Source organism: Myotis daubentonii, chromosome 5 (assembly GCF_963259705.1).
Source record: "Myotis daubentonii chromosome 5, mMyoDau2.1, whole genome shotgun sequence".
Classification (NCBI taxonomy): Eukaryota; Metazoa; Chordata; class Mammalia; order Chiroptera; family Vespertilionidae; genus Myotis; species Myotis daubentonii.
Window position 1 is genome coordinate 89,708,724 of NC_081844.1, and position 242,498 is coordinate 89,951,221.

General features: G+C 47.5%; 2 protein-coding genes and 1 non-coding gene across 14 annotated transcripts; 2 read left to right on the plus strand and 1 right to left on the minus strand.

Moving 5' to 3' along the window:
• Positions 1-39,999: 39,999 nt before the first annotated feature.
• Positions 40,000-136,141, minus strand: SH3TC2 (SH3 domain and tetratricopeptide repeats 2). 7 transcript variants are annotated; one of them, XM_059698844.1, is made up of 19 exons: positions 136,041-136,141; positions 107,554-107,706; positions 96,481-96,602; positions 79,800-79,898; positions 76,351-76,460; positions 73,471-73,576; positions 72,382-72,525; positions 70,269-70,470; positions 69,424-69,497; positions 66,283-66,478; positions 60,564-60,697; positions 57,996-58,037; positions 56,178-57,872; positions 55,890-56,070; positions 48,240-48,390; positions 46,218-46,340; positions 44,308-44,458; positions 42,367-42,563; positions 40,000-40,852 (listed from the first exon to the last, which is right to left on the minus strand). In XM_059698844.1, the coding sequence occupies exons 2-19, from the start codon at positions 107,574-107,576 to the stop codon at positions 40,661-40,663; spliced, it is 3,942 nt and encodes a 1,313-aa protein (XP_059554827.1). In that variant the 5' UTR covers positions 107,577-107,706; positions 136,041-136,141; the 3' UTR covers positions 40,000-40,660. The 7 variants fall into 7 exon arrangements, with proteins under 7 accessions (XP_059554827.1, XP_059554826.1, XP_059554829.1 ...); XM_059698843.1 differs by having other exon boundaries at positions 76,333-76,460; XM_059698846.1 differs by lacking the exons at positions 96,481-96,602; positions 107,554-107,706; positions 136,041-136,141 and adding an exon at positions 89,829-90,123 and having other exon boundaries at positions 76,333-76,460.
• On the plus strand, positions 75,160-75,266 carry LOC132236217 (U6 spliceosomal RNA). The gene has a single exon (XR_009453183.1). It is a non-coding gene; the product is annotated as a U6 spliceosomal RNA (small nuclear RNA).
• On the plus strand, positions 127,418-232,235 carry ABLIM3 (actin binding LIM protein family member 3). 6 transcript variants are annotated; one of them, XR_009453095.1, is made up of 23 exons: positions 127,418-127,596; positions 127,996-128,095; positions 169,823-169,960; positions 177,156-177,339; positions 179,165-179,277; positions 185,326-185,452; positions 189,452-189,545; positions 195,604-195,691; positions 207,258-207,316; positions 209,449-209,520; positions 213,485-213,640; positions 215,179-215,208; positions 215,702-215,831; positions 216,552-216,650; positions 218,000-218,047; positions 219,883-220,017; positions 221,462-221,526; positions 222,619-222,766; positions 223,833-223,862; positions 224,449-224,507; positions 226,215-226,275; positions 226,999-227,625; positions 230,118-230,284. XR_009453095.1 is itself a non-coding variant. In XM_059698851.1 (23 exons), exons 2-23 carry the CDS (start codon positions 128,083-128,085, stop codon positions 230,229-230,231), a joined length of 2,052 nt encoding a protein of 683 aa, XP_059554834.1. In that variant the 5' UTR covers positions 127,418-127,596; positions 127,996-128,082; the 3' UTR covers positions 230,232-232,235. The 6 variants fall into 6 exon arrangements, 5 of the variants coding, with proteins under 5 accessions (XP_059554834.1, XP_059554836.1, XP_059554835.1 ...); XM_059698851.1 differs by having other exon boundaries at positions 226,215-226,289; positions 227,551-227,625; positions 230,118-232,235; XM_059698852.1 differs by lacking the exons at positions 213,485-213,640; positions 215,179-215,208 and having other exon boundaries at positions 127,421-127,596; positions 226,215-226,289; positions 227,551-227,625; positions 230,118-232,235.
• The last annotated feature ends 10,263 nt before the right edge of the window (positions 232,236-242,498 follow it).

Below are 242,498 nucleotides of genomic sequence, written 5' to 3' on the forward strand. Positions count from 1 at the left end.
GACAAGGCCACAGGAGCCCCGTCGATGGCAGAGTCATCTCAGCTCCAAAAGCTTGGTCTCCTTTTCTCTTCCTAACAACCCCATGAGGTAGGCAGCCGAGGAGGAAGGGGTTAAACTCGTGGCCTCACACCACAGTAGAGGCCAAGCTGAGCTCCAACCCATCTGAACCCGAAGTCCAGGGTCTGTCCCACCCCATCACCAGCGAAGCCCAGCGCACAGTCAGATGTAACCTAATGATTCAGGAGCCAGGAGAGCCCAGTGACTCAACCCCAAATCCTCATCCTAAAGCCAAGGCCTCTCACCACGGCGGAGGACCTGGGAGACAGAGGAAGACCAGACAGAGAAATCAATTTGAGAAAAAACAGGGAAAGCATCAGAAAGATTCTAATCAGAGAATCTGGCCGCCAGCAGAGCAGAGAATCATTTATCAAATGACGCCCAGAATGCAAACTTGATGTATCACTTTTCCTGTTATCTTGGGGTTTGGGGGAAATGAAATACATTTTCATATGACTACACTTGGGCACCAACTCGTTCTGTGACACTGAGCAAGCCTTTCCGTATTTCTGAGCCTCAGTTTTCTCTACCGTAAAAAAGAAAAAGAAAAGATGGTGCCAAGTCAGGTTCCCCGGCTGCAGGCATTAGACTTCTGGGGCCCTGATTTTCCCCATGCGTGGTAACCACAGTTATTCTCATTTACCTAATATTGTTTTTATGTGTGTTTGTATATTTAAAAAGGAAATCCCCACCTAGTTGGCGTGGCTCAGTGGTTGCGCCAGGAGGCCACGGTTCATTACCGGTCAGGGCAGATGCCTGGGCTGTGGGCTCAATCCCCAGTGGGGAGTGTGCAGGAGGCAGCCGATCAATGATTCTCTCTCATCATTGATGTTTCTCTCTCTTTCCCTCTCCCTTCCTCTCTGAAATCAATACAAAAATATTTTTTTAAAAAAAAAGGAGATCCCCCAACCGAAGGACTTGTATACATGTATATAAGCCAAACCAATGGACATGGACAACAGGGGGATGGGAGCATGAGTTTGTGTGTGGGGGGGAGGTTGGGGGTTAATGGGGGGGGGGGATGAGGACACATTTGTAATACCTTAACTAATTAAAAAAAAATTAACCAAAAAAAAAAAAAAGGAGATCCCCTATCATCTCCTAAATGTAAAAACAGAGCCTCTTGCATTAATGATTCATAATGAATACATAATTGCTAGGATTTTAAAATTCTCACATGGCAGACCCCTAGAGAATTCCTTAGACTCTGTGGGAGTCACAGCCTCCAGCTCTGCATCCCCCCAAGTGAGATCCCTGCATCCCTGCAGCACTGCTGAGTCTCAGGGTGCCTCCTGGCCCCCCAGCCAGGCTGGGTCCCTCAGCTCATCCCTATGGGGCGACGGCTGTGCTTTCCTGTCATCATCAGACAGCCCGTCCATCACTCTCTGCTCAAAGGCAGTGGCTGAGCCCACAGGGCACTGGGTTTGAGCAACGGTGCCAGAGCCACTCCCTGTGTCAGCATTGTCACCTCAGTCACACTGTCACTTCACTCTATCCTTAGAAGGAGGCTAATTTTTCTTCATTGATTAGAATCTTGAAAAATTATCAGTAATTTGGGTGAGAAAGGTAATATGGCATCCCAGAAAGTTGAAATCAAGGGAAGAATTTGTCAAGGGCAGAGACAAGGGGATGGTCGCTTCATTCAATAGAATTTCCTTCCTTCATGCTATTCAATATAATTATGACGGCCACAACTGGAATTTACTTAGTGGTTACTATTGTGTTAAGTGCTTTTTAAGCATGATTTCATTCCATCTTCACAATCATTATTATTATGTGAAGAATTTACAGATGAAGAATTAAGGTCCAGTGAGATTACCTGTCTCACCCAAGGACACACCTGGAAGTAGCAGAGGCCTGAACTTGAGTCTGTCTGACTGTAGGGCCCATGCTCCCATCCCCAAGGGCAGGGGCTCCTGGACCAGGCACCATGGTCACTAATTCTCCAGGCCCAAGCTGACCACCTGCTCCCCCAATAGGCTCCGAGCTGGGCCAGTGACCAACTGAGTACGGTTCCTGATAAGACACTGCAGTACATGCCTTATCTCCTTTGCAACCGTCCACTTCCTTTTGAGTCGCCCCCACCCCCTTGCTATCTTTTCCTTCCTGATCTTTCCTGTGAGCATCACCAGGTTCAATGACCAGAGCACAGCCTTCATCTTCATGCTACAGCAAGCCAGCACCCTCCCCCTCCAAGGAGTGGCCGTGGCTCTGGGAGACCTGTGCCACAAGCCCAGGAAACCTGGTGGCTTCCAGAGTTCCAAGGTGGCACTGCAAGGAGAGAGCGTCGGAGAGGGGCCGGCTCCCTCTGCTATACAACTGCTCCCTGCATGAAGCATCATCTGAATGAGTACCAACAGCATGGCACTGGGCATAGAGGGGGGAGACCCAGGCTTCCTCCTGGCCATGCCATGAGGTTGCTGTCTCTGGGCCTCGGCCTCCTCACTGGCAACATGGAAATGACCGGCCTGTCTTACAGCTGTGGCGGGGATACAGAGAGTCCGTGGACAACACTCATGCATACATTTGAAGTGACCATGCAGGGACCATGTCAGCAAACCCACGTAAACAATTATGGTGAAAACCAAGGCCTCTTTCTGGCATTGGAACCCACCTTTCCCCCTTCTTCCCCTTCATGGGGCGTGGCTTCCTTTAATGCTGATCTCCTGCTCATGCTATTTTTACTTTGTCTTCCCAGTCCCCCCAGATGCCATCTCCTCTCTCTGCTTCCATGCAAATGATAGGGAGTCTTTGGGACCCAAATCCAATTACTTGTCCTTTCGGATCTAACAGCCTAGGCTTCTGGCTCAGCATGACCTGCAGTAGCCACCGCGTGGACAGACCTGCAGCCTTTGCGCTTCTCTCCTCACTTCTCTATCCCTTTCTCAGGGATCCCTGGCCAGCCTGGGACAGATGACAGGTGGACGGGTCAACTTGGACAGCCCAGCCACCTACTCCAACTGCCCCCATGAATGGGAAATGATGGACAAGCCAAGGGCTAGAGCAACAGATCAAGGAGATAGGAGTTCTGAGTGAAATATTCCTTGTCAAGAGCCAAGACATGTGCCTGGCGCAAGGCATCTCCGCCTGAGCCCCTTTTCCAGCTCAGAACAAGGGATCGGAGAGTTCCCTAACCCAGTGGTCGGCAAACTGCGGCTCGCAAGCCACATGCGGCTCTTTGGCCCCTTGAGTGTGGCCACAAAGTTTCAATCGCACTGTGTGTGCACACCCGCACCTGGTATTTTGTGGAAGAGCCACACTCAAGGACCCGCAGTTTGCCGACCACTGCCCTAACCCCACGGATGGCTGTCCTGGGCAGGAGCCATGGAACTGTAGCCTCCACAGCAAACTCAAGGGCATCGGGTTTTTAGCTGCAAATAGGGAACACTGGGTCTGGGCTCACCTGTCCCAGGTGGACAGTGATTATAAATCTGACAATAAGTAAACAGTTTAACCTGGAGGAGCTTAACCCTAGGCTTTGAAATGTCATTCTTTGTGCTTCCTGCCACAGGTCTTCCCCAATCTCCACACCCTCTGGAAACTAAGACTGCTGCCTTCCCCAAAGCTGAATTCTAGGTGTTTCTAATGAATGAATGAATTAGTCGGTGAAGCACAAATAGACGTGACCCTCAATTAGGAAAATTAACGCACATGACAGAACTCCATTGGAGTGAAAATTCACATCCCAAATGGTTGGCTCTTTAGCTCTATGTGCAATGAGGATGTAATTTGAATGACAAAAATTGATTTTAGCCACAACTTTTCTGGAATACACATAACAGAATATAAATCAAGGCCAGTTGGAAGCCTGAATCATAAGTCCTTTCTACAGAAAGTTCAAGGGTAACGATTTCCAGACTTTAATATGTATCAGAATCACCTGGAGGGCTCGTGTTCATGCAGGTCCGGGGCCTTTCTCCAACCTGCCTTATCTCTGGGGTGGGCCAGGGGTCTGTATACTTAACCAGCTCCGTGCCTGGAGACCTGCAGTCTGAGCCACACAGAGGGAGGCTGGGGGCTGGGCCTTAAGGCTGCAGTCCTCTTGCCTGAATGCAGCTTCCCCAGAGCTTGCAAAGCGTGGAGGGTCAGTCCCTGGCCGCTGCCCGGAGGAGGCAGCAGTGCAGACACCCCTTTTCACCCAAGAGTTGGACCCCCTCCTGTGACTGAGAAATCTGCCCATGAGTACCCCGGATATAACATACAAGCCCCTCTTAATCAGAAGGCTTCTCCCATCATGTGGATGGGAGGACAGTGGACAAGCAGAAAGCACTTGCCCAACAGCAGCTGGCGGCCCAGATGGGCATGTGGGCAGAAGCTGGCCTTTGGGTCGCTCGCCAGTGGCTGCTCAGCCTCCAGTTCTCTGCTAAGTGGCCCTTCCTTCAGGTGTGACCATGAGAAAGAATCAGGGCCCCGTCATAGCCTGTCCTCAAACTCGGCCTTCGCCTTCGCACTAATCGCGGTGGGTAACTGCATATCACTCCTCGATGTTCATCGTCCCAGCTGGACGGTGGACTCCGCGAGACAGGGACCGTTTCGTACATGGGGATTTCCAGCACCCACCCCAGTGCCCAGCACATAGTAGGGCGTCCGTAAACATTTATTGGATGGATGGACAGACTAGTGACAACGGTCTGCCCTATGTAAGAGAGAACACGAACATTGAAAAAGAGGGGTGTCCACGGCTAGGAACAAATCTACACCGTGGGGCCAAGCCTACGCCACTAAGGCAGAGGGAACCCACTCTCTCAGGTCACAAAGTCTGGGATTGGACCAAACGGGCTCTGACGAGCCTTCCCACTCACAACAGTCTATATATGTTTAAGGTTTATTCGATGAGTCTAGGGCAGTGATGGCGAACCTTTTGAGCTCGGCGTGCCAGCATTTTGAAAAACCCTAACTTAACTCTGGTGCCGTGTCACATATAGAAATTTTTTGATATTTGCAACCATAGTAAAACAAAGACTTATATTTTTGATATTTATTTTATATATTTAAATGCCATTTAACCAAAAAAAAATCAACCAAAAGAATGAGTTCGCATGCCACCTCTGACACGCGTGTCATAGGCTCGCCATCACTGGTCTAGAGGATGGAGAGACTAGAAAGTGGCTCAACAGTAAACTTCCACTTTTCGAAAAGGGGTGGGGGTCCCTGAGGCCACCCAGCTTTATGGTTTCACATCGCCCTCTAGTGACCAGGACATGTCACTATGGCTTGTGATTGAAAAACAGCTTAAGTTTATAGGCCTGGCTTGAGTATAATTAATAACTTGCATATGTATGAAATGCATTAAATCCATTGAGACGTCATTTAGCCATTCAATGACACTCAGTGCCTAGTATGTGCCCGGGACAGTGCCCGGTGACAAGATACAGCAATGAGCCTGTCGGATCTGTCCCCTGGCCTGTGTGTATCTTACAGGGGGCGTGGGCATTCAGTGATCACACAACACCGGGTGAAATTCCGCTACAACAAGTGTGGGAAGGAAACATACAGAGTGTGAATAGAGAGTGTGGACCCTCAGGAAGGCTTCTCTGAAGAAATCATGCTTAGCTTGGAACCGAGTGACGAGAATCAGTCAGGCAGAGGTGGGAGGGAAGGAAGAGGCAAAGAATTCTCAGTAAGAAAGCTCCGTGCGCTTGAGGAAGAGAGGGGAGGCAGGTGCCTGGCATAGAGAAGGGCACAGGAAGGCAGTGAAGACGTGGTATCATCACCACCATCACGTTCCCATTAATGGGACATGAGTTGCTGTGGTGACAGCTTCTGGATAGTGACAGAGAAAAGGAGGCGGGGTGGCCAGGGTGGATTCTGCAGGACCGAGGGGGCTGTGGGGACAAACACCAGGCAGGACACGCAGTGGCCTGTGGGAGACGCGGGAGCACACAGCTGCTGCAGCCACCAGAGCTCAGGAGCAGCTGCTGGGAAGTGTGTGAGAGGTCACCAGGGCCTCTCTGTCCAGGAGAGAACCAGGCCTGAGGATGGTGGCCTCACAGCAGTGAGTGACACCTCCTCTCCCTCCTCCCTACACTCTGGTGTGGAGGAGCTCCCTGCTCCCGAAGGCGCCAGTCTGCCTACCCTCCCCACAGCCTTAGACATGCCTCCAGGTCACTGAGGGAAGGTCCTCTCTCAGCCTGTGAGTACTTCCGTCCTGGAATCCATCTGCCATTATCCTGGGGGCGGGGCTCCAGGGGCCACTTGGACGAGCTATGCATCCCACTGGACCCTGCCCTCCCTCCACGCCCCTCCATTCAGACCCACAGCAGCTTCCACGCTGAACTCCTGCCATCTCTCCCCCTTGGGGTTCACCCACAAACTTCCCCTTTCAGGTCCCCTTTCCCTTCCTCCTAGCCTGTCCAACAGCTGCTCATTCTCCAGGTCTTACACACCTCCTCTCCAGAAGCCATCCACGTCCCCACCCCCGGACCTCACCTTCTGCACATCCCCATTGGAGCATTTTGATTGCCTGTGTCCTTTCCATCGCTCCAGCAGACGTGAGCACGTAGAGGTCAAGGACTATGCAGATCCCATTTCTCCTGTATCCCCAGCAGCTAGAAGGTGCCCAGAACTATTCCTTAAGTAAATAAATGAAGGAAAATAAATTACAGCTGCTCCTCAACTCATAATGGGGTTAAGTTTCCATAAGTCCCTGGTAAGTCAGAAATGCACTTACTACACCTAACCTGCTGAACATCATGGCTGAGCCTAACCTCCCTTAAACGTGCTCAGAACACTGTCCTTATTGGGACATAACCCTATCGTAAGTCAAGAAGCATCTGCAATTGCCATCTTCTCACTCCCACCAGAAGCAGGAGACACGGACGGGTGTTTTACAGACATGATGGGATGCAAAACCAAAACACAATATCCAAAACAATGCTGGCAACACAGCAGGACACTGCCGAGAATCAGCTGTTTACCCTCGTGATGGCGGGGCGGCCGCTGCCCAGCGTCAGGGGAGAGTATGGTACCACATCCTGCTAGCCCAGGAAAAGACCAAAGTTCGAAATTCACCGTACGGTTTCTACTGAATGCATATTGCCTTCATACCATCGCGAAGTCCAAAAATCGCTCTGTGAAACCGTCGCAGGCCGGGACCCTCCGTCGTCTAACCCGGGCCGCCTGCTGTTCACCGCCCTGCAGTTTCCCATTTCCATCGGGCCACCCTCCCTGCCCCTCTGTCTAATGGGGCCTGCTCACTGCATTACTGGATGAGAGAAAGAGCACGGTCCCAGCCCAGGCAATGAGTCCTCAACCTTATCACTTGTGGCAGCTGTTGGTGTCCCCTAACCTCCCTGGGGAAGGCAGAGGGAGACGCGATAAGGAGCTGTCTGCGCTTCAGGCCTATTAGACCTTCCAGCCACCACCAGCACTTGTTTTCCTGGTGACTAAGAGTTGGGCTTCTTTCTTGCCAACTTCCACAGCATTCGGAGGCTTGGATCTCTCAGGGTGAGTCTACAAACCATCACAGACCCCAAGGCCAAAGCCTTACCTGAGGTAGCCCCACTCTGAATCAGCTTATTCCCCACGCTGCATGATAAAGGGACCGCTGCTTCTGTTCAGTCATGGCAAAGGCCTACTGTGTGCCAGGCTGTGTTAGGTGCTTTGGGTCCGTGGAGAATATGTTTTTCTCCTGCCCTCTGCAGAGCTACCATTCTAGCAGGAAATACAGAACTAAGCAGCTCATTACACGGTTATTCAATGACAATTGTCATGTAAACAGAGGAGGAGAAGTGCTAGGGGCCAGGAGAACACAGCCTGAGTGACCTGGGGTCACCTGGAGGTCAGGACAGCGGCCCTGAGGCTGTGACCTTTAGGATGAGAGCTGAGGATGAGCAGGTGTTAGTTAGGCAAAGAAGGGGAGGGCATGTGCATATGCAATGTGTGTGTGAGCACTTGTGTGGGTGCATGCAAACATGTGCGAGCATATATAACCATAGATGTATTGTGTGTTGTATGTGTATGCATGTGTGACCGTGTATATGCCACATATAGTGTATACATGCATGTGTGTGCATATGAATGTGTGCACGTGTGTGTACACGTGTGTGTCACTCATGTGTTATGTCCAGGTGAGCAGGTGCATGTGTGTGTGTCCCAAGAGCACGTGTGTCTCTGGTAGAGGCTGTGAAGGATATTTCAGGGCTTCTCTATACAGAGCAATGGAGCTGTGGTTCTTAAACCTCTCTTAGATGGTGGATCACTCCAATAACAATAAGAGCTCCTCCATGTTCACTGTGCTGCCTCCATTGAGCCAGACTCTTAAGGTGTGTCCTCTCATTGCTCCTCCAGCAGCCCCAGGAGGCAGCCACGGTTACCGCCCCATTTTGCAGAAGGAGAAACAGAAACTCAGGGAGAAAAGGGGACTTTCCCAAGGTGGCCTAGTGAGTTAGTTTGGAGCTGTGATTTGGAGTCTGTGACTCCAGAGCATGTATTCTAACCCACGGAGCTCTTTCCTGTCACCAGGGCAAGGAACATGGTGGGCCAGCCCTATAGCAACACCCTCCCAGCAGAGAATGGGAAAGGTCTTCAATGAAGCCCTGCCTCAGTTCAGAGTCACATGACCTTGGTAAAGGCCCTCCCTCTCTGTGCCCTGCCATTCTATGGGGGCAGCTTGTGTGGGCTCTACCACCCACACATTGCAGGCAGGTTATGTCTTCTCTCAAAAGCCGTTTCCTCATCTTCAAATGGACCTGATAATGGCGAACTCCAGACAGTTGTAAGGATCCAGTGAGTTCACGCACCCAAAATGTCCAGCCGGGGACTACCTGGTAAGCAGGCTCAATACACGGTCGCTGTCACTGATGCTGAGGAACCCAATGGCCCTGCGTTCCAATGTCCATTCTGCCTCCTAGTGGTCATGTGACCTCGGCAAAAATTACTTAGCTGTTGAATTTTCCTCACTTATCCTCACCGGTACCAGCTTCATAGGATTAACTGAGGAATAAATGAGCTAATGCACTTAGCACAACGTGTCCTGCAAGTGCTATTTACATATGTTGTATTATTTACATGTGTTGTGCAATATTATAAACAAGAATCATTTGGGGTCTAATTTTGTCCCAGTTCAGGGCTTTAGAAGCAAATGCAAGGATGCATCTGGGTTGACAGGTTTGCTAGATATTGGAATGTTCGTAAAATTCTTTCTAAAAACCAGACCTGGCTCATGGGTCAATGGAAAGTCAGTCTCCCTTTGGCTCTGAGGCTGGCAGTTCAGTCCAGTTTATTCTGGTGCTGGCTCACAGTCTGGCCAGGTTCAGGCCATGACCATGAGTAAGTGATTCCTCTTGCCAAAAACTATAATCATGGTCATATTCTAAATATTTATACTACAAGAAACCAAACCTGCCCAACCTTCAGAGGTCACTCACTCACTCAGTGCAGTTCATTCATTCATCCAGCTCTGAATTATTGACCATGCACCCCATGCCAGGCAGTGGGCATGCTGGTGGCTGATGGGATAGGAACCTTGGTCAGTTTGGGAGAAAACTGAACCAGGGTCCTGAGGGATGGTAACTGCTCCCGGGCTGTGCAGAGCCCCAGAAAGAATGGAGGCCTGTGTGTCTGATGCGTCTTACAGGGGGGCCTGTCCCAGCTGGGAAAGCTTAGGGTCATCTCAGCCACCACACGCATTTGCCAGGTGGGGAAACAGGAGCCCAGAGAGAGAGGGAGCCGCTGAGATCGCTCTCCTGACTCCTGGGCCATCACTCTCACAGTGAGTCCCTGCCGCACTACCAGACTTCTGGCCCACCTCAAAGAGAATAGAGGGTCCCAAGATAGTTTAGCCCACAAGCAGCCTCAAGCATACTGACAGTAAGAATAAAAAAGCAGCCTCACTAATAACTGTATTTACCATTTACTAAGCGAGGACTTGGTGACAGGGACTTGGTGAAGCATTTTATATGCCTATCAATTTAATACTCAAAATTACCTCATTGCGTAGGTCATTATTACTGCATTTTACGGAAGAGCACACTGAGGCTCAGAGAGGAGAGGGGATTTTCCCAGGATAACAGAGCTAGAAGTTGCTGAGCCACAATTAATCTTCACGCTGCCTGACTTCAAACTCCATACTTGTGGCCACTATGCAATGTCCCTCAGTAAGATACAAGGCACAGGGTACAGCCTGGCTACCCCTCCTCCTGAGCTCACCCAGGCTGGCAGTGGTTTGATGCATGCAGCCAGGAGGAAAGGAGGAGGAGCAGCTGGAGAGTAGCAAAGAGGTTTGAAATCTAGTCCTAGGATTGAGCACCCACTACAATATAGGACTGTGCCCAGCTCAAGAGTAATGAATATGGCCGAAACCGGTTTGGCTCAGTGGATAGAGCGTCGGCCTGCAGACTGAGGGGTCCTAGGTTCGATTCCAGTCAAGGGCATGTACCTGGGCTGCGGGCACATCCCCAGTGGGAGATGTGCAGGAGGCGGCTGATCGATGTTTCTCTCTCATCGATGTTTCTAACTCTCTATCTCTCTCCCTTCCTCTCTGTAAAAAATCAATAAAATATATTTTTTAAAAAAAGAGTAATGAATATGGAGAGTGATGGAGAGCTCATTGTCTGGCAAGGAGAGGGAGGGACAGTGCACAGACCACTCCAGTGCCTGTCCCAGGCTTAAGGTGGCACCAGGTGCTGTGAGACAACTTATGTCATGTGACATGGAACCAACCATTTCCTCTCTTCTAGAGAGGGAGTCCAGTAAAGTGAGTAAGCACATGGCCCTCTGGAGCCAGAATGCCCCAGGGTTAAATCCTAGCTCTGCCTCTTACCAGGCATGTGACCTCATACAGTATTAGCATTTATTGAATGTCACTTTTCACTTCTATAAAATCAGGATAATGATACCTACTTTCTAGTGTCATTATGAAGACTAAATGAGTTACTATTTGGAAGGCACTCAGAACAGTACCTAACCCATAGTAAGAACTGTTACAATTTTTAAATTATGTAATTTGAAATAAGGTATTTTGGGCCATAAAAGAGCAGAATACCTAACCCAAACTGGCTTTAATAAGAAAGTTTTATTAGCATCTCCCATAACAAAAGCCATCTGAAGGGCAATGGCTCCAGGCTCACAGATGTCCCAAGGAACTCAGAATTTTCTCCTCCCCATTCCCAATATCCTCCGGATATCATTGACGCCTCACCTCATGTCCCAAGATGGCTGCAAAGCTCCAACCATCACATCCTCCCAAAGCCACATGGAAACAAAAAGGGAGAGACACGGAAACTCTCTTGAACATAATGCTTTCTTATGAGGGAGGAAAACATTTCCTAGATGCCTCCCAGAAGACTTCCCTTATCTATCATTAGCCAAAATAGGGTCATGTGGTCACCCCAGCCGCTATGGAAGCTAGAAAAGCAAGAGTCTGGCATGTTCAGTCACTGCCCAGAGCTAGGTCCCACAGCAAGGAAGATGGGAGGACGAGGAGCCGTTCCAGGGGCAGTCAACCGGCCTTGCAGGATAGTCTTGGGAAGAGAACGTGAGAAGACGTCCAGGAATACTGTGAGTCAGCCACTTCCACTGCACACGTGTGAGATATTGTTCTCATAAACGACAATAACAACAGCAACGCGAATCCCTGTGGATTAGAGGTAGAGTCCACAGAAAAGCAGGATGCCAATAAGTCCAGGTATTTCCCCACGGACAGGGCCGGCAAGGGAAACATGAAAGAAAGCCAACTGCCTGAGCGCCCTGACCACCGAAACTGACATTGTATGACCTCGTAATAACTCAGGCCCAGGGAACAATTGGTCACTCACTTCCCCTCTCAGTTGGGCAGGTTATAAATAGGCCCCGAGAGCATGAAAATGAGGTAGAATTCCTCTAAGAGGAAAAAAAACGTTTATTTAGAAAACACTTGGATGGCCATTTTGTGGTGAAAAGTCAGCCCTCTGGCCACAGCCTCCAGCAGGAAGCAACGTTTTCCACAGAGGGCCCGAGAGCAAAGATTTTAGGAATTGCAGACAATATGGTCTCTCTAGCAACTACTGCACTTTGTGAAGTGTGGAAGCAACCATGGACCATATGTCAACAATGGATGTAGCTGTGTTCCAATAAAACTTTATTTATACAAACAGCACAAGGACCAGATTTGGCCCCCAAGCCACAGTTTGCCAACCCCTATTCCACATGGCAAGTTACACAAAACAGCAGCCTAGGCCTCGGGTCTCAAAGTCAAGTGCACACAGGGCCATGGAGTTAATACAGAGAAGTGAAGCAGGCTGGCTCGGGTCTGTGATGAACCCATGACTCAGAACTGGGCAGTTGCAAAAACCAATGTTGTCATATCCTCCAAATTTTTTTTTTCAGGACAACCAGAAATGCAGAGAGCTTCCAATTTTTAAACATTAGCAACCAATTCTAAATTTTAAACCTGATGCAGACCAAACAAAACTCATCTGGGGCTAGCACAGCTTGCGCGGGCAGCCAGCATGTGACCTTTGGCCTGGAAGATCATCCTCTTTGAGCAACGTGCTATGACAACCAAGTACACATGACACATTTGAGTGAAACGATCCAGGAAACTTAACACAAAGCCAGTCTGACCTATCGGGAATGGAATGCACAACACCACCATCCTGCCTGGGGGCCGGGCATCTGTGGGAGCCCAAACCCAGAATACCTGGCCATTAGCCTGTCTGTTCCGTGTTTCTCTTCCTACCTCATTCATGCCCTGCTTCCTCTACACGGTGGTGACATCAGCAGTGTCTGGGACATCAGGCTCTGTGTCACCTCCCTCACACACACCTTCCCGGCACACCTCAGAGGAACCTTGAGGTCATGTGCACAAAAGCACTTGGCAAACCATAGAGCCATATACACTTCAACTCGACCGGTGTCTGGCTTCCACAGCCTCAAACGCTAACTCAGAGGCTCCTATAATGAGTATATTCCATAGAGAAGGGTCCACCACGGCAAGCAGGACAGACACACAGCAAAAGAACTCAACCAGCTTCCCTGCTGATACAAAGGCCCTTCTGCTGTGTCCACAGTGCTCCCAGGAAGCTGGCACCACCTAAATGCCCTGGGCAGCAGACAGCTCAGCATGTGGCCCGTTTCCTTGGCTGTCTTTTAGCTGCTCACACACCTATTCAGTGACTCCTTTACTCCTCCCACCAGTTCTTGTAAATCTGAGGCATCCCAAGTACTTTGCTGGGAGCAATTCTGTTGCCCAGATGAGTTCTCCATCATCTTCCACCTCTGCCTTTCTTCATCTCTCTGCAAACCACCTTCAGCCATATCTTGGCATGGGGGGGGGGGGGTGCGGCAGGAGGGGATGGGCAAGGGCAAGAGGACAAAACAAAGAAGGAGAGAGAGAGGAGCAGTGCCTTCTAGCTCAGACCTTGCCCCACCCCATATCCACTGAATCCAATTCTGTTCAAATTAACTGCTGGCTCAGCAGTTTTCCAATCTTTCCTCAATTTCTGTGCTTCCTCAGAGCTGGCTCAGGGACCCTGGTAGGGGGATGGAGAGGGATGCCACAGGGCAGGGGTGACTTCAACAGGGCAGCTCCATCTTATCTGTTTTGTGTACTATAGTCCCACATAAACTGTAATTGAAAAACTGATTCCAATGCTAAAGAAAATGTTTGAAAACTCATGCACTAGCCACTGTGCCCAGATCAAAGCTCCCATATAGAAGAAGCATATAGGCTCACTTGAGGGAAGCGATATTATTTGGCAAAGGGTAACTCAGGAACAATTGGACTAAATTTTTGTTCAAAATAAAAATAGCTTTACTGAGTTTCAAATGGGGAAAAAAGTGTGTCCATACCATTCATAAATATCTCTATATATAAAAGCCTAATATGCAAATTGTCCCCTCAGGAGTTCGACTGGGAGACCAGGAGGTCAATCGCTCACTATAATGTGAGCTGACCACTAGGGGGTGACGTGGAATGAAGGAAGGCCCCCGCCGGCAGCCAGAAAGCCCTGATTGGCCCTGACCGCCAGCCAGGTATAGGAACTCTTCCGATGCACGAATTTTGTGCACCGGCCTCTAGTCTGTTTATATCTGCCTAGTGGCAAAATGGGGGAACATGTCTAAACTTTCACACTCCAAGTAGGTTATGAAGCATTTCTCAAAGCTGCCAGGAGACTCTGCTCATTACTGCTTAGTGACTGGACCGCCCTTGGGCACCCCAGGGACCACTGATGGGCAAAAACTTGTTGCTCAATTTCAGCTTTCCCCAGTGTGGTCTGCGCATTGTTCCAGGGGATGGTGAACCCCAGGTCTTATGGGCGAGCACAGGGAGGAGGCTGGCAGGACCTACCACGTGGAGCCCGCAGGGAGAGGCCAGCGGGAGTGAGGGATGTGCTGTCAGCTGAGCTCACACAGCCTACTGCTGACTCAGCTGACGGCTCAAGCTGCCTGGAATTGCAGGTGTGAACCCTGTGCCGCTCTCAACACAGAGAAGGCATTAACCAGATCATTTTAGAATCGTACATTCTCAGACTGTCAGAAGCATGACCTCTTCGAAACTCGGGCCTGGAGGGCACAGAGGCTTCGGTTCCATTAGAGTTAGGTTCCCGGGCTCTGCAGACAGAATTCAGGGCCCCTGGAAGGCTCTGGCTAAAGGAAATGGACTGCAGGGTGTGGGACAGCTCAGCTCACAAAAGGGGGCAGAGGAGAAGGTTTAGGATGAGTGCAGAGCAGACAACAGACATTACCTGGCAGCCCTGCCCAGAACTGAAGCTATAATCAAGTCCCGAGGATTTTTGCTCTCCGCTGATAAGCTCAGGATTCCAAGTCCCGGAAAGGAGAAGTTCCAGCCGAACCTTCCCTGACTCACCAGTGTGGTTTGAAGAAACCTTCAAGCACTGTAGCGAGAGAGGAAGACGTCTGATTTACCGGTCCGCTGAGGCCATAAACACCGAGCGAGAGAACTCCCAAAGGCAGCCAGGGCTCTCGGGGAGTGGGAACGCTGCCTGGGACCATAAATAGTGGACCTTTACGACCATGGCGGAGGATTGGCGGGGATGACCCACATAAAGGGCTACATGTACTGCGTGGCACGCAGTAAGCCCTCCACTGCCAACAGTGCCTCTCGTAGCTCACCTAGACCCCCTCGACAGCATGCCTGGCCAGAAGTGACCTCTAACCCAGACCCCTGCACCTTGCGGACCCTGATCCTAAGCTACCTCAAATGTAGAGACTGTTTGGCTGGGGAACGTTAGGAGGTTTACTGACCCCAAGTACATCCTACGCCGCTGGGAGTCCAGCAACATCCAGATGGCCAGAGACTGTCGCGTGGATGCCGCTCTCATCATTCTTCTGATCACAGCCTATCTGCCGCCTGCCTCTCCTCTCCTCTCATCAGTCTGGGTTCTGGCAGGTTATCTTTATCACGCCCTGAGGTCAGGAGAGGAGAAACAGAAACTCTTAACAGAAGACAGACTCAGAGCCTCATCTCCTCCTCAATATTCTGCTGAGTCAGGAGCAGACTCCTTGGATCTTCCTGCCAAACCTCAAAAACTCTCGAAGCCTTTGCCAGGGAGGGCACGCCCACCTGCTCCCCTGCTCACAGCTACCGCCTATTACAGGGCTGCTGCAACCCCCTGGTGGCTTGATTGGAGGCATATTCTAACTTTAAAATCAATTGTGTGGAAAGGGAGGGTAAATAGCAAGCCATTCTGCAGTGGTCTGGCCCCTCAAAGCCCCCCTGCCTGGCGGCCATCCGCCGGGCTGATGGTGCAGACCTGAAGCTTGTCTCTGGGCTCACTTTCATTTCTATGTTGATATTTGATGGGAGCAGCAGGGCCCGAAGTCAGCAGCTCACGTCTTCAGCATGGACACCTCTAGCTTCTCCCTCTAAGCCGGCCAGTTCCAGCATTTGCTCATTCAACAAACATATGCTGAGACCCACGAGGACCACTTCCAGCGGGAGGCGTTGAACAGGGATCCTGCTATTGTTCACAGAGGGCCGCCGATGAGCGGACACAGCTGTGGCGCTGTCTCCACGCTGATTCCGCTCATCACCGCAGCAGCCCTGCGGAGTCTCTGGCTCTATTCTTTCTGTAGTAACTAGTATTTGTGCTGCTGGAGCAGCTGGAAAGTTTTCAGTACAGTGCACTAATCTGCTCCCGTTTACCTCGCCCATGATGCTCTGTTGCCCTCAGAAAAAGCTAATAAATGAAACCACGTGGCTGGAATTGGGCTGAGGGGCAGGCATGGCCCTGCCTGAAAGGGTCTCAAATCCTCGGTCCCTCCCCGCGGAAGTCAAGCCTTCGCCTGCAGTGTGAGGCGGACCGATGAGAAAGCCCAGTCTTCCTGACCCGCTGACTCCGGTTCCAGAGGCAGCAGCGCCCAGTGAGCACTGAAGTCAGAGCCCACGACAGCGCCTGGGGAGGAGGAAGTAGAAAGTGGAGGTGGGGTGGGGGGGATCAGCGATGGCTCCCCTGAGTCCGATGGCCTCCCTTGGACCTGAGTTCGCCACCCAGCCCCTCAGATCCCCCACAGGGCCCAGAACTCTGTGTCTGTGGGATCTGCCCACCGATGACTCTCCCGGCAGGACCAGCTGTTTGGCTGTGTTTGAACTGTCACCCAGCCAAAGCGGCTTGGTGGCACGCCCAGACTCCAGCCCAGCACACACACCAGGCCTGGAGCCCCCGCCAAAACTTTTTAAATACATAATTTGAAGCAAACAGCCAATCAATTTAAAAATACTCCAAGCAAAGAGCCAATGAGATTTGGAAACAAGGAAAACTGAAAGTAAAAGGTAAATTGATGTAGTCATTCATTATTTAAACTTTTCCTTTCTTCAGGGAGGATTTAAGATGTCAAGAGACAATTATTTTATGTAAAAAAACAAACAAAAAAAAAACACAACAACACCACAGCCATACTTGCAGGTCATCCAGACCAGGGTTTCCCAGCGTGCATGTACTGACCTCACAGTTTTGCCATACACCAATACCACCTTCATAGGTTTCTTTAGATGTTCTTATCTACAGACACACATGTAAGAAAAATACACTAAAATACACTATATCACTGCTATAAATGGGAAACCAGGATAACCTGTCATAGAAAGGTAACCATAAGAATAAATAAAATGAAAACAAAACAATCTGATTAAATCCTTATCTCGGTAGAGACAGACCATCTAAGGAGGACTGAGCCTGGAGTCTGCTCTCATGCTGTAAAACAGTGGTTCTCAACCTTGGCTGCACATTAGAATCACCTGGGAATCTTTTTTAAATCCTGATTTCTGGGCCTCATCCTCCGGAAATTCTGTTTCTTTGTTATGGGGTGAGGCCACAACATTAGTAACAAAGAAACAGAATTTCCAGAGGATGAGGCCCAGAAATCAGGATTTCAAAAAGATTCCCAGGTGATTCTAATGTGCAGCCAAGGTTGAGAATCACTGCTGTAAAAAAGTAAGACCAGGTGTTTAAAGGAGTTAGCGATAGATTAACGCCACTCGGAGACGTTCACCTGTCCGTAATCGGGAGGATTAAACTGTGCCCAATTTTCTACTCTGTGATTTAATTGTTTTTAATGTTGTGATAATTAGTCACAGGTTTAAAGGAATCATGATCCAACCCAGCCCTCTCCTTTTCCAGAGGAAGCTGGGGCCCAGAGACAGGTGGCGACTTGTCCGAGGGCACACAGCAAGCGAATGCACAGCCGGTACCCACCCCGAAGGGTGTTCGGCGAGACTGGGCCACAGAGCCTTAAACCAGCACCCCCGGAAAGTCTTAACTTTGCTCTTCACCGTGACTGAAGACCAGTCTTGATCCACTTTATTTTGGATCAAGAATAAACCGAAATCCTTCCCAAACTGGCAGAACGGGGATCCCTCTCACCAGCCCAGCTCAAAATGTTTCATTTTGTTCCTGCTTTTCTCCAACCACTCCTTGTCCATGTGCTATAGAAGTTCTTGCAATAGAAATATCTACTAAGATCCCAAATAAAACCTGGAAAGTTTGTAGAGACTCCTGAACATCTGAGAACTTAAATAGGATCCTTAGACAACCTGCTACACTAAGGGAATCAGGGGGATACCCAACCCCACCCCATAAAGACTCTTTGTCCTATAAAAACTCTCAGGTGTGGGCATCTGGACTCAGTGGCCCTCACTGCCTAGTGACTGTAACACTTCCATCAGACCAGGACAGAGAGGAGGGAAAAGTGCTCTCCCCACCGAGCTCACCTGCCATCGGCCTGCCCCCAGTCCTCCCCAGAGCAGGGTTCAGCAGCGGCCCAGGGTAGTTACAGAAACAGTCAGCCTGCAAAGAAGGTGCATCGGACCCTCGCGCCTGTGTCTTCTCTGGGAAGGTGAGGCCGGGCTTTCAAAGTTTCTCTCCCAGGACAGGAGGGAGCGAAAGGGACATGACAGGTCATGGAATCTGGCCGTTGTTCCCTCTTTCCTTTGGAGGGGGAACAGGAATAGTTTAAGGCTCCTTGAGGGACTGAAACCCATGTTTTATGGTGACAAGGCTGGAGTTCAGCCTTTCCCTGCCTGGAAAGGAAGCCTGCTTAACCCCCAGGGCACACTGTACCCAGCTTATTCTGTGAGCAGCACAATAGGCCGAGGCACCCGCCGTGTGAGCACCCACGGCCCAGACCTGACTCTTGGTCCTAATGTGGAAAGTGCAGGACTTCCTATGCCGCAGCAGCCGTTTCCTGAAATAGAACAGGATTTGAGGGAATGGTTTTCACTGGGTGGGCAGGGAAGGCTGAGTGTGGCTAGTTCATTCAGGGCGACTCAGACCCTGCTCCTGGCGCTGCTCCGGCTGGGCCTGACTTCCCTCCAGCGATTGTGGCTGTCAGGTCCCTTCTCTGCCAGTGCTCATTGTCTGCCCTCCTGTTTGGTTTCTTGGGGAGGCCGTGTCTCTGTTCTTCCTCTCAGGCCATTTGTACTCAGTTCCAGTTTCTATTTTGAAATTGATTGGGTCTTGATCAACCGCTCACGTTCCTTTTCAGAACACCGAGAGGTGATCTGTTTCTCTCAACCGGAGGCAGGGCTGCTCCTGGAGCTGTTTTTGTGTTGGGTCATCGGCCCAGGTACCACCAGAATTAGCGGGGAAACATGTATTGAGGGCGCTGACTCTGCAAAGACTGCCTCGGACGAGCTGCATCACCCGACTCCATCCCCACACTCTCCATCTCTGTCTCAAATTAGCCCATTCGATCAACACTTAGGGAGTCTTGACTATAAGTGAGGTTCTGTTCTGAGACTACAGGCACAAAAAAGCCCGGTCCCTGGTGCCCAGATTATACCCCAACACGGAAAGCACTGTGGGGTGGCAGGGGGTCAGCATGGTGCCCCCTGTCGGCCTCTCCAGCTCAGCTCACAGCTCTCCAGCCCTCCTCCCTCACCTTGGCCTCCTGCCCTTCATTCTGTTCCTGGTTGTCCTCTCTTCCTTCCTGTCTGGAATGAACTTTCCCCATCTCCCCACCTGGCCAGCCCCTCAACATCAGTCAGCACAGCTGCACGCCCTCCCCAGGAGTTCTTCCCCAACCATCTCATCATTTCCCACGGCCGCCCTGCAGACACCCCAACAGCCTCTATCACGTCACCCCTTTCCTCCTGCATGCATGGCCACCGTCTGGCAGTACCTTGCTTATTTATTTGTGTGTTGCATATTGTCTGTTTCCCCCAAATAAGATGTCATCTCCACGAGGGCAGGTACGGTGAACCTTGCCTTCATCGCTGTGTTCTCAGTATCTACAACAGTCTTGGCACAGATCATACGTGCCAAGGACGTGACTTTAGGAGGTTGCCAGGAGACCAGGTATGCAGGTGAGCATTTCCCAAACAAAGACATGAAGCATTAGGGGAATGACGGGAGTGAGCAGGCGGTGGGCGGACAGGGCGAAGGGATCCAAATGGAGACTGAGAAAGCAGGCAGGGACCCTGTGGTCATAATCTGTGGATGTCAACCTCAAGAGTTTTGTTGTGTGTTTTTTTCCTCTGGGACAGTGATAGTCACTCATCAACTAAGCCTGAAGGAGCCATGACCTGCTCTCAGAGACGGCCTCTTGATTTCAATGGCGACGGGGAAGCCACGCCTGGCATAGGACAGGTGCTGAGATTGCTGCAATTGAACCATGATCAGTTGGAGGTCATGGCTCTTGTCAAAACAGGCTGTGAGCATGTGGTCCAGAGGAGGAGAAAGCACAGGCTGAAGAGGGGGAGCTTCTCAGGGGTCACCAGCTCCAAACACACAAATATCCTCAGAGGGAGGATGTGAGCTTGTCACGCGTCCTTAGGAATCCACCTGCCGACTCCATTCACATTCAGTTCTTGCTCAGTATTTCATTGCTCACCCCATCTTCCAGCGGGGCCAACCTCACTGGTTTCTACCAACCTGGTGGGAAGAACCCCCGCTTTGGAATCAGAAAAGCTGGACTTAAGTTCCAGAAACATTTTAAAAGCTGCCAAATATCGTGCCCTTGCTGTGTGCCAAACATTATGCCCAGTACATGACACACATTTTGTTTTATTTACTCTTCCAAGAAATTCTCTAACGCAGGCAGTAATATCGTCAGCCTCGTTTTGCGGGTGAGAAAAACAAGCCGAGGTTCCACAGCTCAGTTTTCAGCGCTGTAAATTGTTTCCTGATCCACATAATGTAAATGAACGTCTCACAGCAGGTGTGATCATGGAAATCGAGTGGGCCACCGTGTGAGTGTCGGGTGAGGCTCTGTCCTCTGTGGCCAGCGGCGAACACGTCACCGTAAAGCTTGTTAGAAACGCAGAGCTCGGGCCCCTCTCCGAACTCCCCGAGCCAGAAGCCGCATTGTAACAAGAACCCCCGGACACGTGTGTGCACTTCAGTTTGAAGAAGCAGTGATGTAAGCGGTTACTAGCCCCTGCTGTGCATTGTTGAGCTGGCGTCTGACTCATTACTGCCTTCTCCGTTTGGGTAGTAAGAGTCTGTTACCAACTTGATTGCTTCTGGGCCAGTCCTCCTCCAGCTTTCATGGGACTACACATCAGCTGGGGTTCAGACTCCGATCCGGCGGGTCTGAGTGGGCCCGGGGTCTGCATTCCTAACACGCTCCCGGTAGCGCAGCCGGGCTCACAGCTCACTCTCTCGAGAGGAACCTGCCATCAGATAAGTGAATCAGCAAGGAGGAAAGGCAGACCTTGCAGGTGGAATGAATTCAGGAGAGGCACCTCCACTCCACAAACACATCCAGAGGGCAGACAGCATCTCCAGTCCTACCCGTGTTCTCAGCACCGAATGCTCTGTCACAGGGAGGCATGAGTCATCACGGAGTGAATGAATGAATGAATGAATGAACCTCAGTCAGTCCTCACCTCTCCCCTGCCTGACGCTGCCCAGGGGCTTTCTAGGTCTAGGAAACCCCACGAGGCTCACCATGGCCCACAAAGCCGGATCTGACCTGGGTCCTGCCACCTCTCTCATCCCTCCTTCTTCCCACACCCCCTGCACACACCCATGTCCACAACACTAGGCTTCTTCTTGCTTCTCTAACACACTAAGCTTTTTCTTGCCTCGGGGTCTTGGCACCTGTCCTCCCCGCGACCTGGAATGCCCTTCTTCCAGCTCTTCCCATAGCTGGCTGCTTCTCGTCATTCATAACTCAGCTCACATTTCACCTCCTCAGCAGCTGTCCCCGATGGACCCGTCTAACCTGTTGTACGCACACCCCACCCAAAACCCTTTATCATGCTTTTCATTAGCCTTTATCAACCTGAAAATATTTCATTTGTTTACTTGCCTTTTTTTTCTGATTCTCCTATCAGAAAGCAAATTTTATGAAAGCAGAGACCTTGACTACAACCCCTGGCCCATAGTAGGTGTTCAATAAACAGTTGGGGAATGAATGGATGAATGCTCTAACACACCCCAAGGAACCCATCGTTTGCTTCTGTCTTTGCAATAAGGGAGGGAGAGACTGAGCACTCTGTGAGGCCAGAAGATAGAGCCATCACTTCCTCCTGGATGAGGACATAGGGGTGGTAATCATGGCAGACTCCCTGAAGGAGGTGGTATTTAAACTTCACCTTGAAGGGTGGAAAGGATTTTGACAGGGAATGAAAGGCAGAAATGGCCACCACAGGCAGAAAGAACATCCTGGACAGAGCCTGACAGTGCAGAGGTTGGGGTGGGGGGGCAGGAGGCGGGAGTAGGGGGGTACTTAGGGAACATAGTATATAGCTGATGGGTACAGCCTTTCTACCTGGCCCATCCCTGCCTGGCCCAGGACTCCAGGAAGAGATAGCCCCACTGTAGGTGTGACACAGTCTGGCAGGGCTCCTGCCTCTTAGAAACTGAGGTCACTGCCTTCCCTCAAGCAGGCCTTGGCCTCACCCTTAGCCGAGATGACAGAGCCCAACTCTCTGAAACAAGACATCAGGAGGGAACAGGTGGGCTTAGGGTTGGCCCACCTCCCTCCAGTGGGCAGCTCCGAGGCTTGCCTAGCTCCCATCCTCTTGTCTGTAAAGAGCCAGATAGTTGTAATTATTTCATCAACCTCCCATGATAATTTGCTTCAGGTCTGTCTTTGTTTATCTCTAAGCTCCGTAAGAGAAGGAACCACATCGGTCAGCCTTATCTTGGCCCTGTTCCCAGAGCTAAGGGCAGAGAGACTGGCTCCAAAACAGGTCCTCAGCAAGACTTGTTCATCTGTTCACCACTATTGATCAGGTTCCCACAATGTGCTGGGCCTTGCACGATACACCGAGGACACAGGAGTGACACTCGGCAGCGAAGGCCTTTACCTTCTCAAGGGTAGAAGTCACATTCTATTTGGGGGCAACACATTCTAAAGACTGCATTCTGCCAGCTTCACGGTGTGACCTTAGCAAGCCACTTCATCTTCCGGGCTGCACAGAAAATAGAAATGGGGAGACTGAATCACAGAGTCCAGAAAATGTTAGTTGGAAGCCACTTCCCTCATCCAGCCTTTCTCTGGCCATGGCCTGGGCCCGAGCGGAAGCAGGTGGAAGCCCCTCGGTTGGGAGCAGCTGACGGTGGTGGAAGGTCAGTTAAGGAAGTGCAGTGGTGGGTGCTACCCAGAAAAAGAGCAACCTGGTAAAACGTCCAGCGAGATGAGGTGGAGACAGGTACTGCCTGGGCCTCCGGGACATAGAACAGTATACCTGATGGCTGACAATGACCAGAGCAGGTAACAGGACCAGGGCCTCACAGAGAGATGGGTGGGAGCTAAGTGAGGTCCCCATTTCGGAGACACTGGGACCTAAATACAGAGACAATACATGTCAGAACTGAAGTCCAAGGTGGGGATCTGTTGGCTTCTGAAGGGGAAACCATGGCTCAAGGCCAAGGTCAGAGTCAGAACAGCAGCAAGTTGACTCAATGCTGTGAATCAAGCTACGTGGCCAGAACCTTTAGGTCTCCCACCAAGGCTAGTCCAAAGTCACGGACACAGGGGTCAGGAACCGGAAACACAGCCCCCTTGGCCCAGTCCTCTGAACATCTGGTCCTCTGGGTACCACCTAACTGGGCTAGATCCCAAGTCCAAACAAGATTTTCTAGACTTACAGCAGACACTGAGCTGTTTATTGAGATTGGTGAAAGGAGGAGATGATTTTCCCTTAACTGAGTCCTGGCTTGTGTCCTTGGGAATTGGGCGGACATTCGGATTTTGAGCACCGGCCCATAGAGGAACTGAAGTGCCTTTTTTTGCCTCAAGTTCAAGCACCCCTGGGGTAGTTTTAATGGTGATATTAAAGTTCTGCTACATAATACCAAAGCAACAGGCCAACTCAGGCCAAAACTAATAAATAACAAATTGCTACTATTAATAGTGAATGAGTACTGTCTGCTCATAACATTTTTGGCGGGGGGGGGGGGGGGCGCGCGAGGCGGGCAGGCCATTCTGTTCCCACTCGAGGCCCCTCTACCATGTCACCCTGTGTTACACTTCAGGGCACTTACATTCTTTTCAATGGTAGTTCATCCATTTCTAAATGTCTTCCCCATCAGAATATAAGCCCCATGAGACAGGGAATGTGTCCGTCTTGTTTAGGGCTTTCTCTCCAGGGCCTAAAACCTGATAAATACTCAGGAAATACCTGCTGTATGAAGGAATGAGGCAGAGCTACGTGTTTTTAATCTCAATGGTGTATTTTGAGTGAAGACAAGGTGCGAATATATCTAATGAGGTCACTATCATCCGAGTGATGATGGAAATTAGCCTGGAAATGGAATTCAGGAGACATGAAGAAGGAAGAGTCAGTTATTAATGTTTATACTTCTTTTTTTAAAATATATTTTATTGATTTTTCACAGAGAGGAAGGGAGAGGGATAGAGAGTTAGAAACATCGATGAGAGAGAAGCATCGATCAGCTGCCTCCTGCACACCCCCTACAGGGGCTGTGCCCAAAACCAAGGTACATGCCCTTGACCAGAATCGAACCTGGGACCCTTCAGTCAGCAGGCCGACGCTCTATCCACTGAGCCAAACTAGCCAGGGCAATGTTTATATTTCTATAGTTTGAACTGAAAAACACTGAGATGCCATCCCATCACTATCAAAGACGCAAAGACATAACACTGGGTTGCAGGCTGAGTGGTGAGGACCTTAGGAAAGAGGCCTCTCAGGTATGGTGAGAGTCTCCTTGAGTCAGCGGCATCTACTGAACCAACAATAGGATTCCCTTAGGGTTCTGCTACTGCATTTTTGTGGAATTTATCTTACACATATAATCACAAGCACATGAAATGACATATGTATAAAGGTCGTTGTTGCAGTGTTGTTTATAATAAGCAAAGCATTGGAAACCATCAAAATTTCTGTAAAGAGAGTGAAGATGCTCATTAGATGCTCATATGGAAAGTTTTCCAAGGTAAGGCCTCCAGTGAAAAACACAAAATGCAAAACAGAGTGTATTGAATGCTACAAGTTTTTTAGTGGGGGGTGGGCATGTCATAGAGTTTGGTTATATATACACAAAATATTCTTTGGATTCCAGGCTGCACTTAATTTGAATGAAACTACATGCTCTACACCGTATGTCCTGTTAGGGCATTGTGAGTTCTGCATTTTACTTTAATTTTTTCATTAGTTTCCTTTTTTAAAAATTGCCACTTACCTTTTTGAGAAGCTCCCATCTTGTCTCTGCTAAAGGTCACCTGGGCCCTGAAGATGACCATGACCTGGAATACGGTGGTGGAGTCTGGCCCGCAAGAGGCAGAGAGCAAGGAGCACCAGGAAACACACTCACTGGAATGGGAACAGCCTCTCAGATGCAGGCGCTGAACCCCTGGACTCAGTTTACCCAGCTGGATGTCACAAGAACCAAATGTAGCTCCCTTCCCCCTCCCCTCTGAAGCATGCCTGGGAGCTAAACTGCTCAGTAATCCGACGTTAGATGAGGTAACCAACACTGGTTTCATCTCACTGACGTGAACACTCCCCTTCCAGTAACAGCACTACTTTCCTCGCTGGGAGTTCCCTGCTGTCCACAGTCCACCTGCTGCGGCCCTGGGTCGCAGTGGAGTCTACCCCGCGGTCATCAGGCCCAGCGCTTTTGTGCAGAGCATTGGGAAATGAGCTGCTCCCTCTGCTGTCACAATCAGACCCGGGGAGGAGGACTGTGAGAGCTGGAACGGCAATCACTGTGCTGAAACTGTGCAAAGCTCAGGAAGGAGGGAAGCAGAGGCGGGAGGGAGGCGGCGACACCTGGGAGGGACAGGCAGCCTGCTCTGGTACCGGCTGGGTTTCTAAGTCACATGAGCCGACACATGTTGTTGTTGTTGTTGTTAAATTTGAAGCACAGGTAAACCTTTTCTCCCCACTTTATTATTCAGACTGTTTATGGTCTTTATGTTATTTGACTGTTGGCAGATGTCTCCCAACTCCCCCCTCCCCACTTTACCCACTTCCTCCCAGCCCTTGCCCTACCCCAGGCCTTCACCACACTAGTGTCTGTGACCACTGCTTATGCATATATGTGTATGAGGTCTTTGGTTAATCTCTATGATCTCACTTATACGTGGAATCTAATGAACATAATAATCTGACAAACAAAATAGGTCCAGAGGCTTGGAGGTATGGAACAGACTGACAGATCTCAGAGGGGCGGGAGGGAGGGAGGGAGGGAAGAGGGGAAGAGGTTAACACATTCTCTCTTTTTTAATTGTTATTATTAAGCCAGTTTAGATTTCATCTCCTCATTTTCGCAGTCCCAAGGACCTGCACACACATGCCAACGCCAGTGGGCAGGTAGTGACTGCCTAAAGCACTCGAATGGGAAGAACCCTGGGCCTTTATCTGGGCTCATGATGCACGAGGAAGGTATGCGGGGAAACAGAGAAGATGCGTAATTGGTGCATCCCTTTGACTAAGAAGTAACCCCTGACTCAGTCCTCTGCCTCATCTGGATGGGGCAGTGCTTCATATTCTTCCAAAGGCTTGCTCGGTCTTTCAGGTTGGGTTATGGGAAGGAATTCGTCAGCCTGCGATCCCAAAAGGTAAATATCCACATTTATTTAGAGGTTTAGTGGGTCTCCCTGCCCTCAGAGAACCCAGGCTGGTGCCGTCAGTAACCGGATTCCTGGTACCTGCCCTCAAATGACTTATACTCCTAGGGAAGTGTCTACATCCTGGGGGATCTTGCACGCTCCGTGTTCCACTCACCTCTCTGACCTCAGTTTGCAGTCCTTATATGGTCAAAAGGAGTACTGATGCTGAAAGCATGAGGGATTACAGAGGCAGCATTTTAAGTTTACAAAACAGAGAAGAGGAAGTGAGTCCTAAGGACTAAGCCATGAAAGGTTACTAGTTGATTCTTTCTAAACTATTTTTCATGGTTCCCAGACTTGGACAAGCTGATCTGGTTAATGACAATTCTTCTCGATGGAACTATTATTCATTTTGACCTCATTTGCATCATCAGAAAGTAGATGGTGCATAAGAAGAAGGAATGTGTTTTGCCCTGACCAGGTGACTCAATTGGTTGGAGCATCCTCCCATACACCAAAAGGTTTCGGGTTCAATTCCTGGTTAGGGCACATACCTAGGTTGCAGGTTCAATCCTAAGTTGGGGTGTGTACTGGAGGCAACTGATCAATGTTTCTCTCTCTCTCATTGATGTTTTGTTTATCTCTCTCTCTATCAATTAAAAAACAACAACATATCCCCAGGTGAGATAGAGGGGGGGAAAAAAGAATGGGTGTTTTTCTGACAGAAAATTATTCACTCAAAAAATTTTAAAATCAAAAGATGCAAATAGAAATTAATACTTTTTTGAGGCAGTCAGGTTATGAAGGTATGATTTACATACAGTAAAAAATTAAGATTTATTCTCTTAGCAAATTTCAAGTATGCAATACAGTATTGTTAATCATAGTCACCATGCTGTACACTGGGTCTCCAAAACTTACTCATCCTTCATATCTGAAACCCTTTGATCAATATTTCCTCATTCCCCTCCCCTGCTCCTGGCAACCACTGTTCTCTCTGCTTTTAAAAGTTCGACGTTCCTTAGGTTCCACATATAAGTGACATCATGCAGTATTTGTCTTTCTGTGTCTGGCTTATTTCATTTAGCATAATGTCCTCCCATGTTGCTGCAAATGGTAGAATATTTTTTGCAGCATTATTCACAATAGCCAAGATCTAGGAGCAACCTAAGTGTCTGCTGACAAATGAATGACAACGGTGTGAGGCTATATATGTATAAACACACAATGGAATAGTATTCAGCCTTAAAAAGGAAAGAACTCTTGCCCTAGCCAGTTTTGCTCAGTGGATAGAGCATCGACCTGGAGACTGAAGGATCCCAGGTTCGATTCTGGTCAAGGGTACGTACCTTAGTTGCAGGCTCCTCCCTGGTCAGGGCTCATGCAGAAGGCAACCGATCAATGTGTTTCTCTCACATGGATATTTCTCTCTGTCTTTCCCGCTCTCTTCCATTCTCTCTAAATCAATGGAAAAATATCCTCGGGTGAGGATTAAAAAGAAAAAAAGGAAGGAATTCTTTTTATTTGAGTAGCAGTGTTTTGATCCAACCCTCATCAATCAACCCATGTGAAACTGGGTATGTTGCTTAGCTGCTGTAACCCTCAGTTCTTCATCTCTACAAGATTTTGTGAGGATGAAGAGAACAATGTATCAGAAAGAGCTCTGGAATCATAGAGCAATGAAACATTAGGTATTAATAAGAACACAGACATGACTACTGAGATTAAACAGGCAACCTTATCAAGCTCAGGGGTTCTTAAAACCTAACAGCATGGGCTGTGTGATTCTTAAATGTTAGAACTAAAAGAAACTCCGTGACCTTCCACCAAGTCCTAGCTGTTAATGATAGGAACGGAGGCCCTGAAAGGCCAAGGCCACACACAGTTACGAGCTGCACAGCCAGCTCGAGAATTCAGAACTGCTGACCCTGTGCCCAGTGTGCTCAGTAGCCTACACAACCTCCTTCTAACGGCTGGTTTGAACCGTGATCAGACACAACCAAACTTTAGGCCAGTCCCCACCATAACGGAATAATCAGACAACTCAAAGTAGCCCTCAAACACTCCCCATCACATGTCCGTCTTACTTTCCTAACTCCCACCTTCATGCATTGTGTGTGTGTGTGTGTGTGTGTGTGTGTGTGTGTGTGTGTGTGTGTCTGCCCCACTGAAAGCTAAATCTGCCAGGGTATGGGCCTCTATTAGCCATATTACCACATAGTGCCTGGCACATAGAAGTCCTTAATAAATGATTACCGAATGATGGCTAGGAAAATGGGCTTTAGTCAAATGATTTATGCTTACAACAGGTTTGACTTAATGACAGGTATCTTCTTTGACAAATTTTTAAGCCATTTGTTTGGGTGACGTGGAGGTTTCATGGGCCAAATCGGAGGGCAAGAATGGCTCAGGCAACCAGACAAGAGGGGCCTGAATCCCATTCCCATGCTGTAATCGCCTGGTCCTGCTCCGTCTTGCTCCTCTAAGGCACCCGTTGTCTAAACAGTACCAAGTGTTAACTTGCTAAATCAGTTACACCCAAAGGGTTGCGATTATTTAACAATGCACTAAGATGAGGTCATATCAAGAATTCTGAGGAGAGGCAGAGTTTTCAAAGAGTCCAGTTCCATGCCAAGGAGCTATTGTTTATGAAATGATTTTTGGAAAATGAAGGATTAACTCAGTAACTAATCTCTTTCATGGGAATTCATTATGGTTAATTCTCTAATTTGAAATTCTTGGTTTTAGATCCATTCCATAATCATGTTATTAGTCTCACTTTTTAGAAGAAACATGTGAAGCAAATGCTGCTGAATTTAATTGAAATGAAATCTTAATTATTTTAACTCACCTGCATGGAGGAAACAATTCATAATTGCCAACCATCTTTGTTCTCAACAAAGATTGGTTCCACCTGCCACCATTGGGAATGTCCAGGAATATTCTCCTGGATTCTGAATTCCTGGAGGTCAGGGACTTGGGAGTTTTGTTCCTTGGTGTATTCCTAGAGCCTGGGGCAGTGATAGGCTCATAGAAGGAATCTAATCATGATTTGTAAGTGCATAAATAATGTGGGGTTATTTGTCTAAGTTGAAACCCTCCTATGACTTATTCAGGGAGAGATCAGACAGGGCCTCAAGCTCTTAGCCCTGTCCCAGTACAGACCTGTGACATCCACGGTCTCAGGCTAATTTATGGCACTTTCCTCAGAGCCTCCCTCTAGGACAGTGGTTTTCAACCTTCTGGCCCTTAAAATACAGTTCCTCATGTTGTGACCCAACCATAAAATTATTTTCATTGCTACTTCATAACTGTAATGTTGCTACTGTTATGAATCGTAATGTAAATATCTGATATGCAGGATGGTCTTAGGCCAGTGATTGGCAAACTGTGGCTCGCAAGCCACATGCGGCTCTTTGGCCCCTTGAGTGTGGCTCTTCCACAAAATACTGACTTCTACGCATGGGCCACGAAGTTTCAATTGCACTGTACGTGAGCACCCACACGTGGTATTTTGTGGAAGAGCCACACTCAAGGGGCCAAACAGCCACATGTGGCTTGCGAGCCACAGTTTGCTGACCACGGTCTTAGGTGACCCCTGTGAAAGGGTCGTTCGACCGCCAAAGGGGTCGCGATCCACAGATTGAGAACCGCTGCTCTAGGAGCACTGAAGTAACTGGATGCCAGGAACCACTGCAGAAACTAAGGGGAACCTGACAGGGATGGAGGTGGAGTGATTTGGGGAGAATTGTGAGGTAAAGACTTAGATGAATGAAGGTCTGGTCACTTCCACACTGTGTGTGAAGCTCGCCAAATCACATCCTCACTCCAGACCTCATCCCCAAACTGAGGAGTTCTTTAGATCATGGGTTTTGTCATCTAAAATCTCCACTCTGTGGTCTAGAGTCAGTTTTTACACTGGGTGCACCCAGAGGTGAACCCGTCTCCACCTCTGCCACTCCCCAATGCCCACAAGCGAGGCCTGAGCCTACTGCTGCACCTGCCTCTGGCCAGGGCCAGGTCGTGCATGCCCACTAGGGGACAGAGCTGACTGGCCGAGTATCCTTTCTGCATCTTAGAGATGAGGCTGATTTCTTCCAGCCCCACCAGGTAATAAACCTTGGCACTCTAGGAGTTACATGGTGGGAGGTTCAAGAAAACCAACTGGATTTTATGAAAAACAGGTAACAAAGTATCTTTCTCCTTTTTCCATGGAAATGAAAATAACTTTCAAAGATCCTACCCTCAATGGGAGTATCTGCTCTCCCAAAGCCCACTTTCTTAACAAAGGTTTTCAAATAGCTGGTTTTATTTTAAATGCCTTAAAATTAAATTCTGAAGTTAGGATATTTTTCCTATTGGATTTGCAAAGGTTTGCACTGGAAGTAAAACAATGAAGTTGAGTTTTTTAAAATCCTATATAATAAAGAGGTAATATGCAAATTGACCCTCACGCCCTCATGCCACAAGATGGCGACCCCCACGTCATCACAAAATAGCCACCCTCACATCATCAGAAGATGGCTGCCCCCCTGTTGTCACAAGATGGCCACCCCCACATTGCCGCAAGGTGGCTGGCAGGGGATGGCAGTTGGGGGCAACCAGGCCTGCAGGGGAGGGCAGTTGGGGGTGATCAAGCTGGCAGGGGACCAGTTAGGTGTCAATCATGCTGGCAAGGGAGCGGTTAGGAGCCAGCAGTCCCGGATTGTGAGAGGGATGTCAAAGGGGTCCCAGATTAGAGAGGGTGCAGGCTGGGCTGAGGGACACCCCCTCAGTGCACAAATTTTGTGCACCGGGCCTCTAGTATATTATAAAATAGTTTCATAAACTTGGATCCAAACACATGTCAGTGACTATGGGTTTATAGCTCTTGTAAATATGTTTTTCAAAATTATCCTGATTTCAAGTACAGTCAGAGAAAGACAAGTATCATATGATTTCACTCATCTGTGGAGTCTAATGAACAAAATGAACTAAAATGCAAAATAGGGAGAGACTCATAGGTAGAGAGCGGACTGACAACTATCAGTGGCAGGGAGGAGGGGCTGGGTAGCTGGATGGGGGCGTGGAGGGATTGAGTAAAACAGAAAAAAAAATAAATCAAGGCTTAATTTATGGCTTTGTTAATTTTACAGACTTAAGAAAGTGATGCTAATAATGCCGATTCTACTTAAAACTGTGTCAAGTCTGTAGCTGTTACATTGTGATGAGCGCATCAAACAGGAAATGTTCTTTTAGATACAGCAAAAAAAAAAAAAAAAAAAAATCACTCATAGCATTGACAAATGAGTGATTTCCTAACTTCTTTGTTGTTTCACTTTCAGGTACTTGCTAATGAAAATACCAGCCAATATTCATGTCGAAACTATGCTTTCCACTCTACACACAAGAGTTCCACATAAATCAACGAGTCCATTGTCTTAGAACCAATTGCCTATATGAAATTTACAATAAAAGCATTTCTATTTTATTGTTATTTGTGAATTGTATGCTGCACACCCTTTATAAAAGGAAAATTTATAAACTTGAGTATGCATATACACAAGTTGTCCAACAGGGGGCATATCCATGCACACCTTTTTCTTTTTCAGAGAATCTGAAGACTTAGCCACTTCCCTCCGACTCCCCTCAGAAGCCCCTCATCTCTTCCCACAAGACCACCAGGCCGTGCTGCAGCCACCAGGACCTTAGGCCAAGTGAGGTCACGGTGGGCCCAGGGAAGGGCCTGGAAGCTCCAGGCTGAGGGAAGGAAGGCCGTGTTTACAGTGAGGGCCGGCTTCAGAATGGCCTTTGTGTGCTCAGGGCCTTTATTTATTTTCACACCAGCCTAAGGCCTTTGACCCCAGTTTGAAGTCAAACAACAGGAAGAAAGGTCCTTTTTTATTCCCATAGGGATTGGCCACATGGTTTGGAGAGAGAACTTGGGGATGCTGTGAAGGCCTGGCCGGGTCGTCCCAGAGCGCTGGAACCACAGCTCGTGTTAGAACTGGAACGGATGACCCAGTGCCTCCCGGAGGCCATGCAGCCTGCGGAATCCCGCCCTCAGGTGGGTACCTCTCTGTTTCCTGTCATGCTGTTGTCCTGCAGGGGGCATATTTATTTAATTTCATTATTTTACCCCCGTATAATTTATACCCTAAATCAAGCACTGATTTCTAGGTCAGAAAGAACTGTTTCTTATTGTATGTGTGTTTTTAAATATATTTTTATTGATTTCAGAGAGGAAGTGAGAAGGAGAGAGAGAGAAACATCAATGATGAGACAGATTCATTGATTGGCTGCCTCCTACACACCCCACACTGGGGATGGAGCCCAACCAGGAATCAAACCGTGACCTCCTGGTTCATAGGTCAATGCTCAACCACTGAGCCACACCTGCAGGGCAAGAACTGGTTTTGAGTCTTCGCAAGTGTGTTAACTACTTGTAGCCTTGACTCCTTCATCTGGGAGGTGGGGAGAGTAACACCTCTGTGCAGGGTCGTTTGGAGGGTCTCGCCATTGCTGCAGGTGGGTTATTAGCACAACGCCTAGTGGCGGGCAGTGCTCAGGGAAATACCATGTCCTGACTGCTCATAACTGCTCCCTCCGTGGGAATTAGGAAGAGGCCAGCGCATCTATAGCAACTCAATCTGAACAAATGAAAATGAAACTTATTATTCTTAATAAAAGGGCTTTTACTGAGCAGCTGCTATGAGTGGGAGTATCACCCAGTTTTCTAGTCACTCATGAGCAAAAAGCAGGTAGAGTATTGGTTTTAATACTTTCTCCCTCTCATGAGTGATAAAAGGGGTTGCGAGCTGACTCCAAAGTTGCACTCATTTTTGTATTAACCACATCTTTGTTGAGATTCTACTATGTGTCAGACACTGGGCTCGACTCTGGAAATGCAGAGGTATATATATCCTATATATTTTAAAGACAAGGTCCCTGCTTTCATGAAGCCTCCGATCTAGGTGGGGTGCAGGGGTCATCTTTTAAAAGTCCACACAGATAGTACAACTATGAACTATGGTAAGTTCCCTAGAAGAAATGTATAGGGATCTCTAAGCACATGCAAACAGAAGACCCTGATCTAAGAACATAAGGAGAAAGATTTTTATATAACTGAAAAGGAAAGGAAAGGAAGGGAAGGGAGAGGGGAAGGAAAGGGAGAGGGGAAGGGAAGGGAGAGGGGAAGGGAAGGGAGAGGGGAAGGAAAGGGAGAGGGGAAGGGAAGGGAAGGGAAGGGAAGGGAAGGGAAGGGAAGGGAAGGGAAGGGAAGGGAAGGGAAGGGAAGGGAAGGGAAGGGAAGGGAGAGGGGAAGGGAAGGGAAGGGAAGGGAGAGGGGAAGGGAAGAGAAGGGAAGGGAAGGGAAGGGAGAGGGGAAGGGAAGAGAAGGGAAGGGAAGAGAAAAGAAGAAATGAAAAGAAAAGAAAAGAAAAGAAAAGAAAAGAAAAGAAAAGAAAAGAAAAGAAAAGAAAAGAAAAGAAAAGTCACTGGACTTGGAAGAGGGTCAGAATATCTGTCTCACTAACCCCCTAGGACTTTCAAACAACAGAAGGTACAAATCCTCCAACTCATCCCTCTGCTTGGCTGTCCTTCCTCCACCCACTAGAGTCCCAAAGCTACATGTTCTGGGACAGACAAAAGTCTGTTTTGTTTTGTTTCATGAATAAGTAGCTGTTTGGTCACCAGGATTACCAGGCAGCTGTTATTTCAGCCTGGCCCGCGCCGCTCCCCGGGGGAAAGCCCACGCGGCTGCTGTCACCGCTGTCTGGTCCCGCGCGCAGAGGAGCCAGGGCGGCCTCTGAGCATCCCTACGGAGCAGGTGTCCAATCTCTCCCCAGATGAACAAACATCAAACGTTCTCAACTTACAAGCAAGCTCAAGAACAAAAATACCACCGTCTCGCACAATGTTTGGCCCATGCAAGAAAGGTGACGTGGTTGAAGTCATGTACATCATGTTTAAATATCATACTCGAGATCTAAAAGGCCCATCAGAAATGGAAGAGAGCGCCTATCGCAAAAATCCTTTATATCAGTAGTGGTAAAAAGTTGGAATCTCCAATAAAAATAAAATGGAAGAGTAAGAGGAAAGCATTCCCGAGTCCTATAAGGAACAGACTGTTTCTAACACTATCTATGCGTGAGAAGTTTTAAGGCACCCTCACATGAACATGGGCTCCTACAGGCTGTTTGTTTTACAGACACATGTGGAGGCCGATGGCGCCCCTGCAAGCTTTCCCATGATATCAACAGTAGGTGATTCTCTCATGCCTGTGACCTCCTTCCTGTCGCTGTCATTCAAGTCACATGACCATGACGAGACAGACCCACGGGGCTCCACCTGCTGCCTCACTGTTCAGGTGCCCATTGCCTTCTGTTATTCGCTCTGGGTCTCCTGCAAACTCCCTTCACTCACCCTACTCCTCACCTGGAATCCTCAAAATCTTATTTATAATTTGTTTTTGACCCATCACCACTATGCCATTATATAAACTTTCTCCTTTCATTTTCCATCTGGGAAAAATGGTTCGTCATCTTTTCTAGACTAAGACACCCGGTAAGCTCCATGTTTTTCTTAAGACCTAGAAAAATCAGGTCTCTCCAAGTCCCTTCTGGAGGAATTCATTTTTTTTTTTTTTTTTGACCACCGGAACCACAGTGTTGATTTCAGCCCAATATTCCAGGCTGAGGAAACAAGTTTTAATCTTGCTTCTATTGTGATCACTCTGGTGATAGCATCTGTCTCCTGACACGTATAATGTAATGGGTTAGAGCCCTAGTTCCGGCATCAGGAAAATGTAAGTTCAGATCTCGCCTCGACCACTTACTCACTGTGGACTTAAGCCACTTCCATTCTCTAAACCTCAGTGGAGATAAAAAAACAATGGTATTCCTCAAAATGGATTACATGAGAGAATCCTCGGAAAGATTTTGCAACAGGGCCTGGTGCATAATATTCATTCAACAGCATGAATCGTTTTTTAATTTTGATCTGTACCTGCCCTCTGGTCTCAGCAAAGTCGTCTGGCAAACGGTAAGAAGGAACAAAGGCCGCAGCCTTCCTGTGCTTTCTGAGAGGCCGCCCTCCGGGTCAGAGCTTTTCAAGCTGCAGCTTAGGAATCTAGCAATCCGTTTAGAAGGCCGTTAGCCGGACATTTTAAAATTAGAGCAGAATGTAAAAAAATTACAGGATAGAAGACAGGTCAGAGAAAGACAGGAGAGAAGAGAAGAGAAGGGAAGGGAAGAGAGGAGAGGAGAGGAGAGGAGAGGAGAGGAGAGGAGAGGAGAGGAGAGGAGAGGAGAGGAGAGGAGAGGAGAGGAGAGGAGAGGAGAGGAGAGGAGAGGAGAGGAGAGAAGAGAAGAGAAGAGAAGAGAAGAGAAGAGAAGAGAAGAGAAGAGAAGAGAAGAGAAGAGAAGAGAAGAGAAGAGAAGAGAAGAGAAGAGAAGAGAAGAGATCAGAGTCCATTTCACGTTGCAGGGACTACGTGGTAATATGCATAGAAGGACCCAATGTAAAAGCATTTCTTGCTGTGTCACAGTAAGGAAAGAGAAAAAGAAAAAATAAGGTTTGAAAGCTGCTGCTGTAGGCTGATGCAGAGCTATTAAATACTGTACTTAAATACGGTTTAGGAGGGACATTACTGCCCCCTACTGGGGCTATTCTTGATTTTGCACAGAGATGGGACACCATAGGTTAGCAAAGGCCCTGACTGTCATTGCCCACATGACCGCAGCCATCCTCTCCTATCCCATCTGAAGGCTCACCTGGAGGGGACTCACCCCTTGAGCTACCTCAACGCCCTCAGTGATGAGTCAAGGCAGCACTAGAAGTAGGACCTTGAAAGTAATTTTATAGCACAGCGTCCTTCCCTCCTACCCACCCCCCACAGTCTCTCCTGGGAAACTAAGCTGAGCGGCCCCATGACTGATTCTCAGCCACATGTTATCCTTGGTCCCACCTCTGCCCCATCCCACATCCCAGCTGGGCAGAGCCTTCCCAGCCCTACGCAGCCACCTGTCTCTGCTTCTCTGGGGAGACTACACCCCTTAGAGGAATGCAAACCAACTGCATGTTCTCAGAGCCAGGATGCCAGCAGCCTCCGTCCTCCAACCCCCTGAGGTCTGAAATAACTGACTGGGGTTGCCATAGCCAGATCCTCAGGGGTCTCCCACCTCCCCTCCTGCTGCTCTGTAGCCCATTCTCATGCTCATCTTTCCAAAGTGCAAATCTGACCACACTCTCTCCTGCTTATAACCTTTCTGTGGCTCCCCCTTGCCCTCAGGGTGAAGGCTAAACCCCTCAGGTTCTGTCTCCAGCGCCCCCTCCAGCCTCTCCTCTCACGTCTGCTCCCTACCTCCTTGACTCGGCTCCAGCTTTGCTGAACTTGCAGCTCTTCTCAGAAAATGCCAGGCCCTCTCCACCCCCTGGCCTGCAGTTAGAATGATAGATCTCTTTCTCAGGACTCGGCTTGGATGTCACTTTTTCCAGGAAGCCCTCCCTGGTGCCCTCACTCCCGTGCCTGAGTTAAATTCCCTCCCTGAGTCCCACACAACACACTCCGTGACTGGCTCCCAACACAGTGCTCCTCCTCCTGAATCACATTCATTTACCTAACGCGCCCCTTCTCTCTCCCTGAGGTGGGACGCGCATGCCCAGGCTTGGCACTGAGCAGCACGGACTCTCCTGGCGGGGAGGGCAGCCCTTGGCACGGGGAAAGCACTTTCCCCATTTCTCTAGTTGCTCCAGGAGGACAAGAGTGGTCTGTCTTCCACGCTCCCTGCCACTTGCCAATCTTCTTATTTTCACATAATGCCCACCCGAGCCTAGCTGGGCACTTGCCTTGGCAACAGCTTCTAGTTTGAGTTTAGTGGATTGTTTTGTTTTCACTGCATTCGTTTTTATTTATAAATTCTAATATGGAAAGTAATGCAAGATTTTCTTTTATAGAATTAATTTATATGAGTAAAGGAAGTAAATCAATTTAGAAAAAGGTTGGCCAATGGCTGTCCAGGTGGCGTGCATGGCGGTAAGCGCATGCATACTCACACGCACACGTGCACGGAAGCGTGAAGGTCAGAACCCTCCGTCAGTGCAGTAAGTCCTCGGGGCATGAGAGGCAGGGTGCTAACCACCCATGTGACCGGGAGAAAATCACTTTTCTGTTTCTTAGTTTAGTCGCCTGTAAAAAGAAGAGAACAAAATTGGGCGATAGAAGCAAATGATTTCATCTCCCAGATACAAATCTCTCTTCCTGCTCATACGACTTGGAAATCACTTTGCTGAAAAGGAACCCATAGGTGATTATACTTTTTATATTAGAAATCAGAGATCTGAGGGGGACAGAGGTCAAGCAACTTATACAAGGTCACACTGCAATTTAATGTCAAATTCAAGACCTGAATCCAGGTTTTCCCACCCCGGTGATCTGTTTTTCTCCTCATTCTGAAACCACCCCCTTATGAAACACACACACACACACACACACACACACACACACACACACAATATAAAACCATCTTGAAATAACGGAAAAATAAATAAGAAAAAGATAAAGGCCATATTTAACAATGTTAAATAGGGAAGTAATATACCTGGAAGCTGAGAAAATATGTTACAGGGCTTTCCACAATGCTGTAATTCCCTTGTTCTTTATGTGGGTTAGACACCAGGAGCCAGGAGCCAGGCATGCCACACAAGTTTAAGTGAATCACCTTTGGTTACTATACATTTATAATAAGACCTGCTTATGTAGACCAGACCCAATCACCACTTCACCCTCTGTGGGTCATGAAAAACAGCTTCCTCAAGATTTCAAGGGGGATAGTCACCCACATTTTTTAAATGGAATTTTTAAACACTTTTAAAACTATCTCAGCAGAGCAATTTGCATATATGATGTAGTCCCTGCAATGACACAGTGCAGTGTTTTCCTCTAACCTTGTCTTTGCAAGTGCGCTGAACATGTTTATCACTGAGCTGGTTAGAAGCAGACTTACCAGATTTACAGATGAACCAAAGTGCACAGAATCAAAACATTTTAACCAAAATTCCCAATGAAATGTAAAATGGGTAGATCTAATGTGGCCTTCATATATGGTCACATAAATATATATGTATGTGTGTATATATAAATTTCATATGTAGCAATTGAGAAAGATCTGGTCAAACTGACGGTCATGTGTGATGTTTCAGTTGATGTTTGATAAGCCCACTGTAAGCCAATGGTAAAATGTGGTGGCTCGGGGAAAAGTAACATCCTAACACAACGCTGAAATAACATTAAGTACCGTAACATCCCTCTGTGCGCCCACCAGCCAATCCAGAGGCCTGGTGCAGTTAGGGGAACCACGCCGTCAGAGCGACCGACACTGGCATCTGTCCAGGAGAGCGATGGGTCCGTGGGAAGGGGAGAGGGTCTGTAACCTGAGGCAGATGGCGCACGGTCACGGCACCTGTTCAAGGGCCAAGCGAGCCTTGTTCACGTGTAAGCAGCACAGAGGCTCTGGGACGCACACGCCCGGGTCAGCTCCCAGGAATGTTGCTGAAAGGTCTCCGTGTGGGAGGTTAGCCTCCTCCACAGCTTCCCTCCCCGCTCAGGACTGTATGGTTTGTGGTGGGAACACAACCACATCTGTTTTACATGGTAGTGGATTAGGCCACTTCATTTCCTTCCTGGAGAAGAATATTCTGTGGGGAGTGTTTTGACAACTAAGCACGCTCCTAAGAGAAAATGAGAGGTCTGGAGTGTAGACAAGCTGGGTGACTAAAGGCTGCCACGTTGATTCAACTCACCACCCGCTTCCCATCCCAACACACCCCCAACCGTATGGTTGGCCCAGATGAAGGGCAGAGGGTCTGGCAGCAAAATCGAAGCTGCTGGGCATCAGGCGGGCAGCCCCATGGCGGGGTCTTCCTTCGTGTTCCCACAGTTCAGGGTGAGGGTGGCCCACCTGTGTCAGGGTCACTGGGGTTGCTCATTAAAATGCACGTTCCTGGGCGTCTCCCAGACCTACTGGGTCAGCACTATGGGGGCAGGCAGCTCCTGAATGGCCCCAGTGATGCCCGCCTCCCGGGAAGCACATCCTCCCTTTTCGTGTGGGCTGGACCTAGTGACTCACTTGTAAGAACAGAAAAGGCAAAAATAGGTGGATGTTGCTTCTGAGGTTAGGTTATGCGAAGCCTGTGACTTCCCTCTCTCGCGTGCTCACTGATGAAGCCGGGAGCTTGGGCCGCCCTGGCCAACAGCGAGCAAGGCTCTGCCCCCAGCCAACACGACGAGGGTGGGTTTGAAAGTGGATTCTTCCCTTGCCGAGCCTGAGAAGACTGCAGCCGTGGCCGACACCTTGACCGTAGCCTTGGGAGCCGCCCTGAGCCAGGTCACACTTGGATCCCGACCCGACAGAAACTGAGATAATGATGCTCCCGGCCACTGCGCGTGTCATGCGGCGACAGATCTAATAGAGATGCTGTCAGGGAGCTGCCCTGAAATCATAACACCCAGCCTTCAGGTCTCCCCTCCCCCTCTCCCTATGACACAGGAGACAAATGTCTGTGCAAATGCAAATGGGAAATATTTAATAATATACACTATTTACACGTCACCTACGTCATAGCTTTCTAAGGCTCGATTTTTACATCCTGGCCCTTGGGAAACTTCTTCTGGTTCTTGGGGGGTGGGGGCAGGATGGAGACAGTGAACCTGCCTTCGACCTCACGCCTGTGCCCTCCGGGGCCATTCTGAGGCTGTGTCTTTGGGGCTAAGAGCATGGTCATTCCCACCTGCCAGTCCCCAGGCCCCACCACAGGCAAGGGGAGGGGTCTTTCCCTGAGTAAAGTCAGTGAGGCAGCCAAATCCAATCGCTTGCCTCCTCCCAGCCAGTCCCTGATTTCCCGGGGGAAGGAGCGAGGCTTCCCACAGGCACGGCTTCTCATTTTCTCCAGGAGAATTGTGGGTCAAGAAAGTGCATTTCCGAGGCCAGCTGTGTGGAAGGGCCACCGTCAACTGGGAAGGCGCTGGACCCACAGCCGGGACTTCTCTCCGGGCTCCATCTCCCACCGCTGTGTGGCCAGCCCCGAAGGAGCCCCTCTTCTCACTGTCAAATGAGGGGCTGGGCCAGGCGATGACTTAGACCCTCCAATTAGTGTCCAGGAGCCTAAGGCAGGGAGGCACTTCTGGCATGGCAACTGGTCAGGGCTGGGCCAGCTCTCCTCAGAGGGCCAGGCCCCCGCCACTCAGCCACCGCGCCCGCTCCGCCGAGCGCCCCGACGGGCTGCTGAGCCACAGGGGGCTCTGGCAGATGCTGTCCAGCCTGCTCCTGATGGTGTCCTGCAGCTCCTCGTCGCCCAGCAGGGCCGCTGCTGCCAGGGCCAGCCACAAGTACTCAGTGGCATCATGGGCATCCTAACCCCAAGGCACGGGGCAAAGAAGAGACAGCATTAGCAGCATTTCCAGGAGAGGCCTGGAGGCGGCCTGGGAGCCCTAGCGGTGTCTGCCCACATACCTTCATCCCTCTCCAGGTTCCTGGGGGAGCTCCTCCCCTCCTCCCAGGCACAGGGTGGCTCCTTAACTAGGGTCAGCCAATCACGAAGCAGCATCCCCTTGGCACAGTGCTTCAGGAAGGTATAAATGACTCAAGCTGGTCTATCCCAGTCCCTCCCCAAGGCCTCCCAGTGTGATCTAGCAGAGAAAATGGTCCCTTACCCTTTTAGATATGGGCTTGGGCCTGCCCATGGGGGAGGAGAAGTGGGGAGACTATGAAACATGGGGAAGGAGAAGCATACAGAGCCAACGGATAGAGGGAGGCAGGGAATGCATGATGGGAAACTGAATTCATTCCTGAACTTCCCTGTTATTTAAGCAAACAAACTGCCTCTTTTGCTTAAGCTAGCTGGAGTTGGGTTCTTCCCCGGCAGCTGTAGAGCCTTTAGTTGACACAATCCAATCACGCACTTTGTCCCTGAGCCACTTGCTGGGAGCTGTGGGCAGAGGCAGGATGGCTGGGGGCCTCCATGCCCAGGCCTCCCTCCCTACAGGGTGGGGATGAGGCACAGATCTGCCTCGGGTGAGACTCAACAGGGATGTCTGGTTCCCATCAACCCTCATAACTCAATAATCAACTCAGGCCAGAAACAATGTCTGGCAAAGAAGAAAAGGACAGCAGAGTTGCCCTTGAGGATCCCCTGGGGCCAAACACAGGCGACTCGAAACCACCTTATTATGAGATTAAGGCTTATGCTGGAGCAGACCGACCTCTGGCAAAGGGAAGCCAAGACTGGGGACAGGATTTGAGCCAGAAGTGTGAGAGAGTTTCAGGTCACCAGCACAGTCCTAGAAGAGGCAGGGAAAGCAAGCCCTGGGTTCAACTCCAGCAGAGCAAACAGGAGAACTGGGACTAAGACCTTCCGCCAGCCGAGGCATGCTGGCATTCAAAGACCCCACTCCTCATTGTCTCAAACATAGTAACCTGTAGCCAGATTTCTCCTAAATATAGTTTACACAACTGTATAAGTGAGTTGCAATGGACTAGTTAACAACCTATAACATCTTGTAGACATACAGGTAAGCATTCATTTTTCTTTTTCTTTTGGAGCTTTTGTTTTGAGTCTCATATATTTTCATAGGCTCTCAGGAACCAGGCAATGTGTCCATCCTACCTGACAGATAAAGTGGTCACAGGAACCAGAGCAGAGCAAAGAGGAAGAGGAGCTACCATCTGTCCTCAGAGATGGGAGGCACCTTTGAGCTCTCCATGGGGGTGAAGTGGAAGGAGCATTGGTCCCCAGTGGAGTCGGTCCCTACCCTTTGAGACGGGACTCCCCCTCAGGGCCATCTCAGCTCTACCCTGAAGGCCCAGGGTCCGGGAAGAACATGGCTGAATGGCAGCTCTCACCTGATCTTAGAAGCCTGACTCTTACCTTCAGCTGGTAGAACGTGAGTCGGCCCAGGCGACAATATACCTTTGCGTAGTACAAGGCCTCCTTAGGGCTCTGCAGCCAGGCCGGACAGAGGGACAGAGTCTTCAGGTAGCAGTCCTCGGCCATCTCATACATGTGCAGGGAGTAGTACACCGTGGCCAGACGGTGGAAGGCCACCAGCTCCTGCTTCTGATCTCCTAGGGATCGGAAGACTGAGCAAGACCCAGGCAACCAGCGCTTCCCATCACCCCTCCCTCAATCGCTCTGCACAATTCTGTGGAGGTCTGCTAGGGTCAGGGACTGGGCTTGGGATGTGAGGAACAGAGCAGAACAGGCCCCTGCCCTCACGAGGGCTACTGTCTCACAGAACACAAACATTCCGGAAATAATTCCACAAATAGAAGTAAAATTACACCTGGGGTAAGTGCTACAAAAGAAGACACAGCTGTCTGAGAGCGCACCGGTCAAGGTTTTCTGGGATGATTCCTGAAGCAAACATTCTCCATATTATAGGTGTCACCTTCACTTGAGATTCTGGGAAATAATTATTTCCAAATTCCTGTGGGGGACGTGGTGACAAGATGAGCTTGCTGAACCAGCTACGGATTCTTTACAAGGAGATAACACTTGTCAGCTCCACACACGGGCTGTCCTGAGGGCTCTGGGCTGCCACCAGCTTGGATCTCTGGGTCTCCCAGAAGCCACAGAGACCTGCTCTCCAGTAACCCACACTATGGAGCCTCTGCTCTAGGGAGCCTAGATCTTATTTTGGTTTTGGGTGGGTTTGTTGTTTCAATAACAAAGTGGCCTTTTAAAGAGAACAAAGGCTTCCAATGGGTGTTTGGGTGTGGGGGGGGGGGGAGTGGCATATTTGCAAGGTGGCTGTTTGATGCAATCTAAAAACATCACTTTTAAGATTTAAAGACCCAAAAGCCCAAATTATAATAGAAAATCCAAGGGAGAGATAATTCTGATATGGACAAATGCAGTCACAGGGAAGCATAAAAGGGTGGGAAACAGCTCCCTTGGGCTCTGCCCAGGGGAGGATAAAGAGTGCACCCAGAGGCAGCTGCCTGGCGCCCCCAAGGCCTCTCCTGAGATCAGCAGACAGCCCCTCAGGGGTTCTTTGCAGTAAAGAAAAAGATAGGATGAGGAGAGAGGGAGCTCCAACTGCAATTAGACACAATAATGTCCAGTAGCATCAATATCCCATGCCCTTGAGCATGCCCAGAAGTCTCCTCTGGCATCCTCAGGAAGGCTGCACCTGCCTCCACATCTCATCCCTCCTCTGACCAAACCTGCTATCCCTCAGGCACCAGCATTCCAAATGCGGTGGGGGCTCTTTAAAATCTTTCTTTTAGTCTCCCTTCTTTCTCCTTTAATGACTTAGGTTGTTTCCCAGGAACTTTTGTGGCAAATGCAAACTATTTTGGTTACAGGGTGAGTTAAGTTAATGGGACTCTGACCTTCATTTACATTTCAGTTCTTTGGGGGAAAACTATGCATTTGACTCACAATCAACCAATTAAACATTTAGGGCACAGTTTCTTTGCTGCAAGGCAATGCCCATGCATAGAATAAAATACCTTTCGCCCTGTGCTGGGAAATAACACCCATGATAATCTAAGAATTAGAGCAACACAGGTCACACTTATCCAGGACAAGTTAGGTCCCAAGCACTATGCTGCAGGTTTACGTGGACAATCATTGGTCTTCATAACAACTGCACGAGGTGGGTGCTACTTTTAATCCTGATTTGCCAAAGAAAAACTCGAGACTCCAGCTGCTCACTTAGCTAAGGTCTCCCTGCAGTTGGATCTAGAACCTGAACCCATGCAGTCTGACTCCAGAGCCTGTGCTGTGGCGCCTTGTTGCACCTCCTTGGGGGCGGGGCAGGGGGGGGGGAGTTCTGCCCCACCCATTCAGTGCAGGACCACCTACCTGTGGCTGTGCTGAGCCTGGCTGCCAGGGTGGCAAACTCCAGAGCCTTGTCGTAGCCTTCCAGGCTGATCTGCAGCTCAGTCAGCTTATTGAAAATCCGGAGCTCGGTTCTCACGGCCTTCATCCTCCTCGCTAAAGGGACAGCCCCCGCCTGCAAAGAGAGGCATAGGAATCTTAGTCTCCCATGAATGACCCATGTGCACCATACTCCAGGAGGCTCACATTCTATTGCTGGGTTGTGGGGGATGGTAGCACCTGAAACTAAGGAACTTGGTCATCCATACATGGGTTTCCTCAGCTCACTCTCTCGGCCCTGGCTCTTGGTTGCTCTGACCAGATCTTAGAGGTGGAAGGACTAGAGGTCATCGGGCCTCCTAAGTTTGGGAAAACTGAGAGCAGGAAAGTTACCTCCCAGCCATGTGTTCCCTCAGCACCCACAGCGCTACCTACAAAGTACATATGTGTGTAGGATGAGAGTGCCCAACCAATGGTGATTTCTATTATTTTTATTATGACAGAATGTTAGGCAGGTCACGTCATCTCTCTGAGCCTTTCTCATCTATAAAAATGCATAAGACAATGAGCCCCTCAATAGTCAGGGTCATGTTCCCTGTTCAGTGCCAGGCACATAATGGGTGACTCACAAATGTTTGATGAGTGATTAATCAACTGAACAAGCAAATGAATTAATATCTGAATAAATGAGATTTTAGGATCAAAGAAGACAATGTTTACAACTTCAGTCAGTGGTAAAATTATGACTTTTGACATATCTGCTTAACATCTAGACACTTATTTATTAATATCATTTGTTAAATCAACTCCCTTTTATTATCTTGTCTCATTCTTTGCAGCGATGTCTGTGAAATCATGGGTTTGATGAGCTGGTGTTATACTTGATAAAAACATATTAAACAGATGTGTTCCTCCATGGACCAGCCATCTCCCACCTGCCTCCAGTGGTGCCTGGGAGCATTCGGTAAACAGATAAGTGTGCTACACACTGTGAGCACCATGAACCTGAGAGATGCAATTATTATGGCCTCTTCTCCAAGCCTGAGAACGACAGAGTTCATCAGCTCCTTCTTTGAGAGCCTGCCAGATTGAAGAGAGAGGAAGTATGTGGGCACGGGATGAGCAAGGTGTGGAGGAAAAGGGGCCACATATCCTACACACTCAGGGGAGGCCTGCATGATGGGCCTTACAAACTCAGAGACGAAAAGTAACCACATAGGATGGTCTGAACATAAAAATTCCTCACTAAAAGTGGGTCATAGCGGTAGTCACATCCTAGGCCTGTAGCTTCCTTGGCAAAGGTCAATCTTAACCTTACGTGAGTCTGTTTATTGTCCTTTTGCTTGTAGGATAACATAGGTTTGAAATGTCAGGGTAATTTTCCAGACCCCCTAGGGCACATCCACAAACTAGAAGACCACAGAACTCCTCCTTGTTATCTTATTCCCCCAATACCATCTCATGTGCTGCCAATATTATCAACTATCCTGTACCCGCCAATGTAAAAGACATATGTGTCTCTGTTTTACTTTTTATCCAATCCCAGAGATTTCCCTGCTTTGCCTTCTCCTGTCCCCTTAATCTCCCATCAGTGGATTTCATGTATTCCCTCATGCCTCCTCCTTTGATGCTAATGTATAAAATAAGCTTAAAACTGCCATTTTTTGGAACATTTTCTTAATCTGTGGAGATTTTGCTTCCTAGGAATTGTTATCAGTTTGGCTCAATAAACTCATAAAAATTCTCTCCAGATTTGGATGTTTTTTTACATCAACAAAGAGAAGGAAAAGAAATACCAGCAAAAGAGGGGAAGGCAGGTCCAGGCTGAAGTCTACATGGCCTCTCCCAGGTTTGTGCCAGGACCTGGCGGGCACACTGTGCGGCCTGGGACTTACCCGGTAATATTCCACCGCTCGATGCCTGTGGCGGGTCCCATTGAAGAACACATCACCTGCTTCTTCATAGAGCCTGAGGGCCAGGGAGGGCTCTTCTGGCTTCAGCGCTTTCTGGATGGCTGCCTGGGTGCAACAGAGACAACTGTCAAAGGCAGAGTGAAGGGCTTCAAGCGTCCACAGGACTGGCAGGAGTGAGAGCCTGACCACCCAGCTTAACCCTCTGCGGCGTCCCAGAATCCCAAATTGTCCTCCACACTCATAGAGCTGCTAGGAAGACTTGGAGATTCTCTAGCCCAGCATTTTCCTATCATTGTATGAGAGATTACATCATATAGCCCTAGAATAATTTTCAGCAGTACACATAACATTTTATGTTTTAATATACAAGTATTTATTTTAATGTGTTTTAAGAAAAAAAGACTATTACATCAAAACCTGTGATTTCAGATAGCATTGTTTAGTATAAAACGCTAAGTCAACTTGAAGTTAAATCAGAAAAAAATGAGTATATAGTGATATAAAGAGTACATGGATACGGCTAACCCGTGAGCTGTTTGTATGAATGACTGAACTTTGGGAAGCAGTGATTTCATCCAACACCTGCACTTTCCAGATGGAGAAACTGAGGCTCAGAAATATTAAGAAACGTCTCCACATTCACGTCTGTGGTTAGTGGCAAACAAATGCTAGTGTCTTCCAGCCCAACACCCTTCTCCTAGCCTCCATGACCTCTTTCTCTCTGGCAAGCTAGTCCATACTGCATCAAAGCAGAACGTGGCATGGAAGGTGAAGAGTGAAGAACACAGGACAGCGCAGCTGCGGCAGCTCAGCCCAGACAGAGGGTTCACTTCCGTGGCAATGACCTGCAGAAGTCCAAGGCAGATGGCAGCCTGGGGTTGGGTGGGCCTGGGACCAGTTCTCGCTGGGGAAGGACCCCACAGTTACTGTCACTGCACATGCAGCTACACAGAGAGGGGCGGTGAGACGGAATCCTGGAGTCAGAGGCTCCGCTGCCAACCCGAACAGCTTCCTCTGGGCCTCCGTCTCCCGAAGAGTGAATTACCTGCTCTGAAAATCCTTCCAGCTCGAAAACGCCAAAGCAGGATGGAGTCTGAGAGTGAAAGCTTCACTTCACACAGCCGGGAGGCCACTTCCACCACTTACTACATGTCTCATCTTGAGCAAGTTACTCAGCCTCAGTGAGCCTCATCGGTAAAATGGGAATTTCAATAGAAACTCCTGCTGCATTTGTAATGAGGATTCATCTACATCATGCCTGTGATGTGTTTACCAAAGTCTCCTGTGCATTCAATCAATATTACACAACCTTCAGTCCCAGTGCGAGTGAGTTTATGTGAGTTTAACTAATGGCGTAGGGGGGAATAAAAAGGAAGAAAATAAGAAATGGGAAGGAAGCAAAGATAATGAGCATATTTTAGATGAAACAAATCTTACATACTATCATGATGTCAGTATTTGCGGACAATAGTAATAATAATGAAATACCACTTATTAAACATTTATTGAACCCCAAGACTTAGTAACTGCTTACTATGCATATGCATTTACTATACAAGTGATATACCTAATCCTTAATAGAGACTGGGTTCACCCATGAAGAAACTGAATCCTAGAGAGCTCATGTAGCAAGTCCAAGGCCACACAGTTTGAGAACAATAATGTTAACACTCCACACACATCAACCTCGCCTCATATTGCAGCACAGCCCTGAAGGCAAGGTGTGTGTCAAGCTTTGGAAAGACGGACGTGCTTGGCATTCCGGTGAGGGAGTCTCCCACCATATTCTTTGGAAGCTTCCATGTATATATGGACTCGGGACTGGCCCTTTGCCAGCCTGCCAGACTGCCCTGGCTCCCACCTGTGTGCAGGGAGCAGCCCAGTGTTGACTTCCCCTCCAAGGAGAGGCCATCACCTCTCTCCAGCTCCTGATGGTCCCTCTGGAGGGTGCAGCGGCCTCCCCAGCTGGCCCAAGTCGGCAGATGAGCTCTGCAGGAGGCCCACCTGCAAGTACAGCTCCACCAGCTCGTCCTCCTGCATGAGGTAGTAGAGACGCCCAGCCCCGAGCCAGGCCTCGGCAGCCCTGTCCTCCTCGCCCAGGTCGATGAAGATCCGCAGGCTCTCCTTGATGCAGGTCAGGGACCTCCTGAGGGACCTGGGGGCAAACAGGGACTCATAGGTGGGAGGGCTCCAAAGGGCCTCAGAGTCCCTTAGCACAGGGAGAAACTGAGGCTCTCAGGGGGCGGGGGAACAACATCGTTTCAGGTCACACAGGAAGGTCTGGGGTGATTTGAATCAGGCTCTGCCTTAACTGGCTGTAAGAAAGTCCAGGACTTCTCTGTGCCTTGTTTTCCCCATCTGTAATGGGGATGTAATTGTACCTGCCTCGGAGGATTGTTGCAAGGTTTAATGTAATAATAAAACAAGAATGCTCAGAGTAAGCACTTGATAAAATATTTAAATGTTAGTTATCATTGTTATTACTGACCCATAGTCCATCTATCTTTCTACAGCACTTGAACATTTTTTCCATAAGCACTTAACACACAGCAGATGCCAAAGGCCTACCTATTGTATAAATGCACAAATGAATGACCATAATGGTAACTTTAAATCATCAAAAAATTTTGGTGTTTTAAGAAGAAGGACCAAAGAAGAGTGGAAGTTTTAAAAGGTTCAGGTTTAATGGAGTGCTCTTTAAATATCTGGAAAAAACTGCCTTATGTAGGATACTCTTCCCTCATGACCGGGATTAATGAAGAAAGGAGGCACAGCTAATGTAATGTTGCACAGATTTGACATTCTAGAACAAGAAGGAGCACTGGGCAGCATCTGGTTCTCAACCTCGGCTGCACATTAGAATCACCTGGGAATCTTTTTAAAATCCTGATTTCTGGGCCTCATCCTCCGGAAATTCTGTTTCTTTGTTACTAATGTTGTGGCCTCACCCCATAGCAAAGAAACAGAACTTCTGGAGGATGAGGCCCAGAAATCAGGATTTTAAAAAGATTCCCAGGTGATTCTAATGTGCAGCCAAGGTTGAGAACCACTGATCTAGATGGTAGTTCTCAACTCCAGCAGCAATTGGAATATCCTGGAAGCTTTTTAAACATACGTACACAGGCAAACCCACCTCATTGTGCTGCATGCCATGGCACCCTGGGACACTCGGGGAGTGTGGCTCAGGCAGCAACACTCTGCCAAAGCCCTCCCACACTGCCTGCATTGTATAGCTTGGGTTGAGACTTATTGACCTAATCCAACCCCCTTATTTCATAGAGATATGAAATGGTAAGTGACTGTGCAAGGATGCACAGCACGTTAGGGGAAGACTCAAGGCCAGAACTCCCTTCTTCTGAGTCCCAGCCCTGAACTAGTCCTGTAACACCCACATTCCTCACAGCCTGATTCACAGCCCAGGGGATTCAGCATTCTCTAGGGAGCTTATTAAACACACAGACTCCCAGAACTTCCTCAGACTGACTCTATCAGAACCATCACAGCTGCAAGCCAGGCTTCATTAGCCCTCAATTTCTACAGCTCTTTCTACCTCGTACGGTATCCTGGGATTACACATTGCTCAGTAAACGGTGCACCTCACTACATGCTTTCTGTGACTGTGACGACCCTAACCCCAACCACTTTCACAATGGATGCTCACTGGGCACACGCCCATCCCTGCAAATGCCCACCCCCCAACTCCATCCACATCCCCTCCTGGGGGACAGACTAGAGTCCCCTCTCTCCGTTCGTACCCATATCCAGATGAACATTAAACTGTCTTTTAAACCTGCCTCGGAGGATTGTTGTAAGTTTAAATGGAACAATAAAATGAGAGTGCTCAGAGTAAGCACTTGATAAATATTTAAATATTAGCTATCATTGTTATTACTGACCCATGGTCCATCCATCTTTCCACTGCACTGTAACATTCAAATGTGCCCTCACCTTCCCCACGTTTCCATTGCTCCTGCTACTCCTTCTACCCCAAATTCCATTCTTTTACCCTTTCTCACCTTCAAAATCTTACTTCTCCCTCAGGGGCATCCTCACATGCTATGAGCTTCATGAAGTCTTCCCTGACCCTTCGCTGTTGGTGTTCCTTCCTTCCTCTCCAAACCTAGCCTTGCAGAGCCCACCATCTCACCTGTGAGCACTGTTTGCTTTTGCCTGCGGTGGCCCTGAGTTTTGTGAAATGGAAATCCCTGCGGGAAGTTCAGTTGAAAAAAAAATGTGTCCATTACATCAAAACTCACTTAATAAATTCCCCCTAGAAATCAGTGCCAAGAAAAAATTGCTCCAACAGATATATTTGCTTCTGTTCTTTCATCAGGCAGTGTGAACCACGTATGGCTTTCCCCTTTTACCTCCGCCACCAGGAAGCTTAGCGCTAACTTACAGTAATCACCCCTGGGTGCATGCAAACACTTGTTTTTCTATGTCTGTTAACTGGTCTTTGTTCTCTTTTTTCCTTGAGTGCTCTACAGAAGTGGGTGATTTATCCCTGTTAAATAAACACAGCCTCAGAACGTTCTCCTTGATGACCTGGGCCTTCTATAAAGGGATGATGACCTTATGTTTGCTGAGATTTCTCCTGTCACTTAAGGTACCTCACGGTCTTCCTCTTAGTATCACTCATGGAAGGTAAAGCAGAGTAGATATTTATTTCCTCCCAATTATACAAATAGAAATCCAGAATCTTAGAGTTATAGAATGTTAGGATTTTAAAAAAGCCTAATCAGGATCATATTCCAGAACAATTGAGTAAAGATCTCCAAAAATCCACTCCCCCGTAAAAACCAAAGAGAACACAGGCAAAAATTGTCACAATCCATTTTTTCAGAACTCTGGAAGTTAACCGAAGGTTTGCGACAATTTGAAGAGAGTTCAGTCAAGAAAAACAGCTGAATCGTGTTAAGAATAGTGAGTCTAGAAGCATCTCTCTCTATAGCTCTGTGGCAGCCTGAAAACCAAAGGCTGGTTTTTAACTTGGCAATCACAGTAGCTGGGAAAACCAGTAACCTCTTGCAGCCACTGGAAGGGACACAGTGAGTTTGGAATTCCCCATACTCTGTCCCCAGGGAACTGTCACTATCTGACAAGTCTGGAAGTTCCCTGAAAGCCTTCACTCACAGGGCTTGTTTTTAATCAACCTGACTCAGAGCTCACTCATTGTAGATAACCCCTTCCCTGGGGTGTTTGTCCAAAAAGATGTGCAGCAATTGTTTAACAACGCTGCTGCCTGAGATGGTGAAAACATCTGGAGCAAAGAAGAAGCTGAAAATAAGATAACAAACAAAAGGAAAAGTTGGGGAATGAGCTGTCCATAGAAGGCATTGAAAAGCTCCAGCATATTCCCAGCAATCTAAAAGACCACCTGAATGTGCAAAACTGCGTGCATGTCCAGGAAACGTATAAGATTGTTATAAATGAAGATGTTAATTATAATCCCCAAGGTAACAACCAGGAAAATAGCGATATTAGAAAATACTTTTAGATGAATGAAAAGAAAAACACCACATATCAAAACTGGAGTGAGTGGAATGAAAGCAGTGCTCAGAGAGAAATTTATAGCTGTAAATATTTATATTAAAAAAGAATAAAAATCTCAAATCAGTAACCTAACATTCCACCTTAAGACACTTGAAAAAGAAAAGCAAAGTAAACCCAAAGCAAGCAGGACGAAGAAAATAATAAATATTAAATCAGATACAAATAATACAGAGAATAAAAAAAATAGAGAAAATCAACAAAATAAAATAATTGGTTCTTTTTTTAAAAGATTTGAGTCAAATCTTTAGTTAATCTAATCAAGAAAAGTAAGAGAAAAGCTAGGAATTAAAGTGGAGACATTGCTACTACCAGAAATAACTACAGAAATAAAAAGGATGGTAAGGGAATACTATAAACAGTTGTACTCCAACATATTAAACAATCTAGGTAAGTGGACACATTCCTAAAATAAAAACTATCAAACTGTTTAAGAAGAAATAGACCATCTAAATAGACCTATAACAACCAAAAAGATTAAATTATTAATTTAAAAAAGAACAAAACAACCCTTACAATAAAAAGCCCAAGCCCACATGGCTTCACTGGTGAATTCTACCAAACATTTAAAGAAGAATTAACACTAATCCTTCACAAACCCTTTCTTTTTTTTTTTCTTTTTTTTCCTTCACAAACTCTTTCAAAAAATAGAAGTGGAGGAAACATTTCCCAGCACATGTTGAGGCCAGTGTTACTCTAATAGCAAAACCAGACAATATCACAAGAAAAGAAAAATACAGATCAATATCTCTTATGAATATAGATGTAAAAATATTCCACCTATAGTAGGAAATTGAATCCAGCAGCATATAAAGAGGATTATACTCCATAATCAAGTGGGATTTATCGCAGGATGGCAAGATCAGTTCCACATAGTAAAATTAATCAACTCAATACCCTTTTTACTAGAATAAAAGAAAAACCCACATGGTAAGTTCAATAGGTGCATTAAAAGCATTTGAAAAAAATAACTCTTTAATAATAAAAATTATTATTCTATTCAAAGAACTAAGAATAGAATGGAAATTCCTCAACCTAATAAAGAGAATTTATGAAACATTCACAGTTAATTTTATACTTAATGGTGAAAGCTTTAAGTCTGAAAGCTTTCTCCTTAATATCAGGTACACAACAAGAATTTCTACTCTTGCCACCTTTATTAAACATTGTATTGAAGATTCTATCTAAGGTCATAAGACAAAAAATGAAATAAAAGACATCTAGATAGGAAAGGAAGAAGTAAAGCTATACATGCATGTGACATGATCTTATATATAGAAAACTATAAGGACTACACACACACACTATTAGAACTAATAAACAGTTGCAGGATACAATATTAACATGCAAAAATCTACTGTATTTCTATAAACGCCAATGAACAATCTGAAAGTGAAATTAAGAAGACAACTGCATTTATAGAGGCATCAAAAACTACTCAGAATACATTTAACAAAAGAAGTGAAAGATGTATATTCTAGAAACTACAACACACTAGAAAGGGATTAAAGGAGATCTAAGTAAATGGAAAGACACCCATGTTCATGAAGTCGAAGACAGGATGTTGTTAAGATGACAATATCACCCAAATTGATCTACAGATGCAACATTCTCCCTATCAAAATCTCAGCTGGCTTCTTTGCAGAAACTGAAAAGATGCAAAATTTCATATGGAAAGGCAAGGGACCCAAATAGCCAAAACAATCTTGAGAAACATGTTTGGTGAACGCACTTCCCAATTTAAAAGTTACCACAAAGCTATAATAAACACAATGGTATAGTCTGGCATAAGCTAGACATATTGATCAATAGAATAGAACTGAGAGTCCAGAAATAAACACTTATTTTTATAGTCAATTGATGGTCAACAAGGGTCCCAAAACATTCAATGTGGAAAAATAAATTTTCAACAACAAGTGGTACTTGGACAACTGAATAGCCACGCAAAAGAATGAAACTGGACCCTACCTCAAACCATATTTAAAAAATGATCCCAAAATGACTGATTGACTTAAATGTAAGAGCTAGAACTAGTAGATTACTGCACTAAATAACTACAGTAGTCCCCCTGTTCCAAGACCCCCAATGAATACCTGAAATGATGGATAGTATCGATCCCTATTTATGCACTGTTTTGTGCTATACATATTCACCTTTTCAATTAAAAGAAACACTTACGGCTTCTCTTTAGCATATCCAGATTGCCAGCATACTACTGTTCTGCCTTGGGGACATTATGAAGTAAAATAAGGATTACTAGAGTACAAGCACTGTGATGCCTCTACAGTCGATCTGAGAACCAGGAGGACCACTAAGTGACTAATGGGCAGGTAGCATGTACAGCATGGACACACTGGACAAGTGTGATTCAAGTCCCAGAAAGGGTGGAGGAGTACAGAGAGAGATGTCATGCTACTCAGAACAGCATGCAGTTCATTTCTGGACTTTTCCACTGAACATATTAGGACTACAGTTGACCACGGTTCATTGAAACTGCAGAAAGCAAAACCGGGGGTAACGGGAGACTACTGTAATTACCACTCAGCTGACCCACACAGATATGGATTGTATGTTTCTCTGTGCCAACTTCTCTGCTCGACATGTCTGCACACATGGAGCTTATGGTCCCCACACCATGACCTTCTGAACCTAGCACAGAGTTTTCAAAACCCCAAAAGCTTAGGTCTCTGATCTAAAAGGTCCTCTAAAGAAAGCCCACAACCTTAAGAATCTGTCCCCTTCCTGGGACTGAGGCATAGGTAAAGGGAGATTGCAGGACTCCTGATTCTTATGAGAGAGAGAAAGGGTGAGGGAAAGAGTGACGGCAGAAAGAGCGGGTGGGGGGGGGGGGGAGGGGGGGAGAGAGAGAGAGGGAGAGAGAGAGAGAGAGAGAGAGAGAGAGAGAGATCCTTATCTTATTATTTATGATTTGATTATCCAAGTGCCTAAGGTTACCAGATTGCCTATCGTGTAGCCTAGAAAAGCAAAAAAATTATAATTTAATTAGCTTCTCCTCAGCCACCTCTCTCTGCGCAACACTAGCAATTATCTCTGCTCTATTTTAGAGGTCATTCACAATTATGAATTCAATGCTACAATGCTAATCTGTTGCAAAATGCAATTGAGTGTCTTGCAAACCATGTGGAACTTAATAGAGTGAATTAAAGGCTTGTTAGAGAGCAGAGCTGCAGGCCACAGGCCCTGACAAATGAGAATGAAGTAGATTAGACCAGTGAGGAGACAGGCAAGAGAAAACCAGCAGGAGGGGCGGACGCCTTGAGAATACTTTAAATACCAAAGGGTTAAAAGAAGCCTTTGGGTAAAATAGTTTTGGTATATTTTTGCAAAAATAAAGCTTTTTAAGAGATTGCTGGAAAAAACACACAAAACAAAGGGTGTTTCATTGTACTATTACACAATTTTGACAACACAATTAAGCTATAGTCAATACTTCTTTTGTTTATTCCAGGAATTAGTGCCTAGTTGTAGTTATAGCCCAGGTATTTTGAACTAAAAAGTGAAAATAAACTTAATTTTATAATTTCCAGTTTAATTTTAAAGGTAAGGGTCCAGACAACTTTCTTTACTTTGAAAAAGGTAATGTATTTACTTTCAGTGAATGTATTTACTTTGCGTCCTTTCTCTAGTACCAGCTGTTTCAGGTGAGGGAGCCCTGGGTTCCTAACAGCCACCTCTCCTCATTACGCATCCTCAGCCATGGGCAGGTGATGGGTTGTTATGGAAACACAAGTAACTGTAACAGAGGCGACATTCCCGAGCCCTTTCTAGATATCAAGCACTGTTCCAAGTGGTCCATGTGCATTAACTCACTATTCCTCACAAAAATACTATAGCATGGGTGCCACTGTCCTTCTTCAACTGAGGAGGAAGCTGAAACTTGGAAAATTAAATAACTGGTCCAAAGCCACAGAGCTGGTAAGTGATGATGACACTGGGCTTGCACTGAAGCTGCAAAGCCCAGGCTCTTTTCCTTGATGCTATAACATACCATGGGGATTGGACTTGACACTTTGCAGGAGAGAACAGTGTTTCTCCTTAAGGAAAAAGGATGTTTCTAGGACTTTCCCCTAAGCCCAGACTCACCTGGCCGTGTTTAGGTTCCGATACAGCTGCCCGAGGGACTCCAGCAGCTGCCCCTCCATCTCCCGGTCCCTGAGTCGCTGAGCCAGGGCCAGCCAGTGCTCGTGGTAGGTGATGCATGCCTCAGGGTTTGGGGACACAGAGCTGTAGAAATGGCAGAGGGATTTGGTGACCTGAAGCTGACCTGAACATAAAGCAGGGACATGAATGAGATGACCTGAGACAGGAAAAGGGCAAAACGTGCTCTAACACTTTGCTCTCAAGCTGCCCAGCAGCAGGGGACATACTCACTCTTTAGGTGCCGATGCCTTAAGCCAAACAGCAAGGCCATTTCATAACAAAGGCGCCCACTGGCCAGCTGGCATCCACACACCAGGACTTGGGCCAACCAGAGAAGCACCTGTACTAATTCCATGTCTGTCTCCACACTGGCCTGGAGTTGACAATAGAGTCGGACGGCCTGCAGGAAATAGTCTCTGGCTGGCTGCTGGGCCCAAGATTTAAGGGAGAGATGGCCAAGATTAGCCAAAGTCACTGCCTGGTTACGCACATCCCCCACCTCCTGGGCCCCGTTCAAGGCCCGGAGATAGCTCTTGGCTGCCCTGTTCACCCGGCCTTCACCTTGAAGTGCAAGTCCCAGAAGGTTCTGGACTACCCCCTTTTGGATAGCATTCTCTGTCTCCTTCAGGGAGTGTAGGAGTGGGTAGAGGATGTCCAAAGCCTTCTTCACCTGGCTGGCTAAGAGATAGGCCCATGCCAGGCAGAGGGCAGACTCGAAGGCTTCCTGCTCCCCCAGCAGCTGCCCTAGCACCAAGGCTTGGCTCAGGTAGTAGATGGCACCATCAGGAGACCTGTGTTGGAGGTACACTCTGGACAGGATGAGACACAGGGCCCTCTGGGTGCGCCGATCTGCCTGCTCCTCACAAGCGGCCAGCGCCTGCCTGAGCGCCGGACAGGCCAGGGGGGAAACTTCATTCCAGCTTGTGGAGGGAACGCGGAGGAGCTTGGTGGCATTCTGCAGGGCCAGGTGGACCTGCCAAACCGGAAGGGACATCCCTTGGGCACTCTGGGGACCACGTTGCCGGACAGAGGCCACTGCAAGATGCGGAAGGTATTTCTTATCATACAGAAAACTCAGGATGGTGGCCACAGCATCCGAGGCGGGAGGGTGTCCAGAGAGAAGCTGCAGCCGTTCCGCGAAGGGCAGAACCTCCTCATGCCGGCCGAGGCTTAGGAGCAATCGGATGGCCAGGAAGCAGGCCCGGGCCTCCAGGGGGCAGCTGCCCGATGCAATGCCCTGGCGTAGCACGTAGGCCACCACATCGAGCTCGTTCTTGGCACTGGACTCCCGGTCGGGCAGGCAGGCCAGCAGGGCCCCTGCCTTTTCCAGCAGGGCCGAGCCTTTGTGCCTTAGCCTCTGCCGCAGGTAGATGGCAGCCACGTTGATGTACAGAGCAGCCACCAAGGACAGGTCCTCAAATGCCCCGTTGAGAATGCGGATGGCCTCCTCGAAGTACACCCTGGCCTGGGAGAGCTTGACCTTCCTGACGCTCAGCCGGCCCAGGAGGAAGCAGAGCCGGGCATGGGCCCAGGTCATGTGGCTCCGCTTGGCCCACTTCCTGGAGGCCTCCAGGTAGACCACCAGCTCGTCCTCCTCGGAGAAGCTATAAAAGGAAGACGTGAGGAAAGAGAAGGAGAAATCATAGAGGCTCTTCAAGTGGTCAGCGTAACCCTGGTGATCCAGGAAAGCCAAGATGGGGGCGAAGGTCTCGGCCTCCTCCTCCTCCTGACCGGAGTTCAGGTCCATGAGCAGCTCCGGGTCATCCAGGTCGTCTGGCTCCGGCAGGTGATAGCTGTCTGAGGCGGCGGAGAGGAGCTCCTCCAGGCTGCAGTCCTCAGAGCTGCTGGACCGTCCGGAGCCCGAAGCCTGCTGCTCCTCCCAGGCCCCCCCAGGCCGGGCCTCCTGGAAGCCGTCAGGCTGGGACGCTGTAAGGGACAGCAGAGTTGAGCGACGCCAAGCCTCTGCAACTACAGTGGCCGGTGCTTGGCAAGTGGACAGGGTGCTGTCCCGAGGAACTGGCCATCAGGGTCAGCATGATCTCTACTCACCGCTCAGATCGTTTGGAAGATTCTGGATGGACTCGAACCCACCTGGATAGAGATGAAGGACAGACCGGGGTTAGGTCCTCGCGGGCCACCACGCCTGTGCCTGCTGGTGTACCCCAGACAGTCTGGGGACTTTGTACTTGAGCTTCAGACCATCAGCATCTTTAAGGAACTGGGCAGAATTCTCTCCTTCATCGTCAGTTTAGAGTGGCTAAAACCTAAATATGATCTTACTTAACCCACTCGCTTTACAGCTGGGAACTGAGTTGGAAATGAGACCCAGAGGCAGAGAAGAAAAGCTGAACACATCAGCTCTATGCCCAGAGGTGTGGGGGTGGGGGACGATGAACTCCGAAGCCCCAAATCGCTCAGCCGTTTTACGACAGAGCCATGAACAGACCCCCAAGTGCAGCTCACTTTGCGGCACATGGCATCGCCTCCTGTTCCCGTGTATCCCAGATCCCCCCTTCTTCCTTCCTCTTTCATTCATCACCCGGCCGCTCAACAGACACTGATTTAGTGTGTATGGTGTGTTTTGACTGGACGCGGTGACCAAATGTGACTAATGAAGAAAAGAGAGTGAAGGTGCATCGGAGGGTGGTGGTCTCGGGGTGGGGGAAGAGGGGCGATGTAGATGAAAGCACAGTCTTCGGCCCTGTTTCAGACACTTTGAGTTTGCAGTACGTGGAAAAGCTCTAGACAGAGAATTCAATAGATCGGGCAGGAGAAAAGTTGGCAGAAGGAGACTGAGAAGGCACAGAGAGGAAAGTAGACACGGAGACGCGGGTGCCTTATGGTGCCACCACTTAATGTCACAAAAGTGAAACAAGACTAGGTGAGAAGCAAGACGGCCTTGTGAGTTTGGCAGCAGAGAAGCGAACCCTCTTGACTAGAGCAGCCGCTAGGGAGCTGTGGAGGCAAAGGCCAGACGCGCTCCGCAGACAGGGGCTGCTCCAGGAAGATTCTGCCTCTTCCTGGCAGGGAAGCAGCAGCCCGCTCGGGGCTCTCCAGTGAACTTGAGGACGTCAGGCCCCTCACCAAGTCAAGCCTCAGACTCCTATTCTCCGGGGATGGCTTTCTCTGCGAGTGTCATTGCAGATACTTGAGATCTGCAACCCCTGAGGGGGAGGAGGCCCCATAGGCAAACACAGGAGAGCTAGGTGTTCATGCGCCCAGTCCTCAGTGACTTGGAGGACACAGCCATTTCTCTCCAGGCCAGGACCATGGAGAGCACAAACAGTGCTTGAGCCTCCAAAGGTGCTCCTCTAGAAGAAGAATTGCAGGAGGCACTTCTTCCCTGGGCATAGGCCTCGGGGAATGGAATTTACCAAGAGGATGTTCCCTCTGCTGGCTGCCTTGGTGCCAGGAGCAGCCGGCACAGCCACAAGGCACAGCTCTGTGTCCAGCTGAGCTGCACTCCTGGTCTTTAGATAAGAGGCAATGGGCTGCCTGGAACCTGCTCCTGGATCTCTCCCAACCAATGGGAGAGATCAATGGTTGGCAGATACCTTAGCTCCAAGTCTGTGGCCACCCTGCCCCATGACACACCCCAAGTAGTCCTTAATTTTTCAGATCTCAGCCCCCACCTACCAGGCAGCACCCACAGTTTCAGAATCCTGACAGCCTGGTGGACAGTGTGACGGCAGGGCTGGAGCTACTGTAGAGCCAGGTGCTCCTCCCCTGCTAGAGAAAGATTCCAGCTCCCACCTCTGCTCTGGGGGCTGACCTAAGGGTCCCTCCTGCAGAATCTCTGGCTGTACCCATGAAACATGCCGCCACTAATCTTGCCACATGAGAGTGGACACAACATCACCATCGCTGAAGAGCTGGGAGAAACAAGAATCCTTCCTCAAACCACTGTCCATGGGAGAATGGACTTCCTGACACAGAGCAACAGGCCCTCTCCAAAGGCAGGGAAGGGCGTGTCATTCATTCACCCTGTCAATCACCTGACACTGCTGAAAGCTGTGCTAGGCACTGAGACCCCTCACCCACCCAAGTCTAATGTACCCAACAGTCCAATGTCATTTGTGTCAGGGTCAGTGTGAAGGTAGGGATTGTGTTGACTAGAAAATGGGTGTAGGCAGTTCTTTTCCTGGCTCAGGCACTAATTCATTTGGGCCTCTGTTTCTCAATTTGTGAAACTGGAAGAAAAGTCATGTTTTTAGGGTCCTTCCAATTGTAACATTCTATGCCCCCACCTTTACCGTTGGGGACCTAGACTTGCTTCAGCCCTAAAAGGAGGGACCACAGCCACAACTTGGGGAGTCTTTCTTCTCCAGGATTAGAATGGAAGGCTCAATATGGCTGACCTCCCAAGTGATAGTTGAGTTGATGTCAACATGTCTCACTGTTTCTAGGCAACAAGTCCCACCAAATCCAGAACTGCCTGAAATCTCAAGTGAAAGTGCTGCTAATCAAATACTATGCAAGTCATCAACTGAATAGTAACCACAGCCCCAAATTCCTGGGTGGGATTAGCATTTAAAGATACTCTATTCCTGGTTGGAAACATTCTCTTAATCTTGAGGAGCCTGGGCTTTCCCAGGGGTTGGAGGAGCAGACACTCACTAAGCCGGTAGACAGACGTTATGTCAGTTTGAGCAAGCGCGTGAACGAAGCTGGTGCTCTCAGCTTTCCCGTCACTTCCCAGGACTCCCAGAGAGCATCTCTCCTCATCACTGAAAAAGGCGGAGTTCTTGCTCCTGTATTGAGACAAAAGACATGGACACAGATCAGTGAGAGGTTCCAGGCATGACTCCTTCTCCCTCTCTGTGAGGATGTAATGAAGGACATGAGAAGCCATCACCCATGTGCCACAGCTAAAATCAGACTCTGCCTCGCTGTTGTACAGTGTATTAATTTATGGCTGAGAAGAAGGCTGTTAAAACTCCATCCCCCAAGAAAAACAAAGCCCTTCTCTCGACTCCTTCCCTTTCTTCAAGACCATGTGGTGCCTATTTTTAATGGCAGAAACAGGAATTGGTTTTCCTGATTGTAAGGGTTGGAAAGGAGTTCTTCATTAAAAGAAGTTTCTTTGTTAGGTTATTGTAAGAAAACGCTAGGGACAGGTGACACAATCTAGAGCAGTGATGGTGAATCTATGACACGTGTGTCAGAGGTGACACACGAACTCATTTTTTGGGTTGATTTTTCTTTGCTAAATGGCATTTAAATATATAAAATAAATATCAAAAATATAAGTCTTTGTTTTACTATGGCTGCAAATATCAAAAAATTTCTATATGTGACACGGCACCAGAGTTAAGTTAGGGTGTTTCAAAATGCTGACATGCCGAGCTCAAAAGGTTCGCCATCACTGATCTACAGGGACAATGAAGAAAGCATGGCTATGGTCAGAAGGGACCTTTTCCAACTGCTAACATCAGATTCCGTGGCACAGAACAACAGTGTCACGTAGCATCGAGAGAGAAATAAAATGCTAAAGAGTAGAAGTGGGTAGAAAAAGGGCCGGGGGCTGGAAGAAATAATCTTATATAATAAAAGGCTAATATGCAAATGGTTGTGATGCTCTCATGCTGTAACGACCGATCAGCAGGAGGCTGCATACGTGGAAGGCGCGGGTGAGTGGGGCTGCATGTGCAGCGAGGCCGGGGGACATGAGGCTGCGCCCCCCACCCGGCATTGTCCAGGGACATGACGCTGTTATTGTTTATTTATTAATAAATTTATATATTATTTTCATATACATTTTACTAATTTTCTTTCATCTCTGACACTTCTATTATAGAGAAAGGGCAAATAGCAATATTAAAATATTTCCTCTAATTAATTCCCTTTTAATGTGCACGAATTTTGTGCACCAGGCCACTAGTTATAAATAATAAGGATTTTTATATTCACCCTGTCTTATAAAACAAACTCGCTTATTAGAGATTTGTCTTAGACTCAAAGAATTTGAAAACTAGAGGTGCCTTAGAAAGTGTTCAATCCAGTATCTATCTGAACACTTGCTAAGATGTTGTACTTATAAAGTTGTTTTTTTAACCGCAGAATCCAATTTTAAACAGAAATAACCTGGAATCCTAAGAGTTCATAACAGCCAATAATTTGGGGTTGCTTATTATCAATTGGACACTGTTATGTCATTTAAGATACACATCTGCCCTATGAAGCACCTACCCTTTGTCCCCATGGCTCAGATAGGTGCCGTCTGAAAGCCAGTGATGAGGAAACCAGCAGCTAACATGAACTGCTCAAGGCCACACACTAATTAGTGCAGAACTGGCATTAAAGCTGTGTCCTGACACCTGGCCCAGGGTTCTTCCCACGACACTTGCTGATGCGCCGTCTCTCTGGCCTGGCCTCTGATTCTCTATGAGAATGCTCATTCTCAAAAGAGCATCTGATGGAAACCTATGACTAAACCTATTTGAGATAAAAAGAATTATACCATCCCAATTTCTGTAGAACTCTTACATTTTACAAAGGATTCCTGAATTTACTATTTCATTTGCCCTTCCTAACGGCCCTGTGATGTAGATACTTTTATCCATATTTGGGGATAAAGATTCAGAAAGGTTCAGAAGGACACAGCTAGAAAGTGGGAAAGCTGAGACCGAAGTTGAGGGCTCCTGTCTCAGCATCCACTGCCTCATGGCTGATCTGCTTATGACCTGAGGCCCAGGTATTTGGAGAGGCCAAGAAGGTAGGCAAACTCTAAGAGTGGTTTCCAGCATGGAGGGGGATGAGAGGAGCTTTCATTGATTTTTTTAGAGCGAGAGATAGAGAGGTGGAACCATTGATGAGAAATATCAATCATCTGCCTCCTGCACGCCCCCTACTGGGATTGAGCCCACAACCCAGGCATGTGCTCTGACTAGGATTTGAACCAGGGACCTCTTGGTTAATGGGTTGACACTCAACCACTGAGCCACACTGGCCGGACAATCTTTATTTAAATTTATTTTTAAATTTAGGCATTTAAGTATATAAATTTCCTTTAAGTAACAGTATTAAAATGAACTATATCTATTACAATGGGAATACATCCTAAATTTACAAAGTCATTTGAGAAAAAAGCCAGCTACAGGAAAAAAATAATTTTATATAAACTTTTAATTACACAGAACCAAAGAATGCTTGCTTATGAACAAATGCCTAATTTTAAAATGTCTCAGACTAAGGAATGGAAACATATGTATCACCTTCAAATAGAGTTTGCCTCTGGGGTGGGGATCTGACCAGAGGATGAGAGTGGGAAGGGAAAAGGCGTCTTCAGTTAGATCTAAAGATATGTTTCTTTAAAACACACACACACACACAGAGGTCGATTTAAAAACAAAATCATATTATTTTTTAAAGGAAGGATGTGGAGTTCTGTCATTCTCAAAAGCTCTGAGATCCCTGAAGCCGCTCTGGCCAAATGCAAAGACGGACTGGAATGCCTGCCAGTCATAAGAACTTGTCTTCCAGCTGCTGTTGCTGTGAACTGGGGAGCTGGTATTGAAATCTGTGCTTTAAAGGAGGAAAACCACATATCTGCTCCTGTGGACAAGCACAATCCCTTTCCCACGTGTCAGACAGCAAATCTGACTCCGAAAAAAACAGCTTTGATTGATAAATTAATTAATTAACACATACATACACACACACACACACACACACACACACACACACACACACACACACACTAGGGAGTAGTATACCAGACAGTGGGGGAACAGGTAGGAAGAGGATGGAGACTTCAGCAAATGATGGACCATCTTCAGAAACCTGACACCAAACAAACATGGGCTAAGAGTGACACCCAGTGGCCAAACACCAGCACAGCCCACAGGAATGATTCCCAGGACTTCCACCCCTGGCTGCTGCTTGTGTCCAGGATGTTTGTGGGGTCCTCCTGACTGCTGCTTCAGGAAGGTCTGTAATCCAGAGAGTGCCTTGTGGGGATGCAATGAGCCAGTTCCCCTCTCCTCCCCTCCTTGCACCCCTCCCCGTCTCCTGGCTCATTTTCCCTTTCCCTACCACGTGTGCAGTCTCTGCAGCATTGGGTCTCACAACCTGACAGGTGTAGGACAACAGAGGACACTGTGGAAATAAGGAGAAGGTCTCATGCCACCACTGTGGTACAGGGGCTGATGTTCTCCAGGGTGAGAGTGTATCCCCGACAACTGAGCAGCTAAAACGGGAAACATGAATTTCGTGGCACTGTGTCATTGTCATTTGGGACAAGGTATGAGGTGAAGTCCAGATATAATTTATCAAATCTGACATTTGCCCACAATCTCCTATTAAAACTGTCTCTCAAAGGTTACCACCCACAACAGTCACAGCAATAATAAGCTCTAACACATTCACCACACACACACACACATACACACACACACACACACAGTGTCAGGCACCACCCTAAGTACCTGACATGTATGAACTCATTTCAACTCATGCCAATCCTATGAAAAAACATGATCACTGTAAGCAATTTACAGATGACAGAACTGATGCGTAGAGAGACAAGTCCACATCCCAACAGTCACAACGGGTCAGCGCATGGAGACAGGCGGAGCTCGCATGGCCCTGAATGCCTTTCTAGCGGTTTGGCTCTGAAAGTCTTGATTGCTAAGCTACGCTGTCTCCCATGACCAGTGACCTCGCAATGACCAGTGACCTGCTAGTGACCAATCCCAAAGGCCTTCAATCGTGTTAAGCATCACACACACACCCTCCCCTGTGGCTGGTCCTTCCCTCTCAGCAGGCTCCCCCGTCTCCTATGCTACTTTCCTCTGCTCTGTAACAGACCTTGGTGGAAACACTCATTGGATTTAATGCCAGGATTCTGGGGTTCCAGACCCAAGGCCCTGAGTCCAGCCCTCTCACTCTTGGGCCTTCACTTCCCCCACCGTAAAATGAGGGTGGTTTGCCCAGCGGTCTCACCTTGGCCGCACACTGGCCCCACCTGAAGCACTTTCATAACCAAAGCTGCCCAGGCTCCACCCAGACCAATAAGATAGAACCTTGAAGGGTTGGACACAGTTGGTCCTTAGCAGTGCCCTCTCCTCTCTATACCCCCGCCCCTTCCCAAGGGCCACCAGCCTCTGCCTTCTCCCTGGTCACAGGTCCTCCCCGCCCATGCACGCCTCACCCAAAGCCAAGGTCAGCTTCCTAGAGAGAAGTTCCAGTCGCAGCACATCAGATATTCTCAGTGGCTCCCCATTCCCTGCCAGGTGAAAGACAGGCTGGCCCAGCATTGCTAGCCTTCCCCATGACGGCCCGTGAAACCGTGGCGGCACCAGTGCCCTCCTGGTAATCTGCCTCTCCCAGGACAGGAGTCGTTCCGCCACATCCCCTCTCTTTGCCACCTGCCACCTCCTCTCCCCATTTACATCTGCTGAGATGTCTTACATCGTGCAGAACTGAACTCAAATGTCACCTTGTCCATGAAAGTTCTCTTGCTACCCTTTCCTCCTTGCAGACGCCCAGAGCACTCCACCTGCTGCAGGAGCTCAGTGGCTGATCTGTCTGGTCTAGAGTTCCTTGGGATCCCACATTTCTGCGCAGGGAAAATGACCTTCTGTCTCCTCTCCCACAAAAGACAGGGCTTTGAGAGAGCTCTGCCCTGGATCCACTCTCCCCGGGGCTCTTTCCCACAAAACAGGGGGACCCAGTCTGAGTGCTCAGAGCGGAGACGTGGGCCATGTCTTCCTGGTGTGCAGTCTCTGATAGCAGCCAACTGCGTTCCCTCTCACTTCCTGGGCCCAGGCTTCCTACCGTTTCCTGTCCCCGTGCAGGAAGCTGCCCCAGAGAGCCTGGGCAGGCAGTGGGGGAGCAGGCTGGCCAGCTGCACCCAGCCCAGCCCTGTGGACCGAAGGCAGGAAGGAGTAAAAGATGCATTCCACAGTCCGGCCCAACACCAACGTCACACGTGACACTGTCAGCAGGCAGACCTACATGGAGGACTCTCCACTGACCAAGCTGTAAACTATAGGCCCCTGGGAGTGCACATCTCTTGATGGGGCCCCTCGATTAGATCCGATACGTGGCCGAATACAAGGACCAATACTGCACCCTCAGGGCCCTTAGCAGGCCTTTCTCCTTGCACAGAGGGAAGCCCCAGGGACCAGCTGTTGAAAGCACCTGAACTGACTCTCTCCCGATCAGTCGCCCCCTCCTTCCTGTCACTCCTGTGTCGCCCTGCCTGTCAGTGTGCTCCTCTGGCTGCGTGTTTCCAGGGAACTGAAGCTCATCTGCAACCCTGCTCAGGATGGGGGGCTCCTGAGGAAGGTGGCCCAGCTCCAGGGCGAAGCAGGGGTCTCTCTGTCACACTCACGTTGGGGAGTAAGAGTCGGGATCTATGTTCCTGGTGGGGACAAAGCCCACTTCTCCGGAGCACGCCGACTTCCCGATGAACCACTGAAGCCCAGGTATGACAAAGCCCACGATCTCGATGCTTTCTCCCTGGCGGAGGTTCAGTTCGTCCTTTTCTTCCCTCTCGTAGTCCTTCCAGGCCTTACATTTTCCTCTGCCTGCGGGGAGACAGCACCCAGGTCAGCTAAGTGCGGCAGAAACAGCCGAGCCTTCCACTAGCTTCCAATGCAATGTGAAGGGAGGGGTTCCATACTTTAGAACTTCAAGGACCAGTAAAATTCCCCCCCCCCCCAAAAAAAGAAACTCACAGGAATGACATAGGGCAGTTGGCTTTTCATTTTGCCAAACTAGGACATTCAACAAAAGGAACAGCCAAGCACTTTCGCCATCACTTTATAAAGAAAAGATGTTTGAACACACGGAGCCAAGATAATCTCAGAATCTGGATGTACCCGAACTCTGAGTAAAGTTCACTTGTGGGAAACCGCGAAGCTCACTAGACCAGTGATGGCGAACCTTGTGAGCTTGGCGTGTCAGCATTTTGAAAAACCCTAACTTAAGTCTGGTGCCGTGTCACATATAGAAATTTTTTGATATTTGCAACCATAGTAAAACAAAGATTTATATTTTTGATATTTATTTTATATATTTAAATGCCATTTAACAAAGAAAAATCAGCCAAAAAATGAGTTCGCATGTCAGAGGTGTCATAGGTTTGCCATCACTGCACTATACTGTCCACCGCCTGTGTGCCAGCATCGTGTGAACATGTCATCGTGGTGGGCGCGACTCTACAGACCAGGGTGAGAGCCACTGTAGGATCTCCTCCTTCCCCCCAAGTTCTGTGGCCCCTGTGGCCCCCCGCCTCCCCAGCTGTAAAATGGGAGCGGCAAGAATGCCTGTCTCTTACGAATACTGGGAAGAGTCACGATGACTGGTGCCCAGTCAACCCGCAACCACTGTCAGCCCCTATCACTGGTGAACAGAAAACTGCCAATGGCTTAGCAGTGGTCGGCAAACCGCGGCTCGAGAGCCACATGCGGCTCTTGAGTGTGGCTCTTCCACAAAATACTGGCTCTTCCACAAAATACCGACTTCTGCGCATGGGACACAAAGTTTCAATCGCACTGTACATGCGCACCCGCACGTGGTATTTTGTGGAAGAGCCACACTCAAGGGGCCAAAGAGCCGCATGTGGCTCGCGAGCCGCAGTTTGCCGACCACGGGCTTAGAGGGATCACGAAGTCCCCCCTTCAGACTGTGGTCGTTGCCCAGCTTGATGAATTGCCCAGCGAGGACCGAGCAATGACGTATTTATGAGCATGTACTGTCCATCTGCAAAGCCCTTTTGTGTCCGTTTTCTCAGATCTCCGCAGGAACCCCAGAGCGACGACCGGAACCCTCTTTGTATGCGTTAGGAAGTGGGGGCCCAGAGAAGCACAAGAACAGTGCGTGAGAAGCCGGGTCCCTCCACTGCGGGTGACCCTGCTTTCTGCTGATTCTCCTCTGACTGACAGCATGGTTTTCTATGTGCCTTGGTTTCCATATTTCTTTCAGCTGCTCTGCTAAAGCTACTGGCTTTCCCCCCCGACATTTTTGGCCCAAGTTTCCATTGACAATGTCTTCAAGATCAGAAATTTCCACCCATTTGTGGGGTTTATGGTAAAACTTATGAACGAGACAGTTTAGCATAATGAGGGCCTGTGAATTGACCGAGGTCACACTGGCTTTAAGTTGTGGAGTCAGAATTTGAACCCAGAACAGAACTCACAGCCCCATGCTCATAACTAACTACAAGGCTAGATGGCCCCAGATAGTCAAAAACCTTGTTTATGGCCATCGCAGATTAGATTTAATATCTGGGTTCCATAATTCCCACTATTTCTTTTTTTGTAAGTATCATTCAGGCTTACAACTTACAAAATTTTACTTTTTTCTGGGGGTGGGGGGTGGGGGGTGGGGGGTGGGGGGAGGTACTCTAAGGATGAAGATGAAAGGAATTTATATTCTAGGTATCTAGCAAACATTAAAGTTTATTATCCACTAGACACATACATATACACACATAGATATACACATACATACAGATACAGATTGCCTAAAATGTATGTGTACATATGTGTATGTGTATTTTGTTTATGCAAAAAATAGTTACTAGTTACCCACTAAGTGCTAGGCATTCTTACTCTTCCTAAATTCAAGATTAATTTCACAAATCTTTAGGGGAAATTAAAAACTTTTTGACCAGAGATTGAAATCAGACAGCCTGCTGCAAAAGGTAAGATTTCCTTCTTTTTTATGGATGAGTAGTATTCCATTATGTAAATGTACCACAGCTTTTTTATCCACTCATCTAACAATAGGCACTTGGGCTGCTGCCAAATCTTGGCCATTGTAAGTAACGCTGCAAGGAACATAGATGGATCTGGAGATTATTCTGCTGAGTGAAACAAGCCAGTCAGAGGAAGACAAGTACCATATGATCTTAATTATACGTGGAACCTAATGAGCAAAATAAACTATGGGTACAGGCTGACAGCTGTTGGGGGTGGGGGGGGGGGCTGAGGCTGGGTGAGAAGGGTGAAGGGATTAAGCAAAGATAAAAAAGAAAGACTCATGGACACAGACACTGGCATCATGATTGCCAAAGGGAAAGGGGTTGGGGGAGTAGAAGAAGGTAAAGGGGGGATAATGGTGATGGAAGAAGACTTGGAGTGGTCCATACACAATACACTATACCTGGAACCTATATAATTTGATTAACAATGTCACCCCAATACATTCAATTTTTAAAAACGAAAGCAAGCAGCCTGTTTTCCCCCAGGTCTTTAAATCCCTAAGCTCCCTATCATTCCCCACCATCTTTCATCCAGGCCCTCACGCATGTGCGCTCTGCCTGCTCCTACAGGCACCTGCATCTGCAGGCCTGGATGGAGACCCCTCGTTGTACAGGTGAGGGGACACCTGTACAGACAGTAACTGGCTTCCCCGAATCCAGTCAGCAGCTGGGGCGAGACAGGAATTCAGATCTACTGACTCCAAACCTGCAGATGAAATTAGGGCAACGTTATCTCCCTGACAACTCTCTTCAACTCAGCCGTACCAATCTGATAGGAGCCCGTCCAATCCCTCTTTCTGGGAAAGCCACAGCTTCCCGGATAATTCTTCAGGAACCATCTGCCAATGGAAACACAGGGTTTGCAAATGTGGATTTCAAAAAAAATCAGAGCAGAGAGCGAAACAGTCCATTAAAACAATAGCGATGGTCGCGATGATGTGTGGTGGTTATGACTTGGCCCGGGGCTGGCAGGCATTACTGAGCACTCACTTTGTACGGGCACTGTGCGAAGGAGAGGGGTCAGCCTGCCGGGCACGTTTGCCGGCTCTGCAGTTAGTGTGTCAGTTCAATAACTAACAGCTGATGCCTTTCCATTCTCACCACCAGGTTCTCTGCCAGAGCTGCACACCGGTCCCCGGCCTGGGTAATGTTTGTTGCCACAATATATGTTTGAGTTCACAGTATCCTCCAGCAAGGATTCCCACATTTTAGTGTGAAAAAACATCCCCCTGTGCTTAAGGGGAGCTTATACCAACTTCAGGTTCCTAGGTCCAACCCCAAGAGAGTTTGAGGAGGGCTAGGGGGTCTAAATTTATAGTAAAATCCCCAGGAGATTATGATACAAATAGTCCCCATCCCCCACATTGAGAAATACCACAGTGGAGATCAGATAGAATACTACCCTTTAGGTACAATGCCCATCTGACATTGAGAGTTGTCTCCGATGCCATCAAATTGTGCAAACCTTGACTGTTACAAAAAATAAAAGAGAAAAAGCCACCTAGATTGTGTTCCCTCCCTGGCAGCACGGAAGCCCGCATGCCTGCTCCGTTCCGCAAAGACCCGGGTGTGCTCTGGGACCCTCTCCCAGGAGGCCGGAGGCTACTCACTGGTGGAAAGGGAGCGGCAGAGGTTCTAGGGCTGACACCGGCACCAGGCCCCGCTGACCCGTCACCAGGGACATGCCTTCGCACTCGGACCCGCCGTCAGCTGTTTTCACCGAGATCAGCTCGCCCTCGCCGAGTGTCAGACACTCGCCTTCCTGCTCAGCTGGCTGAGCCACGGCACACGTGGCTCTGCAGAAGAAGTGACCTGCAGATAATGAGAAAAAGCCCTTCCGAGGAGTCGCAGGAAGCGGAAAGGGGTTATCACACTATGTCACGTCTCTCTCCATGGCCCAGACACTTCTCTTTCTGGGAGAAAAGCACACAGTTGGTCAAGGGGAGGGGGGGGGGGGGGGGAGAGGCCACTGCAGGAGATCCTTGTGATCCCAGAAAACTGGTATCAGAAAGAAAGCCACTAAGAGGAATTCACTTAAAACAGACACTGAAAGCCTGGCCAGTGTGGCTCGGTTGGTTGGTATCCTCCTGTGTGCCAAAAGGTTGCCAGTTTAATTCCCAGTCAGGGCATGTGCCCAGGTTTCTGGCTTGATCCCCAACAGGGGGTGTGCAGGAGACAGCCAGTCCATGCTTCCCTCGAACATCAATTTTTTTTTCTCTCTCTCTCCCTCTCCCTTTCTCTATATCTAGAAATCAATAAAAATATTTAAATAAAAAAATAGAAACTGTAAGTTCTGAGTAATTCATGAGACTAAGGTTTAATTGGCACTTCACCTTGAAAAAGAATGAAACAAAAACTTATGAACATATATTTAACAGAACTTCAGTTATAACTACGACCTCATGTTTAACCTTAGGACCAGCGTAGAATAAATTATGTTAATTCAAATTAATATAATTTCTCCAAGTAGGTTTATAGTAGCACAGTATGACATTCTTTCCTTCTTATATGATTTGTGCAATATAATCACAAAGGGAATCATTTTGCAAAAGATTCTATGCAAATCTGGCTCTCAATGTCTCTATGACATCATCACTTATCGACCGGTCAGGTGGAGCCTTGATCCAACCCTTCCTTGCAAACAGATTGGTGGGAGCTTCAAGCAGTTCCTCAACATCTCTTTCTTTGATCTCACGAAACCTTTTAGGTTTTGCAAGATTTGCAATTTTATTATACAATAAAATTCTAGCATTTGTTTAGAAAAGTGATTCTCAATCTTGGATGCACATTGGAATTATGTGGGCAACTTTCAAGCTATACCAAAGCCTGGGCCCCCACCTCAGGAGATGTCACTAGCCTGGGTGGAGTCCTGGCAAGGGCATCTTCTAAAAACCCCCCAAGATGCCCTGACTCATGTGGCTCAGTTGGTTGGGCGTCATCCTGTGCACCGGTTAGATTCCTTGTTAGGGCACAAACCTGAATTTGGGCTCAATCCCCAGTAGGGGATGTGCAGGAGGCAGCCCACTGATGTTCGCTCTCACATTGATGTTTCCCTCTCCCTCTCCCTTCTTCTCTCTAAAAGTCAATAAAAATATCTCTATATATAAAAGGCTAAGTGATCATCTGACCATCTGGTACATATGACGTACATTGACCACCAGGGGACAGATGCTCAATGTAGGAGCTGCCGAGCTGCAGTGACTTGGCAGTGGCAGTTCTTGGGTGACGCACCCCAGAACCAGAGAGGAGGGAGCCTGATTCCTCACGGGCCGCAGGACTCCATGTTCGGCTGTGGGTTATGTTGTTGCTGGGGCACTGTTGGCCCCGAAGCTGCGGTGACTTGGTAGTGGTGGTTTTTAAACTTCATAATATTGCACCTAAAGCTAAAATAGATGTTGCTAAAATCCAAAATGAAACAATGGGAAATTTCCTTTCAATATGCACGAATCCATGCACTGGGCCACTAGTTTAAAAGTAATAAAATAAAATAAAAACTCCCCAAGTGGTTCCAACATGACAGAATCAGTGAGACTGGCCAGCAAACCTGCTCATGTAATGGCAACATTAAACTGAGAGAGATATTTGGGGTAATATTATAATAGGTGGGTTTATTTGTAAATATTACCACATTTTAATCGTTTTTGCCTCCTTTGTATCCTGATCATTTCAGGGACTTTGCAAATAAATATCCAGATAAGACCCCCACCCCTACTTCCTGCTCACCTTCCTGCGTCAGGAGTGCCAGGAATATTGTCTCTAGGTGTTGATCATCCACGGACACTTGGACCTCTGTGTCCTCCACCAATCCGCAGTTGAGCCAGTACTTGTGGTCGAAGAGAAGATGCTCCAGACACGCAGACACGTAGCCTAGGAAGGCAAGGCCACAAGGGTCCTGAGCAACATGACTGCGGCCACCAGCTGAGCACAGAGGAGTGTGAGCGAGCCCCTCCTCAAGGTCCCTCCCAGGCTCTGGTCCCCAACTCATCCCCATTTCACTGGAATTGGAAGAGCATATGTTGGTAGCTTAGCAATTTCTAGAATGAATTTATTCTTATCGGCATCTGTTAGGAAATACAAGTCATTTTAAATGATATTTACGATTTTCAACATAGTTATGGGTCTCCATAAATGCATAGTGAGATGACCAAACCCCATTACCTTTTTCTAATGTAGCCACGGAGGAATCTCCAAGATGACAATGCTGAGCCTGCGGGGGGGGGGGGGGGGGGTTCCTGGCTCCCCCTTCAAGTTCCCCTGAGCTGAGGCTCACATTCCTGTCCCCCTGGAGATACAGTGGCTGGGGTGGGGGTTCTCCATGGCCCACAAAAGAGCCAGGACTTTTTCAATGTCCCCACTCTGATCCTCCGCCCCATGCAGGCCCAGTAAGCTCTCCTTTGTTAAAATCCAACCAGAAACCATGCAAATTGCAGAATCCTAACAATTATGGATAGTACTTTAAGGAGCTACTCTGATCTTACTCAAGACCAGCTCCTTTTTGTCAACCACCAAGTTCACATCTATCTCAGCACTTTGAATTTAGTCTCGACCAGTAACTACTGCCAGTTGACTGGCTGTCTAATAAAGAAGTCTCTCCCTGAATACAAAGCAGTGCTGTGTTCGGCATTTTAGAGTAACAGTTAACATTGGCTTTAGGTTTAGTTCAGGCATTCTGTGATATTTCAAAATTAACATCCATGTTAGGGCTCTACCTCTTTTAATGCTCTGAGCCAAACCAATTTCTTCTCGTCAAACCCTGCAGCAGGGCGGCTCTGTGGCGTGGGCACTCATCCCCCAACCTGCTCCCTGCCGTACCTAAGCTCAGGTAGGTGGAGAACTTCCAGATTTCCTCCACGGTCTTGAAGGTGATGAGGAACTGGGCCTGCTGGGACTGGATGCCCACCAACCTGGCTGAGAGGTCCTGAGCAAAGAGAACGGTGAGTCAGCCAGGCGACAGTGTCCTGTTAACAAGCCCACAGGAGTACAAAATGCTTTGTATCAGTTTCTTAATCATGGCACTGAATTTTACATCAAACACACACAAAAAGGAAAACAACCTGAATGTCCATCAGAAGAGACTGGTGAAAATGAATTATGGTTCATTCAGACAATGGGATTTGTGATGTCACGCAGCCAAGAAAGAATAGACACTCTCTGTGCACTGATACAGCCTCTGAATATACCCTGCTAAATGGGACAATGGCAGTGACCAAGAGAAACAACACCAGGGTGTAGAACCAAGTGCAGCGAATGCTACCTGTTGTGTAAATAAGATTTTTTAAAGTAGGGGGGGGGGGAGGTAGGGGATATAAATCAAAGATGGCACCTTTTATTATGAATCCATGTCTACTGATTATTTTTATAAAGTTGGCCAACTACCCTCCAAAAAGGTTGATCTTGCTGTCATGTGTTCACAAGCAGAGGGAGAGCAGGCTGGAAAGCTCCCCCCACCCCCTTTTAATACCTGAGTCACTGACCAAACTTGGTTTTCCCCTGCAATCTGACTCTGTTGCTTGCCCACGCCTCTGGAGTTGACTGTTACGAGTGATGATCAGAAAGTCCCTGTCTCCCCAGGCTAGGTCCCGTATCACTAATCAACCCTGGAGCCCTGACCTGGGAGAAGCTTGGGGAAAGAAGAGGATGGAAGGACCCGAAGGAAGAGCCCCTCGCTCAGCAAAGCCAGAGTCCTGGTCTGCCGTAGCAGGCCCCGAGGCCCAGGTCCTCAGGATGAAGGGCCCAGTACTCAAGGCAGGGGTCTGGGCAAACATTGGTCTACAGAGAACTTACTATTTGTCAAGTACTCCACCAAGTGCTTTATGAGCAATGCCTCCTTTAATTCCCACAGTTAACCCCAGGGAAAAGTACAATTACAGTACTTAATCCATTCTAAAATGCATTGTTAACACATTTAACCATTTCTGACACCAAAGATAAGAAAGCATGGCATCGCCCTAACCGGTTTGGCTCAGGGGATAGAGCATCGGCCTGCAGACTCAAGGGTCCCAGGTTCAATTCCGGTTAAGGGCATGTACCTTGGTTTCGGGCACATACCCAGTGGGGAGTGTGCAGGAAGCAGCTGATCGATGTTTCTCTCTCATCAATGTTTCTAACTCTCTATCCCTCTCCCTCTCCCTCCCTCTCTATAAAAAGTCAATAAAATATATTAAAAAAAGAAAGAAAGCATGACATCATACTTAATGGGCAGCATTTATTTTCATCCTTAGAGGTAAACAAAATAATGGTGCGTTTTATAATCAAAGGCCATTTCAGGTTAAATGGAAAATGGGATTATCAGTCTTACAGTCAAGGAGGCTGGGAGAGACAGGTTAAGCAGGTCGCCCAAGGTCACCTGCAAGTGCACTGTGGCACCCTGCCTGGATCCAGATGACTCCAGGCCTCAGCTTTCCCCGAAAGCTGGCCCTGCTGGAGCCTCAGCCCACAGACCCGCTCACTCAGCCAAACCCAGCTCTTGCCCGTGTCCAAAGTGACCTAGGTTAAAAGACACTGCTCGCTTGGGCAGCACATATACTAACATTGGAACGATACGGAGAAGATTAGCATGGCCCCTGTGCAAGGATGACATGCAAATTCGTAAAGTGTTCCATATTTTTTTAAAAAGAAAGAAACTCTATGGTTCCTGAATTCTGAAAATTTAAAATCAAAACCACCCTATTGTTTATGTGATCTACTAGGCATGGAGCACTTAGTGCACCCCACCACCACCTCCACCCCCCTAAGCGCAGTGCCCAGCTCTCTGCAGAACTGTCTCATTCACTCCTCCCCAAAACACAGATGTGATCATTGGTTACATGACAGAGTAATAAAGCACACTTCTCTTTTAAATATGTATCAGATGAATGCGGAGCCTGTAAAAATAACTAGACATAAGTTTATTGTGTCACGTATTGTTTTCCTTCCCCCACCTCTACTGCAACAACTTTTAACCAATTTTGACTTTAGCTCTCCCAGTAAATGCCTCCTGAACTGCAAGCAATTGGGTCATACTCTTCTCCCTGGGTTTAACAATCAAAGATAATATCTTCCCACTATGGAAGATCAGAAATTGGTTTACTTACCTTATTGCCTTTTCCTTCTCAAATTCTAATATTTATAGTTACTAATTCTTGATTGGCAATTTTGATACTTAAAAAAAAAATGGAGACTTAGTGGTTAGCAGTGGCTGAGAAAGGGGATGGAGGGCAGTTATTGCTTAGCGGGTACAGTTTCAGTTTGCGATGATGAAAACGTTCTGCAATGACAGTGGAGAGGGGAGCACAGCAATGTGAATGTGCTTAATGTCACCGAACTGTACGCTTCAAATGATTAAATTCAATGAAATGTATGTTTTATATATATTAGCACAATAAAAATACTAAAATTCAAGTTCACCAATTTTCTTTTACGTATACTTAATAAGGTAGGTATAGTGATTCCCATCCCACAGAGGTTACACAGCTAAGGATGGCAGATTTGAAAGGAAGTATTCCTTGGCTCTGCAACTCCAGGGGCTCCCCCAATCCGAGCTCCTGCCCTCCTGCTGAGCAGAGAATGTGTCCCTCATTTGTTCAGCCAGATGTTTTCTCCAGAGCCCACTTAGTCCCAGCGCTGTCTCGGGTGCTGGGAGCCTGTAGCAGAGGATGCACAGGCGGGGCAGTCCTACGCTCTGCCCAAGCTCACCTTAAACAGAGCACGCACCTCCTGGTCCTCGTTCTCCAGCGCCCAGAGCCGCCTCCTGGCTGCTTCCTGCAGGGGGCCATTTACACACCTCCTGGAGTGGCTCTTCACACTGAAGGAGAGTGTCAGGTCTGAAAGAGAACACGGAGCCTGATGAGGTCGGGAATGCAAAGGGAGGAAAGAACTAGATAAGCACCAGTGTTTCCCACATCTAAACCCTACAGGGCTGCCCTCATTACTTAGAGGTTACGGGTGATCCTAACGATGCTCGGAGCACCTCCTTGAAACTGTCCCCCAGAAAGAAATGCTGAGGTCCGGATGCCCGGGAATCCCGGGACTTGGTGCGCTTGGGTTGGTTATTTCTGCTGCGAGCCAGGTTATTCCTACGCTGCCTGGCACTGAGGTGGCAGTGCTGAGACTGTCACTGAACGTTCACCAAGCACATCAAGCATTCACTGGAGAACCAGCGAGGACATATACTTCCTCCTGCAGATAACCTGTGGAAGTTTCTAACTATTTGTGTATTTAGGAAAATGCATTCATATGTCACATTTATGGATTATAATAGATATGATATACTTTACACATTTTACATACACACATACGTTGTCTCTAACCTGTCTCTTTCTGATAAGCATTTATTAATGTTTTTGGGTAATTGGTTGATTATTACAATCTATCTTTAATTTCTCAAATGGCACATTGAGTACTGTGACAGACACTGTTTTAAGTGCTGGACACAGAGGGAAACCCAGTGGGGGCCCTTGGAGGTGGGTGTGCCTTTGGGCAGCGTTGTCAGGAAAGGCCACACTCAGGAGGTTCATCTTAGAACTGCACTTTGCCAGGTGTCTTCTTTAGAGAATCAGTAAAAAGGCCATTACTAATCATCAAACACAATAAACCCAGAAGGTGCTGGACTGGATAATCACAGAAGTCTCCCTTCCAGCCCAAACTTGCCAGGACCTCGGCAATCCCCAAGCACATTAGAGATGGCCCCTATCACACAGGCCTGGGTCCACAGGGCAGTCCTGGGCCCTGACCGTGGAGAGGCCTGTCTTTAACCCAGAAGTCCTGAATGTGCTGTGGCTGTAGACCAGCTCCAACATGACATGTGCAACTTACCTGGCATTGGCGTGAACTTCAGTTGGATGATTGTTGCCTCCCGTTCCTCCCTGGCCTGTGTTCTAATCTCATCCAAGCCCTGCATCGTTGGCAGTCCAGGTCCACCCTCTGACGGGCAGCCCCTCTGCACACGGATCTCTAGGAGGAGGGGATGTCCGGGGGGAGGAGTCACACAGACCTGGGCTCAAGGCTTGGCTCTGCCCTTGCTAACTGCACCACCTGAGCAGTTAATTACTTCCCTATGCTTGACTTGTCTCATTAGCAAAATGGCTGTTAGAGTACCTGTCCCACAGGGGTTTTCAGAGGCTTACTAAACAAGATAATGCACATAGAGGCTTTGTCTGGTGCCTGGTACATTCTAAATGTTCACAAACACATTAAGCATTAGCTGTTGCCCCTCACAAATCCCCATGCCCACCCCAGTACTCCAGCAATTACTGCTCTCACTGCCCTCATCTGTCACACCTATATTTAACCTTGACTCTGAGTCTCTGATTCCTTTTCACCAAACTTGTCTGTTCTTGCAAAACCTAATCCAAACTCCCCTCTGGAATCTCTCTGGTAATGGCTCCTAGTGACTGACAGCTCCCCTCTATATAAATCCCTTTGCCACGCATGCCCATGCATCCCTGGATATGAAACTCAAAAGACCAGGATGTAAATAAGCAAACTGCTTTTGAGATCTCAGCCAGTGAAAGCTAATATTCGGAGCGGAGCCTCTGGGCTCACTGCGGGATCCTGCAGTGCCCTCTGCGTCACCAGACAGGGCGAAGTCAAGTCCACTCTAGTTCATGGCGAAGTGCATTTTGTCATATTTCTGTCTGGCCTTTTAATCATAATCATGTATCTGATTGATTCTGTCTGCAACTCTTCCTTATAAAGGAGAGGTTGGCAGCGGGAGCCAAGGCCCCCCTTCTCTCCCCGTGACCTTCCTGGAAGCAGCGCCCTGGCAGAAAATACTGAAAAAGGAACAAGTTCAGCCTCGGTAGACTAAGTTTCACCTACACATACCCCTTGTTCATTGGCCTTGGCCTTTGGGCACAGATAAGGCAAATGCTGACTCCATTGTGTTCATGAAACAGCAGATGGGGATGCAGCTTTTGGCGGGCATGGCCCCAGCTGACAGGCAGACGAGCAGATTGACACAAAAGAAGGAAGTGAAGGGTAAGGTTTTGCTTATTGCCAACCAAGCAGTTTGACAGAATTTGGAATTAGGAAAAGAACAAACCTGGTAAGACACTTATACAATATCGATTTACATGATTTATCTCCTTCAGAAAGAACATTCATAATGTAAACCTTTTCCTCAAACCTGTTGTCTGCTGGAGAGAAATACATGATTGGAGGGGCCGTGGAGCCCGTGGTTGTGAAAAAGGACCGGGTTTGAATGCCTTTCTCATCACCTATTAGCTGTGGCAGTGGGGAAGTCACCTCCCTCTCTAAGACTCCGTTTGCCACCTTCAGAATGGGGAATGTGGCGCCACCTCCCCGAGGTGAGTGAGGCAGGATGGGCAGAACATACGAGGATCACTTAGCACACGCTTGGCACAAGGTTTGCCCTCAAAATGGCCCCTTTTACTACACGACAGAAACTGAGTCTTCTACAGGTTTATCCTCAGAGTCTCGGGTACAAGGGTCAGCCCAGGAGTAGCTCTCTGATGACAACTCTCCCGTTGCCAGCTTCCCTGAGGTCTCTTAAAGGGACCCTTGTGAGAGGCATGCATTGAGAATAAGATTTTTCTCACATTAAGTTCAAAATCTTTTTCTGCTTCTGAACAATTCATACAGATACCCTTCTGATCAATCACCTCACACATTCAACCCTTTATTCACTTATTCATATTTATTGAGAACCTACAATGTAGAAGGTGTTGTCAGGTAGTATATAGAATACAAATATGACCACCACATATTTGTTCAACTATTGCTGTATTTATTTACCAGACATTTTCTGAGCACCAGCTGTGTACAAGTAATTCCTTTAGATACCATGTAGAATACATAATTATTTAGGAAAAATTACCTCTGATTTTAAAATTTAACCAAATTAACTTTTGTTAGTACAAGAAGTATGAATGGAGCTCCTAATACATGCCAGATTGTGAAGAGTTTTGAGTATCAGCCTGAGGAGGTTTAACTTAATCTTGACAATGGAGAGCATTGGAAGACTGGTGAGCAAGGCAATGTCATAGTCAAGGTCATGCCTACAGGATGCATTTTGTGGTGGTTCTAACAAGGATAAGGGGAAGGGAGCCTGCAGTTGGGCGTGGCCAGGAGGTTGCTGCAATATTCTACATGGAAATGTTTTTGTTCTTTTTTAATAGGGTTTGTGTTTAGGGTTTAGATACCTGGAGTCATGTTCTGTAACAGGAAACATCTTTCCTTATCTTCAGGTGAGGATCTAAACTCACTCGATATGTCTCGATCCTTGGAAAGAGTTTCTTTACCTGGAAAAGATCAAATGAAAGATAATTGTGAAAGTGTAAGCAAGGTATAAACAAGGACTGAGAGCTTTTTCTCCAGGGCTGGTGGCATGGAAGACTTCTATCACCATTGCCTTATAATTATTTATGATCAACTATGATCCAAAAAAACTATCACACATGTCATCTCAATCATGCAACAGTCACAGTTTCCCCGTTTTATTAAAATAGAAACAGATTTCCACCCACAGGCCAGACTGAGTCCCTTGGCATGATGCACTGAAAGTGCGGAATATATGTTGGGTCAACAAGGTCATCATAGATCTGACTACAGCGTTGTTTAAGGACAACAGAAGTGCTGGAGCAGAACAAGGGAGAGTGGCACTGTTGGGGATATGGCTGGGGCATGGCTGTAATAATCCTGAGACATATGACTGTCCCCAGACTGTCCTTCTGTCTGCCCACTAAATAGAGTCCTGTATGGGAGGTCTCTCGTCCCCAGCTCTCCAGATGTTTCTGTCTTTGCAGCTATAGAATTGGAGTGAAAGGATAAAAAAGAAGATTGTGACACAGGCCAGGGTTAGGGAGAAAGCTATTTTGATGGCAGAGAGTTGAAAAGAGAAGAGAGTGTGGCTAAACAGCATGAGGCAGTAGATACATACAGGGTGTGCCAAAAAAAAATGTATACACGTTTTGAATAATTATTAATTCCAATGGGTTAAATTTGAAAAGAAAGAAACATCAATTGAGCTATCAGCTGTTAAAGTGTGTGTACATTTTTGGGGATATCCTGTATACGTTAAAAAAAAAAAAAAAGAATAGAGGGTAATTTCACAAGAATGGCTATGGAAAGTGGGTCTCCTTTATGGTATCCTCCAAATACAAGAGGATACATTACTTTTGGTTACTCTGTTCTTTTGACCATGACATTGCTCAAGGACTATAACATGGGGTCTGAATCATATATTACCTGGCCCTGAAAAGAAGGGTTAGCAATCTTGGCAATCACTGTTCGAGTCACTCATTTAATCCCGCCCCCCCCCCCCCATTTCTTCACTTGCACAATGGTGGTGGGTCAAAGTCAAGCAGGCTACCAGGTGTTCACTCTAGACCAGGGGTGGGCAACCCCTGGCACGCGTGCCAAACATGGCACTCCAGTAACTTTTGCTGGCACACGAAACCCTCTCTTATAATCTTCCGTGTACAATTTTTTTCTTAATAATGACTTTTTTTATTTTTCAGATAAATTCAGTGTAGGTGTATCTTAGATAAATAAACAATTTTACATAACATGTATGCATTAAAACATAAATGTATTTTTCATCATCATATACTGTGTTTTTGTCGCTCGAATGAATTTTATTATTTCTTCAAGGTTCTTCACATACGTACACCTTAAGAGATATCAAGTAGGCGTAACATGTTCTCAAAAAATTAGGGTTGGCATGCAGAAGAATTTTGAGTCAGCGATTTTGCTGGTTTTGGCACGCACTCACAAAAAGGTTGCCCGCCCCTGCTCTAGACCTTTGCTGCTGGTGATGCAGCCCAAGCATGACAAATGATAGTGCAACCATGCTCCATATGGTCACAACCGGTCCACGCCGAACCCAAATCCTCATCTTGCCGCCTGGAGTCTGTGCCTCCTCCTGGGCCCGTGCAGCGGGTTTTGAGATCCAAGTGGAGGACTTCCATTTCTTCGTATAGGAAACAGTCCATCCTCTTTTGGTGGTGAGCAGGGAGAATGAAGTGGATTTTGGCTTAAACTGGCAGAAGGAGGGGCCCATCAGCTCATAGCCCTTCATCCGGTAAATCTCGGGTATGGTTCAGCGCCAAAAGCTAAGCAGCTTAGCTGGAAAGCTGGCGATAATGAGCTCTAGTTGAACAGGATCATTTCACAGTTCTGCCCCCGGGAGCCGAAAGTAACTGTAGCAAAAGGACACTGGCTTGGGAATCATGAGACACGAGGTCGGGCACCATCAGATCCTCCCATACATCAGTTAGGTGACCTTGGGCAAGACATTCCATGTGTCCGTTTTTTGAGATTTCACTTTTCCCGCCATATATGAGGGACTGACCTAAATCAGTGCTTCTCGACACTGGCTGCCTATGTGACGCACCCAGTTTGATTTTTTTTAAATACCAGTGCCTACCCTCATCTCCATAAATGCTGATTTCTGTGGTCTGCAGTTAGCCCAGCCACAGGTATTTTCTTAAGTTCCCCAAATGCTTCTAATTGGAGTCAGTGTTAAGAACCACATGTCTGCATCGGAGGTCCTCAAACTTTCACGTGCATGTGAGTCACCTGGGGACATTGATAAAAGGCAGATGCTGCTTCCGGAGTTGAAAGCCTGAGGATCTGCATTTCTCCCACAGTCCCCGGTGATGCTCCTGCTCGTCCCAGGGTCACACCCGGAGTGGCGGCCCACTTCGCTACGCTAGGACACAGTTTGGAGGCTGGTAGACCAGAAGCACAGGCCACAGAAAACCCACAAATATTTCTTCTTTTTCTATTTTTACCCCCACACAGTGAATTTTAAAGTTTGAATTGCTTGGCATCTTTTAGAAATTAGGATATTTCGCATAACTCGGATGCTTGGCTTTGCTTTGAGAACTGGAAGATCTACAGCCAAGGCCCCCACTCTCAGTGGCAACAGTCAGCCGAGGCTGTGGTTGCTGCCGCTTGACAGGGCATTTGTTCTCCGGCCACACATCCCCCACACTGACAGCTCACTCATTTACCCTCAGCCTCAGCAAGCCCTGGGAGTGTGTCCCTGTTATAGGCCAATGAGGACCCACGGATGAGTCCACCTTGAAGAAGGAAGGCCAGGAGGGTGGCCCTGGTTGGGGGGCGGGGGTGGAGGGTGGGTGCCCAGCTCTTAAAGATGTGTGAGGTTTAGAGAAGAAAACTGCAGAATGTCACACAACACACTTGTTTTGTAAAAGATACCTGTACAGGAAACTTGTAGAAAAATATACTCCCTCTGTCCCATAATAATAGTAGCAAGTGAATATTTAAACGGGAATTATTGGCGAATGCAGCTGTAAGTTATGTTGTAGCGCAAAATTGCGAAGCCTTCAATCAAAATCAATGTTTCATGACATCTGTCATTTGTTTTGGCACATCTTTCAACTTTTAGGTTAATCTAATTATTACGAATTATAACTATTTTTCTGATTTCATTCACTGATTAAAATTAATTGTTTTATTTCAGTTGAATATCAACCCATTGTAAAAGTAAGATGAAAAAAAGAGAGTTTTCAAGCAAAGATCGAGTTGCGATTGTCCAGTTCTTGATGCATCAAAAGAAAAAGGGAAAGTTGCAGAAAGGTGCAATTACGTTAGCTGCAAAACAATTTAAGTGCAACAGAATGACCATATCAAGAATTTGGAAATGTGCTTCCAGAAATAATTGTCAAGGAGAATCTTATGCTAATGTTGATTCTTTGAAAAAACAAAACTGTGGACATAAATGCAAAGATCATGGAGAAAAACTTGAAAAACTTAGACATATTCCTCTTAGCAGAAGAGGCACCATATTAGCCTTTGATAATATTTCTCCTGAAATACTGGATAATACGTTTCTGTCACTTCAACAAATTATGCTGGAAGCAATGAAGAACAATGGCTCCAATAATTTTAAGCTCACGCATATAGGGAAAGCAAAGCTTCGCAGCCAATGGATCCTGCCTACAAGTTTAAAATGCAGTAACAAAATTATTGAAAAATCCAGAACTATCTGAACACTCAAAATAAAAATTAGGAGTACTATTTTTAATTTATTGTTTAATTTAATCTAGTTTTTTTATAATAAATGTTGCGTTCTATATTTATTTTCTTTTGCTACTATCATTATGGGACAAGTTACATTCATCAACTGCTACTATTATTATGGGACAGAGGGAGTAGAAGAATATCTGCATTGGGGTGGCCATTGATTTTCTAAATAGGATGGAAAAGCACTATTCACAAAAGAAATAATGGATAGCCTGGCCAGCATGGCTCAGTGGTTGAGCATCGACCTATGAACTAGGAGGTCATGGTTCGATTCCCAGTCAGGGTACATGCCCAGGTTGTGAGCTCCATCCCCAGTGTGGGGCATGCAGGAGGCAGTCAATCAATGATTCTCTCTCATCATTGATGTTTCCATCTCTCTCTCCCTCTCTGAAATCGATAAAAATATATTTTAAAAAAAGAAATAATGAATAAATTGGAATACATTTAAACTAGAAACTTCTGTTAATCAAGAGATGCAATTAAGAGAGTAATAGGTAAGTGACAGAGTAGAAGGAAATATAGGCAATATGTATATTCATCAAAGAGCTAGAATCCAGAATATACAAAGAATGCTAATACGTCTTTATTAGGTAGGCAACCTTCTAGAAAAATGGGCAACAAGCTTGGATAGGCATTTTATCAAAAACAATATCTGAATGGTCAATACATTTATAAAAAATCTTTTCAAGCTCATCAGGGAAATGAAAACTAAAATCACAATGAAGCACCTTTACATAGGCCAGCTAAAATGAAAAAGACAGATAAAGCCAAGTGTTTGTAAGGATACTCATAAACTAGAACCACATTTATGGCAAGTAAGAATAAGTTTTGAAAATTTTCATTTTGGAAAACTGTTTGAGAGCTCCAATTCAAGCTGAGCATATCCATTTATACACATGCATAAGATTCAGCAATTCCAATTTTGAGTAGATATATACTCAAAATAGTACACACATATGTTCACCAAAATACACCTACTAAAATATTCAGAGCAGCAATATCAATAAGAACCAAACCCTGGCAACAATACAGATGTCCATTTACACTAGAATGGATAAGTGAATGGTAGCATGTACAATTAAATACCATGCAGCAATGGGAATAAATGAGTTACTGCCACAGAAAGCAGCACAGATGAATTTATTCATCTTGTGGAAATTCAACAAGATGTACACATCTAACTTTATGCACAATTTTGTATAAATGGTAAATTTTAATAAAAGGACAAATTTTAAAATATTCCTGGCACCCTTCTCTACCTACTCTACCTCAGAATATCTAGGGGTAGACTGGAATGTGTGTTTTTAATTAGATGTCGGGGATTTCCGATGTCCCCTAGAGCAGCGGTCGCCAACCTTGCGGACCTCATGGACCACCAGTGTGCATAGAGGCAGCCAGCTCACCGGATGCTTTGGGACGTGTGAGCCAGAGGCCAGCTCCTTGAGAAACAATAAGGAATCTGGGACATGAAAGTGAGTTTTATATTAGGAAGAGCAGTTAATAGTTGCACAGGATTTATAGTTATAAAGCTTTTTCATATATGGAATTACATAAAATTCAACATGAAGGAATTTCAAGATCTGAGCTGGGCCTTGTGAAAGAACCGGACACTATTGAAGGCAACAAAAAACTATTATATAGAATAAAGTACTTTAGGGAAAATATATGGTACTTTAATGACTGAAAGGAAATAACCCAAAAGGTCCATGGTGGCTATTGCTGAGTTATTTTAAATGATCTTTCCTATGCTTCTGCCTACTTTCCAAATATTCTGCATTGTCTTCCAACACTAGAGGCAGGTGAGGCAGTGTCTGGGAACAAAGACTCTGCAATCAGACAGTCCTGGACTCAAAGCCTGGCTTCTTCATTAGCTTAGCCATGTGACCTAGGAGAACCCAGTCTCTGTGGCTCAGATGAGCCTGCCTCCCTTCATCCCTATCTCCAAACGTGGACACAGGACTCAGCATAAGTGAATCGAGTATGCTCTGCCGTAGCCATGCAGCCAAAGTTAAGCCCATGACGACACTCACCAGCACTCTTACGGACGAGAAGATTTCTTTCCACTGACCTTGAAGCTGCAAATGTGACAGCGTGGAGCTGTAGGTCCCACCACAGGGAGAAAGCCTGCCTGAGGATGAGACCAACCTAGTGCAAATAGAGCTGAGGAAAGAGAACTTCCTGATAACATTTCTGGACATCTTGATGAAGCCATACCTGAAACAAATAACCTCCGGACTTTTCATTTATGAATCAATAAATTACTTTCTGGAAGCTAGTGTCTTTATTATTAATACTGGCTAGATAAAGTTACTAACACTTAGTTCAGAAAACTCTGAGATTTATTTAAACACTATCAAACTACTCTCCAAAGTGGCTGTAGCATTTTGCTTCCCCTTAGCAATGTGTGAGAGCTCCAGTTGCTCCACATCCTCACCAATACTTGACTGTGTTGCTTGTTTTCATTTTAGCCATTCTATAGATGCCCAATTTTATCTCATTATTTCAGTTTGCATTTCCCTAATAACTAATGATGCTGAGCACTTTTTTCGTGTGCTCATTTGCCATCCATATAGTCTCTGAATGACAGAGAACTGTGGCAGAGTTGGGCGCCACACAGATCACTGGGTGCAGACCTTGCTGTTTCCACTACATGAACCTGACCTCAGAAATCTGAGGTTTAAAGTCTCTAATCCGGGAAACATCTAACTCACAGAAACTTGCTGGAAATGAGAATCCACTCCCTTTTCTCCTATCTTACCTTGGCATTCTCCTTCAATCTCCTATTATTACACTGATAATTAGTATTTACCAAAAAGGTTGAAAGGGAAGTTACAAACAGGATCAATGTAGGCAAATATCTCTCCCCCACAGCAACTGTTGAAGGGTGTAAAGGGTGTAACTTCTGCCAAATTTCTTCAAGAATGTGTTGAAAATAAGGAGAAAGTGCTAGGAGCTTTTAAACAGACAAACTTCGATGTGGCTTGCTCTGTACTCCTACGTGAGCAACTGTAGTTTATTAAACAATGACAAGAACATTTAAGGGTCCCGGAAGTCAGCGATGATGGCAACTGACCAGTAACTCACCCTCTCACCACCTGCAGTCAGGAGATTTATGTGAGCAAATGAGAGACATCACAGGGAACTAATGCTGCAGGCAGCACGCACGTGTGAGAACGCAGCATGCCTGGGGTTGTCAGAACCAACATCAGTCATTGTGTCACACAGCAGCAAGCCAGCTGGGCAGCCAGCCAGGGCTCAGTTCTATCAAGAACCTTCTCCTTTGCTGCCTCCCTTACCCCTGAGGACTGTTGATCCTCACTGTTTACTCCCACAATGGCAGGAGCAGCCGAAGAATTATGAGCACAGACTCCTAGTCCTATGGAGTCAGAAATTAGGAAGAAGGAACGCTGGAGTGGTCCCTACTTGCTAACAATAAAACAGCCCACAATTACTGAGGGGTTTTCAGAAGCCAGACCCTGTGCTAAATCCATGAGATGAATGATCTGATTGAACCCTCACAAATGCTCCATGAACTAGATACTACCATTAGATCCAGTTTACAGACAGGAAAACTAAGGTTTGACGAATAGAAAGCAGAAATAAAATGAAGTCACTAGAGTCAAGTTGCAAAATAACTAAAAGCAAGTAGGTTGAGGTATGAGGAAACAGTTCTATTCTTGTTTTAATGAGCCTGGGAACCTACACCTTTGAACTTTCCAGTCTTGGGTCAATACATGATATCCATCAAACCTCCAGATAACCCTCTGATCACCCCTTAAAGGGCAAGGAAAGAGTGTTCATACCACCTGAGATCCATTATCCAGACCACCAGGCCTCTAGAGGATTAGCATCTTGGACCCATAGAGAGTCTAAGAATGTAGGACTGGTTCTTCTCAAGAATGTACTCCTCACTGTAAGAATCCTTGGTTTTTCTTGCTTCTGCACACCACTCTGGGTATTGCTTAGTTGTGTTTTCAGTTTGCAAACCTCAAGACCCTTGAATAAATGTTTATCTTTTATTTCTACCCAAAGCCTCCTGTTGTATACGATCATTTGAGAGGTTCAAAGAATATAAGAGACTTGCCCAAAGTCACACAATTACAGTGGGGCCTTGACTTATGAGTGTCCCAACTAACGAGTTTTTCGAGATACGAGCCATCTCTCGGCTGATTTTTTGCTTTGAGTTGAGTTGCAAGCTAAAATTCGGGTTACGAGCCAGCTTCAGATACCCCACCGCTAGTTGGTGCAGCGAACATCACAGTGATTTGACGTACGAGTAATTTGAGTTACGAGCTCCATCACGGAACGAATTAAACTCGTAAGTCAAGGCCCCACTGTATTAAGTTGCTCCAGGATGTGTCTCATATTTTGTTCCATTTTTCTAGGATAAACAGGGGCACCTAGAAGGGGATGTTTATGTCAACTGGCCTCAGACCTACAGCACTTCTATCAACACCCTAAGAAAGGGCCCTGAGAAGTATGGAGAACAATATGGGAGGGTGTCATGAAAAGCCTCAATAGAAATAAATAGCAAGCTGACTCTTGGTGAAAATGTGAATCTAGAATGCCAACCAATTGTTAATAGCAAAGTCAGGTAAACCAATAAAATAACTGAATGAGAGTGTTGAAGAAGTTTGAGGTTGTTTTTCTCAATAGTGGTTCGTTGGTGGGTTTGACCTGTAGAATTCTCTTACATGAAATCCTGGGCTGAAGGACAGGACAGCAAACAGAAGTACAGTTGCTACATCAGAAGCTGAGGTCAGGGAGCAGGAGCAGAGGTCCCGAGACACCGCCCAGGGCGAGTTCACAACCGCCTCATTTTACAGATGAGCAAACAGAGGCCTACAGGGAGAGTGTGATGTGCTGGGGCCATAGACATGTAATTGATGTGGCTGACATTTATTGTGCTTAATCAACTGTGTACCAGGTTGTTTCACATGTAGCCTTAATCCTCATATGAGGAAGACAGTCATATCATAAAATCTACATGAGGAAATTGAAACACAGAGAGGTTAAGTAAATCGCTCAACACAAGTCAAGGAACAGAGATGAAACCCAGGCATTCTGGCCTCAAAGGCCAGGTGATTAACCGTGATGATGCCTGCCTCAGTGGCATTGTTTAGAGGTTTGTTTACTTATAATTTATAGATCTGGGGTGGCCTTAGTCTGGGAGCCTCTCCCTGCTGGAGATGCCAAGGTGCTCAGGCTCCAGAATACGGCTACTTCCCATTCACTTTGGCATTGGCCAGCCCAAGTAACGGGACCCCCGGGGGAGTCATCTGTCAGAGAGTAGAAAGCTTTGTCTAGGGGTTCTCCTGGGCTCCTGCTCCAAGGAACCATGGTAGCGCTCCAGGAAGAGATGATATGCCAGCTAGGGTTAGGAATGGTTCCTTGTGTGATGTTCTTCTATCTCCTCCCTAGCTCTCCCCCAATCTTATCACCCCCACCCCAAAGCTGCCACTCATCCTGATGAATGCCATTCGCGAGACCACGGGGCCTCACCTTGGACCTGCTCTGAAGACAAGCAAGGAACTTGCATTAGGGTGACCAGCCATGCCGGCGTGCCTGGGACTGTCCCAGTTTTAGCCTTGACTAGAGCCTGGGGGGAGCCCTCCGTCCCAGGCAGACCTGGGATGTTGGTCAGACAATGACAAGTCTCAATGGCTTGACACTCGCTTAGAGCAATAATTCTCCGTGGCTTCAACTTGACATACCAAAAAAGTATATCACCCTGCAACAGGTAGGAGGCAGGAAACGCCTGTTTTTTTAGTAATAGCAACCCTGACGAAAATAGGGTTTGAGGGACGGAGGCCAAGTTTATGACCACCCATGGACCCCAGAGGAACTCGCAGCCGGAGCTTTCTTCCTGACCTAGGGAATCTTGGGAAGAAAGGAAGGAAGGGCTTAGTCACACCCTGGGAGTGGCAGCCAAGAGCAATACTGCTCCTCACAGAGCCAGCTCCCAGCCTCTCTCTTCAGGAAAAGGAGATGTTTCCCGAGCTTATGCCCTTTTACAAAGCCAGAGTGACAAACACTGACGGAGGGAGGAGGGAGCCAGAAAGCACAACCATCTCCCCGACTTTGGAAGAGCAACTTCCCCACCCCAGCAGACCCCCTGAGCTTTCACTGAACCAACCACCTCAGCCAAGACACAGGCCAGGGCCCCCCAGGAAACTCACCTGGGCCCCAGGACAGACTCCGCTCCCTGGGGATGCAGAAGCAGCCACCCATGTGTTCACCATCCTCCACGGGCCGAGGACCCTGGGAACACCAGCCAGAAGAGCACTGCCAGGGCACAGCCTCCCCACGGTGTTCCTCCTCCCGCCTACTCCCTGGCACACGAGGGACCAAGGCCCCGGCTCAATGCACAATGCAGCCTTTGAAATCCCGGCTGCAGCAGGAGGCCCAGGGAGGATGGGAGGGGCTGCCCAGCCCTCAGGCCCCGCAGTCCTTGCACTGCCAGGCCTCTGCCTGGAAGCAGAGCTCCTCCCTGCCTCTCTGCAGACTGCTTCATGCCTATCAGGCTGTGGCACATTCCTGGCATTCTAAGACTCAGATACACAGTTTGGTTCTTGTGGGGGTAGCCAGGGCGGAGGAGGAGGGCAGAGAGCATCCCAGGAACCAGGCTGCTGTTCTTGCTCCCTCTGTGACTGACTTGGCCTCACAGACTGGCCTGCCACGGGGAAAGGGATTCCCCACCCAGCCTCTCTCTGCAATCACCTCCGTGGTATCTGCATGAAGCTGAAGCAGGGGCTGCGGGTGCAGCATCTCACCTCAACCCCAGCAGCATCAGCGAGCCAACTGCCTGCTGGTGAAGGTGCAACGCCCCAGCCTGGGCTCCCAAGGTCCTGGTGAGAAGGAATCCGGGAAATCGCCAGATGTAGCCCAGCGTCTTACAGGTGAGAGGGTGGAGGACAAGGTATGTTAAGGCTACAGTATGCACAAAAATACTGGTCACACGGACCAACCTCTTTTCCATTTTGGATAGTCAGCAGAGCAGGGGAATGCAATTGACACAGCGTGGCTGAATCTCAGAAAAACTCTCGTGACATCTCCCGAAGGGGATGGAGGAAATATGGCTGGATGCCAACAAGGTTAGACATAGGCACAGGTGATCGAACAACCACGCTCAAGGACCACTCATTACTTAATGTTTCTTTAATGCCAAGAGCAAAGGTCAGTGGTGAGTGGTCCAAGAGTGAGGAGGTATGGGCCAAGGGAAAGCAGGATCCTGACAGCCGGCCTTGCGGGCTTCTTGGAAGATGGACTTGAGGTCCTTCTCACAAGCATTTTAAGCAGGGAGGTGGCCTGGTCAAGTTAAATTCTGGAAGGAGCGCTGGGGCGACAATGGGAAGGATGGCCCAGGGGTCCGTCTCACTGGAGTGGTCGGGAGAGTCCACCGCACACACCAGCTCAACCACAGGCGACAGCGTGTCGACCGTGTCTCTGAAGTCTGGCTTCCGTTTCAAACCTGACTCATCTTGACTCCCAGTTTACTACAGACCAGGCGCTCATTATACATCACTGCACTTAAATCCCATAATGTAGGCATTATCACCTCTATTCGTGAGTGAGAAACTAATGGAGAGGGGTGTGCAACTTGCCTAAGGCCCTGCCATGTATGGTGTCAGCTTCAGGACTTGAGCCAGGTCTCCTTGCTTCCACAGCCCAGGGCTTCACTCTTCTGGTTATGGGCTCTTTTCATGACTCCACTGAGGAAGGATTATTGGGCAGGTGGGGGGCAGGGGCAGGGGCAGGGAACACAGGATCTCTCTGATCACAGCACCACATGCAGGATGTTTAAAGCATCCACTTCCCATAATGTGCCCCACGCTCTCCCCTCACCAAGGAATGGTGTTTTAGTGTGAATTAGGATGTTTTCTTGGGCCCAAGATAAAAGGGCAAGGGCTTCTTTAGAAAGCAGCCACTGGAAGTGTGGGGAGGTATGTGAGAATCAGACAGTGAGGAGAAACCATGGTCTCTCTTGCACATGGCAGCAAATGCTCAGACTTGTCCTTCTCCTTGACTTGCCTGCACACCATTCTCATACAGGCACAGTGATAGAGAACAGAAATGGCAAATGGTTCAGATCAGTCAAGGGAAGGCCATCTGTCATAGATGACAGAAACCCTGAAGCAGTGGACTGAGGCACACATTTTGGCAAATCTGAAATGAATGGTCCATTCTGGATAATGTCATTGCTTCTCCTGAGATACAAGAAACTAGTGCTATTCTGCTCTGGGTAGCTCAGATGAATCAACCAGAACAAAGAGTTTTCCAGACAGAGAGAGTAGCAAGTGCAAAGGCGCTGAGGCTGGACCCTGTGTAGCATGTTAAAGGGAAAGCATATGTGACTGGAGTCCAGTGAGGCAGGGCAGGGCACAGGGATGAGGTCAGAGAAAGCAGCAGGAGGTCAGAATGTGTAGGACCTAGAAGGCCATCTAAGGACTTTAGCTTTTACTCTGGGTGAGATGGGAGCCAACAGAGGACACTAAAGAGAGGGGTCCTATGATTGACTTAGTGTTTGAAAGGGTCACCCTGGCTGCTCCTTGGCAAATAGGCTCAGCTGGCATGCTGGGTATGCAGCAATTGTAACGTCTGGGGGAGAGACGATGATGGCTTGAACAAGAGTGAAGTTAGTGGAAGTGGTGAGAGGGCTTAGGTGTTTGACATGTTTTTCAATGAAAAGTATATTAGTCAAGGCTCTCCAGAGAAACAGAACCAGTAGAATCTATAGTACCTGTGGTGCCAGGAGGGCACTGCCCAGTCTGAGGAGAAGCTCCTGCGAGGCTTCAGGCAGTGAGGGACATGGTGCAATGCTCCCTGGTGTGTGGCTGGACATTCTGGTTTGCCATGGGAACCAGACATCCAGACTTTCAGACTAATTCAGAATCTCTTCCCAAGCACTGTGTTGGGCCAATACTTCAGGGCAGACAAACACGTCTGCCAACCAAATCCAGCCCAAGCGCAGCCTGTTTGCCCCTTCAGAAGTAAAATTGAATGGTTTTCCTTGGAAAATTTCACCATCTAGCTCAGATAATAAGATATGCTCTTAAGTGCTATAGTTCAAGAGAAAAACTAAAAGACCGTGTGGTGGGTGAAACTGTGCCCCCCAAAATAATATATTGAAGACTTAACACCCAGTACCTTAGAATATGACTTTATTTAGAAATAGGATTGTTGTAGATGTAATTATTTAAGTTAAAATGAATTCATACTGGAGTAGGGTAGGCCCCTAATCCAATACGACTTGTGTCCTTAATAAACAAACACCCTGTGAAGAGATAGAGACACACAGGAGAAGCCCAGCTGACCATGAAGGGAGGGAGATTAGAGCGATATGGCTGCGAGCCAAGGACTGCCAGCAAACCACCAGAAACCAGGAAGAGGCAAGGAAGGCTTCTCCCTAGGTGTCATAGGGAGCACAGCCATGCAGACGCACCCTGATTTTGGACTTCAAGCCTCCGGAATCATGACACAATAAGTGTCTGCTCTCTGAGGCCACCGAGTTTGTGGTAGTTTGTAAGGGCAGCCCTAGGAAACCATTACAGACCACATGAGCGATAAGCACACCATGTCACCTACTCACCCTCTACTGGAAACATGAACCTGGGAATCATTAGTATTCAGAGATAATACTGGTGACATGTGCAGAAAGTTAGCATGTCCCAAAGGGAAAAGCAAAGAGATCTTCATGGAGGAGGTGGCATGTGACTGGGGGCTTTGAAGCAAGGAATTTTGACAGGAGGTGGGAAGAGCATCCCAGGTTGAGGAAAACCCATTCACAAATGGGCTATTGATTACATTGGAGACAAGTTTAGGAGAAAGTTATTCCATGTGAATGAATGCGGAATGATGTTGCATCTTCTCATTCATTCATCATTTGTCTATTTTTCCTCTAGCATTAATAATAAAATTATATATATAAAAGCCCAGCGACCGAAAGGCAGAATGACCAGAACGATTAGTCGACCAGTCCCTATGACGCGCACTGACCACCAGGGGGCAGACACTCAATGCAGGAGCTGCCCCCTGGTGGTCACTGCCTCCCACAGTGGGAGCGCCACTCGACTGACTGGGATGAGCAGTGGGAGCAGCCGCTAGCAGGCCAGGGTGAGGCCGAGTCTCTGTACCTATCAAATACCTGAGACAACCCAGACTCTGGCCTGACCCCACCAGCTGACTGCAGGCCCTCTAAGGTGTGTTCTAGAAAGAGCACGGGGAGCTGGCATAGGCAGATGGCAAGAGGGGACGTGACTGTGGAGGCTGCCCTGATGGCTGAGGACCCTGGAACACGGCTGCCCTGAACATCCCTGATGGTGTCACCGATCTGGCATCACACATCAAGGACATTCACCGAGTGGCTTTGGGGTGCAAAGCTCTCCATCAAGTCCCTCCAGAACATAGAACATGCCTTTACCCAAGACATTACCCTGAAATACCATCTCAGACTAATTTCATCATTCAGCAGCCGCTCAGAGGGCTGGTCCACAGCCGCTCGGCTGACTGGGATGAGCAGTGCTCCCACAGTGGGCCAATCCCTGCAGGCCACGCCCCCCACCAGTGCACAAATCTGTGCACTGGGCTTCTAGTAACAATAATAAATGCTTACTGAGCTTTTATTATATGCTCATGTGAAAAGTCCACCTTTAATCTTCACCCACCTACCTAAGTCTGAGTGACTTGCCCAGCTCATTCAGCTGACAGGCACAGCAGAGCCAGGGTTCAGGGCCGGCCCTGTGACTGCAGGGCCATGGCCCTCACTGCTCTAGTTAGTGCCTGACGCTGTAGGGAGACCCATGCAGGTCTGTGGTGGAGGGGTCCGGCAGCCATGAGAAGGCGCAGGTGATCAGGCTGTGGGCGAGGTGCTCCCCAGACTTTCCTCTGTGAAGGAGGAGAAATGTTCCCTCACCAAAGGTCAGCTAAGGAACAGGTCCTGCAGCTCCAGGGCAGGAGGTGGGGCTGCTGACCTGCTGAACCAGGAAAAGGTCACCAAGCTGCTGGCTCCGACCTCGCCCAGAACAGCTGACTGCTCTTTCCCAAAAGGCAGTTTCCTGTTTCGGGGCTCCCACAGCAAACCCGGGGTCAAGAGCAGGCAACCAAAGCCTCAGCCTGGAAAATTTGCAGTGAAAGTGTCCACTCCTCTAAGCATTGTTCTCATTCCCAACCCATTATTTTCCATCAGAAAGTTTAATGTCAGGAATTAGATTACTATTCCTGTCATACCAGCCAATTTTAAAGGTAAAGAAACTGAGTCTCAGAAATATGAAATGATTCATTCAATACTTTCAGGTAATTTTGTGGCAAACCCTATATTAGAACTCAGACCCCAGGACTCAGTTCCGTGTGTTTCCACAAAACATGCCAACACTAATCAGTTCATGTTCTAAAATTAAGTTCTGTGCGGAGAGGCTAGGACAGGGTGTGTGTGTGTATCAAGTACAAAATACAAGCCAGGACTGACTCTCCCCACCACTCCCAGGGAAAGGAATTTCTCTCAGCCCAGCTTATCTTTCTGGGAAATTCAGGTTTTCAGGCATCCGACCCGGTGAGTGGGGTAGGAAGGAGGAGCCCTTCTACCCACCCAGCCAGTCCACCTCAGCTGTCTTTCCTCTCGCCTGGGCAACCAGATACCTGGGCAGTCTGCACGGCAGGAAGTCCTGAGAAATGGAAGGAACTTAAAACGCCCATCAATATGGGAGGAGCCAAGTAATGATGGTGTGTTTAGTCAGCAGTGAAAAAGAATGAAGCCGGTCTACATGTGGAGTCCAGGAAGGATCTTTAATACACATTACAAAGCAAAAACTGAAGAGACTGCACACAGCATGGTCACGTTGATGTACAAAATCACACCACGTATGTGACTTTGGATGGATGTGTAGGGAAAGGACCACATCAGCCTGATCATGGGGGTCCATCTATTCACTCCACAATCGGGCTGCGGGCCTTGGGCTGGGGGAGGGGATCCACAGAGAGCGGAGCAGACAACAGACGAGAGTTTCTGTAGCGGGTGAGGGAGGGACGGAGGATAGGGAAGGGGAAGGGACACGATGTCCTTATATTTATGTACTTCTGTGTTATGGCAAATTTTCCAGCTAGACTGTTGCATGATGATGTCATAATAAATACAAAACTATATGATCAAAGAGAAGTAGGTATTAGTAGTAGGAGGAGGAATGCACATGTAGGCACAGTGTACCAGGGGTGCTCATGGGAGGGCTCCTGTTTGTCTTTCAAGCTGTTACTCTTGACCTTACTGGAGGGATGGTCTCTAGGACCGGGCATCCCAGAAGGATGATACCAAGTAGAGAGCGTCAGGCACAGTGTCCACAGCATCACAGATGGAAGAAAGCATATTCCAGTAACAAAGGCCCCCCCCACCCCCCGCAGTTTCCTGATGGCCCTCAGAGAGCACTGCCTGGGCCGCTACTGTTCCGGAGGAGGCAACATTTGAATAGGAGGGTCATCTTCTGGAGCCAAAGCCATGAATATAGCTGCGCTGTCTTCTGTGAAAGTGGCCTTCTAGACATGACCTTTACACCCTCCTGCCCTGGTCGAGTGCCTCTCTCTGACCAGCAGCCTGTTCTGAGGGCCCTCGCTCTAGCTGGGAACCTGGGTGGTAACAGAGGACGCCTCTTTTCTTCTGGAAGGTGCCACCTCTCTGCCCAGGCAGTCTAACCCCGAGCAGACAGCACAGTTACATGGATTGCACGAAAGGACACACCCTTCCCCACCCTGGCACCTCCCAGTCTTTGGGTTCGTCTTCTGTCTTCTCTGGACAAAAATATCAGCCAGACAAGCTATTGGCCAGCGGGGTAACAGAAACCTTACCAGCACTCTGATGTGCTTCTGCCTCTTGGTGTCCGTTTGGGCAGAGATTTGTGACCGGAAGACCAGAGTTCAAATCCCGGTTCTGCCATTTTCCACTGGTATGCTCTTCCACATACTTCCTCCTTCAAAAATAACAATGATAATAATTAAGTGAAGATTACAAAAAAGTTCTACTTCACAAAATGGTTGTGAGGATTTTCAAAGTTTTTTATATTTTTTATTGAATTTATTGGGTGGCCATCCTATCTAATAAAAGAGAAAAATGGTAATTGGCGTACGACGATACCCTTTTCATTGGCTAATCAGGGCTATATGCAAATTAACTGCCAACTATGATTGGCAGTTAACTGCCAACTATGATTGGCAGTTAACTGCCAACTATGATTGGCAGTTAACTGCCAACTATGATTGGCAGTTAACTGCCAACTAAGATTGGCAGTTAACTGCCAACAAGATGGCGGTTAATTTGCATATGTAGGCACAATGCAGGGAGGCGAAAGGGAAAGCAGGAAGAAGCCCCCTGCCCCTGACAATGATCGGAAACCCAGGGGGGAGCTAAGAGCTGGGGGGCAGGGCAAAGGCGGCCCTGGGGCCGCCTTTGCCCTGCCCCCCAGCCATGATCGGAGAATCAGGCGCCTTTGCCGCCCTGGCCAGTGATAGCAGGAAGTAGGGGTGGAGCCAGCGATGGGAGCTGGACACGGTCGAAGCTGGCAGTCCCGGGAGCTAGGGGTCCCTTGCCTGGGCCTAAAGCGGAGCCCACGATCGCGGGGCCGCTGCAGCTGCGGGTCCCCGCTGCCCGGGCCGGACACCTAGGCCAGAGGCCTCAGGCCTGGTCAAGGGGCCGATCCGGTGATTGGTGATCGGAGGGTGATGAGGGTCAACTCCTCTGGCCGAGGCATCAGGCCTGGGCGGGGGGCTGAGCCGGGGATTGGGGGTATATGATGGTCCCCTTGCCCGGGCCTGAAGCCTGGGTCAGAGGCGTCAGGCTTGGGCAGGGGGTGGAGCAAGCGATCAGAGGGAGATGGGGGTCCCCTGCCCAGGCATGATTCCTGGGCCAGAGGCCTCAGGCCTGGGCGGGGGCAAGAGCCAGTGATCAGGGGGAGATGGGGGTCCCCTGTCCAAGCCTGACACCTCTGTCAGAGGCGTCAGGCCTGGGCAAGGGGCTGATCAGGCGATCGGAGGGTGATGGGGGTCTACGCCTCTGGCCGAGGCATCAGGCCTGGCCAAGGGGCCGATCCTGCGATTGGAGGGTGATGGGGGTCAACGCCTGAGGGCTCCCAGTATGTGAGAGGGGGCAGGCTGGGCTGAGGGACACTCCCCCACACACACACCCAGTGCACGAATTTCGTGCACCGGGCCCCTAGTTGGTTAATAAAATTATACAGATTTCCATTTAAAAGTTTTTATAGGTGTCTGTCTTTCACTTGTGCAAACCTTGTAAGTACGTGTGTATATGTGTGTGCATGCACACGTGCACAATCACTGCTCTACTCATCTTCTAGATGGGCCTGGAGCTGATAGGATTTTGAGGGGACAGGGCATCCAGGCAAACAGCATGTGCCTGTCAGCTGTGACACAGACCAAATCTCAGTCCCAAACAGAAAGCCTACAAGGAAAAAAGCATCCAAGTAAAACCAGATCCACCTGTCCTCGGAGATAATCAGAAAGATTCCTTTAGGTTACCTGGGGCGAAGGCATGCAGTCTAGACCACCCTAACTGCATTTCTGTCCTCACCCCTCACCTGGCGAGCAGTTTCGAAGACATGAGTTTTACAAGCTGTTTACTTAAGAAAGATGAAATCTCATGTTCAACTATTTTCACTGTTATAGCATTTGACTTTGTGATCTAATAAAGCTGTTTAAAGCAAAAGGACATGTGTCTCTCTTCTTTTCGAGGTGTCTTCATTGATACACTTCACGGGGTGACCTTGGGCAAACCAGCCATTTCCCCTTCAGTGCTTTCCCCTCTTCCTTTGAGTCCCCACACCACCGGGTCTTGCTCCTATGAAGATTCTGTCCCAGTCCCTCTCCCTCTGGAAGTGGGGTACCCAGATCTCCATCCAGCCGTCCAATACAGCTCTGTAATTTGTTCACAGCTCTGAAACACTGTCCCCTCCTTTGTTCCACTTACTGTACTTCTATTAATAGACCCAAGCTTACATCACAGCCTGCTGGGTCAGGAGATAGCTCATATTCCATTTACTTGGAGAGATTCATCAAAATTCAGATGCCTCGATCTTGTTCAGCCCCAACAAATCAGAATCTCTGGAGGCAGAATCCTTAGCGGTTTTCTTTCAGAGCCATTTCGGGTGAGTCTAATGTGCATATGGATTTTGGCAAATAATGTCCCAGTCAGGCCCAGGTGTAGATTTCAGGGGTCTATATGCCCAGCACATCTTTCTTAATATTCTGATCCATGCAAAGGTAATTAAAAACCTTAACCACAGTGGGGGAAGGGGGGTGGGGGGAGGGGGCAGCACATTCAGGTACAGTCCACTCCTCAGTAAAAAGAATCTGAGCGGTTCCCTTTCACTCCTCAAAGTTCAGCGTCCACAAATAATGAAATGACAACTTATACAGGAAGTTCCCTATTGATGAAACCCTTCAACTCACTACATCCTCACACCATACCCATGACATAGGAGTTGAACCTGCCATGTAGGAAGTGATGAAAGGGTTGTCTGAGAGAAGTCAGGTGACTTCTCTAAGGCCTAGTTTGCTAGTTATTGGTAGAGATGGATTTTCTTGAACATCCAAGCCTGCGCCAGCACATACAGGAGCTTTCACCACTTGAGACATCCAGGAGAACATGAACCAGACACAAACACACAGCGCCCCAACCCCCAGCTCCTTCCTCAAGCAGCATTTGTCTAATAACAAAAACAAGAATTATTCAAAATGACACGTGACCACATATGTGCAGGAGTCAAGCAAATAAGCAAAACAAGGCACTTAAGAGGTTTCAGCAATGCGTGAGCACCTGGGAAAAGTAGGAAAGAAAAGCCACTTAAATACAGGGTGCCAGGGCTTTCAGCCTGTGATATGGATCTGAGTTACCTGGCGTGGGAGGCAGAATATGTCCCCCTCCCCAAGCATGCCCCAATCCTTAGAATCTATGAACATGTTACTTTACGTGGCTAAGGGGACTTTGTTGATATAATTAAAAAATTTGAGAAGGGGAGATTTGGGGGATTACCCAGATATAATCACTAGGGTCCTTGTAAATGGGAGGTAGGAGGGTTAGAGTCAGAAGATGGGTGACAAAACTAGAAGGGGGCAGAATCAGAGAAAGAGAGCTGAAGACGCTACTGCAATGTTGGCTCTAGATCAGGGGTGGGCAAACTTTTTGACTTAAGGGCCACAATGGGTTCTTAAACTGGACCGGAGGGCCGGAACAAAAGCATGGATGGAGTGTTTGTGTGAACTAATATAAATTCAAAGTAAACATCATTACATAAAAGGGTACGGTCTTTTTTTTTTTTTTTAGTTTTATTCATTTCAAACGGGCCGGATCCGGCCGGCAGGCCATAGTTTGCCCACGGTTGGCCTAGATGGAAAAAGGGACGATGAGCCCAGAAACGTGGGAAGCCTCTAAAGTTAGAAAAAGGAAGGAATCGATTCTCCCCTGGAACTTCCAAAAGGCTACGGCCCTGCCAATACCTAGGCCTTGGCCCAGTGAGAATCACTTCAGACCCTGACATCCAGAACTATAAAATAATGCATCTGTGTTGTTCCAAGCCAGGAAGTGTGTAGTGTGTTACAGCAGCCACAGAAACAGATACACCAGGAACCAGTAAGACACAGACCCTCATCTGGGCCCAGGATTAGTAGTGAGAGGCTCTGAGGGGAGCTTGCCGGTGTTGGCTGTGTGCTGTCTTGGAACCACACTGATCATGGAGGCCATCAGCAACTCCCTGCAGCCTCAATGTCTGGAGGCCTCCAGTTAGCATGGGGGTTAGCATGAGGATTAGCATGAGGATTAGCATGGGGGTTAGCATGGGGGTTAGCATGGGGGTTAGCATGGGGGTTAGCATGGGGGTTAGCATGGGGTGGGTGCATGACCTGCAGACCTCTGAGTTCCCTCCCTCTGATCCATTCCATTAATAATGGTGCCGATCTCTCATCAGTCTTCCTCTCAAATCACCTATTCTGAGAGGTACCCCTTCAATTCCCTATTTCTTCCCCCTGTTTATTTACTTCACAGATTACAATCCTAAATCTGGGTGTTAGTTTATCACCCTTCTCCTCCTGTTTCTGCTGCCCCACCCCTGGCGCAAAATGGGCACTCCTATGTGAGTGAATGAATGAACTCAAAAAGTAAGGAATCCTTTAGTTCTTTTTCAAAAGATGTCTGCCAAAGTCTCTCGCATCTTGTATTTGTAAAATTGAATTTCTTTAAAGCTACATAATCCAAAAGTTTACACTGATCCAGGGAGCTTTGTTCTCTCAGACTGGGTCTACATTCCAAGCAGATAAAATCAGCCTGAATACTGATCGTCCCCATCCATGTTCTAGATCTCTCCCCAAATCTGAAAAGCCTGCTGAAGCAGGTGGGTTCCCAAGAAGGAGACTCTGAGTCGAAGATTTGCCGGCAGAAAGCGTATGGAGACATGCTCACAGGGTCCACTCAGGTGGGGAGTGAGGGAAACAGGAGTGGGCAGAGGGAGGAGTGGGCTGCAATGCAGACCCAACAGAGTTCTCAGCTGGTTCCTGCAGGGAGCTCAGGAGTAGGCATGGCCCTTCAGAGTTGTCCCGGCCCCAGGGCACAGATAACAACCAGTCACTGGACTGGTTACAGCTCTGTAATGGTCAGTCCTTGAGGGCAGACTGGCCCACAAGGGAGCATGATGTGGGGACAGCAGTTCTCGGCAAGTCCCTGATAAGAACTCAGCTGAGAGCTGCCAACCTCGAAAGCTTCCAGCCGCTGGGAGAAGGAGTGGGCCAGTCATGGTAGGTGGGAATCGAGGCAGGCTCCAAGCATGCCTTTGGTTTCCTCAGTCACTGGTGGGGGGGAAATCTATTAAATCGGACTAAGCCCAGGATGGAGCTCTGTGTCACACCCATATGAAGTGGGGTAGAATAGACTAAGGATGAAAGAGAGAAAAATGCTGCCCAGCCAGCGTGACTCAGTGGTTGAGCATTGACCTATGACCCAGGAGGTCATGGCTCAATTCCAAGTTAGGGCCTAGGTTGCAGGCTCGATCCCCAGTAGGGCGTGCAGGAGGCAGCCCATCAATGATTCTCTCTCATCATTAATGTCTCTTTCTCTCCCTCTCCCTTCATCTCTGAAATCAATAAAAATGTATTTTTCAAGAGAGAGAGAGGAAAGGATGCTGATGTAGAAGAGTCCAGAGAGAGAAAAACTGAGATGGATTGAGGGTGCACAGACAGCCTGACTTGGAAACAAGGTTCTTCTGAGATGGGGCCTCAGGAGAATGTGATGCGTGGAAGTGTCGACAGTATGGAGGAATGAGGTGTGCATCTGCGTCAGTTCACGGGAGAAGACTACAATATAAACAAGGAGAAGGGGGAAATGGTACACAGGGCAGCATGATAAGAAGCCAATTGAAAAGGAATAAGAACATTGCTGGGCACAGTGAAGGGCAGGCTAGGCTGGCATTGGGAGTTGGCCAGGGCCCAGTCACAGGAGTCTATGTCTTTCCCCAGGAGGCTGGAATAGAGCAGGGACAGCTCAGAGCTGACAAAGCAAGTTGTGACAGCGGACACGGGATGAGAGAATCCGGGGGCTGGTGAGAGAGTCACTGAAATAGGGACCTCGGACTCAAGCTGGATGAGGAGGCCAAGGGTGTGGGAAAGGACATGAGAATAGAGACAGATCTTGACATGAGGTCATGAGAAGAATATCCAGCAGATTCGGGAGGGTTTGGGGAGTGGGAGAGCAGGTGGAGGGTACAGAGGGGAATTTCAGGGATCGTGGAGGATGAAGAGGAGGGTGGAGAGGGAAGTACTATCCTTCAGGAAAGCAGGTGTTCTGTTTAAAGCTGTGACATTACAGTAGTGATAAATGCATGAAGGAGTTCTAACCACATATTGAATAAAAATGCAAGCTGACTTTCAAACCACTTCACCTCTAACCAAAGCTCAGTCCCCTCTCCAAAGGCAACCACAGGCAACCTGGAGTATTATTCTAGAACGCTGACTGCATTCCAGTCAACATATTTGGGACCCCATTTCTGTACCAAAAAAAATTACATATATACATATATATGTGTATGTGTTAAATACATGCATTATATATACATATAAACAGGGGTGGGAAAAGTAGCTTTACAGTTGTGACTACACAAAAGAGTCTATTCTTGTATTATTACTTATTTATTGTTGTATTATTTTCTATACAAACAACTGCAAACCTACTTTGCCCACCCTGTATATATTCCTAAATAGGATCATATTCTATATAGTAACTCACTCACTGCTTCACTCGTGGCACCAGAATTGCCCACAGTGTGAGACTGACAGCTCCAACTTGGATGGTTTCACTGGACTTGCGGCTCCATCTCCAAGTGAGAAAGGCGGGGCTCTTGAGGAGAAGGGAGCCTCCGTGAGGGCAGCCCAGGCCCCGGCCTGTGAGGGTGAGGCCACCGCCATGGGCGAAGCTGGCCCAGAAACCTCTCCTCCTTCCCCTGGGCAAAGGCAGAGCAGTGTGGCCTGAAGGCTTTGCCACATGGTTTTCCAACATCTAGAAATGCTTTCCTGTTTCTGGGTGAGAGTTGTTAATCTTCCTTCCTGGAGTCTAAATAAAGTTCAAAACAAACTTCTAAACAAAGGGGCCCTCTGCTCCTAGGTCTCGACTCCACTCCCTGGAGAGGAGCGGCCAAGATGCTAGGATCCTGACGACTTTTGCAGCCGAGCCCCGCAGAATCCCACCCCAGGCTTCCTCTGGCACCTTCCTGGTGGCCACCAATTGTTATGGACATCCTCCTGTGGGTAGCCTTTTATTTCTACTGGCCCCTTTCTTCATGTCCTCATAATTGTGCAGGGAAAAGAAAACGGTTTTCCCAACAGAAGTTACATGGGGCTTTCAAATGGCCCAAGGTCCCATGTCTCTCCTAAGAGCCTAATTTATCAGCATGCAGCTGGACAGGTGACAAGGATCCTAGACTAAGAGAGGTGAGGGGCCCCCATTGGAGCCCGATGCTGCTCCTGCCTCAATGTGAGGCCAAGTGGCTGAGCGGCTGGTCCAAGAGCAAGGCTCTTCAGCACCACATGGGAATGCAGCCCCTGCCTGTAGGCTTCCCAGAGTGGCTGTGTGTGTGTGTGTGGGGGGGGGGAGCGGGCTTAAAATATCCCTGGAAGAACCTTGCTGGGAGGCACTGGGTGTATTTCATTAAACTGAGTCCACACAAATGGGGAAAATGTTTGGCCTTAGAAAGGAAAATTGATCTCAACCAGAAATCAAGGGAAGGGATTCAAGATCCTTTCACCTTCGCATATGAATTTATGCTGCTTCGGAAGCACGTTCACTCAGATCCTTCAGAAGATACTAGTACTGGTAATAAACAGTGCCAGACCTCCGACCTGCCACCTTCTGCACTGCACCCTGGGATGTGGTAGGAGACCATAGACCCTGGTTGCTCATGGCCGAATCCTGACTCATCATCTCATTGGTTCATCATGTAGCCTGCTCCAAAGTAAGAACTGTCACCAGCTCATCTGCACAGAACTAGGCTGAACAAAGTGGGAGTAAAAATGCCCCTCCCCATAGCACCTTCTCTCATGAGAAGCGAAGCCCTTCCCTTAACCCCATCCTTTCCTTGAGACAACATGGTCCCCAGTTTCATGGGAAATGAAGAAGAGGTTACCATAGTGTAAGAGTTAGAGGGGAACCATTAAATAAAATTTCTTTACGGTTAGGAGATTTCAGCAAAAACACCTAGGGAGAGGTGACAACATTGAGAAATCATGAAGCAAGGCTGAGTCTAGTCAGGAGGCTGCTTGTCCAACTGTGACAACAAGTCCCTTGTGAATCACTAAGAAAAGAATGGAATTGCTAAGGGATGGGACGTGGGGTTGAAGGAATGTCAGGGGCTGGAGGAAAAGGAGCGCAAACAATAGAGATCTTTATGCCTATCCTGCTAGGGGTAAGCCAAGCTTGGCTAAAGCCAACTTTCCTACTGCAGACTTGATATGGAAGCAAAGAATTTTCTAACCAGAAGTTCTTTTAGAAAGCATATAGTCTAGACCAGTGGTTCTCAACCTTCTGGCCCTTTCAATACAGTTCCTCATGTTGTGACCCAACCATAAAATTATTTTCGTTGCTACTTCATAACTGTAATGTTGCTACTGTTATGAATCATAATGTAAATATCTGATATGCAGGATGGTCTTAGGCGACCCCTGTGAAAAGGTTGTTCTACTGCGAAAGGGGTCGCGACCCACAGATTGAGAACCGCTGGTCTAGACTGATCTAGATAAAGCCCCCATTCTGAACCATTTTAAAAAATAAATATTAAATAAATTAAATTACATTAAAATATAAGTATGACTTGGAGTTCAATAATTAACAAGGATTACTTCCTGTGTATTCTGAACAAGGCACTGACCTGAGTGCTTCATGTACACTATCTCATTTAATTGCAAAAAGGTGGTGTGAGGCAGCACTATTATTATTCCCTTTTTACAGGTGGAGACACAGGCACAAGAAGATGAAGCACTTGCTGCTACAGAGCAGCCAAAGTGCTCCCCCGCCCCCCGTTTAAAGCCAGGTGGAGGGGAGGGTGTAGCGTGGAGAAGGGTCAGGAGCCCTGTCACTTGTCCTTCTCCCCGACATCTCAGATGACCTGTTTGGAAACCTCATAAGAAAACCAGAAGATAAACTGAATCACTCAAGGCCAAGGTAAGCAAAGATAAATGCTGTAATACATATTTAGCTTTAAAGAAAGAACAGGATATGCCTGGGGTCCGGATACAAGTGTGGAAATCAAAGTCCTATGGGCAAGTGGGAGCAGGTGCCATGGAGAACCCGGAGGGCCAGCCAGGACATGGTCCTTGGATCTGGGGCTGGCTCTCAAATGCCCACCCCCTTACTAGACATGACCTTGGGCCTCTGGGAAGCAGGGGAGCGGGAACGTTGCTCCCTGTGTAAAGCCTGAAGTCTCTAAGTGCTGCTTATTCTATCAAAAAAAGAATTAGAAAACTTCCTCCCACCTCCCAAGGACACCCTGAAGAAGCCACGCATCTGTCTGAAGCCTTATATGCAAAAATCCAGCACCCAGGCCTGCTCCTTGAGAAGGTACAGGATCTGAATTTACTATGCACTCTCCAGTCAGCGGAGTTAGTGATGTCAATTATCTAGGCAAACAACAGAAACAACTGCAAAAATTACTCTATAAAGGTTCCCTTCACAATGTGATGCCAGGAGAAGCCCATTTTTTAACTGTTAAAGAACAGTTCTGAGTAGTTTATTGTTAAAGAGATACAAATCACACAACAAAATTAATTACTGAGAGAGAAAACTGGCAGATGCCACCAGCCAGTGAATTACCATGGTGAGGATGGGAAATAAAAAAAAACTGAAAATGAAAGAGGACTAAAATAAGCAAGGGACTCCTATATAATAAAAGCCTAATATGCTAAGTGTCTAACCTTTTGTTCAACCGTTCAACCAGTCACTATGAAGTGCACTGACCACCAGGGGGCAGATGCTCCAACTGGTATGTTAGCTTGCTGCTGGGATCTGGCCGATTGGGACAGGGCAAGACAGGCCGGACATGCTCTGAAGCCCTCCCGTGGTCCCTCCCCAGCCCCAGTCGGTGGGGTCCCTTGGCCTAGCCTGCACCCTCTCACAATCCAGGACACCTTGGGGGATGTTGGAGAGCCAGTTTCAACCCGATCCCCCCAGGCCAGGCCAAGGGACCCCACCAGTACACGAATCTGTGCACCAGGCCTCTAGTGCGATATAAAAGAATTTAAAAATGGGGAACCATAATGAAGGAATAGAGTATTATGAAAAAAAGGAACAGACAAATTTGATAAATAGCCAAATAAAACTCCATAAAAAAAACACACACACACATTGTAGTTAAGGACCCACTGGTGTGTTCAGGTTAACACACTGGGTAAGGATTCAATAGAGCAGAGGGGAAAATAGGGAACCTGAACACAGATCTGCAGGAATCACACAAAAGGCAGCATAGAAAAAAAGTGGAGAAACTATGAAAGAATTACCCAAGATGCGAGATAGAATGAGATGCCCCACATAATCTAATAGAGCTTCCAGAAGGAGAAACTGAGTCACTAGTCACAGGGAAATGACTAAGACTATTCCAGAATTGAAGACATGTATATTCAGATTTAAAAAGCACACCAAGTTCTGAAGAGAAGAAATAAAAATAATAGATTTTTTTAAATATATGATTTGTATTTCTTTAATGGTTTTATCTGTTCAGGTTTTTCTCCTAATCCTTTCTGAGTGTAATTTCTATTTCATCTAAATGTTTAGTTTTGTAGAATGAAAGAATTAAATAAAAATTAAGAACATAAATTTAAAAAATAGAAAACAAAGACGATAGAAAGAAGGAAATAATGCTGAATGGAAAAATTAATGAAACATCTCTATGTTTTAAGAGCTTGTTTTTGAGCCGCTGCTGTAAGAATCAGTTACTAATGCTGGCCTCTGCTTGCTTCCATGACAAATAGGCCACTTTCCGTGTGCAGGTCAGAAGTCTGCTCCTGGGTGATTTCATGCTAGTACATTTCCTATGTATGTGGTCAGTAGTGCCTTCCAAGGGAGATGTCCCAGACAAGGAGTGGGAAAAGGATGGAGACTTCAGTAAATGATGGACCATCTTCAGAAACCTGACACCAAACAAACATGGGCTAAGAGTGACACCCAGTGGCCAAACACCAGCACAGCCCACAGGAATGATTCCCAGGACTTCCACCCCTGACTGCTGCTTGTGTCCAGGATGTTTGTGGGGTCCCCCTGACTGCTGCTTCAGGGAGGTCTGTAATCCAGAGAGTGCCTTGTGGGGATGCAATGAGCCAGTTCCCCTCTCCTCCCCTCCTTGCACCCCTCCCTGTCTCCTGGCTCATTTTCCCTTTCCCTACCACGTGTGCAGTCTCTGCAGCATTGGGTCTCACAGGTGACAAGTGTAGGACAACAGAGGACACTGTGGAAATAAGGAGAAGGTCTCATGCCACCACTGTGGTACAGGGGCTGATGTTCTCCAGGGTGAGAGTGTATCCCCGACAACTGAGCAGCTAAAATGGGAAAATTAATTTAATTAATTTAGGTAATTGATACGTTGTCCTCCCTGGAGAAGGTAGGCAAACCATCTCCCACCAGAGTAGTCCTGTGCTGTGGACACAGCGCATGCCCCGACAACCCTATGGATAAACCCAGCAGCCTGAGCCTGCTGTATGCAGATCAGTCCCCCATCTCTTTCCCAAAGCTATGGCCTAGGGCAGTGATGGCGAACCTATGACATGCGTGTCAGAGGTGACACGCGAACTCATTTTTTTTATTGATTTTTCTTTGTTAAATGGCATTTAAATATATAAAATAAATATCAAAAATATAAGTCTTTGCTTTACTATGGTTGCAAATATCAAAAAATTTCTTTATGTGATAACACACCAGAGTTAAGTTAGGGTTTTTCAAAATGCTGACACGCCGAGCTCAAAAGGTTCGCCATCACTGGCCTAGGGCATCTGGAACTTTTCTATTTTGAACTGCTTCTTTGCTCTTTTTCTGGACTAGTTTCTTAATTTTAAAAATCTATCAATTATACATCTACTTCAGTACCTTGCATTTGGTAGGTAATCAATAACTGTTTGCCAGTTTTGCTTGTTTTTCTAATAAAGAAGGCTCTCCTTGGAGATGAAGAAGACAAATTTTTCACATGGCATTTCAGAGGAATGGTTAACATTTGCTTTAGATTTATTTACAGGTAATTTGATATATTTCAAAAGCCATCCATCCACATCCTCTTTGGGGATTTACTTCTTGCAATTTTTAGAGTCAGATTAAATCCTTCATGTCAAGTGTTACAGATTACCTGAGCTGGGAAGAGGCTGTCTCTTTGCCTGTTCCATGCTTTTCCAAACTTCTGCTTTTGACTGTAACTAGCCATGGTCCAATTGTCTTTTCTCCTCGAGGACAGATCATTCCATCAAGAATCAGCTAACAGAATCAGTATGAGACCAGTGACATGGGAGCATAAGTCAGTGGAGCTTGAGAGAGAGAGAGAGAGAGAGAGAGAGAGAGAGAGAGAGAGAGAGAGAGACCATAAAGGGAAAGAACTGAGGTGAACCATGGAGGATGCAGAAGATCTTGAGTGAAGATTGGATGGAGGGCATAAAAGTAATGGGAAAGATATGGATGAAGACTTGGCAGTCAGACATGCAATGTATGTTTGGCAGATAATACAAAGTCTATATCCACTATGCAGCCCCCCCCCCCCCGCCCCCGCAGCCATTATATGGAATGGAGTACTGTGAGTCATGATGATGGGGGGTGGGGTGAAAATGGCAGCCAAATTCTGAAGCATGTTTATGTCAGTCTGAAGGGATTTAAATTAACCTTGCAGGAAATGGAGAGTGATAGAAGACCTGTCAGCAAGTAAATGTCATAGATAAAGTGAATACCCTTGCAATGTATTTGGCTGTGGTGTCTAGATGATCTGCAGATGACGTACGAGTTTGAGCATGGGTCATATTCTTCCATAAATTAGACTACCTTGGAAAATGTGCTACGTGCATAGAAAAAAAACTGTCTACTCTATAATTATAGGACATAGTGTTCTATAAATAGCAATTACATCAAGCTGGTTCAGTGTTCTCAGATCATCTTTATTTTTACTGACTTTTTGTGTTCTTTCAATTGTGTGTGATTTTTTTGTTCTTTTAATTATTGAGAGAGAGTGTTAAAATCCCCAGCTGTGAATTTATTTCTCCCTTTAATTGTTTCAAGTGGTTCTTTGTATATTTTAAAGATCTATTATTCAGCACACCCATTAATGATTGTATGCCTTTTTGTGTCCTACTACAGCCACCCCAGCCTTCTTGGGCAATATCTTCCACAATATCTTTTTCAACTCATTTTCTTTAAACCTATCTTTAAGGTATATATCTGATGAATAGCATATAACGGGGCCTCATTATTTTAAAAAATCAATTCTGACAATCTCTCTCTTTTAATTAAAGTGTGGTTTTACAGTCTTCTGGTCCCCATGGTTTGTGATGAGACGTCAAAGGTATTTGAAATGGATATTTTTTTAAAGAAAAATTACTCATGGCACTTATGATGATGAGGCTTTATTCAAGTAGACACGACTGCTATGGAGTTTTTAACAGGGGAGAGGGATCAGGCTCAACTCCAAACACAAGGACAAGTGGCCATTTCTAGCCAAGGAGCAGGGTGGGGTCAGTAAATGGAAAATTACTCAGAGGAAACTTCAGGGCTAGTAGGATTCTTGTAAGACCTACTTAAGAGGGTTCTTGCTGAAGGCAAGCAAGGATGAGCAGATATTGTTTTAAATATATATTTTTATTGATTTCGGAGAGGAAGGGAGAGGGAGAGAAAGCTAGAAACATCAATGATGAAAGAGAATCATTGATCAGCTGCCTCCCACATGTCCCCTACTGGGGATTGAATCTGCAAACTGGGACCTTCAGTCTGCAGGCCAACGCTCTATTCACTGAGCAAACCAGCTAGGGCGAGGACGATCAGATATTAAGGGTAGAGGATGAGGAGTTTGATCAGATGTTGAGATGATCAGATGCTGAATGGAGAATGTTTGCTAAGCTGACTCATCAGTATTCTTGCTAAAACTGGACTGAGGACACCATGGACAGAGACCACGGTCAGGGCCTCGTCAGAAAGAGGACTCACAGGAGTATGATTCACATTTGGTCTTACAGGTGAGAGGATGGAGGACCGGGTCTGCTGAGGCTACAAGTATCCACCAAACACTGGTCACACAGACCAACCTCTCTTTCGTTTTGGATAGTCAACAGAGCAGGGGAGTACAGTCAACACAGTGAGCTAACCTTTAGGAAAGCCTCCCTCTGTGAGATTTCCATAAGGAGGTGGAGCAAACACGGGCTGAATGTGTAAGGTTAGACAGAGTGATGACTGCAGTTGACTGCCAATATGCTACTTAATGCTTCCTTGGATGCTATTTTCTGAGCAGGTTCTTAGTCTCAGCTCTCGTTCCAAATCAGGCCAAAATTTATTAAAGTTTTGGATGAAGTCACCAATTCACTCCTTTAAGTAATACTGAATGAGCACCTACTCTGTAGTGAGCACTAGTAACACTATGAAAGAAATCAGAGCCCCTGCCATCACAGAACCCACAATCCACTGGGAAGTTAGGTGCAAGCAAATGACTGTGCAGTAAGCGCTACGACAGGGCGGAAAGTGAGTACTATAAGAGCATGTAAAAGAGGAGTTTCCTCCAGGCGAGGAAATCGGGAAAGGCTTCCCTACAGAAGTAACTCCTACACTAATCTCTGAAAGATGAGAACGAGTCACATAGACAAAGATGGAAGGGACAAGCATCCCAGAGACCAGCATGTCCCTGAGAGGCCCTGCGCCAGGCGGGACTGTGCCTAGTGACACAGTGAGAGCAAATAAAGGGCCAATGAGCAGAGCGTACAGGAAGCAGTTAGGAGCTGTATTTATCTGCCAAAATGTAAGCTCCATGAGGACAGAGAATTTTTATTACTTTGCTCACAGCTGTATCCCCAGTTGCTAGAACTGCGCCTAACACACAGTAGATATTCAGAAATATTGAATGAATGAATGAACGAATGAACGAACGAACGCTGGTGTGTGAAGCTAATAGAGTACATAGGGGATATGAACAACAGAAATTTTGAAGAGTTTTAGGCAATGGGATGCTGCTACCAGACCTCTCTGTTTTGTAGAGATTAGCTTGGCTCCTGTGTAGTGACAACACTGGAGGGGGCAGGAGTAGATATAGGGGACCAGCTAAGATGAGCATTCCTTTTTTTGGATGAAGGAAGCTCAATCTAGGCTGTGGCACTGCAGAGAGAGCAAAGTGAAGAGTATCAAGGGATGTTCAGAGGACTGGGTGAGGGACTCCTGGACACAAATTGGTCAAAGGCATTGGTGAGGGGGGAGAGAGGGTGCACGGGAAAATGGAATCTGAATTCACCATCATCTCAAAACGTTTGGAGGAAATGTCACAAGCAAATTAAATAAATGGCAAAACTCTTAACTCAAAATACATTCAAAAATACAATGACACAAGTACAAGTGGGGGAAATGGCTAAAAATAAAATGTAAGAAACACTTCAGAGTACTTTCAAGCTCTAAGTGTGAAGGACGCGTAAATGAGGGTACCACACGCTGACGCTGACTGCAGGGTAGGCCCTGGAGGAGAATTGCTGTAAAAGTAAACAAAGTGGCAAATGGAAAATCCTGCTGTCGGGGCCAGCTGCTGAGGCCACACACTCAGCTCTAGGTGACAGATATTAAAGCAGACATTCATTGACCAGAACTCACTGAGAAAAGGGCAACTAATAAAACAGGAAAGAAAGTTAGTACGTGAAGAAATACCTACGTTAACAGGAGATATTTAGCAAGCAGGTGAGAAAACTCAGAAGGAATAGTCACATTTAAGTGTTTAAAGGCTCTTAGGAAGGTGAGAGATTGCACTTCTGTGGCCTATGGGAGCCTCATCCACGGTGGGTGTTACAGGAACAAAAATTTCCACTCAGCGACAGAAAGCATTTTCTAAATGAATGTGTCCCAAAATAGAAGTCCCAGCCAGCCCGGGGCCTCCCTTGGGGAGAATAAGCAGATGAAAGCCAAGAGAAGCCAGGGCCAGGTCATGAAATGCAGGGCCTGTGTTTCCGGCGGCTTGGAGACTGGACTTGATCCTCAGAGCTAAGGGGAAGCCTGAGAGCGTTGTGAGGAGGACGCAGCCTGGTCTGGTTTACATCCCGGGGGGACCTCTCCAGTGATGAGGACGGGCTGACGCTGGCCTCATCAGCGTGGTCGGAGTGCCCAGAGCAGTCGCCAGCTCACATCCAGGTGCTGGTACTTTGATGAGGATTTCATTGAATCTACAGTTCATTTTGGGGAGAACTGATATCTTGACAACACTGAGCCTCCCAAGCCATGAACACAGTGTGTCTGTCCATATATTTAGGTCTAGTTTGATTGCTCTTGTCAATGTTTTCTGTATGTGAGCATAGGATTCCGGCATGGATTTTGTTAGACGTATCTCTGTGTTTTGGGTGCTACTGTAGTGTATTGTTTATAGATTCTTTAGGATTTCCTATGTAGGTAATCGTGTCATCTGCAAATAAAGTCAATTTTTTTTCCTTTCCAATCTGTACACCATTTATTTCCTGTTCTTTCTTCAACATAATTTTGAACAATGGGTATCCTTGTCTTGTTTCTAATCTTAGGGAGAAAGCAGTCTTTCAACATTAAGTATTTTCATACTTGACCTTTATGAGGGTGAAGAAGCTCCCTGTTGTTTCAAGTTTCTTGAGAGATTTTATTATTAACAGATACTGAATTTTACTAAAATGCTTTTTCTACATATATTGGGATAATCATGAGGGTTTTTTTCTTATCTTTTCTGTTTATATAATTAATTACGTTGATTTTTCAAATACTGAACTAATTTTGCATTCCCAGGATAAACCCACTTGTTCATGATGTGTTATTCTTTTTATATATTGCTGGATTCTATTTGACATGGTCTCACCACGGTGGTTAGTGCCTGATATCGTCAGGGAGACCCATGCAGGTCTGCGGTGGAGGGGCCCCGCAGCCATCAGAAGGCACAGGTGACCAGGCTGCGGGCGAGGTGCTCCCCAGACTTTCCTCTGTGAGGAAGGGGAAACGTGCCCTCACCAAAGGTCAGCTGAGGAACAGGTCCTGCAGCTCCAGGACGGAGGTGAGGCTGCTGACCTGCTGAACCAGGAACAGGGCACCAAGCTGCTGGCTCTGACCTCGCCCAGAACAGCTGATTGCTCTTTCCCAAAAGGCAGTTTCCTGTTTCGTAGCTCCCACAGCAAACCCGGGGTCAAGAGCAGGCAACCAAAGCCTCAGCCTGAAAGGTTAGCAGGGAATGTATCCTTTGACAGTGATCTCTCCACTCCTCTATGCATTGTTCTTGTCTCAACCCATTTTAAAGGTAAAGAAACTGAGTCTCATAAAGACAACATCATTCATTCAATACTTTCAGGTAATTTTGTGGCAAACCTATATTAGAACTCAGGACTCTCAGTTCCCTGTGCTTCCACAAAACATGCTACACTAATCAGTCATGTTCTACAATTAAGTTCCATGGGGAGAGGCTGGGGCAGGGTGTGTGTGTGTCAAGCGCAAAATACAAGCCAGGACTGACTCTCCCCACCACTCCCAGGGAAAGGAATTTCTCTCAGCCCAGCTTATCTTTCTGGGAAATTCAGGTTTTCAGGCATCCGACCCGGTGAGTGGGGTAGGAAGGAGGAGCCCTTCTACCCACCCAGCCAGTCCACCTCAGCTGTCTTTCCTCTCGCCTGGGCAACCAGATGCCTGGGCAGGCTGCACGGCAGGAAGTCCTGAGAAATGGAAGGAACTTAAATGACCATCAATATGGAAAAGGTCAAGTAATGATGGTGTGTTTAGTCATCAATGAAAAAGAATGAAACCGGTCTACATGTGGAGTCTAGGAAGGATCTTTAATACACATTACAAAGCAAAAACTGAAGAGACCTGCACACAGCCTGGTCACATTGATGTACAAAATCACACCACGTATGAGACTTTGGATGTGTAGGAAAAGGACCACCTCAGCCTGATGATGGAGGTCCATTCATTCATCTACAAGGTGTGGGGACTCAGCTATGATTTTTGTCTTCATAGTCTAATGCAGCGGTTCTCAACCTGTGGGTCATGACCCCTTTGGCGATCAAACGACCCTTTCACAGGGGTCGCCTAAGACCATCCTGTGTATCAGATATTTACATTACGATTCATAACAGTAGCAACATTGCAGTTATGAAGTAGCAACGAAAATAATTTTATGGTTGGGTCACAACATGAGGAACTGTATTTGAAGGGCCAGAAGGTTGAGAACCACTGGTCTAATGGATCTATTTTAGTGATGAGGAAAATATAAGTGGCTCTGTCTCATTCTTTTCCTGCATGACCTTGAACAAGTCAAACATGTCTTCTTTCTGTCCCTTCCCCTCTTCCCTATATGACATGGCTGAGTCCCCACACTGTGCCAATCTTGCTCCTTGGGACTTTGGCCAAGTTCATGTGGAAAGGGCATGCCCAAATCAGTCCCCAGGTGTCCCCTCCCTCATTTCACTCACTATCCTTTGATTGTAGCCCACAGTTACTCAGGAGACGGTTCTAGAATCACACCTTGAGAAACATGCCACAGACCAGTGCTCCTGAAACAGGTTGCACACCTGTCTGCACTTCCGACTTGGACAGATTCATCAAAAGGCAGGTTCCCAGACCTTGTCCTGTCCGGTGAATCACTGAAGCCCCTGAAAGAGGGACCCTGGAAATGTTTTATATACCTTCTCAGTGATTCTGATTAGCTGAAATGTTGGTCAATGCTGCCCCAGGGGTTCCTTTCACGGGGCGGGGGGCAGGTGTATAGACTTCAAGGGTCCTCAAGGCTGGGCTCTCCTTTCTTAATTTGATCCACACCAAAATTAATTTAAAGCTTTCACCAGCAGGGGGCAGCACGGGCAGGGCATTTGAGCTGCAGAGAAAATAATCTGCATACAGAGATCACAAATATCAACCTATAATTGTACAGGAGGCCCCCGTTTATGATGCTCCTCCAAAGTCATCGACTCCTTAAACCCTTGTTCCATGCCTGTGAAGCAGCAGGCCTTTGTGTGAGAAGTCAGGTGACTTCTCTAAGATCATATTTCTAACACTTGGTAGGGGTAGGTTTTTCCACACATTCGTGGGGAGGAAAGGGGGATGAGAGGGAAGGAATCATGTACAGTAGGTTCACCCTTTAAAACTTCTAAGAGGCCCTGGCCTGGTAGCTCAGTTGGTTAGCACGTAGTCCCGGTTCTCCAAGGTTGCAGGTATGATCTCCACTCAGGAGACATACAAGAATCAACCAATGAGTGCATAAGTAAATGGAACAACAAATATCTCTCTCTCTCTCTCTCTCTCTCTCTCTCTCTCTCTCTCCTCTCTCTCTCTCTCCCTCTCTCTCTCTCTCTCTCCCCCCCTCTCCCTCTCTTTCTTATTAAATAATTTTTTAAAGTTTAACTTTTAAGAGAACATGTACCAGAAACACAGACACACACACACACACACACCCCACAACGTTCATTCCCAAACCTCAGCTCCACTTCACCAATTCTGCCTAATAATAAAGTCCAGATGCTTCTCACCTACACAAACCACATTCCTATAGCAGTTAAACAAACAAGAGGAACAAACTGATCCACATACTTATGTATGCACAGTCAACAAAAGTAAGAGTGAATAAGAAAAAACCATTTAAATCATAGGCTGGTTCTAAATTCTTAAAGTGTATTTGAATATCATAGATTACTACTTCAGAGAGGAAGGGAGAGGGAGGGAGGGAGAGGGAGAGAGAGAGGGAGAGGCAGAAACATCAATAATGAGAGAGAACCATCAATTGGCTGGCTGCTTCCTGCACGCCCCACACTAGGGATCAAGCCTATAATCTGGGCATGTGCCCTGAGTGGGAATCGAACCGTGAGCTCCTGGTTCATAAGTTGATGCTCAACCATTGAGTCACACCAGCTTGGCCATCTGGCAATCTTATCAAAATGCAGATTCTGATTCTGTAGAACCGAGGCAGGGCCTGACTTTTGCATTTTCCAGCAAGCTCCCAGGTGATGCAGTGGCTGCTGGTCCACAGGCCACACTTTAAGAAGTAGTAGTCTATGTCATCCACTGCCATTCCCTTCCACGGAGAGACCTCAATGAGCACAAGATGGGAGCAAGGAACTGCTACCTGCTTCAATCCTTGCCTTTCACTGTGTGAGCATCTCTCCCCACTGAGAGCCACTCTAGTGTTTAAAGACACATATTGATCACACATGCCCCCTAAACTAAGCCCATCAATTAACTTCAAACTCACCTGAGGAAACTATGATCTCATCCCTTAGCTCCCGGCTTCCAAGTCATTCCAAGAATGATTTTAACTGAGTGAGATTTTGAGGTGCTAACCTCCAAAATGACATAAGTCCCATGTATGCAAAACTATATTGGCTTAGAGCAAAGGAAAATTTTGTGTGAGTGTTTCATTTTGATTTTTTCATTACTCAAGTCCCTTTGTTGAAATTATCCAGCCCAAATTTCAGTGGTGCTACTGTCAAGAAAACCTGCTCTGTACAACTCATACTGATCCAAATCTTTGGCAACTTATTGAATGATTATTTGAGTATTTCCACAGATCAGGGAAAAGAGCAATAATATAGGCAGCCACTCAAATTAGACACTTTCCCATTGGGCAGGGAAGTTTAGTGGCTGAAGGGTCCAGTGGTTGGGTTTGAATGCCAGTTCTGCTGATGGCAAGCTGGACACAATTGGACAGGTTATACAAATTTCTCAACTTTAATTTCTCAGACATCAAATGGCCATAAGCCCCATGAGGACAGGAACTATCTCTACTTGTGGCAGCAAAGTATATACATTCTCCTGGCACATAGTAAGTGGTTATATGTTTATGGAAGAAATAAATGGGACCTTACTTCCTTATAACAATCATTTATTCATTCTGATGTTGGTTGCTATTTTAAATTCTTGATTAGAGACTTGAATGTTAGGGGTTACCATTATTAGCTGTACCTTGTCCTGGCAGAGCCAACTAGCACTCCGGGATATGTGTAATGTCCTTTGCTATGTGGTGTACAGTATTGGTTGTGGGAAAACTGTAGGTTCTGGCATCAGACCACCGGGCTTCAAATCTCAGCTCCACCACTACACGAGCTTTGATGTTCTACTTACTCTCTCTCTAAGCCTCAGCTTCTTCATTTGAAAAACAGGAGTAATAACAATTCCTATCTCACAGGGCTCTTGGAAAAATTCAAGCTAAATGAGATAATGGATGCAAAGTCCTCAGCACCATGTCTGCTGCACAGCACACAGCCAGCTCCCAAGAAAGAGGCTTTGTTGTGCTTTTGGCCTCAGGCCTCCAAATCAAGGGCACCTGCTCTGTTACCTCTGCAAAAAGACGAGGAGGCGCAGCTCTGAAATCAGAACCTGGCCCCAGAGACCACGCTGAGCGGGCTCCCTCCTGCTGGGTGGCAAATCAGGAGCCCGCCCCTCTCTCCCCGCTCCTCCATGTGCCTGAAGGAGCAGCGCTGGGACGAGCATTCCATCCTGTTCCACGTGCCCACTTAGTCACACTCCGAACACAGCCCCAGTGACTAGATGCACGGCATTTGCATCCTGCTAAAGGGCCCAAAGACACCAATAAAGATGTCAACGCTGAAAATTGTTTGGAGAGCAAAGAAACAAATGAGGAGAGAAAAGTGCAGCCTTTGATTCAATAATGAATTTTGCATAAAGGCCTGTATCACAGAGCGCCAGAGAACAAACTGCCACACGCGCTGTATTCCATTTTTTATGAGTCAGGAAAAGGTGGGGGGAGGACTGACATAAGGAACATAGTAAAGAAAGTGTATTCAAGCATATATCTTGATTGAGCACGTGGACCAAAGCCATTTATATTTTATAGCTGGTGAGAGCCTGGAGCTGAAGAGGAGCATCTAGTCCAGGGGTGGGCAAACTTTTTGGCTCGAGGGCCACAATGGGTTCTTAAACTGGACCGGAGGGCCGGAACAAAAGCATGGATGGAGTGTTTGTGTGAACTAATATAAATTCAAAGTAAACATCATTACATAAAAGGGTATGGTCTTTTTTTTTTTTAGTTTTATTCACTTCAAACGGGCCGGATCCGGCCCGCGGGCCGTAGTCTGCCCACGGCTGATCTAGTCCAATCCGTTCACCTTTGAGATGAGCCAACTGGAGCCCCTGGGCATCAAGCAACAGGCCCCACACCTTTAGCCTCATGGCGCCCGACTTGGGAAGAGGAGCCAGGGGCTTGTTTCCTGGTTCAACCCTGCCTGACTCGGGGATTTGACCCCTGGCTGTAAGGACTGGCAGGAAGCGTGGAGGCCTTCTCCAAGTGCACTTCACATTCATCCAAGCGATCTTTCCTGAGCACGGACTGTGGGCCAGATGCCATGCTTGGTCCTTGGACAGACCAGGTGTCCGCTCCTAATGCACATACCTTCCAGTGGACAACACAGCCCATAAAAGTGCACAAATGAATTGTCCAACATCACTTCTGGGGGGTTCCATGCTCTGGGGGAAATAAACAATACACCGTGGCAGAGAGGGACTGATGGGGGAAGGACAGCTTAGCAGGACTCACTAGGAAACAACATTCACTGGAGATGAGCTCTGAACCATGAGAAGGAGCCAGTCACATGGAAGTCAGAGGAAAGGGGGTTCAAGTCAGAAGGAACAGCCACCCCAGGCAAGTGTGGGAGGCAGAGCGAACAGAAAGGAAGCCTGTGTCGCTGGAAGAGAGTGGGCAAGGGGAGATGCCAGGAGGGGAGGTGGTAGCCGTGGGCAAGGCACAGGCTGGGGCTACAGGCACCTACCTGCCCAAGGCCCCTCTGGAAGGTGGAAACAGGACTGAGAGGCCAACTGGGGCCTCCAGGCTCCCTGCTTTTATGGTTCTGTGTCACCGGTGCTGTGCAGGCCCCTCCAGCATGCTGACTCGCCAGGGTGGTTACAGGAGGACCCTGCCACACTGGACTGTGGCCACACTGTGCTCCCACGCAGGACCTAGCCCGGGACAGGCCTCCAAAGGCCAAAGGAGCCCCGAGGAGCAGGGTGGCTGGACGGCATCAAAATGGAAAGTGGACTTCCCTTCCCTTTGGTCACTGTGACACATACAAGGGTCATGAAGCAGCCCTGCCAACACAGAGGAAGGGTTCAATAGAGGCAAAGGCAGATTTTTTAAATTATTATTAATTTAATTATTAATTATTATTAATTTTTAATTACACAAGAGCTGATGGATACATTTTCCTTATTTAAAAAAAAATAAAAGGAAAGAGATGAAATGAAAAAAACATGGTCCCTAAGGCTTAGACCAGCCGTGGGCAAACTACGGCCCGCGGTCCGGATCCGGCCCGTTTGAAGTGAATAAAACTAAAAAAAAAAAAAAAGACCGTACCCTTTTATGTAATGATGTTTACTTTGAATTTATATTAGTTCACACAAACACTCCATCCATGCTTTTGTTCCGGCCCTCCGGTCCAGTTTAAGAACCCATTTTGGCCCTCGAGTCAAAAAGTTTGCCCACCCCTGGCTTAGACTCATCTCCTCCAATCCTGACATCTCATCAGTCCCTGCACCTCTATCCCATCTAGAGCTAAAAACTATTATCAATTAAGTGAATAGTGTTTCCGACTGTTTCTTATGCCTTAAAATGCATATGTGTGTACGCCCAAAAGGAGACGGTGCGGTTTTTATGGGTTTGTTTCCACAAACTGTGGTGTACTGCCTGTAATGGCTGCAACTTCTCTTTACCCCGATCAGACAGTGGGTCTTAAGGAGCTTTCCAGGTCACAACATGAACACTCACCTCATTTTGCTAATTGCTGTGTAATGTTCTTTGGTAAGATAGGCCCCAGTTTATCTCCCTGTGAATTGCAATTTCAAGTGTTTCCAATCCTCTCTGCATTACTAAACAACACTCGACTGAAAGCTCTTCTCTGTCCACTTTGTGAATGTTCCCCTAAGGCAGACAGGGGACGTGACTCTCAAATGCAGTTCCCAAAAGGGAATCAGCCATGGGAATTCCTAAGCACCTAGTGGCCATCTAGACCCCAGAGACCCTTTCTTTTCATCACTGCCCTCACCGTGAACTCACGGCATGGAGTTACTCAATTCCCAATGCCTCTGGGACTTGATAGAGGGAGGGGCGCATTTGATGATCTCTCCCAGTGATGGCGACCTAGAACTCTGTGCTCCCAGGGAGTGGAGCTGTGGGGTTCCCCCACAAGCAGGGGTTCAATTCCCTCTCAGACGTTACAAGGCACTTTCCGGGGGGCCCGTGGACTGCAGTGCATCACTCCGAGCATGGAACGCGCTTCCCTGGTGTTCCTGAGGAAATGACGAGCGCCACATACATACCGCTGCCTTCTGGTTGCCCTTTGCCATGGCCTTCCTGGCTATCAGGGGATATGACGTCACCTTCTGCACATTCTATGAAAATGCCTGCGTTTAAATCTCTAATTTATAGTGAGATGAGGACAAAAATAATCACCACCTCCTTTGCATAGACTTTAGTTTTACAACGCACACAGTTTCTCGTTTTGTTCCTAGAATCACCCCAAGACACACACAGGAAAGGGATCACTGCAGTACCTATCACGCTGATGTTTAACGGATACTGTTACACATTACATCAGAGTAGACTGACACGCAAGAATTCATTGGTCGCCTAAGGTCACGTAGCTAGGAAGTGAGATTAAACCCAGGAACCGGGTCTTCTGACTCCGTCCGTCCTTTCCTCTTGCGCAAGGCAACACTGGCCATCCCAGCTGTGGGGCTTCATAACTAAGCGAGACAAGAGTTCTCAGCAGATTCTAAAGGATTTGGTGGGAGACCATGTGCAGAGATAAAATTTAGGTCTTCAAAAGCCATGTGAATAAAGAGGGAAGAGAGCCAAGTTTGGGGGAAGAGGACATGGGAGTTAATGTAACTGAACTCTGAGAAGAGATGAATAAGTCCATGGGTCTGAAAGGCTTTTACTCAGCCCATTAATTCAATATACTCTCTGGGACACTTGAGTTAGCTGGTCACGGGAGGCCTCTCTAGGGAGCTGGCCATTAAGCTAAGACCTGGAGGAGAGGGGATTCCAGCTGTGCAAAGGAGCAGGGGAAGAGAAACCAGGTGTGGAGAACAGTGTGTAAAGTTCCCAAGATGAGCAAACTCCCTGGGAAGCCATGGGATCCCTCTGTGCAGGGAGCCAAAGGGAGAAGGAGCATGAGATCAGGTGGGGCCCCAATGGCTGACCTGGGCAGGTGCTAGAGGAGCGCAGAGGACAGCTGCCAGGAGACGACGGGACTTGGGGGATCTTGAGAAGTTGACTGGAAATGATGGCTTTACTCAAGGGAAGCACAGCAGAGGAGGGCACGGCCCACAGAACTATAGGCAGAAGAGAAATTATTGGTGAATAATGAGTAAGACTCCCTCTCTTAATCTGCAAAATGGAAGACCAGGACAGAAGGCTCACTGAGGTCCCTTTTAGATATGAATTTGGAAAGTGAGCCAAGAGCAGCTTGGCCAAGGGAATGGCAGGGCTGAGTCCAGCTCTCAGATCTCCAGATTCCCATCCGGAGCTGGCTCCGCCCCAGCTTCTTGCTTCTGTCAGGAAGGAGGCTGGGACTGTGGTAGGATGTGAATTTAAAGCCCCAGCAGAACCCCGCGGTGGGACCTTCTGCCTGGAGCTCCCTTGCAGTCCCCAACACTCTGATCTCAAAGCCAGTTCCTTTGTTCCCCCCAGTAGCTTCCCAAAGACAGGAACCCCTTTGATTTTTTTTAAATCTTTATTGTCGAAAGTATTACATACATCCCCCTTTTTTTCCATTGACACCTCCTAACCTGCCCTGCCCCCGCCCTTCACCACACTATTGTCTACATCCATGGGTTATGCATATATGCATACCCCTTGATTTTTTAAAATATTTTTATTGGTTTTTTACAGAGAGGAAGGGAGAGGGATAGAGAGTTAGAAATATCGATGAGAGAGAAACATTGATCAGCTGCCTCCTGCACACCGCCTACTAGGGATATGCCCGCAACCAAGGTACATGCCCTTGATTGGAATCGAACCTGGGACCCTTCAGTCTGCAGGCCGATGCTCTAACCACTGAGCAAAACCAGTTAGGGCTACCCCTTTGGTTTTTTAAGAAACATTTCTCCATGCAACAATATGAGGAACAAGAGGGAAAGCATGGCCCCAGCACAAAGCTGTTAGTTAGAAAAACAGGCCTGTGTCCTGCTAACTCCGTCTAGGCTTCAGGCTTGTCCAGGGAGGACAGGGGTGCAGGTGTGGAGGGAGCACCACGTGAGGCTCCCTCTCCTGGGGGAAGTCCACGTTTTGCTCAGGACCTGGATCTCAGCACAGACCAGTGGTGCCCTTGGGGGACCAAAGGACCCTGCAGCGGCCTAGCACGCGGTGAGGCCTTCTGCCAAGCTCCAACCGCAGGACACTGAGAACCGAGAACATTACAGTGAAAGGAACCTCGAGAGTCATCTAGCCGAACCCTCTGTTATCAATGTGGAACCTCAGGCCCAGAGGAGGTCACCTGGCAAGTCAGTCAGGTTGTTCCAAGGCACATCATAGCTATGTATGAGCACTTACTAGGTGCCTGATACTGCGCTAAGTTGTTTACTGACACATACAGTGAGGTAGGTACTGCTATGATCTCTGCTTTACATGAGAAATCTATGGCCCAGAGAGGTTATGTCATTTGCCCAAGGTCACACAGTTATGAAGAGTAGGGCCAAGTCTCTAATCCAGACCATTTTATCCCTCTGCTCCAGGGCTTCTTCACATCCTGCCGCATCAGGACTATGAGCAGGACCTCTGACCTCTCAGCCCAGTAGAGCCACTTCCATCCTGGGCCCATTAAGCCTGAACGTGATCTTGGTCATCTCCACCCCACTGAGCTCTTCCATGAGAACTATCACCAGCAGACGGTCTCGCCTGCCCTCACACCTGTGATTCCCTCTTTTGCTGCTTAGTTCCATACCCCCCTCTGCCCTCCATCCCACCCCTCCAACTCAGACTGGCTGTTCCTTCTTCTTCAGCCTTAGCTCAAATGTCACCTGTTGAATGAGACATCCTTCTATTAGTGTCTATTACTGCCCTCTCTTTGCTAACTTTACAGCTTGCAATCATACATCTATGTGTTTATTTCTGTATCGTCTCCTCCCCCATGTTTCTGCCAGGCACTGTGCTTGGCACAGAATAAACACTCCATTAGAAGTCATTCAATAAATGGGTCAATGAAAGAATGAACTAAAAAGCCTTAATTCTTCTTCAAATAAAATGTCTGCCAAAATCTCTCACGTCCTGTACTTGTCTAAGTGATTTTGTTAAACCCACATAATCCAAAAGTTTACCTTGAGCAAGGTAACTAGGAGTGTGTTTTTCCAGGTCTTTTGCTAAACACTATAGTTATATGTATATATAGTACCTATATATGGGGTCCCATTTGTAAAAAAAAAAAAAAAAAAAAAAAAAGAAAAGATTTAACTTTTATATAATACTAGAGGCCCAGTGCATGAAATTCGTACACGAGTAGGGTCTCTAGGCCTGGCTGGCGATCAGGGCCAATCAGGTTCCCTACCTCCCTGCCTCCCCACCTCCTCCTTCCCTCGATACCTCAGTGCTCCCCCCACCACCACCCCCAGCTGCTGCTGGTTGCCTGCCATGTTCCATGCCACCCCCTGGTGGTCAGTGCACATCATAGCAAGCGATCAAATTCCTGCTCTCCTAGTTGAACTCCCGAGGGGACACTTAGCATATTAGCCTTTTATATATATAGATATTACATTGTGTGCATTCTATATGTTCTATAAATTATATATTATATAGATTGCGTTGCATAAATAAATATGCCCATAAGTATACATGATCCTTAAGAAGAACATACTGTTATATTTTTCTGGAATTTTCTTTTCTTATTTAATTGCACACCAGTAATGATGTGAACAACAAACTGTAGAAAGGAGCTGGATGGGAACAAGAGAAAGGCAAGAAGAAAGGAAAGTTGGGGACCAAGCCTGTGTTAGTAAATCATAGCAATGAGGGGACAGAATGTGGGGAGGGGAATAGAGACAACCCCAATTAGGGACAGGAAGTCAGGAAAGATGGGTCAATGAAAGACTGAACTAAAAAACCTGAATTCTTCTTCAAATAAAATGTCTGCCAAAATCTCTCACATGTTGTCCTTGCCCAAGTGATATTGTTAAACCCACATAACAAAAGGAGAGAAGCATCAGGCGTCAGCCCAGGAGCAGCCAGGCTGACGCTGGCCCCGAAGTTTCCTCTTTCCCCTTGAAAACGGTGGCGGATTTGCCTCCCAATGGCTTTGCCACCTGGTTTTCTAACATCCAGGAGCATTTGCCTGTTTCCGAGTGAGACTTGTTTATCTCCATTCTGGAGTCTCAAAGTTCAAAACAAACCCAAACAAAGGGCCCCTCCACTTTGTGCTTGTCCACCCCCATTCTCCTGCAAGGGCAGAGCCAAGATTCTGCTTTCCTGATGACTTTCACAGCCCACTCCACCGAGAATCCCACCCTTGCTTCCTCCTGCGTCTTTCCCGCCTCTCCGATTGTTGTGGACATCCTCACGGGTGTCGCTTTTTTAGCTTCTTTTAACCCTTTTCTTCCTAGCCTTATAATTTTTCAGATTGTTTCCCCAACAGAAGCAATTCGGGGCTTTTAGAGTGGTCCAAAGCTCAATGGTCTCTCCAAAGAGCTGAATTCATCCGCAGCCAGCTGATTTTATTATTTTAAAAGAACCCTAGACAAGAAGAACTAGTCAATTAAGCCCCCTGTAGTTGGAAAATTCTAAGGCATATTTTCATGGCCACCACTCACTCTATGGAAAGGCCTATATAAGTGAAAAATGACAGGACCATCTCTGAGGGTAGGTATAAGAGAGGGATGATACTAATGACTACAGTCATCACTATACCCAACAACTTTAATACACCCAGCATTTCATGAGGAAGGTATCATATTATCCCCATTTTACAAATGAAGAATTTGAGGTTCACCGAGGCCGAGTATCTTGTCCAAGGTCACACAGCTAGTAAGTGATGAAACTGGGACTGAAAATCAGCCGGGCTGGAAGCAGTTCCGACCTAGCCTCTGAACCAGGCCATCATTGGGTTTACCTAATATTCGGCTTTACTTAGTTAATTACTGTCTATCCCCTGCCCCCTCCCAAATAAAACTTATGCTCCAGGAGGGTTTGGTCCTTGTCCCTCCCATGCACCACTATACCCCCAGGAGCTAGAATAGGGCTTAGCACAAAGTAAATATTCAATAAATGACTGCTGGATGAATGAATGAATGAATGAATACTAAACTTTTATTTGACTATGTCTTATAATCAGAAAATTTCTGAACACTAAAACTTTGGATGAGAACTACATATGTTCACTGAACAGTCTTGTTCATTTTACATATTTATATTTAACTTACCTAAACTTTCTCCAAGAAAAAAAAAAAACCTTTTTCCAAGCTTTGGCACCTAGCAAGTTGCACACAACAGTAGAAGCAAATAAGGAAGCGCAATCTTTTGGAATGATTTAAATATTTATTAATCACTTACTATATCTTCACAGCAATTCTAGGCCTCTGCCCTTTTCAGTAGCAAACAGTGGTCTGGGAATCATCTGGGACACTTGTTTGAAATGCAGAGCAAGTACTCAGAAGCCCGAGAATCTGCATTTTCACAGGTATCTCGTGTAGTTGTTGTACTAACAAAACTTTGAGAACAGTTGTGAGTAGGTTTAGGGTTATCCCCCACCCCCATTGGAAACAAATCCTATCAAGCTACCAAAATGTGTTTCAATCCACTGGCCCTTCAATTTCTCTGAAGATTCTTTCATCGCTATCACATCTTGGTGTTATGGCCATATCAATTTCTTTTTCACCATGGGGAAGGCAGAAATATTGCATTTACCTAAAAGGTGTTCTTTCCAAGTTTTAAGAGGGTGGCTACCTACCCCTACCCTGTCATCCCAGACTCCGGTGCTCTGACTCATTCTCACATGGGACCAGGCTAAAACGAGAAGACCCGGTCCTGTTCTGCCACCAGTCGCTGTGTGTCCTCGGGCAGGTAGCTCAGCCTTTCTGACACAGTTTCCTTGTCTATAAGTTGGGGTTGAGTGCTCACAGCTTTTTGATTCAACACATGCTCTAACCGGAGTCATTCCATAGACAGGGATCATGTGTCTTCTCAGTCTTGTTTTTCTACACTCAAAAGTCATGCTTCTGTGGTCATGAATTCCATCCAGGAAATGACAAGGTAAATAGGCGACTGTAAAGAACCCCACCCCACCGAATTACTCATGACCCCCCAAAAATTAGAATATAGGTTTCTCTAATACACACCCAAGTGAACTAATTACAAAAATTAAATTAAACAAAAACACTTTGGATAAGAGCTAGTCGGCCATACAAAGACTGGGTGGACCTGTGAGATTGAGTCATGAGGCCACATACCAGCTGTTTGCCTCAGACAGGGAAGTGTTTCAAGGTGGGGGTTCCTAGACCTTCCACTCTGAGGGCTGTACAATATTAGCTCTAGAAGAGACCTGGAGTGTCCGTCAACAAATACTTATTGATACCTACTGTGTGCCAGGCACTGTTCTAGGTATTGGGGATCCCATAGGAAACCCCATTGACAAGACCCATACTTTCATGGTGCTAACATTTTAGTGGGGAAGAGAGAGGATAAACAATTGTCACCAATGAACCAGAGATACGGAGCATTAAGAGGGAGACAGTAACATAAGTTAGGAGGCTGGGAGAATCCCCCAATGTCTCATTTGCTTGTCCAGCTGCTCCCTTCTACACACGAGGAGGGCCAGCCAGAGACAGCAGTGACCCGGTCAAGACCAAGCTGGACAGAAGCAGAGTTGGAAGTGAAACCGGTCTTTCTACAAAGCCAATCCCTTCTTCACAGCCTCTCCCAGTATTACTTTATTTCCCGGTCATCTAGCCCTTAGACTCTAAGACCGAGGGAGGGGAGACAAGAGCTCAAGCACTCCCTTGCTGGCCCCAAGGCACAAGGGTCCCCTTAGTCGTCCCATTACACCCCAGGACCCAGAGAGAAGCCCAGGTGGGGCGGGGCCTGAACAAGGCCGGCGTGTCCAGCAGGTGGCAGCAGCGAGCGGCCGCGCCCCCTGCACTGCCACCCCGCGAGCCCGCATCATGGATGTCGAGCTCTCCTATTTCGCTTTGCTCGCCTTGGAATTCGAGACCCCAGACGAGAAACAGGATTCATGAACCGGTCGCAGGGGCCCGGGCAGGGGCCTCTGGCTCCCGACGCTGGCCGAAAGGTGGGTCCGGGGGCGGGTCACTGCTCTCCGAAGCCGGGCGGGGACTGCGCTGCCCCGAGGAGCCGGCTCCCCGCGCGCTGCCCCCGCCCTGCCTCCCTGTGGTCCACACCCCCTTTGGGCTCCCGAGCGGCTGGGCTGGAGTAGTTGGGGGTGCGTGCGGTCAGGCGCCGCCAGCCCTGCTTCTGCCTCTGATTCGGGTCCGAGGGCAGCAAGACCCGCGCACCAAGACCCGGGCACCCGTGTTCTGCCCGCCTCCTCTTCCTCCCTGCTCTCACCTGCGCCTCGTAGTCCACTCGCCTTCAAGGCCAGTGGTTACAGCCCAGACTGAGAGGGGACAGCAGAGGGAGAGGGGGCACCTGAGGATACAGAGCTGGCACTGGACTGCTTTTCGCCCCCCAGGTGATGAGTGAGGTCGGAAGATCGGAAGATTTGAAAAGCAACCAGGGCCTCCGTATTGAATGAAAGACCCAGTGCAAAGGCATCACCATGAACACGAGCAGTAAGTGGGTCCTCCTCTCCTTCGCCATGGGAACAGGGTGGGGGCGGGAGGTGCAGGAGCCTGCGCCAGGGCTGCCTGGAAGGAGGAAGGAACGCTGGCATCTGGGTGGACACATGGCCCCCAGCCTCCTTCATGGTCCCCTCTGTGCTCTCCCGCGGAGAAACAGGGGTCTGGCTTTCCATGATCGTTTTGCTCATTTTTATCGGCTGGCAGAGCCACTTGCCTCTGCAAGGAAGGCTGCCTGTCTCCTTCTAGCAGTGCCTGGGAAGGCCTCCGAAGCAGTCGTGTGGCCATTGTCTGACTGTGGGGGCTCCGAGGAGACCTCTCTCCACACAGCTGGAAAGCCACGGAGATCGGCTGGTCCTGGAGCTGGGAGGAGCAGGGAGGCTGGCCCTCAGGGGGTGGGTCTGGGGATTGTAATAGATCCCTCTCCCGAGTGCCTGCAGCCCCATGGGCCCGGAGCTGCTTTCTCCACATCGCTGGAGGCTGCTTAGCCATGCCCAGAAGGAGAGAAAGAGATAAGCCCTTTGGCCAAGGCCTCTAACATGCCAGAGGCAACAACCGCTTTGCAGAGCCGGGGCCAGACATTTTGCTACGAGGCTGGGCCCCAGTTGTTGAGAAATGGAGCCAGAGATACAAAGAGGCCCAGTCCATTTCTTATCACTGGGGTCCCTCAGACCGTGGGCACCCGCTGTGGCACCACCCTGAAGGGGAGGTCTGGGTCAAGTCCCCCCTCCTGCTCCCTCATCAGCTGAGCTTGCTGGGTCATCCCAGCAGCAGGTGGGGATATTGAACCGGGGGACCCCTAGGAACATCCACTTCCTTGGGTCTCTGACTTTCCCATCAGTCTCCTTTCTGCATCCCAGATGGTCTGTACAATGAGAGGGGTTGAATTAGAGACCCTTCAAATATAAGAACCTACAAGTTTCTTCTAAAAAAGCTAATGCTGAGCAACAATACCAGGGAAATCAGAACCTTCTGAGACTGTGTCCAGACCAAACACACTATTTCCTCACCTTCCCTCCATTTCCAGGCTGCTGGCAAGGAGGAACGGAAAAGAGCGAAAACCACTGTGATGGAAATGAAATATTTCTTTACTATGTATTTGTATGACTTCTCTCTGCTGCCTCCCATTGTGTATTACATGGCTGCGTGAAGCAAGCGAGCGAGGCTGGACTCGCTTTGCCTCTTTCAGCCAAAGAATGTGCCTCCTGGTTTTGCCAGCCTGGAACGGTGCTTTGGCTCCACACCAGGCTCGGGGAAAGGGCAGAATTCTGTAGACCCGGTCACTTAGGGGCCACATGTGTGCATCTGGTGCTTTCAGGCAAATAAAGATGTGAACAGCCTGTCACTTCTGTCTCCAGCAAAAACTGTATCTATCAGAGTCCTTTCTCACTAAATGACAGAACAGAAAGATGGCTCACCTTTTTTCCAAGGAGCTAAGAAATAAGGTAAAATAAGCCGCTGACCCTTCCTTTTTCTCTCTCTGGAATTGTAAGGAATGCTTGTCCTGTTAGCAACACTGAGTATTCTTGAAGGAATGAAACAGAGATTTTACTTAAAAAAAAAGAAAAGAAAGAATGACCAATAGAGTTGAATACTGCAGAAGATGAGGTCTGACAGAAATGTCATTCTAGACACTTTTTCTAAGTCAGGAGATTAGTGGGAAATAAACAGAGTAGAGTGACTTGGGCAGCCTCGGGATCTCTGAAGTCCCCATAAGAGGAAGTGCTCTCTGGGCATCACTGTAGAGAGACTGGCTCCGGGCTCAGGGGCTGGGCTCCATCATCACTGAGGCTCCTCCCAGCCCTGAGCCTGCAGGTGGAGAGAGCAGAAATCAGACCTCTCTGGAGTGAAGGTGTGGCAGGGTCCTGAGGACATAGGAACAGGGTGTTGACAGGACATCTCTGGGGCGGCCTGATCTAAGCAAAAATGCTCTCCCCTTTGCGATGTGACATTCTTAACCTAGTCCTCATGCCTGAAATGAAGCCTCAGAGAAACTCAGCTTCTCTTTCACTTCTGTTTCCTGGGTCCTCACTCTCCCCCAGCCACTGTGCTAAGCATTTCACCTGCATGAGCACCCCAAATTCTCACACCCACCCTGTGGAACTGCATTATTACCCCTGTCTTATAGGTGAAATCTTCTAAAGGTTTGCAATATCTTCTTCAAGTCATGGAACTAATAGTTGGATTATGAACGGTTCTTGGATGCATGATAGTTTGACAGTGCATACCGTTCCTAAGCCATGGTTCAAGGTCACCAGTGAAGGGGGCAAAGCATGAGCTTATTATTGAGTCCTAATCACTTCATCTGGGGAGGTGGAGGGGCTGCAGTCTTGGGGACAGTGTGTGAGAGCTGACAGAGCTTGGTCCCTGGAATCAGTGGTCCTGGGTTCCAGTTCTCCTTTTCCATTTATTAGCTGTGGTCCACAGCATGGTGGTCCCATCCACAAAACGGGAATGACAGGCTCTCCCTCGGTGTGGAATGGAGATACACGTTACTGTGTTGTGTAAAATTCAGAATGTGGTGCCTTGGGCATGGCTGGCATCATGTCAGCGATGGTGGTCAGGCTGTCGTTGTCGCTGCGGTGGCTGTTTTGGCAGTTGCCACTGTTGGCTTCATGACAGTAGCAAGCATTATGACAATATGATCGCTCAACCTCTCGGACGTTACACCGTCGTCATAAGTTGAGAGGAGTCCCAGAAGTGTGATTTTCAGGATTACACTGGATTATGAGAAAACTGCTTTGCAAACATGTATATTGTTTTTATCAATAAGAAACACATGCCTTAGATGGCAAAAACGGGGGGGTGCTCACTCAGCGACACCTTAGTGTGCGTTCTTGTTTCATTTTTGTGCATTTTCCTTTCTTCTGAAATCCAGCTGAGCTTCAGGACAGGAATTTGAGAGGAGGGGGTAATTTTGGAGATGATGGGGTGGGTGGTGGTTCAGACCTGCAGAATGTAACAGGTGGGGTTTGGCCCTCAGAGCCAATAGGGAGGTAAAGGAGAGCTCCCTGCAGGGAGAAGACACCAAAGGCATGAGCAGGACACGCAGGGCTCAGGAGCCCTGGGCTAACACTGAGACAGCACCTCAGAGAGCTTCAGCAGAAGGAAAGGGAAAACAGCAATTGCCTCTACGTTGGCCTCTGCTGGGTCTACCACCAGCCTTTCCTTGCCCTGGCCTGTGCCCAACTTAATTCCAAGGATCTGTCATTTGTCTCCTGGCCTACTGAGGCAGCCCACCAACTGATTTCCTGTCATCCACTCCAGCCCCTTCCACTCTCCCCATCCACCCTCTACATCACACTCTGCTTAAAATTTGGATCCTTCCCTGGCTGGTGTGGCTCAGATGGTTGGAGCTTCATCCTGTGCACCAGGAGATTTCAGGTTAGATTCCTGGTAAGAGCACATAACTAGGTTTTGGGTTCAGGGCACAAACTGGAAGCAACCAATCAATGTGTCTCTTTCACATTGATGTTTCTCTCTCTCTCCCTCCTCCATCTCTAAAATTATTTTTTTTACAAATGTGTTCATTGCTCATTGCTCTTAAGATGTGAGAGGAAACCCCTCAGTGAGACCTGCAGGTCCCAAGTGGCTGGCCCTGCCTTGCTCACAGCCTGTCTCATCCACACTGCACCACTCTCTGTGTTCCCATCCCATATACCTCCTTCCGTTCCCTCTAGTGCCTGCTCCTCTGTCCACTCCCCCCTCACCCCAGCTGGTCTCCTCACCCTCCAGAGCTGCGGAAGCCCTCCCAGATCCCCAGCCCAGGTAGCATCCCCCTAATGTGCACTCTCCATGCACCTTGGTCCTGTCCCTTCAGAGCCTCGAGTCTGTCATCACACACCATCAAAGTCATTTTCCTGAACCACATAGCAAGGAGGGAGCTGACCCCAGATCCCTTGCTCTCACAAAACCCTACAGCAGTGGTTCTCAATCTTCTGGCCCTTTAAATACAGTTCCTCATGTTGTGACCCAACCATAAAATTATTTTCGTTGCTACTTCATAACTGTAATGTTGCTTCTATTATGAATCGTCATGTAAATATCTGATATGCAGGATGGTCTTAGGCGACCCCTGTGAAAGGGTCGTTCGACCTCCAAAGGGGTCTCGACCCACAGGTTGAGAACCACTGCCCTAGAGCCATGTGGGCACCACCATCTGAAGTGCATATTCTTAGGCAACAATAAGTTTTTGGTTATCCTTGTCAGTGTCTCCCATTCCCACGTTGGCCCAGGATTTCCAAAGCCTCTAGGTCCAAAGCGAAGGGAGACCGTTGACCCCAGAATGCTAGAGCCCCTGAGCACCAGAGTCATTTCTGTGTCCCATAAAATGCTGTGTTCTTTACTTGGGTCGGAACTCGCAGAGCTCCTGAAAGCTATGGCTTTCCTTGGTACAAAACCCAGCGCTGGCTCATCCTTGAGGTTGAAGCACCATGCATACCATGTACAAGGGTGCCTAGAGCCATCATCACCTTCCTCCTGCCCTCTGACCTCTTCCTGGGTCTCTATCATGGACTGGCATGTCAACAAGTTTTGTTGAAGAGAGTATTGAGGGGTCATACAACCCCCACAAAGATGTCATGGGATAAGCAACACCATCCTGGGGTGGTAAGAACCTGAGCTCTGAATTATATATTCCCAAGTTCAAATGCAAGGCCTTTGGTGTACTCTCTCTGTGATCTTGGGCAGGATAGATCTTGTCTCTGAGCCTGAATTTTATCGTATGTAAAATGTGAGCAGTAATGCCAATGTACAGGGGTTGTTGTGAGGATTAAGTGAAATAACATGAGAAACTCACTGGCACTGAGTCTCAGGGAAGGAACTGAACCTGAAATTGAGTTGGCTGCTGAGTAGAGCAAAGTTCTGCAATGATGGTATCATCAGAGCCAACCCCTCTGGTTGAAAATTAGCCTGTTTTGCTGCGGGTATTGTAGCCACCACCAGGTTCTGTCCATAGGAAAGCCACAGCTTTCAGGGAGATTATTAACCTGTTGTTGTACATGGCCTGGGTTGAAAAGGGCAATGCAGGAAGTTAGGATCCTGGGTGAGAGATAATTACACTAGTTCAGGAAAAGCCTGAGGGCCAGGATTTTGACGGTTGTAAGAATAGAAATAAGGGGAAAGATCCTTTAGAAAATCACCTGATTGAGTTAATAGGAAGTAGGAGAAGAGGAGTCTATCTGTTAGGGTCCTGGCAGGGAACAGATGGGCAATTTGAAGGGTGCTAAATAGAAGGAGTCTTTGCAAGTGTTTAAGAAGGGTGTAGAGAAATAAACGAGGAGAAGCGAGGATGGTCCAGTACCAGGAGGAGAGTAACAGCAGCTCATTACCACTCATATCACAACTGTCCCCAGGCCTGATGGGCAAAAAATAAAAAATAAAGGAACCCAGAGACCCAGCATGCTATAGGGTAAGGACTGCCTGGCAGGAGCTGTGGCCCCCGGCTCCCGAAAGGCAGCCAGCCCCTGCATGGCAACCCCACGGATCTCCTACAGTGCTCCCCATTGGCTCAATCCAACCAAGAGCCAGAGAGCAAGGAAGGCACAGCATGGTCAGCCTCCCAGGGTACACTGCAGGGTAGAGAAGGGAGCAGAGTGGATCTGGAGCGCCAGGGCGTTCAGAACTAAAGATATGCAGCACAGGGAGCATGATGGTCTTCCTCTGCTGATGTCGCTGACCACGGCAGGAACTCTAAGAATTCCTTGAGAAAATGTGCTTTTACAAATACCAGCACATAGGATGCCCTCTAAAAAAATTCTATATTTGCAAAATAGATAAAATAGAGATGACTGTATACTTTATAAGGACAGAGGTTTAAAAAACACAAGAACAGTGCTTCCCAAATGAAACCATAGTTGACGAACGATTACTTGAGGCTAAGGGGGGGGGGGGGGGGGTCAGAGGAATAATGTAAGGAAGAATTGAAAAACCGTGCAACAATATGATGACTATAACACATCTCTGCAAATCACAATGTGATTTCAAGAGTAGTTGTATTGCATAAAGGAAGTGATATCAATTCTGAACTCCAGCTTTCCTATCTGGCAAAAGCTTTATCTTGCTTAGATAACATCTGCCGTGGTGAATGGTCAACAACTGGCTGATACCCAACATTAGCCAGATAGCATTGTAAAAGAACAGAAAACAACCAGAAGTATATAAGCACCTTTGCCAATTAAATTGTTCTCCTGTAGCTCTTAAGGGCACAGAATGGAACTAAATAGCTGGATTCAAATTCCAGTTCTGCCCTCACACTTGCTGTGTGACCTTGGGCAAGTCACTTACCCACTCTGTACCTCAGCTCTTCACCTCTAGTGATAATCCAGGGAATATAATAAGAGTACCTCTCTCATAGAGTTTTTGTAAAGAATGAATAAGTTAATAGTTGTGAATTGCTTAAAACAGTGCCTGGGCATATAACAAGTGTCTATAAAACAAATAAAAATAGTGTATATTAATTTGCTAGAGCTGCCATAACAAAGTACTGCAAACTGGGAGGCTTAAAAAACAGAAATGTATTATCTCACAGTTCTGGAAGCTAAAAGTCCAAAAGCAAGGTTTCAGCAGGGTTGGTCCCCTCTGAGGGCCATGAGGAAAATTCTGTTCCAGGCCTCTCTCCTTGGTCTACAGGAGATGCAGTTGACCCCAGAGTGCCAGAGGCCCTGCCAGAGGCCCTGAGCACCAAAGTCAATTCTGTATACCATAAATGCTGTGCTCCTCACATAGTCGGAACTACCAGAGCTCCTGAAAGGTATGGCTTTCCTAGGCACAAAACCCAGGGCTGGCTCATCCTTGAGGTTGAAACGTCATGCATACAATGTACAATGGCCAAGACCCATCCTTTCTCATTTCATCTGCTTCCTCCTGTCCTCAGGCCCCTTCTTTGGTCTTGTTCCTTTCTCTCCTCCCATTATGTGTGTTTCTGTGTCCAGATCCCCCCCCCTTTTAAATATATTTTATTGATTTTTTTACAGAGAGGAAGGGAGAGGGATAGAGAGTTAGAAACATCGATGAGAGAGAAACATTGATCAGCTGCCTCCTGCACACCCCCTACTGGGGATGTGCCCACAACCAAGGTACATGCCCTTGACCGGGATCAAACCTAGGACCTTTCAGTCTGCAGGCCAACACTCTATCCACTGAGCCAAACCAGCCAGGGCCATGTTTCCCCTTTTGATAAGGATACCAGTGGTATTGGATTAGGGCCCACCCTAATCACTTCGTTTTAACTTGCTTACCTCTGTAAAGACCCTATTTCCAAATAAGGTCACATTTCCTAGGACCCCAAAATATAAATTTGGGGTACACAATTCTCGCCATAACATAGTATTTGTTAAGTAAATGACCCCCCAGGAGAAGATTTTGTTGTGGATTTGTTTCCCCCTGAATATCAGTTATTCCCCTGGCCTAGTGACAGTTTATTATTAAAACACGTGTCACAAAGGTTATCTGCCTACTCTTGATATTTAAACCCTAATTTCCCCACCTCTGGGAACCTGAAGGGGAGGGTTCACATGTAGGAGGTCCCCAGTGGCTTGGTAGCCCCCAGCTGGTCTGTCTGCAGAAAACACACACTCCCCACCTGACCCTCCGTTCAGGTCATTATGCACAACTGTCACATCTCATAGTGTAACGGAATGAACAGTCATGGTACTGGTTTTCAATCTGCCTAGTTTCTGGGAATGTCCAATACGGGGAATAAGAATTGGTTTACTCATCTGTTCACTCAACAAATACTTACTGGCCAGCCTCGCACTGGGCCTGATGCTGGGCACACAGCAGTAAACATAACAGACATGGCCCTTGCCTTCACAGATCAAACAGGGCCAGCTGGTGACCAGCATGACAGGACATGTTGTAATTGTCCTACACCAGGTTTACAATGAATTTGAATCATCTACCAACACTGAGAAATCAGAAAATCAAAATTAGGATTTACAGCTTCTCTGAAAGAAACAACTAGAAGGTCTTGTATCCCTGGCTCCATTTTCCTGTGTGACAACAGTCAGTCAGTCGGATTGCCGTTTTCAGTGGTGCGGGCGCTGGCCTCCAGAGTGCCACTACTGCCACCACTCCCTATTAACTTGCACAAGAGCAGCTGAGTGTTTTTATGTTCCCTTGCTGCTGTAAGCATTTGAATTGTTAAACCCTGTCTAGTAGATGATCCATGTAACATCAAACACGGAGAAGTGTGTCTTCACACAGAGATGTGGAAACGGCAGCATATCTGTTAATTATTATGAAAGAAAGTCCTGTCTGGAGTTAGCAATTGATTAACACTGCCATGCTACTGAGGTCCTCTTGAAGTGAGCAAAACCCTATTGCATGTCCTTATTTCCCCAGCTGAGCTATTCCCAGGAGGGAGATATCATATCCTGTTGGATACAGTTGGGCAAACAACGTCCCACCCCATCTCCCAGAGGTCAGTTTTGTTTCCAGGGGAACCTAGGAGTAGGGGTTGAGGCACAGGCCGAAGGAAGGAAATTCTGGATAATTGGTTCCAGCTCTGGGCACCTTTTCCAGCCCAAAGGAAGGTGCCCTGGGAGGCTGAACTGTTCCCGCGGCTGTTCTGGCACAGGGGACATGCCTGGTGCAGTTGAGGACATCAAGTCAACAGCTGCAGCTCCGTAACAGTAAGGGCAGTTTACACACCCACCCAGCTAAGGAGTGGTTACTGAAAGGCCACACATTGACCCCCATACAACTACTCAAAACCTCTCCTCTGTTAAATTGGAGTTCTCCTGCTTGAGAAAGAAAGGTGAGAAAGTAGATAATGCCAACCTCATTTCTTCAGTTGAGGGCCGATTTTCTTCAGGGTAGCAAATAATTCATAGAAAGCAAAGCACCGTGCCTGGCACATAGTAGGTGCTCAAAAGATAGTTGATGAATTAATTTATTCATGCAAAGCTTGCTCTCTTTTTCTTTACAATGAAGACCCCTCTAGCACTAGACTCATTCTCCAGACTATCTGCTAAGTTGCCCACCTGGGTATTCCAATGTATTTCAGCCTAAATCTTAATAAACTTACATAAACCTACAGTTTAATAAACTTATTCTTTAAAGAGAATAAAGGGGAAAAACTGCTTCAACATCTTGGTTCCAGTTGATTGCTAGAACCTCCATCCGCCCACTCACCTAAATTAGTAATTAGAAAGTAGGCCTTGTGCATTCCCTTTTCTCTCACTCTCCCACGTTCAGTCTGTGTCCACATCTGGTCATTCAGACCTCTCCAAAATGACCTGAAGTCGTCCCCTCCTCAGCTGCCACGACTTCCCAGTGTTGTTGACGACAGGCACAGCCACCGGAGTGAGAGTTGGGTGGGGGAGGGGTGGGTGGATCTCAAGTTTGGCAGGAAGGAATGGAGCCATGTGGGCTGCTGGACAATGTGATTCCCGGCTGCATGGGCAGGAAGAGGTTGCAGCACTGCTCCGCAGAACCCTGATTAGACTGTGTCTGAAGCTTGTGTTCAAGGGGGGACAGGGATCACGGGGAGCATGGCCGGGAAAGAGCCGCCAGAACAGTGGAAGGACTCGAACATGCCAGGGACAGGGCACTGAAGGAGCAGTAGGCAGATGTCAGAGCCAGCCCCTCACCTTGGTTTTGCGTTCGCCTCAGAGTATGGGTGGTCCCTTGGCAATTTCACACAATGCTATTGGATTGACTCCTGGAACACAGAAGTCTCTAGCCTCTTTCCTAAGTGTGTCACCAAGCAGACAAGAGGGTCCAGACAGGCTCCACTTTGCCGCCCTGTTGCTCCCAGTGCTGTGGTTGCTGCTATGTTCTCCTGCAACAGCCCCACCCCCTCTCCTGGCAGAATTCCACGCTCTACTGCCTGTATCATTTCCAAAGCTTCTTCCTGGCATCTGCTTAATTTTGAGCAAAGCACAGGTCTTTCTCCATGGGCTGTCATCTCTTGCCCTCACCAGCACCATCAAGGCCAATGAAACAACTGCATTGCAATAGTCGAATGGCACAATTGATCTATTTTAAGCACCTGAAGTACCCGCCACCAAGTGTCAAATCTTCCCACAACAGGCTGCTCTCGGCGTGCAGGAGGGGGCAGCTGGAGGTCTGTCCCTGCTTTGTGGAATCCGGGGAAACAGCCCAGAGATCTGGACCCTGCCTGTCCAGGGATGATATAAGGCAACCATAAAATTAGATATTTTCAGTCAGCGTGTGTTGTTCTGGAAGGAGAATTGCCTATCATGCCAGGATTATATGGTACAGGAACCTCAAGTGACCATAAATCCCGCTTTCAAAGGAGAGAGACAAGAACCTGGGCCCATGACATGTAGGGAGAAGGGACGTGGGAGGGAGCATTTTTGTAACAAAGAGAAGCCCAACCCACATCTGAGATGCCTTAGCCTCAGATCAATTTTTTTCCTCCTCCTAATCAAGAGACATTCTTTTCAACTATAGCCTATCTGAGTGTAAATGTTGTATATGTATTATATTTTAATCCTTGCAACAACCCTACCTGGGCGTTGCCTGCACTCTGCATCAAAGGAAGGTCCCCCTGTTATGTTGGTTCACACCATCCTTCAAAGAACTTGCCACCATTGGTAACTGTTGTACCCAATAGCTTGTTTTCTTCATTTCTGTCTATTATCCTCTTCTGACAATAAGCCACAGGACGGCTCTGTGACAGACCTGTCCTTTTTGTTCACTGCTGAGCCCTCCAAACGCATTCCCGTGCTTCATACAGAGTGATGATTGCTAATAACAGTTTACATTTGTTGAACATTTACTGTGTACCTGGCACAGCGCTACGCTCTTCGCAGACATAAACTCACTTGACCCTCACAAAGTCCTAGGAGGTAGACACTAATATCCTCATTTTTACAAAGGGAGGAAACTGAGGCTCAGAGAAGTCATTAATCCCAAATCTCACATTTAATAGGTAACAAAGCCTCATAAATATATGAATAGATGAATTTAAGGAGGAACATTATATTCTATTTTGTATAAAAGGGAAATGAGCTTCAAAGGCAAAGTCACCTGGCCACGGTCACACGAGCTAGGAAGTGGTGGGGCAGGTGTTTGCAATCATGCCGAGCCTGCTCTGCGGCCTCCCTTCACCCCTTCCTTCTTCCTCCTTTTCACTGTCCCTCCCCATTTTACTCTGATGAAGGTCATGGGCTGCTTGCTCTTAGGGTCTCCTGCTGGATGTCCCAGCCCTGCTCTCCCATTCACTGGGGAAATGACACAAATCCCCACGCTGCTGTGTATGGCGAGGTGCCAGGCACTGTGAAGTAGGAGATGCACAAGACAGGGAGCATGAACTCCGACTGCCTCCTTCCAGCATCACAGAGGGACAGAGGGAGCCATCATGGGTGTTGAGCAGGAAAAGTGAAGAGGAAGACAGGCCAATGCCTTTGGAAAACCTGGGAATACTGCATGGAGAGGACCTTGAGGAATGAATAAACGTCTGTTAAGCGGAGCAGGAGGGCAGGAAGGGGCATTCCAGATGGACTTATTCACTCTTCTCCCAGGCACGCATTCCACAAACGCTATTGCACAACATCTGCATCCTGGGCTCTTGGGTGGGGAGGAGGGCGAAATAAACAGATACAGAGTGTTTGGGGACATGTCAGGAAGTCCAGCTTGCCTACACTCTGTAGCGTCTGAGGAGGTGGGAAGTGAGGAAATGAGGCTGGGGAGTTGGTGAGGATCAGATCGTTGAGAGTTTTAAGTGCCAGGCTGGAGAGTATTTGTTACAGTCTATGGCCAATGGGGAGCCATGAGAGGTTTTGAGCTGAGCAATGACCCGACCAGAGCTGTGCATTATTTAGGACCATCTCCCCGGCAACACATACCTGCTGGATCCGAGAGCCCAGAGACAGGGAAGGGCAGGCTAAGAGCAGTGGTGCCCGTGTGAGTGGGAGAGGGGAGGCGTGGGCTGCCGGAAGGATGGCAGTGGTTCCATAGCCCGCTGTGCATTCATGTCGGCATTGCCACCCTTATGCCCACAGGTGGACCTGTTATCTGATTCTGATTTCTGGGGCTGTGAGAACTGATACTTCGAAAACTAGGTTACCGGCCACATCGAGATGCCTAGATCGTGTATTAGATAAGCACTGGGGCTGTGGAGTCAGACTGCCTGGGTTCAAATTCCAGCTCAGCCACTTACTAGCTGTGCAGCCTCCAGAGACTCGCTTTATCCCCAAACCTCCCGTTTCCTCTCAAGAGGGGAATATCTGGGAGGCACTGAGTGAGGGGTTGGACATAAAATGCTTAGCACAGTGCTTGGCACATAGAAAACAATAATGTTTAATCGGGGTGAGGTAATGAAATACATGTGTGTTGTACAAATTAATCAACACCTGGTACTGTTAGGATAGAGTCACCTCTTGATCTTTCATTGGGAGAGGGGACTATGTATTAATAGCCCAGGATTATTTTTAGCTAGCATTTAAGGAATACTCCTTATACATCAGACTGTATTCTACACTTTCCATGAATTGTGTCTTTTGATCATAGGCATGCATCAGAGGTGAAATTAATGTTGTAGAGGACATTCTTAATTGAGTAGGAAGCATGTCAGACTAGACCAGGGTTGACACACCACTTTTTCTGTAAAGGGCCAGATAGTAAATATTTTGAGCTTTGTAGCACATACAGTCTCCATAGCAATGAAAGCAGCCCCAGATGATGTGTCCTCAAATGGACAGGGCTGTGGTCTAATCCGAATTTACTTACAAAAAGAAAGAAGAAGAGTGATTTGGTCCATGGGTCCAAGTTTGCTGACCCCTATACTACACGACCTCCAAGATATCTTCCAATTTTGACATTCCAATGCAAAATGATGGCACAGAAATGCCTAATCCTTATTTAGTTCATCTTTGTAACTAAGGGGAGTTTGCCTCAAATATAATAGAGAAGATGCACTGGAAGTACAGACACGGGAAGGACTGTACAAAGCTGTCTCTTTTCTGTTTGCTGCCTTCATATTCGGCACACCCCGTAAGTCACACTCTGGTGCTGTATGACTTTTCTCAAGTGGCCAACCAAATGCCAGTTGCGCAGGCTGCCCTGGAATCTGTTCAGTAGCCAGCTCCTGGGCTGCAGAGACTGACCCTCAGGCCAGAGACTCTCCCGACCGGGCAAATACAGACATTCCAGGCTAGTGCTTCAATGCTCAGAGCAAAGCCTCCTCCTGCGTTGCTCCCCGTTCACATTTCCTACTCGAGGCCCACATTCCCTTGTAATGCAATACAGTGCTGTGCTGTCTGTCCAGTATGTTTTACCATCCCTCCTTCTGATTCTTTGCAAGAACTCCTCTTGATTCCTTGTAGTACTAACGGGCTGTCCATTGTGATGTTCTGCACCTCCCCCGGGGATGGCATAGGACCTAGACTAGCCAACCAGAGTTTCCTATCTCCCTTAGCCACAGGATTTGTTCATCAGGAGACACTAACCCAAGAGAAGCCTGCCAGAGTATTTCCTGAAATTGGATAAGAAGATACTGGGAAGAAGAAGTACTCATTCGAGTGAGGTTGCTGAGCTGAGGAGATGAGGCTTGGGGGATACGTGGCCATACTTGTCTAATATGTGAGAAGAAGCTATCGGAGAATAGAGAACGTCAGCTCTCTGACCATATAGTGAAGCCCCTGCTTCCAGACAGACTGGAAGCCAGAGGCTACCTACCACCCCCACCCCAGACCTTCTGGTTGTAAGAACAACAAAAAAATTCCCTTTTTGCTTACACTGGTTTCAGCTGGATTCTAACTAAGGTGCATTTTCTAGCTGTTCATGCCATTGGCAATTACCTCCTACAACCATCCCCACCTATCAGAATCCTAGCCATCTTTAGGCTAAAAGACTCTTCCACTCCAGCTTTCTCGTATCCACCCTGAAGTGATTGTATTCCCTCTTCTGAAGTCCCTGGCCCTTGTTTAAAACATTCTCAGGCTTCCGCTCATTTGCTGTAAGTCAACATGGTTTATTCATGTGCATTTCCTAGCACTCCTCTTGTAGAGTATAGTGTATTTGCTCCCAACTGCAAGCCACAAACCACTGGGGAGCCCGAGGATTATTGCTGGAGCTTACAAATCCATGTGTGCACCAAGCTTCAAATGAATAACATTCTGTCAAATGCATGGGTTTGAGAAAAATCAATATGGCAAGAAGCTACCATAACTATTACTTAAATGCAATACCGATAGAGAGAGGTTAACAAATATACTCGACATTAAAAAGGAGTCTTCAAATGATCTGAATGTGGCTACATGGATGTTTACGTATATAAAGTATTTGAGCTTTACCCTTAAGATTTGTGTACCCGACTCTATGCAAGTTATGCCACAATAAAAAGATCTAAAATAAAAATAAAGGAGTCCTCATACTTGACAAGTCCATTCATCACTAATCAACACACAGAAATTAATTTTAGATAGATCATAGACCTAAACAAACTAAAGGTTCTAGAAGAAAATACAGGAGAATGTCTTATGACCTTGAGAGAAGTGATGACTTCTTAGAACACTCAAAGCAGCAAAAATGGGCAAGAAGTTCTAACAGATACTTCACAAAAGAACATATGCAAATGGTCAATAAGCACACAAAAAGTGTTCAATGTCATTTGTCATGAGGGAAATGCAAATCAAAACCACCGTTTTACACCCACCAAAATGGCTAAAATTCCTTGTACATTGTGGTGGGAATGTAAAATGGTACAACGACTTTGGAAAACTGTGAGTTTCTTAACAACTCATCAATCACCTACCTAGGATCTAGCAACTCTTCTAGGTATTTACCCTTGAGAGATGAAAACGTATATCTTGCAAAAAGATTGGTGCAAGAATGTTCCTGGCAGCTTATTTCATAACATCCCAAAGCTGGAAATAACCAGATGTTCATCTATAGACAAATGGATAAACAAAGTGTGGTACATTTACACAATGGAATACTACTGAGCAAACAAACAAACCAACTGTTGGTACATGCCACAGCATGAATGAATCTCAAAAGCATGCTGGGTGAAAGAAGCCAGACAAACAAGAGCACATGCTGTATGATTCCATTATACGAAGTTCAAGAACAGACAAAACCAATCTATGTGGATGGAAACCATAACAGAGTTTGTCTCTAGTTGTGGGGAGCAGTGACTGATTGCAAAAGGTGGCAGCAAATTATCTGGAGTGATGGAAATGTATCCTATCTTGATTGAGATGTTGTTTACATGGATTTATGTATCTGTCTAAACTCATTGTAATTATAATCTATACTAGTGGCCTGGTGCACAAAATTCGTGCACATTAAAAGGGAATTAATTAGAGGAAATATTTTAATATTGCAATTTGCCCTTTCTCAATAATAGAAGTGTCAGAGATTAAAGAAAATCAGTAAAATGTATATGAAACTCTCCCTCCTGTCAGAGTCTGGGGCACACCACGGGACCCAGAGTTAAGTCCCCGCCTACCCGTGCGCGTCTCGAAATCACACAAGACCCAGACCCGGCCGGCCCCACCCCTGTCAAACCCCGCAGGGTGGGAGGCGCAGCTTCAGGTCCCCCGGCCAGGCGCCAGGCGGGGGACGCAGCCTCAGGTCCCCTGGCCTGGCCTCAGGTCCCTCGGCCCCAGCGCGAGGGTGCAAGGGCACGAGGGCACCAGGGCATGATGACCATTTGCATATTAGCTCTTTATTATATAGGGTATTTCATTACTCATTAGAAAGAGGGAGGGAGAGAGACCCTTTAAAAGATGCCTAGGCTTAGAAACGGAAGATTGACTCCAATCTCAGCTCTCCTACTAACTCTGTGACATCTGCGAGTATCCTCACCAATTCAATGGGTGCATCCTATCAGCCTTGCTTACCTCAAAGGGCTGTTTCAACTATAACAACACCTGGGAACGTGCTTGGTAAACGCTTGAGCTTTGTATATTTCAAGAGCCTCCTCTCCAACTTATTTTGTTCAGGTTTCTCCCTGGCCCTCATATTGCAGCTGCACTAGCCTCCTGGAGCTCACCATGGGCTGTCTAGCCTCAAGGCCCTGGCACATGCTGTTTCTCCACCTACACTGCTCTTGCCCCTGGTCTTCCATGACGGGCTTCCTTGACTTTTTGTAGTTTCAGATGAAATGTTTTACTTTCAGATTGCCTGTCCCCATCCCCTATTCTGTTCCTTCATTCTACTTGTCACAGTATTATTATCTGTTTATGTTTTTATTTACTTACTATGTATCTTTCCCGAAGAATTGTAAACTCCCAAAGGAGAGGAAAATGCTTTTTTTTTAAAATTTATTTACCAATGTACCCCCAGTCCTTAGCACATAGAAATCAGCCAGTAAACATTGCCGAATAGATAACTGCGCCAACGAACATGAGCTTCAGTACATGGACTTTATCTGTTTGTGTTGACTTGGCACTTTCTGCTTGGAGCCAGGTCTTCCCTGGGGCTTGCTGGGTGCTAGAAAAGTGACACCAGATAATGCTGGTGTCACTGTAGCGTGCTCACTCAGGAAAAGCTTTCTGTGTCAAGGGACTCAGGGCAGCTTTAGGATATCCTGTCCTTAGGAAGGCTGGGATGCCTTCCATGTGTAGCTATGCTTTGTGGTCCCTCTGTTGGGATGTAGCCTGGGGTTTCTGCATCTTTCTCTAGGTCAGGGGTGGGCAACCTTTTTGTGAGTGCATGCCAAAACCAGCAAAATCTCAGACTCAAAATTCTTCTGCGTGCCAACCCTGATTTTTTGAGAACATGTTACGCCTACTTGATATCTCCTAAGGGTACGTATGTGAAGAACCTTGAAGAAATAATAAAATTCATTTGAGCGACAAAAACACAGTATATGATGATGAAAAATACATTTATTTTTTAATGTATACATGTTATGTAAAATTGTTTATTTACCTAAGATGCACCTACACTGAATTTTTTTTAAATATATTTTATTGATTTTTTACAGAGAGGAAGGGAGAGAGATAGAGAGTTAGAAACATAGATGAGAGAGAAACATCGATCAGCTGCCTCCTGCACATCTCCCACCGGGGATATGCCCGCAACCCAGGTACATGCCCTTGACCGGAATCGAACCCGGGACCTTTCAGTCCGCAGGCCGACGCTCTATCCACTGAGCCAAACCGGTTTCGGCCACCTACACTGAATTTATCTGAAGAATAAAAAAGGCGATATTAAGAAAAAAACTGTAAATGTAAGATTATAAGAGAGGGTTTCGTGTGCCAGCAAAAGTTACTGGCTCCGAAACCGGTTTGGCTTAGTGGATAGAGCGTCGGCCTGCGGACTGGAGGGTCCCAGGTTCGATTCCGGTCGAGGGCATGTACCTGGGTTGCGGGCATATCCCCAGTGGGAGATGTGCAGGAGGCAGCTGATCGATGTTTCTCTCTCATCGATGTTTCTAACTCTCTATCTCTCTCCCTTCCTCTCTGTAAAAAATCAATAAAAAATATATATTAAAAAAAAAAAGTTACTGGCGTGCCATGTTTGGCACGTGTGCCAAGGGTTGCCCACCCCTGCTCTAGGTCAAGAAGAAGCTGAAACACAATCTAATTACCTAACACACAGGAGTTGTCCTCCACCTCTAGGACCCTCCACGTCCATGCCCAGCACAGGGCCCAAGAGCAAGTGGAATGAATGCCTGTGTCCACACCCATCATCTTGTTCGGCACTTTTCAGACCTCTGACCCATCTTGGGGAGCTTTTTGGCCTAATCCCCTCCCTCTCTCTCTCCCTCTAATAATCAAACCACCTTTTTGGCGGGGAGGGGTTCTGGATCTGAACGCTCTCACTGAGGCCATTTCTCTCCATGGAGTCAGCCCCAGGCCAAGCAGCCACTCCTGAGCCCAGGGCACCCGGCATCACCCACAGCTAATCCTGTCTGCAAGAACTCTGAAACCTCCTGTTTTAGAACTGGAATGTGTTGGCTGACCTGGATTATTTTGGCTTCGTGACGTCAGTGCTATGGGGAAATGCTCTTTGGCAGTTGCAAAGTCCACGGAGGGCATGAACTTAGGGAATGCTCTGATGAAAATGTAAGGGGCTTTGAAACAGGGGAGATGTGTGCCCCTCCCCCCACCTACATCCTCCAAAGCCAAAATTATGCTTTCTCTCTACCTTGCTGTCTCCCTTGAAATCCGTATTCCTTTCAGCCGATAATGGCAATAAGCCCTTTATGTGAGTAGGATTTGGGGCTACTGTTTCTCATCCGAGAATCTGTCCTGTGCCAATGAGTTTGGGCCTCTGGCCCACATGTTAATTATTGTACCAGGGTTCCCAGAGTCGACTGGGGACAGAATGCCTCTTTGGCTAGGAGAGAGGTATTCTGGTAGGATTTTTTTAGAAGCATTAATCTAGTTTAGAGAGGCTGTGAGAGTGAAAATGCTTGTATGCTTCAGTGATGTTTGCTCCCTCTTGTCTGAGCTCTTAACTGGGGCTTGAAAATCAAATGGTAATGAATCTCTTGGGATATTGTGAACTCATATCAGCAATAATCATTTTTTTGCTGACATTAGTCCCAGGAAATAATAATAATATTTTAGGATGCAAAATGGTGGCAAGGAAGTCTAGTGGTGTGTGTTAGTGTAGAAAAGAAAGTTCCCTGAACTAGGTGTGAGAAGGGGTGTGTTGGAGTCTGGGCACCTCTTCAGTTCCCTAACCCTCAGTTTTCTCATCTGTAAAACAGGAAGAATGTCCTCTGGCCTGACTCAGATGTTTAATGTCAATTAAATGAGGCAATGAATGAAAAAGCCTTTGAATTGGCCTCTGTTTTTGCCAGTTATTAAGTACATGCCTTCTTTTCTTGGCTATTCTTGGAGAGAGAAGCATATGTTTGAATTGTGTGTTGTTTACTACTTTTGGTTGCTAGCTATGTTTCTTCATTAAAATTTAATATAATTCTACACAGAAATTGAGCACAAGGCAAATCCAGCTTTATTTGGGTTATAGGTAAATGGGGCAAGGCAGAAAGAGTCGGTTCATTATGAATCTAGTATCCTTTGGTTAAGTTGTCCTGATTTCAGGTACTAGGATCCATTGTTATGTCATGCGTCCAACCATGCATTTCAGTATCTCATTCAGAAAGCGTGCTCTCTGTAATTAAATGGTGATAAAAAGCTATGCAGAACAGTGAACATAGGACAGAGGCTTTGCTCCTCACTTTGTGTCTGGAAAGACAGTGAGCAACCCAGACCAAAAAGAAAGAATCCTTTCATCATGCCCATCAGAGCAGGTGACGTGTTTTGGCCGACAGGCCCAGAATTTCACCCTTCAGCTCCTTTTACAATTCCCAGGTGAATGGTGCCTGTCACCGGGATCCGCCAGGTCTAGTTTGGGAAGAACACCCTGCAGACAGCTCGGTCAAGGCTCTGACACTTTTCAGCTGCTCCTTAGACAGTTTCTACCAGTGACTAATGTGAGGAAGGCAGTGGGGCCTAAACAGTCGGGAATTCTTCCTGCCGAAAGCCGTCGGCCTCAGCATGCATTTTCCAGGACGGGTAACACATCTGAACGTGGAAGGGCCTCTGGCATGTCTGTTGTGAAAGGGAATCTCCCAGTGTTGAGAGGGAGCAGGATGTGTGTGGGGGAAAAGAAAGAAAGCCAATGTGGCTGTCATCTACTGCTGGTAGGGAAGTGGGTCTGAGATGAGTGGGGGGTGGGGCTGGCAGGGAGAAGCCATGCAGGGCCTCAGAGGCCATGACAAGGAGTCTGGCTTTGTCCCAAGAGCAAAGTGAAACCACTGAATGGTGTTAAATGCCGCTGGAGGAGGTGGGATCGGGATCAAGCATCATCAGATTTGCATTTTGGAAGCATCACTCTGGCTACTGTGTGGAGAATGAGAGGGAAAAGGAGGCCAGTTAGGGCCTGTTGGGATCCCCCAGGCATAAGATGATAAGACTGAGACAAGGGGTAGGTGGTACAGGACATCTTCTGCTTGAGGGGTATTGCATAGTCTTGATTCCCTGCAGCTCTTAGACCCTTCGTACTACTTAAAATAATGATCTGGCATCTATATTAGTTTGCTAGGACTGCCATAACAAAATGCCACTCATTGGTGGCCTAAACAACAGAAATTTATTTTATGATAGTTCTCGAGGCTAAAAGTCTGAGATCTAGGGGTCAGCAGGGCTGGTTTTTTCTGAGGCCTCTTTCCTTGGCTTGTAGATGATCATCTTCTCCCTGTGTCTTCACGTGGCCTTCCCTCTGTGCATGTCTGTGTCCTGATCCCCTCTTCTTATAATGACAGCCGTCTTACTGGACAGCAGCTCACCTTAACGTCCTCATTTTAACTTAGTCATCTCTTTAAAAACCCTGTCTCCAAATACAGTCACATTCTGATCCCCAACATACTTTTTTTTCTTGGATTCCCTATAAAGCAGCGGTTCTCAACCTGTGGGTCGCAACCCCTTTGGGGGTCGAACGACCCTTTCACAGGGGTCACCTAAATACATCCTGCATATCAGATATTTTCATTATGATTCACAGCAGTAGCAAAATTACAGTTATGAAGTAGCAACGAAAATAATTTTATGGTTGGGGGTCACCACAACATGAGGAACTGTATTAAAGGGTCGTGGCATTAGGAAGGTTGAGAACCACTGCTATAAAGGGTATTTAGATAACCTTCAGCATTTTTTTTCTTTTATTTTTTTTAATCCTTTCCTGAAGATATGCTTTTATTTGAGAGAGAGAGAGAGAGAGAGAGAGAGAGAGAGAGAGAGAGAGAAACACTGATTGGTTGCCTCCCATATGCGCCCCGTTCAAGGAACAAACCTGCAGCCTAGGCACATGCCCACAACCTTTTGGTGTATGGGACAATGCTCCAACCACAATTTGTTATTGTCCGTCCCCACCCTCCCCACACATACACCTAGTAACCACATTATGTATAGGAAAGGTTGCATAACCATTTGATGAATTTCACTTTGGTTTTGGTCTTCCACCAGATGTTGAACTTGAAACTTGACTGTGTTGTGATTTCTATTACAGTGTGGTTTAGCCACAGAAATTTCCTGTACTGATTACTTCTTGGAAACAAGTCTGTTTCATTTGCCTTCCTTGTGGGTGCAAGCAATACCTGTTGTAGGAAACAGCTGTCAAGTTATCCTGACCAAAAACTTATCCTGATGAAACTCCTCATTACATCCCATGGGTGTGTCTAAATGTTTGTTTAATGCCCACAAGAATACTCCAGGGTATGTAAACATGAGTAGCATCCCTCCTCAAGTAATTTACAATCTGCTAGGGAAATAAAGCAAGCACAAAAGTGACGATATTATGACACTATGCTCCAGGTCAGTGTGGCTTTCAAAATGTGGTATCCAGACCAGCTGCATTAGTATCACCTGGAAACTCAGCCCCACTCTGACCTACTGAATCAGGAACTCGCGGGAGGCGGGGAGCCTAGCAATCTGTGTTTGATATCCTGGGATTCTGATGCATGCTCCAGTTTGGGAGCCACTGCTTAGTCATAAGAAGTACGCATCCTGACGTTGTAAAAAGAAAGAGAGCTCGCCGAAACCGGTTTGGCTCAGTGGATAGAGCCTCGGCTTGCGGACTGAAAGGTCCCAGGTTTGATTCCGGTCAAGGGCATGTACCTGGGTTGCGGGCACATCCCCGGTGGGAGATGTGCAGGAGGCAGCTGATTGATGTTTCTCTCTCATCGATGTTTCTAACTCTCTATCTCTCTCCCTTCCTCTCTGTAAAAAATCAATAAAATATATTAAAAAAAAGAAAGAAAGAAAGAAAGAGCTCATATGTGGAGGGGAGTGAGGGGGGAGACCTGGATATATTGCTAGAAGTATGTTTCATATGAGATAGGCCTTGAGGAGTGGGTTGGATTTTGATGTTTATATATAGATGATCATATTTACTACAGTTGCCATCTGCATGTTTATGTATTGCTTTTGCAAAAGTAATTAACAGCCTGGACTCTAACTTGAAAGATATGCTAGCTGTCCTTCCTTGCATTTTAACTGGCTCAGTATGAGTTGAGGCTTCCACCAACATATGCTCAGTTATAGAACTGGTATTTATGGTTGGAGGCATTTTGTTGGAGGATACTTTCCCTCAAAACATTGCTTGAATTGGAAGATAGAGATTCTACCTCTGTATCCTGAGACAAATCAGGCCAAAGCATCCTTGAATGTCATAGTGGGTAGGGATATCTAGTCTAATAACCCAGCCACATGATGCCTGAGCTGGCCTTGAAAGTTGGGTGGCATCAGGACAGTCAGCACAGACACATACTTCTCCTGCTCCCCAGTGAAAAATTCTATAGCATATGTGGGCAAATTAGGTCTCAAAGGCCAATTCTGGCCCACTGCCTATCTTTATAAATAAAGTTATATTGGAACACAATCATGCCCATTCATTTATATACTAGTGGCCCAGTGCATTAAATTCATGCACATTAAAAAGGGATTAATTAGAGGAAATATTTTAATATTGCTATTTGCCCTTTCTCTATAATAGAAGTGTCAGAGATGAAAGAAAATTAGTAAAATGTATATGAAAATCTTCCCCCTATCAGAGTCTGGGGCGCGCTGCAGGATCCAGAGTCAAGTCCCCGCCCACCCGCAGCACCTCAAAATCGTGTGAGAACCAGACCCAGCCAGCCCCACCCCTATTGGGCGAGATCCAGTCCCAGCTGGCCCCACCCTTGTCAAGCCTCACCAGGCAGGGGGGTGTAGCCTCAGGGCCCCCGTCAAGCCCCACAGGGTGGGGGGCATGGCCTGAGGTCCCCTGTCAAGCCACACTGGGCAGGGGGTGCAGCCTCAGGTGCCCTGTACCGGCCCAACACCACATAGCCTCAGGTCCTTGCTAATTGCTCGTTAAGGTTCCTTACAGAAACCCCACCTCCACTGTGGGCACAGCCATCTTTGTGACAGCATGACAGTCCATTTGCATATTCTCTCTTTATTAGATAGTATTGTCTCTGGCTGTGTTTGTACTACCATAGAACAACATTTTAATCCCCACCTTAAGACTTTGTAGAAACTCTTAAATTGCAAGTGACCAAAACTCAGTTCAAATTACTCAAATTAAACAAGAATCTATTGGCTTCTGGACCTTTGAAGTCAAGGGAAGTCTGGGTGGAGCAGCTCCTCTTGAGACCCAGATGGACTGTCTTCTCTATGTGTGCTGCTCTAGTCAGTAATGTCTACCCACCACCTGTTACTGACTCTCCTCCTACTCACTCAATCTGATGAACTCTCTGCCTTCACTGCCCATCTCCATTTTATTTCACCCCATACACTCTGCTAAGTTCAAATCTTTTTTTCTGGTATGGTGGATCCTGCAACCATAACATGAACACTAGACTTGGTATAGGAAGTCCTGGGTTCTAGTCTTCAGTGTGCTATTAAATACAAAAACATGATATAAGATGTCAAGACACTGGAAATCCAAAAGCCCTCAATAAACATAAAGGATTGCTTTTATTTTAGAATCAAGGCATATTTAAGCTAGAAAAGGCACAAAAGTTCACCTTATCCTGGTTGTCTGGGTGACAAAATGATGTATTAATGTGTTTTATTTGACTCGCATAATGTTCTTTTTATTTGTTTAATATTCGAGCCATCCTATAAAAACTGGGAGATTTCACTTTAAAATCCAGATGTCTGCTTTCACTGAGCTCATGTCCCCAGATGGCAGGAAACCAATGAACCAAGTAGGGGCCACCTATGCCTGTTTGGCCACATCTTTCACTCCTTTCATTTTATCCCAGCCCACTCACTCATTAGCATGACCTACCTACCCCCTTAAGCACTGAGTTTGTGCTCCCTAATTTAGTACAGTTATACATCTGATTTCCAAAGATCTGATTCCTGTCTGTTGAGCCTGGTGATCATGCAGCCCCAACCAACTTCCCACATGTGGGAAGCTCGCAATCTAGAAAGGCAGCCCATTTAATCTCTGGACAGCTGGTAAAGTTTTCCCTGTATAATCCATCCTCCTTAGCATCCCAAAATGGGTAAGTGACCTGCCCCAAATCTTCCGCTGTGTTGGAAGACTAGAAATCAAAGGTGTCAGTATGACTGACCAAGCTAATAGTCTTTTAACCCCACCTGATGGAGGTATTTCTTTCCCATGTTTTTACCCACTCACTAACCTCAATTCCAGTGTAGGGGTGGAGAGGTGGATTTTTTTAAAAAAGTCGTTCAACATCAAGTTTATTTATATATTTACATTTATAAATATTCTAAAGAATGGGGGTTGGCAAAATGTTTATGGAAAGGGCTAGATGGGGGCTTTGCAGGTCAACTACTCAACTCTGCTATTTTAGCATGAAAGTAGTCATAGAAAACACGTAAATGAGTGGGCATGGCTATTTTCCAATAAAGCTTTATTTACAAAGGCAAGCAGTGAACCAGAATTGCTTCTCCATCCACAGTTTGCCTACTCTTGATATAGAACCATGTAGTGGGCCAGCAGAAGAGGTGTCTATGTCTATGTGGGGTGTCTGGATGCCACCCATCTTGCAAGGGTCAGCTCAGGTATGGCATTTCCAAGTAGCCTGCCCTGATTCCTCTGCAGGAAGTTATCTCTATGGCATTAGTATTCCTTGAGTACAAAGTTTTCAAAGTTGTTCCAGGGACCCTGAAAATGCCTGAGGCCCTTTGCATGGTCCACAGGATCAACCCTGTTTTTGTGACAACCCTACAAAGTGTTTTGCTTTTTTCACTCTCATTCTCTCATGAGGACAGAGTGGGGTCTTCCAGAGGTGAAGTACGATGAAGGCATCACTCTGACTGCTAATGGAATGCATGCATCTGGGTTATTTTGTGTGTGTTTTTAATTCTCAGATATGATTTCTATTTCTATTTCTACTACAGTAAATACCAATAGATGCAACTCACCAAACCAAAAACTCTTTGAGGTTCACAATAAATTTTGAATATGTAGAGAAGTCCTGAGACCAGACAGTTTCAGAACTGCTACGGCTGTGCTTTTTTTTTTTTTACTACAAAATGCTTATGTTGTAATATGGATTTTCAGATAGTCTCTGCAGGAATGTCATTCTCTTGTAGATAGGAGCTATGCTAACTAGTGTGTTTTATGATTGCACAGGAATTTGCACAACGTAGTTTTATTTATTTTAAAAATGTTTGTAGTAAACATCTATGGGGCAGATATTGTGCTTGGCATTAGGACTAGAGAAGTGAGCTCAATAGATACTGTCCCTACCTTCGTCAACCTTAGAGTTTAATGAAGGAAAAAGAGATTCAGCAGATAATCATGACTGATGATATCGCTATATAACTGAAAATGTAATCAAGGGACAGTACCCAGGACTGTGAGAACCAAAAACAGCACAGGAATTCTGTGAGGGGCCTTTGACCTAAGATCTGTGGGATATCGAGGATCTATCTAAAGCAGAATTTCTCACCCTTGACACTACTGATGTCTTGGACCAGATCATTCTTTGCTGGGAGTGGAGAGAAGCTATTTTGTGCATTTTAGGATGTTTAGTAGCATCCCTGGCCTCTATTCACTAGTGCCAATAACACGTACACACACTTATCACACACACCTGGGTTATGACAACCTGATGTCTCCAGGCATTGTCAAATGACCCCTGGTGGGAAGGGTCAGGCGGGTTGGGAAATTGCCCTCAGCTGAGAACCACTGATCTAGGAAAGATGTGTGGTAGAATGGCCATGGTGGTGTGAGAGATGCTTGTGGCTGGGACAGAGCTGGAGAAAGGCTAAATTTTTAAAAACAAAAACCATCTGCCAGGATTGAGTGAATTAAATGTGTGTTTAATCTACCTTATTAGAACATCATTTCATTGCCAGTCAATTTTTTTAAACATATGTGAAGGTTGGCAAACACATCAGTGAAAATATACTGTGTAATACCCAAAGGATATTTGGCATGTTTTCTAACAGCCCTTTAATATGCATTAGTATCAGATACCAAGATTTCTAAAATTCTCATCTCAGTGCCAAAGACTGTGTGAGTTTCCTGGTCACTAAACCAAGGGTTCCCAGCCTTCAGTGAAGAAGAGACCCTCCATAGGAGCTTGTTTGAAATTTAAAGTCTGATTCGGTAGATCTGGGGTAGGGCCCAGGAACCTGCCCTTTGACAAGCCACACCTCCTCCCAGGTGATTCCGAAACAGGTAGTTAGCTGATGACTTTGACAAACACTCATGCAGCACAAAGCATCTCCATGGAGAAATTTGTTCCTGTTTCACTTCCACCACTGACTTCTGCTGATCAGCCACTGCTCTCACCTACCTCTGGGTGTCTTTGTTCGTCTCCAGAGTGGCTGTAGGAAACTTTCCCTGACTGGTTGGATGCTCCCATAGCATAGCATCCTTGGTTCCATAGAGTGCCTGCAGCAACAAGTGACTAAGAGTGGCTTAAACATCTGCACTTCCAGTTTACAGAATAGGAAGTCCAAAGAGGGGCAGATCCAAGGCAGGTTAATTCAGAGGCTCAGCATCACTCGCAAGCACTGGGTTCTTTCCCGTTTAAGTGGCTCCCCTCAGAGTTCATCATGGGCAGTAAGGCTGCATTCCAGCGCCCCAGATGAACACCCACCTCCAGAAGCCAAAGAGAGCTAAGAAAGCCTCTCATTTCCACCTGACCTCCCCTGTGTCTCACTGGCCAGAGGTATATCACATGCCTTTGCCTAAGTCAATCAGTTTTCAAAGAATGAGATTATCAGCATCAGTTTCACCAATCAAGATTCCCTCCCCAAGACTGGGAGGGGTCACAACCTTTCCTGAAAGATATGGCTGCTCAGGGAAGGATATACAAGAATGAGTTCCCCCCCAGGAGAGAGAGGTTAGCAGATGGGGAGATGAATGTCTGTTGGGAAAGAAACAATAGTGCCCCCTTCCATTCTCCTCTTCCTCTCTCCTAGCACTTTTCCCACCATTTCCACAGCTGGAGTATGAGTCACATGAAGGCAGGGACCCGTTCATCTCATCCATCATTGTGTCCTCAGCTAGAAGCTGTGGGTCATTTTAGATACATGAGGTCCAGCATGAAGTGGTCCAGGAATATTTGTTTAATTTATAGATTGTGACTTAGATAGAAAACTGTGATTAATTAGGATATAAGTACTTGGTTGCAAGTGACAAAACCCCAATTCAAACTAACTCATTATTTTAGAAAGGGACTATACAATATTGGTTAGTATAATTGGGCTTCAGGCCCATCTGGATCCACAGAGTAAAGTGTTGCATTTGGGGACCTATTCATTCTTTCCATCTCTAGTACGCTCTCTCACCATGGGGGGCAAGATGGCAGCAAGCCCCCAGACTACCTCCTTCTGGCTTAGCAACCCAGATGGCTTCTACAAGAGCTCCTGTAGAAAAATCCCAGAGAAGGATAAGTCATGTGTCTGCCAATCATGTGGAAAGAAGATTGGGGTTCTCTGATTGGCTAGGCTTGGGCTACTTTCCAGTCCTGTGTAGGAATAGGGTCAGCCCGCCTAAACCCCATGGAATGGGTCCCCCTGGGGAAACAGAGGTTCTTTTGCCAGAAGATGCAGAGAGCAGATGCTGAACAAGCAAAACAACAGATGTCCACTACATTTTATGTATGAAAAAAAGCTGTTTGCAGGGCTTTATACATAGGCCAAACAAGAGAGTAAACATTTTTCCCTACTCCCCCAGACTATACAAATTAAATGTGAAACTGAATGATGCTTTGTTTCCTAAAGATGAAAAGGCAACTTTTGTCCTTTGATTTTTGGGGGAGGACCTTTGTTTTTATAAAATCTTTTATTTCAAAAGCAAGTATTCTTCATCTTTCCTCCTATTATCTTTTAGTCTTTTTATTCTTTTTCTTGGTTACTTATCATGTTCTTGACTTTTTCGTCCCACATATCGTGTATCAACAGCCTACTGAAAAATATTAAAATGCCATCTCTCCATGGTGCCTTCCCCAATTTTTATTTCTTTCTCTCTCTTCCCCTACCCAATCAGAAATAATTCATAAAAATCTTAGGACTCCATGTTTGGACTTCTTTGATTCCTTTACCAAACTCTACCTTAGACTGTAGCATTTAGGGATATATATATATATATATATATATATATATATATATATATATATATTCATTTAGGGATATATATATATATATATATATATATTCATCATTCATTTATTTGGAAAGTATGAATTGATTGCCTGCTAGTACCAGGTACTGGGTTCAGCATTAGATAAACAATAAAAAATAATCTCCCCTACTCCATCCCGGAATTTCTTTGAAGTAGGAGCTGTGTTTACTTTATCTTTATATCTCCACAATATTTAGCTTTATTTTATTATTGTTATCATTATCATTATTATAGCAAGCTTTGGCACAGCACTTGAAACATACCAGACAATGTGGTAGGTGCTTTATGTACATTACTTCCCATCCTCTCAAAAGTTCTGAAAGGTAAATATTATTAACACCATTTTACATATGAGGAAGGTAAGGCTTGGTGACATAGCACCTTGCTCAAACTTATAAAGCCTGTGAGAGGAAGAGACTGGATTTGAGCCCAGATCTAACAGGTTCCATAGCCTGTTCTCTCTCCAGACCACAGAAACTACTCCATAACTACCCTGTAGAGCAATTAAAATTTGCTTCTGTTTTTCTGTGAAGGTTGATCCACCACCTTGCATCTGGAGTGCAGGATGTAGACTTTGACTTGTGAATCCTGTAGTGAGGATACATCTGAAAGGGCCCGTATTTATCTTTATTCCTCTTGTGACCACTGGCAGACATCTTTGAGGCTACATCCATTCACCCCCAACCCATACAGTCACAATTTCAAATACATCTCTTTTGAGAGGCCTCAGACCTTGGTTTCTTCATTGGCAACACTATAGATCAGGGATGTCTAATAGAACTTTTTACAGTGATGAAAATGTTCCATTTCTGTGCTATCCAGTACAGCTGCCACTAGCCACACGTGCCCATTGAGTACTTGAAATGTGGCTCATACGCCTGAGGAACTGAATTTTAAATTTTATTTAATGTTAATTCATTTTAATTTGAATAGCCAAATATAACTAATGGCTACCATACTGGACAGTGCAAACCTAGAATAATCTTTATCATTCTTTTCACCTCTGATCTTATACATATTACTAGAGGTCCAGTGCACTAAAGTCATGCATGGGTAGGGTCCCTAGCGGCCTTTCTTCCCCAGCTGATGGCTAGGGCCTTCCTTCATTCCATGCTTCCCCCTGGTGGTCAGTGCATAATCATAGCAAGCAATCGAACTCCTGGTCGGTCAAACTCCTGAGGGGACACTTTGCATATTAGATAGATAGATAGATAGATAGATAGATAGATAGATAGATAGATAGATGATAGATAGATAGATATAGATATAGATTAGATATAGATATAGATAGACATAGACATAGACATAGACATAGACATAGACATAGACATAGATACACACACACACACACACACACACACACACACACACACACACACATTGGGTTGTCTACAACATTTTTTAAAGAAATGGCATAAAGCCTAACTGGTTTGGCTCAGTGGATGGAGCGTCAGCCTGCAGACTGAAGGGTCCCAGGTTTGATTCTGGTCAAGGGCATGTACCTTGGTTGTAGGCACATCCTTAGTAGGAGGTGTGCAGGAGGCAGTTGATCAATGTTTCTCTCTCATCGATGTTTCTAACTCTCTATCCCTCTCCCTTCCTCTCTGTAAAAAATCAAAAAAATATATTTTTTTTAAAAAAGAAAAAAGAAATGGCATAAAGTATTGCAAGGAAATGGAATAGGAAAACTATCAGGACATATCACGTGTGCTTAGAATAAGTGTTGTTTGTGAAACTTTTGTTGCACATATTTGTGTGCTAGGTCATGTGGCGAAATTGATTTCTTCTAGTGAGTCATGGTCCCCAAAAAAGTTTGAAAACCTCTGCTTGTCCCTGAGTAATGTCACTGAGACCTTGAGAGTGCCCTGCTTATAGGGTGCTCTCTTCTCTAGCCTGGGGTTCTGCACGGCCTCATTTCGGGAGTATTCTGTTCTTCCAGGTCCTACAGGCATGTGGTGAACATGCGACTTCTTGCAGATGGTAATTGGAAGTGACTTTGTGGTCATCTATCTGTCTGGATGCAGCAATCCCAAACTGGTGGCCCATGGGCAGAATCCAGCCCCCACACACACACAGCTCTCTTTGTGACCCTGACGTGTATTTGCAGGACAATAATCCTCTGGGACCCAGGAGTTTCTTCTCCTTTAAGTAGGCCAGTCTTACCAGCTTGGTCCCTGTGGGTCGATTTTCCACTGACATTACCTGCCTGGTCCCTGAAAGTATTTTGTATTGCAACTGTGTTCAAAATGCATAGAATGTTGGATTGGAAAGGAAACTGAGAGATCACAGTGACCCCAAACTGGGGAGTGCCTGGCCTGAGACCTCACCAAAAGTGAATGGGAGAGTAAAAAGATGAGAAGAAAAACCAGATATTAATAGAAATCTTAGTAGGACTGAGGAGGAAGGGAAAAAAGAAGGGAGGGAGGGAGGGAGGGAGGGAGGGAGGGAGGAGATGGTATGCAGTGGAATGATGGCAAGCTATCCCGTCAGCCCTGGGCCTGGCTATCAGGTCAGGTTTCTATGAGGGGAGCCTCTAGTGTGCAGTAGTCACACTGTAGGAACATCTGGTGAGAGGATGACTGCAGAGGCCATCAAAAAGAGCCCTTGAAGAACTTTGAGCAATGGGATAAGCACTTCAGACACCAGAGAGGACGCTTCCGGGAAACCTCTGCCCTCTGAGAACTGAGGCTGCTTAGGATGGCTTTGAGAATTCCCTGACATGTGTGACCTACACCTCACTTTAGCCTGTCCTTAGGCACACTATCCCTGATCTGAAAAGAAGGTATTTTCCTGCTGGTCCTGGTGTGGCCAGCATGATGGGGACCCTGAGCAAGTGCCTCCCCTCACTGAGCCTCAAGCTTCGGGGCTGCCTCTGTAAAGGCAGGAATGTGGATGACAAGGGGCAGAAGGTGCCTTGATCACTACCTGGGGGAGCGAGGGAGTCACAAGTAGGTGACATGCCAGGCCCTACCCACTGCAGTCACAGCTGCTCTTCAGCTCCAGTGCCTGCAAGCACCTGGCAGTGCAGGAGGGAAGCCGGCCAGGGGTGAGGCCAAAGGAAGAGGTAGGAACCATGGTGATCTGGAAGGGTTTAAAAACAAACACCAGGCCACCCAAATAAAGCATGTCTGGGAGCCACATCCAATGGAAGCAGCCCCAGTCGAGGGGATTTCCCTGGATGAGCACCAGGTCATCGTGTGTTTGCATTCCATGCAGGGTTTACATTGGAATCAATATAACCTAGAGGCCATGTCTTCATTTCAAGAAAGCATTCGTAGCTTTAAAAAAAAAAAAAAAGTGGAAACCTCCAGATGAAGTGTTTGCTCTATGCCAGTGGTTCTCAACCTTCTGGCCCCTTAAATACAGTTCCTCCTGTTGTGACCCAAGCATAAAATTATTTTCGTTGCTACTTCATAACTGTAATGTTGCTACTGTTATGAATCGTAATGTAAATAACTGATATGCCGGATGGTCTTAAGCGACCCCTGTGAAAGGGTCGTTCGACCGCCAAAGGGGTCGCGACCCACAGGTTGAGAACCGCTGCTCTAGGCCCTCCTCTCTGATACTGAAAACCTGTAAGTCCAGGCGAGCCCAGTGGCAGCTGATGATCTTGGATTTCCCACAGTATATCAGGCTTGATGGCCTGCCAGGGCCTCAGGAAGCAAACATTGTACAAGTATTAAAACCCCTGGCTCAGAGGCCAAGGGGCTGAGTCACTCACAGCACGAAGACAATCACTGGCTTCCTGGAGTTCCTCTATTTCCAACATGGTTTCCAGGACCCCAGACGAAACCCAAATAGTATTTTTCAGATAAGCGCTAGAGATGCTGGGAAGGGTGCCACCAGGCTCCAGTGCCAGGCAGCCCTGGTCTCCCTGCTGGGGGTGCTTGGGCAGGTCCCCCTTTCCCCTCAGCCACACTGGGCAGGAGGAGGCTCTCCTGGGAAGGCCCCCGAGGAGAGGAGGGGGAGGAGAGAGAACTGAGCCCCCCCTAGACCCACGGATGCCCGTCTGAACCCTAGCTCTGGCATTTACACGTATGTGACTTCAGGCAAAGGAACTAACCTCTCTGTGGCTCAGCTGCTCCACCTTTACAGTAGGGATCATGTAGTCTCTGCCCCGTGGAGCTGTTGTAAGAACTAAATGAGGAGATCGGTACGAAGCACTTAGCACAGGGCCTGGCACGTAGTCACTGCCCAATTCACGTTAGCTGTGTTGAGCTATTTTTACAGCTCCTCGGGGTCCCTGAGTGGGGGCTGGGGGAAGGCAGAGAGGGACAGAGAGTGACAAGAGAATGCCCTGGGGATTTTCCCCTTCTCCACCAAATCTTGTCTGTTCCTCAGCCGCTCTTGCACAGCGCTGTATATCAGATTTTTAAAACCCTTGGCCAAGCGTGGCAAGATGATATTTTTGAAATGCTCACTGGTAACTGGTATTTCCCTTGCCCACCCCTGCTGCCGCCTTCCCTCTGTTCAATCAGCGAGGCCTCGGGCCGGGATGGGCAGCAGAAGCCAGAGACAAGAGGAGTCGCTTCCTGGCTTTTGAGTTTCAAAAGTCTGTGCCCTCAGAACAGGAAGGATTTACTACAAAGCTAAATATTCTAGAGACAGAGGAGGCAGAAAGGGTTCCTTCTCCCCCAGCTAACAGGATGATTCCTTGGCCCAGCGGTGGGGAGGAGAGCCCCGGGGAAGAAATGAGACTTGGATCTTTCGAGTCCTTAGAAAGAGGCCCTGTGCCAACACCACCCCAGCGAGCAGCAGAGGGGTGGGGCGGGGGTGGGGGTGGGGGAACTGGCTGAAACTGTGTTTTTGCTTGTCTTGAAATAGAAACCTAGTTGACTTATAAGAAAGAAATGAGGCTTGGGTTTTTTGGTTTAATCTTAAATTCAATCAGACATAAGCTATAGAGATGTTGGGGGTTTTTTTATAATCAGGAGATTAATATAGAAATAAGTGAAAAGTTAACTCTGGGACATTATATCTGGACAGCTTTCTGAATTTGCAAAAGGAATGACAAAATGCAGTTCCCATTTTATCAGGTAACTCCACACAAGTAAGGGTACGTCACTGCTGTCACGGGAGGCACCTCGGGCTTCCTCGCCTGTGACACCGCTATGGAGGGGCCCATTGGGTCCGGCCCAGATCCTTCCTGTAGAGCGGTAGCGTGGCAGCTGGCTGTCAGGCAGGAGCAGCCGGCCTGGCCAAGAGCATGTGGCTCTGACACATGTCCTGACAACACATTTCTGGAGGAGGCAGCGTGAGCCATGTTGCCAACCACACGCCATGACTGTGGAACAGGCTGATGAGCCTGGCACAGAGGCTGTGGAGGAGTTTCTGTTGCAGCAAAGGTTTCACAATATCGTCCTGGGGTGACAGACTGTGTAATGACCTGCTGACACGGGAAACTGTGGCCAGGCCGGGACCATCTGCGCAAGGACCTGGGGATTCCCAGGGTGTTCCCACCTCTGCTTTGCTGCAGCTGCCTGCACCTGCGGAGCCTGCCTCCCAGGGCCCAGGCACGCACACCTGTCGGGCTGTACCTGCCGGAGACAGGGAAGCTGCTCAAGGCGGGGCCTGGGGGCAGCCATCCCTGCTTCTTCATCATCTGCCATAGATGCTGTTTCCTGGCCTGGACGCTAGTACCCTCCACTGTTACTCTTCTGTCTTTGTGAAATATATATACACATCTTTGTAATCAGTTGGATAATGGATGGATAATTACTGTGGGTAGGAAAATTAGATGCCCTTTTAGCCTCCCCCAAGCCCACTGCCTCCCCAGAGGTAACTACCACTGTTGGCAATTGTGTGTGGCAGGCAGTAGAGCTTAGTGGGGAGAACACAGGTTCCAGAGTCAGACTGCCTGGGATCAGATCCTACCTCTGCCATTGACTAACTGTGACCTTGGACAAGTGACCGCAGCTTGCCGGGCCTTCCTTTCCTCATCTGTAAAAAGAGGATGATGATAATAATATCCCCTCGTGAGTTATGAAAATTCAATGAGATGACATATGTAAATTGCTTAGCACAGTTCCTGACAGAGTAACCACACTCTAAGTACTGTCTTATCCTGCCAGGCCTTTCCTTATGCATTTACCCCTCCCATTTCTTCATGCACTGCTCCTTAAACTCTGCTATGCTTCTGAATCCTGAAACACGGACTCGCCCAGCTATTCTATTGCTAAACCTCAGCATGACTCCAGGCCTCTGGTGATGTAGTCTTTTATGAATTCTCTCTCCACCTTTCCATGACCCTGGGGCTCTGTACCAGCCCAGCTCACCCTCTAGGTTTGCCTTGTCTTTCATCCTGTTGTCCCAGAAAGGGCACCCCCCTGCACTGATGGAGGGAGAAATTGCTGTGTGAGCTCAGATGGATCCCTTCTCCCTTCTGGGCCTCGGCTTTCTCATTTGTGAAGTGAAACCACTGCACTCATTTTATTAATTCTGTTATGTATTCTGTTATGTATTGGACACTTATTCTATGCCTGGTACTAAGGGTACAGTAGCAAACATGACAGAAATGGTTCCTGCCCTCATGTTGATCACAATCTAGTGTGTAGATAACCTCCCAGTCCCTTGCTGCTCTGAAAGTCTGGTTTCCAGGTATTCACTGGATGAACATAGATGTAATGACACAAGATGACACGTGCATGACCCTCGGGGGTTACCAAAAGCAGCTCTCGCAGTCTCCCTATCGGAGTTTTTGGAAAACAGATTGTTCACTTAGTGTAAGTAAGCACACACAACAAACACTCGAACATGTCCTCCTGGAAACAGCAGATGTGCCCAAAATACACCGCCCCAGGATAACATAAATCATAGCCTCTCCTTCCCACAACAGGAAACACCCAATTCACACATTCCTCTGCAGGATACATCAGAAGCATGTCAGCCACCCACCTCTGTGGCCTACAGAAACCCATAAACAGAAAGCACTCAGAGATGGGGAAGAAAGCAGAGGTTACTTAAGGTGGCGAATGGGCTGCAGCCCAGGATTGTTTTTTCCTTGACAATCACCAAGGAGGGAAAACCAGAAAAGCTTTGCCCAGGTTGGACTGCTTCAAAACTGAACTTGACAACGTTCGAGCCAAGCTCAGCGGCAAGTGATGGGGGTCATTTAGAAAGAATGCCTATACAGACTGGATTACAGGTAGGCATGCACAGCTTCAGAGATCCTTTCACTTAATTATTGCTAATGGTTAAGCCCAAGTTATGTGCCAAGCAGTGTACTAAGCACTTTTATGTAATCTAAGTAATTTAATACTCACAAATGACCTGAGTTATTCCCACTCTGGACGTGAGCAAACCAGGATGGGTGCCACACACTTAACTTGCTCTAGGCCACGTGACCAGCAAGGGGCAGGAGGGGAACACAAACCCAGCGCTCCTGACCCCAGCATCCACACCATCAACCTCTGTGCCTGCGCCCCAGCCCCCTTCAGTGCAGGGTCCCACATCTCTGTGGTCTTATCCCAGCGAACAGGACCAGTGTCATGGCCATATTCAACCCCCAAATCAGACACAAGGTCCCTGTTGGTAACTACCACCGACTCTTATATACAGACCCGCCCCTAACCTTCAGGCAGACAGCTTTCTACCTGTGAGGTGCCTGGATCCACACTGGGGTCCCCTCCTCCCCAGGGTGTCTGTGGACGCCCGCAGGGTGCCTGGGCTCGAATGAAGTGGTCGGGAAGCCTACGTGACAGCTGCTGCACCCGCTTGTTTTCCTGGGCCCTGGGGGGCTGCAAGCTCGTTGCTGCGTCGGCTCATTCTCTGCTTGATATTTCACGGTTCAACCAGAAGCCCCACAGTTTTTATTACACTTCCAGCCAATTATTCACAGTTGTTACACTGTCTCCAAGTCAGTTTTGTCACTCTTTTAATTATACCCCAGCACAACGTAGGTGCTTCTACCTTTTAAAGACTATTTTAAAGATGGCTCTATTAGAATGTGGGAACACTTGTATCTACAAGGTCAAGTGACCCTCAGGGGAGGAAAAGTATTGTGCAGGCATCACATCAGTAAAGAGAAGGTAACTTAAGGTCATGTTTTTATGAGAGAGGCAGCATGCCATTATCTGCTTTTAAAAGTGACTAATAAATCTGATAACATACAACACAGTTTAAAAGTGAGACCAGTTAGTGGTGAGAAGAGAGTGTGGAGGGAGAGAAAGAAGCACAGAAAAGGACTCACAGAGCCAGAATCAATTTTGTTTGTTTGTACATAGGTATTTATTATTAAAAACACTAGTAAAATTCAGGTAAGATTAACAAATACCTTATGCGGATCAGGAAATACTAGGGATGTGTTGAGTATGAATTTATAAATGGGTGATGTTATCTTTACTTGCCTGTTTTTATTTTATTTTTAATATATTTTGATTGTTGATAGTATTACAGATATCTCCCATTTCCTCCCCTCCCCCCCACCACCCCAGCCCCTACCTCCCCACCCAGGTCTTCACTACCCTATTACTCATGCCCATGGGTTATGCATATAAATATGTAAGTGGTTTATCTCTTCTTTTCCCCTATTTTTATTTATTTTAATGTTGACATTATTGTAGGAGTCCCCTCTCTCTCCCTCCCCCATTTGCCCAGCTCCAACCTCCCCCACTTCCCCCTTCCTTGGCTTTTACCAAATTATTGTCCGTGTCCATAGGTTATGCATATATGTTCTTTAGCTATTTCCTTTACCTTCTTTATCCAGTCACCCCCACCCCCTCCCCTTGGGCACTAGCCAGTCTGTTCCATGTATTCATGCTTCTGGTTCCACTTTTTTAACTGGAGGGAATTTTATAAATCATTGCGTCCTAGCTCCTCAGTGACTAAAGAGGCGATGGAGGCCAGGAGAAGTTAGATTATTTGCCCACAATTATAAAGCAAGGTATCAGCAGAGAGGGAATTCGAACCCAGGTTTCCCCAGCGCTGTCTATGAGAGAGAAACACAGGAGATGAAGACCAGGGTGAAGAAGGAACAGCCAGGTGAGGGAACTGGATGCTGCATTGTTCAACTCAGGCTCCTTCTGCCTCACCGGGAGGCCATCGCCCTCCCCTTCCACTCTGTTGTGCTCCAACAATTTTAAATCATCTTTGTAACATTTGGGAAAAGCTGTACTTGCAAATTTAATTATGGAATTAAACTGTATTTGCTTTTAGAACGCTAAAGACTTGGCATGTGTATAAAAGAGGACTTAGTGTTTCAGACCCTTAATTCTTTACCTCGTAGGCATTGACTAGCTAGTTTTCTGTCTTAAAAAATTATACTGACAGCCATCGCCAACTGATTTTCTTGCTTCTATTCTTGGAAAGATTAAGATTGTTCACTCCTGCAGTGCCTGGAAACCTGTGATTTTTTTTTAATCAGTATTTATTTCACTGCTCAGAATTTTTTGTTTCCAGATCAAATTCAGGATGGGTGAATGTGTGTGTAATTGGTTCCTACTGCAAATTATTTTTTAAATACATCTTTAAAACTCTTCAGGGATAAAACAAAACAAAACAAAACAAATAGCATGATTTAAGCCTGAGGTGGTATTCCTGAATTAATTTGCACATGTATTTTTATATAAATAGAATTCAACCAGGTTTCATGCACTGTCCACCTCTCAATGCCTGGTATACCATTTGTGAAGCTATGAGGCTTCAGTTTCTACTATGGCATCCACTAGCCACCTGTGGCTGTTTAAATGTAAGTTTATATTAATTAAAATTTAATGTAATTTAAAATTAAGTACCTCAGTCACACTGGCTACATAGGGCTAGCGATTATTCTATTAGACAACACAGATATGAAAATTTCATTTCCATAACTCAGGAAGTTCTATTGGCCAGCACTGCTTAAGGACTAGTCACTGGGAATGTCTCTCCCACGTGCCCTTTATTGGCCAAATAACATTAAACAGAAGCCAGAGATTCCCTGCACACATGTCAGAAACATCACATGATTTATGTGTCTAAACTTTTTAACTTTGTAGATTATTTCACAGGTAAGCAGAGCTAATGTCCTTTGAGGCCGTGGCTGCTCTCAAACCTTGCTCTTAAGGATAGTTCCTAACACATGAAGCAGTTCAAAAATTCATGTGTATCAATTTAGAATTCAAAAGACATTTGCCATAAGACAAATGTTATAAGTCATGTGACTTTCTGAGATGAATCACTTAGTACTGAGATTTTTTTTAAATCAGTAGAAATAATAACCAGCAGAAAATCAACAATAAAATGTTAGTGTTTTGGGATAGGGGGTTATAGATCTGTGGGAAGAAAGATCATACCTCCACACACACAGAATAAGATTAGGTTGCTAATTTAATTAGCCAAGGATACAAAATCTTATTGGAAATGGGGTGGCTTCCAGGATCAGATGTGGCCTAGCTTCCCTGGACCAGAGTTCTAGCGGCACTGTCTGGATAAGGAAAGGTCTTCACACATCTTAAAGCTCAAATCTTGCTACACCGCTGCCCTTTTATAATCACAGCTTACACCAGCAATCTGGAAGAACTCACACCAGCGATGCATGCATCGCTGTTCATGGGACTTTGTACAAAATTCAGACATTTGTGAATTTCCAGCCACAGTCAGCATCACCAAAGCAGTACCCTCATCCTGAGAGAAGCAACAAAGTCAAGGTGGGGGCACCATCAGTAAATGGCCCCAGAAAGCCCATTTTCCCAATCCATTCCCTCACCCTGATTTTTTGCCTTTTTATCTGACTGGTTCAAAGACTGGATTATTACTGAAGACCATGATCACAAATTCATTTCCCCAGAAAATCAAATTAGGAAAAATCTAATTGATCTTATAAGTTGGTTTTTGAGAAATAAGATAGGTTAAGCTAGAAGAGGTAGATGAAAATTTGTGCAGTGATTCTGGAGGGACTTTTGGTTATTTCTAGAGCTCTGATCATTGGGGATGATTATACTATTTGTTGCTATTTTCAGACTCATACCTTTGTTTCCCCCAGCAATAGTAGATCACCACACTGCTCATATAAATAAGGTCATATTTTTTTCACAAACTCGGGGCAGAGGGGAGAATGAAATATTTTCCAAGGATATGGAACAGGAAGAGAAGAAAAGGAGATAGGACTAAAGAGAATGTTTATGGACATTCTGGGGAGGAAGGAAGAATTGCACTGAGCTGTGGAGAGAATATGATGGTCATGATGTACTTTTTGAAATGCTTTATTGTATTAATCCATTTAATGAGTTAATTTGTGATTTGGTTAACTAGCTAACTCATTTAATTTGTGTCTTAAATTAAAAACAGGAAAAGGAGTTGACTAAGGGGCTTGGATTCCATGAAAGAAAGACTGTGAGGGTATTATTCTCTCACCTCAGATAGCAAAGTTGTCAGAAGCAGCGTCATGGCTAAGGAAGTAGCTCTTTGCCCTACAGAACAGGTATGATTCGGGATCCCTTTAAGTAGAAGATAATCAAAAGTCCTGCTTTCCTGTTCTATGTCTTTAAAAAGAAGAGGGTGGGTTACGGAGATGATCTTTGAAAGTCTGAAGAAAGCTATAGGAAAATGCACATAACACCAGATTTTATATTTAATTATCAAGAAGTATTAAACCCCGGGTGTATCAGTCAGGATATGCTGCAGCAACAAAAAACCTTAGAGGCTATAACCACAAAAATGTTTCCTTGCTCGTGGTAGTTGATCATTATGGGTTAGACAGCTCAATCAGGGATCTAAACTGACATGTCCCCACACACCAACTGGGGTATCATTGGATGCTGGGCTATGGAGAAGGCAACATGGCAGATCACTTTTAATTAGAAGTGACAGGCAACTACCATTTCATTGCCAAGCAAGTCACCATGTGCAATCCTTCATGTGCCTAGAATAACAGATTCAAATTTCAGTGAACAGACGTAACAACTACCACACTAGGTACAGAACCCCTGAACTGGGTAGTTTCTAAGTTCCTTGGCAGTTCAAGGTTCCTGTGAATCAGAGTAACTTATAATATGCTTATTCAGAGGTTAGCCAGTAAGTCAACATGTCTAAATGATAGACACCAAGAAGGGATTGAGAAGTACAAATTTGGTAACTACAAAATAGTCATGGTGATGTAAAGTACAGCATAAGGAATATAGTCAATACTATTGTAAACTATGTATTGCCAGGTAGGTATTAGAATTATCAGGGTTAAATATAAATGTCATAAATTATATAAATGTCTAACCAGTATTCTGTACATCTAAAACTAATATAATATTGAATGTAAAAAACATCAGTGAAGCACCCAGATCTCACCCCTAATTTTTGTCCCTGCTTCCAACTTAGGACCAACTAGAGAGAGTCAAATGTGCACCCCTAACCAGGCACATAGGACACCCTACTTCTACTTGGCCTCCTAGAACTTCCCCAGGCCCACAGCCACCAGTCAGGGAAAACTTGGATTTTTCCCTTTTCCCACCAGAAAGCTTTCCCACTTCTCTGCCTGCCTTTGAGTCTCTACCAAAATGCCAGTGATGGGGGCTGACTCCCTGACTATAGCGACCTTTGAATAAATAGCCTTTGCTTTTCTATTAATTAATTTTAAAGAGACACCAGTTCCCCTTCAATCAGATCATCTTTATAGCCAGGACAAGAGTGAGCCTTCCCCGAAGAGAGGATGAGCAGATGTTTTTGGACTTTTCCACTTTGAGTGAGAATGAAGTTACAGTGAGAATGAAGTAATGGTGCCACTGGGGTCTTCCTACAGGAGAGAAAACTCAGTTCCTCACCAGCACAGTTATTCCAACAGTTTACACATAATGATGTTGGAACAGACAGCTGCTAATATCCCTCCCAACCCTGATACTCTGAGTTCTAGGCAGGTGCCTACTGTGATTAAATCCCAGGAGACCAGATTTTAGAATGGTCGAGCAAAGTCTACCTCAGGGAAGGGAGATTTAGAAAAGTACCATGAGAAGGCCAAAGCAAGAGAACAACAGACTCAATAGGCTAGCAGAGCTCTTGAACACCGTTAAGTGCTGCCCACTGAGCTCCAACCCCCAGTGACTTCAGCCCCTTCAAATCTCCACCACCTCTTTTTTCTCAGTTATGCACTTTTGACATTGTCTCAATGTTATGGAAAGTGCTGTTCGAAGGCATCTTTAAGATGAGTCCCCTTGTCAACCTCCTTCCAACTAGTCTGCCTCCCTTTGTGCCTCTTTTATAGAAAGTCTGTGCTACCATTGACCACACCCATTTTCTAGATGTGAAAGCCGAGGTACAAGAGGGGATGTAACCTGCTTAACAAAAAGGCCTGTTGTCAGCCACCCTTTTCTTTGTGACCCTTGAGTCAACTGCAAGACCTAAATTCCCTTTGAGAAGTTTGGGTCCTGGCTTTGATCCAGAGATCACCCCCCAAAAAAATGGTATTTCTGGATTATTTACCTTAACATACTCTACTTCCTCTTTTTTTTTTTCATTTGTGAATTTGGCCTCTATCATTGCAAGAAAAGTTTATGCTCACTCATATATAGTCTCTGCTCACCTAAGGAGATTTATGAACTCCCATCTTGATGCCACTTCCCTTCTAATGATGCCTGAGACTGGCATCTTCAGCCTGATGATGTATTGAAGGTACTTTGCTCAGCATTTGCACCCTTTCTGCCTTTTCTTCCAAGATTATAATGATGTCTATGGCAGACTTTGTAAAGAATGAGAGCCTATGGATAGTGATCACTTCGTTTCTTCCCACAGTTCCTTATCAGCAGAATCCTTACAATCCCCGGGGCAGCTCCAATGCCATCCAGTGCTACCGATGTGGAGACACCTGCAAAGGGGAGGTGGTTCGAGTCCACAATAACCACTTCCACATCAGATGCTTCACCTGTCAAGGTAAGAGGCCCAATTTCCCAGCTTCCTTCTCAGATTCCTGGCTGTGCTCCCATCCCAGGGACAGGGACATGCCACAGAGGCAGGCAAAACAAACAGATGAGAGAGAGAGAGAGAGAGAGAGAGAGAGAGAGAGAGAGAGAGAGAGAGAGACAGGCCTAAAGAGACTTCCCTCGAGCCTGTTATAATAATTCTCTCTTAAGCAGTATGGAGAGAAGAGGGAGGGAAGGGGGTGGGAAGTGTTGGGATATGGGGGCGAGAGAAGGAGCCTGGTGACCCCAGAATGATAGTGCTGACCCAGAAGGAAAAAGGCAATTCTGCATGCTTACCTTACACCTCTTAAAAAAGTCCTGCCCTGTGCCTAAAATCAATTTGAGAGTGAATGAAATAGCAAGCTGTCCTGGCTAAAATTCAACATGGCTCTGAGGTGAACATTTATTCTATGACAGTGTGAAGAACTGCATTAATGTGACTGATACTTCCTGAGGAGCCACTCCACACCATTGATGTATATTGAATTTACGGCCAATTAAAACCTCCAGATCTTTTCATTTTGGTAACTGCTTCCAACCTCAGCCTCATGTATCTGAGGTTGACTTCCCCTGCCACTGAGGAAAATCCTGGATTTCTTTCCTTGGGATCCAACTGAATTCAGCACTGAGCAAACAAATTAAATATTCCCCAATTTGTTTATGGAAGCATAAATGGGATATATTTTAATTGATGTGATTTAAATTTTATATTGGGAATTTGAAAACCCCTTTAATGCAAGTTGACCTGCAAGAGTACCTTAGTGAGTGACCATTTTTATATCACCAGAAACTGAGGTAGGACAAAGATAACAGAATTGTTATAAGGAGGTTTGAGCTATGACTCTGCAATTATAGTCTTAAGAGAATGTATCTGTTGTCTTTTATTTATGCCAAAATTCAATTGTTTAAAACAATCTTTTAGCTCATGATTCTCTGGGTTAACTGGGCAGCTCTTCCAGTCTGAGCTGGTTCTGCTTATCTCTACCTGCCTCTTCATGATGACGTGGTGGGTCAGCTGGCTGTGTTTGACAGGCTGTTGACCTGAGTGGCTCCATATGGCTCCTCATCCGCCTGGCTTGGACACATTTGCATGGTGGTCTCAGAATTCAAGTGCAATCAGCAAGACCTTTTCAAGCCTCAGCTTCTGTCACACTTTTTAATGTCCCATTGGCTAAAAGCAAGTCAAATGGCCAACCCAGGTTCAAGCTTATGGAGAAATACTGGGGGGAGGGGAAAAGGGAGGTGGATAAGCTGGGGGTGGGGGGAGGGCGCGTAAATGGTAATGAACGGAGAATTGACTTGGGGTGGTGAACACACAATACAATGTACAGATGATGTGTTGTAGAATTGTGCACCTGAAACCTGTATAATTTTGTTAACTAGTAGGAAAAATAATAATACATAAATAAGTAAATCTGCAAAAAAAAAATAAATAAAATCACTGAGAAATAAATGTTGCCTTTTCTGGGTGGATCTGCAGATCAGATTTCTAGGGTGTGGATGCAGAGAAGGGAAGAATTTGGCCATTTTGACATCTATCACAGGGAGGTGGTAGAATCTTTAGGACTTTAAGGAGGAAGAAAAGAGTATTATTTTCAATGTCAACTTGCTTAATTAGAGATGAAACGAGAGGATTTTGTTTCCAGGGATTAGTTATACTAAATAACCTCATTTGAAAAATCTAAAATCTCTATGAACTTCTTTTACAACTCTTTTAATACACACGACTGGGCTGACATGAAAGGAAGAGGTGAAAAGCAAAAATAAAATCAGAAATCCTGCTGTGACTGCCAGTGCCAGATTTAATCCTGACGGTTCATGCTAAACCTGGAAGACCTTGAGCTTTTACCTTGATGGCTATGTGGATCATGGAGAGCAGGAGGGGAAGCCTGGAGCCTGGCCCAAGTAGGACTCTAATAGGAGGCCTGAGATTTCCCCTTCCAAAGGTCTTACTCTCAAGGTATAGATGAATGAGAAATGAACTGGCTGTGGAGGAGGAGACAGTACTGAGACACACCTGTACCCACTTTGGCACTGGGTAGAAAGAAGAGAATAAAACTTGTATCAAAAGTCTATACATAATCCACCCTATATTGTTTGTGGATACATCACAGGTGGTAAAACTATAAAGAAAAGCAAGGGATCAACAAACATACAATTTGGGATAATGTGGGAAAGGGATGCTTTAGGGAGAGGCCAATAGGCTCCCAAGGTGCTGGTAATGCTCTATTTCGTAAACTTGGCAGCAGATGCCTAGGAGTGAATTTTATTTTTCTTCTTTAAACGATACATACATATTTTATACATTTTCTGCATGCATAATGTATTTCATAATTTAAATATTTTAAGTAATGAGCTAGATCACCCTCAGGGGCCATTCTAATGCTTTGGTTTTGAAATTTCATAAAACTCAGTCTTGTTTGAAAAGTTGAAAATCAACAGAATTATATGCCAGAATCCTGGACTCTCAGATCTGGATGTGTCCTCAGTTACCATCTAACCACCTCATTTGACAAATGAATCAACTGAGCTCCAGAGAGGGGAGGTAGCTTTTTCAAAGTCACATCTGAGTGGTAGAATAGGAACATGGGCAGTGACCTGCAAAACAGTACATTTCCCACTGAAATGTGCCCAGGCAGTGTGCAAGTCCTCCTTCTAGGCTCTGTATTCACAGTGAGCATTCATTCTTGATTTTCTCAAAGCACTTCTAACTTTTCATATTCTGTCCATTGTCAAAGCATTTGAGCTGTTTCTCTTTAAAATTACGAGATATATATATATATATATATATATATATATATATATATATATATATATATTAGTGGCCTGGTGCACAAAATTTGTGCATTGAGTGGGGGGCGGGGGGGAGGGATGTCCCTAGCCCGGCCTGCACCCTCTCCAATCTGGGACCCCTCAGGGGATGTCTCGCAATCTGGGACCACTGGCTCCTAACTGTTCACCTGCCTGCCTGCCTGATCGCCCCTAACCACTCTGCCTGCCAGCCTGCTCACGCCCAACTGCCCTCCCAGCCGGCCTTCTTGCCCCCAACTGCCCCCCCTGCTAGCTTCACCCCCAACTGCCCCCCCTGCCAGCCTGCTCACCCCCAACTGCCCCTCCCGCCAGCCTGCTCACCTCCAACTGCCCCCCACTACTGGCCTGCTCGCCCCCAACTGCCCCCCACTGCCGGCCTGCTCACCCCCAACTGCCCCCCGCCACTGGCCTGATCACCCCTAACTGCCCTCCCCTCCTGGCCTGATTGCCCTAACTGCCTCTGCCTTGACCCCGCCACCATGGCTTTGTCCAGAGGGACTTCCAGAAGGTCTCCAGGTCTAATTAGCATATTACCCTTTTATTAGTATAGATACACACACACACACACACACACACACACACACACACACACACACACACTGAGTGGCCAGATTATTATGACCACCCCATCAGTACTTCATTGACACTTCCAAAAATACTGAATATTGAAAACTTCCTAAGCAAATACTCTCAAGGTTTTATCATTATCATTATTACTATTATTATTATTATTTCCATAACTAATTCACTTCATTGTACTGATGGGGTGGTCATAATAATCTGGCTGGTCATAATAATCTGGCCACTCAGAGTGTGTGTGTGTGTGTGTGTGTGTGTGTGTGTATGTGTGTGTGTGTATTAATATATTTTTATTGATTTCAGAAAGGAAGGGAGAGGGAGAGAGGGATGAAAGAGAATCATTGATTGGCTGCCTCCACACTGGGGATCAGCCCACAACCCAGGCATGTGCCCTGATTGGAATCAAACCTGGGACTCTATCCACTGAGCCGAATGGGCCAGGGCAAGATTTTATATTTTTGATTCCCGGAATAATAATGACTTTCCTGGGTATGCTGATTCCACATCAGTTCTGCACTGCAGACCCTCTGTGAAGCCTTTCCTATTACTGGAATGTAGGGCTCTGCTCAGCCCCAGAGACACCTGTCATGGGCCAGATCGCCTTCCATCCCCATGCTCCCCACTGTACTTCCAGAAGCCCCTGAGATTCTTATCAGCCTTAGCATCCTTTCTACCAAGAACTTCCTCCTGCAGCTCCTTGGGGGAAAAGAAGGAACTGATTGTTCTAAGTTTTCTTGTGGCCTCCTGGTTTTCTCCACTGGGAGAGGTGACTCTGGGGGTGGAGTTGTCAGGGGAAACAAAAGAAAAAAGAAGGGAAAAAACAGGAGCTGTTTCCAATGAGGTCGTAAGCCATGACCTAACTAATTCCACAGCCATGAAGTCAATTGATCCGCCACCTGCACACCTCAGAACAGCCTGTACCCTGGACTTGCCTGCCCTCCAGGCCCGGCATTGTTTGATGTGATGAATTTTCATGAAGCCTGATGGAAAAAGAACCTTCCCCACCTCTCACCTCTACCACCACTTCCACCCACTCACCCTGCTTCTCCACAGGGGTGGGCTCCAGGGCCTCCAGCTCTACCTCACACCGAGTTTTAAATGTTTAGGCTCACCGTGAGCCCTGAAGGAAGCTCCCTTCTCCCTGGACTCACAGGATGGTAGTCAAAAGAAGAGCTCAGGTCATTTTACATATAAGTAAACTGAGGCCCCAGACAAGAGAGGGCCAAGTTCATTGTCACCCAGAGAGTTAGTGGCAGGGCAAGACCAAAGCCCAGGGGGCCTGTCTCCCAGACCACTATGCCTTCTGCTGTGCTGCACTGACCCCCTGGTGCTGTGACATCTGGGGCTGCCCTCCTCACTCACCCTGGCCCTGCAAGCCTGCCTCTGGCCTGCAAGGTGAACAAACACTTGCAAAATATTTCTGGCATCCACCCGGAACTCGCTCCTATTTTAACCTGGCTGCTTTTGCAGAACAACTTTCCTTATTCAAGATGGGGTGGTATTTGCTGAGGTGATGTCACCCTGTCCAAGCCAGGTCCTCACACTTAACAGGCTTGGAAACTCTGTCTCATTGGTTTCCCCACTATTGGCCACACTTGAGAAAGTTGACTCATGCGAATAAAATCCTCAGGAAACCAATGTAGAAAACCAGAGTGCCTGTTTATTAACGTAAACAAGAGCTGTAACTCCCCATTGTTCTAGTGCACGATATTCTAACCAGCCACTTCTCTCCCAAAGGCAATCTATGTAGAAAGTCAAACGATCAGACAGCTGCTTGGTGAATGCACTCAGAACAAGGGAGCTGGTCTGAGGGTTTGAATGGACTCTCCAGAGGCCTCTGATTGCTGACCAGCCCCTTCCTGGATGTCCCATTCTTGCTTTATTATTTTTAAATATATCTTTATTGATCTCAGAGAGGAAGGGAGAGGGAAAGAGAGACAGAAACATTAATGATATGAGAGAATCACTGATTGGACACCCCTCCCCACCTCCCCGCATGCCCCTCACTGGGGACAGAGCTTACTTACAACCTAGGCATGTGCCCTTGACCAGAATGGAACCTGGGACTCTTAAGTCCACAGGCCGATGCTCTATCCACTGAGCCAAACCAGCCAGGGCCCATCCTTGCTTTAGCTGGATCAATACACTCAGCAGTTCTGGAAGCCCTGAGAGCCATTCGATCTCTTGGAAGAAACTTTGCCTCTTTCTGCTCTGGCCATTATGAGTTGATTTCATAACTCCACTCTTGAGGAAATCTCATTTCCCACCTTCCTAAGTCCTTTCAGGGAAGACAGTCACATGTGATTCAGTTGTTCAGACACCTATGATTATATCCACCTGCTCTTCTATTCTCTGTTGTATACATCTTCATGTTGTCCACAAGGATATCCCCAAAGACCTGATGAAATGCCTCATAAAATCATGTTGCCTCTCTATTCAAAAGCTACCAAGATAATTGATCATTTTTACAACTGAGTAATGGAGAATCATTAACATCTTCTCTCTACTTTTGTATATGTCTATGTTTTTTGAAAAAAAAAACTGCTTTAAGTTTTTAAAAACTAAAGGAAAAACCATTCCTAGCTTCTTAGTATAGCACAAAGCTAGACCTGGGCCCTCCTCCAGCTGGAGGAGGTAGTACTACAATATTTCCATGTAGTACGACCCTCCAATCCCTGAAAACACCACTCCTTCCCCAGCCCTATCTCCACACAAATATCACTTGCAACTTCCTGCCTCTATGCCAGTGGTTCTCAACCTTCTGGCCCTTTAAATACAGTTCCTCATGTTGTGACCCAATCATAAAATTATTTTCGTTGCTACTTCATAACTGTAATGTTGCTACTGTTATGAATTGTAATGTAAATATCTGATATGCAGGATGGTCTTAGGCGACCCCTGTGAAAGGGTTGTTTGACCGCCAAAGGGGTCACGACCCATAGGTTGAGAACCGCTGCTCTATGCTTTAGCTTATTCTGTTCTTCAAAGTTCAACTTACATGCTGCCTCCTCCAAGAAGCCTCCCCTGATCCTTCCCGCACTGGTAGTGTTCCCTTTTCCTCCTCACTCACAGAATGTTCTACCTACACCAGCCGATGGCCTGTCACCATGATTTATGTTCAGTACGATCTTCGCTCTACACACATTATTGCTCTTCACAGTGTGGGGATTGTGTTTACCATTCATGCCCGGGAACAGATGCACCCTTTTTGGCTATGATGAGGACAGATTATAATCTTCAAATCATCCATCCCACTGCCATCGTAAATTGAGTCCAGTTTGGGATTCGAGTGCGTGGTCCCAATACCTAAAACACCTAGCCCAGAGTCATGCTGGTAAGAAGTGCCCCAGAAATTTACAGCTGAATGATTCTTTATCAAATTCATGATACATCAGCTATGTAGCATATCGTGAGCCACATGGCCATAAATTTTCATCCATATTGAGATGATTGTACAACATCAGTGGTCTCAGTTGGCATGCCCCAGAATCAGCTGGGGAGTGTGTTAAAAAGCAGATCCCAGGCCCAGCCCTAGGAAGTCTGATTCAGGCCCGGGCATCTGCATTTTAAAAAGCCCAATAGGTGATTCTGATGTGAGTGGTCTTCAGCCCATACTTTAAGGAACACTGGCCCCAAAGACCCACGAGTCTGATGTGCCACCATGCTTGGTCACTCGTGACCAAATCAGACACTGGCTTTGTCTCCAACCAGACCCTCATGCTTGCAGACCTTCCCTGGACTCAAACTGCTCTTATTTCCCTCCTCGTTTCCTCAAGTGTGTGGCTGCGGCCTGGCCCAGTCGGGCTTCTTCTTCAAGAACCAGGAGTACATCTGCACCCAGGACTACCAGCAGCTCTATGGCACCCGCTGCGACAGCTGCCGGGACTTCATCACCGGCGAGGTCATCTCCGCCCTGGGCCGCACCTACCACCCCAAGTGCTTCGTGTGCAGCTTGTGCAGGTGAGCGGGTGGCCGGCGGAGGCCGGATCCTCTGCTGAGCCCCCAGGGAGGGAAGAAACGGTCTTTCCCAGACCGTTCTGGGGCTTCCTGGGCTTTCGGCTGGGCACTTGGGTTTCTAGAATCTCAGGGGCGGAAGGATCTGACAGCCCAGTGGTTTTCAAACCTTTTAACAGCTGAACCCTTTCTGTCAAATGTGATCTAATGTAAAACACTACTTTGTCCTTCAGTGAAGGCATAGTGAGGACCTGGGCCCCCACACTCACCCTCTCATTTCCCATCAAAAGGCTCAGAGGAACCACTGAGTTCCTTAGCCTCGTACTCAGTTTGGAAGCCGTGCATCTGGCCCGCTCCCACACCTCAGCAACCTGTGCTACAGGGATGGCTGTGTATAGCCTTCCTCCGGGATCCTGGCAAGTGACCCCACTCCCTAAGCCTCAGCTTCTCCATCAGTAAAATGGGCATCAAAACCTCCAACCTCGTTGGCTTTTCATGAAGATCAATGAGATGAGGCACCCAAAGACCTTCGCTCAGTGACTGATACATAATTGTGTCCGCTTTTATTATTATTTTCATTATCATAATGATAATCATCTAGCCTCAGAATATCTGATAGGTGAAGGAAATCTCACTCCTTCCCACTCCCAGCATCCCAATTACTTGTTAACTTAGTAAGCATACATTAAGGATCCACTGTATGCCAGGTACCACATTAAGGAGATAAACAAAAACTCAACCCTGCCCATAAATACATTATAATGAAATGGACTGTTCTGATTAAGTTATAAGGAAAACATGATTGGTATATATATATATATATATATATATATATATATATATATATATATATATATATGCATTTTTAAACTGGAAAAGGAGTTTGTAGATTAATTATCCTCCCCATAAAATAACCACTTGTTACTGATAAGGGTTTTTTATCGAGACCAATGACAGTGTGAAAGAAGTGAAATTCATTCATCCTCTATCTCTTAAAACCTGGGCCCTGGGTTCTGGATTCCCAGACCCATCAGAGGTTAGTACAGTAGGGTCCATACAGTATAAAATTTTGTCAAGCGCCATAGAGACGCGGTACCTCCCCAAGGTCATGCCATGTTTCTTTACCACGAGTCAATGCCTGAACTATGCAAATGCTGCTCCCCAATTCTTGCCCCCAAGACATCCTCCATCGTCCCACGCTGCTAACACAAGGGCAGTGGAGCCACTGGGAGCCTATGTCAGGGGCTATGCCCTGAGTCTGTATCAACAAGTGTCCCAAACCAGGCGCAAGAGGAGCTGGGTGGTGGGATGGACAGTGCGGGGTTCTGGATGCAGTGTATACTTAGTTAGGGAGGACGGCCATGTACGAGCTTGAGAGCTCAGAGCTGTGGGACTCAAGCAGCATAGATGAGAACTCAAGCTGTGGGAGGAAGAGGTGGTTTGTGGACTTCTAAAGGTCCTGGATGGTGAGTCCAGCAGCGGAATGAGTTCTCTTAGCCGTGCAGGGATAAATCAGGTTGCAGTGCAAACAGTCCCGGAAAGAAGGAACAAACTCGAGGAGGAGTTACTAACCACTTCATTCACCTGATGAGAAGTGTATGCTCAATGAAGTGTCATGACTCTCCCCTTGTTGAAATCATGTAACTAGCCCAAGTGGGCCTCCGGTTCTGGCCCTGGCCCTATGAACGGTGCTTGAATTTATCTGGTGGCTCTAGAGGGCAAGCCGTGTGTGTTAACCAAAGAGCTCTGAGGACGCGTGTTGTCAGAGCACCAGTGGACACAGAATCCCTCCAGAGAAGAGGTATTGACTCCCTCCCTCGCCCCCTTGCAGGAAGCCTTTCCCCATTGGAGACAAAGTGACCTTCAGCGGGAAGGAGTGTGTGTGTCAGACGTGCTCCCAGTCCATGACCAGCAGTAAACCCATCAAGATCCGTGGACCAAGCCGTGAGTCCTCCCCACTGGGCACCTATTTCCCTGTCTCCCAGGGCTCCCCTGTCTCAGCTCCATTAATGGCTCCTGCAGGCCTGGAGAGACGTGCAGGAGGTTCCCACCCTGGAGGACTTCTGAATCATGACCCAGTTGGCATGTGGCCCAGACCGACAAGCTTCCCTAAGCACAAATGCAGGGAGAGCAGCTGCCTGACTATAAACAGTGATGGCCTGTGCCAACGGGTGGGCTTTTCTGGGATGAACTGGGCTCCTGATCTTATCTCCCCTCTGCATCCACCTCCCAAGGGCACCCCAACGGAGCTGACCAAGTGTTTTGCTGCCAGTGGTTCTCCATTTTTACAAGCCCCACTAAAAAGGAATTCTCAGACATGTCTTACAAAAGAGAACATGTGGGAGTGAACCCCAAGGGCTGTGACAGTGTCTCCTAGAGTGTGTTCCGTGCACCACTGCATCAGCGCCACTGCAGAACTGGGAAAAGCACAGTTATAGGCCCACTTTGGACTTATGGGAAGGAACCTAGAAATCTTCATTCTTAATAAGCATCCTGGGTGATTCATTCTCTGTTCAGAAGATGGAGGATCACCATCTAGGAATGAGGAGGACATCTGCCATGCTATAGCAAATGTCATATTTTATCACTAAACCACAGACCGGGGGGAGGGGAACTAAGGATCAAGAGTTCCTTGGAACAGTCATTCTAATTTGTGGAATGTCCATTCCACTCAAGTGTGTCTGGCAACTCACTGTTCCCAGACACCCTTGTCAGGCTGCTGACATATACACAGGGACCCGGCCCCCTGGGTCTCAGTAAACCACGCCAGGCTCCATTATTCCTTCATGCTACATGACACTTGCTGGCCTTGTCGGCAGAATCAATGAAAACCCATTAGCTTCCTTGCTGCATCACTGTGCTGGTGCGGGGGGCTGTCAGCCATAGCACCAGCGGAGTCAGCATGCTAGGGCTACATCCTACTGAGGTGGGTGAGCACACAACACCCGAGTCAGCAGGGTCGGCTCTCAGGGCTTCCATTAGAGTCCTCCCAAGGTGGTGAGCTGGAGAGAAAGACCATGGGAAGGCTCCCTCCCTCACCCTTCCTTCCTTTCGGTCAAATTGGATCTGTTTGTAGGATGAACAGCTCTTCCCAAGAACAATTTGCTGCTCTGAGCAGGTTTCCATCTCAAGGTGGCTGAGTGCACACACTGTGATCTCTCATAACTCTTTGAAAGCATCATGCAGAAAGACAGCAAGGCCAGGACGCTGGGATGCAGGACCATGGCCCTGTGACTAATGCTGCTGAAGTACCCAGAGGCCAGTGGAACCACTTGTGAGGCGGTAGAGAGAAGGGAGCTGGGAGTCGGGGGCCTGCCAGCCTTCTGCATGATGCAAAGCAGTTATGTAGCCTCCCTGGTGCTCAGTTTACCCAGCTTTGTAGAAAGCAAATGTATTAATGTATAGTACATCCATCATAGTACGTAAAGTGCTCCCTAATATAAAGTGAGGTATGTTGTCCACTTGGAGGTTTATTCTAGAAAGCACGTCAAAGATGAACTGAGAAGATTCCTGAATCGATCGTTATTTCTCTCAGCTTGTGTTGTGTGTTACTGTGTGCATCGGATCTCGGACAGGTGGGAGACTCCTCGCTGAGTGTGGGATTCTTGCATGTGAGTGTATCCTCAAGGGGAGGCTACTCAATGTCTCCACCATAATTCTGCAGATCAGGAGGTAGAGGAAGGTGAGGAAGAATGGATAATGGGAAGCAAGTGAGCATATGGGCAGAACTCCGGGGGGAGTACCCAGGACTATGGCTCATCTCATTACTCACAAAGTAAAGACATCAATCTGTGCATCTACAGAACACATGTGTCATCGAAACGTTTTCTGCCCAAAGGTCGTCCCTGTCACTGCTGCAAATGACTAGAGGGAATGTTGGACGGTCTGCTGAGTTCCCAAAGGAAAGAGAGAACCAAAACCAAATTCTAAAGAGCACTAAGATGAGGAAGGGATCATGGAAAAAGAAAAAGGAGGAAAAATATGGTGTATTTTTCATCTAAAGGAATGTGAAGTTTTATCTGGAGGGTGAATAAAGAATTTCTGGAAAAGTAGGCGTTTTATCTAATGAAAATAAGTCAAGAAGAATACTCAGGAACTGTTAAGAGGGAAAAAATCATGTAACTTTCCATAGGAAGAAGAATGTTTCCTCACAGACTTCACTGACAGGAATCAGCAGCAGCAATAGCGGCATTACCATCATCACCACATCACCATCACAACCATCACCACCATAACTACCAACACCATCACTACCACCATTACCTTCACCCCCACCATCACCATCACAGCCATCATTATCCACCACAATCATCACCACCATCACCACTATAATTATCAACACCATCACCACCACCATCACCACTGCTAACATTGATTGTTACTATTGCCCAGAAATACATTAAGTTTTCTCTTTTTAATGTTTTTATTGATTTCAGAGAGAGGAAGGGAGAAGGGGAGAAAGATAGAAACACCAATGATGAGAGAGAATCACTGATCGACTGCTTCCTGCACGTCCCCTACTGGGGATCAGGCCCGCAACCCGGGTATGTGCCCTGACCAGGAATCAAACCGTGACCTCCTGGTTCACGATCGATGCTCAACCACTGAACCACACCAGCCAGGCTACACTAAGGTTTCTATATATAATATCTCATTTAATCATTACACCTCTATGAGGGAGATAAGAGTAATTGTTTTATGGATGACAAAAATGAGACTCAAAGAGCATAAATATCTTACCCAAAATCACACAGATAGTAAGTAATGGAACTGGGATGTGAGCCCACAGATGTGGGCTCTTTCCATAGGAAGAAGAAATGTTTCCTCACAGACTTCACTGACAGGAGTCAGCAGCAGTGGCGGCATTACCATGGAGGCTACTCCCTTAGCACCCTCTATCAAACACATGATTTGCCAATTTAGGAAGGGGGTCTGTGCCTGGATTAATTGCCTAAAACAAGGTGGGAAGCTTGCTATGACTCACAAAACCCGCTCATTTTTGCTGATCTAAGTGAAATGAATGAAGCAGTTAAAAAAAAAACACTAAAAATGTCTATCTTGGGTCTTTAGAGACCTCAATAAACTGAGGAATCTGAGAGGAACAGGTGGAGGCATCATACCTTCTGCCAGCTGAAGGTTGTAATTTTGGAATAGAGAGGAACATACGAGGAGTGGACAGCTGGCTTACAGAAACCAACTAGGGACAGGGTGTGGTTATGACATGAGACTTGTGGGCTCCTGGATCAGATGCCTGAATGAAAGGAGAACGAAAGGCAAAAACAGTTCTGATAAATATGAAGCCAGAACAATGGAGGACCAGCAGTTTAACATGAAAAGAAAAACCACGTGGAAAAGGTATCCCAGAGTTCTCAGGGTCAGTAGGCCTTCCCTACAATAAGGATATTGCTTCTGGCCTCAGATCAGAGGTTAGAGAATATAGGTTAAAAACATGAGAATGTGAAATAATAATCAGCAATCACATATTGGGCACATATGTGCCAAGCATTGTGCTAAGTCCTCACAGGCCTGATTTCAGTTCATCTTCACACCAAAGTTATAAGGGAAAGATTGAGATGAAGAAGCTGGGGCCTAGCAGTCACACAACTATTAAGTGGGAGAGCTGGGATTCTCCCCTCTGCCAGCCTCTTTCTCCTCACTATCAACTCTCAACCCAACCTCTAACCACTATACTACCACCTCCTAAATTTTAACTCAAGGTGCTCAGTTCATCCCAGGTAGGTCACTACAACTTAGAGAGATGGGAGTCATTACTAGAAGGTGTCCATGAAAGAATGCAGCTCTTCAAGTAAGTTTACGAGAGAGGTAGGGAATTGTGTTGTTGGCCAATAACATGCCCGGGTCCATGGAATCCACAAGTGAATTTGACCAGTGGGTGACCATTTCAAGCAAGAAAAAGCAAAGTGTAAGAAATGAAGAATAAGCAGAAATTGTAGTTGCCTTTAAATATCTGAAGGAAGTGTCATGTGGGGGAAGAGGTAGGTTTTTCTTGGTTTCATAAAATAGGGCTGTCACAGGAGTTGGGTCCGGGCTCCATATAAAGAAGGCAGTGCTGGTCATCTTGCTTGTCCAAAGGAAAGTCGACTTCCTCAAAGGGGTGAGCTGCCCACCCTTGGAGGTGGTTAAGCAGAGGATGGTGCCCAACTGTCAAGAATGCTGTAGGTTCCTGTATTGGGTGAAACTGGGACCAAATGCTCTGTGAACTCTGAGCCCCTCTGGAATTGTCTACCCTGCTGGAGAGGCCCCTGGAGACACAGGTGCAGTCTGTGTGCCTAGAAAGCTAGACCAGATACCTGGACCCTCAAGTTCTTCTATGCCAAGCATGGGCAAGTCACTTCAGACTCCTGTCTCTCTATAAACGTGGAGGGGGTGCCTAGCCTCTCTAAACTATTATGTTCTAAAGCCTGTGATTACTGGAATGGGGAGCTGGGGGTAGTTTATCCCAGGAGAACAAGAAGAAGAAAAATAAACCGCAGAATATTTTCCCAGACGCCATCTGAAATTCAGCCTGGGTCTTCAAGCCTCTTGCAATCAGAAATGTCCCTGCCCCTCGCCTGTGCTAAGTGATGTTAGAAAGATGCTGACAGCCAAGAGGCGGGTACTGTGGGAGCCGCCTCCTACAACACTTCATCAGGGCCCCGACCTCCCACAGCCTGCAGGGGCTCACCCCCTTCCTAGACATGCAGACTCATCATCTTCTCTCCCAGGACTGGCTCCCGGCTGGATGTGAGGGCCTCCAGCCAGGCTCTCCCAACGTGGGTGCAGTGTCTTTCTCCCCACTGCTCCGAGGTGCATTTGTCTTGTAGAGCCAAAAGGGAGGCTTGTCCTCTAGTAAACTTTGCCTCGTGACCCTTTCCTCCTCCAGAGTGGGCCATCCGGTTGGCTAGGCCCCAATTCCCAGAATCTCCCAAGTACCTTGGACGCTGGCTCCATTTCCTGCCCCTCCCCAGACATTGGTTGAGCAACAGGCAGCTGCTGGGCGCCCCACATTCTGTGGCCCCAGTGCACGTTCTGGGGTGACAGGGACAGAGAGTGAGGGTCCCTTTCTGGTTTGGGACAGTCTCATTAGACCAGTGGTTCTCAACCTTCCTAATGCCGCGACCCTTTAATTCAGTTCCTCATGTTGTGGTGACCCCCAATTTCATTGTTACAAATTGAACATAATTAAAGCATAGTGATTAATCACAAAAACAATATGTAATTATATATGTGTTTTCCGATGGTCTAAGGCGACCCTTGTGAAAGGGTCATTCAACCCCCAAAGGGGTCACGACCCACAGGTTGAGAACCGCTGCATTAGACGTTTTCATCCTTGCTGCTTGGGGAGGCGAACGTTTGGTAAAGGAGCACACTGGGGAGGGGCCAGGCATGGTAAGTGCTATCCTTGCCTGGGTGCTGTAAGGCCCACTCATTTATTCTCAGGCTGAGCATGGTGCTAGATGAGAGAATAGATTTAACCACAAAACACTGCCATTGGGCGTACAGCCTAAGGGTGAGAAAAAATAGGTTCTAAGCTTATCCCCTGGAGCAGTGCCTCTCAGACTGTACTGTGAGCTGAGGCCTTGATAAAATGCAGTAGGTCTGGGTGGGCCTTCGCTGCTGCCCGTGCAGCTCCCGGTGGTGCTGATGCTGCCGGTCTGGGTCATGGAGAGCAGCATGGGCTTGTGAGCTACCCGAGAGCAGGCCAGAAGCAGCGCAGGGCCCGCTCTGGATGAACAGTGGTCAGGACAGCAAGCAGGAACTTTCCGGAGGAACCCTGGGAAGCCTTTCTTTCTCCCTCACACTAGTGTCCAGAAGCCAGGGCTCCAGTGGCCTTTTCTCTCCCCCAGTGGAGCTCTGGTCGGTGCCAGGACCAGGGTGGGAGCTGTTGTGGGAAAACGTGTTCCCAGAGGTGTCCTTGACCTGGGCTGAGATGATGGCAGCGCTCAAGGGGCCCGGGATGCTTTCCTCAGCAACGTCCTCTTGTGTTTGCAGACTGTGCCGGATGCAAGGAGGAGATCAAGCACGGCCAGTCGCTCCTGGCACTGGACAAGCAGTGGCACGTCAGCTGTTTCAAGTGCCAGACCTGCAGCGTCATCCTCACCGGGGAGTACATCAGCAAGTGGGTCTCTCCCCTCCCACCGGCTTCCTGGGCCTGGGCATCCTCCCTGGGCCAGGCTGCCCCATCGGCCCTCGCCTGCATCTCTAGCATCATCTCCCTTCATTTCCATCCGGCTACCACATCACAGCCTCAGTCAGCATCTCACCCACCTTGAGCCTCCCACTGTGTTTCCTTTGCCTGAGATGCTCGTCTCCCTTCTTCACATGCTCCTTCCCTTCCCTCTGGTCACAGGTGCCACCCTGTGCTCATACCATCTCTTACCACCTCTGGCCCCCCACTACTGGCCCTCATAGTGCTCTGTTTCCTTCATCCAGGCTAACACCATTTGCAATTACATATTTATCCATGGTAACTTTTCAGTAATGATAATTACACTTGCTACCATTAACTGAGTTTTTATTATGTACAAGGAACATATTAACTGCTATATATGGACTATTCCATTAAACCCCATAACTAGCATCATGAGGTATTTATCCCCGTTTTAAAAACTATGGAAACTGAGGCTCGGGGGAGTGAGTAACTTGCTCCAGCGGTAATATTTAATGTCTGTCCTCACCAGGGTGGGGACTTTTTTTATCCACTGCTGCCTTCAGCACAGTGCCCAACCCATAATTAATAATCTAGTTGTTGAATGAGTTCAATTGATATGAGAGGAGATGACGGATGGGCACACAAAGCCGTCAGGAGAGAGGGCCCAGCTCCTAGCGGCCTCGCACTGCAGCACTAGACTAGACAAGCCACCTAGTGACCACATTTATACTCGAGTACCTAAAGGAATTATGCCACAGACGCTCGCAGCTTTGACACTTTGTGACCTGAACACTTCCGAGGTACCACTCTCTGGCCCGACACTGGGACCTAGTGAGCATGTAAAGTGCAGCATGCACGTTTCTGCTGTCAGGAGAGTTACAGTCTCACAGGGAGATGAGCTATACACATAGAGGACTATGACCCCGGGGGATATGTGATAGGGAGCTCAGGAGAAGTTTTATTCCTTAAGACCTTCTTGATCATAAGTGACAGAAAACCAAACTCAAGCTCACTTAAAAGCAAAAAAATGGAAGTTCACTGACTCATAGGAACAGGAAGGCCAGAGGCATACTAGCTCCCAGCGTGGTGAATCCAGGGGCTTACTGAGATGTCGAGCACTTTAGAAGTCTCTCTCTCTCTCTGTCTCTCTATCTCTATCTCTATCTCTATCTCTATCTCTATCTCTATCTCTATCTCTATCTCTATCTTCCTCCTCCCTCTGCTTTCCTCTGTATTGAATTCATTCTCAAGTATACCCTCCCCAAGTGGTAAGATGAGCATCAGCAACTCTAAGCTTTCTTTCTGTCAGTTTAGCATCGCAGAGAGCGAGGCCTCTTTCCCAAGAACTCCAGCAAAAATCCCAGAGCTGCTCTCACTTGGCCCCCCTTGGGTCACATGCCCATTTCTGGCCAATCACTGGCCAGGAGGATGTGACCCCTAGAGACAGAGCGCAGCCCTCTGTGGCCCACAGTAACTGGCAGAAGGGGAGATGGATACTGGCCAGGCAGCACTGGTCTGTGTCAGAGGCCCAAGCGAGGGCTTGGAATATTCGGGGAGAGGGGAGATCACTTCTAGCCAGCAGGAAGTGGAATCTGTGAGAGCTTCATGAAAGATGGTGGTATTTGAGCTGAACCTTAGAAAGGGGATGAAATTTGAAAATACAATGAAGGAAAGCTTCTAGGCAGAATGCCCAGCCTGGGCAAGGTAGGGAGGTGTGGGGCACATCCGTCCTGTTGCCTGGAGCTCCGGAGTGTGCACAGGTGCAGCAGGGTCCGTGGCTGCAGAGGTGCACTGAGGTCCCATCACTGAGACCATAGTGAGTGCCATGTTAGTAGGACTTCGCATTCCCCTCTGTGCTTGCCAAGTCAGGAGTGCCCTTAGTGAGCCTGGGAGCCTAAGTCAGAATTCTCTGGGGAGTAAGGGTTTGCTCAGAGCTCCACTCAAGGGGGCCCAGCCTAGGCTGCCCACCACACCTTGGGCCTCTGCAGCCTGGCTCTGGGCTCTTCCTCTGTCCGGCAGCAGAATGGCAGGTGCTCAGAGGCACTGGCTCTGGCATCGATGCCTAGGTTAGAAGCCCAGTCCACATGACCTTGGCAAGACACTTCATTTCTTCGAGTCTCAGTTTCCTTTTATAAAAGTGGGGATAAGAAGATGACCTACCTCATAGGGTTGTGTTGTGTAAAGGCTCAGAGATCTGTGCTTCGTACCTAATAAGTACCTAGTAAGTATTAATTTTACTTTCGCTTCTTTTTTAAAAATGTATTTTTATTGATTTCAGGGAGGCAGGGAGAGGGAGAGAAATATAGAAATATCAATGATGAGAGAGAATCATTGATCAGCTGCCTCCTGCACACCCCCTACTGGGGATTGAGCCCGCAACCCGGGCATGTGCCCTTTACCAGAATCAAACCTGGGACCTTTTAGTCCGCAGGCCGATGCTCTATCCACTGAGCCAAACCAGCTAGGGCTCGCTTCTCTTTTTAATCATATATATTTTAAATTCCCCAAGGCCTTATCAATCCACGGGTCCAAATGCAGTGGTGTTGGCATTTATACCCAAACTTTGCTGGCTCGTTGTCCCTACATCCTGACAAATGACTTTATCCCCTGCTGAGTCACCCTCCCACACCCACAGAGTGAGGGAGGATTGTCTCATGGACCCACAAACAAGAGTCTCACCTCCAGACTTTGCTGGGCCTCGGTCCTCACTGCTGCCTCTCCTTCAGGAAAACAGTGACTGCCCTGCTGCCCAGGGTGGGCTCCCAGCAATCCCAGCATGGCAACAACTTGGAGATGGAACAATGACATGCCTGTCCCTTAGTCTTCCTGTGTGTGAGCCAGTTTTGTCACACCCCAAAGTGGGGGAAATGTTCTTCTCTTCTCACAAACAACGTCGGCACTCAGTGAGATGTCATCAGATCCAGTCCTTAGTAGCTGAGCCCCACACGTCCTCCTTGAATACCCTTCTCATCAATCATAGGGGTTCCTCTGCCTGCCACTTGCCAGGTGCTCGCTAGAGGCTGGCATTGTGCTGAGCCCTGGGCCACATCCTTCAATCCTCATGAAAATCTGGGTGAGAAACCAGACTGACTGGGTATGAATCTAACTCTAGGCCCAACAAGTTGGCTTTTCTCATTCACACAGTTCCGACTACATAGGGCTGCCTTAAGGATTAAATGGAATAATCTATGTAAAACACCATCTGAGGGCCTGCCACACACCAAGCAATACATGTCAGTGGCTATTAGTAGTAGGGGGTAGTACAAGAATAATTAACAACAATCTTATTTACTGCCTGATAAGTTATAAGCACTGGGCAAGAATGGAGCACAGAGGAGGTGGTCGGGAGAGGTTCCTGGTATCTGGTTATCCAGGAGCGCAGTCAGGAGACTCTTTCACCACAGGTGAAATTTTTAATTAGAAGAGGAGCCCTTAAGGATACACAAAGAATTGATCACATTGATTACCTCCTGGTTTTCCTGGAAGAGAAACTGGGAGGGGCTGGTAGGAGGGTAAAGACTTTTCCCTTTATGCCTTTGTAGTGTGTCAAGGGCAAATATTATCTATGCTAAATAAAATAACTCCTAATAAAGTTTAAGTATTTTTTAAAAGAGCCCTTTGGGGTAAAGGGTCTTCAGAGAATGGGTCTGGAGAATGTGTGGGGAGGGGAAAAAAGGACAGTAAAAAAGGAACACCTGACCAGCAGCAGACCAGCGGTTCCCAGACATGCTTAGGGAGTTTGTCAAGATACAGATTCCCGGAGCCCCAGGGGTTCTCTGAGTCTGTAGATCTGAGGGGTGTCTGGGGAGTTTGGATTTTTAATGAGCTCCCCCAGTGCTCCTAATCTTGGCCTAGTCCCCATCAACTGCAGGTCCTGGAACTTCCACAGACACCACCACCACCCCCCCCACACACACACACACAGAACCTCCAACTTCCTCTTCCTGTGTGGATTTCCTCTTGCAGGGATGGCGTTCCGTACTGCGAGTCTGACTACCACTCCCAGTTTGGCATTAAGTGCGAGACCTGTGACCGATACATCAGCGGCAGGGTCTTGGAGGTGAGTGGGTACAGGTAACTGTGAAGACGTTTAAGCAGGAAGGCCTGTGACTCCCAAGTGTCATCACTGAAGATAGAGAAGTCACCCTACGCCCTTCTTCCATAGCCTTCCCCTCCCCCACTTCCTCTGCTACGGCTTAGCTTGCTAATTGACCTTGAGCAGATAACCTTGCCTCTCTGGGTACCCTCAAAATAAAAGGCTGAACAAAATTATTCCTGGTTCAAAAATGCTGTGATGGGAGGAATATCAGTAACCTATCAGACCCAGGTAGATTGCGAGTAATAATTATGATTTCTTTCCCAACCCTGCTAAAGAATGGAAGCTGTTTTTTATTTTTTAAGCATTTGGTAAATGTGCTGATTTAAGAACCAGCTTGTCTAGCAGCCTGCTCCCTAAGCCCTTCTCTGGCTGGTCCATCACCATGGCAACAGCTTTCCTCCGCCTCCAGTGCACAGCTTGCTCTGCCAGTGAGAGACAACCTGCAGCACCCTTGCTGAGCCCCTGCCTGAGCCCCCATCCACTTGCCTTCCTGGCCTTCCTCCCCACACCTGTGGGCCCAGAAAACCATCATAGCTTTGGGACCACCTACCTTGAAATATTAGGAAACAGGAAAGAGTTTGGTGTAAAGGAAAAACAATAGCCTAAGGGCAGGAGCAATTGGGTTCTAATATTCACTCAACTGCTAACTCATGCTCAGGTTGGAGGTGAGTATCTTTGCCTTTCTAGGCCCCTGTTTTCCTATCTGACAGTGGCTGGGGATGGCACCCTGGCTCAGCTGTCTGGGGCAGAATCATTCATTCTAACAAATCTGGCCAGTTGGTTGTGGTTCTCTGGAGTCAGCACTATGTTAAGAAGGATTCTGCAGCTACATCTAGGCTCAGCAGGAGAAAGGACCCAGAAAGACTTTTTAAAAAAATTGTAGGGAGTCAGAGAGACTACGCTAAGCAAGTGCAGAATTGATAAACTGTTAAGCATTTCCAGGGAGCATAGGAGTGCAACGTGGAAGATAGGGCCTAAATCAGGAGCACAGGCAGGGAGGGTAGTAGGACCAGGTTTCCAAGGGCCCGGTACCAGGGTGAAGGGTTTTCATGTAATTCACTGGGCAGCGGGGGCTTGTGGAAGGACCTAGCAGAAGTGACCTGCTTAGAGCTGCACCTTAGAGAGGATAGCCGGATGTACATGGGCCAGATGTGAAGGAAAGAAACTGGAAGTGGGAGGCCAGCGAGGAGGCCATGACCCCACGGGAAGGACTCAGGAGGTACAGTGGCCGTGGGAAGACCAACCACCCTGTCTCGGAGATCATGGAAGTGGAATTCCAATAGCTTTGCAACTGAGAGGCAACTAGTAGACATGAAGACTGAAAGAGAAGAGGCCAATAGTTGAACCAAAGTGGCAAGCCTGGGTGAGAGGAAGTCTGGTGTTGCCCTCTGCAGATCTGGGCAGACACACAGTGAGTTCATCTGGGACAGGTTGTTACTGAAATTCCAGGGTGGTTTCAAGAGGGCAGTCAAATGTGGATCAGAGCTCAGAGACAACGGTCAGTCCTAGGGGGACCTAAGAAGTGCTAGGATTTGAATAATAGCACCATGGGAGTCGTCGGGATTTGAGAAACAGAGGTAGAGAGCGCGCACTGAAGGCAACCTTGGGGGTTAGCTGCTTACAGGTGGCAGGTGGAGGCTGAGGAGTTCTCAGAGAAAGAGGCAGAGCAGTCGGGGAGGTGGTGAACAGGGGAGGGGCAGTGAGAGGCCAGACCTTCAGAAAGATGGTGAGGTCGGTCAGAGTGGTGGTCAGATTCTGCAGGGCAGTGAAGGACCGCGTGGGCTGAGAAAAGACTGTGGAGTGTGGAGCAAGTCAGCTGCAGGGGAGCTATTTGTTGGGTTTGCAGGATTGTATGGGAGGAGCATCCAGATTGTAGTGGGATAAAAGGTCAGTGGGATGGGAGATCATAAAAGCATGCTTTTCCTTCAAGAAGGGAAGGAACTTGGATTACATGCGGGGCTGCAAATGGGAGCTGCCCCGGCCTTCCCAAGCTGCTCTGAAATTGTCAGTGGGGGCTGACTTTCCTGCCTGTTACTCTCTTTGAGCGTCCTGGGAGCCTCCTCTTCTAGGGAAGCTGTTGTGACTGCGTTTCAATTGATTCCATTCGTATGAGGCTCCATTAGCATCTTGGACATATTGATTCTTTTCTTAGAGCTGAAGACACTGTCAGCAGTCAACTAGTTCACCCTCCTCACTTTACAGATGAGAGCAGTGAGCCCCAACACATGTGATGCTTTTCCAAGGTCACACGCAATGTTTCTGGCAGAGAGAGAGAGCAAACTCTAGGACGCCAGGCCCCTTCTTCCCACACTGCTGCCCACAGCTCTCAGCCACTCAGGGGTTTTTGAAGTAAGGTTATGTCATGAGAAATACATGGCTGGAGTGAAACAGACTTGCATCCCAATTTTGCCACATCTAGCCATGAAACCTTAAGCAAGTCACTTTCCCTGAGTCTTAGAGTCTTTATCTTTTAATGGAGAATGCTACTGTTATTTCACTCCTAATGGAAACATATATTTTTTTCTATTATTTCACATTAATAATAAAGAGCCTGGGAGTAGTTCAGGCACAGCTGGATCAAGTGCTCAAACAAATGCATCTGGAATATCCCGCCATCTTGGTTCCACTGTCTTCCGTTGACTTTATTCTCAGGAAGGCTCTCCTTCATGATGGGGAAGTTGGACCCCAGTGGCTCCAGGCTTATTCTTCCTATCACCCAGCATCCCCAATGGAAGGAGAATTTCTCTTTTCTGATAACTCAACAAATATCCTGGGACAGCCTCTTACTAGACCAGTGGTCGGCAAACTGTGGCTCTCGAGCCACATGCGGCTCTTTGGCCCCTTGAGGGTGGCTCTTCCACAAAATACCGACTTCTGCGCATGGGCCACGAAGTTTCAATCGCACTGTACATGCGCGCCTGCACGTGGTATTTTGTGGAAGAGCTACACTCAAGGGGCCACAGAGCCGCATGTGGCTCGCGAGCCGCCGTTTGCTGACCACTATACTAGACCATCTCAGGCTCATCTCTGAACCAGTATCTGGACCAGAGCTGGACTACGCTTATTTGTGGTGTCAGCCCTACTTCTCTTAGCCACATGGACTGACCTGGGGAGTGGGAAGTCCCACCCAGGAAAGGCTTGATGCTATTTCTGGAAGAAGGAGGAAGGATGTTGGCCAGGCAAAAACAACAGTTGCCCACTAAAGAGCTCAGCACATTGCCAGGTACACAATAGGCACTTAATTAGATTCCGTTTCCCCTTCCCATCCCCTCCCCAGGCCGCCCCCCAATCCCTTCCTCAGTGACAGAGCTGAGTATGCTGAGCACCAGTCATACTCCTTCCTTCCTCGTCTGTGTCCTGGCCGAGGAGAACCACACACCTGGTGCCCATGTGCTTTTCCTACCTTGTGTGTGGTGCTCTCCAATATGCCCCCCCTTTCACGTACTAGAGCTTCACCATTATTTCCTCACCATTTTCATGACTTCAGTTTGTTACCAAACAGAATATCTCATCTGATCTCACTGACTTGGTTTCCCTTATGCTGGTGCCAGCTGCTCTGGCAGCCTCCCTCCCTCCCTTATTTCTTCCTTCCCTCAAGCTGTTTTCAACGCCATCCACGGCCAGGGTGCTGAAGTGGGCACGAAGCCTCTTTCGGCCGAGGCTGTGTGGTGGGGTGACATTTAGGAAGATGCCAAGCTTTAGTTTTGCCAACATGCTATTGCCACCCTGGAAAAACAGGTCTATAATTCAAATGAAAAAGAGACACGAAGTGGGAAGAGGCTACTAATTAAACCAATTATCCCTGCCACGGTGTGGGGGCATCAGTGCCACGACATCTCAGCTTGCGAAAACAGCAGGCTCCTTCCAGCGTTTGAACAGTCTGCTTTGATGACAATAAGGACATTTTATCATTGGTGAGAACCACGCAAACCATGCAGAGTAAAACAAGGAATAGTGGCGGGGTTGTTGTTTGTTTGTTTTCCTTTTTTAAAAATCTGTCCTTTTCACATTTTTGCTAAGTTTTTAGACTAAATCAAGTATTTCTGGAATAAGCAAGCCTATGCCCAGACTCCCCCGCCCCAAAAACTGATTTGGAAACAGGCCTTCAGTGTTACACAATGATAATTTTTTAAAAATATATATTTTATTGACTTTTTACAGAGAGGAAGGGAGAGGGATAGAGAGTTAGAAACATCGATGAGAGAGAAACACCTATCAGCTGCCTCCTGCACACTCCCTACTGGGGATGTGCCTGCAACCAAGGTACATGCCCTTGGCCGGAACCAAACCTGGGACCCTTGAGTCCGCAGGCCGATGCTCTATCCACTGAGCCAAACCGGTTAGGGCCACAATGATAATTTTTTGAATTGGAAGGAACTTGTTAGCATCAGACCAAGTGATGGCTTGAGGATTAAGGAGGTGCTTTAACAACCCCTCCCAATATCTATCAATTTCCCCCAGACATATCCCCCCAGAAAACTTCAGCCTAACATGCAAAATACACCTTCAAAACAAGCCCCACCTTCTAGCCCAACCAGTGCACCAAGCTCCTCCCATGTGGGAATCCCGGAGCTGCCACTGAAGGGCTCCGCATACCAAGTCCTCTTGGCTGGGATTGTAGTGTCAGAGCGGTCAGCGTGGAGGGGAGTGAGGGGCTGGTGACCAGCCCTCAGGAGTCCAGCTCCAGCACTGCCCCTGGCTTCAGTGAGACCTGATTCAGACCTTCTCTGAAGCTAAAAAAATTTGCAGCTACAAGTCATTTTCATTTTTCCTTAAAATAATGGTAGGGAAGGAAAGTGGGAGTAGGGAAGGGGGCTCACCAGACTGGGGTGAGCTGGAGATAGGGGTGGAGGCACCAAGGTACAACAATCACGGGAGCTGCCTGGGGATCAGAGGCTTGCCAACAGGTTCTGGTTTTGTGGGTCCCTTTGTTTGTCTCCTGTGTATAAGAGTCTGTCCTTCCATTGCCACTCTCATAATATTTGCTATGTCTGTGAACCTTGCGTACTCTTTCTTAACTAATACCTGAAATTGTCTTTAAGTTGGCTCACTTACATATAAGGAAATATATATAACTAGAGGCCCGGTGCATGAATTCGTGCACAGATGGGGTCCCTCAGCCTGGCTGGTGACCGGGGCTGATTGGGGCCATCTTGCCCAGTCGGGGAGGGGCGGGAGGGGAGCGGGAGGAAGGACTATGGGAGGTTGGTCTGCAGTAGGAGGGTAGCTGTGGGAGCGCACTGACTACCAGGGGGAAGCTCCTGCGTTGAGCGTCTTCCCCCTGGTAGTCAGTGCACATCATAGTGACTTGTCAACAGGTCATTCGGTCATTTGGTCGTAACGCTTGCTTAGGCTTTTATATATACAGATAACAGGAAAGCCAGGATCACTTGCTCATAACCAAAAAATAAGTATAGTACTAGCTAGATTTTACTGCTTGTAGAGGCTCCTGTTCTCATTCTTATAAAGGTAGGTTAGTAAGTTTGGGGTAGATGTTAAAGGCATACTGCACCAAACTGGTACTTTCTCATTGAAAATAAATCAGAAGAATTGATAGAGGATTGAAAAGAAGAACATTTTTCCCCCCACTGATCCAATGTTATTACCTCCTGGGCCCACGTACCCTATAAAAGCATCTGCTGCGCCATCAGTGGTGAGGGCCCCATCCTCAGGGGCATACTGGGATGTCCTCAAAGCAAGCCTGGTTCCTCATCTGGAAATGAGGTGGGATTGGTGGCCTCCAGACGGCCCTTCTACTGCAAGGACAGAAGTGTGGGTGTCCGGGGAAATCCCCCGAACTGCCATCAGGGGCCCATGCTGTGTAATTACTGAGCTTCCTGGATGGACTTTTAGATAGTTCTGGACTCTCCTGGGTAGACTCCCATCCAACCTCAGGGCCATGAAGATGCCAGCAAAACTAACACACCCAGGAAGTGTTCAAACCCAACCTTCCCCCCTCCCCCCCCCCCCCACAACAGCCCCAGGTCTGATCTCCTATTTCTCCTTTTTATTTCCATAGGCAGGAGGGAAGCACTACCACCCAACATGTGCCAGATGTGTACGCTGCCACCAGATGTTCACTGAAGGGGAGGAGATGTACCTCACAGGTAAGCAAATCGGACCCCCTGTAAGGCATTCCGATCCACTCAGGACTGGAAAGGAGATACAATCGCCTTTTATTTCAGTGTTATCTTGCTTTGGGCTTATCCTCAGATTTGCAATTAACTCGCCCCTCTCTGGGTGGTTCGGGAAAGTTGCCGGTGTGGCTAATATGAAGTGACATCTAATCTGCCTTCCATCCCTTTGCGCCTCCACCCGCTGCTTGGCTGGCCTGCTTCCCTGGCAGTGCTCTGAGCAGACTCCTCTGGCTCTGCCTGGGGGTGGGAGGTGGAGCTGAACACGGCCACAGGGTCAGAAAACCTCAGAGGGATGCCTGAGTTGCAGAGTATCTGCAGCATCTCCCCTCCGTTCTCCCCACATCTCAGAGTATCACACCAGGCTGCTGCCCGGGTCTTCCCATGCACTTTCAGGAGGCCCAAAGAGGAAGGGGAGGGAACCAGCACTCTCTTAGAAGCAAATCAGGCCTGCTTCCCAGGGTCCAGCAGGTTCAATCCTCCATCCTCTGCCCAGTCCATCGTCCGAGGGCATCACGGTGTTCTAGGCACAGCCCTGTGAAGAGGTCTGCGGGGCCCCTCCTTACCCACCAGGCTGACCTAGCAGTTAGGACCCTCTCAAGAGGTCTCAAACCGCCTGTCTAGCCTTGAACCAACCCAACACCTAAGCTGCCAAATTTCAATTGTTTCTTCATCCATTCAACAACTATTTTTTGAGCTCCTACCATGTGCAGGCTCTCCAATGGGGTCCATAATGAGTCCCAACCACCGCCCTACACCCATTGCCCTACAGTCCAATGGGGGAGATGGATCGTAGTCCATAATCACACAAATAACTGTCGACCAGGATAAGTTTTGTGAAGAGGAGACGTATGGGACTATGAGAGCACATAACAGGGTGGGGAGAGGCCTCAGGGAAGATTCCCAGAGAAAGAGGGTAGGTGGGTGTTAGCTTGGCAAAGAGGGGAGAGATGGGGTGCACCGTGCACCAACCTGAGGGGACAGAATCTACCAGGCTCTGAGGTGGGTAAAGAAATGGCAAATGTTAGGAACCTAGGGGAGCCTGTGTGGCCAAGGTACAGAGGTAGGTTGGCAGGGGTGGACCAGGCCTGTCCTTGTGGCTAGGATGGTGTTCAGCCCCTCAAATGAACATGCCCCCTTGCCTCTGGTTTTGTTTGTATGCCTTATCCTCAACAAAGACACTTGTCTTCCCATGCCCTCCTTCGAAAGTCCTATCATTTTGGGCCCAGTTTAGTCACTGCCCACTTCATAAACCCCTCAGATGCCCCTGCCCTCACCCACAATTTAACACACGCCTCCTCCCTGAGACCCTACATCCCTTTGTCTACACTTGGTCCCCTCCAGCTTGCATTAGAGTCCGGGCCAGCTCCCTGAGAGCCCTTATTCCTTACACTGGCCCCACAAGTACTCACTCTACCAGTGATCACTGTTGGCTGAACTGCTGCGATTAGCCATCCCCGGATGTGTGAGTATCTCTCAGGGAGGAGTGAGTGTGTTAAGTTGTGGGTTTCCCTACAGTCTCCCTACAGTGCAGATCTAAGGCCAGGGAGGCAGTTACACAGAATGTGACTTCCTGTCAACCTGTCATAGCCACAAACGCCCAGGTCCAGGAGTTCCTGCAAGATCAAATGAGTCTCTGCCTAGAGCAGATTTTCTCAGCCGTGGCACTGCTGACATTTGAGGCCAGATAAATCTTTGGAACAGGAACTGTCCTTTGTATTGCAGGGTATTTATTAGCATTCCTGGCCTCCACCGACAAGATGCCAATAACATACCCTCTTCCTACTGTGACAACCAAAAATATCTCAGGCATTGCTAAGTGTCTCTTAGAGGCAAAATCGTTCTTGATGAAGAACTACAAGCCTAGAGCTATTCAACAGAATCTCTTATCATCTGCTCGAATGTTGGAGCAGAAATTCCTGGGTTGGATGCTGTGACTCTACAATGACTTACTTGAATGTACAGTCACACAGGTGTTAGAGGTCACTGGAGACTTTAAAGTAACAACCCCCATTATATAGATGATAATAGTGAGGTCCAGAGAGAGGAAGAGACTTTCATGTGAACCAGAGTGAACAGGGGCAGAACAGGACTGGCCTTGTAACTCCCACTCCAGGACTCTCTGCACCTCATCTCCTGGGACCCGGGACCCAGGTCCTGCCTGCTTTCTCAGGTCCCTGCAAGGACTAGCTGCCCCTTCCCATGAAGACACTTGATCCCTCGGTGTCTAAGTCCCTGAGTGGTTCCTGCTGCAGGACCCTGTGCTACATGCTAGAAAGCCCACCTGAGTCTCCACACCCTGCACGATGTCTTTATGGACCCTGACCACGTTGGGAATCTGGACTTTGCACTTGGTTTGAAAATTTGTTGCATGGTATTCCTCTCCCCATTCCCTGGTTAACACATTTCCTAGCATTAAAACTGCCCCCACATTCATATCAGTAGAACAATCAACACCTTTACCTTTCTGCCTGAATTCTCAATCCTAATCTTCCCCATGTGGTGTTTTCAATCCTGGCTCCACTGCTTCCTAAGATTTTACCTTGAGTGAGTCTCTTAACTCTCTGAACCTCAGTTGCCTACCCTGTCAAATCAGCTTTTAATAGTCCCTATATATAGAAGTATGCTAGGTTCCTGACACATGGTAACCTCTTAGTTCATTCATTTAACAAATATCTATTGAGCATCATCTGAGTGCCCGGGACTGCCCTAACAACTGGAGACATAGCAGTGAGCAAGTCAGACAAGTTCCCTGCGCTCATGGAGCGCCCGTCCTCGTGTCTCACTACCTTCTGAGCTCTGCTTCTGACCAGAACTCCACAGAATGCTGAAAGAGTTAAGTGATGAAGTGAACATCTTTGTGATCATGAGAGAGAATGTACAATCAAACCCAGGGCGCAAGTGCCTCCAGGAGGAAGGAGATATTCTTGGTGGTGAAGAAGGGCCTGTCACCCTCCTCCTTAATTATCCCCTTCCCCACCCTCCTGGCTCCTGGGAGAGTGGGAGTAATTGCAGGGTCTTCAAGGACCTGCCTTGAGAGATGCTGAGTGATCCTGGAATGAGGGGGACCAGGCCATCCAATGCTACAGTCATGCTGACGTGGGCTGTGGGTGTTTGGAGAGGATGTCAGCCATGGGGGGCGGGCAGGGAAGGTAGGGGGAGGGAGGTGGTTCTGCTACTACTAAGAGCTTGGCCTGTTATTGCCTTGGACATCCTCCCTGGGTGGGATGATATTTCCCCCGAAATAGCAAGAAAACTGTCCTCCCAGGCAGCACAGGAGTGGTGAGAATTGGCTTAGAGCAGGGATTCCTGGGTTAAACGTCGCACTTCCATTCATGGGCTATGGCCTGAAGAAATTACTTCTTTCTCTGGGTCTCTTCCTTCACCCAGAAAATGAAGATAATTACACTCTCTTTCATTCCCACTGAGGCCATGCTATGCAGCAGGCTCTCTGTGATGTGCTGGCTGCTCAGAGATGAACGAGGCAGGTGTACTTGCTTCCGAGTGGAGTGTACACTATCAGGAAGGGAAGACGGACTTTACTCAAACAGAAGTGCAAATATTCAATGACAAGCTGTGTGATAAGTGCTGTGAAGGGGGGATTTGGGGACAATGGAGTATGTTTTAAGGCTCCTGGTCTAGTCAAGATCTTAAAAGTGAGTAGGAGGTGGGAGGGTGAAGAGGGGAAGGAGGCAGAGAGAACAGCAGGTGCAAAGGCCCACAGTGGGAGGAAGCATTGCATAGTGGAGAAACTGAGGCAAGCCCACATGGCCAATGCTCTGAGAACAAGCATACTCCACAAAGTCCTCATGAATATTCAGGAGATGGATGTGAGGCTGCCAAGTGCCCACAAAGCAGCAAACAGGGGAGACAGTGTTAGGGAGCCTGCAAAGTGCATACACCCAGCCTTGTCGGTTCCATAGCCAGACACAGAACGCACGGGTGCTGGCAACTGGGCGGGGAGGTTCTCTTGGTCAGTTTATTTGTGTTATAATTGCTGTGTGATGGCTTTCTGATGGGCTCTAATTGGGGAAAGTCTGACATCTGTCTGGGTGAGAACTTCTGAGGTCCCAGGAGACAAGAGTAAGTTTTCTTTTATTTAAATTCTGCTGTGCATTCAGTCTTGCAACTGTTTTTGTAAAGATGCCAAAATTTCTCATCTGTTTGTTGTCCAAACCCTTCATTTGGGCTTCACCAGAGAATTAGATCACTGATTTTGTGCAGCAAAATAATAGCCAAAATGCTGCAGGGTCAGGGCAAAACTTACACTGAAATCACAAAGGTTACAGTGGCCAGGCCAGTGGGAGTTTTTCTAAACTCAAAATGTGGCTCATGAGATAAATATTGTTCTTGCTCTAAATGTGCCTATACCTAGGAAAAAGGAAAGAGAGACTTGTCTCTCTCCTTCTGTCTACACTAAACACCCCTAAGTTCTCAGAAAAACACTGGAAACAGGAGTTCAGCTGCACATTTTAAACAGGTCTCTGTTATCATTTGTATATTTAATTAAACCTACCAGGCAGGAAGTCATTTATGAAATCCTAGGACAAACTCTGTTCTGCTGAGGAATATATTATAACAAATTGTAGGTCCTAATAATAATAATACTAGTAATAATAGAGAAATAAAATACCTTAATATTTATTGAACGCCTAGTCTGTGCCACACACTGAGTTTTAACTGCAATATACCATTTTATCATTACAGCCCTATGGACCAAAAGCCATTAATATCTGCATTTTAGAGAATAAGAAAGTTTAGAGAGGTTATGTCCCTGGGCCAAGGTTAGCCAGCCTGTTTTGCTAGGGGGTCAGTCCATCTTCTTTCATTTATTATTAGAATTCTTAACCTGTGGTTCATAGTTGGCCTCCTGAATTCAGCGAATCCCCTGAAATCACTTGCCAAAGTTTGCATGTAGGTGTTTCTTTAAGGAGAGGGTCTGTAGCTTTCATCAAATTGCCAGGTGCCCGTGGCCCAAAATGAAGTGAAGAGCCCAGGTTCCGTGGTAATGCAAATCCAAAGCGGTGCCCTGGAAGCCTTCTTTGATAATCACACCATACCCCTCTCTTGTATAACTGAGTCTATTTCAGATCACTTTCTTTTTTTTTTTTTTTAGTTCAGATAACACAAGGGCCTGGTACCAGGAAGTGTGTCTGTCTGCACAGCTGGATTGATATTTAGTAGAGGCCTCACTGTCCTCTGACAGGTGCCATAGAATAGCTGAGCAATAGATGTCTAGGAGAGGTGTCGTCTGTTGTTATGGCTTATGGAATGCCAGCCCTCAGACTAACCTACACATCTCATCAAACCACACTTTAAAGGGCACTAACGTAATAGCGGTTGCTATAATTTAGTAGTTTAGCATTGTTATTTTGAATTGGATCTCTCTCCTGACAGCTTAGGTTGTAGGAGTTATGCTTAAAAACTTTAAATCTTATGTTTTCCCAATCCTGCTACATAATTTTAGACTCTTCAAACATATCCTGCTACTGTGCTAAATTGATATTTCCTAAAGTCTGACTCTACTAAGCATATTTCATTTTAAACAGAGTACATTTTAATTTTTGAGGAGCTGCAATTTTTTTTATTTTTAGGGTTACCACACATCTCGAATCCTATAGATATTACAGTGTAGTAACTTTAAGTTTGTATTTTAAAGGTTGCTTCCAACTTGCTCCTCTCAGATTGCCACCGACACAAGACAATGTGGCCATTTTCTCACCAGTTACATGTCACATCCACTTCACCAGCCAATTTGTCCATGTTGATCGAAATTAGGTCCACAGTAGCAATTTCCCTGGTTGTTTCCTCTATTTTCTGGGAAACAAAATTGCCTGCAGGGCAAGTCAGGAACTTGTCAGATACTCACATTTTAGCTCAATGAGATGTTTTATTGCTCTGGACTTTTTAGGTGGCAGAAACCCAACTCAAATGACATTAGGCACAAGAGGATTGAACAGCTCACAAAACTGAGGAGCAGCACAGCTGGGGTGAGAGGCCCCCGGTGTCAGCAGGTGGTTCTTCTCCCTGCTGCTTTTTGTGTGTGGCCTCCATGAGAGGTGGGGTGGCATGGCCAGCCCCTGACACCATGGGTGCAGAGGGGTGGAGTTCTCTGCAAGGTTCAACTGAGGAGTTCCTGAGAGACTCCCAGAAGCCTGACTTTGGTCACATGGCCACACCTAGCCAGGGTGGGGAGAGAGTGATTGGCAGGTCGGCAAAACATCTAAGCTCCCTAAACCCTAATTCATCTGAGAACAGGGATAACCATAGGCCCCACCTCACCGAGCTGCTGTGAGGATTAAAGGAGTGAATACATGGTAAAGGCTTAGTACAGACCCCGGCACCACCAGCTCTGCCGGTGTGAGCTCATAATAAACACCCAGTGATGTAGAAATAACTATTCCCCATGATGCCATGCACTGACAATGTTGGCTTTTGTCAATAGATCATCACTGTTAATAACACTTAGCACAGGGCTCAGCATATGTGCTCGTAAATGTTATCATTATTACTTATCTTGATTATTTTTATTATCATTATTAGTTATCATTTTTCAGTTGAGTACTATTGTTATACAGTGTATAGCATAAGGGCTGGCACAGGCACTCTCTAAATATTATCTATATAATAATAAGAAGAAGAAGAATAAAAATACTTAGTGCGTGACACACACTAAGCACTCAACACATTTTAATTACTGTCCTAACTGTTCTTTTCAGCAGTTATTATTTCCTGTGAATTACTCAGTACTGCAGTTCTCCTTTCCTCATCCCACTGCATATCCTCCATGGTAACCAGCTTCATGGTAGCTAAGCAGGTTTGCCCCTCAATCTTTATTAAGCTTCAAGCCCACTTGATCATGTCAGTTCCAGGCAAGCTGGTCTTTTCCACAGCTCCCGAGGTGCCCTCGTCCCTGGGCAGAAGCCCAGCCTCCCAGAAGGGCACACTGGCAGCCAAGTCAGGCTTCTGCTTAGAGATCCACCTGCACCGCCAGTCCTCTGCTTGCTGCAAGCCCCTCGCTCACCTGCTCACCTGGAAGAGTAAACACCACCCCCCCCCCTGCAGTGTCTCCTTACTGCTTTCCCTTCCCCAAACTGGATCTGGCAGACAGCTTTTATTTGGTAGGAGAAGGAAAATAATAATAATAATAACGAAAACAACTAACGCTTACATAGTGCCTACACCAAGGCAGACGCTATTCGAAGTGCATGTACAGCGGTCCACCCTTATCTGCAGGGGATACGTTCCAAGATGCCCTGTGGATGTCTGAAACCACGGAGAGTACCAAAACCTATATACGCCAAGTTTTTTCCTACACATACCCACCATGTAAAAGTCACATAACATCAAATTAACCACTTTAAAGTGTTCAATTCAGTGACATTTAGTACATTCACAATGCTATGCAACTAAATGCCCTCACCCCAAAAGGAAACCGAACCCATTAAGCAGTTGCTCTTCATATCCTTTCCCCTTAGCCCCCGGCAACCACCAACCTGCTTTCTGTTTCTATAGGTTTACCTATTCTGGATATTTCATTTAGATGGAATCATCTAATACGTGGCCTTTTGTGTCTGGCTTCTTTCACTTAGCATAGTGTTTTCTACGTTCATCCATGTTGTAGCATGTGTCAATGCTTCATTCCTATTTATGGCTGAATAATATTCCAGTCTATGGATTCACCACAGTTGTTTATCTGGGCAGGGACTTTAAAGGAGCCGTTCCAAGACCCTAGCAAGTCTATGTCACAAAGGTAGTGCTGCCAACGTAAAGGCAGAACTCAGAAATTCCACCCTATTGTGGTCAAGAGAAACCCAGGCAAGAAACCTGCTGAGGAAGAACAGGCTGGCTAGGATCAGGGCTGAAAACTCCATCGCCTGCTTAAATTGCTTAGATGAGTGAGAAGGGCCGGAGGCAGACAGCAGGGAGGGTCACGGGCCACCTGCCGGGCCTTAGCGCATTCATATTCAAAAATACTTAAGAAAACACTGTGCTGCCTACATGGAACCTTCCCTGGGCCAGCTCCAGTCACTGCTCTATTTGTAACCCCAGCTGGGCATTCAGGAAAACTGTGGCACCAGTTCCAGTTTTGGCATAAATATCCACTAATATAAAAAAAAGTAAATGAGTTGGCAAATTGAATTTCAAGGTCCAACAGAGAGGTGAGTGGGTTCCCAAACATTAAATAAGTCCAAAACGTTACAGGTGCCATAACCAGTCAGATAAGACTGAATGCTGACTCTGCTACAGACTAAAAACAGCCTTAATACCTGGCCCAAGGACAGTCTTAGAGAATTAGATCTCTATCTCTGATTCAGCTGACACAGAAATGGCTAATCCTTCACTTCCATAACCTTTACAGGAGGTTTTAACTGCAGAACTTGGAATTGTGGGTGACAGTCTCAGAGGATGAGAGTGACTTGTGGAACCAGGAGTCTTGTAACAAGCAAAACATGTTGAATTTTTACAAGTTAAAAGAGTTCCATCTTGTAAAACTGATTTCTTTATCCCATGGCATTCCAGGGGAACAGATTTGGAGTGTTAAACGGTATTTAGCCCTGTGGTTCTCCAGTTTAGTCATAAATCACCTTGGGGAGCTTGTTAAAATCCAGATTCCCAGGCCCCGACTCCAGGACACGGACCTCAGGAGCTCTTCTGGGGCGCCAGGAATCTGTGTTTTACTAGGCCCACAAGTCACACTTCAACAAACCCCAATCTAGGGAATGTTCTTGTAGACAATCTGAAATTGTAGCTGTTGAATCAGAGTCTAGATTCTACCTCTTGTCCAAATCTCTGGGCCGGCTTAGAGAATTTTACTGGCCTAAAATAGAATTTCATGTTTATTCATTCATTCAGTGAGTATTAATTAAGGATCTGCTGTCCCTGCAGGTGCATCAGTAGAAAGGACAGAAATGAATCCCGCTTCTTATAGAATTTATATTGGATGGGGTAAATAATTATTTTTCCATACAAAGAAGCCTGTTAAGATAGAAACATAAAATCTCCATGGTTGGGCGGGATAGTAAATGTTCATGAGTGTCACTACCACATGACATATCTCCTCAACAATATCCCTGCTGAGCATCTACACACCCAGTGTTTGCTGAAATACTTGCAGGAACGGGAAACTTACTTGCAGAATGAGCCCAGTCAAACTTCAGACATGAAATTTTCCTTCCCTGAAACTTTTGCCTTTGGTCCTTGTTCTCCTTTATAAGACATGATGATGAATGAGGTAATCCCTCTCCCCACAGAGAAGCATTAAAATACTCCAAAAAAAATCCTTTTCACCCTTTTGTTATGGTTACCATCACCCTCTGGATGCGTATCACCGTGTCTTTTTTTAAAATACAAAGATGAAAGCCAACCAGTCATTCATCTGTTTCTTTATTAAACTCACGTGAGCCAGGCACTGTTTAAGGCTCTGGGGATAAAGCTCACAGAAGAGAATGACCTCCCTCTTCACTCTGGATGCTACCTTTCTGTTAATGTCACATTGTAGAGCTATTAACTCACAGCGGAAGCTCAGCAGACCATAATTTCATAGGGGTCCTTCATGAACAAATCATCTTTTCTTACCTTCACTTATCTAAGTTTATTGCTATCTATCAACAAACGCCTCCCCTCTTTAATTGAAATGATCTTCTGCCAACTCCCCAAACTTTTTTTTTCATTTTCAGTTATATTTTCTTTCTCCCTTTGATTCTCACCCCTCACATCTTATAAACCTGCTTTCCTGTGTATGGGGTGCTGAAGCCATTTGTGGCTCAGCTTTATTTCAGAGCAGATATGCCAATGGCATGGAGAGACCATCTCATCTAACCCCCTCCCCTTACATATGATTTCCCCCATGAGAACGTCTGCCTGACTTTTTACCTTTCCTATGCCTCTTGTGCTTAATCTCGTGACCTGAGACATCTGTGTCCACCTCATCCATTTCCTACAGTGATCATCCATTGTGCTTCCTCCAGAGCCACAGGGGTAAACAACTCCTGGTGGCTTCAGCAGCAACTCACAGAGGACCCGGAAATGCTCTAACTCCCCAAAGCAAGGATCCCCACCCACCGCTTGGCAGTAGACACACCCTGAAGTTTCTGTATGAAGCCGCAGACCCAGAGTCCCTCTACTGGGCTCTGAGAGCCACTGCACTTGACATAGAAGGAATTAAACATGTGTTGAATCATTAGGAACACCCAAGACTGTCAGCAAACAAGAATCTAAGATCACTATCCCACAAATGACAAAATGGCTCTAGAATTATGGAGATAAAAACAATCTCCAAGACCACCCAGATCTCACCTCCTTGTTATTCAGATGAAGAAATTGGGGCCCCAAAAAGGAGGTGTTAGAGACTGAGCAAACACAAGAACCCAGGGCTCCTTATTCCAGGTCCATCCCCTCTTCATCACACTTTTGGGTCTAACTGTTCAACCTTAAATCAACCTCCTGTCACTTAGCCAGTATTCCAGTCCTGGGGTTCCAGGCAACAAACCATAATGGTGAGTATATCCCAACAACAAAGCCAGACAAACAAATGCCATCTGGGTGCTCAGGAATCCAGCCATTTGCTGGCTCCTTTCCTTTCAGGGCTGGTTACTACAAGGGGAATGGCACCAGTGGGATAATATGTTCCTATTTTTTTCTTCTAATCCAGGACATCTGTCCCTTCTTTGGGGAATGTGTAATATTTGGGGCTCCTCACCATGTGACCAGCCACCTGTTGCTCATGCCTTTCCAAATCGGCCTCTCAGTTTGGGGCTAGCCAACTGGCTTCACACCCACAATGAAATGCAATATTCTAAATTTGAAGAGTCTGGAGTCTTTTAGGAATTAGCAGGTCAAGTCAGTGCTCTTAAGCAGAATATACATCATGACACTTCTTCCCCTTAAATGTCATAGCTCTGGTAGACTGTCACGAATCTTTGAAGAGAACGGAAGGCTGGAGTTCACTACAGTCTGCCACCTTCTTTCACCTCCACTGCCATTCATTCATTCATTCAACATACATTTATTGACCACCTGCTATGTGTCACTCACTGCCAGTCGTCCACTCATCTATTCACTCCCACAAACATGTACGGAGACTCCACTGAGAGCAAAGTCCCATGCTGGATGCTGCGGGAGATCCAGCAATGAATAAAGCCCAGCTCCTGCCCAGAAGGAACTCTTTAATTTAGTTGGGGTGATAAATCCACAAGCTACTATGAGTTAAGGCCATACGTGCTAAGAGAGATACAAAGAACTATGGATCACAGAGGAGCAAGAAGTCACTCTCAGCTGGCAGGTAAGAAAGTTTGCAAGAAGATGTCATGTCAGGCATTAACCCTGAGGAATGGGTAGGATTTGGACAGGCAGAACGAGGGCAGGGCTGGCTGAATCCCTGTAGAGCAGAGAGCCAGGAAAAGCAAGGGCCCTCCTGGCTGCTGTGTAGGGTTCCTATGCTGTTGAGGGAGTAAATGGAGATGGGAGAGGGTGGGGAGAGACTTGAACGCTGGTAGGTGTGAAAGGTCTGAGCCTCTGTTACTTTCCTGGCCCCTAGGTTCTGAGGTTTGGCACCCAATCTGCAAACAGGCAGCCCGAGCAGAGAAGAAGTTAAAGGTAAGTGAGCCCAGCTACTCTTTGCCACAGGCTGGGAGCACTGGGCTTTAATAGAGTGCATGCTCCCAAATGTGTGCTGCACAACCACCTCACAGAGCGGGATTAAGACACTGGATGTGAGAGCACTTTGAAAACTGTTCAGCAGTGTCTTAATGTGAGTTTTAAGCGTTTCTGGGGTGAGGCTATACCCTAACCATTGCTTACCAAGATGGCAACTTCTCTGAGATGCCCCGATCTAAGGTCATTTATTAATAGTAATAATAGTTAACATTGTCACAGGGATTGAGAGTTTGCAAAAGATCTTCACAGCCACTGTCTGATTTGATTTATTTGACTCTGGGGCAGGTCGGGAAGGAATTTTATCTTTGCTTTGCTTGTGAGAAGACCGAGGTCTAAAGAGGGCGGGGATTTGCCCACAGTGATGCAGCCAGGCAGAAGCACAGCCGGTCTCCAGGCACACGCTGGACCAGTGTCCCTCTGAATTACTGTGACTCTGGGTTCTTGATCCAAGAACTGCAGAGAGGGGCCCTGTTCCTGGTCCTTGATGCTGCGCAGGAGATACCTGGAGTGTATGTGTGTAGGGGGCGGGGGGGTCACTCGATGATCTCCAAGGTGCCCCTGCACTCTGGCCCTCAGAGCAACTTGGGCTCTTAGGACCTTGTTAAAAGTTACAGAGTCTCAGGTAAAAACACATGCATACAATTTCTGACCAGCTGGTGAAATGTTGTCTCCTTTGCCATCTCATCCATCTAATGTAAGTTTTAGGAAAGAGACGGTTTATGGATGTATAATTTTTTTGGTCCAGGAGTGGGGTTTTTTTCCTGTTTCTTCCAAGCCTCTCTCTTTTAAGGTGTAAGAAGACCTAATCATCCTTTTCTTCCTCTATGTCCTCCTTTTTGGTGGCATTTCTCAAATTTCAGTCACCCTACAACCCTGGTGCTTTTTGCCATAGCTGTGTGCCCCCTGTATCACTATATAATTAACATTTTTCTTTTTCTTTATATCAACTCACTACTTTTTACTTAACTAAACTTATTTTAAAATAAAACTTTATAGCACCATGTGGAAAACCAGTATTACTTGCTATAAATAGAAGGTAACCATAAAATAAATTAGATGAAAATGAAATAATTCTTAAAAATACAATTCTCAAGAATAATTCTTGGACCAGCTGTATCACGTTGCCTGTACTCTTTGTTAAAAAGGCAGAGGAGGGGGTGTTGGGGAATTAGCAATTGTCAAGACAGTTGTTGAAATGTATTAGCACAAAATTAAGACTTGCTCCTTGATCTGCGAGGACTGAAATAGAACTTCACATTTTACTCTCTTACTCTAGGATTCTGTATTACCAACTGTTCCACCTAAATTCATCTCCACTAGAGCCACACTAGTTCACAAAGCACTGCTATACAGCCCCACTCAGAATGCTTTAAGTTGTAGGATGAGAGATCTGAAAGGGAATTTAGCAATCCTGAAAACCAACCCCTTCATTTTATAGATCAGAAATTCAAGATCCCTAAAATTACATCGTTCATTAGTGGTCCTTAATGCTCAATCTGTTTACTTTTTAACCACACCATGCTGCCACTCTCTGATGCACTGAGATTGACACAGTGTTGTTCTGCTAAGGAAGCCATTAGTCCATCATTGCCATTGTTTAGAGAAAGATTTTTAAGTTTATCATTTAGGTTGATGTCAATTTGCAGTGGATATACTATAAACACTAGGTATATTGTGCAATTACATGAAGTTTAACCTACTTTTATATTTTGTATGAGCAAACTACTAAGGAATAGTACTAACCAATTTTATTCATTTAAAGTAAATACATTATTGGCTGGGATTACCTCAAATAAAAAGTTTGAGTAACTTCCTATCTAAAAGGCCAATTACAAATATGTAAAAACAAATCCATATTCAGTCCAATAGCCTGAAGTCCCGTGCATTTCTGACTTCATTCACACTCAGACATTGATTTAAAAGGCAGTAAAGAGAAAGTATAAAATAGCCAGAGTGCTTTTAATAGTATTGCTAATGTTCCCTGAAGAGCTGGGTTCTTATACCCTGTCTCTCCCCCTTCCCACCAAGTTGGGGTGAGCTCCTCACCCCTTCTGTCTTTGTCTCTCCCACAGCACAGGCGAACGTCTGAAACTTCCATCTCACCCCCTGGATCCAGCATTGGGTCACCCAACCGAGTCATCTGCGTATGTATCGCTTCTCAGCACAGAGAGGACTTTCTTATCCCCGAGCCTGGAATCTAAGGAGGTTCTTAGGACAGAGACAGCTGTCAGGTTTTCATCCAGCTGGTGTCCACTGCTGTCCAGTGTGCCAACACATGCTAGGCTCTGTGCTGGGTCCTGAGGATATGGTGGGACAGGGAGGACATAGCCCCTGCCCTTGGGAACACACAGCTTAGTGACAGAGTTATAGGGATAATATCGAGATCAGGAGGAACATGAGAAAGAAAGTGTAGCAACAGCAAGAGCCCTGGATGAGCTCTGAAACAGTGCAATGCCCACCCTTCCCATTACTTAACTGAGACAAAGGGCAAGAGAAAAATTGGGGATTGAGTCCTATTCAGAGTGGGTACTGAATGGGATGTCAATGTGGAGACAGCGGTGTGAGGTAAAGCGGCAGAAAGGAAGAAGCAGCCATATGAATGTGGAAACACAGCCGTAAAGGATTTGCAAACACATAAAAGAGCTTCCCAATCATGTGAGAGGTCCAGGGATGGAGTAAACCTTGTGCATGTGCCTGAGCTCCCATCCCTAGAGGCATTCAAATACAGATACACTCACCATTGCCAGGGACAAGAGTTGAGTTAGATGACCTTGGGTATGTAATTTATTTATTCATTCAACAAATGCATACTGAGTGTCTACGCCACTACACGCTGTCCTCTGCACTGGGGAGATGGTGGTGCCTCACCAACCTGATCCATAATGTTGAGCACATAATTCCATGGATAATCAGTTGCAGCTCTGACAGGTGCTAGGAAGAAAAGGTACAGGGTGCTCTGATGCTGCTGCCGTTTAACCCGACAGTCTAGGACCAATCGGGAGTAGGATCCTAGGAAAAAACATTTAAGCTCAAACCTGAGAGGTAAACAGAAGTAAGATAAAGGAGGTGGGGGAAGCACAGCCTGAGAGGACCCTGATGAGCAGAGGAGGGACTGGCAGTCAGCAAACCTCAGTCTGGCTGATGCCAGACTACTTCAGCCTTCCTCAAGTCAAAGGAGCCAAGAAGACCAGAAATGGGGGCTGGGGGTAATGTCTAGAGCAGGAAACCCTAATAAGAAGTTCTAGAGACAGTCCTCAAACCCGCCAGCCCCGGGTGGGCCCTGCCCATCACGCCTGATCATTATTTTACCCCAAATCCACATCCAGTTTCCTCCTTGGTTGCTGGATTATGCCTATTGATGGGACTATTTCCTTTCCTTTCTTCCTCTGTTTAAATTTTTAAAAGATGTAAGAGGAACCATTGACTGCAACTTCAATATGGGTCAATTCTGCCACGTGGCTCCCACAAAGGACAGGCGGCTTTGATCACAGGCTGTAGGCATTGAAGATTCCTGTCAGAGTAAGACAGGAATCTTCAATGGTGCTGTGAACGGGGACAGACCACAGCAGGATTAATGAGCTTAGTTTCGGGACCTATACCGTGAGAAGGTTATTGACCAAAGCGGGCCTGTCTCCAAAAGAGAGTTACCAAGGTGTACGAACTCAGGACATATAGAGATGCACTATTAAGCCCTTAATCCCTGGCTGGTCTCTGTGCTTCTGAGGAGCCTTGCTAACCTTTGTGAAATAAGCTAGGCCCTGATGGTGTTCACCCTGGAGGAAGCTCGTAGAGTTGCCCCTGTCAGACACAGCTCGACTACAGGTGAACAACAGCAACTGGGGACACCTGCCACTGTGCCCTCCAGCTGGGGGCCTATACATTGAGATCAGTAACCCCCCATCCTCGCATAGGCATGTGTGCTCCCTTCTGTATCCTCCTACTCTCCCCTTAATGACGCCTCACTTTCAGCTACTCGGGGGAATGACTGCACAGGTGATGTGAGCCATGTTTTAAGTCAGACTGTTCCAAATATGGCTTCCAAAGTCAGGGAAGAATCCATCCAACCACATTTGGGACAGGCAATAACAGGCAGAAGGAAAGAGTATTGGTTTAGTGTTCCTAAACACTGAGGCTTGGCATTAAAATGGAATTATTAGAGTACCTGGAGAGGAGAGGTTCTTTCAAACTTTGCTCCATCCCCCACTGACTGCTACAGTCATCTCCAGGTGACTTGACTTGGGTCAGCTCCTCATGGTCTCTTCCTTCCTTCCTGGCTAATGATGCTAGGATGCCTCTGTCCAATCACTATAAACTTATTTATAACCTGTAACAAGGCAGCTATAGGAAGAAATATAAATTTAGTGTTTCCGAGGCTTGGAGTAAAATGCTGAGATGAATACTGATGGGTTGAAACAAGTTTGCAAGATGCCAAGAGCGCTCAAGGTCAAGATCCAATATCCCAGAATGAAAGGCAGCAGTTACTTCAGCAAGTGAACTCTCCAAATGAGGTTCCCTTTACCCACACACCCCTCCCCCCAAATTGGTACAGGTGTGGATGTCTGACCCAGGCAGGGTCTGGCAGAAATGAGATGGCATACCTCAAAGGGTTTAAGTGAGTCAGGGTTTGTGAAGGGAGCATTTGCAGAGGTGTGGGCAGGGTTAGGGGACCCACTTAGTGCAGCATCCCAGGACTACAAGAGCGGGAAGTTGTCACCACCCTCAGCCTAAAGGGAAAAGATGGTAAGAGCTGGAGCTGTGAAAGAGCAGTCCCAGGCAGGAGCCATGCCCAACCACAGCCAGGCAAGACAGGTGCAAGGGGGACAAGCACACAGCCTCTTCACTCACCTCCCACTCTGCAGGTCCCCCCCCCCCCGCTTTGGCCAACCCAACTGAAAGACAGGGAGCCTGAGATAGAGTCCATGGGGCCTTGGAGCCTAGGTCAGCGCAAGAAGAGTGGAGAGTGGGTCTCTAGGAGGAAAGGGGGATGAACAGCACAGTGCCCAAAGAGCACTGGGATGAGACAGGATGGAATAGGGGAAGGGCCTTGGGAAGTGTGTAAAATACCAACACTTTTAGGGTCTTTATGAAAGCTGTTCTCTCTATACTAGTCGTGGCCCTGAGACTTACCTGGCCCCCAAAGCACTGGGAGATGTTATGAGGATAATACAATCTCCTTGGATGCCCTATCTAGTGAGCTCTCTTACTTTGCCTCACCTCAGGACCTCGGGAGCACAGTAGTTATGGGGCGACAGATCCTGTTAACCAGAGCAGAAACCAGGTCACAGAAGGAGGACGCAGACATGGAAAGAACATGGCTTCAGAAACCATGAGACATGGGCTGTCCCCTGCAAGGGGAAGCTCCCTCCTCATCCATGCATTTCTAGAGAACTGAACTCAGGCAAAGTCAGGTGGTAGAGGCTCAGTTCAGTTCGACGTGAGGAGCAGCTTCCTGATGCAGCCCTTTGACAGCTGTAAGCCAGTGAATGCCCCACCCTAGGGAACTAGGAGAGGCCACTGGAGAGGGCAGGCGCTCAGGTTAGGCTGGCTGGGTTTGAATTCTGGTTTTGCTGCATATTAGCTATGTGACCTTGGGCAAGTCAATTGATTCCTCTGTGCCTGTTTCCTTACTTAAAAGTGTAGATAATATTAATATCTACTATTAGAGTTGTGAGTTGTGGAGTTAATCCATATAAGAGACTTAGAACAGAGTCTGGCTCATAAGAAGTGCTCACTAAATGTCAGCTAGTAATTTCTACCGTAATTATTTGTCTTTGCCATCTTCATCATCCTCAAGAATGCTGTGAGTTGGGTATCTTCACTCTGTGGGGTCAGAAGGCAGTCAACACCCAGACACTTCACAGAGATGTCATGACACGTGGAGGAGATAAATCCTGTAAAGCACAGGGCCTCACACATCATATGTGCACAATCAGTGTTGACCCCGTTGGAATGGATGGCCTCAAAGACCTGTCTTATTCTCACATTCTGCGAGTCTTCCATCCTGAAGTTTTGTTTCTTGTGGAAACCGGAGAAGCTTGTTCTCCCTGTGCCTCTCTCCTTTCCCTCTTATCTCTCTGCTTCTTTCCTGTCCGTTTCCTTCTTCCCCAGGCTAAAGTGGATAATGAGATCCTTAATTACAAAGACCTGGCAGCTCTCCCCAAGGTTAAGTCCATCTACGAGGTACAACGCCCCGACCTCATTTCCTACGAGCCTCATTCCAGATACACGTCTGATGAGATGCTGGAGAGATGTGGCTATGGAGAGGTATGGCCTCTTGCCCCTCTCTCTGGGGCTGCTGGAGGAGAGGAGGGTCCGTGGGGTCCCCAGTCCCCTCCATCACAGACACTTTGCCCTCCACAGTGTTGACCCAAAGACTCTTTTAAACTGGAATTTACAATTAGCATTTTAAAATCAGGTGATTTCATCCAAAAAATCTGACTTACTTGAAAAATTAGAGCTGATGACACTACACCAGTATTTCCACCATTGAGAGATGGGGAGCAGTTCTCCTGGGTCCCCACCACTTCCTGAGAACCCCAACACTGCAGCTGAGAACCTGTAACTACTTATCACTTGAAATACTGTTTTTCTTACAGTGGAGAATTTTTATACACAGCCCATGGCTCTTATCCCCTGCCACAATTAATGGCCATTTGGGTTTATAATCCTTAGTTAGTAGGTTCTCCAGTTTTTGCACTTGGCCTTAAATCCCCGAACTCAAAGCAAGAGAGGAACTCTTAGTATAAACACTCGGCATCAGATGGCTTTTGAGATAAATGGTTCCTGGACAAGAGAAAGTGTTCTCTGGAGAAGGCAGGGTGGCCACTACCCGGGAGGTCCTGGCCATTGATATCCCAGGAGATTTCTGACTCCATCCCAGACTCCTGAGCTGAGATCATTTGGAGCAGAAGGATCTGTGGCCTGGGGGGCACAGACTCAGGTTCTGCTCCACCACTGTCCCCTTCCTCTCCAGAGGGATTGGCTTCTGTTTTGGTTTGAGAGCCTGGTGCTGAGACTCTCTGTGTCTGGCCCCTGAAATGGACCAGGAAAAGGGGACCAAGTGTTTGGTAGAAGCTGATTTTCCTAAGGGCAGCGATGGCCCACTAGGGCCCATAAGCCACACCAGCCCTGAAATTTGTTTTGTTTCGCTCACAAAATATCTTTTTAAAATGTAAATTAGTTGTCAACATTTAAACATTGGGAGATTTCACCTAAGAATTTGCCTTTCTGACTTATCTTGGAAACTTAAGAAGTTGTGTTAACATTGGACAGACAACCCACCTGGCCCTGATGTTCTAGGGCTGAGCAGCCCTCCGTGGAGGGGACGTTCCATCTCCAGCTTCCCACACCACCCACTGGCCAACTCCCGTGTTGATGGCACCAGCCGGGCCCTTGCTTGGCCCTACCTTTGGATCCCCTACCCAGGCATTGTCCTCAGGAACCACAGAGGGGTTGTGAACTGGCAAAGGGACACGGAACAGTCATGAAATGACTCTGAGCTTGCAGTGGAGAAGCCTGGGTCCAGGTGAAGACCCTGCCACCTCCTCCCAGAGAGGTCCCGAGCCTTCCTGTTCGCTCTCTGGGCCTTGGCTTTTCCATTTGCAAAAGGAGAGCATAATCTCAAGGTTTTCTACCACCTGTCAGCACTGCTATCCTGGAACTCTAAGTGAGGGTCATCTGGACAGGAAGGCTGAGGGCAGCAGAGGCCCTCTCTTTGCTGAACCATTTAACTGCTCTCTGTCCCTCTCTCTCACCCTCTTCTCTCTCCTTCCATGACTGCCTTCAAACTCTTCGCTTCTAAGTCGCTGGGAACGTTATCTCCCTACTCCCAGGTAATTAATCTGGTTTGGGGAGACCTTTTATATAATTTTGTCCCTTGATGCTGACCAAATAGGCCCCTGATTTCATCCCAAAGGGCCCGAGCCCTTGGCCCAACGAGGGCAGTGATAGGGAGATAGGAGCATGACCTGGAGGAAGGGGTGGTGGCGTAAAGGGTAGAAATGATTGGGGGCAAACCTGATGTACCCTTTCTACCCAGAGAAGACCTCCCCAATGATTCTGTGTCCTTGGCCAGGATTCCAGGGACCTGACCCTCAGGTTCCATTCAAGGGCCTGTGAGTGATGGGTGAAGGCCCTGGGAATTCTCTACAACCTGCCTTGGGCTGTTCATGTAACCTACGGAGGGGTCTCTATTCAGAAGGGCAGCACCGTACTTCAGGCCCTAGAATCCCAGATTCTCTGTCACTCCCCCTCTCGTCTACCAGACCCTTAGGCCACAGGCCCGCCTAGTTGCTGGCCTTGCTCACAGTCCCACTTCCTCCCCAGGACATCTACGAGAACCTGGACCTCCGGCAGAGACGGGCCTCCAGCCCGGGATACATCGATTCCCCCACGTACAGCCGGCAGGGCATGTCCCCTACCTTCTCCCGCTCACCTCACCACTACTACCGCTCTGGTAAGGAAGGGGGAGGCCCCCCGAAGGGACAGGAAGAGCCAGGGGGACAACACAGTGGTTTGATGTTCCCAGCTGTGGAGACAGAACAGGGCTTTCCTGAGATCTCCGTTTTACAGCATGACCTCTGGAGGCCTGAGGCCACCCAGGGGACCAGCTGGGCCTCACTGAGGCCCTGCAGATGCCCTTGGCAGGGGAGAGGAAGAGCAGCTGTGGGGAATGGGTGGTGAGCTGCTAGGAGAGGAGAGTGGCAGGCAGCCCAAAGGCCCTAGCTGGACAAAGACACTTCACTCCTCAGCCTTAGGCCTGCCTGGTCCAGAGGATAGAACCAAAGGACCAGAAATGGGGCTGTGGCCTGGCCTTCACCCACAGCCCAGCCCACCCCCCCACCCCCCAGGCCAGTCAGGTCGTGGACAGCCAGCCCTGAGATTAAGGGTGAAGCCAGCAAAGCAATTCAGGGAGGCGGGAGGAGAAGGGGAGGGCGGGGTAAAAATGCCTTCCTGAAGCTTGGTGGAGTGGATTCTTCCAACCCACAAAACCTGACTTTGGGGTGAAGCAAGAAAACAGGGTCAGGTGTGTTTCTGCAGACACAGTGCATGAGCGCACAGCCGCCTCCCCACTGTCCCTGCTCCCCACACTTCACTGCTGCCTTGACTGCCACCGCGTTAATGCCTGTTTTCTCTGCCTCTGTTCTCTCTGGGGACCACTGCCTGCGTGCTCCAGGGCCCGAGAGTGGCCGGAGCTCTCCATACCATAGCCAGTTAGATGTGAGGTCCTCCACTCCAACCTCTTACCAGGCTCCCAAGCACTTTCACATCCCAGGTAGGCTGCCAGCCCGGAACTCCCGACATGGACGGATGCATGCTTCGTGGGGTTGCCGGGCACCCAGCACCGGCACCGAGGAGAAGCCAGTTCCTGGGGACCCTCCATAACCATCACCAGAACTAACCCACCCTCCAGTCCTGATACACCCCCAGTCTTTCACTCTGTTGACAGGATCAACCTTGGTCAGGACCGCCAGGAAGTAGCCCAGGGAAGTGCCTCAAATGCCGAGGGGCCGTGATGGGACACAGCAGTAATCAGGCTGAAAGTCAGGGGCTGTTGCATCTAAACTCGGGATTAAATCTTGATCCTGCTGCTTATATATAAGCTGGTGACCTCAGGCCAGTTACTTAGCTTCTCTGAGCCTCTGTTATTCCTTCTGTACAGCCAGGCACTATTCTGGACCCTGAGGTTGCAACTTAAACCAGCCCAGGTCCTGCCTTCATGGTGTTTATGTTCTAATGTGGGGAGAGAAATCATAAATGAGTAAACAAATAAGTATAAGGATAATTTCGGGTGACAGTAGCTGCTGCAAACATAATACAAAAGATAGAGTGACTGGGGGAGGCTGGGCTAGATGAGGTGGTCAGGAAGGGTTTCTTGGAGGTGATGACAACCTTGAAGCCAAAAGATGAGAAGGAATCATCCTTACGAAGATCCCGGGAGAAAACATCCTGGCAGAGCAAGTAGAAAGGCCCTGAAACAGGCCAGTGTGGCTAGAGGTGGCGAGCCTGGGGGATAGTGATAGGTGAGCTTGTAGGTGTGAACTGGACAAGATCTCGCCCTGAGTTACAGCCTCGACTATTCTCCCAATTCCAAGCGCAGGTTCTCACTCCCCACTCACTTTTCCCGGGAGCTCGTCCTGCTGTTTCATCTGCACCTTTCTCACCTGCCCCAGAAAGGCCCCAGCCTGTCTGTTTTGAGGAAGTGGGAGGAGATGACGCTGAACCCTGGCTGCAGCATTCAGGGCACTTTCTCATGGAATGAGGCGTGGCTGCTGGGTGGAGGCATTGGGGCCCGTCCTGCATGGGGCCTGCTGAGCACGTGCCCACCTTTTGCCTGCATGCCCACCACTCACGCCCCAAGTCCTTCCTCTGCACCATTTGAATCCATCCATTCCTCTCCCCTCACCTTTCCTGGAACCTGGTGGTACGAGGTTGGAAGTTCAGCTTTGGAAGAAGGCCCCCTGGGAAAAGATGGTGGACCCTTGGGAAAACTTATGGACCAGCTCTCTCTTTTGAGATCAAATGACCAACTGCTTTCTCCTTTTCTTCTCTCTCTCTCTCTCTCTCTCTCTCTCTCTCTCTCTCTCTCTCCTCCCTACTGTCCCTTCTGGGTCTGTCTGGCAGCTGGAGAAAGTAACATCTACCGGAAACCCCCGATCTACAAACGGCATGGTACGGTCTGAGGCAGAGCGGGCATGGCCAGGCAAGGGGTGTGGGGCAGTTAACACATGTGCAGAAGGCGCTGCACCGGTCACCAGGAGGGGCACCTGCAAGGCTGCACCTCGGTCCTTACTGACTCCAGGGGACATTGGAGAAGAGCGTGCTGACATTTTAAAAGAGCAAGAAAGGCTTCATATCCCCTAAATCCTTTGCCACCATCTCCCCAATCCCCCTTCCCTTCTGTCTGGTGTCCTAAATTCCATGGTGAGGTAACCCTTGTCAGCGTACCGCTGGGAGGGGCGCTCCCAGGGCACTGACGCTCAGTCATTCATCACTGAGGCCTGGCGGTTCCTGCAGGAGCACTTACTGAGCCTCAGTGCAGTAAGCACACCTCTTAGCTGAGGCGCGGCTGCCACCCTGTCACCCTCGCGTGCCCACGGGTCTAGGTGGGAAACAGAGTTGATGGAGCATGGAGCCAGCAGAAACAGCCCTCAGCCGGGATCTGAACTCACGGAGCTGGTGGAAAGGGTGGCACAAGTATAAATAGTGGCTCTGGGTACTTACAACCTGATCATTTAGACAAACATCCTCGATTTTGGAAGGGGCCGGGCTGGGGTCCAGGGGGGGTCTGTGAGCATGTGCACGTCTGTGTGTGGCTGCAGAGGCCATATCATGTGCCCCAAGTGGCCACAGAAAGTCACCAACCCTGACAAAGTTAGTTTGACTTTACATCTGGAAAAGGCCCCCAGACCCCAAAGCCCTCAGGACTGCAGGATTTGCAGATGGCTCTGGGAGGCAGCACCAAAGCAGGGGGTCTGGGGTGGAGGTGGGCTGAGTGGATAAGAGGGCGGATGAAAGGGCTGAGGAGAGTGGCTGGGGACTGACTGAACCACATCAAAAAGAATTGGGAAGCTTTGGGAGCAAGTGCTGCTGGGGGAGGGGGCACAGCCTAGAGCTGGCTGAGGGCCATCCCAGGACCCTCTGCTGCCCTGGCTGCCAGGAGTGTAGACTTTGTCCCTATAGCTTCTGTTCTGAGGAACTGTCCTAAAGCCAGCCCTAGTCAGCTTCTTGCCAGTCTTTGAGACATGCTAAAGTTACTGCCCCAGAAGGTTTTGTGGCTGTGATAGGTTTGATGGTCACTCCATGCTATGGAATTCATGTGGAAGCTGGAAGCTGGATGGCATCTGAGCCAAAAGACTAATTCTGATGCTCACAGATGAGGAAACTGAGGCAGAGAATGGAAAGATTTTCCCAGTGTTACAACTGAGTTAAGTGGCAGAGCTGGGCAAAGAACCCAGCATTGCTGACTCCCTCCCTGTCCAGTGTTCCTTCCTTCGGGTCATATAATCTCCCCAAGAAGGACTTGGCATCTCAGGGTGAGCAGGTTCACCCGACTCAACATGCAGCAGGGCTTGCTTGCCAATTCCCACCCTAAATGTGGCTCGAATCCACAACAAGGCCAACTGCTCGAAGGTAAGGAAGGTAAGGAAGGGCAAGGGCTCACCTGGGACATGTCCAATCTCACCTGGAGGAGCCACAGCCTTAGTGTTCACTCAGGAGCACACCTGGGAGTCCGTGGAATGTGGCAGAAGGAGCCCTGAGCAAGGTGCGATCCTATTCTGGTCTAACTAGCTGTGTGGTCCTGAGCAAGCACCTTTCCCTCTCTGGTGTTCAGATTCCCACCTGTCAAATGCAGGCCTTGGCCTCAGTGCTTTCCAGCACCAATGCTCCCTATTGTGGCCTTACTCCCCTGGGCTGGAGCCTGGCTGAGACATGGGAAACAGTGCACAGGACACTGGTCTAGAATACTCTGCCTCCCTACAGCTCTCTCTTTGGGTCCTTCGCAGGTGATTTGTCGACAGCAACCAAAAGCAAAACAAGTGAAGACATCAGCCAGGCCTCCAAGTACAGTCCAGCCTACTCTCCAGACCCCTACTATGCTTCAGAGTCTGAGTACTGGACCTACCATGGCTCCCCCAAAGGTAGTGTGCCCCGCAGGGCAGCCAAGGCCAGAGCCCTGTCACCTACACCAGGGACACAAGGGCCAGGATAGTCACCTGCTCCTTCACATGATCGTTCACTTATTCATTCGACAAACATGTATTGAGGACCAGCCATGGGCCCTAGGGAAACACTGGGGAGCAAACCAGACCATGTCCTTGGCCTTGTGGAGAAGACACGGGTCCTAACTAGAGCAGGAGGTGATATCCCGGAGGTGAGACAGGTGCTAAGAGAGCTGATGACAGGGGCATGCTGTCCAGCCTAGGGGATGACAGAGCGTCTCAGATGCAGAGACTGTGGCTACAGGAAGGGTGAGGAGGAAGCTTTGTAGAAGCACATCTTGCAAAGCCCAAGATGGGAGGGTGGCTCCATGGGGGGGAAGAAAAGGCCGTCAGCTTAACCGGAGTTCAGAGCGGGGTGGGGGAGGTGATGAGGAGCCAGATCCCACCAGCCTTGTGGGTTTTCGTCTTTATCCTAAACAGTAGGAAGCCATTAAGAGTGACATGATCAGATCTATGCTTGTGAGAGACCACTTTGGCCGCAGGGGGAATAATAGTTTGGAGGATGGATGGAAGGCTTTTGTAGGCACCTGGCAAAGAGTCTTAATGGTCCTCAAGGCGCAAACCCCAACCAATCTGGTACCCCAAGTGTTTCCTTTCAGTATGGGGAGGAATTTTCATCAAGTGCCATTTGGATTCAATACACACCTTTGCTAACTGAATGTCCATTCTAAGCAAAGCTTCTGAGGAGCTGAGAGGACCCCTTCCTCGCCCTCAAAGAAGTCTCCATTTAGAAAGGAGCTAAGACACCAGCACAACTATGACCCAAAGGGAACAGTGACCAGGGTCCATAAGAGAGAGGTGTTCAGAGGCTGCACAGCCAGCAGGTGTCGGGGCGAGGGAGGATCTTAGATGAAACTGCTTCAATCACAAACAAAAAACCCAACTCCAAATGGCTTAGGCCAAATTAGGGATTTCCTGGATCATGTGACTGAAAGTTTCGTGGCACGGCTGGATCTAGAGGAGCCCCCGAGTTGGGTGGCTCCATTCTCAGGCTGACTCTGCCCTCTTCATAGCAGCGGGAGCTCCAGCAGGTCCAGGCTTGCCTCCTACCCTGGGCAGAAAAAGGGCTTCTCTCCCACCAAGCAAAATCCCAACAGGGCGGCTTACTAGCTCTGTTTGGGCCGTCAGCTTCACGCCCACCTCAGAGCCCAGGAATGGAAAGGGATGCTGGGCACCTCTGTACAGGAGGCCATGGTGGAGCGGCAGCTCACCAAGTGCACTTGGGCAGGGTCACTTGGCTTGAAAGTGGCAGCACCTAAAGGAAACGCCCACCTGTCTAGGCTCTACTGCCCCTGTGCCCTCTCCCCAGAGCAGGCTGAGTGGGCAGCACACGCAGGAGCTGATCCTCGCTGTCTTTTGGCAGTGCCCCGAGCCAGGAGGTTCTCGTCCGGAGGAGAGGAGGACGATTTTGACCGCAGCATGCACAAGGTGAGCCGCCCACCCCCCCCCCCCCCGAATGAGGTGCTTAGACGGTATGTTACTGAGGATGTTTTCACTTGCGAGCGACAGAAACCAAATGCAAAGTCATTTGTTGATGGGGGAAAAAAGGAATGGCATAACTGAAAAGTCAAATGGTAGGATTAGCTTCAAGTATAACTAGATCCAGCTGCTCAAAAAACTGTCCTGGGGAAGCTGTCTCCCTCTGCTCCTGTGCCGTTGCCTCGGCATTGGCCTCATGCTCAAGCAGGTTCTTCTCACGCAGTGGCACGTGAGTGCCAGCAACTCTCATGCATTGCCGGTGGGAATGGAAAGTGGTGCCACTACTGCAGAAACTGGTGGTTCCTCTAAAAGTTAAATGTAGAGCTACCATGTGACCCAGCAATTTCACCTCTAGATATATACCCAGAAGAACTGAAAACTGGTACTCAAAATATGTACACACATGCTCATCACAGCACTATTCACATGGCCAAAAGGTGGAAGCAACCCAAATGTCCACCAGCTCACAAATGGGTTTAAAAAATGTGGTCTATCCATACAATGGAATATTATTCAGCCATAAAAAAGGAATGACGTACTGATACATGCCACAATGTGGGTAAACCTCACAAACATTGTGCTTAGTGAAAGAAGCCAGACACAAAAGCCCACATATTACACGATCTCATTTACATGAAATATCCAGAATAGGTAAATCCGTGAAGACAGAACATAGATTGGTGATCACCAGGGACTGGGCTGGGAGGAGAGGGAAATAGGGAGTGACTGCCTAATGGGTACAGGGTCCTTTTAAGGGGTGATAACAATGTCTGAAACTAGATAGAGGCTGTGGTTGTACTAAATGCCACTAAATTGTTCATTTTAAAATGGTTAAGTTTATATTATGTGAATTTCACTCCGACCAGGAGTAATGAAGTCCCAGAAGAAAATAGGGTGCTGCAAGGAGGGAGGGACACTGGGAAGGCAAAAATGACAGAGGTTCACTATAGAGAGTCCAGTCACTCAGCCTCGCCCAACCCCGTTCCGTCTCAGGGCTCTTGGCTTCCTTCTAACTTCATCTTGCTTCTCTCCCACCCCCAGCTCCAGAGCGGAATTGGCCGGCTGATTCTGAAAGAGGAGATGAAGGCCCGGTCCAGCTCCTATGCAGATCCCTGGACCCCGCCCAGGAGCTCCACCAGCAGCCGGGAGGCCCTGCACACAGCTGGCTATGACATGTCCCTCAATGGCTGTAAGCACTGCTCTGGAGGCCTGCCTGGTGGGGGCTTTTTCTTCCCCCCTGCTATGGTCTCACCTGGTTCTAGAATACAGACTTGGCAAGGGGCTCTGCAGGGCACTAAGTGAGACCATGTGCTGTGGTGAGCAGTCACTCTGCTTCTTGGAGCATCTGAAGCAGTGACTTCCAATCAGGTTCAATGTCAACAAAAACATCTTCTACTCGTCTGAATGGCTCAAAGATATAAGGGGTCCCTCTTGAGGTAGTGAGCCTCCTATCACTGGAGGTATACAAAGCAGTTTGCCCTAAGAGTCACTGTAATCCCATCCCTGTTCCTGGACACACACATGCTCTGCCTTCTCTCTTTCTTACCCCTGTGGGAGTCAGTCCTGCCAGGAAATCCTATCTCAAGTCAATACTTGATGGGTAATAACCTTGTCAAGAATAATCCTCTTAACATCATATCAATACTTGATGGATACAAGTCAATACTAGATGAGTAGTAACCTAATCAAGGATAATCACCCTGACTTTAGGTGAGATGAAAGGAGATGGTGGTAATGATGTTAAAAGCCAGTTCATTCAGTGTTTTGCATGTGTCAGGCACTGTGCTAGTACTTTCCTGTATTAGGTCACTTTACAATCACCCTGTAAAGGAGACACTCCCTCCCCATTTAAGAGATGAGAAAATTGAAGCATGATTAAGTAACTTGAAGAAGTTAAGCATCTACTAATGGTAGAGCCAGGATAGTTCCTTGTTTGACCACTGAGAGGCACTAATTTTAACCTCTGCTTCTGGGCTCTGTGCAGTACACCACCCATGCTGCTCAAAATTCAACACATTCAATGGCATCTGTGCAGCAAATAAAACACAGCACCTGCTCTGCCCCAGGTGCTGGTCTAGGAGCTGGGGGCGGTGGGGGGTGGGGGGGAGGATGCGGTACAAGTACAACAATTGGAAACTGGCCAGTGGGAAAGGAGGTAGTGAAAGAGGCCCCTTCTCCCCTCCAGCTCCTGTCTGTTTGTCCACCATATCTGTCTGTCCCCATGAACACTGATCTGTGGCTTTTCTCTCTTGCAGCCCCTCGGTCCCACTACCTGGCTGACAGTGGTATGTTCTGCCTGCCCTACCTTCAGCCCATGGTGTTCTGTGAGGGCCAGAGCTGAGTCAGCTGCAGGTCCCCCATAGCTGTGATGAGCATATAACATGGGTGTCCCAGCACAGTCCTTCTCTCCAAAAGTCTACCCCATTGTGTTTGTCAGCTGGAGGGCCTCGATTTTTGGTTTTAGAACAAAGGTTGATGTGTCCAGTAGCTCCCAGAAGGAAAGGAAGAGTATGCACCTCTTCCACCCATGTGAGAGCTTACTTGTCTGGGTTTCGAGCTCACCTCCAATTCCAGGGCCTTTGTCCAGAGCCACCGTGTGGCCAGGACAGGAATCCATCATGAGAAGGTAGATGTGTGCAGGACAAGGCCAGAAGACTGTATTAGTGGGTGCTTTCGGGGGACCTAGAATTCTGTCAGGCTGAGGCACCCCTAAGATTAGTCAGCTGCAAGCCTGGAGAGCAGTGGGAGGAGCTGGTGGCCTCGGCTATGACCCCTTCGCCCCCGGGGTTGGGGAGTAATATTGGCCATTCGCAGCCAGATGAACTCAGAGAGAGAGGGGACCCTAGCAATTGTTTTGCTCCTTCTTTTCAGATCCCCTCATCTCCAAGTCTGCCTCCCTGCCTGCCTACAGAAGAAATGGGCTGCACAGGGTAAGAAAGGCTATGTGGGGACATTGCCTCTGCGATGTTGGTGATTCCAGCATTAGCTCATTGCTGTGGTGCTTATGGTGATCACTTGGGGGTGGAACCTGGACAAAGGCCTTGGGGTGAGAGGTGGGTCAACTGAAGGACCCCAAAGGCAATGCTTGCTCTCCTCCCTGTGAGCCCTGTGTGAAAAGGAGCCCCCGGGAGAGGCTGGCGAATGCCTGGCACTGTGCTAAGCACTTTACAAGCACTAACTCCTTCACCCTGCGAGGTAGTTACTGTGGAGGCACGGAGGGGCAGGGGTGACCTGCTCAGGCTCTCACACCCAGTAAGTGCAGAGCCAGGACTCAAGCCCACAGCCCACACCTGACTGCCTGCTCCACTTGCCTGGCATGGCTTGGAGCCCTCTGAGCTCTTTTATTGGCCTGCAACATAAACCCTTCCCAGAAACGGTGAGTTGGTTTAAGGACCTACAGAGAATAAAAAATACGTCTTGTCAGCAAGAGGAGAGGCTGTGTGCCTGGACAGGTGACGGGGAAAGCAGCGACACTGAAATAGATGTTTATTAACTGAGCACCTACTAAGTGCCAGGCACTGTTCTAGGTGCTGGAGGTACCGCAGTGAATAAAGTGGCTGCTCCCAGGGAGCTTGAGTTCTAGTTGGAGAGACAGACAACCAGCAAGTAAAGGTGGGATCTGCAGTCAGGTAGTCCTAAGTGCTAAGATGGCACTCAAAGCATGGGGGTAAGGAGAGAAGGCGGTCAGAGGGGGATGGATGTAAGCCAGGCCTGAGGGCACAGAGGTTCTTGCTGCTTGAAGACCAGCAAGACCCATCCAGACAGAGGGACGCACAGTGTCCAAGGCCCAGGGCAGGGAGGACACAGGGCTGGCGTGGAGTGAGCATGAAGCCCGACCCGGGAGATGAAGCCCGACAGGGTGTCAGTAGGGCCCTGCACGCTGGTAAGGGCTTCGGAGGGTTTCCAGTAACCGTGCTGTGTGACCTGGCTCCCTGCTGTATGGACTGGAGACGACAGAAGGACAGAAGTGGAGGCTGTACACCCGTTAGGCCACTTTAGGGTCGAGCATAAGAAAGGGATCCGAGCTCCACTGGAGCATGGCGGCTGGTGTTAATCCAGCTGTCCTGCTGAAGGACACAGGCCCTGTCCTCTGCGTGCTCAGAGCCTGGACATGTGCTCGCACAACAGTTATTTATTTAAAGTATTTTATATGCATCAGGCACCGCTCTGGGTGCCTGGAGTATATCAGGGACCAAGCAAGACAAAAACCCCTGCCCTCGGAGCTTCCATTCTTGTAGGGACAAACAGAAAGCAAGTAGTAAATAGTAAACAAGTCAAATTATATGGAATGTAGAAGGTAGTAAGTGCTATGGGGGGGGGGGTGGGAATGTTGAGCAGGAGAAGGGAGATCACAGATTTGGGGAGAGGGCAACAGCATTTTTAAATAGGGTAGATCTCATGAAAGAAAGCATGAGATGTAATTCCCCAATAAATGAGTGTTTCCTGAGTGCTTATTATGTGCTGGGCCTGGGCACTAGAGATATGGCAGTGAGTTAAATGACCCCAACTGGAGACTGGGGCTTCTGCGAGGGCCCCGTGTCCCACACGCCCTGGTCCATTTTCTGGAGATAGGTGAGTGCTTCAGGGAGGCAAGGTGAGCTCGCCTCAGGCCGGCCCTGGCTCTGTCTCCCCTGCAGACACCCAGCGCGGACCTCTTCCACTACGACAGCATGAATGCCGTCAACTGGGGCATGCGAGGTGAGTCACGGGGACTTCGGATGCACTGCTCATAGCTGTGACATGACCCCCAGTGAATGACTGCTACAGGCTCGGGCCCCACGCTGGGCTCTGTCCAAACCCCAAGTTCCCACTCCCTTTCACTTCCCAGTCCCTCCCTTTCCCACTCTTCACCCCTCATCCTCTCAAATCCCTGGCCTTGGGTGACCTCCAGGCCATCTGTCCCATCTGGGTTCCCGGAGCCATCCCAGAGCGCTGCTGTCCCAGCACGGCTGAGCCAGAGTTGCTGCCAGCGCTGCGTGCAGGGAAACACTCGGAGCCAAATGCACACTGTTCCCAGCAAAACTTCCATGAGCTGTGGGCAGTCTGCCAGAGGCTCTCCCGCAGCCTCACCAGCGTCAAGCAGGCTCCGGCAGGAGGGCAGCTCCTACAGAAATTTGGAGGGCCCCCAGGCGATGGAGGGAGGGTCTGTCCCTGTGCTTCAGACTTGTCTTATTTCTCCTCTAAATCTCTCAAAAGTCAAATGTAGACACATGGCCAAAAGGTGAAAGCAACCCAAATGTTTTTCCCCTAAAACCCTATCTCTGGATCAGCCCAACCCCTATCTCCAACCAGCCATGGTACTCCTACTGGCCTTGATGTGAGATGAATTCAGCAAGGACAGGGTCTCTAAGACAGAGGCCAGTATAGTCTGCACAGCAAAGACCAATGTGTTTCCATTTTGTGTGTCTTTTCTCTCTACAGAGTACAAGGTAAAGGAGATGCACAGACCCGGGAGGTCCCTGAGACACTAGGACCTGCTACATTGGGGACCAGCAGGAGGATGACAGTGCTATCTACGCAGAAAATGGGGGCATTGATAAACAACCCCAAGGGTCCTCTTAAGACCAGCATTTCCAGTTCCTTGGCCCACTTTCCCTAAATCCTTCCCTACGACTCTTGCCTCCTGAAATCAGACCATTCCCCGTGGGCCTCAGAGACTGTCTGGAAGCTTCCAAATCACCAGATATGAGCCATTTACATTCAAGAGGCCTTGTGCCCATATTAACGTCAAATGCCACCACGCTTATCCCTTAGAAGATCAGGGGACGCTGGACCCTTGCCTTTTGGGAAAGGGTGGCTTGAGGCTGCCAGGCAACCCCAGGGAAGGCAGACCCGGGCCTCCCTCCAGACTTGAACCTCTGGCTCTTTCTGGGTAGAGGAGGAGCCCAGACACAAAATGTGGCTGAAGGGACAAGCCCGCCGCCCTCACCCAATCTGCAAACTCCTACCCCCATCCTGTCTCCTTAGATCTACCCTTACGAGCTGCTGCTGGTGACCACAAGAGGAAGAAACCGACTGCCCAAGGACGTGGACCGGACACGTTTAGAGGTAAGTGTGGAAAACTGAGCAGGAGCCTTTGGGTTCAAAGGGATTCTAGCAGTTGCCTGGTCTCACCCAGCTCAGGAGGGGCCCAGGGAAATGAATGGCTTCAAGGTCACACAGCCTGTTGAAAAAGTAGAGGCTCTGTTCCCTGATGTTCTGTGCTGCCTCCTCAATTCACTCGGCCTCCGTGCGACACCGGCACAGCGTGTCCCACCTGCAGATGATGATGCTGCAGATGAAAGAAGCAGCTAGATTTGGCCCCTGCTCTCAGAGTCTGGTAGATAAGAAGAAAGTCAGCCCTGGTTTTGTGCAGGATTGTAGAGAAAACCAGTGTTGTAACAGGGGGTGGACAGGGAGGCAGCACTGCAGACGTAAAAGCATAAGGAGGCCTCAAGTCAGACTCCCTAGGTTCCAACCCTGATCCTGCCATCCCTCGGTGGGCAGCTTGGCCAGGTGACCACGACTCTAAACCGTAGTTCTCCTCTGTGAGGTAGGGTGATTGCCATGCTTCCCTCCAGTTGCCAAGTGACACGGTGAAACAAAGCCTTTAGTGTTGAGTCAGGCAGTGTCCTGCAAAGCAAGCACTTTGCCAGTGTGGGATTGCTCTTACTCAGAGACCACTAAGGCTCAGCTGGAGGAGCAGGCTTCCAGCAAGAGGAAGGATTTGGCTGGCCTTTGAAAGTGGGCAGGTTTGGATGGGCAGAGAGAGGGAGGAGAACATCATGCAATAGAAACAGCATAGAAACAGGCACGGATGTGACCTGAGCATGGCGTTGGGCTTTCGAGCCATTCAGTACATTTGGCTTGGAGTCTTATGCAGGAGCACCCTCTGTCCTTTCCACGCCAGGGCCTCTTCCTGCCTCTCCCTGGACTGCCCCTCCCTTCCCACTCGCCTTCTCACTCCTCAAGGCTGCATTCCAGTGATGCCTGTGCCCCAAATCTCCCCAAGCCTCCCCCAGAATGTGTCACTCACCTCTTCCTCCAGTCTTCCCCCACCCCCTCCCCCCGGCGCCCTGTGTCTAACGTATAGATCCATTTCCTCTGCCTGCCAAGACCGTGTGTCGTCTACCACATGGTCTAGAGTGGGAGGAAGAGCATATCAACCGCCTTGACCTGACAACGAGGAATTCACCAAGAGTAGAGAGAGGTTGGGGCGGTCGGAGGGGAATGCGAGTGAGTCCTTCCAGCCCTAGCATGTTGGGGTAGCAGCGAAGAAACAGGTGATTCAGCCAACGGCCTCCTTTCACTGGCAGTGAGAGTGTCTTCCAGTGCTGAAGGGGACAGCTCCCAGGGCAGCTCCGTGACCAGCGTTAAGGGATGGAAATGTTCATCCTGAAAACCAACTGCTCTCCTACACCCTCCAGGACACTCAGAAAGAAGCTCAGACCAGGGACGCACAGCCTTCCCTAAGCATCAGAACCACCCAGGGAGCTTTTTAAAAATACCAATAGAGGGTCCGCCAGTCAAACTGCAGTCGGGGGAGGAACTCCGGCATCAGCGTTCAGAGACGCACGGGCGCGTCTAACGTGTTGCCTGAGCTGAGACCCCTGGGCCCTAGCCCCCTGTGCCAGTTCAGGAAGTGGACTGAACTAAGTCAATGAACCACTATAATTGCTACCAACAGGTCATCTCAGTCATTCCAGTAAGTTTCCAGGAAGGATATATGCCATATATTTCTCTCTTTACACACAATTTTAAATTTTATTTTAGAAAATTTCAGAACTCCAAAAAGTTGCAAGAATAACAAAATGAACATCCATCTACCCTTCACTTAAATGCACCAATCATTGATATTTTGCCACATTTTAAGTGCCATATATTTCTAAATCTAAAAGCTTTTGACAATGTATCAAGTTTCAAGACTCTTTGTAAGGGAGGGAGAGCAGGCAGAAGGTAGGAAGCAGGGGTGGGTGGAGGTCCTGCCATGGAGTGCAAAGCAATGTTTTACTTTACAACGTATTGTTTTCATATAAGAAAGAGATGAAAGGACATTTCAGTGGGTGGATGAATATGAACAGTAGTGTTTTTCATTGACTAGCCTGAGGATCAGCCATCTAGATCATTTGTAAAAATATTAATAAGAGGATATACACCCTAACGTCTTGGCCCTGCCCCCTTTTCCCCCAAAGGACAGAGGAGTAGCATTAGTCCATACACACTCCTAAACACAGAATGAATGCATGTAGCAGGGATGTAGAAGGGTGAGGTCAACCTGGATGCATCCAGAGGCACTTAGGTGAAGCAGAAGTCCCACCTGAATTCCGAGCGGGGGCAGCCTCTTCAATCAGACCAGCCCCGAGGTCCCTCCGAGGAAACCTTCATTCACACATTTATCCATTCAACACCTATTCATCACATGCCTTCTGTGGGTCAGACACCATGCCGGCACAGTGCACCCAGAAGAAACATACAGTGACCGCTCCTGCCTCTACCAGCCCCCAGCCTACACCTCACATCCTCAAGCTGTTTCCTCTCTGTCCCCTCCCACTTCCTTTTAGCGCCACCTGTCCCAGGAGGAGTTCTACCAAGTCTTCGGCATGACCATCTCCGAGTTTGACCGGCTGGCCCTCTGGAAGAGGAACGAACTGAAGAAGCAAGCCCGGCTGTTCTAGACAGAGGCTCTATAAATATATATGCACTTATATAAAGATATATGTAAAATCTCTATACTGGGGCTCAGTATAATCCCCTTGTGTAATGGGGCACGCTGCCTGCCAGGAGACTTGCTTTTCTGTGCTGTCAGGCAAGCCCACGTCATCAAAATATTTTTATGCTCCTTACTTTCTCTTTTCTAAATGTAATGGGGTTTGGGAAGGAACTTGAGGGGACGCCCATCCTTTTACTAGGGATCCTTTTTATACTGAAACATCTGTCCTAACTTGAGTCCCCCAAGGTCCACCCCTCCTTCCTAAAGGAGGTGCCTGAGGTCTCTTCTCTCTGCTTCTTAGCTCTTTTCTCCAGTCTTGAGTGTGGACGCTGACCATGCTGTTTCACATCTTATTGGCCCCAGAGGGGCCTTCCCCTGGGTGGATCCACAGCCACCTCCCAAAGTCACTGAGCACCTTTGAGAGCCCTAGCAGAATTTTCTCATCACCCACAATTAGGAGTTCGGTGCTCTCTGGGGGTGATGCAGTTAGAAGTGTGGGCCTCACGACTACTCCTCACAGCAGTAAACAGAGGTGGCCAGGGCCTTGGCCTCTCCTCAGCTCTTCAATCCTCCTCCTTCTGTCCTTGATCCTAACCTCTCCCTGGTTCCAATCTATGACTCATGGTAGGAAAGGAAAAGGCACTTCCTTTTCTTCCACCACTTCCAACTGGCCCCTCTGCCTGGACCCTACCATGAGAACCAGAGAGAGGGAGTGGGAGCTGGGAGCAGGAGTGGGAGACAGAGAAGGGCACCTGTTAGAACTGGAGCTGCAGGACCTCTTGGGGCCTCTCCCCCCACCCTGTCACTGCTCCCAGCACCCCCTGACCCTTTCCCCCTTTGGAGGAGAGGCCCATTATTGCAGCCTGTATTCTTCAGCCTTACTACAATCTATGTGCCTGACAACTCAACACACCCAGGGCTAAGGTTCCCACCATAGCTCTAACCAACCAACTAGACAGACAACCTCTATCACCCCTCTCAAGGTAACAAAGGCCATGTTCCCAAGAAAGGTTCCTGGTGTAGGCCTGCTGGTCCCGGGGCTGGTAGGGCAACCCAACCAGGACCTGAATCCCACCACAAAGTGGGCCAGGTATCATAGGGGAAACCTTCTGAAGAATGGCTGCTCATGAGATTCCAGAATGAAGCTCTGGCCCATCCCACTCACCAGTCTCCTGGATTTCCCCAGTGGCTGCTTCCTGCCTCCTTGCCTTCTGGAGCGGGGTGAATGCTTAGCCTTCTCTCCTCCCCTTTCCAGGCCTTCTACCCTGAGCTGGTAATGTTTGGTCGGGCCTGTTCCTTCCTGGAGATGCCTTGGGTCAGGCAATTTTGAGGTCATGGAAGGAAGGACGAACGCATGGAAATGACAATTACGACTCTCAAGAGGCTGGAGATGTGACATGGCAACTGTAGGACTGACTTCAATTCAACACACCCTCACTGAGCACTCACTGTATACTGAGCACTGAACGGGGGAGGGAGGTGGGACTCTGGGATGATCAGCATGGGCCTGTCTGGGGGACGAGCCTACTAACAAGGCATGGACTCAACTGTGATGGATGTAAGGCGGAAAGTGATGGGAGATGGCATGAGAAAGTGTTTGTGGCATTACTGAAAAGGCAGATGGCGGTGGGTGCAGACGAAGGAGAGTGTTCTAGAGGAGATTGCATTAGAGCAAAGTTCAGGAAGCATCTTTGTAAACTGGGAGGAGACGGTAACTTGAAAGGGTGAAAGGATGAGGGACCGGAAGGGAGGTCTATTATGCTCTCATTTAAAACATCAACCCTCTCGGTTACTTCTCTTTATGGCCAATGTCTTTCAACTGTCCTGACCCCTTAGAAATGTCCCCAGCCAGACGCAATCATCGAAACTGCCTCATTGTCACTGGTTGAGAACTTGGCAAGATTTGAAGGGCTTTTGTTATTGTTGTTGGATATTTTTGTTTCCCATAAAGGCACATGATTTCAACCCAGACCTGTGTCCTGCTGTCGTTCGTAGTGGGAGTGGGAATGAGTGACAGGGGAAGAGACTGAACCACACACACTTTTTTCAAAATAAGAGTCTCTTAGAGAGCAGCTCTCCCGTGGCCTTAGTTTCTCCTTCTGTAAAATAGGAAAATTTGATGAGGTCAGCATCACCCAGGTTGGGTCCTGCAGCACACGGGTCCTGCAAGATGGAAGAGGGTGTTCCAAGGACAAATAAGATTCTGTGATCAAACAGTTATAATAGTAACAGTTCCTCATTATTAAGTCCCAACAATGAGCCAAGGTCTGTGCTGAGGAATTTACATCCACCACCTCATTTAAGCCTCTGTCACAACCCAAGAGGCGGCCATGGTTCTTATCTCTGTCTCACAGATGAGGAAACAGTTTTGAGGATACATAACTACCCTGGTAGAGCCAGGGACCAATTCCAAGCTGCCTGCCTGGAGAGACCGGCTTATCTATCCACTCTTATCAGCCAGAATGTGTTCGGCTCCAAGAGAAGAGTGCCTTCTTAGAAACGGCGTGAACAATGAGAACACACATTGTCTTGCACAACCGGAAGTCCAAGGTGCACGGCTAGTCAATTAAGCAGCTCAGTGATTCCATCAGGAGCCGAGGTGTTGTTGCATCTCTTCACCATCCGCACACTGGCTGTGTCCTCAGGTGTGAGCCCCTCATGTCTACGAAGGGCTGCTGTGACTCCAGCCATCATGTCCTCACAGAACCACATCAAAAAGCAGGAAAGAAGCTTCCCCTCGTGTGTCTCTTTTAATCAAAAACGGCAAGCAGGGACAGAAACAGGTTTGGCTCAGTGGACAGTGTCGGCCTGCGGACTGAAAGGTCCCGGGCTCGATTCCGGTCAAGGGCATGTACCTGGGTTGCGGGCACATCCCCAGTAGGAGATGTGCAGGAGGCAGCTGATTGATGTTTCTCTCTCATCGATGTTTCTAACTCTCTATCCCTCTCCCTTCCTCTCTGTAAAAAATCAATAAAATATTTAAAAAAAAAAAAAAAAGGCAAGCAGGGGCCAGAACGTGCACTGGCTCTAGAACAGTGATGGCAAACCTATGACACGCATGTCAGAGGTGACACGCGAACTCATTTTTTTGGTTGATTTTTCTTTGTTAAATGGCATTTAAATATATAAAATAAATATCAAAAATAAGTCTTTGTTTTACTATGGTTGCAAATATCAAAAAATTTCTACACGTGACACGGTACCAGAGTTAAGTTAGGGTTTTTCAAAATGCTGACACGCCGAGCTCAAAAGGTTCGCCATCACTGGTCTAGAAGGACACCTCTTATTCATTCAAACTTTGTGGAGATTGTCTGGCTTGCATGGTGGTTGCTGATATATCGGATGCAGGGAGGATCACTCTAAGCCAGCGGTTCTCAACCTGTGGGTCGCGACCCCTTTGGGTGTCGAATGACCCTTTCACAGGGGTCACCTAAGACCATCGGAAAACACATATATAATTACATATTATGTTTGTGATTAATCACTATGCTTTAATTATGTTCAATTTGTAACAGTGAAATTGGGGGTCACCACAACATGAGGAACTGTATTAAAGGGCAACGGCATTAGGAAGGTTGAGAACCACCGCAGTCTAAGCCTTGCTACTGAAGTGCGCTCCCCAACCAGCAGCATTGGGGTCACCTGGGAGCTTGTAAGAAATGCTGTATCTTGTGTCCCTAGTGTTTTTATGAGGTAATAATCATTAATAATTTAGTGATTCACATACATAGTGCAGTTTGAGAAGCACTACTCTCAACCACCATCCTTTTAGGGACAAGCACAACACCATTTCGTGTCTAGGCTTAATGAAGTCCTAGAAAGGAGCCCGTTCCCCATGCATATAACCTTTTTGGACACTGGGGGGCAATCTTACATTAATAAATCAGAACACAAGGCGGGGGTGGGGGGGGAAGAGCACAGAAGTCACAGGAGGTTAGAGCGTGAGGTCCACATTTGGCAGCCACGGAAACAGGCCCACTGCGTGAGCAGATCAGGACTACGCAGCGACACTGCCTCCGGCGCCGGTCGTCCTCACCGGGCACCGGGCACAGAAACGTGGGGACCGGCTGTGGAACGTGTCAGCAGCAGCACTCGCCACCGAGCAGAGCCAAACGTGGAACAGACGGGCTTAAAATTTAAAGAGAACAAAGCACTGCGAGAGTTCATAGCAATTAGCATGGCAGAATGATGCCAGCTCTGTTAATGCCCCTGGGGAACTAACTTTTACATGCTTCATTCCTCATCAGACTCTGAACTGCTAAAAACCTTGACTACAGAGTGATAAACACCTGCTTTTATATCCACAGCTCGGAGCCGCTGCCAAGCCGTTCGGAGCGAGGCTCTTTTAAATCAATGAAACCCGGAAGCCCCGAGGATGACGGCCAGCTGCTCGTTACCACCCAAGGGCCCACTGGCTTCTCCACTGAGCCTGGTCCAGTCGGCACAGGGAGGGCCACAGGCAGGGGAGCCCAGGCCTGCAGTCAGCCCCAGGGCTCGTCCTCTCGGCAAATGAGGGCCAGGTGTGCAGATGAATCAGGTCACCGAAGTCAAGCGACAACTATGCCCGTGACAGAAAGCATTTCCTTCTCAGGGGGAAACTGTCCCAGTGTTTCCCAAACTGCAGTCACTCAGCCATCACCTCCACAATGTTCATAAGGTTATTTATTTAGTCAGTGCTGCTTATGTAATATTTTTATTTCAATTAATTCATACCCGACGTGTCTATTTTAAGCTGATAGTGAAATTATAGGTTTGTAAGGACTGGTTATATGTTTTAAATACAAATTTAGACAACTTCATCAAATCTTTAAACATGTTGGCCTGTGTAACATCTGAGTTGATCTCACATCCTCACCAGTAGTCTGAATTCCACCCTTTGGGAGGAGAGGACGTGGATTCCCTCAATTCTTCATGACGACTGGTCTTTGGGGAGCCAAAGGGAAAACTAGCAGAAGGAGCCACAGAGAGAAGAAAACACAAGCTACTCTGACAATCGAACAGGGCCTGGGTTAACCCCGCCCACCTCAGGGAGCCAAGACCATCATGTACCACCGGTTGGTCCGGGGCATCATGCCAACAGAAGTCCCTGGCCCTTGCTAAGGTTTTCTCTGGAGACACTGCCACCCCCTCTCCCCCCGCCCACCCCCCACACCCCCCCCCCCCCCCCCCGCTGCTCTGGGGGTAAAGCCTTTGCCTCCACAGGCACCTTCATGAGCTTCGGCAGGGACATTATAGCACGGCAACTGGACTCAGCCTCACAACCAGGCACTGGCTATATAGGCTGAATTGTGCCCGCTCCCAAAAATAACCCATATGTTGAAGACCAATCCCTTCTCCCCCCTCCCCCCACCTCAGAATGTGGCTGTATTTGAAAATAGGGCCTTTAAAGATGTGATTAAGTAAAAATGAGGCTGTCAGGGTGGGCCTTAATCCAATCTGACTGGGATCCTTATGAAAGCAGAACAGGCCACAGGGAGAGACACCAGGGTTGCATGCACAGAGGAAAGACCACGTGAAGAGGCACCCAGAGGGCAGCCATCTGCAAGCCAGGGAGAGAGTCCTCGGAGGAAACCAACCCTGCTAAGACCTGCTCTTGTGCTTCCAGCCTCCAGACCTGCCGGAAGATAATTTTCAACTGTTTAAGCCACCCAGTCTGTGGTAGTTTGTTATGACAACCCTAGCAAATCAATACAACACATGCAATTAGACTTGCAAATAGGAATCAGAGCACTTATTTCATAGGGTGGTAAGGACAGAATGATGTGCTTCAGGGACAGTACCTGGCTGCAGGAGAGGGGTGCCTCTGACCCACAGCATCTCCCTCGTTCTTAGATCAAGTGGTTTAGCCAGACTGTCAGAGCCCCCTCTGGGCCGGTGCTGGACTACAGGGAGAGAGGCATGCCTTTGTGCCCCGGAACCTCTGCTACCAAGGCGTGCAGGCCTGGAGAGGTGAGGCCTTAGCCAGGTTGGAAGGGACCATGTAAAGATGAAGACTGAACAGAGGAAGGTGGGAGAATAAGAGAAAGTAGAAACTACTCTGTTTGCATTCCTAGGGATCTGAGCTTGCCTTCAAGCCAACTTCACCCCTTCCACTCCCCCGTTACCCTCAGAGCAAATAAATTCCCTTTTTGTTTAAGCTGCTTGGAGTTGTGATTCCGTCACTTGCCACCAAAGGAGTCATGAAAGACACGCTGGCTTCCAGAGCGAATTAGCACTGACAGTGGAGTCTGGCATGCATGCCTTTACCGTCCGCGTGAGGGAGAGTGATGACAATTTAAATAGTGCAGGCAGCTGCCCCGAGGGATCATGGGATGGGAGGGAAGGCTTGCCAGGGCAGCCAAGTGAATACATATGAAGGGGTCAAAATCTGCCTCGGTCGGTCACTGAGCGATGCATGTAGGACCTGGACCCAAGGGCCCTTCTGTTCCCGAAGCCCTCGTGTGGATACGAAAGAAGTGTGGCTGCCTCTCTAGCACACAGCCTTGCCCACCTGGATCAGGAGAAATTGTCCCAAGCAATGTGTCCTTCTGACAAAATGACAGCTCTATCAGGTGTTCCTGCAGAGAAGGGGGAACCTGGCAGAACCTAATGGTGTGATTTACAAAAAGGACCCTGCAGGGGGCAGCCTGGGTGTGTGGCGGGGACTTCAGTCGCCCTTACTATTTTCAGAAGCGTCGTCAGAGGAAACCCACCTTGATTACAGTAATAACTCACACTTCCGCCGGTGGGCCAGGCCCTGCACTGAGTGCTTACGATGTCTCATTTAATCCTCCGGGCACTACTTCTATCCTCATTTTACAGAGGAGGAAATTGAGCCTTTGAGTTTCAGAGCTGTAGGCGGCACAGCCTGAACTTGAACTCAGGGATGTCTCACCCCAAAGCCCATGCACGTGGCCACTGCACAACAGGGATTTGGAGAGCGCTTCCTCTTTGCCAGGCGAGGCACCAAGCACTTTACTAGGCGTACCGGTTAATAATGCGGATTTTTTTCAATAGATGGAGTTACACATATGTTGATATATATGTGATTTGATATGTATGCTATTTTGTTGTATTGACAACAAGCTTCAAAACTTCATATGTCAAATTTTCTGAAGGTGTTAACATCATAGATATTTTTACATTTAAAAATGTCGAATTTCGTGCCCAAAAAAAGAGCATTTGTGGGAAGTTTTAATTCATTACTTTATTTTGAAGAAAAGTGCTATTGAAAGTTATCGTATACTTTGGGAAGCTTATGGTGAACATGCTCCATCTCAAGATACTTGTGAATACTGGTTTAAATGCTTTAAGAGTGATGATTTCTATGTGAAAGATAAAGAATGTCCAGGTCAATTTGAACCATGCTTTGATCGTAAAACGACCAGAATGGGCCAGAAGACACGGCAAAGTAATTTTGCTTCATGATGACACACCATCACACACTTCAAAACCAGCTGAAGATACGTTAAAAGATCTTGCCTGGGAAGTATGAACCCACCCGCCGTATTCACCAGACCTTGCTCCTTCAGATTACCACTTGTTCTGATCGATGGCACACGCACTTTCTGAGCAGCACTTCAAAACATACGAAATGGAAAATTGGGTCTCTGAATGGTTTGCCTCAAAACAAGAAAAGTTCTATTGGGACGGTATCCACAAATTACCTGAAAGATGGGGAAATGTGTAGCTAGCGATGGACATTACTTTGAATAAAGCACTTTTGATGTTTCCCTTAAAATTATCGTGTTTTCTTTGATTACAAAATCTGCATTATTAACGGGTACACCTGGTACATACATACATAGGTGGTCGAATTTAAGCCTCATAACCACCCTGTGAGAGGTGTCATTAGCCCCAATTTTTAGCTGAGGCATCTGGGGTTCCGAGAGGTTGAAGATCATGCTCTTAACTGGGTATCAAGCTCAGATCTGCCTCGTTGCAAAGTCAAGCTCTTTGTGTCCCACAAACTGAAGAGAGTGATACTGAGGGGGCAGGAGGAGTGTGGTTCTGGTGTCATTGAGTCTGGAGCCCTGGGTACCACCCCTGGTTCTGCCCCTAAGATCTCATGTGATCTCAGGCAAGACGTCTTCCTCTCTTGCCTCAATTTCCTCATCTGACAGAGGAAGGCTCCAGGCTGGCTAATCTCTCAGGCTCCTCTTGGCTTGAAAGTTTTTCTAGTTTCAGGTTTAAGAAATTCACTTTGGACCTGCAGCCTGGCGTCAGCCCGATGCCTAGAGGTGAAGATGGGCGTGCAGCCCAGCCTTTCAGAGGAGAGCCAGCCTGTGCTGTATTGTTGGCATCATCTCGTCCCTCAGGGTGGAGGCACCCAGCTGGACAGACTCCCCAGAAGTCTTCCTGGGTCCACAGTTTTCCTCAGAGTTCCATATGGCGGGGGGGGGGGGGGGGGGGGGGGCCGTAGGCCAGATTAAGCCACAGGCTGTTTTAACTGGCTTTTGCAATGTCTTAAATCAATTGGTATTACTTGCCAACATTTTTACATCAAAAGAGATTTTACACTAAAATCTGGATTTATGGATTCTCCTGACAAGTCTGAACATCTGGCCACTTCAGGCCCATGTTCCCACTGGCCACACTGGCCCAGGTTGCTGGCTACCGGCCTTTTGCTGAAACAAGAGTGCCCTGCTTTGCCACTGCCCCACTGGCCAGCTCAGCTCACACACACCTCCCCCGCCTGGGCCTGTCGGTGCTTCCGTCTGTGAGACTCACTTATGGAGCCAAGGGTGCTCCTTTCTGGAGGAAGGACCCAAAAGGAGGGGGCGGGCTTCGTGCAGCATGTGGACATGAAAACAAAAGTTCCTTTTCCTCCAGATACAACCAGTGCACAAGCCACTGCTGACTTCCGAGACGAAGCCCTGAAGCCCGGTGCAGGCAGGAGCCCTGCCCTGCAACAGACACTGAAGGTCTGACAAAAGAAGGAGTTTCCATCCATCCGTGAAACTCTCTTTCTCCCAGTAGCTGCCACTCAGATCTCTATCTGCTTTCCGGGGCCCAGAGTGGACCAGCGGGCATGTGTCATTTTCCTGGATAGGGGCTATAATGGCAACATTGTGCTGAGGGGAACAAGAGAGGTTTTCATCCAATGACCAGCATTGAGCAGACATTCGAGTAAGGGGTTTGGGGGCGTGCCCTGCACAAAGGAGCTTGGGAGAGGGGCCCTGAGGCGAGGAGAAGCCCCTTGGGCTGGGCTGCATGTCTACAGCAGCATGCCCTGAGGGAGGAAAGCACAGAGGCACTGCTCCCAGAACACCTCGATGCAGTGTCATTTCCCTCTGCAAATAAATAAGCAAACACACAATCCCAGAGGGTAAATGACATCACCGCCCCCCCCCCCCCAATAACACATGAATTCACAGACGCCTCCTGAATACTTGAGCATTTACACACTGACTTACTCCACAAGGCATTACCACTTCCTAAGTGCCAGGCACTATGCTAAGGATCGAGCAGTAAGACACAGCACCCACCCCTGCAGTGCTTGCAATCCAAGGGCCAGGGAGAGGCACGGAGAGAAGTAAGTAGGAAATTCTACACTGATGACCCAATGGAAGCACTGAGACTCACACAGCGACAGAGTCAGCTCAGGAATCCAGATTCGAACCCCCAACCTGTGGTCTTCCAAGGTCCCTGAGATCAATGTTTGTCTACTCTGAGGCTGGGGCTCAGTGAAGAAGGCACCCTAAATACCTAATAAGGAATGTGGACTCCACCGTGAGGGCAAGAGGGAGCCATCGCATATTTTAGGGGGAATCTAACTGGGATCATGGAATGGTCACTCTGGTGGCCAGCGTGGAAGCAGACCTGGGGACAAGGTGACAAGTTAGAAGGCTAGAGTATGTTTCTCTTACTGGGACAAAGAACCTTTAGCCTCCAAATATTCCTTCCCCATGGCTCCCCAGTTCCACCTGATAAGCTAAGAATGAGGCTGGAGAGTATCATTTGTTTTCACAAGACTGGCAGCATGAGGGAGTTGAAAACTTTCTTCCTGGTCTTGTTCCCAGGACCGAATTTAATATCGTTTTCTACAGAGCTGAAGCTCTTCACCCAGAATTCTTTAGCCCAGTGATGGCGAACCTTTTGAGCTCGGCGTGTCAGCATTTTGAAAAACCCTAACTTAACTCTGGTGCCGTGTCACATATCGACATTTTTTGATATTTGCAACCATAGCAAAACAAACACTTATATTTTTGATATTTATTTTGTATATTTAAATGCCATTTAACAAAGAAAAATCAACCAAAAAAAATGAGTTCGCGTGTCACCTCTGACACACTTGTCATAGGTTTGCCATCACTGCTTTAGACAGCACCAGGCGAACCTGGAAGACTTGGTACTGAGCAAGAACGAAAGGGAAGACATGAGGCAGATCCTAAAAATCCTTTCCAGGTAGTTGTACTCTTAATAGGGAAACGTGAAGGGGAGGAGAAAACCAGGCACCCACAGCCCTCCTCTCCACTCTCCCCAGTGCTTCCCACCTGACACCCCACAGTCCAGCCAAACCAAATGGTTTTGCAGATATATCCTGCAGTCTTCTATCTCTGTGTCTTTGCTCTTATGTTTTCTCTGCTTGTAATGTTATCTCCTCAATGTAGACTCACCCAAATGTCTGTCTTCCAGTACTGTCACCATGATCAGTAAGAAATTCTTGCTTTGTTTTAATTAACTAAAAAACACTTTATCTCTGCCCAGCCTGTGTGGCTAAGTGGTTAAGCATCGACCCATGAACCAGGAGGTCACAGTTCAATTCCAGGTCAAGGCACATGCCCTGGTGGTGGACTCGGTCCCCAGTGTGGGGTGTGCAGGAGGCAGCCAATCAAAGATTCTCATCATTGATGTTTCTATCTCCCTCTCCCTTCCTCTCTCTGAAAATCAATTATAAGAACATCATTTTTAAAAAGCACTCTATGCTACTCAGGTGATTTTCACATAATAATTTGTAATTAAATTATTTTGTACATATTTATTTCCTAGATTGTAGATTACTTGAAGAGATTATTCCTACTTAGTGTTAGTTCTCCCAATAGAAACTTACACAGAGTGCAATAAACATTCTTAAGTGAACTGACGATAAGTGGGTATAGCTTTTAGGGTAACTATAAACTTCATTAAAGGAAAAGTACAGAAAATATATATATATATATATAATTATTCCTTGCCAAAACCCACAAGCAGCCTCCTCACCCATCTCATTCCATTTTCCTGACCACAACCAAGCTGTAGTCAATTTAGTCAACAGTGCCACCAAGTGGACATTATGGGTAATTATCTAAACCAGACTACACCTTCTTTTTAATCCTTAGAACTGTGCGCAGACCATGTTCTCCCGTTTTTTATATCTTTTCCAGGCCAGAGTTCAGTTAATCCATCATATAGATTCTTCTACAGATACATATAAATCCTTCTTATCCCTCTGACTTTTCTTTCCAATTCTCTGATAAACCTCCACCAAAGTCCCTAAAAGTTTCTGAGAATTAATCTACCCAAGCCTCCATCTGTTTTTGCAATAGTTATGGTCTCTATTATAAAATTATTTCAAGTGAAATAAATATTATGTTTTTAAAGTATTAACGGGCTAGCCTTGGAACTTAACTACAATTTATAACCTTAATTCCAAGTGTTTCAGAGTTCAAGCAGGGAACTTTTGGAACTTCATCCACTTGTAAATTGTTGGTTGTCTGCTTTAGAATTTAAACTGACCTTTTCAAATTGGAAAAGTGGGCAGGAACAAAGAGGAAGTTGGAAACTAATAATGTTCACATTTTTATAGCTATTTATGGTTTAGAAAGTGGGTTTGTATCATCATTTCAAGACATCACACCCAAGTTTCAGACTTGAATTCCGTTGTTGTTTTTCACTGCACCACATTTCCTCCAAGTGCTCGCTAAACAAACTGCCCAGGCAATTTTGCAAAGCCAACATTCATTTCAACCTACCCATAAAAGCAATGAAGAAAAAAATCCCCAGTCCAGGAAAGGGCAGGATGCTCTTTCTCAGGCCCTTCCTCATCTCTCTGCCTTTGCGCAAGGTATTGTTTTTTATTATTATTACTTCACTCCTCTTTCTCACCCTTATTGACACTGGCATAGCACCTGCTCCACTGTCTGGCACTAGAAGCTGCTCAGGAAAGACTTGTCCACTGAAGATGATAACCCCAAAGCCAGGAACTGGGTGGCAGCTGCAGAGAGAGAGGTTTTATTCCATGGTGGAGGGGAGGGGGCGGGGGAGGCATGCT

Bases quoted from the DNA above. Each gene is read 5' to 3' on its own strand.
- SH3TC2 (XM_059698843.1), bottom strand. From the start codon at position 107,576: ATGCTGCAGAGACTGCACACGTG. The intron at 79,899-96,480 runs GTAAGGTTTCTG...GATCTTTTCCAG, and splicing joins AGAAGCACATCAGAGTGCTG to GTAAAGAAACTCTTTCCAAG. The intron at 48,391-55,889 runs GTGAGTCTGGGC...GTTTGCCCCCAG, and splicing joins CGGAACCTAAACACGGCCAG to GTCCCTCAGGAGGTCCCTGA.
- ABLIM3 (XM_059698851.1), top strand. The intron at 209,521-213,484 runs GTATGTATCGCT...CTTCTTCCCCAG, and splicing joins CACCCAACCGAGTCATCTGC to GCTAAAGTGGATAATGAGAT. The intron at 222,767-223,832 runs GTAAGCACTGCT...TCTCTCTTGCAG, and splicing joins TGACATGTCCCTCAATGGCT to CCCCTCGGTCCCACTACCTG.